Source organism: Lemur catta, chromosome 26 (assembly GCF_020740605.2).
Source record: "Lemur catta isolate mLemCat1 chromosome 26, mLemCat1.pri, whole genome shotgun sequence".
In the NCBI taxonomy this organism is placed as follows: domain Eukaryota; kingdom Metazoa; phylum Chordata; class Mammalia; order Primates; family Lemuridae; genus Lemur; species Lemur catta.
This window is the reverse complement of record NC_059153.1, coordinates 5,319,856-5,608,213: the sequence shown is the minus strand read 5'-3', so window position 1 is coordinate 5,608,213 and position 288,358 is coordinate 5,319,856. Positions and strand designations below refer to the sequence as shown.

General features: G+C 36.9%; 1 protein-coding gene across 2 annotated transcripts; it reads left to right on the top strand.

The window, feature by feature from the left end:
• Window positions 1-48,502: 48,502 nt before the first annotated feature.
• Window positions 48,503-215,244, top strand: NDST4 (N-deacetylase and N-sulfotransferase 4). 2 transcript variants are annotated; one of them, XM_045537367.1, is made up of 14 exons: window positions 48,503-48,930; window positions 77,429-78,653; window positions 116,405-116,492; window positions 123,059-123,213; window positions 146,313-146,498; window positions 148,322-148,450; window positions 188,547-188,729; window positions 199,535-199,631; window positions 201,347-201,470; window positions 203,367-203,541; window positions 207,811-207,981; window positions 209,374-209,483; window positions 212,877-212,979; window positions 215,078-215,244. In XM_045537367.1, the coding sequence occupies exons 2-14, from the start codon at window positions 77,676-77,678 to the stop codon at window positions 215,195-215,197; spliced, it is 2,619 nt and encodes an 872-aa protein (XP_045393323.1). In that variant the 5' UTR covers window positions 48,503-48,930; window positions 77,429-77,675; the 3' UTR covers window positions 215,198-215,244. The 2 variants fall into 2 exon arrangements, with proteins under 2 accessions (XP_045393323.1, XP_045393325.1); XM_045537369.1 differs by lacking the exons at window positions 48,503-48,930; window positions 207,811-207,981 and having other exon boundaries at window positions 77,676-78,653.
• Window positions 215,245-288,358: the final 73,114 nt, after the last annotated feature.

Here is a 288,358-nt window from a genome sequence, read left to right as displayed (position 1 = left end):
TGGGAGAAAAAACATTGTAAGGAAATTAATGCTTCCAATGTAATATTAAAATAAAATCAATAAATCATAAAGAACTGAACTAATACTGCAGAAATATAATAAGAAAACTTAAGGAAAACATTGAACCACACATAGAATGTGGTGGATAGAAACAAGGACATAAAAATTATAGGTGAGAGGAAGCTAGAAATCTGGAAATGGTGACCCAACTTTTAGAGATAACCAGAACTACAGGTGCAGAAGCAACAATCAAACTAGAACAGAATAAAAAAACAGTGATCTTAAAAAGTGCTAAAACTTATAAATGCCAGCAACTCACTGAGATTTCTCAAAATAGATAAAAGTAAATCAACCCCTTTAAAATTGTTCAACAAGTTTGCTTTTCTTGTTTTCAAAAATAAAATAATCTAGAACCATCCAGACAGAAAAAACAGCCATTTAAAAATAAACAAGAAAATGTTACTTATGAGTACACAAAAATCATGTCAGTCAAAGTTTTCTCAACAATGAAATTCAATAACAAAAGACGAATCTAGTTCTTGAACATTAAAAAATTTTTCTAGGCCCTTGAGGAAATAAGTTCAAGACTCAAAAATTTGAAAAGGTGACATAGTGGCACTAATATAACAATATATAAAATACACTTCTCATTTCATTTCACCAGTGATTGAGCAAAAAAAAAAAAAAAACTAGAAGACATCACATGCGCACCTAATTATGTGTTGTCTAAATAATCGTTATATATAATTTTATAAAACTTAACAAAGATTAAATCTGAGAAATGAATTCTGAAAGATGAGATAAAAAGCAAACTACAGAATTAATTTAAAAAAAAAAAAGCAAACTACAAATTTTCCTATAAAAACCAATCTAACAAACTAGGGAATAAAAATCAATTTAGGAAGAGGAAGAGAGTGGGTGACCAGAAAAAAAATGCTCATCTTACACAAGGTAATGGCAACAACTCCCTACTTCCAGATGAAGGGTTGTTTCTGTAAAATCTTTGAAGGACTCCTGCCTACCTTGACCACAGCTTTCTCATGACAAGAGCTTAAGCCAACATCTTAAGACCGTTAGGGTAAGGCCAAGATGATACTGGGGACATCAGCCCTTTCTACGTAACTAGTGCCAGCTGTGGACTATTTCCAGTTTTGTTCTTTTTTAATAAAAATAAGCTATTTCCATAAGTAATTGTAATTAGATTTTCAATAGTAAAATGCAATCTCAACTCTCCAAGGCATCATTAGATCCTTACTAATAAAGATATTTAATTAGCAGATAGAATTTAGCAACTAACACAGTCATAAAATGACTACTAAAAAAGTTTAAAATTTTATGTACACTTCCTTTTTCTAGAAATTTAAAAACTAATGTAAATAAAACATAGTCCATAAAATAAAATACTGAAAGCACTGAGAATAGAAATCATAAGACAAAATAATGAAACAAAATGATAAAGTTATAAAAAATAAAAGCATTAAAACCTTTCAAAAAAAATGAAACTTTGTTGGAGTTCAATATCAATATATCCATTTTTTAGAAAAGGTAAAACATTCATCGTTAGGAACAACTATGACAGGGAATAAAACCACAAATAAAACTTCCACATAGTATATTATTCGCTTACCAAAATCTCCTGAAAAGAAAATAAGATTCAACAAATTAATATTCATAGGGAGACTCAAACAGTGAAATCATGAACTTTTTAAAATTCTGAACACAGGTAGTTTTACAGCAGGTATTTTAGGCTTTTGTGGTCATTCCAATGCTGGGAAAAATCTTCCAGAATATAGGAAATGTTTTGTTAATTTTTGGAAACACTTAAAAATTGTGATATTCAATCTGAAAAATTTAAAAATAAAATTTTAATCTTATTTTACTAATGCATACAGAGGTAAGAGTCTAATAAACAAGTAAAATACTAGAAAATCTGATCTTTGTCATTCAGATGTTCAGGGATTACTGTAAGTACCATTACTATCAGTTAAATTTTGATGTGCATTGAAAAATGTTCCGTGCCAGTTCTCCTAACACAAAAAATGACTGGATTAAACCAAAACTCTGTCTTTCTTCTATGTGCCTCGTGTGTTCTGCTTGTGCAAGATGCATTCTCTCACCTGAGGTCAGGAGGGAAAAGGTTACCAACTTCACTGTCCAACTCATTAATTAAATGTTTTGGGGCTTTTTTTTTGTTTTAATTATTTTTTATTTTTTTATTTCAGCATATTACAGGGGTACAGATGTTTAGCTTACATATATTGCCTTTGCCCCACCCGAGTCAGTTTCAAGTAATTAAATGTTTTTATGTTATCCAAGCCCTCCTTTTTCTTTGATGCTTCTTTGAGCAGAGCAACTTATTTAGTCTTGTTTTGTTTCAGCTTTATCTTCTACTTTGTCCATGGCTTCCTTTTCTGTTTCTCACTTTCTGTTCACTCTGGTCATTCTGTTTTCACAGTGGTGGCTTTCCTCAAAAGTCTGGTAAGCTCTGACTGTCCCTTTACATTTAAAAGTGAGACACTTGAAGTTGATTGGAAGCTTTCTGCAAAGAATTTGTTGATCGAAGGTCTTTACTGCAAGATGAGCTGCAATGACTCTTTCTTAGTGGTATCCTTTAATTTCCTGTTGTGTGGCTAAAAACACCAGATTGTCGCATTTTTCACAGCCCCATCCTCTTCTGTGCTTCTAGTTCAAGTCCTGACGTCTTCTAGGAAATGAAACTTCAGTGTCAGAGGATGTATCAGGTTTAAGATAGCGACGTGGCTGTGAGAAGTCCAAATACAGACTCTTCCACAATCTCCCGTTTTCTGCTCCGCATTTTACTTGTTCCTTCTTCAATCGGTAATTTAGGTCCTCAGGAACAACTCTTTTCTGTGTCAGCCACGCCCCTGCGGGTACTTTGCCATCCATCAGCTAAGTGACAATCCATTCCTCTCGGCGCTGTTCCCTCTCTTGTTGTCTTTGACCTTATGGGCTTTTATGTATTTTGAATTCCTATTTCAGTGAGTTTTCATAAGGAGAGGAGATAAATGTTAGTGATCAATCAACGGTCCATGTCTAACCAGAAGCTTCCGAGTCCAATTAGTGAATCGGGATGATGTAACCCTTAAGAAAAGTATTGACTGTGCAATTTTTTAATACACATGACAAATACAATTGTCATAAATAAAATTTTTTTATGATTTTATGTAATATAATCACAAATTTATCTAGTGTGTATTTATCAATAAACCTGTGAAGGCCAAACACACTTTGTCTTGTGTGGGGCTCTAGAATTTAATCCATCGTATATGAAAATACAGCAGCAAAATTTGGGAAAGAATTATGTTGTGAGGTTTAAGATGACATATTTTAAAATGACTTTTTTTCTTTTTATCGTGTTGTTATTATGAGTTATTTGTTTTCTTATTATTTAATGCTTCGTCCAATAAGTGAAAACAAGAAAAAAATTGCAACTGATTAAACGCTCAACTTAACTCTATTCCATTTCATTGAAAACTTATACATTATAACATACAATTTAGTTTTCAGATACATTTAAGCTCAATATTCATGGCAGGAAAATATAAGTACACGCATTAAAAATTACTATAGTCTTAAAATATTTTTTTCTTAGTCATAGAAACCATATTTTTGCTGAGAGCAAACAGGCTTAGACCTCAGAGGATTTACTTCAGAAGGTAAAAGGCCCACTTAGGAAGCAAAAAGCCACAGTGCTCTAATGGAATTTAAACATAGCAAACCTTTTCTCTCCACACTATCATTAACTGGTCTGAGGCTTTTTTGATGAAGTTTAAAAGGCTTCCTCAGTAAATTCCCACAAGCAAGCCAAAGTAAGGACAATGCGGTATCCTGAATTTTAGAGCTTTGTTTTCTTGTTTGATTTTATACAATAGTGCTGTATTACTTTTAGCCAGTTTATTGTTTTCTGTAACCTGATCCTTGGAATAAAAACAGTATTGCAGTATCTCTTCATACTAAAAGTCAATAAGCAGTGATACAGCAAAGGCAATGTAGCAGACTTTTTAAAAGAAATGCCTGGAATTCACTGACAAATATCTTTTCTCATATTATGTATATAAGAGTGCATAGAAGCCTTACGTATTAGAAGCTCATCACTGGAAACAGCCCAAATGACCACTGACAGCAAAATGGATGAATAAATAGTGCTGTATTTGTAAAAGTAAGAAACATGTAGCAAAGGCAGTCCACAAATTGCTGTTGTATAGAAGACCAAGGCTCAATATCAAATTTATAATATTGAGTGAAAGAACCAAGACAAAAAAGGAAATTTACTATATGATCCAAGTTATATATAGTTTAAAAGTATAAGTAGAAGTAATATATAGAAGTCAGTGTAGTGATTATTTGTAAGGTAATAATTTAGAGAGAGTATAAAGGGGGCTTTTGAGATGCTAGTAATATTCTATTTCTCACTCTTTTTTGGAAGGTCAGGATTATGAGTCACAACTGTTAAGCAAAACAAAAAAATAAATGGCAGATAAAGAGGTTATAGTGGTATAAGCCACACTTCATGATAAACTTTTTTTTTTAATTTCAGGATATTATGGGGGTACAAACATTTTGGTTACAAGTAATGACTTTGCCTCGCCCAAGCCAGGGCATAATAAACTTAATTAGAGATTGTGAGCTGGAACAAATATTGGCTGAGAGTGTAGAACAGAATCCAAATAAAATTACGTATTGTACTCTGATAATTGTCTTGTTTTAGCATATGTGAAATCACAGGACACATTTCAGAAATAAATAGCACTATAACAAACCAGCAGGTGGTACAGATGACACGCCTGTGTACAATACATGGCATATCCATCAATAGATGCTCAAGAAATTGCTGAATATTATTTCATTTTTCTTTAGTTAGAATCAAATGCTTTGTCAGTTTCTCCTAGTAGCATTTAAGTGTTCTTCTGTCATAGTACTGGCACTCTGAATTCAGGAGTCACAGGTGGCTTGTTCTGTGTCCAGAGTGTTGTTCAGTGACCAGCACAGTCCATATGTTTTTTTAAATATTTATGGAATAAATGCAGTAGCATACAACACTAAATTAGGAATCCTCAGGCCTAGAAAAGGGCTTGATGGTAATAGATGTTCAGCTAATATTTGTTGAATTCATTATTTCAAGTAACAACCATCTACTGAGTATTTATTGTCTGTTACAAACTATTCTGGGCTGAATAAGAACTAATATGAGTAAATTAAAAGTGTGTCCCCTAGTAGCATCCCATTCTCCTATTCTCTTCCTTCTTTATCTCATCATTTAACATTTTTCATCGAAAAATAATTATTAAGGATGGAAGTTTTAGAAAACTATAAGATAGCACAAATGTCTTTTGAAAACATCTATGTTTAAAGCTTTTATTCATCTCTAATGCTAGGCAGAATCCTCAACTTTTTCAGGCTTATCTCCCAGTAAAAAAGACAAATTCTGAGGACATAAGTTTTTACAGAATGACTGGGGAAAGATTGAGTGGTCAAGATCCAAATTTGCATTATACAGGTTTTTTTTTTTTTTTTTTCCCCTCGGGAATTCCTCCTAGATAGAAACAGTGTCAATCTCTGCTTGAGAGAAGACATTTTTCGGCAATTTGGGGACGCGTATTTGACTAGGATCTTATATGGGAATTATTGGAAGAAGTAAGAAATTAGGAAAGTAATTATACTAAAAGAGAGGAATGAAAATGATATTTAAAATTCAAATAAGATCTTAGATAATGCAAAAATTTAAATGCAATCATGTCCTAAAGTTTGAAGTTAAAGCTCTCAGCTCTTATTCTCTCACTCAACATTCTTTCTTACATTCATTGAATAAATGTTTGTTGAAGACTTATTAAATAGTCAATATTGCACAAAAGGTTGTGAATAAAACAAGGAATAAAATACAACTCATGGAAGATATAGTCTATGAAAGCTCATAATTCCTCAAGGATCCAAGAAAACTAAAAACCAACTTGCGTATAATTGATACCTGTTACATATATTCAGGTTGTTTTAATACTTTACCCAGGAAAGAGCAATTCACTCTCCTGGTGAAGTTAGGGACACCTTCACACATAGAAAATTTGAAGAGTCCTAAAGACCAAGTAAGAATTCGTAAATCAGACGAGAAAGGGAAGAAAATTTCAGGCAGAAGGAACAATATGTACAAAAGGTCAAAATTCCTGGAAGTGCACAAACTTCTCTGGGAAAAACATCTCATGTGGCTAGAGCAGACTGTAGGCTGGGGAAGGGATAATGAGAATTTGCAGCATATGGAGCTGACAAAGTAGGCTGGGGAAGATTCCAGAGAGTCTTATATGCTGTATGCTTGGCTTAAAAATGGTGTCATGTCTTGAATTGAGCTTGAGAGTGGGCTTCCATTATCAAAAATACTACATGTTCATTGCCTAGAGGTAAACAGTGAATATGTTGAAGTACTTTCTTTAAGCCTATATTCCCAGAACCTGTAAAATGTATTGTTTTTATTTAAAATAAAACACTGGATGATCACGTAGTTTCTCTTTAGTTACATACCTTTTGTTTTATATATTATATTCATGTCAAAACATATGCTTTCATCACATGTTTAAATATCAAAATATGATCCTCTTGTGCTGATAGTCAAGGGTTTTCCTTCAAGCAGGAAAGTGTTATGAATTGGTCTACCTTAGAAAATAGCTCTGGGAGAGATGTGGATGAGTAGAAAGTAGGAACCAGAAATGGAGAAGGAATAAGTATCTCACAAGCAACTCGGACAAAATCATGAAGAGACTAGATGCTGGGGATGAGAGAGAGCAAGGAGTAAGTGGTGAGCAAAGTTTTAACAACGTGGGGACAAACAGAGAACAGGCGTGAGTCCAGATGGAAGAGGCAGCACAGATGGGGACAGGCCAGACAGCACCATCTCTCCCTCCAACCATCACAGAGTTAAATGCACGGCTGAAAAAATACCCCAAAATGCCAAAAAATGAACAAAAATACACTTTTGTGATTATATATCAAAATAAGCCTCTCTATTGTTCTTTTATTGATTTTGAAAATGGCAATAAGATCAACAATATTGTACAATGTCATGAATTAATTTATACTTATTGAATTTCTATTCTTCTGTTGATCCCAGTGCCACTCTGCTTAGAACAAGCACAGGCAACAGGACAGGGGGACTCGGAGGCCCCTTTCTTCATGGGCGTGAGGAGTCCCTTGTTTTGTCAAATGCAACAAACCTCCCATGCTCCTTGACATGTGCAATTAATTGCCGGGAGACATTGTCGTCTTCACCTACTCTCAGCTGCCATAATGCATCTCCCAGAAGACCTGAAATATGCCTTTATATTTAAATTTAGTCCTTGTGATCAGGCTCAACCTGTCACACGCCTGCCATCCTCACCTAATAACAGGCGAGCGTGAGTGAGGACTGAGACTCGTAGTGTATATTCAATACTCGATCCGTTGTGTGAAAATACTGACGTGCCTCCCAGAGCCTGTATCCATGCATACATTTATTTTATCTTATGCCCACTCTCCTTGCCATCTGATGGTTTTCATCACACCCATTGTTTGCTTATTGTCTGCTGTGCTTTAACTCATGCATTGACTTCAAACAGAAAATGATATTATAAAATTTAAAAAGAGACTCCAGCGTTTGATATTCTTTTACCTAAAAATTACAGAAGCCAAAAAAAATTGTCAGGTAGACAGTAGACAGCTAGTCCAGGTGAAATCAATAGTTCCTAACTTGAAAATGCTTACTGGATTTGGAAGAACAAATCATTTAAAATTAGTCAACCTGCCTTAAGACAATTTCCAGAAGCTCAGAAAATGGAGTGTTAGGAGGGTATAATCAGCGTTTGTAAAAATATTCCTGTTAATGACAGATTAAATAAACACTAGTATAACACTGTATGCTTTGTGTTTGACACAGACACTCTGATTTAATTCAAAAATATTCCCATTTTCCAAAACGCCCATTAAATTTCCATGTTGGAAAGTCGTGTTCCTCTGTTTTTCCACCTGGAGATTACATTTGTCTAATGATTTCACTTGTTTATTAATACTGAGTTCAAGAGAAGGGCTAAAGGTGGAAGAGGCGCCTCTTAGCTTTCATGTTTTCCATTTATTTCCTTAAATACTCCGAATAGATTCAAATGTAATGTTCATGAATCTATTTGAATTTAGCTTTTTTCATCTGTATTGCTTTCGTCAGCTCAGATCACAGAAAGCACACGTCACGTTATTTTTTTACTTTAATAAGAATAAAGTAGCTACCACCAAGCAAGTTTATTCAGGTGTTTGTCTCAAATTTCATGTACATTTTCTTTCATTTATTCAATCAACAATGATTTCTTTCTCCTCAAGCATTGATTTGTAAGTGATAATACAAAAATAAAATAGTCAATTGTGGGGATCAGTAGACATTGACACAAAAACCAATTACTGATAATTCCATTTACATCGCAATCATCTCAATTTTATAGCTTGTTGACATTTCAATTAATTGTGAATATTCCTAAAATCTTTCCTGGGAAGTAGCCTCAACTTAAGCAAATTTGATTCTGTAAAATCACAATTTTTTTCCTAAAAAATATTTAATAAGTTTCATGTTAGATGCTTGACCGTTTAGATTTTCCATTCCAATAACAATACGAAGATATGTTTGTTAAGGCTTTATAATTTAAAAATTATTTATTTATTGAACAAGTGGGTTTCCTAGGACACAATGGGAATCCCAGGATACAACAGGAAAACAAATGTATTTCCTTCCTTCTCCTACTCATCTTAACTACTCTCTGAAAATGGAAATTTCCTGCTGCAGAAGCAATTTTGACAGGTTCTTCTACTCTTTTGTTTGCTCTCCGTTTTTGTTCAATGAGAAGGTTCTCATTCCAGAACTCATTAAAGGGTAAATCATGTCTCTTCCAACAGAACAAGCCCTCCAGAGAGGAAGCTTGCAGCAGGAAATGGCTAAATGCATGATTTCTTTCCAATTTCCTGCCTGGATGTGTATTCTTTCCCATTCCTCACTAGGCTGACTTAGGTTGCTCAAGGGTTAAAGGAAGTAGGGAGGGGACATTAATGAGAAAAGAGGTAAAGGGCAGGAATTTTGTTTCTTGGCAGTTATTGGTATTATTTGGTGTTGAATTTCTCTGTACTTTGCAGGTCTTTAAAGCTACCTCTTTCCTGAGCATGTTCTGAGATATTTCTCGTGACCCAAGGGTTGCATTTTCACCTGGCTGGCCATTTATGATTCTCCCATCAGCCTCTGGTTTTGTGATGCTCGATGTACTCAGCCTTTCTCCATTAGAATTCCCTCCTTAACCTTCCTCCTGTCCTTTTTAGGCAAAAATCCCTTGAAACCAGGTCACATGACTCTCATCTCTTGAGAGAACATCCTTTGTTCAGATAAGCTCTGAAATTCAGATTAGTTCTTTTAATTTTGTCATTAGAACAGCTAAACAGCCACACTCTTTCTCTACCTGGAACTGATTTCTATACCCCGTTCCTCTAGGGAACTGCAAGTCAACGTCTTCTTAAACCTCCTTGTTCTTATGTTACAATGAGAAGAAAAGTCCCACTCCAGTCTCCAACATATTTCTTAATGGTCCCAACTTACTTTGTAAGCTAGAGGTTCTGCCACCTCCTTTGTAAGTCCTACTTGGTGTTCCACTGCCTCATTTTGGAATATGGTGTCCATTGGCACTTACTGGGGGGGGCGGGGCGGAAAGGGACAGGTTCTCACCTGAGTTTGAAATAGAGTCTGGTTTCAATAGCTCTGTTGCCTTTACAACACTCCCTTCATAGTGGCCCACCAGAGAGCATTCAGAATGATATTGTTAAAAATACCAGCATATCATTAAAAAAATCATTTTAGTGTTCTCTCCAGTGCAATTTCTGAAAAGGAAAGTTCTTACAAATAGTGTCTCTACACTGATTGGTCTCTAACAGAGTTCCACATGATGATTTAAGTCATCTTCTATAGTTTCATGCTACCAATGACAAAATCCTTACAACCAGGAATGTCTTCACAAATATCTATTCAATAAGGCAGAAATAGGCTTATATTATGTAAATAAAACCTAAGTTACTCACTAACATTAAAGGAAAAAAGTTTTGCATTGTCTATGTTTGGCTCAGCAGGGTCCTGGGAGCTTGCTGCCCCTTGCTGAACTGATGGAAAAGCTAAACAAGTAGCAAATGCAAACAATGGAAGTCAAGGAATCTCATAAATTATGGTAATCTATACAGTAATATACTAAAATATATAAATCACAAAATCACAGAGGCATAAGGAATTTGTAAATTTTCATAAATAAATATTTTATTCACCCAGTTGCTGTCTTAATTCCTCTTTCTGGGCTGCTCTGCTATAACCAAAACACATAGCTCTATAGTTTGACCATCCTATCTGAATGGAATTTCAAGAATTCAAATAAAACAATGGGATTGGAACTGTGTAGCAAGTATTTTTCATAACTTAAGTACACTCAGTTAACTTTCTGGCCACCTTCATTCACTGCTTCATTTTATTTGATATTTTTTTCAGAGCAGGATTGTGGGTCCCAGTGATACAGCCTTATCCAGCTTCATTTCTCCCAGTTCAGTATTTAACTCCATTCTTCCCTTGCCGTCATTTAATAAACTCTTGTTTTTGTTCGCTATTTTTTAATCAAAATGAGGAAGATAAAAAATCCTTGATGATTTTGAGATTAAATGTGAAATTTGGAAATGGCAGGAAATAAAAGGCTCAAAATGGCAATAGAATGCTTTATTTTAGTCTTTGTAGGTGATGTATTTAGGAGATGTTACTGTCAAGCTCAAGGTTCTTTTTTTTTTTTTTTTTTGAGACAGAGTGTCACTTTGTTGCCCTGGCTAGAGTGAGTGCCGTGGCATCAGCCTAGCTCACAGCAACCTCAGACTCCTGGGCTTAAGCGATCCTACTGCCTCAGCCTCCCGAGTAGCTGGGACTACAGGCATGAGCCACCATGCCCGGCTAATTTTTTTGTATATATATTTTTAGTTGGCCAGACAATTTCTTTCTATTTTTGGTAGAGACGGGGTCTCACTCTTGCTCAGGCTGGTCTCGAACTCCTGACCTCGAGCGATCCACCCGCCTCGGCCTCCCAGAGCTAGGATTACAGGCATGAGCCACCACGCCCGGCCCAAGCTCAAGGTTCTTTATCAAATTGTACTTAATACTATATGGCCACATTCATTAAACAATTACCAACTCTTTAATCTGTGTGTGTGTGTGTGTGTGTGTGTGTGTGTTGGCAAACAGAAGTTAGAGAGGAATGAGGAAAGGATGAAGGAAGGGATGGAAAAAATTCTTAAGGGAAACGGAGTCAAAACAAGAAGATGACACATATATAATTAAAATAAAATATGAAAAGTAATGAAGCAGAAATAAATAACATGTGCTTTGGAAGCCAAATGGAAAATCAAATCAACAAAATCATCATGGCCCCTGGGGAAGGTGTCACCATCCATTGACTATATTGCAGGAACTTAAGGATGACATTGAGTAAATGTTGGTGACAGCTGATGTAGCAGGTCTGAAAGATCACAGCTATGATCTGATCCCATATATACGAGAAAGAATCTATATGAAATCAAGAAAATTATAGAGTACTGAGGATGAATTCAGTTTGGAGTTCAAAGCCTATAATAAAGTCCTGTTGGACAAACCAACCTGTTGTAGAAAAACCTACATTTTTTTAATGTCAAAAAATGTGGGTCATTTCAGAAGAAAAATAAAAGGGAAATATTTATCACTATCTATTCAACCGTTCAAAAATTTTGCCATGGATGTTCATGAGTTAACCGAATAATAATTCAGTTGGTTGTGGATTTCATATAAGAAATAACTAAAAACTAGTACTATTAAGTATGTACTATGTGCTGTACATTACATGACTCACTCTTGACAATCTATGAAGAATGTAAATTAACATCATTCTGATATTGTAAGGCAGCTAAAGTGTATAAAAACGTTTATATTTTCTGCATTCTGTAGGAATGGCGGTCAGCCGGCAGATTTATTAAAAGTAATTTCTTAGTGAAATTACTTTGTGCTTATAACCTGATGATTTTTAAATGTGACATCTCAGAGATTAGCCATCAAGTCTGTCTAAATACATCTAGATTAAGGCTAGGTATCTATCTATCCATCTTTAGAGAGAGAGAGAGGCTGTTTTGGTATATACCAAAACAATTTACACGGGAACAATTCTAACAAAAAGTATTTGTAAAATGAACACTTGCAAAATGAACTTAGTGCTGATCTCTAGGTAATAATATAAGAAAAACTCTGAAGAATATTTTAGATCAAACTCGAAGATAGTGATGTTAAAATTCAGCGCCAGCACTAACAGTCAATGGGATGGTGGTTTCTCAGAAAGGTATTAGAAATTCATCAGAAAATTCGCCTCCAGTTGTATATGGCTATGTGGTTATGCTCACTCTGCATAAAAAAAAACACGACGGAGCCACAAATGGGCAATGAAATAGAACCAATCCATAAGGGAAGGAAGATGGTGTCAGGAAATCGTAAAATCAGGAACTACTTTAAAATGAAGAATTAAAATGAGAAGGATGAAGAACAGAATTTCAAAAGGAAGGTTGTGAGGCCATGAGTTAGGCAACCTCAGAAGTCTTCACCAATTCCCCAAAGGCAGGAAGATGAGATCCTGTAATGAAGGACTATTGTTCTACTTGCCAGACACCATCCATGCTGCTTCTAGTGACAAAGGACATTTTTTTAGAGCAATTTCCAGGTACAGTGCTTGGTTGGAAACATGGAATCATCTGTGCAGAGAAATTTTCTGCTTCCATAAAGCATATTCTCTGGATGAAGAATATGCAGATATTTAAGTATAAAATAATAATGTGTATTTTTGTGAGGATAAATAAACGAGATGACGGGACTGTGTTGCCCTGGGAGGGAGAAGCAGTAGACACAGTGAATGATCAAAGCGTTCATTTACAGGAGGTGATGTTTGAGCTGAGACCTGAATGATTACAAAGGACCATTTTCCTCAGAGAAGATCTGAGGACAAATCATTCCAGGCAAAGTTTCTCCAGACAGATCAGCACTAGCAGAAAACTGTTTTGCTTATTATATGATTTCAAATCCTCTCTTTTCTAATACAGTCTAGCATTGTTTTTTTATTTTCACCTGAAGTATAAATCCTACAGCCACATATATTTTAAACCAATTTTTAATAAACCTGAGTACATTCAAACTATTATTTCCTGTGATTGGATGCTCTGGTTCAATTAATGAAGGCTGAGATTGCATTAGCCTTTTCAGTAATCATATTGCATTATTGATCCATATTAATGAAGCACTATTTTCAGTATGATTTTTAAAAATAATTTTTACCAGGTAATTAGTTTCATCAACATAGCTTCTTTTCCTGGCACTCTTGGGACTATCTAAAATGAGGAATAGAGCCTTTTGCAATAGAGGTATATTAATAGTTATAATTAACAGCAAGAAACGAATTCAATTGTGGTTATACGAAACTGGCAAAAGTTTTAATTTTCACTCTGCAACTGAATTCTTGATTTTTGTGTCTGCCGGTGGACTTACAATAGCTGGAGGTCGTGAAGAGTCTTTCCGTTTAGAATTCTCTGCCCTCGTGCCGTTCTGACGCGACACTTGCTGCTGTCCCCACGGTTGTCTTCCTTTCAACACTGAGAACGTTCGAGAAGCCGCCTCCCTTAGCAGTAAGCATGTCTGCATGGCTAGAATAGGCCATCCAGCTCTTGCAAAACTCTCACAGATTTTATGAAAACGAAAAGAAACTCTTCTCTTTTTAAAAATTTGATAGTTGTCATCATTTTATCTCTTTCCAACCCCTATCAGACGTGTCCAGCTTCATCATTTTACCATCTCAGAGAGGTTTGTTTCTAATTTTCAATGGTCAGATTTCCTCTCTAACCGATGCACAAACTTCTTTGCTTTGTCCCTTCCCAGGCCTCTGTGTTTTTCTGAGAATAATTTCCCATGAATAAGCTACAGTGGAATTAGACATTAAGAGTGACACTAATATTTATCTTGAGATCAGTAGAATGTGATCTATCCTCCAATATCTTCATCCTCATTGCTTTTCCAGGCTCAGTGGTAGCCCTCAGACCCTTTCATTGTACTTTCCCCTTTTATGTTTGCACATTTACCTTGGTGCGTGCCGATGATTGCAAGTGGAGGATTCCGGTTCTGCACCATAGTGTATTCGTTCAATAGTAAAATCCTATATCCACATTTCATAGGGTAGAAAGTGGATATGATAAAAGTATGTTGGGTGACCAGTGCTTTGAAGATAAAAATTTACGTCTGGTTCTCTACTATGGTCTGTGTGCCCATTTTTATGCCAGTACCATGCTGTTTAGGTTGCTATAGCTTTGTAGTATAATTTGATGTCAGGTCATGTAATTCCTCCAGGTTTGTTCTTTTTGCTCAGGATGGTGTTGGCTATTCTGAGCCTTTTGTGGTTCCACATAATCATTTCAATTGATGCCAAAAAAAATCCATAAAATTCAATGTTCCTTCATGATAAAAACTCTCAAAAAACTGGGTATAGAAAGAACTTACCTCAAAATGATAAAAACTATGTACAGCAGTCTTGCAGCTAGTATGATGCTGAACAAAGAGTAACTGAAAGCCTTTCCTCTAACATCTCTAACACGAAAATGATGCACACTTTCAACCCTTTTATTCAGCACAGTACTGGAAGTCCTAACCAGGGCACTTAGACAAGTTAAAGACATAAAGAGCATCCAAATCAGAAAGGAAAAGGTCGAATTATTCTCGTTGCAGGTGATATGAACTATTAGAACTGATAAACAAATTCAATAAAGCTGCAGGATGTAAAATCAATGTAACATTTCTTTATAACGACAGAAATAATCTAAAAAGAAAAACAAGAAAGTAATCCCATTTACAATAGTCATATATAAAATAAATTACCTAAGAATAAATTTAATGGAAGCAGTGAAAGATCTCTACAGTGAAAACTATAAATCATTGATGAAAGAAATTGAAAAGGACACAAAAAATGGAAAGATATTCCAAGTTCGTGGATAGGATGAATCAATATTGTTAAAATGTCTATACTTCCCAAAGCAATCTACAGATCCAATGCATTCCCTTTCAGAATACCAACAACATTCTCCATAGAAAAGAATTTTAATGGAAAAATTATAATTGTATATATTTATAGGGTGTGTGTGTGTGTATATATATATATATATACGTGAGATATGGTGTTTTGATATATTTTATGGATTGTGGAATGATTATATCAAGTAAATTAACATTCAGCACCTCACCTACTTATCTTTTTGTGCTAGGAATATTAAAAATCATTTGTAAGCAATTTTGATACATACCATACATTATTATTAACCATAGTCACCATGCAGTTCAATAGGTCACTAAAACTTATTCTTCCTGTCAATCTGTCATTTTTATACTCCACAAATTATACCTTTTTAGTAGATTTTCCAGTCATTTATTCCTACCAGCCTGTGCTATTATTGTAGCCCCATATTTCACACAATTAAAACATGTACCAGTGAAATGAGTGATTTATTTTCAAAAGTCTGGGCTGCATTTTGAAAGGGTTCATATGAACTAGAAGAATATACTCAAATCTGAATGTAAGAAGCGAGTGCATTTCTAGTCCGTCATTGAACTGGCTAAAAAATTGTGAGTTGTTTTCTATACTATGACATTATAAAGAAAATTTTCTTTTCTTCTACTTCTGTTTTATTCCCAGAAAGTTTATTACTAAAGAAAAGAGGAACACGCAATAATTAAAGAAATAATATGCCCCTTAATTTTGATACAGAAAAGCAATTTTGATCAATCATTTTAATGCATGATGTAGACATTTCCTCGATTTAAATAAATGGCTCATATTCACTGGACTTTAAATACAAAAGATATACTGAATTTGAATAAGAACTGGCAGAGGGAAAAGTACATTTTAATATCAAGTTGACAAGTGGAACTTTCTAAATCTTTTGTCTAAGGGAGCTCCAGTTAGAACTCTGGGTTCTGAAGCTAGACTGGGTTCAAATCCGACACCATCCTGTGCCGGGGTGTGACCAGGGAAGCTCACTTAGCTTCTCTGCATGTTTCTTTCTCTGTAACTATTGTGTTAACAATTAAAGTGGTTCATAAATGAAGTGTGTCAGGCGCATAGTGTACACTCGATGAGTGTTTATTGCGAGGGAAGACAGAAGTGTGTGTGCGTGTGCATGTGCGTGTGTGTGTTTCCAACTGTGTGTCTCTGTGTCTGTCTAGTAAGAATAGGGCAGGCGAAATAATAAGTATCCAGAATCCCTTTCGCATCTTCCAGTGCATGAACAAATATTACTTAACTCATCATGTATATTTAGAGGAAGGATGGTTCTTTCTGGGCATATAAGCCCAGGAGCGGTGACAATCTTGACGCACTAAGATAAATACCCATTACATATGTATAAGTGCCCTGCATTTTTTTTCCAGAAGAGTGCTATTTCAAATGATTAAAACGTGTTTCAGGAACTTTGAGGTCCAATAATAAGAGAGATTGTGTATAGTTTTAAATAGTATTAAACAAAAGAAACCAAATTTTGCGAAGCATTTTGCTTTTGTTGTCAAGAATAAAGGCAAAGAAAAATTTTTGTTTGCTTTAGCAATGCCAATTTTTGGTTTATATGATGTGGAGAATATCATTAAAGGTTCAAAGTTGGAGTAATTTTGTACATTATGAAAAGTGTCTTTCATATTACAATGTAAAAATATTAAAGTGATATCAAGCAAGTATTTCTCTTTGTTCAAAATTCACTATCTAAATATTACCTTCTGAACTGTCTGTTGGAAGCTATTAAGATTTCAATGTTAAGTTCAAATAGTAAGTTTGATTTTCTCTAAATATGTTTAGGTAACAAAACAATGTGTTATATAATGATTTTTTAAGTTAAGAATGAATATTTCTTTAAAAATAACTTTTATTATGAAACTTATTTACCCTCTAACATTGAGGATTGGTTCTTTTTTAAAAAGCTTCAATTCTTTGGGAGGAAAGTCATTGCAATACATCACACATAGTAATTTAAACTGCAGTAAATATTTGTACATTTTATGGAATCTTCTTATGAAGATATTTAAACTCAATAGTGAATATATTATGGAATATATGGATACTCATTGTCTTATTTTACAATTGCATGTGTCTCCAGAAATCCCTCTGCTGATTAAATTTATAAAGCAACAGCTCAGTAGTTTAAATGTAGCAAGTTATTTATATTCCAAAAAGCCAAACGACAGTGGCAGCAACCACATAATTGATGAGTTAAATGAGTTTTATGTCCACAAAACAATTTTAAAGCTGAGTAACCCAAATTTATTAGCCATATCCAGATGGATTATAAAGTCAATATAGTGCTGTTTATGTATCAAGTCAGAGAAAATTATTAAGGATGATTTCAGCCATGGAGGGCTAGGGTGGGGGACCTTTGTTAAATTTTGAGGCTATAATTCAAGGAAATTTTCGTAGCTACTAAGCTAGTGTAACAAATAAGATAACTGTGCTATAATAGACTTTAGCTGAATTATTTTCTTGATGTAAAAAATGTACAACTGGAGTTTAAGTAGCAGCTCCATAAAATATTTCAAAATATACTGCTGGAAAGAAGTATTTTACTCAGACTTATTAGCAAATAAGGCTTCATAGTCATGGAACGTGTAAAAAACACATCTCAATCGATATTTTGATACAACTAAAATAGAAATGAGCTACTGGCAAGTCGCTTAAAAAGCTATTCTGTTTTAGCACCATTTTATCATAGGAAATTGGAAAGATATTTTTTTTCTGTATGAGAAAACATTGAATGGCTTCAGACGAAGATAATAAGATGCCTCTTGGTCATTAACAATTATCATATAAGTGTGAATATAATTGGAGAACTTTAGAATATATTAAAGACATATAAAGGGAATATTAACAATACGTCTGTTCACAGGCACTGAGGTATTTTACTCTAGCATTAAATTATGTTAGATAGAATACAGTGGTCCCAGCCCCCAAACCTTAAATTATTTACAGTGTAATTTTGGACAAGATCCATAAGTCTTCGAGACTAAGTATATTCAAGCATCCTTTACCTCATACACACCTGCATTTCCAACTAGTATATAATTGTCAAGAAATCAGCATATTTGTGCCAATTTCCTTTACCCCTAAATCCCACAAGGACAAGGCATATGGGCCCAGATGGATCTCTGCACCTACCGTGAGTTGTGTTTCAGGAAAGGAACCCCAAGCATATGGAAAGCAAATATTGTATAATGGGTCATATACATGCCTTGCTTATACTCTGGGGAGAGGAATTATCTTTATTACACCAGACAGTATAGATTTGTCCCCCTTCGCTCTAGAAAGAAATACATCTGTCTTCAAAGGCGTGTCATTATACAAACAGCCTTAAAAAGATACCCAGAATAAAATGTCCCCCAATGCCTCACTGCACAATATGCAGAAATGTGAGAGAACTATAGAAAATTGTCTCCTAACAGTAAGAAGCACCATTCGTTTATTCAGAAAGATTTTGGAGTAATACACACTAGAATCCTAGGAATTGAGAATATCGTGATGAATAAGATAGGCTAGGTCCCTGCTCTCAGGGAGCTAAAATCCTAATAAAAAAGTAAACAACTGAGAAAATTTCAAGAAGTGATCAGATTAAAGATACAGAAAGAAACTGGGTCTCTGTGAGACAGTAATATATGACAGATAACATGATCAGGGGAGACATCTTTAAGATTACATTTGAGTCATGGCCTAAATTATAAGATCTAGGGAAAGAGAATTCACTGTAGATAGAAAAGTGAGTAGAACGACTCTGAAATTTGAATAAAACAAAGATGAATTGCAATAAATTTGAATATTTCAAAAATTTGACTTTATGGACAAATTCCTATAAAACTATCTTACCTCTTACACAAAAAAATATATAGCTCTAGCTTTCAAAGAGATGGATTTATTTTTATAAATGCTTTTCCACAGATGAAATATGTTTGACAGGCAACTTATATCTATAATCAACAAATACATCTGAGAATTCTAGTATTATATGAAGCTCTAAAACTAAAAAGGAATGAAACATAAGGTAGACGTCATTAAAATTAAAAACGTCTGCTCTACAAAAGGTAAGGGTCAAAAAATGGGAAGACAAGGTACAGACTGAAAAAAACATTTGCAAAAGACCCATCTGATAGCAGACTGTTATCCAAAATCCACATGAAGCTGTGTGCTCCTGCCCCTAAGACCTTCCAGTGGGACAAGATGTGGAGGTGCAAGACAGTGATACTGACCTGACCCTGTTTAGGCCTAAGCTAATGTGTATCGTTGTGTCTTTGTTTTCAACAAAAAAGTTTAAAAAGTAAAATGAAAATAAAAATTTTTAAAACTTTAAAAAAGTTGATAGAAGAAGGATACAAAGAAAAAATATTTTTGTACAGTTTTGCGGTGTGTGTGTTTGAAGCTAAGTGTTACCACAAAGGAGTAAAGAAGTTAAAAAAATTAAAAACTTTATAAAGTAAAAAAGTTACAGTCAGCGAAGGTTAATTGATTCCTTGAGAAAGAAAAGTATTGTTATTATAAATTCAGTGTAGCCTAAGTGTAATGTTTAAAAGTCCTCATGTTCACTCACCACTCACCCACCCAAAGCAACTTCCAGTCCTGCTACTGCTAACTCCATGCATGGTGAGTGCCCTGGACAGGTGTACCATTTTTTATCTTTTATGCCATATTTTAACTGTATGTTTTCTAGGTTTAAATATGTTTAGATACACAAATACTCCCCATTGTGTTACAATTGCCTACCGAATCCAATGCGGTAACATGCTATGCAGGTTTGTAGCCTAGGAGCCATGGGCCGTATCACATAGCCTAGGTGTGTAGAAAGCTAGACTTGTATAAATACAATTTATGATGGTCACATGAGGAAATCATCTAACGACACGTTTCTCAGAACATATCCCCGTTAAGTGATACATACCTGCACGTAAATATTAAAAGAACTAAAATATTAGTGAAAAAAGACTTTCAAGAAGGAAGAGGTAGTCACTTTGTTTTGCATACTATTGACAGCTCATAAGTCGTAATTAAAATAATCAGCAATTCCTCCCTGTGTCTGTAATCAAAAACGCCTTCCACAGAAAGGCTGAGAAGGTTCTACTAGTGTGCATTGGGCAAGGAACGGGGATGTCCAGTGAGGTCATGAATATGCAATCAGTTCTTTTATTTTAAACTGTTATGATGCAGCTCAAATGTCATCCTCTTTCTGAAGCCTTAGCTCTTCAGACTGAGAAATACATTCAGACTTTTATTTTAGCGCAGACCCTATTTGGCGTTCATAAGGGATCACTTGCAGATGTTGAGCAGAATCTTTGCTAAGTCGAATTGAATTGAAAGGCAACAGTCAATTGTATTGAATTTATTAGTTAGCCATATCATAAATAAGGGAGTCAGCCTATTCTTAGGAAGACTAGATTCATTGATAACTCATAATACTCTAACGCTATGTCAACTGCTCCACGTATTTTGTGAAAAACATAGCACCACGTGTAGACACGCATTCAAATGCAAGGGTATTAGTTAAATCCATAATGATAAGGTTTTCTAAAGATCATGTATTATTTGGAAGCTATTTATGCTGTCAAAGCAAAGCTGCAGGAAACTGTTTTCACACTGCTTAGCAATGTTAAAAATATAGTACGTGTGGGGGTGAGTGTGTAAAAACCTTTAAATAATAACATTTTACCTAAACTTTATTCTAGCTAGTATTAAAACTTAAAGTAAAATTCAATACAGCACTGCAAGCAACTTTCCCTGCCATGAAGGCTTCTCAAAAAATGCAAAAAGAGTGGATGTTACTGTTCTCACCACAAAAATGATAACTATATGAAGAATGCATTTGTTAATTAACCAAATGTAATCATTCCACAATCCACATATATGTCCTTCAGGATATCACATTGTATGCAATAAATACAATTTTATCTGTCAATTTAAAAGGACGTACTTGCTCTAAAACCTTTCTTTTTTTTAATTTGGTTCTCTAGAATAATCTTTGATGGGGGTGCATGTTCTCACCTCTTTTGGATGATAAAATATAAACCTATGAAGATACATGGTTTTGTTCATGTTCTATTTTGATTTGCAATAATACTTTTATGGCAAAACCAAGGGATGCATACAAAGTGAAAATAAATACAGTTTTCATTTGCTTACCATGTTTTCTGTACGTGTCTCAACAAAGCTCTGTGAAAGTGTAACACTTGATGCATACGAATCTCAAGTAACCAAAACCATCCCTTTGATTTAAAGAAACTCATCTCCCTATTTCTACTCTTTATATCATTTTTAGCTTACTATATTTTTATATCTTGCGTAAAACTTTAAGAATGGCTTGCTTGTAAAGGAGATTTAAAATGACTGCAAAACATGTCTTTAGACAATCCAGGGAAATATTGTGATGGATGTGTGTACATCTTGATACAGTTTCTTCTGCAAAATACCTGTGCTCTGTGCTTTCATTTACTAGCTAATTATATCTGAGTTATGATCTAGTTTGAAAAATATCAAAAATAATATGTACTTAAAAATACCTGTTATTAAAAGTTGAGGACCTTGTCAATCAAAAAAAATACAAATGAATCAAATAATGGTTTACAGATCCTAATTCAATTCTGAAACACGGCACTCTGATCGAGGTTTGAGGACCCTGATTTACTAGAAAGAAATGCTGGGATGCACAATAATTTGAGTCATTTTTAGTTCGATTCCACTCTCCCCTCTGTCCCCTGTGACATAACACTCCTCTCTGTAGCCAAAGTCCTCCACCTTCTCAGTCCTCTCTTTCCAGTATGTCTTCTTGGACCCATTCAGTGTGACTTTTGTCCCCACACTCCCTGAAAAGGTAACTAACTGTTTCCACTCTGCCAAGTCCAGATGCCATTTTTTGTGTCTCCTCCTCTGATGCATCAGCAGTTCTGAAGCCTTGTCTGCTTGGATTCCAAACCCACATTGCTCTGCTCTTCTTCCCTTACCCACCTACCTGCCCCTTTTCATTCTCTTTCATTGGTCCCCCTCATCTCCAACGTTGGAATGCCCCAGCAATTAGTCTTTAGCTTCTTGTCTTTTCTGTCTTTCTTCAATCCCTTGGTGATATTCATCTAGTCTTATCGTTTTAAATAGCACTTTATCCTAATGCCTTCTGTGTTTATGCCCCCGCTCCAGAATTCTCTCCTGAACTCTAGATTCATGTTCAACTGCCTAATTGGTGTTTCTGCTTTATTCTCTTACAAACATTTTAAACTTAAACTTATTTTATTTTATTTTATTTTTTTTTTTTGAGACAGAGTCTTACTCTGTTGCCTGGGCTAGAGTGCCGTGGCGTCAGCCTAGACAGCAACCTCAGACTCCTGGGCTTCAGCGATCCTACTGCCTCGGCCTCCCCAGTAGCTGGGACTACAGGCATGTGCCACTAAACTTCACCTTCTTAAAACTGGATTTTCAATCACTAAATCCTTGCCCCTCCCCGCACACACCCCGAAACCAAAACTGTTTCTTCCCATAATCTCGCCATTTCATTCACAGCAATCACATCCTCTCACTTGCTCAAACTAAGAGGTTGGGTGGCTCTTACTGTCTCTTTTTCTTTCCACCTCATTTTCAATTTCCAGCAAACCTGTTCGTGTGTTCTTCAAAATATAGTCCAAATTCTACCAGTATTTACCACCTCCACTGTTACTTCTCGGGCCCAAACCACCAGTATCTCTTCTATAGATTATTGTAAATGTTTTGTAACTAGTCTCTCTGTCTCTGCCCTGGCCACACTTTAATCTGCTCTCCCACACAGGAGTAAGATAATCCTGTTTAAATTTAAGTTACAAAACGTAAAGCCCTTTAGAGGGTCTCTATTTCACTCAGAATAAATTTCAAAGACTTTGGAGTAGTTTATAAGAGAATACAAGATGACCACTCTACCCACCACCATCAATCAACACCTATCTGACTTAATCACCTCTTAAAAGGCATTTGGACAAACTCATCTCCCTGTTTTTTTCAGGTCACACCAGGTATGCTTCTGACTCATTCTTCCTCCTTCTGGAATTCTCCTGCCCTGGGTGCTATATGGCTTGACACTCACCTTCTCCAGATCTTTACTCAAATGACATTTGAGTTCGCGAATCCTTTCTTTGCCACCCTCTTTAAAACAGCACTTTGCTCTTTCCCTTGTTTTATTTTTTCTTCATAGCACCATACCATCTGACACTTGATTTATTTTATTTAAATATTTTGTTATTCTCCGTATCACTCTACCAAACTTTAAGCCCACAAAAAGACATCTATGTCTGCAAAATTGTGATTTTTTTAAACATTTCAAGCGCATCATTTTTTTTGGTTGTTATTACTACATTATTTGATTTCAGTAATTAGAAAAGCAGACTTTTTCACCTCGTTACTGGACCACTATTAATTTTTTTCTTTTATACTTTTATACTTCTTAAAATTAAGAAAAATTAAAGTTTTAATATGGAAATGGAATATATTATTTTATAAATTTGAAACTAATAGGTTTCGTAATGTCTTAAAATACATAGAAAAGATATATTGGAAATGAAAATTACTTTGTCTGTGAAATGCTTTGTTTATATAGTTGACAGTTTTCATAAAATCATAGAATCGTCCTTGCTCCTTGAGAACCTGTATATACTATATCTTCTGCCACATACTGTTGACACAGTGTAAGTGAAAGAGAATAACTTCTAAGTTTGCCTGGATACATTTTAAAAGAAGGCTTTTCCAGATTCAAATTACTTATTCTAAATAAGCCCATTCCCTGCTCTTATAAACAATCTCAATTAATGATTTGAAAGTACAATTATGACACAGTAGAAGCGAAAATCACCTAACAGCATAATTATTTGTAAAAGGCACTGTGAGGATAACGTAGGTTAAATAGCTGGCTGGTCTCCCTGTTCCTCCTGTCCAGCGTGTCACCAGCATGTCACATTTCTCCTCGTTTGTGAAAGGTGAGACAGTTGGACTTTCCATTGTATGGAACAGACTCTGATGTTGGAAGTTGCATCCACTTTTGCACAGATGATGTGTTTAATGGTGCACAACATGAGACAGTTGCTTGGAATCAGCATGGATAACAAAGAAAATCATAACAAAAAAGCAATCGGAAACAAAGATTGAAGCACTATAAATTTTAGTGCCTCAGTTATTGACAAAGAACTGAAAGTATTATTGCCAGAATAATATGTTATTCAGGTGACATGCAAAAGCAGAGAAAGAATAATATCAAGATATGAATGAAAGCTGCCCAGTATAAATGTAGAAGATATTTGAGTGAAAATCCCAAACATTTAAGCAAATGTGATATAGGTGAAGAGGGAATAAGACCTGAGACCTATCCGTTGTTACATTCTTTTACTCACTTGCATGCTTCCACAGGGATAGAATACAACATTTTTAAATATTATAAGAATAAAATCAATTATAGAGAAAAAGTATTGTTTAGGAACATAAATAATGAATGTTGCTTTGGGGACATTTTTGTCTCCCTATAGGAAGTTAGAGGGTGACATTAATATTTATTTTTATATTAACATTTATTATATTAATATTCATTTCTCTCCATTCTTGTGTCTAATTAGATCTGATCAACTGTGCATGATTGATTGTCTTTGATTAACAATGTCTCAGTTTCCTTAACTATAAATACTTATAATAACCTTCTGCTATAAAGGAATATTTTACTACTGACTAACAGCCAAAAAATATCCCAAGAAAATTGCTCTACCAAAGTAGAAGTCAAAATGCTAGGTTAAAATATGTATTGAATAATTCTGTATGAGTATTGCTGATATTTCTCTGCAGTCAGTATGATTTAATTTTATTCTATACTAAGGAGACTTCTCAGAATACTATTAAAACTTCTAGTATTTTCTGGAATTTTTATTCTCTCTTATAGTTAGGCTACAATTTTATTTAATGTATAGTAAAGGCTGAGTTGTTTCCAAAATCAGAAATTGGAGCAAAACATACATTTAATGTCTAATACAACCCATTAGTAAAGAAAAAATTATAGACACAAAACTATAACAATTTCCCTGTACACTAATTGCAATTCTGCTCACCTATCCCTGCTACGATTATACCACAATCCAGGAGAGAAAATCACAACTGGAATGAGAAAAGAGAATTAATTTCAACACTGAGATGAATCAGATGTTACAGTTATTTGACATTTTAATAAAAATACCTCAACAAGTAATTACAAATTCTCTTGAAATGAATTCAAGAAATGTGAAATTTCAACAATGAAATGGAAATTACTGACAGAAAAACAAATAGAAATTAAAGAATTGCTGCAATACAATATGATATCATACAATACAATAAATAAAAAACTTCCCTTGATGGGTTCAATAAGAGAGTTTAGGTGACTGAGAATACAATCACTGAACTCGTAGGACAGATGAATAGAATTTAGCCAATCCAAATGGATAAAAAACAGGTTAAGGAAATAAATCAATAGATCTTCAGAAACCTGTGGGATAACAGTAAAAGATCCGACTTTCCTATAATTAGAGTCCAAAAATGTATGGAGAAGAAGAATGGGTCTAAAAGAGAGTTTAAAGAAATAATGGCTGAAAACTTCCCAAATTTGGCTAAAAAGAAATAAACTTCTAGTCTTAAGAAGATGAGCAAACTCCAAATAGGAAACACTCAAAGAAATCCAGGAAAGGACATAGTATAATGAAACTTTTAAAAGCGTAAAGAAAAAGAAAAAAAATCTTGAAAGCGCCCAGTGAGAATGTCACATTGCTATAGGAGAAAACAATTAAAATGACAGTAGATTTCTCAAATGAAAACATGAGGGCCAGAAAGAATTGGTCCAACATTTTTCAAATATTGAATTTAAAATACTATCAACTGGAAATTCTATATTCAATGACACTTTCCTTCAGGAGAAAAGAAGAAATAAAGTTCAGTTGCAAGAGTGATTTTAAAATTCTTTGCATTTTTATAATAGAAAAATTAAACTCTCTCCTTGTTTCTCTTCCAGATTCCGGACTATGACAAGGAAACTTTGTCTTTTACATAATGATCAAAAAAGATGTGTGAAGTTCTTTTCCTAAACAAAAGTTTTATTGATACATGAAATTATTCATGCCTCATCCGTGCAATGAGTTTTTGCATAATTTTGCTGCTATTTGTGGTAACAGGCAACTCAGAATCTCGGTGGCTTAGAACAATAGCCACTTACGTCCCATTCGCGATAGATATTCATGGTTGTGGAGAGACGCCGCCATTGCTGAAAGGAATTCTCATTCCAGAATCCAGGCAGAGGGGCAGTAACTGTCTAGGACATGTTGTTCTTATGACAGATGATGGCAGAACCATGCTGTAATTCTTAAAGATTTTCTTCAGAAAATGCTATGACACGTGTGTTCATATTCCATTGGTTGAAATAGAACACGTGACCAAGCTCCATGTCCATGGGACAAGGTAATGTGCTTCTCCCATGAGAGGCACTGAAAGTCTGATCAGTGGGTAGGAATATGAAATTTTTATATTAGAAGGGGAAATGAGTGTTGGAACAATAATAAATTTACCATACTGTAGTAAAAATTTTGCAGAATTCCTTCTTCCCCAGTGATTATTAATTATTTTATATAACTGACATTCTTTGGACTCAATATGTAGTCACAGAGCTCCAAAGAGCAATCTTTCTGGCATTTATCAGAGGGAATTCAATTGAACAGTGATCACATATATTCTTCAGAGAAAATTAACAGAATCGAATAAATCTGAGAGCTACCAGTCAAAAAATATTTGTTGTTACATTGGAAAATCTTTGCTGTATATGTTTTGGAAGTGATATCTCGAATATCCTACTTTCATTTCTACATTGACCACTTAAAATCTCTGAGCATCTTAGTCATGAAGCCTCTGTCATGTATACCACAAAGGTATACACACACATACACACACACACACACATACACACACAAACACATTTAGCATTTTACAGAGTATTGGTATGAGTTCTATCAACCATTAAGTCAAACAAACTTTATGGCAATCATATGATGTAAATCAATTAATCTAGAAAGAAATAAAAATGTAAGAGGTTAAAAAAAAGATTAGAAATCATTCTGCAGTTACAGTCTATTAAAAATTGTGATGAGTCCGTGTGTCGCCAGTGGGTAATACGTCTGAAATCAACCAGCCTTGTTGACCATCACCAGGAATTCCCTTTGGATCAATGGGAATTCTATTCAGTCGTTGCTGAGCCAGTGTGACGTGAGCTCCTATCATTGGAATGCTCTGTAAAGAGGAAAAAACACAAGAAATGACCCCAGTGAAGTTAAATGACTTCCTAAGTCACCAAACACAAGCAAGGTGGAGAACTGAAAATAGATTCCAGGTAGCCATGGCCATAACTGCACCACTAAACCACACACTGCTTTTGACAAAAGCCTTAGAACGATTAATAAGCTTATGGGTTTAAGTGTACAAGAGAAACTTCCTCTATAGACCAATGATAATAGGTGGATTCTCATTTTATCTTAACATCTGAGCAAACCACAGATAAATATATTAAAATCACATTATCCCAGATGAGAAAAAGCTTTCAAAAATAAAAGATTTGTTTCTGACTTTTCCTTCAACAGGTTGCAACAGAACAAACTTCTAGAGTTCTTAGCTTCCATACTGATATTCCTGATAGCATTTGATTTGGCATGTAGACAAATAGATCTCTCTGCTCAGGCGCTTTAATGTAACACACCTGGGATGTTATTTGGCACTTACTGGTGTTCAATTCATGCTTCGTCATGCCACAACAAACATACTAAACTATCACTGATCTATGAAACTTTTTAGAAAATATATCGCACTGCAAATATTAGGACACTCCTCACATGTGGAAAATAAAACACATGTGGCTTGTTTGTTTAGTCTTATTCACTCTAACTTTTCTCATGTGCTGTGTCTGCTCTTATCTTGCAGTCGACCAGCAACTTCGAACACTGAACTGACATCAACTAAGGGCTAAACATCACCCCTGAAATACAAATGCTCACTTATAATTTTCAGCAGGATAGTTGATAATAGTGAATTTTATGAATTTCCTTTCAAGGTTTTTTTTTTAATATGCCACTATAATAATTTTGCTTTTAACTCCTCTTTGAGTAATTATTCCATTCCTCACTAACTGACTCATTAAAAATGCTTAAATAAATATGTAACCCGAATTTTCTATTTTGAAATGTCAAAGTCTTTTTCCACTTACTGACTTAAATATTTTTTTTAATGATGGCTACTTCTGGGTAGATCTTAACGCATTTTTTAAGTGCATTATCTCCTGTTTGTGGCTACATGCCCTTGTATTTTAATATTTCATTTCCTTAGGAAATATGCTTTGCTCGTGACCTTTGTATTATAAGATTCTGAAAGCCCAAAAATATTTTTAGCTCTCTTTTAAAACTGATATCTATTTTTGTTTATTACTCATTTTTTTTTTTAGTAAGAACAAAGCAGGAAAAAAAAAAAAAACATGCTTCCCCAGCTGATTATAATTAAAGTGAGAAAAATGAGATTTGGTTCAGATGTTTGTATCGGGACACTGGATTTTATTTTGAGGGGCTTTTGCCTGTCGAGTCTGCTGGCCATGCTGGCCCTGTGGAAGGGAGATGGTGGAGACTCTCATATTTGGATTCCATTAGTGTTCAAATTGTAAAACTAGCACCCCCCCATGCTGATTTGAAGTTTGCTGAGCAGAATTTCAATGATAAACTGGCTTCCCACACTGAGTATTTGTGAATTCATAAAACGACGCATCATTTCTTGTGAGCTCAACAATCTGTGACCACCTTGAAAGAGGAATTCTTTCTCAGGGTGATTATCAAACCAGAATTTTGTGTCTCTCAGACAAAATTATACTTCAAGGCAAATGCTACCATGTGCAAATATTCCGTATATTATCTGTGATGGCATGTTCTTCATTTAAAGCATCTATCGATGAAATTACTACCATGGCCAGTCTAGTGAAAAGAGCTGAATGACCACCTCTATATTACTGTTCTGCACTACGTAGAATATTCTTTAAAATAAGAATATTTTGTTTTGCAGCACCAAAATCTTCCTATGTACCTGCGATTTCTCATAATTTATCTGACTTAATTATTATGAAAATACTTCAAAGTCTGTATAAATAAAGAAACTGGAGCTCAGAAAGGTTGAATACTATGTCAACATCACGCCCTGAGGGTCAGAAGTCGCCGTGAGTCCAAGTACCAAACCAAATCCAAAATGGCTGGCAAATGTTTTGAGTAAAGGAGGCACTGGGGTGAAAGTTCACAAGCTCCCAAGAAAACAACTGTGGGGTACAACAATGAGGAACACGTAAGAGTATTCGAGAACATCCTATTCTAGTTCTTGCTTCTGACCCCTACATACGAACGTATGAACAAAGTGAGAATCATATGTGCAGGTTTTTCAGTTCTTCTTGTCACCATATCCAATTGTAATAAAAATTTTATTGTCATTCTCTGCTGTTTATTTTACTGGAATATTGTTTTGGTCAACATATTCTGAAGCAATTTTATTCAAACTAGAATTGTTGAACAAATTTAACACACCACATCCATCTCACCATAGAAATTACCTAGTTATGCTGAGGGTCCAGGTGAAAAGTGGACCAAGTGTTCAAGTATCTCCCGTGATCGAGCTTTGATTGCAAGTTCCAGCGAGAAGAGCAGAGGTGACATATGTAAATTAGTAAGTGTGTGTGTACACGTGTGTGTACATAGGTGTGACTCTAGGGCAGTGATGAATGGCTTGCTTTGACCTGGTGGTATCGGATAAAAGGCAACAGGTGGGATTAGAGAATCTTACATCAAAAGTCAAATGACATGTTTAAATCCATGTTCTGAAACTATTTGGCTTAAAAACATATCATTTCGTCTTTGATCCTCACTTTTCTCTTATGATGTAAAATGCAAATATTGAAATAATTCTATAGGCTCAAATATTTGCAATAAATACAAATTAGAAATTATTTTTAAATGAAGGATTCCTAATGCCTATTTCAGTCATTTTGATCACATTATTACTTAACAACATTGTTCAGTGATGTTAACAAAACAATGTATTAAATGCCAGGGAAATAATAGATAATGATTTATCATCTTTTAAATATAAATTCCCCAAAAGAAAATATGGGAAAGGGGAAGAAACATAAAATTGGAAAGCAACTGTTAATTATGCGTTGACAATAAATAACTAAAGCTTTCCAATAAATAATGAGGAAGCATGTGGAAGAAAACTCCCCAAGAGAAAAGCAAAGATAAGCCATTCCTTGTAGCAAAGGTAAAAAGAGAATATTTCAAAACTAAAACTACTGGATGAAATTCCTGTTACGGTAATTGTATCAGGATAAAGTGGAGGGGTGTGTGTGTGTATGTATTTTTTTAATTGTGGTGATAACAAAGGACTGAATTTCTGCTCTTTGGGATTAACTAGTTACATTTAATCTTATTAAAAGTTAACCAGACCACTCATCTGTATACAGCAGCTGTGGGCTTAATATTCTTCTGGGCTTCATTAAGACATGAGCTGATTTTTGTAAAGAGAATTGAAATAGAACTGCTCTCCAGAAAAAAAAAAAAAAAAAAAAAAAACTCAAGAGTGCTAAAAATGGAGACCAGTGTATTATATATTAAAGAGAAGCAATAACAAGAAAGCCAGTGAGCTTCAGAGGCAAAGGATGTTTTCTACTGCAGGAGTTAAGCTGCATGACTAAAACCCACTGTATCCTTGCTTGCAAAACCAATATAATTTAAGATAAAATAATGATTTTTTTTTCTGAAATATATGTCATCTTTATTTTTTTTTTGCTAAACTAAAGGTAAATTTTGTTTTAGTGTTGAATGTTACAGTTTTTTGTAAGCAGCCGATTATGAGGCATCATGATCTTCCACTACACTAGTTAAAAAACATCTATTGAGTTAGTATCGAATACAGTACTGAGATCCAAATTGCCTGTCCAACACATACAGCTCGGAAACCTTACTTTTCTGGGCTTGTCTCCTGCTGCATACTGCTGGCTAGAACTCGGGTTTCCCTCTCGGACCTCCCTTATTCCTAAGTAACCATCCTCAGAGTACCACCAAAGGCATGGCCCCCCAACCACTCACCTCCATAGAACAATGACTCTCCTCTGTGATTCTGTTAATCACGGCCAGTACTAAAATTCACAATTTGATATTCTGATTCTTCCAGTATTTTCTCCTTGAATGTTATTGCATTTTCTCTCCTTTTCTTTTGCTGAAGCTTCCAAATGCTTGGAGTCTGTTGTTTTTGTAGTCTGTGTTTGGATATATTTAGTGGTTTTTGGTATCATTATTTTTCTCCTTGCTATTCCGTTTTAGGTTTACTTGATATGGTTAAAGATTGTGGTCTTTGTGACTGTAATATACACATATGTGTGTGAGTAAAAGCATATATTTATTGCAGATTTCTTTGTTCTCTGATTTTTAAGTAAAATTTTTCCTACATGCTATTTGCAGTGCTGTGAAAAGTCTTGTAATCCCTATTTGTCAAAAAATGTTTTAAAAATCAGTTTAACTTTCATTGTTGTTCTACAGTTTCTAGCATCAAGTTGTAATATTTCTGTACCACATATAGAATGCCATGTGTTAAATTCCCATTTTTCATCCGTATTTGTCAATGTCTTCTAGTATTTAAAGATGTTTTGGTTTTAAGCCATATTCCTTCTTGTACCAGGATTTGTTGATTTAACTTTTTCAATATAAAATTAGCCTACTCATCCCACCAACTAGTATTTCCTCAAATTAATTTTTTCTGGTATTAATTTTATAATAATAGGTACAATTACTTTCTTGGTGTCATCTTTCTCCCTTAAAGGTAAAATTTATAGTTAGCTTTATCTTGAATAGAAAAATTTAAAACTGCAATACTTACTAAAATTTCAGACATGTATTTCTATCCCCATGTTTTCTTCCTTTTTCGTACTCCCTCAATTTTTACTTTGCTTGTTTGTGCTTGTTATAAGGAATCTGCTTGCTTTTATATTTGTGGGTCAAGATTTCTCAGCCAGGGCTGATATTTCTTCCCCAGGGGATATTTGGCAGGGCCTGAAGACACTACTGGTTACACAACTTGTGTGTGTGTGTTTGGGGACGGTCGCTACTGGTGTCCAGTGGGTACAGACTACAGATGCCATCAAGCGTCCTGTAATTGCACAGGAAGTCCTCTTACCACAAAGAACTCTCCAGCCCAAATGTCAGGGGTGTTAACATTGGAAAGCGGTTGAAAATTCTTACCCTTAGTTTTATGGGTTGTTGCAAATCTTTGTCTTTTAATATTCTGTGCTTATTTTAGTAGGTGTCTGGGAGAGGTTGTATGCAAACTCGATACTATCTCTTTCTCAACATCTATCACCATTGTTGTTTCCAAATTGGTCTTTTATGAGAAGGCCTTCAGGGTCGTCTCTGTATATAGACAGGCCCTGGTTGTGAGCTCTTCTGACTTGTCCATTCCTTACTCTTTTTATGCTGCCAAGATGAAATGAATTTCATTTATGTCCCTGGAAGGAAGGAAGAAGTCAGTAAGAGTTATTCCTATGTGCATATGTCCTTGATATCATGGATAGCCTTTGTGTTGCTGGTTTAGCAATATACTCTGCAAAAGTAATTTAAGCTCAAGTTGTCATTCTGGCTAATCTTCAAGCCACGACAGCCTGTGGGGTAGATCCACTGAGTTTGCACAATTCCAGACATATCATTCATGTTATATTCTGTGTTGTACAAGTGTATAATGTGTTAGGAGGGGGAGGATAGGAGCGGATGCAAGTAGGAGCTGAATTATCACCAGAATGCCCAGGGAAGTTCTAACGGAGAAGCTCACACAGAAAAATTGGGAGGATACTGAGGAATGGGAGCTTTCATGGAAATATAACACAAATCTAAACTCACACCGTACAAGCAGCTTATAATCTTAACAGACTCAAAAGTCCCATTATTCATTCTCAGGTGTTAAGTTACCGCTAAATGTTTTACCCAATTTCACCAAAGGGCAAATTTAGGCTCCGGGAATGAGGGCATCTTGGCTAAGCTCTCAGATGATTGATTTGGATGCTGGGACTGAATCTAGGGCTCTTGCTGTCTTGTAATCCACACATTTTCCACTCTGCACAGACACTTTATTTTCAATTGTCAGTAGAAAACAAGCTAAACACTTAAAATGAAGCAGTGAATCAGTAACAAAATGTATGTTTAAGAAATACACAAAATAAGTACTTTGAAACATTGGTGAATACAAACTTATCATTTGTATCTACAAAACAGCTATTCCCTTAATACTATTAATAGCTACATTAACATGAGGCTCACTTTCACATTCTCACTGTCTAAGCTTACAAATTTACTTTTTTTTTCTCTAAAATCAACAACCTCAAATTCTTTACCAAATGTTGCCTGATTCTGCCCCTTAAATGAGTCCTGTCTGCCTCTGTGGTCATTCCCAATAATTTCCTAAAGATTCCATCTATAGTCCATGAAACAACCAACAGTGGGAGGGTTGATTGGATGAACTGTCTCTAGAAGAAATTGCAAACTAATTGTTATTTAGAGGTATTTGGCTCTCGTGACATTTTTAAAATTTTCAACTCTATTAACTACTTATTCTCCCAGATATTTTATTGAAAAGGTGAACTGTAGGCTTCCCCCAAGCTATCTGAAAGATTGGCCAGCTCTGGTTTAATCCAACTTCGGCTCAGGTAGTAGAACAATCTTCATTTAATGGTATTTTATCAAGCCAATCTCTCCAAAGCACATATCATAACTTCATGTTTAGCATATCATAGAACAATAATTTGGGCTCCAAATTTTTTAGTCACCTTCCTCCCCTCCCAGCTTCACTTCACAACATTTATTTCACTATTTCTTCACCTGTACAATACACACTTAACCAGGTTGTTCATTGTGTCCCAGAGTGGGACACAGTGATGTTCACTGTTGATAAAATGAGGATTCCTCATCTTTATAAATTATGTTTGCAGATGAGGCCTTTTCTCGTCCCTCTGCCTCACCATGGTCGTGTTGTCTTGATTCATGTTCTTTATGACGTCTTCCATGTGGCCATGATGCTTGAGTGTCCTCTACACAATTTCGTTTCACATACCTGTTGTTTTCTGCCTGCGGACATCCTTCCTATGACTAAATATCTCTCACCAGGAAGAGCGACCCTAAATTTGGGGATATAATAAAGTCCAGTCTACTATACATTTATGGATAATATGTAACGCTAATGACTTGAGTGGCGAATTGTATAATACTCAAAAGAGTAATTTTGTAAAACATACTTCGCTGATAAAGATGTTTTGGGATTCATTGTTTTTTCTCCAGGCCCTACTGGGAAGGGGGCATTTTCAGAGCAGTGCAGCACGGGGTGGGTGGTCAGCTTACAATGCAATATTCCAGAAGTTCAAATGTCTTCTAGGAAGAAATAAATACACTTATGAAAATAACTCTAACAGCTATAGGAACAGAGTGTCTACGTACCCTTCAAAATAAACTCCAATGGATAGCAGCCCACTGAAATACTTATTAAATAAAAGCAGAGGCATCCAAAGTTTTGACCTTTTAAATCTAATAGGTTTTGCCAGGGAAGTAACTAGATTAGATAATAGAAACGATTCTTTGGCAGGAAATTGATATCTGATTGAAATTCAAGTTATCGCACTTATTCAACAAAGATCTAGTATTTCCCCAAGGACTACTCTCACACAGTTTGTGAAACTGTGAAAATAGCTTCTTCAGATTTGTTGTCAGTTCCTTCTTGTGAGGTAGTGTTTGCAGAACTTCACACATAGATCTTTTTAGTGTACCACAGTTTCTGAAAAATCATACTAAACTTAGAAATTTAGTATTTCTTTTAAAAACTAGCAAGCCTTGGCTCTTAGAAAACCCTGTGTAGTTTATATTTGAATATATAAATGAGCAGAAAACTCTATGTCCATATAAATATACAAGTTTTTATCTTACGATTTTTTTATTTTTTTAAAGTTTTATATATATATATGTCACTAAAATTTGAATTTCTAAGAAAATACTATTGATAGTCCCATTTTTAAAGTTATTCAATGCCTATGGCTTAAGAGTTTGTTTCTCAATGGGCATTTGTCATTGTTTTCTCTGTCTTACATCTAATCTCCCTTGTATATTTGCTAGATAACCAAAAATAATAACTAAATGATAAACAAAAAATTAAATTGAATAAATAATATAAGCCCATCCCACACATACTTGCTAAACTGCAAACCCTACATTAGAGGCAATTTCTGTGACTTATGACCAAGAGCTTCGGCTGCTGTACCATCTGCTCAATTCCAAGCCATCCTTGGAGACCTGTACTTACCTGTGAGATGCTTCATTCATTGTTCCAAACAGTATTCATAGATTTCATCTGAATGATCTTAAGCAATTATATTTAATAACTCCGCTATAGTACTTGCAATAGTATAACAGGTATATGGTCTCCGTTATACTTGTTTGTTTCTACCAGTGAATTTTGGACTACTTGGGCAGCCTTCATCTTTGTGTCCTTTGGTAGCACGAGACCCAGTCCCTAATGTAGGTTTTATTAAGTGAACTCAAATAGTAGATTTGATTGTAGTTCATAGAGTTTTGAGCAGTGGTTCTGTTAATTTATGCATATCTGGTCATATTTTTGCCAGAGTCCTTTTTAATACATGGACATACACTAACAATCAGAAAGCTTGTGTGATACAATGAGGAGGGAAAGGAAGGAAAAAGGCAAGGACAAAAGAGATAGAAATCATTTTCGTAGTGAGATTGAACACACGAAGTTAATTACGTTAACATCAGAATGTACCCTCCTAAGCTACTAATCCATGGAAAATTGCAGAAGTTTAAAAGCCAATAATGAAATAAAGTCCAAGCTATTGGTCTGTACACATAGGTGTGCCGACATATAGGCCGTTAAAACTGTGCCTCTGAGTAAAAGGCAAAGACGATTTAATAAAGATTTAAAGTCCTGTCTGCATAGCTTTAGCGGCCGGTATGTAAGAAACTAAAATAAACAAGGCACATATTTCAAATGCCTGTGTGTACTTCAGGCATTTTGCAAAGTGTTCAACATAGAAACAGCTTGAGACACCTGCGTACACATGGTTTGGCACTTCAAACATCAAATTGCACACAACAAACATGATTTGGGACTCCAGTGTGTATGACCTGTATAGATCCTGCTGCCAGAATTCATAAAATATTCACAGGTCACATTTGCTTGCATCCAGAATATATACCAGAGCTTCCCATACTTGGATAATCCAAACCAAAAGCTTTTGACTTGAAGAAATTGAGGTCAGAAGAGATTTCATAAATAGTATGCATATAGTGTGCATTAGTTTGAGTTGTTTAGAAAAACAGAACCGATAGGATACATAGAGAGATTTATTATGAGGAATTTGCTTATGTCGTTATAGAGGCTCACAGGCCCATGATCTGTGGGGGACCCAGGAAAGCCAATGGGGTAGTTTCAGTGTGAGTCCAAAGGCCTGAGACTCAGGAGATCTGGTGCTGAAAGTTCCGGTCTGAGTCTGAGCCCAGAGGCAGGAGAAGGCCATCACGTATTTCCATCATCAGCCCTCTTTAAACGATTTTAATACTGCCCATTTAAAATAAGTTATGCTATATGCAAATTAAATGGATAATGCATTTTAAGCTGGATTTGATATAGCTTAGAATGTTCATCCATAATTCATGAACTTCCCAAAACTAAAAAAACAAAACAATGACAATCTAGTAGGGCCATGAGAACATTGAGCACTGTGATATTTCAATTGACCCCACTAACTTAAAGTTTTAAGATTGCTTTTTCATTGATAGCTTCTGGCCCATTGATAAAGAAAATTCTGCGAATACTGAAGAAAGCTAAGTGTCTTTTACATATGGCAAGAGAGAAATGGGTCTAGAGCCATGGAGAAATAGACACCATTGTTGTCATGCTGTGAATATTATGGGATATGGATAGACCACATGGATCAGTGGATCAGAAAGAGAATAGGTAGGAACAGAAGTCCATGCAACTTTTACTTGAGAGAACACTAGTGATCTTATATGTTGAACTGTTATACAGATTTATAAAAAGATACATATATATATAAATATATTGCACAAGTAAGTATATATAAATATAGTATAGTATGGTATATATTTATATACATTGTGTGTGTATGTGTGTATGTTCAGTACTAAAGACCATACAGAGATAAACAAAATCTTTTAACATTTAGCTGGTATTTATTACACAGTAAGCTTCAAATAATACGCTATTTTACAGATAATAAAGAAGCTCTAAGTCAAAGACGTTTAATGAATTTCCAACTAGTAATTGCAGGAATTGACATTTGAACCTCATTTTTCTAATCACAATGCCACTGAGGAAATTCTCATGAAAAACAGTGAACTAAACCGCAAGACACAGTTAAATCAGTGTCGCCAAAGACAGTGGCAGCAAAGGGGGTAATTAATTACTTCTGACTGGAGAGATCATGAAAGGCTTAATATAAGTTATTACAGTTGAGTTTAATCTTAGGGGGTGGGTTGGAATTTATTAGGGAAAGGAGAAATGGGTAAAGGTTGGAAGAGCTTTGAAAAAAGTATGAACAGATCACAGTATCTAAACCAATTGTCTATTCTACTTAAGTAACAAGTTTCTGAAAACCTCACTCAATCTCACTTAGACAAAAAGGAAATTTATTGGTTCAAGAAATTAAAAGTCCAGAAATAGAGCAGGATTCACAGTTAGTTTAATTCAGTGGCTCCAAGTCATGGATTCACTGGAATTTTCCTTGGCTGTGTCTGCTTCATGCAGGCTTTAGTCTTAGGCTGCTTCTCTTACAGCATCAAAATAGGTGCCCCCATTTCTCTGTACACCAAGATTGGCCAAGAAAGACAAAATATTCTCTCTTCTTGTTGTATAAAAGAGTCCTGAGGTTCTCATTTATTGCACCCATATCTACGTATCTACACTTGACCCAATGACTGTCTGCTATAAATGAGAGTATAGATGTAAAGAATTTAGAACACTGCATGGGACACATTTAATGTTATGTGGATACTAGGGATTATTACTAGGTGCCCATTTTTGGTGACCCAGAGAACATTATGTCACCTCTATTATTACATCCAATATATTATATAGAGATTTTGTTATTTCAGTGAGTATTTCCCTTACAATTCTGAATTTCTTAATAGTGGGCTATCGTATCTTACTCATATCGTACCCGCAGTGACTCTCGTGTTGTTTAGCATGTGCTCAACTGTTCGTTAAATGAAAAAATGCTAAGTGAATGTAAAAACTTATTGGAAGAAAATGTACACTACAACTAGGACATTTGCATAAGTATTGAGAATTAAAATAAATTCACTCTTTAATCACCTTTTTAATTGCATAAATGTTATTTGTTGCTATTAAATTGAAATAGTGAGAAAATTGATACAGGTAGATTGTTTTCAATAACTCATCAACTCCATGGAACTCCAGGAACTCTTGGTAGTGGGGTGAAATTGAATTTCTCTCTTCTCAGAGCTTCAAAAGATTAATTTGAAGGTACCAGAGATTTTCAATTCAATTAGACAAATGTTTATTAATCATCAATTTTATAAGGTATCAATTATACTACATGACATAGGGGGAAAAAAATTGAATAAGTCATGGTCCTAAAGATATATATTGGTAAGAAGTACCATAATTAAATAAACACACTCTTCCCACAATTTCAAAAATTTCATTTCTGTCTGGACAGAAATTCTGTCTGGCTATTTGGGGTGCTTTTTTGGTTCCATATGAATTTTAGGATTCTTTCCTTCCAGCCTTACAGGGTGGCTGTGAGATAGCACTAAGGTAGCAGTAAAATTACTATAACATTTTTTTCACAAATAATCATGGGAAAGTACAGATTTCTGCCTTCTACGGTTTAATGACAACTCATTTCTACTGTTTAATTGGAAGTTTTGGATTTCCAAGTGTTTGTTTTAAATTTATAATTGCAAATAATTGAAGTACTAAAAGAAATTAATGTATTTTTTTCTTGTGCTATCCACATGAAGAGTCCAGTGTTATTATTTTATAACCTAAAGCTCCATTTATTTCTATGTTTGTAGGGTAGTCTGTTCTGTCTCTTTGACTCTATGTTCTCCAACAAATAGCACTGTCAGTGGTTACTTTGTAAAATAATAATAACATTCTGTTGAGATTATAAAATAGCTAACTGGAAAAATTAGGGAAAAGTTATAATTATTATACAATGGAAATGATCTTTTTTGTATTCAGTACTGTATGGTTACCTAATGAATCTAGATTTGTATTTTTCAAAATGGAGTTCATGGCTCATTAATGTGCATTTTATATTAATAGATTTAGGTTATCATTTCAAAATGTGTATAAAATGAAATGGAATGGAATGGCATGGAACAAAATAGAAAACCAAATGCACTGAACATAGTTATAGTAAGAATTTTTGTATGAGACTCTCTTTTTAGGTGTGTGTATGTGTGTTGTGGGTCACAAAAACCAGTGATCCAGATTGTGATATCGTAGAATGAGTCTGAGAAGTTCTCTGGTCCCCCTTTCTTTTAGAAACCAGAAAAAAATGCATAATTTAAGTAAAGTAAATAGAAAATAAAATATCACATTTTCTTCATTCTATTTTCCTTATTAGTATATTTCAATGACTATCGTTCCCTCTGCTGCCTGGTATTTCTAAAGACTAATTTAAATCCTTCCTGTTATATTGGCCTGTAGAGCACATCTTGGTATAAATAAGCTTTTGTGTAGAACATATTTGTGGAGCATATATCAAGGTTTAGATGCTGCCCAATGATTAACCTGCCACATAGAAAGGTGGAAAACATGAGTCCTTTTCATCTCTATTTTACCAAGTGCTTTATAAAACACAGGGTGTTAGATGACCACTTGAAAGCTTACAGAGTAGTAAGCAAGAGTGTTCTCTAGAGAGATTCATGCAGAGCAACTCTTTGGTATGGTGGAAAGACCACAGGGCTGGGGCCAGTGAGCCCCGGGGGCTGACCCCAGATTCACTCCTTGTGTCTCCCTGTTCTAACATGTGCGGTGTATATGATGCTACACTAAGTAATGACAGGATCTTTGTGAGACTCAAAACAATCTATGAGAATGTTCCAATAAGACGATCTATGAAAACATCTTCTGTAAACTCTGAAGTTTTTTAAAAAATGATTTGGAGATAATGTAATTGTAGTAATGAATGTGTTGTGAAAGTGGGCATATTGAAACGCACTTCTGCTGAGAATTATGACAGATTATCACATTCAACAAAAAGCCTTTTTCCCCTTACATCACTCTAACAATAGACAAAGAAGGAACAGGGAAAATAGTGGTTTATGCTGGAAGAATAACTCCGTCCAGGCTAATCTGGAAATCGGAGACAGGGATTTCAGTCAACCAGACTGTTTCAAGTGTACCTCTGTTTAATTGTGAACACACAAGAATTGTTTAAATACCATAGTTACTTTGGCAGATTGGGGAATATTAATTATTTACATTTGAGAAGTTGTACTTGATAAGTGATGACTATTATTTTAAAGATTACCATTCGTTAATCTGAGCTAAACAATCTACTATACTTTGATCTAACCTTCATGCACAAATCAATATCCTAAATAAAAGGTCTAATTTTCTATTCCTTGTAACTAAAAGACATAAAATATGACTTATAACTGTATTCATTTTTATTAATGTACATTAGTTTTAAAATACTTTTGATAGGATATAATCATAATAATCTTGGAAGGGAAACCTCATGGCAATGGAAACTAAGGAAACTCATCTCTCTGAAGGTCGAACTGCAGCTGAAGCAGAGCAGATAGATCATTCTAGTGTGCCTTGTAATTCCATGTATTCCATATTACCATGAGTATTGAAATCTGTAGATAATTGGATATTTAAAATAATATGATGATTTAATTATATTACACAAGGCACAATGACCCGCCTATACCTTCAGTATACATTAATACAAATTAGCAGTTATTACAAAGCTCATCTGAGAGCAAATGCTTCTAGTTGTAATATACTTAGCATCTATGAGAAGAAGGGGCTTACAATAAAACAATAATATTTCAAGTTATAAGAGAGGAAGGTAAAATAAATCCATTAACTAAGGAAGGCAAATGAGTGAATTATGATTTAGTGATAAAAATAACTTTGATGTCTCTAGCTAAGTACATTTTCTATGGTCCACCCTGTATTATGGTTATATCCCTAGAGTGGGAATTGAATTACAGACAAGGCTCCCATTTCAACTGTAATTTACCTGATTTTATCTGTTATCTGTAGTTCACCTTTCTTTTCCCAGGCATTGAAGAAGACACTGCTTTATTAATATTCCCACTAGATTACTGGCTGCGAATGTGTGTGTATGTGTATGTATATATAGGTGTGTGTATATTAGTTTATGACAGAAGGCAATCTATTTGAGATTCAACAATTAAATCTAACAACAGGTGAAATTGGAGGCCATTCACACAAGAAATTTACCAGTGAGTGGCATACCAAATTAATTTTCCTTGCCTTGGATGAGACTGCACTCTGTTTTTGTGTGCATCGTTTTATATATTTGTCAGAGTTTGAGGGGGAGGGCAGCACCAAATTTATGGTAACAGCAGTTTTCTTCAAAGCATATCAACAGAGATGAATTGGCAGATTCCTGGTTCATCATCTTTTATACAATATTGCCCTCTATGGGAGCCTAAAATGTTGAAGATTTTAGCAGGGCGACAAGTAGATTCTTTGACATACTTCTCTGATCACCACGTGCTTTTTCTTTTTTCTAATTTAAGTACTTTCCTCTTCCCCACCCTCCAACAGGTATAAAGAGCTGAACTGGCAAACAAATTTATCGTTTTTTATTATTTAGCATGTTTCCAGTATCAGAATTCGTTTTCCTTCATTATTTATTTATTTATTTTATGTTATATTCAATTACGTATTGGTTTTGTCTTCTTTGGGTAAAACATCTCTGTCTTCAGAGTACTGCATTTATTTTCATTTATTTTATAATCATTTTATTTGTGATAATTCCTATACAGAAAATGGGAAAAAAATAAAGTCCTAAAATAAAATGATACTTATTAAAATATAGAAGACCAAAAAATCATTTTATATAAAGGAGTATTTATACATTACAATGTTATTCTTCTGATTCTGTAAATACAAACCAAAGTTATGTATAAAATATTTAAATTATTTAAATAAGAAAAGCAGACTTCTTACTAAAATCTTTTCATTCACGAATATTAAGGAGATTTGAATGGCATGGGTTCTATAAAGGAAAACGAATCTGGGTTTTCTTGTCCATGGGGAAAATTACCTTATCATGCATCTTTGTATCCTCTCTTTGGTGTGGATACAGAACTGCAGGAGTTGTGTTGAAAATATATTTGTATATGAACGTACTCCTCTCCCCACTTTCTGGCTATGAGCCTTATTCTATGCCATGGCTGTGCTCCAAGAGTTGAGGATATAACTCTAAAAAAATGATACAATCTCTGCCCTCAAAGAGTAAAGACTTCATTGCTGGGGCTACGTGTGTGTCTATAAACCAGGCAATGGTAGCACTATAGTGTTGTATGCTCAACTGCTGTCTGGCTACAGAAGGCCGCCCTGGGCTTAGGGGTCTTGGAGCACAGCCTGAGTCCAGCCATTAGAACCCACACGCTTACCTGTATTGCTCTCAAGCATAAGGAGACCTTCAGCCCCTCAGACAGCTTTAAAACATCCCATGTTCTGATACTGCTGCTCACAGCTCACCAGTTCAACATGCCCCCCCTCAACACAAATACGCACACAGACCCCACGGTGCTGAAACCAAATAGGAGAAGAGTGAGAGCATCCAGTGCATTACCCGGAGTGTGATCATTTACAGGGAGGCATTCGAGCTAACAGGACAGAAGCCGATTTACTAAGGCTTGGTGAAAAATTAAGATTTCCCATGCTGATCAGAGCATTAGCTGGAGTAGCTCACAAATGAGATGCCTTTCCCTGAAGGACTGGAGCAGACAGAAAACAAATGATAATGGGATACCTAGGATAAAAAGAATTTGCTAACAGATGAAACAAAATACCCTATACCGCAGAAAGGGTTTTATCAAATTTATCACTGTGTTGCTAGGATTCTGGTCTGCAAGTAGGTTTCTCACTTTGAGCATTTAGGACTTTATAAATTAGAGAATATAAAAAGGACTTGACTTTTAAGCACTAATCCAAAAGAAAATTGCCATTAAACTATAATAAAAGTTTGGCGAATGCAAATTATAAAGAAAAGAATGAGAAACAAAGAAAGAAGCAAAGGGAAATTGCCTATGGTAGATACATCATATGAGCGCTTTGCAATAAGGATTCTCCTTGGGTAAGAAATTTCCCGCTGGAGTTGGGGCCTAATTAATGTACCTTATGAACTCCCATCACCTTTGTATAGTCTCAAAAGGGAAAGTCACCAAAAATCCTCATAGCAAAGATCAGACCATGGAATAATCATACATTTAATTTCTAACTGGCCTCTGTAACCTCACCCTAGGTCTAACTTTTGTGCTGTCCTTCCAGCACATAACAAAATTTTTTTGTGATCCAGTGGTACTTTGGCCAACTGCTGCTATTTATTAAAAATCGTATTTCTTTAGGCAGTTGTCAGCCAGACTGGAATTGGACTCTTTGGTCTGTTTGTTCCCTCACTTGGCCTTTCAAACTTTGCATCTTCGAAGGATTTATCTGAGGCATTAACATGCTGATTTCTCTCTTGCTAAAACAGTGCACTCGGGTGATGCTGGCAAGAAGATTCTTTCTTCCAGCCTGTTCTTGCCATCTTTCCCCTCCCTCAGCAGCTTGCAAACAACACATCCAGGTGTGGAATGAGATAAAATTTAAGTCCGTGACTGGGATGCTTTTTACGCAAGTAATGCTATTTCACACTAATTTTCTTACCATATATTTATGACTCCAATGGGGTAAAACTGAGTTTATGTTCCTCCTTTCTCACATGAGTTCTTATCTGAGTAACTACTAGCAGAGGTCTTTTTTCCTTTTTTTTAAAAAAAGATTTTGTATTAGTTACTCACCAATTAGAGGTTTACCCCTCTCCCCAAAGGCATAAACTGAACATAGTAGTTTCTTTTATTCATGCTTTTTCTTTTATAAAAGAGGTAGTAAGAGCATTTTGTGATAGTTGAGAAAATGGGAAAGTTGCTCACATTAAAAAAATCATTGCAAATAAAGGGGACAGAGAAAAAGTACGATGGAGCTGCTAGAATCCTGTAAACTTTAGTACTTTAAACTATGAATTAAATTAGTTGCATTCATTCAAATTTATGAGAACTATAAATTTAATTACTTGTAGTCATTCAAAAGTGTTATTTGTGCAGTAGAATTAAAGAAGGGAGATTAAATTTGAAAAGAATAAAAGTGTGTATTTAAAGATGTAAATATCGTCTACTTATAATCTGGACATGCCTGTAAAGAGTTTTTTAAAAATAGAAATTATGAGGTACTTGGAAATATTTTTTGGCATTTTCTATGCAAATTTCTATTTATTTTAGGTGCAAGCATTTAAAACTTATTATTAGTAGCAATTAGCAAAAACTAAGGTTAATGAGAAACATAATCATGACTAGAAATTTTGAAATTGTTAAATTTACTGAATTTTTTTCTGAACTCTTCTAATATTTCTATTAGTAGCTATAACCACACTCTCATTTTCACTATAAAAAAGAACTGACATTTAAAAAAATATATGAGCTTCCTTTTTCAATACACGTGTTTAGTTTTGTTTTCTGTTTCTTCTATTGAATATACATATAAGGAGATGTATGTCTTATAAAGTATAAATAGTTAAGTATAAAATATGTAATGTTTTAATACTTTTTATAGATTGTAAGTGTGTAATATAAAATATTTTCAACATTTTTCACTTTTGCAAATTTAAAACAATACATATTACACATACACATTTTTGGAACTTCAAAGGAAACTCCTCCTCCACTGAAAGTTTAAAAGGTAATTTTTAAGATAAATGTAGTTAAAAAAAAATTGCCCATTGTAATGGGCAAATGCTAATTTAACATCTGCTGAAGCAACAGAACAGTTGAATGAAAATATGTGGAGCTCCAAAAGTTTACTAGTTCAACAAGTTCAACTCAGTTTTATAAAAATCCATTGTGGTCTTAGTATAAGTCTGAACTATGTCTTAATAGATAAAGGAAAAATTATACTACACTTTATGAGGTATCAAAATAAAAATAAGAGCATTCACCTTCCTGTCTATAGAATTCAAATACAAGTGGCTGGACAAATGCTTTGCATAATATATGTTACTAAAAACTAACTGGATAGATGCTACATTTGACGTAAGTGCAAAGTCTATAAATGTGGAACAAAGGTTTAGTGATTTAAAAAAAAAAAAACAAAACACTTTGATCAAATAATTCTTCCCTGTCTTCTCTCTTACATATCACATTCCCTCCCGGAAATGTCTGAGGTCATTTACTTCATTTCCCCAACATGACAAGTTAGAAAATGATAAAAGATCTTAATTTCACAGATAAGTTTTTTTAGTCATTGGAGACTACAATACACAAAGGAAATTATAAGAAAAATGTTCAAAATACTTTTGAAGTTTTTTTTGTTTTTATTGTTTTAGTTTAGATGTTGTGAATTTCTCCAGCTTTCCCTAGGAATGGAAAAGAAAGAGCTTTTTGCTTAGTTTCCATTCATTTATACCTATTCACATGATGGGACTGTCTGTCCTCAATATTTAATTTATTTCTGAATGAATAATGAGAAAAAAAGAGTAAAGTGTGCTTTTTTTTTCCTTACAATGAATTTTAATTCCTTATCTCTGGATTTTCTTTTCTAAAAGTTTAGGTTTAACAAATATTTAAAAATATTTTAGGTTTAGTAAGAATATCTTCCATTAATATTGTATGTAACACTTTTACATTGTTAAAGTAGTTTCACTTTATTATTCATTTCACTCCAGAGAATAAAACTATGTCTCTTCAACTAAAAACATTGTTTACAGACTAGTGCTAGAGACAAAATTGATCAACTTTCACTTGTAATCAATTAACATCAACTATAGTTATCACTGGTGCTGAGAATGTTAATTTTGCTCTATGATCTTATCACTGTGTTGTAATTTAGTTCCGGTAACTAAAATCATTCTGACAAAGTGTCATTCTTTATGGAGATGTGAAATGGAATGACATCAATAGGATAAAGATCTTGAGTATTTTATAACAATGTTTCTTTTCATTAAATCATTTTTGTAAAGGTAAGACTTAAGAATAATCACTAAACTTGAATAAAGAAGAAGTCATTATTAGTGAGCCCAACTATATACAGTGAAAAATCTTCAATTAGCTTTTCAAGTGTATCCTATTTCATTTTATTTATCAGCAGTTAGTGTTTGGCATGATCCTATTCCACTAATAATTATTATATTACAACATTGTTGAAATGTTTAACTGTAACTTATTTATCCATTTTGAATTTGGATGTATATCACTAAGAAAATTCTGACTTCATCATCAAATGCATTTTTGCATTCCAAATGTACCTAAAAGGTAGTAAGAAGTACCTGCACTCTTTTTTGATGAATTGTAAAATATAATTTTTTCCTTTAATAAATGTTTAGCCTGTGAACCTGAAAAAATAACTGTCCCATGATCTATTATATACTAGATTGTATTTGTTATTTATGAATAACTGGCAAATATTCTTTCTAATTCACTAGATGTTTTTTCCTATCCTCTATCTAGCATGAGTCTACAGCTTGATGACCCTCAAAACCTGTGCAGTATAATAACAATAGTAATATTGTCGGCTGGACGGAGTGGCTCACGCCTGTAATCCTGGGAGGCCGAGGCGGGTGGATCGCTCGAGGTCAGGAGTTTGAGACCAGCCTGAGCAAGAGCGAGACCCCGTCTCTACTAAAAATAGAAAGAAATTATCTAGACAGCTAAAAATATATATAGAAAAAATCAGCCAGGCATGGTGGCACATGCCTGTAGTCCCAGCTACTTGGGAGGCTGAGGCAGGAGGATCGCTTGAGCCCAGGAGTTGGAGGTTGCTGTGAGCGAGGCTGACGCCACAGCACTCACTCTAGCCTGGGCAACAGAGTGAGACTGTGTCTCAAAAAAAAAAAAAAAATATTGTGTGCATTAAAATTATCATATAAAAGACCATATCATCAGTAACTGCTGAATTTTGAGGGACTCCCTCCCACCCCCACCTGGCAGTCAGACACAGGGTTTCCTAGAAACTATCCCAGTATTTCAAGCAGAACTATTTGTAACCAAAGATATCCATATACCAGAGGAGTGCTTGGAGGTGAGAAAAGTTTGTAGCTCTGTTCTCTAGCCTGTTACGGGTCTTGGACCAAATTCTCATTAGCACATCTTTGTTCCACTAAATTAAATGGCAGAGATTATGTAATAAAGCACGAAAAGCCCCCTGTAATCATATAGTCTGGAGTGAAGAAATGCAGTTGAAAGTGCTTTACTTTTATTTTGTATGTATTCTAACGCAGAAGTGTAAAGAACTTTACATAAAGTATATCAAAGTACTTTTTAGTGTCTTTATGAGTTTACGTGAGTTAGTAGAGAACAGAAAGCAGGTAATCATCCTATGTTCCCAATTAAAAAAGAACCAAAACATGAAGACAATTTTTGTCAGAGCTGGGAATAGAAGAGAACTTTTCCATTATAATCCAGTAATTTATCTCAATTAATAAAACAATGCATAAAATAAACACGGATACACACATATTCTTTCTTTGCTTATGATATTTATTCTGATCTAAAATATTATTATTAATTTCAGGAGTACGCAGTTCACTAACACTTGTCCAGGTTTCCTGTTCCTCATTGTTGGCTTTCTTTGAGTTTGTAAATTGTGTGTTTGACCAGCAGATATTCACAGCAGAAAACCCTGCCTTGAATTTTTCTTATTGTACCCAACAGAATCCTGTGGTACGGTGTTAGAGCTGCACAGTGGGATTTCATTCTCAAATTTCATAGGAAATAGTCCAACTGTACAATGAAAGATTATGCAAATCCCCGAGGAGCATCTAATCAATCACCGTGGTGTGAGAGGGAGGCAGTGGGTCGCAGAACTGGCTTCTGTTGGAATGTGTTCATGTGTGACACCCCCCTGGCTGGATGACATCACAACAGCTTCAGGTCCTTGAGAGTCTTGAGGGTGATTAGCTGAAAGAATTGGCTGCTTCTGCCAATCATAACCCAGCAAAGCTGCCTTTCTAGTTCTGGAGACACGAGAGAGAGGAAGGAGGGAAGACCGAGCACAGCCACACCGGCGAAGCAGCAGCAGCAGCAGGAGCAGCTGGGATTCCGGTGATTAAATAGTTCTCATTGCCTTTTTGCTGCGCTCGCTCTGCTCCCTGGTGTCATTCTCGTGTCCAGGAAGGATGCTGCATTTTACCGGTGTGCTGAACAGAGGTTTGAATCATCCCAGCTGGCTGCCTGTTTTGCAAAGGACAATGGGTGTATAAATAAAAAGACTGTGCTGGAAGAGTTCAGATGCTAGGACTGGAGCTAGAGAGTGCTCTTGGAATACTGTCCAGGCAGACTGCAGGCACTGACAGCTCCTTCTAATTAACCTGGAGCCAAGTGAACCTGAATACCGGATATATCTCATTTTCTAACTCGGGATACATTCAAGTTAGGAAAAGAAAAAAAAAAAAATTGAAATGCTTCTCTAGGTAAGTTGCTGCTTAATTTGCTGAAGCCGAGGCTTGTGCAATAAATGGATTTGTGTTGCTTAGCTATGTAAACAAGTTGAACACCATAAAGTTTTATTTGTGAAAGATTTATGTAGAAGCAGATGATATTTTAAAACCAGATGCAGTCTCCCTTTTCAGCATGTTTGCTTAACTATCATTATGCTTTGTAGAAGTTACATTTGCAGGATAAATGGGAAATAGAGTCCTGCCTAAAAAAGAGATGCAACTTGATATATTTTAAACAGTTGCCAGAACATTTGCATAGAAAGCATCTTATTTGATGACAATTTTAGTCTTTCCAGAATCACCGGTGTTACAAATTCAATATCCAGAACCAACTGTAGGGTTATAAATATTTCCCCAAAAAGTGCTACTGAAAACATGGCATTCAAATTACCGAAGATGGGCACTCCTCTCCTTGGGACCTGAGATTTATAGGCATGCTCTCTTCTAATGGTCTGCTTTAGAGAAACAGCTGTCACAGACGTTGGAAATTGTATGATACAGTCATAAATTGCTTGTAAAGAAATGGATGTTCTCTTCCTAGCTCCTATTAGGAAAGAAAAATAAATTCTTAGAACAATATATGTCATATTCCATATATATATCTATATTCCCAGGAAGACTGAAACAGCTTTATGTTATACCTATAAATACTTCCAAATTCCTCGTGCAAAGAATAAGTTGGAATGCAAGAAATGGTATTTAAATATGGTCTTACTCATTCTTTTCAGTATCTCTGTTAGAGGAAGCTAAATATAAAGGAAACAAACTTTATTTTCCTCGTACTTCGTTCTGACAAAATACTATATTTCTCAGAGTTATTATCTGAGCATTTTCAAGTGCTGAGATGTTTTGTTTATTATGGTGGGTGATCCTGTGAGTTCTCATACAGCTCTGGAAAAGTTTCGACAGTTTATCATTTCTCTTTTAAACACACCATTGCTTGCATGCACAATGTCTTTTACCAGAATATTTTTCATTAACTCAAGATCACAAATGTTTTAAATAAATCACATACCAAGATATGGGTGTGCTTCTGTAACTCTTAAAATGATGTTAGGTATCCACTCTCACCAAGTTCATGATTAAAATCCTATGAGTTTCTTGCCACAAAAGGAAATTGATTAAGATAAAAGTTACTGTAATTGGTTGAATTTCCCAAAAACTAGGAGACAATAAATTTTCTCCACAAAGACTTAGAAGTTTTTTTAATAGCAAAAAATAATTTTAATATCTTCTATTAAAAGTATGCCAGTTAGCTATATCCAGATGCCAACTAGTTGCTATGTCATTTTTTTAAGAAGCAAGTATGCCTGGACAGTATAAATCCACTGGCTAGAACAGCCTAAGTCTTCAACTGGAATTCATAAAAAATAAGTGATTAATAAGCAAAATATACTTTCCATTTACACTTATCTCAATATATAAATGTGAATTTATGCTTGCTATGGTTGTTGACATTTTTCAAAAGCAATTTTATGCATGTATACCTTATGATCAATATTACACAAAATTTACATTGATAGACATAGTAAGATAATTGGGAAAATTTTTGGAAATTGAACACTAAGCAGAATTGTCCTTTTTAATTCTATCTGAATGGCAATTGGTTGCCACAAAGACTGATGCATCAAAAACCTTTTGAAAAATTTATAATGTGTATGACTTATTAACATGAATATCAACCTTAAAGGGAGAACATAGATGCAATTCAGAAACTCAGGCATTATTCTTAAATAAAAGTAACATCTCGTGAGAATTTTAATATTCTTTTCTTTTTAATAAATAATTACAAAGTGTACATAAATTGCATTTTGTTTTCTGTAAGATGGAGTTACTATCTAAGACATGTTCCCTTTTAAACATTTTACCCCTAAATACTAAAAAGATGTCAATGGGGACTATTTGATATATGACTATATATAAAAATCGTAATTTGACATTTCTATATTTGATAGTCAAAGTACAAATGCATGTTTATGTATATGTTCACCTCAGGAAAAGAACAATCTTGCATATTTTATTAGAGTATTAAACCTGTCATACCTATTCTTCCTTCTCTCAAAAAAACATTCTGGGATTGGATTTAAAATCAATTTAGTTTCTTAATTCCATCTCTATACTAACATTAGTTCTTAAAAATGCTAAATAGTTGTCCTCAATAGGTCTAATGTTTACACGGTCCCTGGCACTTTCTGTTTGAGTAGAAAAGGGGCCTTTGAAAATAAAATGCAAAAATCAAACTTTCTGTGCATCATTTAGTAGCAACTACTAAGGGAGAACAGAAGCATTTAGCATACTGTGTTCAAACTAGAAAATTCTGGCTGGTGCTGCCTCCCCAGATTTAGAAAGCAGCTGGGGAAACATAAAATAAAACTAGAATATCAGCCCTGGCTGGAAGCCAAGGCTGTGATGCTCTGCACCCAGAAGGCTAATTCTTTCTGGGCTGAAATTCATTGATAATGCATTATGTTTAAAGTCTAACCTGAACTGTTACTCTTTCTCCAGTAAAAACTGTGGGATATTTAAAGACAAATATATTTTCTAAGTGGAGCAAAATGTTAAAGTAACAAAGGTTTTTTTTTTCTTTATTAAATGTTGCATTAATGAAAAAATGGAAATAAGCCTAGCAGAAACTACTGTAACATCCATTATATACTCAGGAGAAGAAAAAGAAATATAGATGATATGTACCCTCTAACCATCATCTTGGTAGGGGCAGAAAGGTAAGAAATGCCACACCTAGATACATGCCCAAAACATAGACATGTGCAGGTTTCATTAAAGTCACTGGCCTAGTGAAATTTGCAGTAAAAGTACACATTCTAAATACCGTGGTAGCATATATTTTGTAAAGCTAGACAACAAAAGAGAAGGTAAACTCCCATTTATTATGGAGTCCAAATAACTAGGAAAAAGAGAAACTTGTTGTCTGTTGATTTATTTTAAGTTTCTGAAGTGAGAAAAATGAGTCAGTTGTCAGACACAATGCTATCACCTTCAGCCATCAGGATAAAACATTTAGCCAACCTTTTCTTTAGCACTTCAGGAAACTTTCAGCTATGTTACTATACAGAGTGTTAAAATTCACTCTTTTTAAAGTCATTTTCAGCAAACTTAAGAAGTTAGAGGTGTCATTTGCGATATACAACTAGTATACATACATAAAGTCAATTCTAATAGAGACAGCCCTAGCCCCAAGCTGTCTTTATCTCAGTTTTCTAAGGAATGCTATATCACATTCTAGAATTGAGAGATCTAAAATTTCTTTTAGAAATAATACTGAATTGAGAACAGATTTACTCAAATCTCAAAATAGTCTGGAAATAAATTCCAAACTCATTAATGGCTTTTGACATTTCAAGACAAAGAGAATTTTGAAATGTTAAGGTAACTTAGTCTTCATTCCTACAGGTAAACAGTTGGCCCATATAATGTAACATGTTTATTTCCTTTGCCTTGTTATTATTTGTTTTATATTCATGACTATTCAGATAATTCAGACCATGAAATATGTTATAATGAAGTAACCTACATATGACAAACTAAATAATGGCTTTCAAGTGACTCTTTGAGTTAATTTACATGTATAGATTAGCTTAGATATCTCTTTTTAGGATAAATACTTATGACACTTCATTAATAATATGACACTAAATGAATAATCATGATTAATTAGTTGAAATTTAGGAAAGTTCTGAGGAAAAGAAGAGTTGAAGCCGTGTTTGGATGCTCAAAAATATGATTTGGCATTGGCCTTAGGGTATTTGAGAAGACAAAAGTGATAACTCTATTAAGTTGTAGAATTGGGATTTCTCTACTAAGCTGAATTTTGGCTCCTTTTAGAAATTATTATTTTACATATTTGAAGAGTTCAAAGAAGCTTTTTAGCAAACTAAAAATCACGTGCATGCCCTACTCATGCACACACTTCTTCATTTGCTCCCAATTGAGAACAATTTCGCTATTTTGGACATCCCACAATAAATTGAACTTATGTTGAGATTTATTTAAAATATTTAGCCTCCTCATTAAAAGTCTTTAAGGGAATGCACCTTCAACCATAACCACATGGAAGTTGAAAGTCAGCTGAGCCCAGTTCTGTATGTTCAAGCAAAAAAGTAAATGTAGAAATGCTTTCTTAATCTCTCTTCATTGGCTCCTTTCTTTCTTTTTTCTTTCACTCGTTTTCCTTCTTTTCCTTCCCTTTCTATTTCTTCCCTTTCCTATGCCCCTTTTCTCCATTCTTTTCTCTCTCCCTCACTTCCTCTTTTCTCTCTTTTTTCCTTCCTTCCTTTCTTCCTCCCTCCCTCCCTTCCTCCCTCCCTCCATCCCTCTCTTCCTTCTTTCCTCCTTTCCTCCCTTCGCTTCCTCTATTTCTTTTTGCTACTTCAGCCTAAACGCCCTCCTGCGTAGCTGGAGAGCAAATCTCTCATGTTTAGCATGGCAGCAATTATGACTCTAATGGCCAGGTTTGAACACAGAGTAAATAGGAAAAATACCAAGAAAAAGTGGGTTAAAGTGGGTTGAACAATATTAAGCAGTAAAAGAAAAGTAAGACAGGGTGGGAAATTTATGTCAGAGAAGTAGTGACGTCAACCTTAAAATATGGGCTGTTCTCTCACCTATGAATTCCCATTTAATTTACTAATTTCTTTGAGTAGCATCCTTCGCTCCCTTTCCATATACGCCCCGTTCATTGCCGGTAGGGTCTTTTCCATTTAGCAAATGCAGCTTAGTGGTAAGAATAAAAAATAAATAAATGTAAACAATCCTTTTATTAGTATTTTAAACCACCATGAATTACTTTCATATTTAGTAGTTTAAACATGGTAGCATTCATATTCATCCCAAAGGCTGACTGCCATGTTAGTGGGGGAAAAAAAAAAACAGAAGGAAAAGCTCTTTTGCCCATGTAGATACTTTGGCTTGATTCCATTCCTGGATTAGAAATTCAATTGTAGCCTGCTGACCCAGAGAATTTGTCATATTTCATCAGATATCTGAAAAGAGTTCTTCTTCTTCTTGATGTACTGAGTAGTCTTTCAAGCCTACGTAAAAATCATTTAAACCTCAGAAATAAATATAGCATCACTAAAGATTAATACCAGGAAAGGAAACAGATGCAGAGATGCATATGCTTCTGTGAATGCAATAAAAGTCCTAATTCCAGTCATTACTCTAAAATGCAAGTTAATGATTAGAATCAGAATTTAAATTTTGTTGGTTTCTCAACCAATCTTTCACTAATAGTGATGTCAACCCAATTAAGATTTCCCATATTGCAATAAGTAAAATAAAACACAGGCATTTGTTTATAAATTATACTTATTAATTCATTTGAAGTATTATGGTTTCTGATATCTCAGTTTGTGAAGCCACTTTGGAATAGTTCATTTTCTTAATAACCGCAGAAATAATGTTAAAATTGATCAATTGAGGTTGACCTCAGTTTAGTACTTAAATTATTTGCCTATTCATCTGTCTGGACATATTTTTCACTTTCAATAGAGAAATAACATTTTAAAAGTTTTGCTCAATACTGTTCATAATGCTAATGATAATAAATATTATTTTCCATTATTTTTAATACATGCCAGATACCACTCAAGGTACCAGGGTGAACAAAATAGCTCTCAGGAGGCTTCTGGTGGGAGAAAACAGACAGTAAACAAACAAAGACCCAATGATAGTGTCTGTGAGTGCTCTGAAGATGTAAGTCCAGGTGATTGGTTAAAGGGTGTAACTGAGAGGTATAGGGCTGGTCAGGAAATGCCTTCCTAATAAATTGTCATTCAGAAAATCTATTTAAAAGTCACATGTCAATTGGAGCAGCCTTATTATTTTACCTTATAGAAAAATATGACAAAGAGTAGCGATTTCATGTAATATGCATCTGACAAGCAGAATTTTGACCTGCCTGTTGATCATTGTCCTCAGTTCTGTGACGTTGTTTGGGAGAGTTTAGGGTATGGCACGGTGGCACTCTGTGTAGTGTGACTTCTTCTGGAAAGTAAAAAAGCTAATCAGTTTTAGAAAATGTAATTCACTTCACTTCTATTCATTGCAGTTCTTCTAAGTATTTAAAAAGTATTATGTCTGTAAATTATCTCAAATTATTGTGTTTTATGGGAATTTTTGCTTGTTTGTTTCATTTTGGAATATCACGGGGATACAAATGTTTTGGTTACAGAGATTGCTTTTGTACCTCTTGAGACAAACTTAAGTGTGTCCGTCTCCCAGATGCTGTACATTGTACCATTCGGTACGATTTCACCCGTCCCCTCCTCAGCCCCTCCCACCTGTTTGATTTTGTTGAGTTTTACTTCCCATTGTGCACAAGTGCTGTTCAGTTAGTTCCAATGTAATAGTGAGTGCAATGTGGTCTTTGTTTTTCCATTAGGAGAATGGTCTCCACTTTCAGCCAGATTGTTACAAAAGGTATTAATTCATTTTTTAAAGGCTGAGTAGTACTCCATAGTATACATACACCACATTTTATTAATCTACTCAAGAATTCATGGGCACTTGTGTTGATTCCACATCTTTGTGATTGTGAATTATGCCGCAATAATACTCTAGTGCAAGTGTCTTTTTGATAAAATTTTTTCTTTCCTTTCGGTAAACACTCAGTAGTGGGATTGCTGGATCTAATGGTAGGTCTACTTTTAGTTCTTTGAGGAGTCTCCATACTATTTCCCATAGAGGTTGCATGAGTTTGCAGTCCCAACAGTGTACGAATGTTCCTATCTCTCCACATCCACACCAGCATCTATTGTTTGGGGACTTTTTGATAAAAGCCATTCTCACTGGGGTTAGGTGATATCTCATTGTGGTCTTGATTTGCATTTCCCTGATGATTAGTGATGTTGAGCATTTTTTTTCATATGTTTTTTGACCACTTGGCTATCTTGTTTTGAAAAGTTTCTCTTCATCTCTTTTGCTCACTTTTTGATGCTGTTGTTTGATTTTTTTTCTTCCTGATTTGCTTGAGTTCCTTGTAGATTCTGGCTGTTTACCCTTTATCAGATGAATAACATGTAAATATTTTCTCCCATTCAGTAGGTTGCCAATTCACTCTGTTGATTGTTTCCTTGGCTGTGCAGAGTTTTTGATTTAATAAATTGCCACTTATTTATTCTCCTTGTTGTGAGTGCCATTGGGGTCTTCTTCATGAATTCTTTGCCTAGGCTGATACCTAGAAAAGTTTTTCCAGCATTTTCTTCTAGAATTCTTATGATTTCATGTCTTAGGTTTAAGTCTGTTATCCATCTCTAATTAATTTTAGCGAGCAGTGAGAGATATGGATCCTGTTTCAGTCTTCTGCGTGTGGCTATCCAATGTTCCCAACACCGTTTATTGAATAGGGATTCTTTCCCCCAGGGTGTGGTGGTGTTTGATTTGTCAAAGATGAGAGATACGTTCTTCCTACAGCATGAAATTCAATGCTAATAGTGAAACTTAAGCCCCAGAGGAGCTGGTTCCCCATCTCATGGGCACACATGGGTGGGGTAAGAACCAATATTCCAAGAGATGACTGCGTTTGCTGGAGGAATGGACCTAGCATAATGAAATTCAGAGGGATCAATGTAATTCTCAGTATCCATGAGTTCTACTCATCGATTCAACCAACTGCACATGGAAAATAATTTTTAAAAAAATAGTGTTTGTGTCTGTACTAAACATGCACGTTTTTTCTTGTCATTATTGCCTAAAGATTACAACATAACAACTATTTACATGGTGTTTACATTGTATTAGCTATAAGGAATCTAGAGATGATTTAAAGTATACAGGAGGATGTGAGCAGGTTATATATAAATGCTGAGCCTTTTCATGTAAGGGTCTTGAGTATCTGTGGGTTTGGGTATATCCATGGGGGCCCTGGAACCAGTGCTTCCTGTATAACAAGAAATGACTGTATATATAATTTCATCAGTTACAAAAGTACTTCAAATTCAACAAGAAACAAAAGTCTGGCAAGGCGAATACAGTGGTAACACAAACTTGGAGTGCATTAATAGAATCGTAGTGTCAATTTCAGGGGGATAACTAGTTCCCTGTGACCCCATGTAGCACAGGTCTGCCATGATGTGGCCTGATCATCAGTCTCAGGTTCCTGGTGCCTCACATGAAGGAACAGTCTTTTCTGACCTTCTTCTGCCCCCAGGGCGGGCCAGGTGTCGCTGCTCTACCTGCACCCAGCTCTGTCGTGGTACTCACTGTCTCATAATGAAATTGCTGTATGTGTGTCTGTGCTCCTCATTTAACCAAAACCTTTTGATGGCAGAAATGCTTAGAGAGTGCTTAACCAATAATCAGCAGACAGCCAGGGTTTGATTAACATAAAATGTAAGGAGACATCTGGGAACCATACCATATGAGTAACAGTTGAAAAAAAAAACAGTGATATTTAAAGGAAAAAGACTACAGGGAAGCAATATAGTTATCTTTATATATTGAAGAGATTTTTTTTTTTTTTTTACTTTAAAAAGGAAAAGGAATTTGTTTTATGTTATGTGGCACCAACAGACTAAAATACGAAAGATCCTGGGAGGTTGTTTCTATGCCAAGTCAGAGAAAAAAAAATACTTTCTAAAAATCAGTAAGTTTCCACTCAATTAAAGCAACCAACACAGGGCGGACTGTTACCTGTCCAGAAGACTTCTGTGGAAGGATTTTCTGCCATGAGTAAGAGACAAATGGTGGCTACCAAGGTTTCCTGATGGTTTTCATTGTGTCACTATAAGAGCTATGGATAAAGGCTTTAGTGTAAATACTCTGCCCACCTGAAACCCAGCTTTAGCAGTTGGTTAGAAGACTGATCAACGTAATTCATGTAAATAACAACAGGGTAAAATTACACAGTGTGACTGTATTACTCAGGATGTACCTTAGAGTCAAAGAGCCAATTTTCATAAAAAGATTTACAAGGTGCACAATCTCTTAAGGAAAAAACGCAATGATAAATTTCTTGAGTAAGTGAAAGTCTATCTTTTTCATTTAAACATATTGTTTCATTTATCTTTTGAGCCAGTCCAAGAAAGAAAATACGTAAAGATTTGAGGCAGGAATAATAAAAATATTTCTGGCTTCCATGAACTTGTAAATGGTAAGGAACGTAGAGATTGATTAGCTTAACTGTCAAGCATAAGCCCTGTGAGAGAAGAATTGATGAATTACAGTCGTGTAAACAAACGCGAATTGGTTTAACGACGACATGGTATCGTGACATAGTAGAGGCAGATGGTAATGTTGGATTCTACTAAATCTAGATTCTGAATCTATTTTAGCCCTTATTCGTGATAAAACGGTAAAGCTAACCAACCCTTCTCTGCCTCAGATTCATGATCTGTGAATGAGGTAATGACGATCCACAGAACTGCTGAGAAAGCTGTGACAATAAATACAGAATTTCCAGTGCAAAGTTGAAAACTTGAGAGATTTTAAATTCATGGAATTAAGTTTTAATTACATATATTGGTACTCTGACTTTGGCCTGCAATGTAACATTTTGTGCTGATTTAAAGTAACCCCCGAATGATCCTAATCCTCATTTGGAAATAATCATCAAACCACCTTTTTGCACAATTTCTACTATATTTTGATTATACATTTGAAGATTAATAACATTAGATCTAACATAAAGGATCACATATCGATCAACATTTTAATCTAACTCATCATGGTCATCAAAATTAACTAACATTCAAACGGCTTGAGGAAAACAGACCATAGGCCAGAGGAAAAAAAACTGTTAGAAAAAGGTGCCAAATAGTTGATCTTGATTTTCTGGCATGCTGGAGTAAAGAGAAACATAGAGTTAGAAGACAAGAAGGCAAAGGTCCAGAAACTGAAACCAGATAGAACAAAAACAAATACAAATGTTTCCTAGTTGGTTATCTAACCAGCTGGTAGAGCAGGAAGTTGGTGATCAAAGTCTTCATTCCAAAGTCTTTATCCACATCCCTTGTAGGGTCACAACGAAAACACAAGAAACCTTCTAGCCACCATCTGTCTCATACTTAGTCAAGGCAGTAATTTTTTTTTTTCCACAGACGCCTTTTGGACAATACAATGAACTTTTTAAAATTACTAATTACTAATGTTGACCTAGACTGAGAATAAAAAGATACCAATTGTATTCTATGTTTTGCCACAAAAGTATTGGTATATTTTAAATTGATCTCATGGTTTCCATATAAAAAAACAAGACCACTTTGACTGCTCCTTTTCTTTTTTCCCAAATATATTTTGAAACTCAACACAATATTTTACATTTCATAATCTCCCAGTATTTTCTACCAAATAGGATTGCTAAGTGAATTATTTTGGTACAGGGCCTGGTATCCTTTTAAAACATTCATAAGTAACTTTTGTAATAATTCTAGATTCCAGTCATCAAGTATTAAAATAGGAACATCTCAAGAAATGTTGCCTCTGACAAGTAGCAGAATGCTTGAAATCACTCTAAATCTCTTCTCATGAGTTTTGGTCATACGTTTCCAAACTTTGACAATTGTGTAACCTGGTTTAGTTTTGTACGGGATAGTAAAATTTTATGTAGACTATATTTACATGTTACCATCCATGTTCTTTCTGGTTGATGGCCAAGCTGGTGTTTATTTGGTAGTATCTAAAAGCTAAAATAACGTAAAATATGAGGTAATCAGATTAAAAATAGCAGGCAAACCAAATGAAATTGAATGGGGCATGTCTCTTATTGATGAAAAGTAACTATTTTGTATGTTGTATAAAATTTAGAATACTCTGAAGCAAAAGAAATAAGTAAAAGGTGGAAATAGGAACTATAAGATATATATAATTTATAGCTAGAAAAGAAACAATCAAAAGAAAATTTCAGTATTTTCTATTTCATAAAGTTCTTTATTAGTCTTGCACATGGCAATGAACATTCTATTTGTACACAGGGTAAAAAGTGTCCATTTGGAAAGAGTTCAGTTTTCATTATCAGCAGATCAAAGTCAGTAGTATAGAATGTTCCACAGATAATTTCCTAATAGTGAGATAATGTAATGAAAAAAAAAAATCTTGCTAAAACTTTCTATAAAGTAAATAGACTCCAATTACACTGCCCCCAAACAGTATTTTATTTACATATTTACTTTAAATGTCTCTAGGTAAGAAAGTCAGTGATAGAGAAGTGATTGTCGAAATTAATTGAAGAGATAGTAATCTTTTGTTACTTCTGATGCAAATTCCATTTATATTGATAAAGTGAAAGCTTACCTAAATTCAGAAAAAAAATGATTAAAATATTAAAAATATAGCTTCTGAGAGATTCCATATATTAATGTAACGTGAATATAATTATAATACTATTAGTAACATACTAAATTCACATAACAAAAAGCCAATTAATATAAATTTTCATTAATATTACAATTGATATTTTAACAAATTCCTTAATAATTTCTTGAAATTAAACTTCAATGTTAAATATTAGGCACATTTTTTCCCTCCCTCTTTTATTCATTCATAAGGCTAGAAGTGAATTTCTACATTCTGGCTTCATTGATTCATCTCTACATCTTATAGTTTTCTTGCCTATAGGAACACCAGGGCCAAGAGAGCAGTTTGTTTCATGGATAACTGCTTCCATGATTGTCTACTGAGCCAATTAACAAGGATGAAAATCAATACTAAATATAATAATGGTTTTAAAGAATGATTATTGAGCTAAAGCAAAGCAATTATCAGTTGATGGCAATCATTTTATTGCTGTTGGCTATACATTGATTTAACTTAAGTGTATAGAGAAAAGCACAGAAAATGAATACTCCATTGTAATTCTGAGGACAAAATTGGCCATGTCATTCCCCTGCCTGGTCCTGGATCCTGCTTCTCTATTCTGTTTCAAATCTGTCTTTCCTCTTTCTTCTTCAAAATCCAAATCCTCTCATTCTTCAATGATTAAAACAATCTACATCCCTAAATCATCTCCTGATGACCAGTCCATGGGAATCTTTCTGAAATTTCATAGCACTGATCCTTAGAGTTCTCAAGTGCCCAATAGGCATATATTCCTCATGACACCAAGTGTTAGTGTTGTATTGCTATTAATTCTTTCAGTTCCTATAGAATGGGTGAAGATATTTGCATGCTTTACATCCAATAAAAGGCTAATAACTAGATTCTACAAAGAACTTAAACAAATCAGCAAGAAAAAAAAGAACAATACCATTAAAAAGTGGGCAAAAGACATGAACAGAAACCTTTCAAAAGAAAATAGACTAATGGCCAACAAAGACATGAAAAAATGATCAACATCTCTAATCATCAGGGAAATGCAAATCAAAACCACAATAAGATATCACTTAACTCCAGTGAGAATGGTTTTTCTCAAAAACTTCCTTTTTCTTTTTGTTTGCAACTATTCTCAGTTTGTTCACCACCACTTCCTTCTCAATTCACTTTAATCTTTTACTTGACTTAGCTAAACCACTGGACTGATTTTTGCCAAGGCTACCAGTAGTCTCATGATTGATAAATTCAAGGTCAGTTTTCAATTGTGTTTCTTGACTCACAAATGGCATTCAGTACTTGATCAGAAATGTCGGTATTCCTCACTTGCAGCTTTTATGGCTTTCTTCCACGAGCCACAGTTTACGCTGTGTTGTTTTCTAAATTTTTAATGGTATACCTCTATCATCTTACTATGTACACTGTTTCTTAGCGCTTTCACTCAATATCATGGCTCCTTTTACCTTTTAACTTAATGCCAGCACAGGCTACTTAATTCCATTCCTATATATTCAACATCCTCTTGGACATTTCCTTTTGAATATCTCACGAACTTTTCAAAAATAATATATTACAGTCTACTCATTTTCTCTTCCCTCATCTTCTCTGCTTCTGTGTAACTTTGTGTCTTCCATATTATTAAACTTATCATGCCTCACTGTAATTGCCTTTTCATTTGAATGTGTTACAGAATAGACTTTCATTGGTTTCAAAGAGTAGAGATGGTGTTTGTCAGGTGGATCGTGCATCTGGCACTTAGTAAGCATTCAATCAATACTGAACGAATGACTGTGAAAGCCTGAAGTCTTTGGATGATTCATGTTTTTTCCTCTCGACATCCAATCAATCACCAAGTCATGACACTTCTATTTCTTTTGTGACAGGACAAAAATAATTCATATGAGAGTGTTCACAGCCTTGTCTCTCCAAGAAACAGTTTAAAGCATTTACCCTTTCCGCTTACCCCTAAAAAGAAGGGGTAATCTTGGATTCTGAATATGAGGTTAATTGGTCAATACCATAGGGTCTTGTAGAAAGGAAGTGAGAGGAGAGGGAGGGAGGGAAAAAACAGTGCAACGTTTGGCAGAAAGGAAGTATTATAAGGGGAAGATTTCCAGAGTAGCTTTGGTGTGCAGGGGAATTGAAGAGTAGAGAAAAGGACATTTCAGAAGTGTCATTTTGTTTTATGAATTGGAACTATTTAATGTTGTTTAGGAGATATTAGTGAAGAACACAATTCATTTTAAATAAATTATTGTGGGTCTTAAACAGGGCTTCTTAAGTGTGTTACCTGTACAGGGCTCCAGATTTATAAGAGCTAGAAAGTTATACGAAAATATCCTGAAACAGCTTGCTCTGTTTTTAATAGTTTTTAGAGTGGTTCTAGGTTCCTAGCAAAATTGAGCGGAACGTACAAAGAATTCCCATAAATCCCTTCCCACTCATGCACAACCTACCCCACCACCAACATCCCTTACAATCAATGAACCAACATTGACACATCATTATCATCCAAACTCCATAGTTTATGTTAGGGTTCACCCTTAGTGTTGTATATTCTATGGGTTTTGCCAAATGGTGACCTGTAACCGTCGTCATAGTATCATATACAATTGTCTCACTGCCCTAAAAACCCCCTTTACTCCACCTATTCATCCCTCCCTTCCTCCCCAAAAACCCCTGATGACCACTGATTTTTTTCACTATCTCAATAATTTTACTTTTTTCATGATTTCATATAATTAGAATCATATAGTACATAACCCTTTCTGTTTAGCTTCTTTCACTTAGTAATATGCATTTTGTGTTCCTCCACACATTTTTATGGCTTGATAGATCATTTCTTTTTAGTACTGAATAATATTTCATTGTACAGATGCACCAAAGTTTATCCATTCATCTACTGAAGGACATTTTGGCAGCTTCCAAGCTTTGGCAACCATGAATAAGGCTGATATAAAACATCTATGTATAAGTTTTTGTGTGGATGTAAGTTTTTAACTCACTGGGTAAATAACAAGGATCATTGCTGGATAATACAACAAGACTATGTTGAGCTTTGTAAGAAACTGTCATACTGTCTTCCAAAGTAGCTGAATTATTTTACTTTCCCACCAGCAATGAATAAGACTTTCTGTTGCTCTGTGTCCTCTTCAACATTTGGTGTTGTCAGTGTTTAGGATTTTTGTCCTTCTAATACGTGTGCCATGGTATCCCATTGCTATTTTAATTTGTAATTCCTCATAGTGACATACAAAATGAAGCATCTTCCATATGCTTATTAGACATCTGTGTTCTCTGTTCCGTTCCATTGGTCTATGTGTCTATTTTTGTGCCCATACCATGCTGTTTTGGTGACTATAGCCTTGTGGTATACTTTGAAGTCTGGTAATGTGATGCTTCCAGATTTATTCCTTTTGCTGAAGATTGTTTTATCTATTCAGGCTCTTTCTGATTCCAAATGAAGTGTAGAATTATGGATCTAGAAAAATAATTCAGTGCTTCATGCAAGCTCATTTTTGAACTCACTATTCTGTTCTGTTGATCCTGTTGTCTGTTCTTTCACCAGTACCACAAGGTCTTGATGACTATAGCTTTGTGAGTCTTGGAGTTTGTTAGTCTCAGTCCCCCAACTTTGTTCTCCTTCAATATTAAATAGGCTATCGTGGGTCTTTTGGTCTCCATATAAATTTTGCTTGCTCTTTTTAATCCTTATTTCTATTTTCTTAAGTCTTCCTCTGGACCATTGTAACTAGTTCTTAACTGATTTATCTCATGGCTCCAATCCATCCTCTCAGCCCCTCAGAAAATAACTTTCTAATGACAACATTTACCATGTCAGTCTTCAGTTAAACTATTTCAATAGCCATCCAATTTTTAAGGCAATTTAAACTCCCTGGAATTTTGAATCAGACCTTTTTATCTTCTAGTACCTACCCACCTTTTGAATTCAATTTCCTACTACTCCTTTATATAAATAAATGAAAAAACAAGAAGGAAGTAGGAAGTGTTGGGAGAGAAATTGTAACGTTTCCCTGGGAGGCTAGAAGTAGCTGTATTGAGGATATTACATTCATGTAAAGGACCAAAAGAAATGAAGATTATGCCATGTTTATACCTGGGGGCAATTAATCTAGGCAGAAGCAACAGCAAGTGTGGAAGCCCGGAAGTATGTGTGTAAAGAACACAGCGTGTTCAGAGACTATCTAGAGGTCCTGTCAGGGGTTGTGGAGAATTCAGTGAAAGAGAAGTGTTGGATATTAGGTAGATCTGTGTAGACCACTCTATGATTTTGGCTGTTACTCTGAGTAAAATGTGGGGGGTGAGGGGGGGGAAGCGGTCATTATTATTTATTTATTTATTTTCGGGTGAGGAGTTGATCAGAGGAGAGACATAACATGATATATATTGTAAAATGATACCTTTGGCAATATATTGAAAAACAGCTCATGTGGAGCAATGGCTGAAGCAGAGATCCAGTGGGAAGATATTTTAATAATTCAGTGGAGAAATGATTCTAATTGGGACTAGGTTGATAGCCCTGAGGGTGTTAATATAGGTTCAGATTCTAGATATATTCTACAGGTAGAGCCAATGGCTTAGATGTCTAGTGGGTCGGGTGGGAAAAAAAAAGAGAGGTGACAATAACCAGCCACAATGGGTGAGTAGGGGTGTGTGTGTGTGTGTTTCTAATAATGTAGCACCCTTTACTTACATAAGGAGACAGTGAGGGGAATCAGTTTAGTGTTAAAGAAAATATCAGGCAATCAGATTTGATCTCGTTTACATTTAAAACACCCATTAGATTTCCAAAGTGGTTGAATATACAAATAGAAGCTGGTAAAAGATTTAGCTGGGGATGTGAACTTTGGAGTCATCTTATCCATCGCATTGAACACTAAGCTTATCGATAGTGCTTAAAACCATGACACTGTATGAGATCCCCAAAGAAGGGAAGGTAGAGTAGAGGTCAGAAAATGTGACTAGAAAGTCACAAAAAAACATAAATGTGTGATTTCCTGGAAGCTGAGGAAAGATAGTTTTTGTGCAGATGAAAGGATGATCGGTGATATAAAATGCTGCTTATGGATAAAGTAAGATAAGGAGCGAGAATTGATAATTGGATTTTACACCATGAAGGTCATTGGTGACATTTGTAAGAAAAATGAAGTGGTGAGGGTGAGCCTGATTAGAGCAGACTCCAGAGAAAATTAGACACAGCATTACAAACAGTTTTGCTGTAAAGGGGAAAGAAGTAGAATGACAGATTATAGGGTAAGTGAATTATGAGAGAAATAATAGAATGTTTGCATGCTGGTATAAATATTTTGGTAGAAAATGAAAACTTTATGGCTACATGGGACAGAGAAAAGTATTATTGAAGCAATATCTTCAGTGACTAGGTGATAATGCATTAGAAATTAGTGCACAAGTAGAGGGTTGTCCTTAGCTAGAGGAGATAACTTACCCAAAAGCAAACATACATGCATATAAGCGAGTAAGTATGGTAGTGGGTGCTTACGGAAATTCTTTTCTGCTTGCTACCATGTTCAACTGTGAAATAGGAAACAAGATCATCAGACGAGAAGAATGAAAAGGAAGTTAAAAGTTCAAAGATGGAAAGATACGAAACATTCATCTAGAAGAAGATAATGTCAATGGATTAAAAAACATAAAAAGATTACCAGCAAGAATTAAGGGCCCGTGTGAGGCTATTGATCAAGAATTTAAGTGAGATTGTTGATGCTTCCTCTATCCTCAGAGCTGCAAGCACAGATCTGGTGGAATGTGGGATTTATTCAGTGTGGTTGTTTAGACAACTGCACAGCATGAAATAAAAGAGAGTAAAAGGATTTGAGAGTATATTATATATAATGACTATAATGATTGATTACGTAATTTATGCTGAGTAAGGAGTGTTTTGACACCGTGAGAGAGAGAGACTGCAAAGCGAAAAGACGAACGGTTTAAAGATTCTAGGAGCGTGAAATATTGTTGAACTTGGGGTAAGAGGTAGAGTGAGCTAAAGAGATAGGAGATTGTGTTTGGATAGCAAAATGTAAGAAATCAATATTACCAATCACTTAGAGTTACATAGTTATTAGTTATAATGGAAAGACCTAGCATGTGACCATGGGACCTGGTGGCAGTGATAAGAAGAAACACAGGAGCACTAAAGAGAGAACCGAGAATCTTGAGGTATAGTATGAGAAGGATCATCTATATGGTTATTTTTACGATCAGCAATTATTACATGAGGAGTCTGTTAAAACATTGAAAGGTTTCCGAAAGATAAGATTTTTAGAACTGAAGGGCTTTTACCAGACATGAGCTGATGACTGCTGTAAGGAGAACAGGTGGGTGGTATGGTCTGATAGGATGAAACGTTATAGGATTTTAGGGAGTGGGAAAGAAGGATAGTCTAGAAGTGACAGTAAGACATAAGAAGGACATCTCACCAACCTCCTGACCCAGTGGTGGAGAACTAGGAGAGAAAATATAGCAGCAGAGAGCTCTGAGGTCCGAAGGCGAGAGCAAGGTCTTAGTTAGGGCCAGGATGATGCAGAAAACTTTTAGAGACATTTCGCTGTATATGGAAAGAATTGTTCTAATGACTGACCATGTGTTCTGGTGAGCGCAGTGAAATGTTTCAAGAAATGGAGAGAGTAGGAAATGGGGTCACAAACCCATTATGTAGGGGGGTAAGGAAAGTCCATAGGGTCCCGACTGTCTTTTGATGACTCACATGGCTGGGGACAAAGGGCATGATGAGAGAAGTTGTGGGGGTCCCTGTGTGAGGACCTGGGTTCCGAGGGGCCCAAAGCCTATAGCAAGGGTCATGTCCTAGGAGTTGGAAGAGCTGGGGGGTTGCAAGGGAGGCAGGAATTCTAGGTAGACAGTTGTCTCCGCCATAATGTTGGGAACGTTGGTTCATTGTCTGAAATTCAACTCATCTGGCAATCCACAGCTTCTGTATCAGTTTCCTAGGGCTACCATAACACAGCACCAAAATCGGAGTGGCTTAAACAATAGACATTTATTGTCTCATAGTTCTGGAGGCTAAAGGTCCAAGATCAAAGTGCCAGTGGGCACCAGGGAAGGATCTGGTCTCCTGCCTTCTCTTATTGGTTTCTCTAGAAATCCCACTGTGCACACTTAACGTCCCAATACCTGCAGTCTGTTAATATCATGACCTTCGTCCCAGAAAACAGGGTTTTTAGGACACTTATTGCCATTTACTCCCTTATTTACTTTTATGCTACTGTTCTTATTTATTACAATTAGATTTTGGTTTATTTTCAGTGTCTCAGAGCTTTACTATTACCATTTTCTGTACTCAAGTTCACGTACATTAACTCACGTTTTGCCAGTTTATTCTATCTACACTTCTATCCAGAAACTTGAACACTCTTCCTCTGTTTGAGGAATTCATGATCTTATGAATTTCCACCTCAGTACAGAGGTAAAGTCATTCTTTCCTCAGCCACGTCCCGGACATGCCGACTGAGGGTGTCTAATCCCATGTGCTCTTATCAGACTTTGAATCAGAAGCTAAAGTGAAGAATGGGTCCAAAGAAAGTTCCATGTAGGTTGGGGTGTCTTCATCCAGGTCCGGATTCCAGGGGCATCGGTAGCAGCGTCCCTTGAAGTACAGCCAGGTCTCAGTATCAGCAGTGACAGCTGTATCATATCTGGCCTGTGGCCAATTTTCAAAATGGACTTTCTGATATCTGCGCGTTTGTGGGTGTGGCCGTAACCATAACGGGAGTAGAACGATGAGACTAAATCTAATTAAGAACAATTTTTTTGAATTGCATGTTTTAATCACCTTGATGTTTGCATTCCAATTATAGTTTGCATCTTTATCAGGGTGTTATTCAGTCCTCCTTTATGACAAATTCTGTGATAGTTATTGAAAAAGATTTCTTAGTCTCTAAAAATACTTTTCTTTAAACAAATTTTTAATGACTAATTTAGGGAAAGCAACTTCGGAGAAGAACTCAAAGGATGAATAGAGATAAAGTCTATTGGTATATTTGTACATTTTACTCAGAATGATTAATTTGAGTATTTCATTGTAAGCACAACCTCCTAATTATCCATTATCCTTCAAATTATCTGCAAAACAGCTGCACATGAGCAGGTATTTTTACAGATTCTCAGGTAAATGATAAATTATAATGGATGCATATAATGTTATAATGGTAAGATATAACTCTGAGCAGTAGAAAGTGGTATCAAGAAAGCCTCTTTTGCAAATAAATCATAATGCCATTCTAAATGGAAATTGTAAGCACAATTTTAAATTATTTCAGATATAATTCTTAGGTTTTATATTTCATCCTCATAACCAAGAAACACAGTAAATTGAGACAACGTAAATAATGTACATATTTCTCTTTTGTATATAAGCTGTTATTAATTGCATGTTAATTCTCTACTCTTAAGATATTTTAAAAGGTTACTTATTTAAGCAGATTCAAATTTTTAGAATCGTGCCATTTTTGTAAATGAAATCATTGCACAGATGTTTCTCCACAATAGAGAAATGTGAAGCTGAAAGGTAAATCTCTTTTGCAAAAACCAATGCATGATATTATATTTAGTTAAGAAATAAATCTATCCTAAATCAATGGTCATTTGGAAGCAAGATGTGGCAAAACTGTTTTTTTTACATATTTGAATTATAGGTGTTTTACCTCTTTTTGCTTCAGAAAAAAAAATGTAGTTCTTAAAATTCACAAACATTAGCAAGATATTAAAAAGATCTGTTGTTTGATTTATCTGTCTCTTGTGCATAATGGGAACAAAAATATGAATATGTATATTTAAAAAGCAGAAATAGAGAAGCAGGGAACCATACAAACAATATAAATTGGCTATTCATTACAAATATGGGGAAGAAAATTGATTAAAACGTATTTGGTGTGAAACTGTTGCAAAATTGGGATTTTAACATTAAGAGTCACTGATCTTTCCCTGGTATCAACAGCATGATGTTCACTCCACGAGTCGTGTCACCTTCACTCTCAGGACTCATCTAGTTAGCACTTTTTTTGGTAATCTGTCAGCGGTTAACAGGTGCTGTTGGTCTACTTTTGCAACAAAAGCTAGAACATATCGCCCTCTAGTGTTAAAAACGAGACTCAGAGAACATTTAGAAATAAAGAAATACGCATTCTGAAAAGCAAACGACTTATGTTTTCCTGTCAAATCAGTGTGCTATATCAAGAGACAGGCTATTAATTTCTCATCCTAGAAAAACAAAGGGCAAATATGACTGAGAAACCTGTTTTTTATAGCCTGTGTGATAAAAAATGTTTGCTGGATGGAGGATAAGTTGTTTTACTATTTTACCTTTTTATATAATTCTAGTCACATCATTTTTTCATTACAGTTTTGGGTATTTTACAACTTTAGAAGAGATAACTTACTTATGCCACATTATCTCCTATCATTACTTTGGCTTTTTAAAACCAAATAGCTGTAAATATAATTTTTTTGAATTGTTAAAAAGAACATCACTGTAGAATAGGTCACTCAGCAGGCAGAGATAACTTTATGCAGCCAGGTTCTGCACCTAGTGAAAAACATTCCTTTCTCTAAAACACAAGATAAAACATTGAGGGAAAACTTCATTAGACAACATGTTCTAGAAAGTGACGTAAGTAGAAAATTAATGATCGAGGTAGAAAGAACACTATATTTGTCACTTTATGTATCAAATGATGAGCAGAGGCTTATCAAATAAACTCTGGAATAATCATATTATATTGTACACTTCAAATCACTTAGGAGGGTAGATCTTATTTTGTTTGCTTACCAAAACAAAAAATGAAATAAAAATAAATAAATTCTGGGGCGAAATATGCTGATATTAACATAATCCAAATTTCTGCAGACCTCCACGTCCTGTGGGGACAAATGGGGTCTGGTTCATAATTACAGCCCACATAGTCTTGGCTCTTCCCTTCTCTCTTACTCAGTTGTTTTAGTGCCCTTCAAGGTCTCACCTTGGATTGCCCATTGGGAGGTCCTGGCTCTCCTGCCCACCGCTAATCTCAGTGCCCAGAAGTCACTGACTGTGTCTCAGCAAGGCCACTGCTGCCCGTATCCACCATGGAAACAGTAGTATATACACAGATCTGCAGTTTCCTGTCTCCCCAATGCTCTGTGTGCACAAGGGTCATGAGCACGTGTTGCAAATCAACTCAGGCAAATGGATGGACGCCTGTTTGCCAGTCCCTGGGGTCAAGTTGATCAGAGACGCCAGCCCCAGGTGGATAAACTAAGATCAGTGAGGGGAGAGTGGTGCAGACTAAAGCCATGAAGATATAAAAACACTGTAATTACCAAAAAAATATGAATATGTAGATACTGTTTATGGTCAATTACTACGAGAGCATTATACCCAGTTTTGAACAAAGTCCCCAGAAGGGAGAGGTTGAAGTTCTGGAAAATATGCGAAGGCAAAAGGAAAAGGTTGACTTCAGAAGCATACGCATTTTCCATGGCATCGGGACGCAAGGGAGAATTCCTTAGATTTGGGGCACGTTAGTGAGAGGTGAGAGAGGTCCCTGGATAATTTTGAGCCAGTTCAACCTTCCCTTCCTTTTCTCATTGTGAAGTGTTAGGTTGGGGTGTTAGGTAGTGGGGCCTCTTGACTTGGAAATGTATTGAAATCATCAAAATGTAACAAATTGGAGGACAGAGAAGAAACAACAGTGATGGCTAAAGGACTTCTTAATCGTCCTTCCCTTTTGTTATAACTAGACAATGTCATAATTTTAAATGAAAAGATAAGATCAAAGTTACATGTTTAAGCTACAGAAAAAATTACATACAGAGAAAGAACTAGACAGAGGGTTTTGTTAAGCAATGTTGATTTGATTTGATTTTTCTGAGTTTTCAAATATTTTATAATACTTCCCACTATAAAATACAGGTAAATTTTGTTTAAAAAGGTAGAAGTATGAGTTTTTATAAACATTTTTTTCAAATCACCTTTGTAGATAAGACAATTTACAGAAAAAGAGCTTGCTTTTGAGAGAAAATTGTTCATATGATTTTTATCTGAACAGGGAAGAACACCATAATATTATATTTCCTCCTCAGTCACCTTTTGTAGCTTCTATATAAATTGTTTATATAGAAAGAAAAGAAAATAGAGATAGAAAATGGAAACATTGTTACATAGATTGGCCAGTTACTGCCCACACTCCTCCCATTAAATCCATTGGCACAAGCTTTACATCAGTGACTTTAAAACCACCCACCGTCAAGGAAAAAAAGGAAATTTTTCAGAGATGAAAGGGAAGTAGTAAATAAAGAGAAGAAATGAAGAGCAGATTAAAACAGAGGAACTGAGATGTTTTTCGATGATAACAGGAGAAACAGGTGAATTGCCCTTTGCTTCTTACATAGAGGAGTAAATAGGAGCTAATCTAAGACTGAACTAAGTTTTATTTCATTTTTTTTATTTCAGAATATTACAGGGGTATAGAAGTTTTAGCTACATGAATTGCTTTTGTATAGCTTGAGTCAAAGTTATATGTGCGTCCATCCCCCAGATAGTGTGCACTGTACCCATCCGGTGTGAATTGACCCATCACCTCCTCCTCTGCTGTCTGTCCCTGTGTCCACCCCCAAACTGCAGCTGCTCTTTGTTCTCCTCAGTCCAATATTACACCTTCCAGCCAGGACGGCCTGACAGGAGATGAGCCTTCTTGGCTCATCCTGAGCTGCATTTTAGATAGCCTGTCTGGTTCAAGTTCAACTTTGAATGTCCCATTGTATATACTGCCCCAGAATTTCTAGAAAATGAGACAGATTCATGGATTTATCCCATGGATTTATCCCCAATGTCATCCCAAGTTCCTAAAGGAATTGTCTGGAGTTCAGGAACCCATAGAACTGATATGGTTATTCCAACATTGTTTAATTCTATTTCATTCTGGCCAATACATTCTAAAGATACGATTATTATTTTAGGAGTATTAAGGATAAAATTCAATGATGAAATCTTAGTTGTAAAAATAAATACAGAGTTCCAAGCAATGATTACTAGACTTGTCAACTTGGACACAGGTCACATTTCTGTTACTGTATCTAAACCTTATATAGCAAAGCAGAACAAATGTCCGTATGGTATTGCCTACTCTGGAAGACCTCATGTTTTTTCTAATAAATGAGATGGATACATAGATATTTACAGTTTGATTTTAATAAAAAATGGGCTCTTTGCTTTAAAAAATCATGTTATTTCTCTGCTTTAGCAAGCAAAACACAAGAAAATGGTAAATAGGCACTATATATATCTGCAGGAAATGGTGATAAAAGAAATCGCCTGACATTTACTCTTCTATTTACTGAGTTGCCTTCAGAATCTTTTGAAGTATGAAGATAGCTGATAGCTCAAAGCTATGTACCTAGTATAATATTATGTTACAATATAATATCATGGTAGTAATGTTATCATTATGTTTGAAATGACACTTTTAGGAGTTTGCAGTGGTAAAAATGCATACTTTGGAGACTAAAATAAATTTATACTGTCAAAGAAATCAAGAAAATATGAAGTATATAAAAGGTAGGTCATAATCAAATGGTTATTTACAGGGGAAGAAAGGATCATTTTTGCAGAAACTCATAAAATAAGAATACTACTTCGATTTTGATTAAATATAACAATTACTCATTACTTAGCACCTTCATTTGGGGGGAAAAAGAGTTATTTATGTAGGTTTGGTTGCTGCTGAAAATAATATCACCATATTTTGTGGCTGAAGCTGAAAGGAACTCCAAGGGACCAAACCATGTGGTATCAATCCATTCCTAGTCTCAGCCTCATTGAATCAATATTGGATATTTTCAGAAACCACTCGGAATCATAAGAGACTGAATTGATCTTTAGCTAAAACCTCTGTGATATTTATCATTCTCTTAGAACCAGATAAAATAATTTGAATTAGCTGTGCCTTCTCGAGTAGTGTTTCAACTCAAACACTTTTGACCATGTCCTGGAATAAGAAACACTGTTACAGTGGGAACCAAACACGCACACACACGTGTTCTTGTTCATTTATGTGGTGGTGACTTTAATTTGAAAAATACTGCAACTTTCTGAAAAGGTAGTTGTAAATTTTGGAATTCACCCCAAGGGTGTGCTGGTGCAGCTTATGTATATAGAAAATGGTTACATTTGGTTGTTTTAACCATTTTAATTTTTAATTAAAGATATTAATACTGCTACATTAATATGAAATATGAGCTAATTCTTTTTAAGTTTCTTAAAAGAAAACAAGAAACTCATGAAACATGTAGAAATAAGGTACTTAAAATGTATTCTCCCAGGTATCATGAAAAACCAAAGCTGATTAAATTATTGTAAATTCTTAAGTCCTCCCAACTTAACATACCATCTTTCAGTTGATTGGATTCACCTCTGCAATTTTCTCCGTATTTGGTAGATATTTCTGGTTTTGAGTATCCAAACTTTTAAAATTGAAGTTAAGTTTGCTAATGTGGGGTTAAATGATGTAATTATGCTTCCTGCTAAGTGTTTGGCTTCACTCAGACTAATCTTTGGCTTTTCTCAACAATGCAGTTGGTGGAACATAAAACCCTAGCATTATAAATTATTGATAATGTGAACTTACTTCCTTTCTTAAACCCCCTAAATCGCCATTTCCCGATTTTAAAAATAGTCTAAGAATGAGTAAACAGGACGATGAATGCAAAGAATGTAGCATAATTACTAGCAAGTAGTAGCCACTCATTAAATGCTTGGAAATATTGTTATTTTTAAATTTCAGCTGAACTTTAATGAGCCTGTATACCTTATTAGACAGTATTCAACAAAGAAAGAATCACACATTCAATGTAATTTCATTTCTAGCTTTCTTCTGAATTTCTGTCTTTCCAAAAAGTAACAATAACTATAATAGGACCTCTAATTGCTCTGTTTACTAACTTCTCTGCTGCTAAAAAATTACAATAATTTAGAACATGGGGAAAATACACTTTACAAACTGTAGTTTAGAGCATCTCTAAATACATTTTGAAAATAAATCAACGAATGATTTGAAAACAGATATACAAAACAAATAATGTCTTCATGTAATCTAATCTTAAAAGAGAGTAATAGATTCTGGGAGATATTTATTCCGCTACTACTGAGGTGATGACCCACATTTGAAAGCATTGAAGGAAAAGATAAGAAAAGGAGTGAGAACAAGGAAGTTAGCATCTACAAAGGTGTCTCTTTTTTTCTTCCTAAAGTCTGTGCAGAGGTCATGCGGCCCACATTTTGAGACAGATTGTCGTGAAAAATAATGAGTTGATCTCCCTTCCCAAATTTTTAACAGTGGCTTTATTAGGACATGTAAAAGTCAGATTTAGAAGCATTGGGACTAACACTTATTTAATTTTCTTTGTCTGGTGGTGAAGGAAATATTAATTTTTCACAGATGCGATGTACTCAGAAATCCATTTATTTGCTCATCGTATAATGAAAGGCTAACATTACCAAGTAAGGGGGAAAGGGAGGAAAAGAAAACTCCTGTATGTTTCTGTTGCTGACTGGTCTCAAATTCATTCTGCAGAGGATGTGAGATTCAGGTAAAATAAAAATGTTAGAGTGTTGCCTTAGAGTCCTTAAGAACACGTGTACATGTTATTATATACTTTGGGCACATTTTAATGTCTTCGCCATTATCCTGAGATGAATCTCTTTAATTTTATGTGAGTTATTTACCATATGCTTCTTTTGAAAAATTAATCTTAATCGTTTTATTTTTACTTATGTTGATAACATAAGATTGTCACATTGATTGGTCTCCCTACTCCCATCCCCTGCCTTGCCTTTTTTTTACCCCCTTTTAAGGGACACAACGCTAGGTAAACAATTCAAACAAATCATGTACCACGTCTCTTTGACATTCCAAACAATAGCCTCATAGCAATTCCTCTTAGGTGTAGAACAGAAGTAAACATTGACAGTTCATCATCTTTTATGGTCCAGGCTTCCTCATCTCCACTGGCCGATTTTTGTAGGGGAAGAAGAAATGTGAGGATTGAATGAGAAGGATAACTTCTCTAGTTAAAACAACACATTGAAACACACATATCTACCATGTGGTAATATGTACCTATCATTCTTCCAACTCTGAACATATTAATGTTAAATAAATGTCACATTTCAATTTCATTTATTCTTTGGGTTGGCAGATCCTAGTCCCATATGCTTTTTAATTTCTTTTTTATTATTGCATATTAGGATGAACTATTCTAATATGCAAAATTGACATCTCATCCTTTGTGCATTCAGAAATAAAAATCACATTTCTTATGTCAGAAGAGATAAAGATTTGACAAAATATTAACTTGTCATACGTTCAGTTTCTATTCAAATATCCTGATTAAATTTAAATTTAATTTTACTATTAAAACACTAAACAATGCCTCCCAAGTATGTGGATTAAATAGATTTTGGCTCTTGTTGGGCCATTTCAGGTCGGGATAGGGGTGGGATGTGGCTGATTCTATGGTTGCTTAAATTAATTTATAAATCAATTACATGAGCTTGGAGAAGTCTAGGAATGAATATAATATAAAACTGGATAAGATCCTTTGAGAAATTCCAAATCTCTTTCAATTACAATAGTTTGTACATATATATACATATACGAAATATACATTTTTAAAATTTTTTAAATTTGCTTTTTATTTAGGTAAAATATACATATATAATTTGTGATCTTTACCATTTTTAAGTGTATATTTCAGAGGTAATAAATACATTTATATTCTTTTTTTCCCTTCGTCCCCTTCACATTTCTTTTAATTTGATTTTTATTTTAAAAATTGATTCATGAACATTTTCAAACATACACAAAACTAGAAGGGATAGCATAATTGGTTTATATATTTTATACCAAACCAATGCATTTTTATTGCTGTATTTCATTTCTTTTTAGTAAAATGCAATTCAATTTGTTTAAAGGGAACTGACTTCTGAAACACTTGAAAGGCTTTTGGAGAACAAATAGTTATTTTAAACGATTTTATTTGAAAACAGAGTATCAGCAAGTCTCTAATGTGAAATTATTTTCCTTTTTAAATGAATGTGAAATCACAGGGGAGATTTTTCAAATTGGTACCATGTGTTTCATGGAGGAAAATTCAAGTCCATTGATGTATTTGAAACTGAAGAATTAAAACATTTACAATATTTGGTAGAAATTTCAAAATTTCAGATTTTAAACTTTTGAGAATGTTTTTAAAATATTTGTTCAAAATCTAAGACAAAAACAAGTATTATTTCAATGTAGCATAGATGATTTCATTTAAATTAGTGAGAAAAACTTTATTTTAAAACAGAAATACAAAATGAAAGCAGTGACATAATATTGTAATGTTCAATCATTTAATCTAATAATTTTGTTATCAATAACCGTTAATCATTCAGATCTTCAAATTGAAAATATTAAATACAGAAACTCATAAAATGTCTACAGAATGATAGCATATCCCTCATTTTGTATTACTCATTACAAAACATGCTAATTTAATTCTCCATGATATAACGTGTCAACAATACACATCTTAAGCATACATATCACAAATTGCAAGCAGGAACTATTTTGGCTGTTTTCCTACAGACACTAGTTTGGAAAACTGGGAAATGGAAATTTTTTTAAGTATTCTAACCCAGTTTTGAGGGGAATGAAAAAAAAATTGTACAGAAAGTAATTCACTAAAAATTAGAAACATCCCTACAAAGAGAAACCACCTAAGAATAATGAAAAATGATGTCTAATTGTGATGAAGCAGTTTGTCGAATTCGATGTATACATACGGTTTGCCAGTTCTGTCAAAGTTATTTTATGGTAATTAACGTTCTATACTAAAGCATACTTTTATATGACTTTTTTTTCCCCTAGATGACTAGTTGAGAAATGATCTCAATACGTGTTTCTGTATATATGGATGTTTGGGTAAAATCAAATAGGATTCTGTATTCTGGAGGTCCTCAAAAAGTCTACCATACTCTAGATTGTCAACACCAGGCTACTAACATTTTTGCATATTAGCACAATAAAATTATCTTTCATATCTTTGATTTTTAGATAGCAGCGTATATATATATATAAATACACATAAATATTTCTATTTTTGTCTTGGTTATTGGATTTCTCCTCTTTTTCAGATTATGCTTAGAGGATTCTGCAGCAATTCTTGGTCTCGGACATACTCAAAATCTCTTCCACTTATGCCCTCCTGGTCCGTTGCCTTCCAGCTTTAATTTATTTGTGATCCCTTCAAACATTTTACATGATTTGCAATGGTTACATGAACGTTTGGGAAGTTATGTTTACATCCTCTCATACTGTATTCACTATGGCACTTTAGAAAAAGAAATTGGAAAAAAAACTTCCAAAGCATTATTTTAAAAAATGAATCTTATTGTGAAGCTTCGGAGAAGTTTTCGAACACTGATCGTCCTCTTGGTTACCTTTTGCTTGGTGAGCATGGTTATTTCTGCCTATTTTCTCTATTCTGGCTACAAACAGGAAATGACCCTCATTGAAACCACTGCGGAAGCAGAGTGTGCTGACGTCAAAATTCTCCCCTATAGGTCAATGGAGCTGAAAACAGTCAAACCTATTGATACATCCAAAACTGATCCTACTGTCCTACTCTTTGTGGAGAGCCAATACTCTCAGCTTGGTCAAGACATCGTTGCTATTTTGGAGTCCAGCCGATTTCGGTATAACATGGTCATCGCCCCTGGCAAGGGAGACATACCACCTCTTACAGATAATGGCAAAGGGAAGTACACTTTAGTTATTTATGAAAATATTCTGAAGTACGTCAGCATGGACTCATGGAATCGAGAGCTTTTAGAAAAATACTGTGTGGAATACAGTGTTAGTATCATCGGTTTTCATAAAGCCAATGAGAACAGCTTACCAAGTACACAATTAAAAGGATTTCCATTACACCTTTTCAATAATCTAGCTCTAAAGGACTGTTTGGTCAACCCTCAGTCGCGTTTGCTGCATATCACCAAAGCCCCCAAGGTTGAGAAAGGCCCTCTTCCTGGGGAAGACTGGACTATTTTCCAATATAATCATTCAACCTACCAGCCTGTACTTTTAACTGAATTACAGACAGAAAAATCCCTTTCGTCTTTGTCTAGCAAAACTCTTTTGGCAACGGTGATTCAGGATCTGGGGCTCCATGATGGAATTCAGCGAGTTCTTTTTGGGAACAACTTGAACTTTTGGTTGCACAAACTCATCTTCATAGATGCCATCTCCTTCTTGTCAGGGAAGAGGCTGACATTGTCCTTGGACAGGTACATCCTTGTGGACATCGATGACATATTTGTGGGAAAGGAAGGAACAAGGATGAATGTCAAAGACGTGAAGGTAAGAACACTTACAAATAACATCACAATTTGTGTTTCTTTATGTGGTATTGATAAAATATAATTTTGAATATTTTAGATTCCTAATCACTAAAATTTTAAGGTGCAGTAGGTTTGAAATCAAATAGTCATTGGAAAAAACAAAATCTTGAAGTAAACCTTAATCATTCCATGCACATACACTCACCGCCACCCCACCCACCCCCGCAAAAGCTTCAGAATGGGATACAGCCAAAATATCCCAACAAGTAATTGAACTTAATCTTTTTGCCTCTATTTAAGCTTGGCCCACCCCAGCTAGAGCTCCTGAGAACAGCCTCCCTTGTTCTAACATATGCTGTAGTTTGTAGCAGTGAGACTTATGTAACACAAACTCTATTTCTGGACTGATCACCCTGCCAAACTTGGGTTTGAAAATTGTGTTTCAAATACAGTTAAAACACAATTGTGGTTAAAATACAAGACGGACAAGCAGCCCAAGACCTTTCTATAACCTCAAACAAGCATAGTATTTACTTATATGAAATGTTCATACACTTGTAAATATAGGTGTTAGCAAAAAATAGTTTTATAGGGAATGTACAAGGTATTGGACTTGGCTTCAGGAGGATTGAATTGTTTATCTCTATTATTTTTGCACATTATTTTGGGTAACACGGCAGTGTTACTGGTAGCACTTCTAGGTTATGACCAATTGACTGTATAACTGTTTCATAATGCAATGGCTATTAAATAAAGACAAAACCAAATATGTTACACTAGATTAGGTAGGTAATTCCCAGCATAATTCTTTTTTAAGTCTCCATTCAGCATTCTCACATAATGTTTCACTTGTGCCTCTCTCCTCCTATATAGCACTAAATTCATTTTGTGCGTAAATAAGTTTAGCAAACAGATGTACAGAAATAATAGGAGACAACTTAGAGTTACAAAGGAACCGAAGATTGTTAAGACCTTGTCATCATTTTCGATCTTCTGTTATTAAGCTGTTTACCCTGCAAAGGTGAAACTTGGATACGACTTCAAAATCAAAGCTTTTTCCCCCCATCCTAAGACCTTATGACCGCTGTAATACATGATTGAAACCAGTAAAATAAATTCACTTTTTAAAAATCTTCAGAGTACACGTGGGCCAGTGAACTCTGTTTTTAATAAGCTACTGAGTGAAGCACCCCTTGACTGTGACCCAGATACTTCATCTGGAGACTGTCACAAAGAAATTAAGTGACCACAGTTGTGTGCTATCTAATCTTTTCTTATTTTCTCCCTTATTTTTTAGTATTTACCATTCCTTTTAATTAATATAAATAGTAGTGTTATTTAAATTTTAAAACTACAAACTTAAGAGGCCACGTGCTTCAAATGGTTCTCTGAGAGGTTAGTTCTTCTCCTGAAACCCCAAAAGGACAGTGTGTTCCTAATTTCAGGCTAAAGAATGATATGAATTTAAAACTTCCTCATAACGCTAAATGCAATTGGCCAGCTCAAACCCAGGGATTTCACTTATTCTCAGTAGAAAAACAAACTGCTACCCCCCACTGCTCGTACAACATTCAGAGGTCACTGATGGCTCCTAGGTGGCATAACCACACACAGAATAACATAATATTGAAATCTAACCAAGGCTTCAGTGACGTCACACGTGAAGAGAGAACCACGAAGGCTGTGGGTGTCTAGGTACATATTAGTGTGTGCATACATATGTGTGCACGTATAGAATTGTATAATGTTCATTAAGCAAGACATACTATTTATTAATATATGCACATGTTAATTTAACTGTAATTTTGAAGAAAATACTCTTTTAATTTTTTTTATTGCAAAAAATATAGGGGGTGCAAGTGTTTTTCGTTACATGGATAAATTGCAGCATGCTGAACTCAGGGTTTTCAGTGTACCTGTCACCAGAATAGTTGTCATTGTCCTCAGTTGGTAGATTTTCATCCCTCGTCCCTTCCCCCCCCCTTCTTAGTTTCCGATATCCATCACTGTTCTTTCTGACCATGTGTATCTTGCATTTAGCTCCCGTTCAGCTCCCATAAGAGAAAAGATGTGGTGTTTGTTTTTCCATTCTGAGATGCCTTACTTAGGATAATGGTCTCCAGTTCCGTCCAAAGTGCCGCAAAAGACATTATTTCATTCCTTTGTATGTCTGAGTAGTACTCCATGGTGTGTGTGTGTGTGTGTGTGTGTGTGTGTGTGTACATATATACATACACCCCACATTTGCTGGATTTCTTGGCAGAAATCCGACAGGCCAGGACAGAGGGGGGATGATACATTCAAAGTGCCAAAGAGTGGGGGGCGGGGGGGGGGTGTCAACCAAGAATACCTTAACCAGCAAACATGTCCTTCATAAATGGAGAGACGAAATCTTTTCCAGACAAACAAAAGCTGAAAGGAATCCACTACTAGCCTTATTAAAATTCTCTTACACATAGTATGCTTCTTTTCTCTTGCTTTTTTCAGGATCTTTTTTCTGTCTTTGGTTTTTTGAATGTTGATTTTATATAATAGGTCTTGGTGTAGTCTTGTTTGGATTGAATTTCACTGGAGACTCTTAGCCTTCATCTACCTGGATACTTGTATATTTCTTTAGATTTGAAAAGTTTACTGCTATTATTTCTTTAAATAAGCTCTTTGTTTCTCTTTTTTCTTAAACTCCTGTAATTTGAGTATTTCCCTTAGAACAATTAATCAAAGCATATGAGAAACTTGATTAGAACTGAGGGCTATTTACCTCTTGGGTGACTTATATGTCCATAAAAAACATTGTTTTTTAAAGTTAAATATGCAATTCACAGTTTGGGCATCTGATTTTTGTTTTGACTTTATTTTTGAATAAATCTGATTTTCTGGGAAAGAATTTTCAATTATGTTCAGAAAAGTTCTGATAGTTTCATGTTCTTCATCCTCGTGTTACTCTTCTGGTGGTATAACCTTTAGTAACACACTAGTAGGCAAGGAGAAATCCTTCCTCCCTCCCTCAAGCTCTACCCCAGTTTTCTAGAGCAACAGTGTTGCATAGGTACTGACATTTTTCTATATTATTCTGAAATAGAGGTATTCTGTCCTTCAATAGAACAAATTGCACAGAGGAAAAGGTGCTAGACAGATAAGGAGCTTGATTTAAGGTCTTATGATATTAATGGTTTAAGTTCTAATGATTTAACATGGAACAGCAATAGTTAGGCTTTTGAAAAATTAAATATAACTCTGGCCCAGGCAACAGAGTGAAAATCCGTCTCAAAAAAAAAAAAAATTAAATCTAGATTTTTCTGGTGCTCTTGGGTTGACAGTGTAGACTTTAGAAATCATCAAGCTTAATACTTGCAGTCTTAGTGCAAATCACTAAAAAGAAATGAATCAAAGAAGAAAAACAGATTTAATAAAGCATTTGAAGTGTCCTGTAACAAAACCATGACAAGTTAGTTTCATATAGAGGAAAACTGTTTCAGGCACCAAGATAATAGCCATCCTAACAACCACTGGTATGCCTCGCACTGGTTAAAGGAAGAAAACATAAAAGCCTAGTAAGTCCTGGTCATCCTCAAAGAGAGAAGATTAAAGACTGACTGAAAACAACACAGTGTTTCAGAAACAGAGAAGGCGCAACATTCATCTGGAATTTGGCATTTTGAACTCATGTTTTCCTCCCTATTATTGCCCCGTGATGAACAAAAATTCCACCATGACTGCCTCCTAACAGCACTGTGGAATGCACCAACTGACCCTATGTCAGAAACATGTCTGAAATTTGGAGTGTTGTATAGGGGTTAAGGGTCAAGAGAACAAGAAAGTTAAATCCTTGCTTTTATTTTGCCCCAAAATTTTGGTCTACTGAAAGAATTTCATTTAGTTTTTATGTATGTATTTTCTTAATGAGTGTGTTCATTGTGAACGAGTCCATTTTTTTGTTAGAAACAAGTGTTTTATAGGCATGCTTTTTTTTATGTAAGTCCATTTCCTGGGTCTCAACCAATTATTATCACTTTTTTAAAAAGTATATGTTAAAATGAGGCCTGTGACCAAGTGGGGGTTTTTTGTTCGACTATTTTAATGTCTTTTATATACAAATTAGATTTTAATTTAAAGATCAGACATTCCTTGAATTCATTTGCACTCAAGACAGGCTAGAATAGAAATGGATCTAACACTAACTTAAGTGCTTACTTTGGTTAGTTTACAGTATTAGGTAATTACTGAACAGAGTAACTGAAACACCAGGGAAAGAATACAGTTAAAGTCCATGAACTTCATTTTGCTACTCAAGCTATAGCAGTTGTCTCCGTGAGAAAGAGAAAGTATTAGAAAGTATTTTAGTAAAAGCAACCAAGCTGACAAAGTCTCAGCAAAGTGGAAAAACCACCGCTTATTAGAGACTTTAAATCTCACGGTTAATAACTTAAAAGCCCTACTGGAATCTGTGGCGATATTTTCAGATTGGTTTTCTCCAGTTTGTCATTGTCTATGAAGACATAAATAGTGATTATTAGCTGGCCGTTTAATTGGCCTGAACTATAATGGGCTTTCTCAACTAACTCCGCTGTCTTTCTCTTACGATATTCATCAAACTAGGAAATGTCCTACTACATTTCTGTTCAGTGCTTTGTGTAATGGGAGGAATATGGTTCTTGGCCTCAATAAGTCTAATTTTGAGATTTCGTGTGTGTGTGTGTGTGTGCAGTTTTCAGAACTCTCTCCACAGTCTCAGCTATTCATCTGTTCTGACTCTATAAAACCATTTAATGTTTTAAATAAAAAAGCACAATTAATTTTGACTACCTGCTAGGGTTAGATAATTTAATTCTGAGCCTTTCTTACTGCTCTACTTTAAAAAAATAATAAAAGTTTGGAGCTCCTGTGGAGTACAATTTCACTTTTGTACCATTAATACTGAAAGGAAAGGAAATTGAAAAAGACCTTGAAATTGAAACGCGTTCTGAAAATGTTGTATTCAAATGTCGTTGCCTTTATCTCAAAGCAGGAGAAATCAGTTCAAAGCATTGTGTTCTCCTACAGAAAAGTACGTCTTGATTTCAAATGTCTTAAAATGAGAAAGAAAGAAAAAGAAAGAGAGAGGGGGAGGGAGGAAGGAAGGAAAGAGAGAGAGGGAAAAGAGAGAGAGAAAGAAAGAGAAAGAGTGGAGGGGGGAAACTTAAACCATGTTTTAACAACTAAGTACAAAGTAAAGAAATATAACAGGAAGCAAAAAGAATTTTTTCTTATATTGGAAAGCAGTACATAGAAGACAAAATATCTTACTGGGATATTTAACTCACCCAGACTGAAAAGACAGTCATATAATGATTAGCTTGAAAGCCCTTGTTGCAACAATAAACTCATCATAAAAATTGTCAAATACACCGTACTTCCATTGGCAATGGTATTATTGAAGTTGCTTTGCCACCCAAATCCAAATAAAAGAATAAATACTGAGAGTAAGAAGATGATTGAGTATGATTAACATTATTCAGGCAGGTAAGAAAAGTCACATTCATCCCTGACAGTAATGGCTCAGGTGGGTGGATGTGACTATGAAAAGATAAAAGTATCATTTTCCTGTGCTTAGAAAGGAGACACGTGGCCTTTGTGAGCTCTACGTTTGTTTCACTTAGAAGCATCATCATAAATACTCTCTGGATTTGCATATGTTAGCAACTGTGCAGTAATAGAACATGAAATAGATTCAGGGCCATTTTGCATTTTCTATGTTGACTTCCTGGTGGTCTTTCATGATTTTAAAACTTAGACATACATGTTTTTATATATATACAAATAAACATATACATTTGCCCGCTAGTTTCATTAGCCATTAATATTCCGCTTCCTTTTTATGAGCCTTGTAACAGTGGTGTAATCATCTCACCTAGGTACATGTAAAAGACATCACGCAGGTAGATAAATAGGACTCTCATTTTTTTTTTTTTTTTTTTGAGACAGAGTCTCACTGTGTTGCCCAGGCTAGAGTGAGTGCCGTGGCGTCAGCCTAGCTCACAGCAACCTCAAACTCCTGGGCTCAAGTGATCCTCCTGCCTCAGCCTCCCGAGTAGCTGGGACTACAGGCATGCGCCACCATGCCCGGCTCATTTTTTCTATATATATTTTAGTTGGCCAGATAATTTCTTTCTATTTTTAGTAGAGACAGGGTCTCGCTCTTGTTCAGGCTGGTCTCGAACTCCTGACCTCAAGCGATCCACCCGCCTCGGCCTCCCAGAGTGCTAGGATTACAGGCGTGAGCCACTGCGCCCGGCCAGATAAATAGGACTCTCATATATGAACATCGCCCTTTCTGATGTGTGTATATGTGAACATAGCTATGTGGAAAATTTCTCTCCACAAATAACCAAGCCATATCTGTGTATAAAATCACTCATTCCAGTAGAATGGTTGAACTGATGTATTTATTCTTGTAGGACTCAGTGGAAATATTTAACGTTTGTGTTAAATATAAACTGGAAACCTGCATTGAACTGTTTTTGGGAAACCAAAATAAGCAAGTTTTAAATTTTAGAATTTTTGTCAGACATTTTTACGCTTTAACCCTGGCTTTAGTGTACTCACTGTGCTGAATTAATTTACCAGAAAGAGAAATGAAATGACAGGAGGTTATACTGATGATTGGAAATAACTACTAAAATGAAAATTTTAACGACAAAGCAATAGGTAAAAAGGCAAGAATATTAAGAACTTCTTTAGTACCTACTCTGTGCAAAGCATTATTCTTAGTGTTCTATAAATTTTAACTCATTCAATTCTCTAAACAATCTAAGTAGTAGCTTCTAATACCTTAATTTTGCAGAAGAGAAACGCAGATGTGATGAGGTTGAATAACTTGTCCAAGATCATATGACCAAAAAGAAGCAAAGTTATTATTTGAATTCTGGCTCCAGAGCCTTAATTCCTACTAAATATTCCATAGAGCCTCTCAGTATTGACTTTCGAATTTGAATTTTTCCACTGATCGTTATGTTTGCAGATTGTTTTTTCTCTGTGCATGCTTTTACTCAAACACATATTTTGTAATTCACTGTCCTAATTAGCAAATGTGACCCTAGTCAATGGAAACTTAAGATAGAAATAATAACTCATAGTTTCTTTGCCGAATTCATCTAACACATTATTTTTATTTTTTAATTATTTTTTTATTTCAGCATATTACAGAGGTAGAAATGTTTAGGTTACACATGTTGCCTTTGCCCCACCCGAGTCAGAGCTTCAAGCATGTCCATCCCCCCAATGGTGCACACAACACCCATTAGGTGTGAATATACCATCCCGATCCTCCCCCCAAAAATCACAAATTCTCAATAGAAACTGAGGCATATTTTTTAGCCTATCAACAAAAAATTTTCATCTAGAAATTGGAATATTCCTTAGAAAAGAAATGTAAAACTATTTTAGCTAATAAAGAATGTGTAAGAGATGTTTGTGTGTGCCTGTAGCCTTTCAGTTGGATAGCAGCTGGAAACTGCCTCACTTCTTTTAGAATATAGACAAGACATACTAGTAAAATGTAGCTCTAAAAGGTACCTTTCTGAATGTCTTTTAAAAAGATATTAGTAACTCATATCTCTGTATGATTACTTTTAAATTTTGATCCAATTCCAAAAATATCAAAATGCAAAGTACTATAAACTAAGGTTCAGTTTTACATATTAGGAACGCTACAGAAACATACTAAAATATTCTGATGTCTGCCAATAATGACTTTCTGGCTGTCATTTCCTGCTGGTCCCTCGTGGATTGCTACCTTGCAGGGACTGTTCCTTGTTTCTCTCCTCCTTCCCTCTCCTCTCTCTCCTTCCCTCTCCTTCCCGTCTGCCTTCTCATCTCTCTCTTCCTCCCCTCTTTTTCTCCCCCTCCTCTCTTTCCAATTCTGTTCCTCCTTCCTCCTTTCAGTTGCTTAGTGTTCATCCCAAAATGTAAGTTTGATGTAATCTGTTATCTAGAAAAATCTAAACAACTCTTTGTTTAGCTGCCTCCTCTTTCCTTCCAATCTATGTCCTGAGATTGTTTGACCATTGTACCTCCATTAATATATTTGCTAACCAAGGACCATTTACTCCAGAGAAAAACAATCTTTCTTACAAGCAGCATCAGCATCAGCCTCTGGGATTACTACTGCAAAATTACTTACTTATATTAGTCACCTTGTTGCAAGTAACTACAATGCAATATTCTAATACTCTTTCCATTTGGGAATATATTAGCACAAAATATGAACGGATACATTGACAACTTCCTCATTTGCCAATATATATTAATCTACACTGAATATTCTGATGCTTTTCCTAGTAGGCAGAATATCATTTCCCATAAGGGAGTGTTTGTTGATTTGTCTCAATGCTTCTGACTTCTCATTTTTCTTGAGCTTAGATGACCAGCATGCGATGGTACACTGTTCACCACACCATTGACATGGTAATGTTATTTGTCCTGATCCTTATTAATAACAGCAACTTTAAGAATGACAGCCTGCCATGTCTGAGTCTAGACATTAAGCCTAAACTTGCTGTGGTCATTTTTATGATATATTCCATTCCTAATTATTTTTAATAAACATGCTTTAGAAGCAAGTGTGTGTTTTAGGGGAGAGACCAAATACAGATAGTAAACCAGGAGAATTAAGTTAAAACTATTTAAACTAGTTGTAAGTACACATATACTTTAATAGTAATATGGAAATTTAAGACAAGTTTGTTTTTTTTTATGTTAAAAAACCTTAGGGATATAAATACTGCCTGATCTATAAGAAGCCTGAATTCTAGTTAAATTGAAATATTAATTTCTAAAGATAATTTTACCATAAAAGTGTTTGTGTGTGTGAGTGCCTGTATATATAAGAAAATATGTGAGAGTAATAGAGACAGAAAAAACACAAAAAATTAGAAAAATCATCCAAAATGATGCTGCTTTTTCTCACTGGATTTTGTTATTGCTACTGTCATTACTAGGACTTACCACTGCGTAGCTTTCTAAATCAAAACGTTTCACCATAACCATTCAGTTATCTCCTATTTATAGAAAAAGGATTTCTTTTTCTATAATTTCAATTTCTTAAAAGAAGATCAATTTGTCTTCGGAAAGAAGGAAACTGTATTCACGTAAGGAGTCATGGTCTTGAAATGCCACGAACTATGCTTAAATCGTAGTCTAAAGTAAATTTTTTTTTTTTCTCACCATGACCAGAATATAGCGAAGAGTTTGGTTTTACGGTGATCCAATAATTTCTAATAAAATTTAGATAGCCTATTGTGAAAGTGTCTCTCTGTAACACACTGGGGTGAGGGAATCTGATTCCGAGTTTATTTGCTATGGACAACGAAATGGCCTTTCAGAATGCTTTATGAAACCACAAATCATTTGAGCTGCTCCCTGGTTGAGAAACTTAAATTAAATTGGAAAAATCCTCCAAGGCAAATCAACAGTCTTTTGAAACTAAGTTAGCTCTATCAGCATGACCATCACTCTTACGTGATTACAACTAATTTTAAAACCTAGAAGGGTTGCTCTCCTCTTTTAAAAAGCGTAAGCTAATCCTATTATTTTAATGCAATTTAATTGCATTACTAGTCATACCCTCATCAGTGTTTTGAAGCTTTGAATATTTTATAGCTCCCTTTTAAAGAAAAAGATATTATGAACCACAGTGATAATTTAAATCATTTAAAAATATTACAAAAATATGTTTAAGTATAAAACCATACATAAACTCATGTGTAATTTTTATTCAAACAATCCATAATTTAGATAGAAACAAAGTTACCTAATGGTCAGTACCAAAATTAACAGCATTAATGTAATGTGATGAATGATGTTGCTTAAATTAAATGTTGTCCTCAATGTAACATGAGCAATGAATATGGTACCCTCTGCTTGCAGAGATTCACTGAAGTTCATCTTGCTTATACTTCCTCTTTCTCTCTCACTTGTACATACATCCTTTTGGCCTTTAGGTGCCATCCTACCAGTTATTTATTATCCCTCTGTTGTTTCTCATTGTGAATTCCCAAAAGTACCACCAGATCTTTTAAATATTTGGAAAGAACACAGAGACACAAGTCAGACACTAGTATGCTGTTATTTTGAAGTTTAAGGAATTAAATACACAATAATGAAACTCTAGGATATTTCTTTTGCTATACCATGAAATACATCAGTAAGACACTACAATGCAATGAAAAAGTTTGGGAACTTCTGATGTAAAACCTGGAGCCAGGTTCTCGGAGTTCAAATAGCAGATCTCCCAGCTCTAAAGAGGCTCAGCATATTATGGATACGATAGTCCCTCCGGATCCAGTGGAAGCCCGAAACCTCAGAGAGTATGAAACCCTGTATATACTGTTTTTCCTATACATACATACTTATGATAAAGTTTAAATTATAAATCAGGCACAGTAAGGGATTAAACAACAATCACTAAGAATATAATAGAACAGTTAAAACAATATAATAAAAGTTATGTGAATGTGGTCTCTCTCTCTCTCTAAATGTCTTTTGTTGTACTGTACCCACCCTTCTTGTGATGATACGAGATGACACAATGCCCACGTGATCAGATGAAGTGAGTGGGTGACAGGCTTTGTGACCTGGCATTAGGCTACAATCTGACCTTCTGACGAAAAGGAGCATCATTTGCTTTGGGTTATCTGGATCACGGAGCCATGACACTGTTGATGGCAACACTTGGACGTCAGAGGCAGACGATGTTGATGACGGATGGGTGGGTCGCCTACACGGAGTGGAAATGTTGAACAAAGGGGTGATTCACATCCGGGGCAAGGCAGAGGAGGATGGCTCAAGATTTCATCATGCTGCTCAGAGCAGCCTGCAATTTAAAACTTAGGAATCGTTTATTTCTAAAATTTTTCCTTTAATATTTTCAGACAGCATTGAAAGGTAGCTTAAACTCTGCAAAGTGAAACCTCAGATAAGGGAGGGAACTGCTATACTATAAAATTATTTGTTAAATAAATTTCATAAGTAAATCATTACATCTGCAGCATTTACCTTAAAAGTTGACGTATAATGAACATTTGACAAATGTTTGATGATTGAATCAATGACTGAAGAAGCCCTTTCATAAGAAGAAATTTCTTCCTAAGGAATAAAAGTACCAGTTGTTTTTTTTTTTTTATTTTTCGGGTGACCTTCACAAATATTGGAGGGATATAGTCTTTCCTGAGTGCATATTGAGAAAATCCAAACCTATACATAGGCGCTCAGACACCTGCAAGTACACAGTGTGACATGTCAGGAAGAAATAAGTGGAACACGCCAAATTCTGTTTATAATGATCAGTAACATTCTGGGAATGAAAAAAAGAAGGATATCAAAGCTCTGTGATTAAATTAACTGCAAAACAAGACATTTAATCTTTCCTTCTTTCCATTCGTATCTCAGCAATACACTTTCATTCAGAGATAATCCTTCTCGTAGAATCTCATTAGCCAGCCTGTCAGCACACAGCTCACCAGACATCACCTGGCACTGATTTGCATCCTACCCATGTTTAATGTGGAAAATATGTTTAAACCTAGTGGAGTCTTCCATCAATGGCTGAGGCACTTAATAGATAATTATCTCTTGTAAAAGATTTAGGTTTAGTTAACGATAATAAAAGAGAAAAAAATATTTTGTTAAATACATTATCTAATAATCTGTCCTTTGGCGTGCTCTGTATTTTCTGTAAGTTGAGAGTTGGATGTAGAGATTAGATCAGATCCAGGTTCAATATTTAAGCAAGGCTGCTTCGTGGAGGGAGTTGTCTTCTTCCACAAGGAGACGTACAGTGCGTGGCTGCCTCATTTTGTGTGATTTTAGCAGCGGTTAATGACCAACGCCTAGATCTAGTCATTCATTCGGGGCTGTGAAATGGTGATATTGTAATTCCTTCTTCATTCATTAGCTAGAATATGCTATAAAGAGAAACTTCACTATTTTATAACCCAGTGGCAGTGTTCATAAAGAAAAGGTGAATAAATGCTTAGTCCTCTTTACTAGTTTTCAAAACCGAGTGTTGGATGAGTGTTATTCTCCAACCATGGACAATTATTTGCTTTTTTCTTTGTTATCCTTATGAACTAATAGATTTAAATATATACAAATATGTAATGGATGGTGATGGCTACCTAAGGCTCTCATTCTCTCTGCTTTGTCAAATTCTAACAGCATCCTAACTATTTTACCTGATTCTACTTTGCTTCTTTCTAAGTTCATCTTCCGTAAAACTACCAGAAGAATCTCTTACAAAACAAATCAATCACATCCTACGTAAAGACCTACTTAAAACCCTTCAGCAGCTGGGTTTTCCGTAAGTTCCTGTGTACACCGCACCCTCCACTGTGCACATACAGAAGATATTTAGGTATTTGGGGTAAAAATTTGAGTCAAGGAGAAAGGAATACATGGAAAACGGTGAGCAAAAAACAAAAAATCTCTCGTATCTAGAATTTAATGTGGCTGGCATAAAGGAACAGGAGAGTGACCAGAGAGATGGTGAGAGTCAGTATTACAACTTCCTTCCTTAAATTGTGATTTGTGTAAAAACCAAATTTTACACACACACACACCCCAAAACCCACACACAGGCGTTCTGGTGAACAAACATGCAGAAACTATGATTCAATATATGGTACCGCAAAATGAACTCTCTCCATCATATTCTTTTATAGAGACAATTATTCCTTTTTATAACACTTTTTTCTTTGAGAGCCCTTTATTGACCCAGATAAATTTGTTTCAATAAAGCCAAAGAGACAAGGTGTTCGTTATACTATAGAAAATTAACTTAAGTTTAACCTAGCTGCATTCAAACGGAAAATTGGCAGCCCAAAGAATTGAAAGGAAGTACAGTTTTATTATTCCAGAGCTAGACTGAAGAATATTTGAAGGAAAGCACTCTAAATAACATGAATGGAAAATCATAAATATTAATTTTTAAAACTATAATACCAGTCCAATGGCAATATAAGTATTAGTTTACTAACCTAAATGACAACATAATAGAAAGGAATAAGCCCCACAGATATTATTTAAGAAAATAGTTCAGTCTACAGAGATTTTTATAGAATTTACACAATTATTATCAGTAAAGTCACATTGTGAAAATATATACCTTGGAGAAACATGTATTTGTATTTCTATCCAGGACTTATAATTTTGAAAGTAAATAAACTTAAATTCAGGCATCACTTTAAGTTATGTCTTTGTATACTAAACTCGATTCATTTAAGCCTAAATATATACATACCACAGGGCCTGTGAATTCTAGAAGTATAGTGCGTGCTGTTCACTTGGTAGCAAGCTAACAAAATTTTCATGAAATAAGTTTTCTTTGATGATAGCAATTACGAAAAACAAATGACAGAGATGGAAATGTACTAATAGGCTTAAATTCCTTCAATTCTGTCAGGAACTCTAATAATATTCCTCAGTCTGAAGTTTGTATTGGAGTAGACATCCTGTTTCCTCATGTTCACAAGGATGTATTATCCGGTAATAATATATCCTTGTCTCATCTAAGTCAGACATCCCCCGGGTTAGGACCAGACCTAACAAACAGGATCAAATTGTCAAATCAGACGACACGAATCTCACTCACTGAGAATCTACCCAGTATCACACTTTACTAAATAATTTTAAGGCTGCAGGCAATCAGGAGCCTCAGAGGAAGCAGAGAATGTTCTAGACTATCAAGGGTATTGCCCGTGTTGAACTTATTTATTACTCTGGTCCAATAGAGTGAGGTCCAGAAGGCAGACTTGTGGGTCCCCCAGCTGTCTGAGTTTGTTTTACGTTGCTATAACACAACATCACAGACCAGGGAATTTATAATGAACAGAAGTGTATTTGGGTCCTGGGAGGGAAAAGTCCAGGGACACAAAGGCGTAAGGTGTCTGGTGAGGGCGTTCGTGCTGTGTCACCCCAGGGCAGAGGGCAGAAAGGCAACGAGTGCCGGAGACGGAGGAAATAGGGCCAAACCTCATCTTCTTACCAGGAATCCCCTGGGGACTTCAGTGATCTCAGTCCTGCAGCTGCATGAGATAAGGGTGTCCCTGGGAGCACGGAAGCTTTCAGGCCATCAGTGCGGTGCTTGACATGAGAACACAAACCCTTTAGCTCATGCTTTTTTTTCCTTACTAATTGCCCAGGTACGTTGGGAGCAACCCACCAATCTCATTGCCTTTGTTAGTTGGTCAGAAATGTTCAAAAGTGTCACATACACAGTCACCTGGCTCTTTGCTTCATATAAATGGTTGATTAGCAGTTTCCAGTGGTGATATTTTATGTATCTCCATGACTAGATCACACCATGGCCTATCAATGCGCTCTTTACTACTGGAAAGAGTAATTATTATTATTTTTTTTTTTTTTTTGAGACAGAGTCTCACTGTGTTGCCCAGGCTAGAGTGAGTGCTGTGGCATCAGCCTCACTCACAGCAACCTCAAACTCCTGGGCTCAAGCGATCCTCCTGCCTCAGCCTCCCGAGTAGCTGGGACTACAAGCATGCGCCACCACGCCTGGCTAATTTTTCTATATATATTTTTAGCTGTCCATATAATTTCTTTCTATGTTTAGTAGAGACAGGGTCTCACTCTTGCTCAGGCTGGTCTCGAACTCCTGACCTCGAGCGATCCTCCTGCCTCGGCCTCCCAGAGTGCTAGGATTACAGGCGTGAGCCACCGTGCCCAGCCTGGACAGAGTAATTAGCATCTTCAAATCTAATCAGATTAGAGAGCCAATACCAGGAACCCCGATTCACAAAACTCATCCTTGAAATTCTCTTCCTCTAGGGCCACTTTCAGTACCAAAATCTATACTGTCAGGTCCGGAGCAGAGAGAAAGACACACGAAGGCTTGTGTGTAGCAAAATGCTGTTTATTTGAGCATCTGGGTGCAGATGGGTGGAGGCCAAAAAAGGCATCCACGCCAAGGGCGGGGAGAGCCTTGACTTTTATAGAGGGCTTTTCCAGGGGGGAGTGAGCAACTGGGCCAGAACAGCCGCTTTAATAAATTCTTTTCAAACAACCAGGAGGGATGAGAAAAGTAAGTTCCCTTCTTGCATTCCATTCCTTTATCTCCCTAGGGTCTGGCAAAGGCTACGTGCCTAATACACCGCTAGGAAGGGGAGAGAGGTGGGTTTCATAGGAGGTTTGGATGGAAGTTTGGGGAGGGTGAATTCTTCAAGCCTAACATATATGAGTCAGGGTTCTCCAGAAAAATAGACCAGCACACTCTCTCTCTCGTGGGGGCTGGCAGGGGAGACAGAGAGAAAGAGAGAGACAAGGAGAAAGAGGCAGAGAGGAGAGAGATCTATTATAAAGCATTGGCTCATGTGATCATGGAGGCAGAGAAGTTTCCAGATTGCAGTTGGCAAACTGGAGACCCAGGAGATCTAATGGTATAAGCTCCAATGTGAAAGCTGGCAAGCTCAAAACCGAGACGGGTTGATTTTTTTCAGTGTGAGTCCAAAACCAGGAAATGCCCTATGTCCCGGCTCCAGCCTCAGGCAGGAGGAGTTCCCTGTCACTCAGCCTTTGCTCTATTCGGGTCTCCAGTTGGTCGGATGAGGCCCACCCACCTTGGCAAGGGCGATCTGCTTTCCTAAGTCAACTGATTCCAATGGTGATCGTATCCATTTGATGCATTTGATACAAATTGAAACACCCTCCCAGAATGACATTTGATCAAATGTCTGGGAACCCTGCAGTGGCCTAGACAAGTGGACACAAAAAATTAACCATCATGATGAGTTTCAGTTAATTGAGTCATTCATTCAATGAACATTTAAAGCCTTACCCTAAGCGTGGTAGGTTGGTGGCAGATACAAATACTATGAGCTATGCTTAAGTCCAGCTGGAAATATGACACATCGATAATATACCAGGGGCAGAACGTATTTAAGTGCTGTTAATAATATGCTCAAGGCAGGCTGCTTCTAAGTGCAGTCCAAGTAAGTAAACTATTAGTTTAAACTCATGGGTCAGCAAGCTAGGAGTGGTATCACTCAGGCTTACAGGAGAAAACAATATCTGCTCTAAGTCTTGAATTTTAAGTTCAACTTTAACATGTAGATGTGAAGGACAGGCAGAGTATCATTCTCCGTGGAGAAGGCCACAAAAGGATGTAGGTAGAAAAATTTATTCATGGAAACTTCATTTACTATGATCTGGACCTGAGATGAATCAAAGGAAACTCTGGAAGGCAGGTTTGGAAAATAACCTAGGAGGCAGATTATAAAGGATTTTACATGTCAGGTAATTAATAGTATTTGTACAATGTCTGGTAGATAATGCAGAGCCATTAAAGAGTTTTGAGTTTTCGTTGACAACGAACGACCTAGGATTGTGTCGCTACAAATCTGAAGGAGTCAAAGGCAGTGAAACCGTCTAGAAGTGGATCATGGGAAGGAAACTGGAAGAAAGAGGCCACCAAGGAGATGTTGGGGGAGTTGAGGACAGCCTTGACTTGGGAAGCCTCGAGTAAACCATGACAAATCATTGTAGCACTAGAAGAAACCAGAAAACTGGGAGGGGGGCCGATTTAGACATGGAAATAAATTAAAGCTTAAAAATATTAAACTTGAGGTTGTAGAAGATGTTTGATTTTAGAGAGTTATTAAGCAATATCAAGTGTGAACAGTGACTCAGGAAAGAGGTCCAGACCAGATGTGCACTTAATGCTCATACATGATATAGTGATAGTTAAAATAAAACTCTTAACAAGGTAGGCAAAATTTATAGGCGGGAAACAAACGAGTAGGAGGCTTGGGAAATAGTCTACATTGAAAAATAAGGAAAGCCGCAGCAATGGAAATCATAGGAGTAATTGAAGGAATCAAAATCATACAAAGATGGAGACAGAATTTTTAAAATGTGAAGACACAAAATGAGGAATGATAAAAAAATATTCTGTGATTAATTTTTACTAATAACAATTGTGTTGAAGTTCTGTGAGTGCTAATACTAGCTAGATTGTTGGAGGGAAAAGAGTCAATGCAGACTATTTTTAAAAGAAGTCTGCCAGTGAAAGAAAAATGGAAAAACACTTGGAGGGAGTAGCTAAGTTTTATTGTCATTTTTTTTTTTAGGGGAAAAAAGTTTTTTGTGCATTTAAATATCAACAAAAAAAGACAAAAAGCAAAAATAATGTAGAGTAGGAAATGCAGTTACTTGATAAACATACAGTAATATAATGAAGTGCTCAATAATTTAGCAAAGCAAATTTAGTTAGCGAAATTCATTGTGAAATTGAAATGATATTTGAATCAAATCTTTGTATGAAAATTCAACAAATACTCCAGTATTAACAGTTTATTTTACTTCATTTGGGTGAAGAAATTCCAGTAAGAAGAGAGCAAGTGAGGTCACCCAAGCTGTGGTGTTGCGATGATAGTTTTACTTTGTAACCATCAAGTAGTAAAACAGCTGATTTAGAGTGACATTGAGCCATAACATCAGGTAGTGAAAATTTAAGATCCTGGTTCAATTTCCCATCTGATAACCTAGCCATTTATAAGTGAAAGCTCCCATATATCGGTGATAAATGTGAAAACAAGAAGTTTTGCTGGTTGTAAAACATGGTCTCAAGAAATACCTAGCTTTAATAGGCATAATGTCTAGGTTGTAAAATTGACAAATTATCATTTGTTTTAGGATGATATCATTGATTCTTGGAATCAATTGTTGCTTGTTTATTGGTTTGTATTTTTTTTATTGTTGTTTTATTTTGTTTTCTGAAATTATGGATCAGCTCTAAGACTCTAGTACCCATTCTAGGTGGTCACTGAACCCTCTCTCACTTTGTCAATTTCTCTACACACACACTTTTTCTCTCTTTTATTCTGCCATTCATGTGTCTTGTTTGTATAATTCTTTTATAAATTATTACAATTTTTCTGTTAAATTAACCAAGTATTTTTTTCAATTACAGACATAAAAAATTAACACTGCTTCATGAATCTACATTATTTATATAGGACAGTATAACTAGTATACATTAAAATACGTTCTTGTTTCTGTTCTTAATGGTTGGGTTTCATGTGAAATTGAGTTATTTTGTCTTAGGAAGATGTATTGGAATATAAAATAAAGTAAATTCTATAATTCTTCAAGGAGATAAAATAATTTTAGTGTTTTAAGTAAACGGTATATTATTTATTCTGAGATGAGCGGACCTTAAAAATAGAGTTTTATTGTTTATTCCTACCTGGAACTGCTATTTCCCTAACAAATTGAATTCTTCACTTAAAAACAAGGGTGTGTAAGTCGAAGGCAGTGGGGCTTACGAGAAATGTCAGTTCATAAAGCTATCAATCATTTCAGAGCAGTGAGTATTGCAGCTGGCAGCAAAAGTAAAGTGATGCTATAATGTTAATCTGAATCTCTGTTGTAAAAGTAGAAAGTTTGATGATGCATGAAGTATAATGAAAGGTTAAGAAATAGAATTCAACGGAGTATCTGAAAAGGTAAGTGATAAGACCTTTCTCAGACTATAGAAATGTAGACAAGTACCAGGAGGGCCTGACAGCGATGAAGTGTGGTTAAGGTGATTGTTTAGCATATCAGTAGACACGTGGCACGGAGCTGAATAGAAACCATTCATGAGACAAGTCATACAGCAGGATGAGATTATGCCTGGGTTCTCAACTTCAGAAGATGGACTGAATATAAATAGTATGGATGTTTCTATCATTTTCTTCTTCTTTTCCATGTATCGATTGTTCAGTATCGTAGGGATTGTGGGAAAATAAAGGCATGCCAATTCCAACTGTAATTGCATAAGAAAATGAACTCATCATCAATGTCAAAAAATCTAGAACAGGCTTTTATTGACTATCATTTCGTGCCATGTTTAATTTTGAATTAGTATTAAACTTCATATTTAATCAAATGATCGTAGGATAGTTGAGAATTTTCCTGAGCAAATGATTTATTTTTTTGTTGGTAAGTGATCAAAATGCCTTTCAGCTTCACTTTTTGAGAAGTAATTTGGGAAAAATTGGATTGTATTTGAAAGAAGGGAGAGTGTATATGGTGATCATATTTCACATTGTCTGTGATTGCAGGTCTATATTAAGTCAACCGTTTAAGATACACAGGTGACAGGGAGCCATCTGACAAAAGCAATATGTGTGTATTCTTAACATATTTATTGCTTAATATGTATGTGCTGGTACTAGGCACCCAGGACTTCATATATTACATTCATTTCAAAAGTGAAAAACTCTTTTTACCCTCAAGAAGATAATTTGTAAAATAAAAAAATAACCAAATTATATTACTTTAGGTAAGGAAAAAAAAAATACAATGTGTCCTAGTATAGTGTGTCCCGAAAGAGTGAGTTGTCACCTTGCAGGGTGAAAGGAAGAAGATAGAAAAGAGATACAATAGCACTATATCTTAAAAAGTTAATACTAGTTTAATATCAATGCAAGCACTTTAATAAATCATTTTGGAGATAACAGTACTGCTGCCAGTCTTCCCCTCGTTGAAATTTCTCTCTTGCTTAATTATTCTCAATGAGATAATTCCTAAAATTTTAGAGTACAGCATGTTAAAAACACTGTCCTATAGATCAATGACTCATTTATCCAGAACAAGTGTTTTTAGTGGCAAGTAAGTGCTTAATTCAGTGAGTTTTATGAGGAGTTTTTCCCCCTAGGACTCCTTCCTGCAAGGTTACTCTAGTAAATTATTTAGTAAAGCCCGGAAAGATCAAGGAAATTACTGTGACCTCATCTCAAAATGTCTGAAGCTCTAAAGTCGCTACAAGAGCTAATAGGCGAATTCTATCAGCCTCAGAAAACACAGTATATCATCTGACAGCCATATGTGTGAACAGCAGTGTGTGTGATTGCTTGAGGCATGATTAATGGAAATCTACTGTGTTAATGTATGTGTGGGAGATTTGTATTGGTCCAGTATTATAATGTAAGCTATCTGTTAACCCTACAAAGCTGTGCCCCTTGTCTTTAAAAGACAATTATAATGTAACTGTCACTTACCATTCCTAAATAAATAGAGAAAGGCAAATTCCATAGAGGCAAATGCAACAATGTTTAGCCAAGATTACCACTTAAAATTGTAGTTGAAATCTAGATGAATTCTTGAATAAATTATGATCTACATAATTTAGACTTGATCTATGATCTACATAATTAAGACTCTACATAAAAGAAGAGTCTTCTAAGATATTCAATTGTGGATCTAGACTGAGACAGTCAATGAATTGACTCATCAAACGACCACAAAAGCATCTCATCATAAAGCACTTTGAAAGAAGTTATTGGTAACTGGATGGAAATACTGGAAAGATGAATGGTATATTCATGATAGAATAGTTGCTGTTATTCCTCTTTAACTTTATCACATTTGATATGGGTGTGATAGAAATGCTACATTTAGGAAAATTCCTTAAAAGGGCAGGGTTTTGATTGGTCCCATCTTGTCCATCCAGAAAGATCTACCAAAGCTTATCGTATCTCTGAGGCTAGTCTTGTGGTCTGCTCCTCTGGGTTGCTCTGGAAATTCTCTTCTGGGTCAGAAACCTCAGAGAGACCCACTGAATTCTACGTCATTCCACAGGTCTTTGATGTAGTTGAGAAGATAATAAAGAAATGTAGTGCTCATTCTGCGGCGAGTTTAAAGGTGAATTTGATTCCAGCATTCCCTGAACTGCTCCAATTCCAATGTCAGCTCAGGACAGAGCCAGCTCAGATCATTACCGGTGCAGAACAACCCAGACAGGAGCCGTGCCAGATGGCCTTTGCCATGATCACATTCGTCCCCAGAGACACAAGAGGAAATTCTTGGATCCCCTGAACATACCCAGAGAGTCTTCCTGCGGTCTCTACCGTCTGAGCAGAAGTAAGTCAAGGAGGTCTATTGTTTTGTTTGTGTGATTTTGTGCAGCAAATTAGTACCTGTTCTTTATATACCATTTCTGTAGACCTCCTCCGAGACCTTCTTATTCTGTCAATCCTTCTCTTTCTCATATCGTCATTTTCTCTTTCTGTTGGAATTTTCCACTTACCTTGCCTTCCTTTTGAACAAAAAAAAAAAACAAACAAAAACCAACCATACAAAGCAAGGTCAGCATGAAGCATTGCCCGACAGCCTGCACGTTTACCCGTTCTGTAACCTGTGCCTTAATTTACCGTGTAAGTAAAATGGGCTGATAATAACAGTTTCCTTAGTGGGGTAGTGACAACTGAACTGAGTCCACGTGTAGTGCTGACAGTGTGTCTGGCTCAACAAGTTTAAGTTCACCGTCAGTTCTTCCATTTCCTGAGATATAAAATGAAAGATTGTAATCCCTCATCCCACAGGAATTAAGCTGTGAGGCTAAATGCCTTCACCAATGTAAATTATAGATAGCAAATATTCAGTCAAACCCGGCTATTTTCAAACTCTCACCAGAGTAAGTCTTGATCATACTCAGTATTGTTGAAATTACTATTGTTCTCACCTCTTATTTTTTCTGGCTGTTTCTTGGCAATTGCCTCGCTGCCTCTTTCCTTCATTCCTGCCATAGCTGTGTGTCCCCAGGGTGCTGTCATTGTCCCTTTACTCTACTAATTCTACACATTCTCTCCGTACACCTAATCCAAATCCATGATTTCAACTTCGCCAGACATATGGCAACTCCAGAATTCTCTACTTAGGCACCATTTGTATGTGTAGACTTCGGGGCATCTCAGCTTGAATGTCCCTTAAGTCCTTCAGATTCAGCGTGTCTCAAAATAATACCATCGTCTTTCACTACAAGCTTATTTTCCTCTGCCTGTGAGTGTCATTCCTCTGCCTCCACATGTGCAAAAGAAAAACTTGGGGGTTCAAATTACAACCTCTTTCTGACTTCCTCGTACATCCAATCTCTATCCAATACCTGTGTACTACACTATGTGGATAGCCCCTGGATTTATTCTCACTCTTTCTTTCCCAGTTCTTGATCTCCTGGGGTTACAGCTGTGGGATTCAAACGCCTGCAGGCTGGTGTAGCTTCAATCCATCTGCACCAAATGCTGTCTGAATGCTCTTCTCATTCCCCTGATGAAAGACACTCAATGACACTCTAGTACTTTGAGGGTGAAATTTAAAACTTTTAGTTTATTACATAAAAGCCATCATCATTTCTGTCTCCTTTTCTAATTATCTTGTCCTCGGTCGTGTAGGACTTTCTTGCTATTTTCTGAATATGTCTTGAGCTATGTCGCCGGGTCTTCCCTATGCTAATTTTCACCTCCTTCCTGGACTTCCCCACACTCTCATCTACCTAAACTGTACTTGACCTTCAGGTCTCACTCCGCTCCTCGTCCCTCTGGGACATCCCAGTCTTATTCAGAAGTCCCATTCACACCTAAGATTACTTGGAATACAGCAAATCCTGTACTGTAATTTAAATATCAGTATTATCTTTACCCACTGGACTATGAACAAAGGAAGGACAAAGACCACCTACCTCCTGCTCTCTTTACCTGCCTACCCCAGCCATACGGGCCTCCTCACTGCTGTTTCTTAATCACCTCAGATATGCTCTTCCCCTGGGGTATTGCACTCAACCAATATTTAGTAAACAATGAGTAGAAGGAGTGATGAGTTATTCTTTGCAGGCAACATAGTGGTAAACACATAACAGGTAACCAATAAATGTTGTGTGTAGAGTTAATGATAAATTAAAAATTTTAAGCAATTCAATTTTAACAATTAACTTCAGTGTAATCAATTTAAAGTGAAAGAATTGAGTCCTTGTTAAAATTGGAGGGAAAATTCCCCCATTATGGCAAAGCTGAAAAATAGGCAACGTTGTGAATTCAACCATGTTCTAGTCTGATCACCTGAAAATTAAGCTGTAACCAACTTAATTTCATGATGACAAAGGCTAAGCTATTTTCCACTTTTCCTGCTATCAAAAATTTAAGGGCAACCCTAGGGACATTTTTGCTCAATTAGCCCTAAAAAAGGATGAAATATTAAGTACTGAGAAACACCATACATATCTCGTACAACTCGCTGAACTAATACATCTGTTATAGTAGAATAACTTTCTATTATATGTTCAAATCACACTGTGATTTGGGGTTGATTGAGAAGGGTGGTTAGCGGGACGAGCAGGAAGATGAAGATCTATTTATACCGACCCATGCTCAGGGCCAGCTTTACGCGCAGAATGACAAATAGACGCGCTTTGTATCAGCTGCAGCTCAGGAATCCTGCTATTGCAACATTGTACACGGCGCACCCAAAGCTTAGCAGTTGGGGAATAGAATGTAAAGCAGTCTGCAAAACCCCTCCACCTCTCCCCAGGATGGAAACCGGATTATGCTGTTTGGCACACTGTACTTTTCCGAAATCTCCACCTTGCATATCTATTGCACCTGCTTTGAGAAAGGGCACGCAGTGGATACAAAAGCAAATTAAGTTCATGTTATGGAGTGAGTTGAAAGCTGAAAGTCGTCATTGAAAACCAGGCAGGCACTATTTTAACAGTTATTTGTTAAGCAACTAATACATGCCAGTGCTATTGTTACCAAACCCACAGGGGGGTTCTGGCCTAAGTCCGACCATTTCCCAGAAAGCGAATTACTGAGACAATGAGGATTGTTAAGGAAGAAAGGGAATTTATTATAGATGACATCGCCTGGGAGAAACTGAGGGTTTTAATAAGCGGTTCAGGAAGGTGGCTGCAGGTATCGGGGCAGGTTGTGTTGAAAGCAACATGTGCGGGAGATTTTACTGAGAACTCAGAGGTTACTGACAGAGAGTGAGTCTTGGCATTGTTATCCTAGGAAGAATCCACCATTTCTGGGTGACAACTCAAAAGGCAAAAAGGTTGGTTAAACAGGAAGATGATCATGTTCTGGCCGTTGAGTCCTACTGGCCTGGGAACCCAAAGCCTAAGAAAGACAGAGGGAAATCATACATGGGGGGTGTCATCTTGTGTTTGTTCATAGAGCTGGTTATACTCGGTTGAGAGATGGTGTAATTATAAATAAAGTACACTACTTGGCCCAGCCCTGAAGGAGTTCAGAATATTATTACAGACACAGTATGTAATAATTACCCCGGAGCGTATAATCGTTACACAGTAAAAATGACCTAATGGAGGGAGTCACTGTTCTTTGGCAGTCACACAGGGTCGGGCTGTGGTTATCGGAAGCTAAATCAATTTGTTGGAAGGCATTTGACAGCTTACTTATCGGTAGAATAACAGATGGCAGAGCAAGGAGCCGGCAAGCGCTGGCCGTGCAGCTGGGGGTGACCAATGGCTCTGTCCTCTAGAGCATCACACTTGGGGCCATCAGCTCTAAACATTCCACCTCTGGGTCACTCCACGGAATAATTAAATTCCGGGAAGAGAGTCTGGTCAGCCTAGTGTGAGGGCATGCTGCCCCGTGGGCTGAGGCAGGGCAGGCCATAAAAGTCCCCCTAAGACCTCATGCAATGAAGGAAAATCAAGGTGCTGTTCCCATCAAAAGGGAAATTAATGATTGGCCAGAAAAAATAAAAATGATCACTCTAAGAGCAAAATCAATGCTATGATCTAAACTGTTTGTGTCTCGCCAAAATTCCTATGTTAAAATCCTAAACCCCAAGGTGATGATACTAGGAAATGAAGTCTTGGGACAGATGATTAGGTCATGAGGGTGGAGCCCTCAAGAGCGAGATAAATATCCTTATATAATTTTATAGGCACATTTACAAAAATCAGCAGGTGATTAAACATCTTGATGAAGCAAAAAATAAAAAAGAGACACATTAATCTACCCATTCGTTAACATATAGGCGTAAAGTATACTACTTAGTACAGACCAAAAACTGTGCTCAGCATGGGTGATAGAACAGTAAACAAAACAAACATTGAGCCTGCCTTCATGAAACTTACTTCCTCAATCTTTCCTGATTATGATAGGAGATAAACAAGGTATATTCTCAGCTTGACCCAAGGCTTAGGCGGCACAATGGAGGGTTTAGCAAATTATGTCTGATATGAAGCTTGGTGGATGAAGTGACTTCTCTGAGAAGGGCAAGCGGAAGTTAAATCCGAGGCCTAAAAGAGATTTCTTTTCCAGTAAGAGTCCCCCAACCAAAGCACAGCACAAAATATGCCATGAGGCAATTTCCTAGGTAAATAGAGGCAAGAACACAAAATGATCGATTGATGAAGTTTGGGGTTAAGTTAAAAAAGAAAGCTCCCTGAATGCAAAACTGTAGTCAGACCACGCAAGTCCGCCTATCAGCAATGTCACTTTGATGATGTATCTGAGAGCAATGAGGCTTAAAAGCTTGAATTCTAGCACTTACGGGATGACACTGCTTTTAATTCTCGCCCAGGGTCCACTTGCTTTTAGAAACGATGTTTCCCTAAGGCTTCCATCAAGGAGGTGAGATGTGTGCTACTCCAGAGCATGCGCAGCCCAGGGAATAGGTAATGGGGTTGCACAGAACGCGCCGTGACCTCCCCATGTCTGCACTTTGGGGAATCCATTCTCAACTCGGATTCTAAGCTGCCGTTATTCTTGCCATTAAAACAGATTTTTAAAAGCCTCTATCGTCCGCACAGCATGCAAGAAACAGCTGGTCTCCAGAAGAGGCTGTTCACTTTGGGGATAGACAAAGAGAAAGTTACAACATGAAGCATCCGTTCTTGCATTTAGCAAAGCAAACACTGAGTTTGTGGACAGTTGCAAGAATTCTGAGACTAGAGACCTGAGAGGAAAGCAAGCAAGGGATAAAAGCCGCTGGAGGAAATGATTAATCCACAGGTCCTCTAGGTGCAGACAGCCAGTCCAAGGCAGCACGATTGCATTAGCCACACCGCTTAAAAGTTGTCACCAGTGGAGGAAAACCAGAGATGACGACTGCAACGTATCATATATGCCTATGTGTCATGGACTACATACAATTTCCAATATGGTGTGTCACTTCCAACAAATCCTTTAATCCTCTTCAAAAAGATGCAAGTTTAAAACCCCTAGAACCGGGAGGAATTATTTGTCTATTAGTACGAGGATTTTGATGGTTGGAGTGAGTGGAAAAGAAACATCAGTTACATAACTCTTTTGCAGAGAGTCCTATTTCTCTCTGCGTGTGTTAAGGAAGCTAATGGAGTGTTCAATGCATTATCCTCCAGGTCTCTCCTGTAGAGAGGGCATCGGGCACGTTTACGTAAGAAATACGAAGATACGTAAAACTCAGTTCCTTCTCTTCATGGCATTGCTAGCTTGTAGGAAGTTGGGAAAAGTTTCACAAAAACCACTATACAAGACTGAATTCCTTGGCATAGCTTTACTTGGATGTAATATTTGTGCTTACACATTCAGATTACTTAGACATCAACATGGTAGGTTGCTTTCTACTGTACTGCAAAAACCTGTCACAGAACAATTAAAACAGTGACATGTTTCACACTCTGCAGAGCTGGCTTTATGCATTTTTGACAATATTACCACCTATTTGACAGATATATTTTTCCTTTAGGAACTTGGGGAGTATATCTGCATTTTTTTTCCTTGTTCTACCTCCTTGATCTCTACTGATGACTAAATATAGTAGAAGTGGAAGAAAGAAAATAAGATAAAGAAAATAAATTCTTTTCCAGTGAAGAATCAGGAAAAGCATCATGGAAGATTTGAGTTTGTAAGTGGATTAGGAGGAAGAATAGTGTTTTGGAACAGACAGAGCCGTGGTGGAAGTGGAGATTACCCCAGAGAAGCAAAAGTTCAGAAGTTGGAAAATGAATCGTATTTGCAAAACAACTCGCAACATCAGCCTGGCTAAGGGAGGAATGGGGGGAAGTGAAAAAGGTATTCATGACTCCATCCACGGGAGAAACATTTAACCAGCTAAATACAGCATGGCCAGCTCAGGTAGCTGCATCGTGTTTGCATGAAGTGCCCGTTCAATAGAACACCCTGCGGCATCATCGATTTTTAAGTATGCATCGGAGTAAAAGCAAGTAGTCATTTCTTCCAAACAGGACTATTACTTATTTTTCATTCTGGCCGGTGAGGCCACCTCTGAACACATGAAAAAGGAACCCTCCAGAGTCGTTTTCTAATTTAGCCTGAATGAAGAGAAGCACACAGGCAAGTAATTTGAGTTCTCGATTTAAACAAGAGGAGGGATGCATGCAGAATAAGAATTGCATTTTTGATATTGGTCTTGTTTCAATAACCTAAGGAGGATGTCGTATTAAAGAGGTGGTGTTTATCTGAGTCTAGGCTGATCACCCTTCTGACAGGTACAGGGAGGGGGCTGGGCTTGATACGGAAAGCAGGAACCTCCAGGGCTGAGCTAGAACAAGGGGAGCAAAGAGCGGAGAGAACCTTCTCGCCCTTAAAATGCCTCTTGCCCATTTCTATTATTTAACTATGTCCTGATCGTGAAAAGTTATCCTCAGACCCAAACATTTGGAATTAGACATGAATAATAACAGTATAACATAATAGCAATATGGGGAATCAGGAAACCTGGGTCCCGATCTCTGAGATGAGCTTCCCATGGGAGTTGAGTAATCTTATGATCATTCTAGCTTTCTGTTTCTTTATAAGTAAAAGATATGCACAAGGCGGATGATTTTCATGAGCCATTTCATTGATATCTCACATTCATTCTTCAAAGGTGGCCTTGTTATCCCCATTCTAAGGATAGGGACACCACGTTTCAGAAAACTCATTCTGCCAGTCAGTGAACAATACAAGTTTCTACTTTAAATCCTTAGTTATAATTTTAGTACATCCAAAAACCAAAAATCCAATGAAACTATTTTGCACAGTAAAAAGTTATGGAGAGATTTTAAAAGACATTTGTAAAAATCAAATGCACAATATTGGAAATAAATAAAAATAAAGGCATTCCAATTAAAATGAATAATTGGCAAGATCACGTTGGAGAGTTCAAATAAAATTCACACAGAAATATCAGGACTGTGTAACACAATTCAGTCTCTGACTGCATTTGGTGGTCTGGATGGAGTGCATTGGGTGACACAAAATGACTCCATGTGTGTCTAACTTAGAAGCTTATTCAAATTAACCTTGTACTTCAACGCCAGAATGTCAGCATTTAAAGATAATAGCTAGTTTATATAAAAGAGATATCAAAATACTTTCACCTTTTGTTTCTTCTGAGTGAAAATAGGAGAGGTAGCAGTTCATTGAAAATGAATCAGTAGGGTAGATTACTAAGAATTGAATCTCTTAATTCAAATTAAAATATGTATCAACATATCATTGTGAATATTTCACTTAACTAATTCCACATTCACAATTCCCATGACAATGATAAGATAGTTCTGGCTTCGTCTCATTATGTCATTAAAGGGACAAGTAATAACTGCATAACTTCCTGCCCAGTATAGGTGAAATTAGTAAAAATGAGCAACAATAACTTAAATGCTTCTTGCAGATTTTAGGGGAAGAGCTGTGTGAATTCGAGCAGCCAGTTTGACCCACATTTCAGTCTCTATATTTATTCTTCTGGTCCCACTTCAATGATCTGTAATAGTTACAAATCAGACAAAATTTCAGAGACTTCTGGAAGTGACCTATTCCAAGAAAAGCAGATAATATATTCAGGGATTTTTTTTCTTCTGCTGCTTTAGAAATCTGTGGAGATTTTTATGGTTTTCTCCATGCAGTCTGTCATTTTCTGGTTAGTTAATCACGAACACCTAGTTAGTTCTGGCTTGTTGATTAATTAACAGGAAAAATGAAAGCCATTAACTTTTTTTTAAATCCCTAAGGATGAATTTTTCACAAGCTCAAAGTGTTCTTCAAATTGCAGTCTTATTCTTGTTGTATCCTATGATCATCTAACACCGAAGGTTTAAATGCCCAGCTGTATACAATGGCTCAGTAACTAGGGAATGGTCTATGTGATATGGTATATATGACATGGTATATATCTGAGCATGGTTGCCTGTTCATCTCAGTAAACTGACAGTAATGACAGCTGCATTGGAAATGTCTTCCCCCCTGGGGACGTGAACTTGAGCACCTAGCTCCTAGTAGTTGATTTCTGTCAGTTCCACACACTGCGGCCATCATTCCTTACGTACTTATCGAGCACTCTGGGTTCCAGGTAGTGTTTTAGCCTCATGGATCCATCAGGGCACAGAGAAGGAAGGATTCCCTACCTTTATTAAAGTGGCTGAGAAAAAGACCTTTAGCGTATATGATAGCTAAGTAAATTGTATGGTGCATCAGAAGGTGTTAAGTCCAGTGGAAAATGAAGAAAATGTGGAGCCAGGGTAAGCAGTGCTGAGTGGGATTGGAGGAGGCTGCAATGGACAGTGTTCTTAGAAAAGAAGATCTGGAATGTATCTGACCACTTATGAATTATAAATAGAAACAGAATCACCAATCTTCTTTTGCATCCTGAGTTGAAATGGCCCAACCAAAGTTAGAAAAGCAATGTCTTTAAGGAGTTGATCCTTCAAGGACTAGGATGCAACTTTAAGTAATTAGAGATCTGCTTAGCAAAAGATAGATGTTATGAATGCACAGATTTCCAGAATTCATACAATGCCTATATGGACAGATGCCTTCATCACTTGGTTTTTAAAACCGAAGCTAAAATATAATTTTAAAAAATATTTTAAATTTATTTCTCTGTCAAAAGCAGAATTTAAAGAACACATAAATTCTCCAACAAAAATAGATATAAAGGCAACAGAATCTATGTCCATTGGAAGGCATCGTACCAAACCGCAGCTGGAGACAGTTACTTTCTAGGTCTTGGTCCTCGACTTACCCACCACCACCTCTAGAACTCATCTGATTTAAAACATAAACAATAATTTTAAGACTAGAGGGTGACGAAACACCCAGGTAACTTTGGTGTCTACCTTATTTCTCACAAATAAAGATCATGAAGAAATGTGCTATTAATTCAGCTTATTGTCCAAACAAAGGAATCCAAAACTGTTCCAACTGGGTCCAATTTAGTAGTTAACACTCACCCAGATGTAATTCTTATATTCAATAGGCCTCTAGAATCCTAGCTCATAAATAAGAATAATGAGCAAAAACATATTTTAACACCTCAGCTAAAATTGCTAATAAAATATGGCTCCTTTGCAATATGAATGTCATCTCTTTATTTGAAATTCCAAGCACATACTATCTATAGCGTAGCCTGAAACTATTATTATAAATAAATACATATATATAATTATTTAAATACTACTTAATTTTATGAGTTTTCATTCCTTCTTTTGGAATATTGAATTCTGGAACTGAAATGGCTATTTTCTTTAAGTAAAATATACAGATCTCAGATAAAATATTCACAGTTCAGCTAACCATCAGTGAGTAGATGATGCCACCTATACGTAAGATGTAGAGTTCCCGTAGGAACTCTGAGGAACAACAGATTTGGGAGTCATTTATACAATCCAGCAATGACACTCCTTGCTATTTACCCAAATGAGTTGAGAATTTATGTCCTCACAAAAACCCGCACGTGAATGTTTATGGCAGCTTTATTTATAATTGCCAAAACTTGGAAGTAACCAAGGTGTCCTTCAGTAGGTCAATGGATACAAAACAAACCATGGTACATCCATACAATGGAATATTATCCAGCAATAAAAAGAAATAAGCCTCCAAGCCACAAAAAGACACAGAGGAATCGTAAATGAATATTGCTAAGTGAGAGAAGATTGTCAAAGGCTACATATTGTATCATGTACCATTCCAACTAAATGATATCCTGGAAAGGGCAAAACTGTGGAGACAGTGAAAAGATCAGCGAGCAGCAGCTGTTGGAGAAAGGATGATTAAGGAGCACAGGAGATTTTCGGGGCGTGAGACTATTCTACACTTTACGGTCTAGATACATTCTAGTCTACACTCTAGTGTCTGCATTCTGCACGATGCAACAACAACAGATACATGACATCCTACATTTGTCCAGATTCATGGAATGCACAATCATTCCTTGGTGTCTGCAGGGAATTGCTTCCAGAATCCTCACGGATTCCAAAATTTGCGCATGGTCAAGTTCCATAGTCAGCCCTGCAAAACAGGGAATACAAAAAGTCTGGCCTCCTCATCCAATGTGAATACTGTATTTTCGATCCACGTTTGGTTGCAGATATGGAACTCCCAGACACAGAGGGCTGAGTGTATTTGTTGGAAAAAAATCCTCCTCTAAGCTGGACCTGCACAGTTCAAACCTGTGTTCATGGGTCAACTGCACCACACAGAGCGAACCCTAGTGTAAACTGTGGACTGTAGTTAATATAATGTGTCAATAGTCATTCATCAACTGTACACATGTACCATAATAATGGAAAATAGTAACAGGAGGAGAACGGGAGTACATGGAACTCTGTACTCTCTGGGTAATTTTTCCATAAACCTAAAACTGCTCTAAACAAAATTAAAAACACCTGTTAATCTCATAACCAAGAGTGGCCTAAAATGATAAAACAACTAAATGTAACATGCTATTCTGATAGGATCCTGGAATAGAAAAAGGACATTAGGGAAAAACAGGAAAAAATGAATAAAATATGGACTTTACTTAATAATAATATACCAATATTGGTTCATTAATTGTAACATTTACAACACTAAATGTAAGATGCAATGGATATTGGGATATAGAAACTTTCTGTACTATCTTTACAATTTTTCTGTAAGTAAACAATTTATTGATGAAAAATTGATTTATTGATCACAAACTTTAAGCCAAGAACAATGCTAGTGACATAAAAAAGCACGTACTAGATTTCACATATTAATATGAAGTTATTGAAGGCATATATTTCAATGAAAATATAGTATTAAAAAGTTTACTCTTAATTAGAAAGCAATGTCGGATACGATTCAAATAATCTACATGTAGAATGTGTATGTCATCAGGGCAAAATGAAAATGTTTTGATTTTCAATCTAACTATATTATTTGGTAAGTATAACACACCATTTAATTATTATGCACAAATCTCTTGATTTCATTTGTATTGAAATTTACGTAAGTAGCTAGTTGTTCATATTATCTGTTTCAATAGCATCATATATTATTGACATTTCACCTCTCTCCTGCAGTTAGATGCATGCATTGCCTGCAAGTAACAACTGATACTCCCGGAAATGTCACAGTTTAGCAACCAGTTTCATCTGAATATACAGTACATATTCCTATAACTCACGCTGGGTCCCCTATCCTTTAAATTGTTAAAAGCAGTTCCCCCAAAATATCGATTTGCCTCTGTTTTGCCTTCCGTGATAAAATATTTGAGAATGGTTTTACTTGGCTCAATTAATACGGCATCTGTTCTCTCCACCCCATAACCCATTCGTCATGCAAAATAGAAATCTTGCTCCTGCAGTGGTATTGATCCACATGGCCCTTTTGGTTAGAAGCAAAGCCTCTTTAATTGCTTTGGCTGACTTTCATCTTTTACAAAGTCTTAGGCACGTTAGCTATCACGCGGTAGTGTTCTCATTTGTCTTAAATTCAGATGCACCTTGGTCGCTCGAGATTGATTGACTGTCTGTATTCTTGAGAAACCAGGGCCTACCCCAGTCCACGCTAACTCTGCTTAGCTTCGAAATCTGCAAGAGCTATCTCTCAACTCCTTCTAGGGCTGGATAACCTCTTCTCTTTCCTTCGCCAGAGGTGTTTTGACCTTTAATTAAAAGGAAAATTTGTTGTCTTCCTTTCAGAAGACAGCAAATAATGAACTCATTAAAATGAGGTTAGTGTTCAGGCCTTAGAGCAATAAGAGTTGAAGTCTCATTAGCAGCTAACAATGCAGAACACAGCACATAAATAAACCTAATATGGCAGAGCAAAACGCCCGGTGCATTCAATTTGAGCAGAATCAAATGTTTACCGTCCATGATGTCTGGGGCATGAAGTTTTAATGCTCTTAATAAAGAAAAGCAAATTGCTTCCTATTAGCCATGAAATGTTACCACAAAAATTGCCCCAAAAAGTGTATTATGTAAATGTGAGATATGTTAGTAATTAACAAGGATATTGTAGTAAAAAATATGTCTTGCTTGATATATGCAGCAATTAGGAAGAATAAAGACAACTCAAATTTCTAATGGTAATTCTAGATATTAATGTAAAATAATGTGGAATGTAAGATTTTTTTAAGAGACTTTGTATTCATTGTCCATGGCCCAAGGGGATAGATATTTGCAATATCAAACAAACTAAATAATCGGTTAATGAAATATCCTTGTAGTTGATGAAATGTTTCTTAGGAAATAGATTCCTTAAGAACTTATTTAACACAGCTACTAGACTTCATTTATCCAAGTACACAGAATTTTGTTGTCACAAATTTTAATACTTTGTAAATTTTTTATCATACTAGAGGAGCTATAGTTAATAAAGTAATAATTAGGAATTTTATTTCAACAGTTCAGTGAATGGAATAAAAGTATACATTTAAAAATGGCTAATATCTAATACTAATTTTAATATAAATATCACAACATTTATGTTAAAAGATCAGTAATAATATGCATATCATTCTCCATTGTTTTAGGTTCCTTAAATAAGGTTAGATGTTTGTGTCAATATGATATTTGCTGCACAATTAACTTGTATCTAATACATTTCTTAAATAAAAAATCATTAAGGCAGTATTTTTACTTGATTACTCACTCATTCCATCATCTTTTCTCCAAAATATGAATATTTGAACAAGGCTGCTTTTATTCCATCCTACTTGAGCTCTCATGAAAACATAAAATATTTTTTGGGACAAAAAATGTAATAGATCAGGAACACCCACTTTATGTAGATGAAGTCAACTCACTAAATGGCACATTGGAGATTTTGAAGAGCTACTTGAGTTATATAGGAGCAAAGTTGGACTTGCTTTCTTAAATACTGAGCAGTGAATTATGAGAACAATGAATTAATTCAATTAATGCTTATTAAAATAACAAATCATTGCCTTTAAAAAATAAGTTATATATTTATTCCCTGTAATATCCAGTCAAGTTACTTAGTGTATAAATAGTGCAAGGAAAAATTCAAAGCCATTTAAATTGTTTTTTATGACTTGCATGTCATTAAAGACAGTAAATGATGTTTATTGTCCAAAGTCTAAGTATATTTTATTTTACATATGTTTTTAAAAGTTAGAGTTTCCTCACAATATATTCAGTACAAAAAAGTGTATTTACACCTACGTGCTTTTTTTAAGCTTTAATATTGGATTTTTAACTCAAAGTGAGACATTTTATTTCTAGCTCATTAACAAGTCTTTCCAAAATAAGAGAGTTTTTTTGAGTTTCATTATGCTTAATTGATTCTTAACTTTATATTCATTTATTCATATTATTCTTTTCCTAATATTTTTCTGGTATTTTAGATTCTTGCTGTATTTCAATTCTTTAGGTTTTCTACTTTTTTTTCTTGATTTTTATGGTTTATCACTTTTCTATTTTAAACTTATTTCCAATTTTTACTTTTAAAAATTGAGTTGATTTTGTATATATGCATTATTATTTGCATCTCTCTTCTTTCATTATTGAAAGGTATGAAAACTCCCTTTCTCTGAATTTTGAAAACCAAAGACCATTGACTTACACTGAAGTAGGGAGACTTGAAACCTCTTAAGATTTGCTTTTTGTAGATCGATTTGTTTTGTTTTTAGTTATAGAATTTGTCATTCTTACTCCCACATTAGTCAAAATTACATGGGAGGCCTTGACTAGACAACTCTATTTCTTTCAATAATAGAAAGGTCTGTCGAATTCTTCATACAGGTAATTAGCTCCAGGGAAGAAAATCCATTTGCCTTGTCTCTGTGAGCTTGTCTTAGCAGGACATCTATAATACAACTTTATAAGACATCTGTGTTATAAAATGTGTGGTGAAATGCAAGCTCCTATCTATGTTGCTCTTCTATTATTTTGTGGTATGGCCCACGAACCACTTTTGTCATTTTACCATTGCAAAAATATTACTAATAAGAATAAGTTAAACTGATCCAATTTATTGCTCTGCATTAATATGTACTTTTATCATACTTTTAATACTAGAATACGTACATGAAGACACATTTAGCACCGGGAGATACATAAAAATGAGTAAGGTTTGATGGGCCTGTAGATGCTTATAGACCACAGAGAGAAATAAGAGTTGATGCAATATTAACTGGAAAGTGATGCAAGTCTTAAAATAATTTAGAAACCTACTTTGAGAGATAAGAAAAGAAAAAGCTCTTGAGATATCAGAGAAGGCTTTATACCAAAACACGGCATCTGGGCAGAGATTTAAAGAATGGGTGAGGTTTGAGAAATGGGATTTGGAGCTGGGGAGGTTTTCTAGGCAAAGGGAGGCCAAAGAAAAGTCATGCAGAAAGGTAGGAAGGGGGAGATAGTTCGATTTAACTGGAGAACGTGGTGATTTGGGGAAAATAGTGATGCACGTGGAGGCATCAAGGATACCTCACTGACAGGGAGAGAATGATGCTTTCAGGGTTCAGTGACAGACGGTATTTATTCAGCTCTTACTCTGCATCAGAACCTCAGCTCTGCACTTTGCATACCTTATCCAGTGTAATTCTCACAATTATGCAATGCAATAAGTACTCACCATTGTCTTATTTCACACATAAAAGAAGAGATTAGATATATGAAAAGACTGACAAAATTGAGTCGTGCACTGAAGAGCCTCCTGGACCCCAGAGTGCCCTGCATTTACCACCTTTGGGCTGTTTGCAAGACTGCAGAGTGTCAGACCTGCAATTATAGGGACAGATAAAAATGGAAGCTGGGAACACTCTTGGAGGCCATGGCATTTTAAGAGCCCAAAGAAAAGATAATGAGGGACTGCCCAAGGTGGTGTCAAGTGGATTGGGGAAAAATGGATTATTCGATCTTTATTAGTTTGTCCCTAAAAAAGCACCAAATGGGTGGCCCCACTTCCCCAGTCTAAAGTCCCTGCTCATGTCAATCACAGCATGATCTAGATTTCTTCTGCAGCACTTATCAAGAACTATGATTACATATTTGTGTGACTGTGTATTGAACATCTCTCTCCCTCTCTAGGCTGTAAGGTCCAAGTTTACAAGGGCCATGCTTGTAAATTCAACACTGTATTCATCTACACCAAATTTTTTTTAAATTTAAGAATAGATGATGGATAAATAAATGCTGAATAAAGAATGACTTCGATAACTCAGAGGAAGAACACTGAGTGGATGGAATTGGAGTGGTGAAGACAACAGGGGAAGGGAGAAATCAAAATATATATACATGTTTCAAAATAAGGAGGCTCAGAAATTATGCATCGAGTAAAGCAAAAGAGCCAGAAAAAGGAATTCACAAAGAGAAATATGCTTCATATTCTTATTTTAAGGCTATGTTACACAGCATTTACCAATAAGCTCACTAGTTCAATAGATATTTTAACCCTACCCTCTTTTTAGTATTTGATCTTTCTAAAAATTGATTTTAGTATTTTATTGAACTAAGTTAAGCTAATGAGTCTATTCTTTCTTTGTCTGTTTAATTGATAATATTTAAATAAGATTGACCATGATCACACCAGCATAATTGTGATCTTGGATAACCACTGACTACATAGTTTATCAACATTTTAGTTATTCAGTCATTTCTTTCTTATTTTTTTGTAAATTAAACTAATTTGCAGGAGACCCCCTTAATTCTAAAAGAATAAATAGGTTCACAAGTCTTTGAAGCAAATGCTTAGCCACCATGACTAATGCAAAAAAATTGTGTAAATGTCTGGCCCTTTATTCACCTTAACAAATGGACAAGAGTAACCCAAACTCATTCTTATCAATATCCTAGTTTGAAATGACTTTCTCATTTTTGTCAGAACAAAGTAAGTCCTTTTAAGAAAAAATCCACTGGAAAACATAGAAAAACATTCTGAATCAATAAGCAGACCAATAAGCAAACTAAAAAGTCCAAGGACATAAGAGTTCTGAATTATGATATTAATACATATGTTGACATAGGAATATAACCATAGAAGGATTGGCAGGAAATTTACATGACTAATTCTAACACATTATTATCAATGTGTTCTTATCCTGTCTACAAATGAGAAATTAACATAGTATAGTTCCAAATCTAGAAATTAGGGAAATGTTTGTCAAATTTAGAGGATTTTTTAATAGAATTATTAATAGTGATATAAAGGGTATCTATTCCTATGTGTTATTTCCTTCCTCATATCTCTAGATTTGCAAGCAATACCCTATAAAATATACATTGCTCTTTAGCTTGTGAAATAAAAACGCAAGCTTTTGACTTAATAATTATGCCTTTAAAAATGATGGGAAGGTAGCACAGTTAAATAAAATACTAAATTGCAGTTCAGATGAAAGTTCTCCTGCTATTCCTTACCAAGAAATACAAGACTTGTCTATATCCAACAATTCTGAAAAATTTTCCCCAAGGAAAGGAAGTACAATAATCTGAAATTCAAGAAATGCCTCACGCAGAAATGAAAAATGATGTCAGTGTTGTGCAAGTTATAGAATTGCCACTCAACAGCCCATGATGTGCTTGGACTTCCCTGGTTCATAATTGGTATCCTTCAATAAAAATAATAATAGCAGTAATTATAATACTTGAAATATGAAGACTACATAACAATACCCATCAGAAACCTCCCAAAACAAGAAAGCTCATAGTATTTTGTTTCACTCACGACACACATTTGCAAAAGAGGCATCCCCAAACTTCATATTTACTTTTCTAAAATCATGTTAATTTCTTATTTATTTCAGGCATTACTAGAGACCCAAAATTTACTGCGCACTCAGGTTGCAAATTTTACCTTCAACCTTGGATTTTCAGGGAAGTTTTACCACACAGGTAAGAAGGAGCTTTGTGTTCTCAGGCAGCTACATATAAATAGGAGACAGGACTTTCAATGTTCCATAAGTAGGAGAAAATTGATTATGGGAAAAACTCGGGTGCATTATATGAGTAGCCAGATCCAAAATCGATGAGCTTGTTTACTTTGGCAAATACTATTAAAATCAAGGGCAAAAGAGAAAGAAAATTGACTTTCTCTACTCGATAAAAGAAACCATAACCGTTGTTCTGCGTATGATTTTGCCTCTTGTTTTTCAGCACAGTGTAGATAAAAAGCATAGTGACGATGATGATGATGATGATGATGATGATGATACCACTACTGGTAATAATTGACAGTATTTTAAAATTATTGAATAGTTGAGGTATTGGATGCTTTTGTACATATTATTTATTTTTGGAAATCATCTGGCAATGGGAGAGAGATGTTATAGCCTGAAAGAAATTTAATAGACCCTAAGGGTCACCTTGTTACTTTGCCTTTCCTTGCAGGATTGTTCCTTAAAAATATTATTGCTAATTTGGCCCCATTTATATTCAAAGCAGCAAAATCAAGTTTGTATTTCTGTCCATCTCTATCCAGCCTCAGTTGCACTTCTGGTCAGTTTCAGCCTCCCAGCAAATTCTCAAAATGTGATTGGTGTGCATGCTTGACTCTGTTCTGACATTTCTTTCTCACCTCTTTATCCAACCTCCCCTCCAGATTTTGACTTTCATTTCCCGAATACTAGCGTTCTAATGTCTGGCACTACGCATGAACTATGTTCATAAAATCGATTGTCTTACAATGATGACAAAAATAGTACAAAGCTGTGCGTTGGGTCCTGTATTAGAGGAATAGCTACAGTCCTCCTGTTTGTGTGTTCAAGCTCTGAGCTAAATGCTTTGTTTAGAACTTCGCACTGTAGTTTCTTCGCAGCATCTTAGTGGCAACATTTCACAGTAGTCTCTATGCACGTATGCAATTTCCCGACTCATTAAAAATAGCCTATGCAAAGGTAGTCTTTAATTATCATAAATGCAGCTTGTTTACTCAAAGAGGCTTTTTAAGGTAAAAGCTCAGCATGGTTTATGAGAATATTGAAGTAGCAATGTCATATTGGCTTTTCCCTGATGCTTGCTTTCTCCTACACTGAAACATGTAAATCTGCTTAAAGTAATAGAAGGAAAATTAGTATTTAGACAACGTGACAAATCAAATGATTGCATATTTTAAAAGGACATTTTGCAGAAAGAGATTTGGGTCATCGTATCCCCACAGGGAAAGCAATTCCAGCTTGCAATTTGAAAATCTTCTTCAAAAGTCGCCTCAAGAAATGAGTTCAGGCCTAAGATGCTCTGACTATGAAGTTATAAAGCAGAAAACTATAAAGGCGTATCTACTCATGCAGGGGGGAAAATTATGGGATTATTTGAAGTTCACACACAGATAATATAATTTTGTCTTAAATAGCTATATAGTAAAGTAAAGCCATTCTTTTGGCTGAAATATATCTGGATAACTGCCTTCGTTTTTATTTACTTTTCATACTCAGACCTATTAAACCCGCCAGACATTTGCAAAGTTAATGCTGGTAGAGCTTATAACGCTTCCTATTTCTTCTTTAAAATTTTGAACATGTGCACGGTACACATCCAGTAGGAAATGAGCAGCACACGAATCAATATCACAAGAGGAGTTATTGAAGGAAGATACAGAAAATAAAAGAGATACATTTTGAACTGTATCTCTTACACAGACCTTATTGACTCTCTATGTTGAAACTAACCTAACACGATAATGGCAGAAGAATTATGCTATTATGCTGTGGGGATACTGCATGTTAGAAAATGAGCAAAATATGTATATCTGTAAATTCTGGAAGTTTAGTGTCCTTCACATACATCTGTAACTTTTATTTGATTGGTACACTTACTTTACGTGTAGGATCATTGAAGTGCATCTATAACGTATTTCAAGGGTGTGACCATGTTATGTTGAGTACGTGTTAATGCACTCGGGGCTGTCCAGGTTTCTTGCAGAGCTGAGTTACACATTAGTGACACTCACTATCAGAAAGACACGCCTCACCCCTATTCAGTCACATTTCTATACGGAGATTTTACATTATAGAAAAAAAAAAAGATTGCAAATCAAGGAAGTGACTTTGGTGCTAGTTCACTTGCTGTGACGTGCAACCGAGAGGAGGTGGCCTTGTCGCGGTGGCTGTCTCAGCTCCCCCAGCACGATCTGATTTTCCAGTGCACGAGGATGCTGATTGATGAGACTCATTGTTTTGAAGACATTTAATCACATATGCCCAGTGTAATAATGATTGATTCTGCATTTCTTAGACTAGCTTCACTTATTTATATGTTTCATGTATTCTTTCCTGTTCAGCTTCTCTGCCCTTCACGTGCTAAAAACAATCTCACCCCAGAAGGGCGTATCTCTAAGCCGTCCCTAAAAGTCATTCACCCAATTGAAAGGGGAAGGACGCAGTGCTGATTAAAAAGCAAAAAATAAATGCATGCAGTTTAGAGTGAAATATTTTAGTCTGGAAATACTTACAGCTTGATTGGAATTGCACAATGAAAGCTCAATTGAAAAATGGAGACAAGTGTAGTATTAAGATGCTTTCTAAGGAAGGGGAGCTACACATTTTATTTTTCACGGGACATGATTTCTGGTGACAATCATTGCCGTTCTTTGTAAGTGAATATGACCCAATCAATAATTAATTCATGAATAATGTTTGCAAATTGAATTAACATTGGTCTTTTCCGTGAGAGTTTGTTTTTACCAAAAATAGCATTTTCTATAGAGTCATTTACTTTCAAACACGACGTTAAGAAAAGTGTTACATTCTTCCTTCTTTGGTTACTTTTTATTTATTTTGCTTTTCGTACAAAGTATTAATTAAAGACTAGAAACTAGAAACAAACTGCTTGTGTTCAATTGCAGACTAACATTTTACTAGCCCTGGGAACACAGACAGATTACTTAAACTTTTTGTGCCTCAGTTTTTCCATCTACAAAATGGGAGTAACAATAAGAATCGCTCTCATCTGGAGCAATGCCTAGCATGTTATCAGTGCTATGTGCTTATTATTAATTTTAATTTTAAAAGTGTTTTTGTATAACAATCAAATGTTATCAAAAAAGTAAACAGTAGACAATTCACATGGCTGTATTTTCTAATTTATCATTGCACAGTTCTTTTTATTTCATATAATATTTAAAATTAGTTTATTCTATACCCACCCCTATGGAACAATGCCAGGTTCAGCGTACAAACAAAATTAGGTAATATCTTCTTACTATTTAGGAAGTTCAATATTTCACACATTTGAGCAAATACGAGGCAGAAATTTATACAAAACAGATAATGCAGACACTGAAATTTTATGTACATTATTTTAATGTTATAACTATATCTTTAAGGAAATTAACCCATAGTCCCGATTTTGCTAAAATTATTCTTATTCTCGTAGACTTACAGAACTTTTAGAAGCACTTTTAGATGCTATTATCTCAAAAGACAGACCTCCAAAAGTTATACCAAAAGAATGTACTCTTCATATATTTTACTTCTGAATTAAAATGCTTTTTATTCACTGGAAATCAGAAAAAGTAAAAGAACATCATTTGTCAATAAGCACAAAATGTACTTGTTTTTCGTTCATGATTCTCTAGAGTCTAGATCAGGTTAGACGGGAGAGGATCAATTTGAACACAGATATTTTAATGGTCTAAAACTTGTGTTAACATGGTGACTTATGAAGTGCAAATTTTATTTCCACACATAATTTAAGCGTATATTAGGTACAGAAAAATATATGCAGTATATTTTGTTCTATTAGAGTGCCAAAAATTTAATATTTTCATTTAGTTGGATTTAGAAACATTTGTAATTCTGCTGTTGTCCCCTCAGCATGACTCAGTATCATATTTTTTATTAAGCCATTGCCAGTGTCGAGGGGCTGGCTATGGCTTTGAATTATATGACCAGCATAAAATAAGTGAAAGGCTGACAGAAATTAATCCATGATGTTAAAAAAAAAGAGAGAGAGAGGTTTTTAAATGTCACTCTCAACCTCATAGAGAGTGTTTATAAATTAACATAATCTCTGGCATAAAAATTACTGAAATTTTATGATCAGTCATGCATCTGTTTATATCAATAGTCTGCAAATTTTTCTTTAAATTGAGTCATTGACCTCCTTCCTGGTCAAGTATGTGTTATGTGTTCCCTGCCACTTGCAATTATGATCTGCAGAGTTTAAAGTGAGTGGAGGCATTTCTAGAACATTCCGTATTCAAAGCACAACAGAATAATTCCGGGGGAGCGGGAGAACTATCAGTTCGTCCATCATCTGTGACATATAGTAACTCTTTCCAATCTCTGTCTCCATTTGCTAAATTAGGGCCCTCAGAAACTTCTGCAGCATAAACACTTCATTTCAGAAAGTGATTAACTCTTCTTCATCTGGATTTCAATATTTGGTATTCTTAATATATTAACAAAAGTCAATGAGCGATGAGTCTGTAATACTAACAATCTGAGCTAACCTCAGCAAAAATTAAGAATTCTGTCTACTCATTTTATTCATAGAACTTTAGCACTTTCAAAACTTCTATTTCTTTGCTCCGTGTAGTGGCATTCACGGTGCCCAAACCCTAATTAAACTTGGTGGTCCTTATACCTTTCGAGGACTATGGTGATGGACTGTATCCCAGCAACAAAAAATGTACATAAAAAGAAACGCAAGTTGGCATGCACTTCAGTTACCATGTGAAGCTGCTGAAGTTCACTGACTTCATTAATAAAGATGGCATTAAATTATTCATCTATTCACTACTCTGGGAAAACGGCATGTTACAGCACAAGGTAAAGGGATTCGGTCCCTGACTTTAAGAAATTTATAATCTAGGCAAGCAAAGTTACTAAGAATGTGTGAAAACATATAACTCCAAATGCAGCAAGTATAAACCAGTAGATATTATTTTTAAGAAGAAAGAGAGCCTAAATAGTCATAAAGTACTTACTATTTACAAGTGACAATATCAAGTGCTCTAATAAATTAATCTCATTGCATCTTCACTAAGACCTTATAAGTATTTATATTCCCATTTTAAACCATAAAACTGATACTCAAAAGAAGTTAACTAGTCTAAGATCACATAGTTAATTGTAAGTGGCAAAACTCAGGCTGTGCTCAAGATATTGGGTAACATCCAATATATTCTTTGATCATTTCATGGCACTACCTTCATGACCAAGGAAATCTTTAGTATAGGACACATAACTGGAACATTCTGAGAAAACCCTTAAAAAGATCTTTAATATTTATTCCCTTAATTTCAGGAAAAAATATAAAATCAAGCACTACTTTTAAAACATGCTCCATTATGAAAAAATAAACCAAATAAATATACCCCACACTATAATCTAGGGCTTTTTATTTTATTCTACTTATATAGTTAAATATTTAGAGACCAGATAGGAGTTAATTCTTATATTATTGATTCAGAATATTTTTTAATTGAACTGAATATTGTAAATTGCTATAAAAACTGTATGATTTCATACAGGGAAAATATTCTTGGATAAGTGCAACATAATGAATTCCCTTAGAAATAAGTTATTGGTTTTTTTCTTTTCTTTTCTTTTTTTTTTTTTTTTTTTTTTTTTTCCTTACTTGTGGCATAATGGTTTTTCCTATGCATTGGGCACTGTTAAAAATTTTTTCCCAATAGAGGAGGAGAAAGGAATATTAGTTTCAAACTCTCAAGTCAGGTTTATATTATAAACAGTTACATGATTCATTGTTTAACTGTTATGAAATATTTGTATTAAAATGGGAAATGTTTAGGTATACAATGTTAAGTTAAAACATAAGGATGCAAAAGTATTTACACAACAAGCTCAACTTTTTTAAAAAATAAGTAGAAAAAGGTTTTAAAGAAAGAGACAAACATGTTGCTACTGTTTACCTCTGGAAGATGGCCTTGCAGGTTGTTTTTGCTTTTGTTTTAGTTTTTTTGGCTTTCTATGTTACATGGCTGTGATTTCTATGTTTCTTTAAAAACCATGTGTTATTTCGGTAATTAGAAAAAAATTAACAAATTGTATCAGTAAGTTTTAAGCTCAATTTTAGATTTCTATAAAGCAAAACTTTTAAGAGTAAAAAGATATATGCTCTCTGATCAGGTTTCCCCTGTGTGCAGTAAAGAAAATAATTTGATAATTTGTCTGTTGATGATTTTAAAACCACAAATAAATCATCTAAAAGGAGTTCTGCCTTTTATTAGCACCACGTGTTAACAATTCTAAACCATACCCCTAAGTTCTAAATGATACAGTTGTCTGACCTGGGGCCAAGCCTGTCTGGCCCACCCCATCCCAGGCCCCAGCCCCTCACCTCTGCTGTAATTTGTGGTCTTTTATTTCTGATTAAGAAAACACAGAATTGGACCTATGTGTCAGGAACATGAAGAATAAAATAAACCTGACAAAAAATCACCTTTAGCCTACTACAAAAATCTTCACCAACGCCATTTTTGACTTTATTCCTTACAGGGACTGAAGAGGAAGATGAGGGAGATGACCTTTTGCTCCGGTCCGTGGAGGAGTTCTGGTGGTTTCCACACATGTGGAGCCACATGCAGCCCCACCTCTTCCACAACGAGTCGTCTCTGGTGGAGCAGATGATTCTCAACAAGGAATTTGCACTGGTGAGCATATTTCATAGTGGTATTTTTCCAACTGTGCGTTGTGATCTAATAGTGGATTATAAAATTAATTTATTGGGTTGGCTCCAATAGAAAGAGAACAGAACAGGCCGGGCGTGGTGGCTCACGCCTGTAATCCTAGCAGTCTGGGAGGCCCAGGCAGGAGGATCGCTTGAGGTCAGGAGTTCAAGACCAGCCTGAGCAAGAGTGAGACCCTGTCCCTACTAAAAATAGAAAAATGATCCAGGCGTGGTGGCATGCGCCTGTAGTCCCAGCTACTCGGGAGGCTGAGGCAGGAGGATCACTTGAGCCCAGGAGTTGGAGGTTGCTGTGAGCTATGATGACGCCACTGCACTCTACCCAGGGCAAGAGAGCCAGACTCTGTCTCAAAAAAAAAAAAAGAAAGAAAGAAAAAAGAAACAGAATAGAACAGAATATCAGGATACATCATATGTATTAAGGGTACATATTGCTCTGTGATATTTTGTTTCAGAAATGTGTATATATAGATGAGGTCATGATGTGAGATTGTGTGTATACATGTAATATATAAAATATATTTCAAAAAGTAAGTCATTTTCAGAAAGTTGCCATCTCCTATTTAAAAAGAAAGATTATTCTTATATTTATAAAGATAAAAAATAGTACTTTGTTCATTGTATTCCTGGTGCAATATAATTAAACTCTCAAAAATTATTTGTTGCAAGCATGAAGGAATGGATGGATGAATTGACTGTTTAGAACAATGGCTCTGGACCAGGGGCTCTCAGACTTCAGTGTGTACCCATTTCACCCAGAAGACTGTCACCCCCTCCCAGAGTGTCCCACTCAGTGGATCTGCAGAGAGGCCTGAGAATCAGCATTTTCAAATCGTTCCCAGATGACGCCCGTGGTGCTGGGTGATAATTGTTTGCTCTAAATGAGGGGTTCTCTTCCTAGGACCTCTGGACCAAATCTGGGCTGCTGATTGTTGTTTTACGATCCCTGAGCTAAGAGCATTTGTTTAAACATTTTTTTGTAATAATTGAAAAGCAAAGGAACAATAGTATTTTGTGACACATAAAAATCCTACACAGTTCAAATTGCAAAGTCCATCAATAAAGTTTTATCGGAACACGGCCACACGCACCCCTTCTTCACGCATCGTCTGCCCCTGCTGTCACACGGCAGCAGCTGAGCTGAGCAGCTGCAGAACAGACCAGATGGCCCGAAAAACCCAGAATATTTCTATCTGGACCTTTGCTGAAAAAGTTTGCCCATCCCTGCTGCGGACAGTAGTTTAAGCCTCCTATTCCTTAAAGAATCTAACAAAGGACAGAAAACTTTCCCCCAGAGAAATGGTCAGGTGTACATTGTCACATCATCACTCAGTGGGGTGTATAATCACAAAGGGTTTATGACTCCCCCAAAGACCCTGTGCCCCAGGTAGGAACCCCCGTCTTAAACTAAACAGTTATGATTCGTTAATACCATGTGATTGCTGATTGCTTCATTTTTGCAAAGTTACCTTTTGAACCAGAGCCTCAGGGCCAAATGAATCCTGGGCTATTTTATAAAGCCATGCCCAGTCATGATGCCAATGGTCGCCCTTTCCTTCTCTAACTCCCCCCCCCCGACCCGTGTCAGACCTGCACACAGGACTCTTAGCAGCCAGTGTAGACAGCAGAAAGGGTAGTTAGATCCTAGACTCAGGCACTGGAATATCTGTGTTCGAATCCTCACCTTCCATCTGTGGCTTGATCTTAAACAAATCACTTAGATTCTCTGTCTCAGTTTCCCCATCTGGAAAAAGGCAGATAATAGTTAACGACTGCCTCGTAGGATTGCCGTGAGGCTACATTTAATGCGCTTAGAGCCATGGCTGGCACCCAGGAAGCATTGATCAGGTGTGAATTCATCGATTATGGCCTTTCTAAATACAAACAAATATACAGTTGCATCTTGCTTTTAATAAGTCAATTTTTTCAAAAATATGAATTTACAAGAGGTTGTTTTTACTTAAACGTTAGGGAATATCTAATCAATGTTGTACTGCTTCACAGCATCACAAAATTAAATAAATATTTCCCTTTTCAAAGGTAAACTTACCTTGAGTAAGCATGCTAAATTCTTTCAGCGCAGTTAACTAGAAAATAAAACGCGCTGATCACCTGGCTTAAACCTCCTCCTCCACTTCACTTCCACTATGAAGCCTTGCCTTTTAGGCACATAGGTTATATTTCATAATGGCTGATTTCACCTGTTTGTATAATTTCTCTTTTTAAAGCCATGCTGAGAGCTCTGGGAAAGATCCAGATGTAATTGCTTTGTAACGAAATGTTGAAAGCTATTTAGGGTCCATTCAGAGCAATTACATTTGTTTAGTCATTGTGGCTAGAAGCTAGACTTATGCTTATAAATATATTTTGTAAAGAAAAAAAAAGGCCTTACTGTCTTTTGCATGGTCAAAATATCACAACTCAAATGAATTCCGTTAAGCACACATGCAGAAATGGCACTGTCCTTTTCCTTCTGGGAGTTCAGCTCAATAAAACTCAAGACTCCTCCAGCAGTGACATTCAGAGCAGCACCTTTCCTGTCAACATGACATGCCAATATGTGTGCTGTCCAGAGAGCCAGGAAATATGTCTCTTTCTTATTAAATTATTATCTTTTCACATCCAGGTGACACTTTGAGACCATCAACAGTATCAAGATAGGAGAGGATGGTGCAAGGCACTGACTGAAACATTGGCAGGCTAAATCCTAGTCCTAACTGCTAGTAACAAGTTCTGATAAATTTGGCAACTTTATTTAATGTCTTTAAGCCTTGCTTTTCTCCCTCAAAATGGTAATGACTCCCTTTTCCATTTACCGAACTGCAAGCTTTTCAGATAATTAATTTACATCAACTCATCTGCCAGGCAAAAAGCGCTGGACCAGATAATGCCACTGATCAATTCCAGCTTTGACATTCTCTGGTCAGTGGTGGACAACATCAGCCCACAGATTTGGAAGGAACATTTTGAAATACTCATCTAGCTGCAATTGAAGCAATTATGGAGAGAAATTTTCAAACTGAATGAGCAATTTATACAGATAAAAATCAAGTGTTTAAACCTTTCTTAAAATTCTATACCGACATTCCTCATTATTCCTTGGTATGACCCTGGCTGGTAGAGGGCTTGTCGGTCTCAAAACCACAGTTCTCATAGCATTTCCAAAAAATGATTCAAACACATTCAGATGTATAAATACCTTGTTATTGATTATTTCAAAAATAGGTCACGAAAACGCCAGTCAATCAGAATGGTTTCATTTGTGGAATGTCTCTGAATTCCATCTAGGTATAGTTCATTTTCTTCTACAATTGGTTTAAAAATCATGCAAGAAACATATTGCAAAACTGATTCTTTACCCTTTCATCATGTTAGAAGAGGCTTTTAAAATCTAAAACACTGTTATCACTTAATCCATGCTCACACATATATGTCGTGTGAAAAAAATATATATATATGGAGGTTATGTGTACATATATGTTAATCCATGAGCACAAATGTAAGCAGTGTGTGTGGGTACGGGTGTATGCATGCTTAATACATGAATGTACATGTTGTGTGTGTACTGCGAGAGTGCTAGTCTAATAATAAACACAGTCAACCAAGATACTGTAGTTAGTATGGGACCAATCTGGAGAAAAATATTTATTTTTTGGCTCTTTTTCCTTTAGTAAACCATAGATCTTTGCTGCCATTCAGTTGCTTGAACTTGTCAATAAATAGAAGCATTCAAATTAAACCCCACTGTGGTTTTGGAAATAATTTGTTTATTGAATCTTGTTATATCTGTTTTTTTTTTTCTATCAGTATTTTAAAATCCTAAAGCAGGGTAGGCATGAAGGTATTTTTAAGTCTGAAAATAGATTAAATAGGGAGATAAAATGTTAATGGAATTTTCCTGGAAGACAGGGCAGTGAAAATTTGCTAAATGTTAAGAAAATGGAATATATGCATGATCTTGAATATAGTTGATTCAATTTATTGGAAACCTATGATGAGTAAAATGGTCTCAGGAAGGAATAAAATAATAAAATCACAGTGGAAGATTATAAAACACCAGCCAGTAAATTTGAAGCTCATTTCTATGAACACTTAAATGGTTTTGTTACTGCATATAGAACACTTATTTACAGATGGTATTCTATTACAGTTTAAAAGTATTCTTATATATCCATGTAGTCAGTAGAAATATCTCTTCATTGTATCATGTTAGTTTTGCTTTTATGTTAAATATGCACACATTTCTCATATATTGTCTAAAAGTGTTGTTCACAGATACAATCCATCCATAATTATATTTCATATTTAAGACAATATTGTCAATGTACTTTGCACTTTCATGTCAGTACTTTGTGTTTTAAAGATAGCCAAGATTAAATACCTACAGATTCAACCCTTATTCATACTAAATCAATGTGGAATATTGTATTACAGTGAATAAGCTACGTATTTGCCACTGAAGAGCTTCAGCATTTGAGTGATTTATTGCTTTATCCATTTCCGTGAACAACTTCCTAAAATATATAATTTATTGCTTTTAAATTAATAAATGTGTGCTGAGTATCACATCACATTTTCAAAAAGACTAAAGGTTTTTGTTGTTAATATGAATAATTTTAGTCCACAGGGTTCTGGCTGTGGCCTCAGAGTCTGCTGAGATGCTCTTAAACCATGTTCCTAAAATTTCTGAATTCCTGTGCCTACTTTTCCTAGTTTCCCAGTCTCCTATTTCCAGTTTGTACGATTTTGACAGCTTTCTCTTCTAGCCATCGTCATGTTATCTGGGTCTGGTAGCCAGATTCCCACTTCAGGGAAATGAAATGAGCAAACTAGACCATCAAGGTCCCAGATATCTCTAAAATTACAGAAGTCTAAGTTGCTCTGAATTTGGAAGTCAGATGGATCAAGCATATAAATGACCTCAGCAAAAATGAATAATTGTTGAGGAACTTACAGATCTTTCTGTATTGAGAGAAGGAGATGCTATTGTATAAAACTGAGAAGATTAGTAGGGAAAATTAAGGGGTATAAATGGCATAATGATTGGTATATTGAATAGCAGGGAAAATATTTTTATTTCTCTCCTTTCATCTACTCATTGACATTAGATAAGATTTTTACTCATTTTACAAGTGGGATAATATTGTTTAATAAAGTTCTAAGCTGGCATATTCAAGCAGTCTCTAAGGGTTCTCATCAATTCCTATTTTCACCAAACTTACAACATGAAGGATAGCATGAATTTTTGCCTGCAAATTAGAATTGGTATTTCATTAGCTATTAATATTCATACTGCTTAGTAATGGATTTAGAGAAAAATGGCTTTTCTTGTCATGTGTTTTATCATGGTAAGCCCTTGACTTACTGGTCTGGTATTGGCAGGTACGTGAAAGAATTTTCCTTAGACAGACAATCTCTGCAATACATATTTATCTATCTGATCTTCCTAGCAGAGGGCAGTAGCAGAGCCCCCATTCTCCAAATTCCTGTTTTAACTACAGCATCTTTCTGCTTGTCAAGCAGCTATTTTATTTCCGAACATGTTTAAAATCAAAGGAATACATTCCACCAACAAAATGCACTTTAAATTGGGCAGCAATAATTGAAGGAAATGAACTATTTATATCACCCAAAATGCATTAATATAAGTCTATTAAGGTTTGCATCTGTCTGTTCTGGATACCCTGTTGTTATTATTCTGGGGAAGTATAAAGAACTGGATGTCATTCTTTCTGCTTTCTTTGATCTCTCCATGGTGTTATGCTTTTAAATAATCTTTTAAGATTAACTAGAGGCACTCTATTTTTTTTTCAAGTGCTCATACATGAAAATTGCACCAGAGGTTTTTTCCCCCAGGAGATAAGCTAATAACTGGTTAATGTAGGTGATATTTACTGTACTTGCTTTTAAGCAAATTAATATTTTATCTATTAAGTTTTATTTGTATTATGCAAAACAATAGACTGTGTACAAATTACAAAAGAAAAAATTCATGTTCTTTGGAAGACAACAAAATCTTGGCTATTTTTATACATAAGAATCCTTCGTGTGACAGTTTATAATGTGTGACAGTTTACAATGTGTGACAGTTCACAATGCCCCTGTCATTACCTAATTGCTCAGTGTGCATGTCGAGCCCCTGTGCTTGGCTTCAGATTCATCCTGGTTCAAATTCCATCTTTTGCCAATTACTAGGTGGGTAACCTTGGCAAATTAAAATTCCTGTGCTTTAATTTTCAATTATGTAGAAGAAAGATGACAGTGTTTCCTGCCTCATAAGTTTTTATGAGGATTAGATGCTGTGTGCATAGGTTTATATGTGTGTGCTGCTTAACAGAGTAACTGAGAACTCAGCATTTCGGCAAATAATTGTCATCACCATCATTCTCACCATGGCCATCATTATTTTCAGCATATTTCCTTAAGAAGCATATATCATTCCTTTTGAAATAAGAGGTGGATGATGCCGAAAGTGACTTTTTCAAGGTGACGTAATAGCCAAGTTGGAATGAGAAACAAGACATTCCAGTTGGCTTTGCAGTCCTGTGTACCCGTAATTCCATACGAGTACACAAAGGGCATCACAAATACTTAGTAATTAAAAGAATCTAATATCTTACCAAATATTGCAAGAGAAAAAAGCATGGATGACAAAAGTTATATTTTTAAATACATAAGTGAAAAAATTAGAAAGAGTTAGATCCACATGCATGGGAACACTTGAACCTTTGAAATTGTTTTTCAATCGTGTCCAAAAATTCACACTTCCAGTGTGAAAACCAACTCCCTCCTTTCCTGTGTCAGTCCTTCGTTTGCTCATTCCCTTCCTCCCTCCTTCTCTCCCTTTCTTCCTTCTGTTCTTCCTTTCCTGGACAATCAGTGAGCGTGCATTATTGCTAAGCACTTTACCTGACACCAGGGATGCAAAACTGAATCGGACCGACTCACAGAGCAGGGTAGGGAGGGGGGCGTTGGAGGGGGCGCACGGGAAATGTAACAAAGGGGCGTTTTAGGTTTTTGAGAGAAACGTGCAGAACACAGTCCAGCCACAAAGAGACGCTCATTATGCTTGTTAGTTACAAGGGGAAGAAAAAATGAAAAGCAGGACAGACAATCGAGGCGGACAGCACTTGTGAAACATGGGGGGGCGGGGGGCATGAGGCGGAGGGCAGGAAGAGAGCTCCCCGAAAGAGAGACAGCGTGAGGAAGAGCACCGACTATGCCTCCAGTAACATTCTCTTCCGATAAAATATGCATCAGTTCTGCAACGACCTACAGCCCGCGGGAGTTGGCCTGCAGTCTGTGTTTGCATGGCTGGTGTGCTAAGCATGGGTTTCACATTTGTTAAAGCGTTGTAAAAATCAAAGAAAGAAAGAAAATGTGGAGCAGAGGCAGTTCATTGCTGTCAAAGGTTTACCAGATCTTAACTCACATGATCCAGAAGAAGGTATATGAAAATGGAATCACCATAAACAGTGTTTCACGAATCCCTAATTAATGCACATCTATTCATCAGTGATCATTAGTGACCAACTATGGCCTTAGAAATGTAATATTTCTGGGGCATAAAATACCATTTATAATAATTCTTGCCTTAACAAATCTCCAAAAGGAGCATAAAATGTTGGGGAAATGAAAAAGAAATTGATTTGGTTTCAGAGGAGGCTTTCAGTTGGGAATGAGAAGCTGACGAGATCAAGTAGCTCATGTGGGCCAGAATATGGAGAAACTCTTTATCCCACGTGTTAGAAACTCAGGTACCCTAAACCCAACTTTGTCGCTCACCTTTGCTTAGAGATCCATCATTTGAAATACCAATTCCCCAAGTTCTCATATCACCTCCCCACATTCCTAATTAATGTATTATGATTTGTTGTTCTCCTATAATCTCCTAGATCAGTATTCTTACGGGTCATTCGTAGATAAGATTAGGAAGTGGACGCTTAGCAATAGGACGTAAGAGTCCTTATTTCAATATTCTCCTTTCAGGGCACAGATGTCTTCAGTCCTTGGTAATCACTTCTAAATGCATCCTCAGTGCCCATGTTTACATTCTTCCTTACCAAATAAAGCCAGATTTGCTTGTGGAGCCAAAGTATCTAGCTCAAGGACTGAATTTCTGAACTTCTTCTATTTCAGGTAGTGGGCATTTAACATAGTTCTAGCCAATCAGATGTAAGCCAAACATCATGGGATGGGGCCCCCAGGAAAGATGCATGAGGGAGGCAGATGTTGCCCTTCAGCCCTTTGCTTTTGTTCCTTTTTCTTACCTACTATGTGGTCCAAGTGGCTGGAGCTAAGGTATCCATCCAGCTATGATGGAAATGCCAAGAGAATCAGAGACCGCACTTTTGGCAATCTTGAACTGATGAACCAACACTGGCAATCATTTATCTACAGATTTCCCATTACTCAAGAAAAAAAGACTCCTCTATTTTTGAATCCAATTTTTTTTTGTTTTGTTTTGTTTTTATTTTTTGGTATAGAGGTTGAACTCACTCCCTATTCAATAGCATGCTTGAATGCTTTACCATTGTATTTTTTTTCTCTTAAATTGTTTTGAGATTTGTGTAAATTCAAGTTGCCCCATTATTTAGAATTTTTAAGCACTCTAAAAGTATTTATATAGAAAAATACCCTAAAACATAATGGCCTAACACTTTCAAGAGAGTATTGATAGAGAGATTTTGTGCCTATTTGTCAATTAATTATTAGATAACAATTTTGTGAGTAGATCCTTGAAATGGTCAATAATAGCATAATTAGTTTTCACTGACAAATTTTAATTTCATTGTGTCAATGATCATACTCTATTAAATGACTGTGAAACATTCAAGAGCCAAAGTTTTTAATTTTTAGCATTACTGTTTAACTCTAATTTTATATCACTATTATATAACTGTTTTACTGACTATAGCCCATTCAAATTGAATAATCCCTCAAAACCAGTAGTTAGAACATCTTTTTCTTTCTCTTTTTTTTTTTTTCTCTCTTTTGCTTTTTTGAGTTTGAAAAATTCTCTCAGCTTGATAGTGTCCTTTATGCTTTATCTATAGTGGCTGAACATTTTCATCATTTCATGATTTTTTTATAGTTGACACTTTAGTTCCCTGCAGTCATTTTTGCAGTAACTTGAGCAATATGCGAATATGAGAAATTGTTTTCAAACCTGTTCACAGTGGAGAGAGTTAAAGCTGGTCAGTTATATAGGAGAATTGGGGTGCTTGAGGTAAACTTTTTTTAGGGTGACAACTGTATTGATGCTTTATATTTCCAAGTATGATACCAATGCAACATGATAATGGAAATGGAAATAATATAATGGAAATGTAATAATTCAGCATAATTTTAGTTTGAAACATGTGAACATGTCTACAGAAAAGTATAATTATTTAATAGTCTCTATAGCCAGTAGCTCGAGTAAACATATTTACTTAATTCTTTTGAATATTTTGGTACCATTTATTAACATAAGCTTAGTTTTTTTGTCTGATAACATTTAACCTGCTTCACCTAATAGTAAAAGTTTCACAAAATTGCAAATAATCACACATAGGAATTACTTTAAGAGAAGGCAGAGGATGTCATAGAAGGACAAAATGTAATAACACCTTGTATTTGGGGGACAGGGGAGGGAAGTGACAATCAGGATGGCTCATGCATATACCAAATGTTTAAAACATTTTTTCATAAATGTGTTAAGCTGACATTAAGGGAGGAAAAATGCCTCCTAAGGGAAATCTCAGCTTGACTCAAAAATAATATTAGAAAAATATTCCATTGCTAAGAGAAAGTAATAGTTTCTATAAATCTCCTATTTCTTGCAAAGTGATGCTTTGCATTAATGATCTCAACCCATCAGCTCCTGTATATAATTGTGGAAGGATCCACAAAGTTTGGAAATGTGTTCAAAATCAGAAAATAAAGCACATTGTATCCAGCTTCCAAAAGGGCAGTTACCTGTCTTCAACTCGTCCATTTCACACAAACCCATCCCTAGCTAGTCCGTCTTAGCCAGCGAGTGCTTTACTCCCTGAACATAGGCAATGAGCTGGAAGATTTAAAAAAAAAAAGAAAAGAATATGTGCTGTATATAAATACCTGAGGTACTATCATGAATAAAGAGAAGATATATCAAGATATTGATGTATATTAGTGACTTAAGGCAAAATTACAAATGAATATATTATGAAAATAGTGTGATTTGTATTAAGTAAAATTACTTTGAATACCTTCTCTCTGCATATTTCTGCTTCCAGTCCTATAGAAATGAAGTGATCATGTGGTGGATGATACCATTCTTGTTTCCATCTGCCCAGACGTTGCATTACAAGTCTTTATTGTATTCATAATCCCACTGTTCTGGACCACTGTTTGGTTACCAAACCCAAAAGGAGTCTGGCCGAGGTTTGGTTGCTCACTGCACAGAAAGCCAATTACTGAGACCATGAGTGTTGCCAGGGACGAAAGGGCACTTTTGGGATTGGGGCGAGGTCTTCCATGGCGGGCTGTGGAAGACAGGCCAGGCTGCGTGGGGTTTGCGGTCATGGGCTCTGCCTGTGTTCTGGTCAAGAATCAGCTGTTGGGGGTGGCTGGTGCGCCATCAGGAGTCCTGGGGGACAGTTAGTTAGGCAATTGCAATGTTCTTCTCACTGGGTTTGACAGGTCTGAAAACCTGAGGTGCTGGGGAGAGAACAAGAGTAATTTAGGGAAGAGGTCATTTTGCAAGGCCAATGGCAATGCCCCCAACTGCTTACAGGTGGTGGGACTGATACTCAGTTTATGGCCTCTCCCTGGTCTGGGGGGAGGTTCTGTGTTTCCTGAGACCATTCAAACCCCAAGTATTTGACAGTGGGAAGTGAGATCTGAGCTTTTCTCTGAGACACTTTATTGACATGATCTTCGCCAGCCTGGAAATCCAATACGGTTACGCATGCTGCCTTGATCGAGCTTCAGTCTCACTGGCTACCAGGATACCATCTACATACTGTAAAATCATTCCCTTGTCCAAAACTATTTCCATCAAATCTCTGGCCAGGATATCTCCAAAGACTCCCAGGGAGTTTTTAAACCCCCGAGGAAGGGTAGTCCCACGATACTGGCATTTGGCTTTAGATTTTAACTCTTCCCACTCAACAGCAAATAGTTCTTGAGATTCAGGGGCAAGGGGAATGTAAAAGAAAACATCTTTTAAGTGTATCACTGAAAACCAGGCAAAATTTCCACGTAAAGTGATGAGGAGGGGGTAATGATTAGGTACCACAGGATGAATATCCTCTGCTGTTTGGTTCATTGACCTGAGATCTTGAACACACCGGTATTCCTGGGTTCCAGGTCTTTGAACTGGCAGAATGAGGGTGTTGTAAGGAGAACAACAAGGTTGAAGAAGTTCATACTCCAGAAAGGCTGAAACGAGGGGCTGAAGACCCTCCTTAGTGTGAAGTTTTAACAGGTACCACCTGAGTCAGCAGGGAGACACTCCCAGGTCTGCCATGATACGAGTGGGGTCCACATGCGCCCTTCCGGGTCGTCCCGTAGCCCGGAGCTCAGGGCTGACTTGATCCAGAATCAGGGAGCAGAGCTTGAGAAATGGCCAAAGGAGCGAGCAGAGCCACTTGCAAAGCTTGGGAATGTTCTGGAGGAACTTCAATACGTCCTTGCTTGCTCTGAAAGGTCACTGAGCCTGCAACTTAGAAGGTCTCAACCCAGCAGTAGGAGAGGGAACTCTGGCATGGAAAGGAAGCTGTGTGTGAGGACAGAATTTCTGATAGTGCAACCTAACGGCTGGAGAAAATATTTGAGAGGGTTCTCCGGACACCCTCATCAACAGTGAGTCTCTCTGAGACTGCCTAACCTGAGCGTTAGAGCTGAGTATGTTGCACCAATGTCAAGCAAAAAATGCAACCAGTCTGTCACCTACCTTAATTGTTACCTTAGGCTTCTGGTGGGAGATGTTAATTATGGGCTGTAATCTCCTTAGGCTTTGGGGAACCCTGGGGCCCCATCAGTCTTTATCTTCCCCAGCTAGCCCAGCCAGGGGCAGGGCGGGCTCCAGACCACCCTCCCGCTTCAGCTTGGGGCAGTCCTGGCAATGACCTTCCCCTTTACAGTAAGCATATTGATTTTTCCCTAGGGAGTGGAGGGTCGGCCAGTTCTTTTCCCCTCTCTTTGGGGATGAAAACCTCTTTTGCTGGAACACTTGAAGATTCTCATGAGGGCCGCTGCCAAAAATTTAATCTGCTGCTTTATTTCATGCATTGTTTTTGTCATTATTGTTCTTTAGTCTGTTCTTGATTTATAAAAGCCTCATCAACCACTTCAGCCAGGTTAAGGTACCTTCCAATTTTTGTAACTTTTGCTGAATATCAGGCATGCTTTGCCCAATAAAGGTCATGTGGATCAGGCTCAAGTTTTCAGTGTTCTCCAGATCTGCGTCTGCATACTGTCTGTATGCTTCTACAATTCTGGAAAGGCTGATGGATTCTCATCTGCCTCCTGTCTTATTTCCTGAACTTTTGATCTTAGGGACTCCTTTTCTGAGCCCATCTGAAACCCAGCCCTAAAAGTGTTGAACCTCACCTTCACCTCTGTCACTGGGATTCCAGTTGGGGCCACGAAGAGGGACTGCCACGCTAGGTCCCGTCCTCACTTGGTCACTTGGGTCTTTGCATGTGGCTGAGCACCCTCCTCGCAGGCTTTTTGTAAGACAATGCAGCATTCAGAGGGCAACAAAACGTTGAGCAGGCTTTGTACACGCGCCCAGGTGGGATGATGGCTGGTAAAAATAGACTCAAAGAGATCAGTTCTCTGCTGTGGGTTGTCCCTGCATGCAGGGTTACATAAATCAAAAGTGGAGAATGGGCTATAAACCCCCATTAGTCTGGCGGGCTGTCTATTTCCATTGAAGCCCCCTACGGGGACCTGCCTCAAAGGAAATTGCCCTGCTGGGCATGAAGGAGGACCTTGGCCTAATTGGGTACCCAGGCAGGTAGAGGAGGGAGAGACCACACACCCAGGCTTTTCAGGACTGCCCTTCAAGAAAGAGGAGCTAAGAAGGGCCAAAGGGAGTGAGGTAGGGGCCCCAGATTCACAGGGGGAGCCGGGGAACTAAGAAGGGAATTTCAAGAAGGCCAGGGGGGAGGGTGGACGGCCCAGTGCAGCCTCACCTGGAGTTGGAGCCTGGGTCGTAGGTAAGATCATGGCAGAGCTGCAGCGGGGACTGAAGCTGGGGCCAAAGCCACCCGAAGTTATTCCAGGAAAGAATTTCCTTCCGACTGCAGGATGGGGTTTTCAGGGTTAGATTCTCTTTCCGCAGCCTTCTTAGAGGCCTCTGTCCGTTGTACTAAAATTCTACATTTAATCTGATTTGGCTTGTTTTGATAAAGGAACATAAAAGATAGGGGATTTTATCCCATTTTCTGGTACCATGACAAACAAATCTAATTGAAAGATGTATTATAATTTAATGACCCAGTGATGGGCCAAGTTTCTCCATACCCAAGAGAGTATTGAGGTCAAACAGTATTACAAAAAAATATCATTTTCGTTTTCTTCATAGGTTCATAGCTCTACTCAGACTGGTTTTGGAGAATGCATCCCAAAACCCTGCATTCTGGGATCGAATTCTGGTTTCCCATGGCCACACACAAACATAAGCAAAAAATTCAAAAGATTGCAAATGAACAAACTGCAGTTTCAACAAATAAGCCTGAGGATGGCAAATCAAAACGATTAGGAAAGTTCCCACGCTCACATGGGGCTTCTCCAACCAAAAACAAATGGAATTTGTTGGAATTTGTTTGGAATTCCCCAAACTGAGAGGCATGTTCCCCACTGTATGGTACCTTTAAATGGCATTCACCTGTCCGGAGGCAAAGCCAAAATCCAGAGATCTGTTCTTTCATGGCAATCAGGGATGCGTCTGTGGCCAGTGAGCCCCCAGCCAGCAGGGGTTCCAAACCAACGTAGCCCAAAATATAGCTGGGTGGCTGCCGGGGAGGCATTCAGTCTCCCCCCACTCTGCGACCACCAAGCCACGAGCAACACAATCTGAGTCTCAGCCCCAAATTCTCTTACTGAACCCAAAGGGGTCCGGCCCAGGTTGAGTTGCTCCCCACAGAAAGCCAATGACTGAGCTGAGTTTTCCCAGAGAAGAGAGGGTTGTCTTGCTATTCATTCGCCGGGCAATGAAACACGTTTCTCAAATTCATCTCCCAGACCAGCTAAGGGCGAGGGCTTTCATGGTGGGTTCTGGAAGGCAGGTGGGGCTGTGTGGGTCTGAGGTTGTGGGGTCTGTGCATGTTCTCACTGGAGAGTGGGCTGTCGGTGATCAATGCTGAGTCCTCAGGAAGTTCCTGCGGAGACGTGGGCTAAGAGAGACGATTACAGTGTTGCGCTCGTTAGGTTGGACTGGTCTGAAAGTCTGCGGTGTTGGGGAAAGAATAAGCAGTAACTCAGGGAGGGTATCCTGTTCAAGGCTGATGACAATTGCGTGCCTCTTCCTCTGTCCTCGTGCCAAGTGCCCCAGCCACGCTCTCGGCTGATGGTCTTGCTTCTCACCTCGCTGGAAAAAATATCAGGCAGAAGAGAACTCCCACTTGCTCCTGTTACAACTGCTGCGTCCACATGATAATAGCAAAATAAAAATGAAACAGTAGGCATGCTTTGAATTTGAAACGTGAACGTATGTATAGAAAACATATGATAATTATAATAATCTTTATGCATAAGCAGCTAAAGGATCTGTCCCCATCCCTGCTCTTCCCGGCTGACTTGTGCAGCCCCTGGGATGAGACAGCGAGGTCAATGCCAACAGTGCCCATAGACTTGCACATTAGAAAACTTAAAACTCTGTTTGTAGAAAACTCTGTTTGTAGCAACCCCGTCCCTGGACGTCATCTCTTGCTAACTCTGCTCCAGAAGCAATGGAACCCTCGCTCTTCCTCAGCAATGCCCGGGCTGCACATGTGCCTGAAATAATCATTCTTAAATTATCTGGATGGCCCATTCCTTCACAACTTTAGACTTTAAATCGAGATATTATCTTCCAGAGAAAGTAGGTGAGACCCTTGCTGAATAATCCATTTAATATTGCAACCCATGCCCCTTCATTTCTGTCTCTGCCTGTGCTTTATTTTTCTCCATAGTTCTTATCACCTTCTAATACACTTTTCGATTTACTGACTTGTTTTGTGTAAATCTCGGTTGCACCTCGCTACAATGTAAGTTTCCCCGATCGCAGGGATTATTTTTGTTTTCTTCACTACTATATCCTCAGCACCTGGAATGATTCCTGGTAAAGCATAGGTGCATAATAAATATGTGTTGAGTAAAGGGAATTAATAAGCCAAAATGTGTTGAACATTTTGATTGCCAATAAAGTAAGACTTCTGAACACAAAAAGTTAGCAGTGCAGTTGCCAACTCAGCTGAAACGGCACATTTTATACAACGCGGGTGAAGGCTTTGCTTAGTTCTGTTAGTTCCCTTTAAGTGGCAAAGCAGACCTTCAGCAGGGTCAAGAATATTAAAGGACTGTGTCTCAGTGGCCCGGAATAGCTCTGCTTAGGCTTGGAAAGTTCAACTCTGTGCAAGCAATGCCATTGCTGTGCTAGTTCTTTTTCAAAAGAAAGAAATCCATTTGTAACACAGAGCCCTCCAGAGATTTGTCACCATTTACTAAGCTTCAGTCCAAAAAGTGGCAAGACTGACCCAGCCAATTTCCAGGGTCACATAGTCATTGCTTTTATCACTTATGAAAACAGAAGACAATTTCGGTCCCCACAACACAGTGGAAAAATCAATGATTCTAGCACCATTTTCAAAGTTGACAGTATGGTCCCAAATCCTTATTGAAAGGAAAAACAGATAATGAGCTCTATTCTCTTTGGCATCAGTGTCACTCCCTAGAAGTTGTGCATTGAGGGGGACAAATCAACACTTCAAGTTCAACAGGGCACTGTTTCATGCATTCCCTCTTTGCTCTAAGCGCATTCATTTCCGCAGTCATTATTCATGTGTTTTTCCATTTACATAAATTTATTAAACACCTATGATATATCTATTTAATAGAATTTTTATTTATTATCTCCTTTAAAATATTTATTAAATACCAAAAATATGCTAGACCTTCTGCTAAGCCCTGGGGACATAAAAACATCCCAAGCATAGCATGGTTTCGTAAGCCCCATCTCCTGAAGTACAAATGCAAGTTCACAGCAGCAGAGAAAATGGGATCTGTCTGGCTCTTGTGTTGACACCTCCAGCCATTCTTCAAGTTTCTGCCCAGCCATTGGCGTGAGGTCCAGGAATGAGTCCTGTGTCCGTGAGCCAGCCCTCTGCACCCGCCTAGCTCTTCTCTAAGTCTCTGGCTCTCCGTGGTATGGCAGGTCTTCTGAAAAGTATCTGCCAGTGACTGTCCAAAAAATGCAGCACCAGGGTGCCGCTTTTGCTCACCTGTGGTTCTTTCCGCCTCTCCGTGTGACGCCTACAGATCCCTCTGCTCAATGTTAGGACGTGGTTATCTTCACATGCAAAGGAGAGCTGAATGCATGCTGGCTCCAAGGTGTGGTCACCAGAATCAACCAATGGAGCTCTGTTCTGTCAAGGGCATCTGCTCCCCTTCCTTACCTTACCTACGTTGCACCTTCCTTGCCTTACCTACGCTGCACCTTCCTCCCCTTACCTACATTGCACCTTCCTCCCCTTACCTACGTTGCACCTTCTTTGCCTTACCTACGCTGCACCTTCCTCCCCTTACCTACATTGCACCTTCCTCCCCTTACCTACGTTGCCCCTTCCTTGCCTTACCTACATTGCCGAGTTTCACCATAGAGTGAATCTGTGTCCCCAGGATCTAAGAGAGATTTTGTGATGACTATTTGGAGCATCTCAGGTGCCAGAAGATGAGAGATGATGATGGTATTTGCAGAGGATTTAATAAAAACACTATTTACAAAGGAATAGACAGGGTATAGAGAAATACCTAAGTAATACCTAGCCGCAGTGCAGGGAAGGGAGTTACAAAATCCCAAGCTTGAAGGGGCAATGGACAAAAGAGGTCACCAGTAACGAGACGGAGAGAATTGCATATTTTGTGGGTGTTGGGGGACAGTTTGACCGTTGCTTTAAGCTTTGGTTAAAGGGGTCTGACAGCACAAGAAGACTTTGCATAGAGGGAGCTAAGAGAATAAATATCCCACTTACTGTGTCTGCCTTCTTGTCTCCTACCTGGAGTCTCCATTTGTCAAATTCAACAGAAAGCAAGAAAGCGAGGGAACCCATTGCAATAGTCCCTACTGTAGTATATCCTAGAGTCCCTCCTGGCCTCTGGGTATAGAGCAGGCTGGGAAGAGGAGATAGCTGTGCTGGACAGGCCACCATTATTTCTGATTTTACCCCTCTGCTCCGTCTCTATGGAACTTAGGAATTGGCATGTATTTTGCTGTGGTTCTAAATCTCTCCTCTGCTTCAATCTTTAGTCATTGTCCTTGGCTACAGCTTGCAGTCCTTGTGTTTGCATTTTCCAAAGTTGATAGAACTTTATCCAGAATGATCTATGTATCTTTTCTGAACACTTAAATAGAGCTCATGACTTCATAGGCACTATTTTAAGCCTAGTAAATATCAACGCATTTATTCTTTTCATTATTGAATCCCCTAATATTATTAACCCCATTTTATAGATGAGAAATTGGAGGCACAGAAAAGGGAATCTCTCAAGGTTATATAATTAATAAGTGACAAATCCACACCGTCTGTCCCCAGAGTCCAGGTTGTAGGATACTGTTTGGAATGATACATATTTTGTTGTGGACTCGCTCTAGTCCATGTAGTGTGATAGATTCCAGTGACAGTTATGTGAAAAAGAAAGAATCTGTGTACACAAAGGGGTCAGGCTCTGTTGGCAGGGACGTTCAAATGCAGGAGAGAAAGTGTTAATATAGAGAGATTCATGGAAGACTGTGAGGACCCAAACTTAGCTGAACAAACTCGGTCTAGGACGGGAGAGCATCCCCGGAGGAAATTACTACTGATATTTGGAGAGTGAAGTTAAGTAGTTTGGACTTTAACCTGAACGCAACAAGGAACCATTGGATGAGTTCATCCTGGTGAATTATAGATGAATTATTTTTGAAAGAAGACTGATGGTAAAAATGCAAACAGAGATTGGAGTGGAAATATACCATTTAAAATTCTTTGTATATGTCGATATATATTTAGATATATGAATATATACTCATTTGTCCTATTTTTAAAACTTTCAGTTACTATTAAATATCCAATTTTATTTTTAATGTGAATTCCATGGGAAATACCTAGGATCTAATAATGCTATCTTTTTCTAGCTTATCCTTAACAGAGTCGTATATATATAAATTCTGCTCATTAAAACTAAAAGAAATTGATTCAAGATATTCATTTTTTTTTTTACAACAGCCATTGATCTGGAGTAGTTTATTCCTTTCAGTATTTTATGAGATTATTATCCTTTTAATTCTAAAGTTCATATTTATTATCTGTTATCTAAAAACCATAAAGAAATCATTCTTAGAAAAGTACTTTACCTCTGAATCTAAGTTCCATTTGATTATTTTTGGGTGTAGAAAAAATTCAACAACAAAGCCTCATTGTTCATTCAACTACATCACTAGAGTTATCACCGCAACACTAGTAATTATCCATACTCTACTCTTATCAAATGCTTCTTAGTCATGATTTGTTATATTGAATTGAATTTACCCAATTACTAATTAAATCCTAAGGAAAATTAAAACTGCAGGCCTCTATATCATAATTTTTTATTTTAACTTAAATATCTGTTAAGACAATGTTAAAGGATGATTTGCACGGATGTGCATGTCAGAGACGTCATTTTTTTTCCCACTAGAAAAATGTCTAGATGTTAAAAATTATAATTTTTTTTCAAAATTAAACACTCTTAGGTCAAAACTCAATAAGAATTAAGATGACTCTATCTGAATGATTTCCACAGTTGTCTCCAGATTTCAAACTTAATGGAGGCAGAGGTCATGTCTTATACGCAGTCTACCCCAGTACTTGGCAAAGTGCTTGATATATAAGTCATGAACTCAATTCTTTGGAGCAGCATGCTGTGTTCATGCAGGGACTCCCAGGGCCATACTGAACTGGTTCCCCGGGGAGCTACCATTTCTGAGGCCGCCACGAAGCTCTGATCGAAACAATAAACTTCTGCCGCTGCCTTGCACATGGGCACCAAATACCGCTGTGGAAGAGCCTCTTGTTTTCTTTCAAGTTCTTACAAGCCAACAACAGGAGCTAGGAGCTGCCAGAATTTAGCCTCTGCCTCCCTAGCACCCTCTGAAATTTGTCTTGAGTAATTCTAATTGGCTGAACCTCATTTGCATTAACAATGATAGCCGCACACCCTGAGCAAGAGCAAGACCCCATCTCTACAAAAAAAATATAAAAATTAGCCAGGTGTGGTGGTGCATGCCTGTAGTCCCAGCTACTGAGGAGGCTGAGGCAGGAGGATCGCTTGAGCCTCGGAGTTTGAGGTTGCTGTGAGCTATGACGAGGCCATGGCACTCTAGCTCTGGTGACAGTGACCCTATGTCAGGGAAAAAAAAAAAAAAGGTTAGCTGCAGAGGATTTTGAGAAATGTAGATTTTTGCTTTATAACCTCTCCAAATTAAAAAAAATAAAATAAAAAAGAGAGAGTGGATAGGAATTCCAGTTCAGAAATATATATATAAATTCCCATTTTTTAAGTAAAGTACTTTCAGCTATTAACTGTGGGGAGGGGAGGGATCACAGTGGAATTGACTTAGTGGAAAAGGAAAAGCAAAGACTATGAATGTAGAGGCCCTGGGTACAAGTCTAGCTCTGGCACTTGTGAACAGGAACAAGTCATATGCTTTTTCTGAGCCTCTGTTTCCATACTTTATGAACAACATCCAGTCCTCACAGGACTCTCATGAGGATCACATTAGACATGAATGTAAAAACACTTCATAAATATCAGGTACTAAGAAATTGTAAGGAGATATATGATCAGTAGGAATGATCAAATAAAAATTAAATGACATTCAGTTGCTGTTAGAGCTTTAGTGCTAAACGCATTTTATTTTATTCTAATTTTTGAAAAATATTGACCCTTTTTTAATATAGTTTATAAATTACCACAATGTCTCATTTCCCAACCAGCTGGGATTTAATGTAACTAGAGATATTAGATCCAGTCAAACTGCCCTGTAAATATTTGTGGTGGCATATCATATTATAATAGTGTAGAATTCCTAGATCCTCTAAGAGAAATGGTTCTCAAAATAATAAAAGCCATGTTTGAATTTATTTGTTCTCGGTCATTTATGTGGATTTTTTATAGAATGTCAAGTGCTTCTTATACTTACATCGGAAAGCCTTGCAAATTTTGTAATTTTTGTGATCTTGTGTAAATACGATGTTTAGTTCGTGTTTTAGTTGACCAAGTCTCTGTGAAGTGAGTTTTAAACCCTGGATGGTAAAGAATGGAGGTTTCTAGTTCAGTAAGCCCCTTGATACCAGGAAAAGAGTTACTAGGGAATTACTTTTCACTTTGTGTTATCATTTAGGTTGAAAAAGCATAAACTCATAATTACCTAGTGTGATTTACTATTTTGATTGAGCTCCAGTTGCCAGTGTGATATGACGACCTTATAAAACAGTGTAACATCAAGCCCCCAGAAATCAATAAATATAATAAAATCTTTTTACTGCCCCTTCCTTCCTACTCACCAAATCAATTGCTTTTTACCTTCTGGTTTTTTATGAAAGTTCTACAATTCATTTTACTATCTGTCAAAAGTGAACTTTTTTTTTTTTTTTCCTGGCGAGATATAGTTGTTTGATTTCTCAATTTTTTTTTCATTGATTTTATTTTTCATCTCTTTGTGTCTAGGAAACTTACTTATCTAGCATTTTAGGCCCCAAATTTGGAATAAAATATTCTACAATGATTGGAAATAAGGACTAACACGGTGATGAGTAAAGATGATTCACATTTGTATGCTGTTGATTTTGTTATTTTCAAATTATGGAACAAGGCTTATAAACCTCAGTATGAATCACTTGAGAGAGAAAACTGAGGATAACAGATTTTTTTTTCCTGTTCCTGTGAAACCTCTCTAGGCAACAGTCAGACAGATTCTGTTTTCCAGACAGAGGAGTTCGAGCATCCTTGACCCCAGATTTGTGTCAAGAGGAAGTCCACCTGTACCTCACACCCAGAGCACCCACATACTGGCAATGTCTTGGCTGCTGGGTGACTGTTCATCCTCAGAGAACTTCCAGACCATTCCTTAGGCAGCATGGAACAAACCAGAGAGAAGTTAGGGTCTGTCCCAGCAGACGTACCCTCGTGATGTGTCATGGTTAACAGCTGTTGCCTGCCCCTTCTCTGGTATTTTCCAAGTACTTTTATGACTGGAATTTTCCAGCACTGCCTTGTATTGAAAATATAAGCTTTTGGGAAAAGTATTTTTCTCCCACACACACCGAGAATGGAGCTCTCCCTGGTGCCTAGCAAAAGACTCCAGCTCATTTTGCAGCATTGATTTCATAATTCAGGCTTTCTACAGAGTCATTTATTGTAATAGATGTTAGAGAACGCGAGGAGTCTTGGTGAGAGGGAGGTGAATTTGGCTACACAATGAGGGTCATTACATAAAAGGAAAAATGATGGAGGCTTGTGAAATATTTAGGGTCCGTCTTTTGAGCTGAGTGTGGGGTATGACTTAGAAATTGTAGAAATGTGATCCATTTACTGCCTGCTTATTATACCAGACTGAATTCTTTTTTCTACGCTGCATACCATGTAATAGAAAATACAAATGGCAATTGTCAAGTCAACACTTTTGTGTTCTGTTTATTGATTCCATCAGCTCCATATATGACTGTGCATTGTCATTTATAACCTCAATTGATGAGATTCAATCCTGCAAGGAGTCTTTATAAAGCAGATAAGCATTTAAAGAGAGAGATATAAAGAAGCAGAAATTAGAACACTGCCGATCTATTTCATGTACCTAGCAGCGTAATACCATTCTTTGACAACCTTTTTACATTCCTGTTTTAAATTTATACCTGTTTTCCTCTTTAGAGTTGACGGTTTACCCAAGGTAAGCATCTCATAGGAAAGCGTAGGTTTTATAAAAACAAATTGAGTTGCTAAGGTTCAAAACCAAGGGGGGAATCTTAACCTTTGTCTTTCCTCCACTCTCCGTATCCCAAACCTCCCTGGATCTTGTATGGCATTAATCTTTTAACTTGGCTACCAATAATCTGATTTATTTGCCCATCTCTACCTAATCTGTACTAGATAAATAGTTTTCTAATGCACAGGCTTGATTAGTTTTCTCCCCACTTATAGTTAGTTCATCTTGACATGTTGTCACTAGGTCCTTCCTAAAATCTGGAGAGATCTTGGTGCCCTGTGCTGAGAGCCTCCTTATCTAAAGTGTTCAAATAGAATTAATTCTGCATCCTTCAGTTTAACTGTAAAAGCTCGTCACTTCATGCTTCATACTTACCTTCCTGGTTTTCTTCAACACCACACACACACACATGCACACACACATACATACATGCACCCACCCTCACCCACCCCCCCCACACACATGCACCCACCCTCACCCACATACATGCACCCACCCACACACACACACACACACACACACACACACAATGCTCTTTCATCTTCTGTCTTTTGGGCACTTGCTGAAATGACACCTTTTTAATTTCCCCTATTTCTATCTGATGAAAGGCCAAGTTCACTTTCTATCTTCTCCCAAAACTTTCTGTATGCAAAATTCAGAATTAATCTCTCCCACACACCACATGCTCCAAGTAATTACTATATCGATTATACCATCAGAGCCCTATAAGATTATGAGCTGCTGAAAGATAAAAACTCCACTTGCTAGTGTTTTTTTTTCCCCCCCTCCTACTTAGCATAGAATTCAATGTATTCTAAACAGGTGTTTGTGGAAACAATTTGAATTAATTGGCCACACGCCATCATGGTGTTGCTCTTGCTTTCTTTCAGGAACACGGAATCCCTATCAACATGGGCTATGCTGTGGCCCCACACCACTCAGGGGTCTACCCGGTTCATATCCAGCTGTACGCAGCCTGGAAGAAGGTCTGGGGTATCCAGGTCACCAGCACCGAAGAGTATCCACATTTGAAACCTGCACGGTACAGAAAGGGCTTCATTCACAATGGCATCATGGTGAGCGCATATGGCTGTTTGGGATATTTGAAGACAGAGTGCCATTACCTCCAAGGGTGTATCAGATCCTTGTTTTACATGACTATTAGAAATTCCCAACGTACCATGGTGGTGCCTGGCCACACCCAACACATAGTCTGGCTTCTTTCCTAAGCTGTGGGGTGGCTTTGGCAAGTCCAAGACGAGCTGGAACTAATGGGAATGAGCTTTGTGTAGATTATCCATTGCAGTTTCAGAATTGAAATTTTACCTGGGGATTCTGTAATTCTCCTGGGGAATTTCTCAGTATTTATTTGCTTGGGTGGTGTTACTGAGAGTGTTACAGGCAGAGTAAGGTTGCATGGATCAAGGAAACATCTCTTCGATTGTGTATACTATCAACAAACAGAATGAAATAAATAGCATCCAACAGTTAAATTTATCCATTCAGTTTCTTTTGGCTTTCAGATATTCGAGTATCTAAGGATACTGTTCTTTTTATCTTTTCCTTACCTACCCCAAAAAGGGAGTTCTATTTTTCTATTTTTTCTTTTCAGATATATTAATTGAAAAAATAATTACTCGATATAAGAATGTCATATTATTTCCTATAAGCGAGGATAAACCCAAGTGGATTTTAGATAGGAATTTATCATCATTCACTGAAATAAAAAATTATACACTCTGAGATACAATAAGTTTATTTTTAAATGTCCAACTCTACTTCCAGTGACTTAAATCATGATGAGAGCAATAGTTTACAAACTGGTTTCTCTCCTTTAAATATTTATACCTTACCAATCCATTATTCCTATTCCTGTTAGAATTGTCTCCCTATTTGTCTAATCACTATTTCAAACGAAAATGCATGCATGCCTAACCAGAACTGGTACTCAATGTTCATTAATCATAAAACTTTATTTTACTGTAAATTGGTACCAGAAAACATAAAGAAGCCTCAGATTTCAATGAAGCCATTGACAATGCAAATAGTGGTATTGCTGTCCATAGAAATCTAGGTGGTATAAACACTATTACTCATGTAATTTCAAATCAGAATGAAAAGACCAAAATTTCTATTTAATAAGTTACATGACCATTTGACATATTAGGAAATAACAATATTATATGTATTCATTTACCTCAAATTTAATATAAACTATAATTATAATTAGGCAAAGAATTTTAAAAATTATACTCTGGGCAATTAGATGCATTTTTCCATTAGGTTATAAGTAGCTTATTATTCAAAATAAGGTTCTGGAAGAAAATTACTAAATTGCTTTCTCTGTTAAACATTCAGATTTACAAAAGAAATAACCACAAAATATACCAGAATCAGTCATTAGATAATTTGCTACTACTGTGATAAAATTTAAATTCAGAGTGTAGTAAAAACAAAATTAGTGATGACAACTGATGGTGTTGAATCCCAAAAGCTCTGCACAACACAAGATGGGATTGCAGAAGGCTGGAGAGAAATGCCCTAATAGCATGGAAAAATAACCTTGAGGAATCTCCTTTCTTGAATGAAATTAATCCTAAGAAGGCTTTCTTTATTTATTCATTTTTGCTAATCCTTTAACATAACTCAGGTGTTGGGTTAGATTTATAGAACTCAGTGAAAATTCTTTAACCTGTATGTCCTATAGCTTTGATTTGGCAACTTCCTTTATATTTATATAATTACACCAACATCAGCTCTTGATTTCAGTAAGATTTTAACGCTAACAACCAAGGAACTCCAATAGGAAATGAGCATTTGCAGACTCTGAAGTCATGAGACGGTGGTGAAGTTATTAATGAAATCGTGTCAACGTGCTGTTTTTCCCCCTTTTCTTCAGGTCCTCCCGCGACAAACCTGTGGGCTATTCACACACACTATTTTCTACAAAGAGTATCCTGGCGGACCCCAAGAATTGGATAAAAGTATCAGAGGAGGTGAACTTTTCCTCACAATCCTTCTAAACCCAGTATGTATTCTATTTCTGCATCCAAGAACATCAGTTTTTTTTCAAATGTGTTTCTTTAAAAAAACTAAATCATCTTTATTTTCTTTATTAATAGCACATCTTTACTGCAGGTATATTTAAATCTACATTTCAAATCTTTTCCTTGATAAAATTTGATTTTGGGGGAGCTGATTTTTTGGTAGATCTGTTTAGAAAGTTGTGGTTTTGACTTTGCAGTGAGGCTGACGAAAGTTCATTTCTAGCAGCAAAAGAGATGTTACGTCTTCCATTGCTATTTCCTTCAAGTTAGTTCTTTTCTTTCCCTCAGCTTTATTAAGGTATAATTGACAAAAATTGCATATATTTATGGTATAAACTTGATGTTTTGCTATATGTATACATTGTGAAATAATTAAGTTAATTAACATATTTATCACCTCACATCCTTATCATTTTTTGTGGTAAGAATATTTAAGATCTGCTCTCTTAGCAATTTTGAAATACACAACACTGTATTATTAACTGTAGTTACCATGTTATGCAATACACCTCCAAGCATAGTTACACATCCCCCTGAAACTTTGTGCCCTGTGCCCAATTTGTCCCCCAGCCCCTGGTAACTACCACTCCACTCCCTGCTCTATGAGTTCAGCCTCTTTAGATTCCATATATAGGTAAGGTCATGAAGCATTTGTCTATTTGTGCCTGGCTTGTTTCACTTGGCATACTGTTCTCCAGGTTCATCCATGTTGTCACAGATGAAAAAATTTCCTTCTGTTTAAAGGCTGAGTAGTATTCCACTGAGTGGATATACCACATTTTATCGACCCATTCATTTGGCAGTGAGCGCTTAGGCTACGCATCTTGGCTGTTTTGAAAATGCTGCAATGAGCACGGGAGTGCAAATAAATATCTCTTGGACTCCTTTAGTTATATACCCAGTAGAGGGATTGGTGGGTCACATGGTAGTTCTATTTTTAATTTTTTGAGAAACCTCCAGTGTTTTCCATAATGACTACAGTAATCTACATTCCCACCCACACCTGTTATCTTTTGTCGTTTTGATAATGGCCATTTAAACAGCTGTGAGGTAATATCTCATTGTGATTTTAATTTTGCATTTTCCTGATGATTAGTGATGTTAGTATTTTTTCATATACTGTTGCTCACTTGTATGTCTTGCTTTGAAAAATGTCTTTTCAGGTCCTCTGCCCATTTTTTAATTGGGTAATTTGTTTTATTACTATTGAGTTACTTGAATCCCTTATATATTTTGGATATTAAGCCCTTTGCAAAAATATGGTTTGCAGATATTTTCTCCGATACCATAGGTTGTCTCCTCACTCTATTGATTGTCTTCTTTTCTATGCAGAAGCTTTTTAGCTGGATGAAATCCCATTTGTCTAATTTTTGCTTTTGTTGCCTGTGTTTTTAGGTTTATATACAAAAAACTCAATGCCCAAACCAATATCAAAAAGTTTTTCACCTATGTTTCCTCCTAGTAGTTTTATGGTTTCAGGTCTTACATTTAGGCCTTTAATTCATTCTGATTTGATTTTTTTTATATGATTTGAAGTAAAGGTCCAATTTTGTTCTTCTGAAGCAGGTATATCTAGTTTTCCCAGTACATGTTTATTGAAAAGGCTGTCCTTTCCTCATTTTGTATCCTTGCAACCTTTGTCAAAGATGAATTGACTGAAAATGTACAGATTTATTTCTGGGACATCTATTCTGTTTCACCGGTCTATATGACATTTTTTATACCAGTACCAAGCTATTTTGATTAGTATAACTATGTAGTATAGTTTGATATCAGGTAGTATGATGCCTCCGGCTTCGGTTTTGTTGCCCAAGATTCCTTGGACTATTGTGGGTCTTTTGTGGTGCCATACAGATTTTAAGATTGGTTTTTATATTTCTATGAAAAATTTCATTGAAATTTTGATAGAGATTGTATTGAATTTGTAGATCACTTTGGGTAATATGGATATTTTAACAATATTAATTATTCCAATCCACAAACACAGAATATCTTTTCATTTATTCGTATCTTCTTCAAGTTCGCACATCAATGTTTTATACTTTTCAGTGTACAGATCTTTTAACTCCTAGGTATTTTTTATGCCATTGTAAATGGGATTGTTTTCTTGATTTCTGTTTCAGATAGATTGTTGTTAGTATAGAGAAACACTACTGATTTTTGTATATTGATTTTGGATCCTGCAACTTTGCTGTATTTGTTTATTAGCTCTATCAATTTTTTCATGAAATCATTAGAGTTGTCTATAGAAAAGATCATGCCATCTGCAAACAAGGACAATGAACTTATTCCCTTCTAAATTTGGATGCCTTTTATTTCTTTCTCTTGCCTAACTGCTCTGGCTAGAACTTTTAGTATTATATTGAATAGAAGTGGTGAGGGTGGGCATCATTGTTTTGCTCCTGATCTTAGAGGAAAAGATTTCAGCTTTATATCACTGAGTATGATGTTAGCTGTGGGGTTGTCATATATGGACTTTGTTGTGTTGAGGTACGTTCCTATTATACCTAATTTGTTGAGTTTTTGCCATAAAAAGATGTTGAATTTTGTGAAATGCTATTTTTGCATCTAATGAGATGAGCATATTATCATTTATTCATTCTGTTAGTACAGCGTGTCTCATTTATTGATTTGCATATGTTGAACCATTCTTGCATCCCAGGGATAAATCCCACTTAATAATGGTATATGATCCTTTTCCTTTGCTGTTGAATTCAGTTTGCTAGTATTTTTTGTTGAAGATTTTGCATGTTCCTAAGAGATATTGTCCTGTAATTTTTTTTTATACAGCCTTTATCTAGCTTTGGTATCAGGGTAATGCTACATAAAATGAGCTTGGAAGTTCTCCCACCTGTTCAATTTTTTGGAAGAGTTTGAGGAGAATTAGCGTTAATTCTTCATTAACTGTTTGCTAAAATACACCTGTGAAGCTTTTCTTTGTTGCAAGACATTTTCCTACTGATTCAATCTCCTTACTCATTATTGGTCTGTTCAGATTTTCTGTTTCTTCATGGTTCAGTCTTAGTAGGGTGTCTGTTTCTAGGAATTTTTCCATTTTTTCTAGGTTAACCAATTTGTTGGTGTATAATTGTTAGTCTCTGATGATCCTTTGTACTTTTGTGGTATCAATTGTAATGTTTCCTCATTCATTTCTTACTTTGCCTTCTTGGTCTAGCTATAGGCTTGTTAATTTTCTTTATCTTTTCATAAGCCAACTTAGTTTAATTAATCTTTTCAATTATTTTTCTAATCTCTATTTCATTTATTTCTGCTATACTCTTTTTTTCCTTTCTTCTGCAGACTTTAGGTTTGATTAGTTCTTCTTTTTCTATTTCCTTGAGTTGTAAAGTTAGGTTGTTTATTTGAGATCTTTCTTTTTTCTTAATGTAGGCATTTAGTGCTATAAACTGTCCTCTTAGAACTGCTTCACAACCCCTTCACAAGATTAGTTGGCAAATTCTGTCCCCACCAGAGAGAAATTAGACTATATCTCCAAATTATTCACTTCCCTTATGAGAATAAGTCAAGAAAAACAGATTTGTTAAGAAGTATGTGTTGAATATAACAATTAAATGTAATATAACATTTCAATGTTGGTTTCCATTCTTGAATTGTAGTAAAGACATAATAATATGTGGTCCTCCAGCCAAAAGTTAAAATTCTTAATTTAATCAGCAGTGCATATTTTGACCATACACTGAGTTTGCTTCTGGCTTAATATATCAGTAGGCACACCTACTTCAGTCTTTAAAAATGATCAAAATGTAAAGCTGCACTGAAAATATGTAGCTGTGTATTATCTTTGTACACTTGGGTGATCTGAGGCCTATTTTTGAAATCTTCACTAATTTTATTTGGAATCAAAGATAGAGAATTTGGCCCTTTTAAAAATTGTGTCTTTTCATCTTTCAAAGTTTGTAATTTTAGTTCCTGTTATAAATGTATGCATAAAGGTTATAACAGTATGGGAATACATTGTCATTAGATAATGTCGGGATTATTTCAGTTTTCTGATTTTTCTCCCATAATGATTCCATTTCTGCAGTCTTAGGGAAGCATATCTTTATTTATGTTCCAGTGCACACAGAAAATATGAAATAGTGGGTCTATTTTATGTCAACCTTGACTAATGTAAGGAATTTTCATACTTTAGAAAAGAGATGTATGTTTTAAATAAAACTATAGTTAAATTGTCTGCAGTGAAGTTCCAGGTATGTTTAAAATGAATTATGTTAGATAACTTATATGTACTACTTTAAATTCCTGAAGAAATTAAGTAAAACCTACATTATATGAAAATGAAAACCTGTAAATTGGATTAGAAAGCAGGGAAGTGAAGGCAAAATGTGCTTTATCAGAGTATGAGTAATTTAAAAATCTTCCCCTTAAACCGCATGGTTATTAAAAATCGAAAAGAACCAACAAGATCTGTTGGGCACTAACTTGGCACTAACCTCGGAAATAGGAGCTTAGACGCTCTAGGATCTTTAGCAAGAAATTTCATTCTTCAGAGATGTTTGGGCTGTGTCATGATATATTAAGTTCCTTGTCGTTGAAGCTGTCCAAAAACAAATTTTGTAGGAATGTACCTTCTATGATCTCCCCTGGCACTAAGAATCTGTGATTTTTATGTTCTCATGCAATTAGACATTGGAAACATCTCTCTCGTTGTCAAACATAAAAAATATAAAGCAAGTTAAATTTTAAACATTACCAACCAGCATTATAAATTCGCGTCTACTCTATAATTGTAAGATCAGAAGAAAAGAGGAAATGATAACTTGTCATCAACATATAAAAGAATAAAAGGGTGAGATGAAATGGAAAGCTTTCCAGTGGTAGATACATGGAGGGAAGCAGAAGAGACATAACCTTCCCATCGCTGGTAGACTGAAATATTACTTCCAGGTTTAGCGGAACAATTTTGAATTTTGATTGGTAGTTTCTGAGTTCATTTGTATATAAGCATCCTATGGGGCTAATAAAGGCTGGAAAAAGTATATGAAGGTATGTCCTGGAATGTCCCCCTCTAGAGTACTTTAAAATAGAATCAACAACTGTATAGATCTTTCTTACCGCCTTGGGAATGCATCTGCCTAAAAGACGGGGACTGGATTAAATAACCTTGAAAAGTTCCACATTTTTTTTTCTCGTTTATAATTTCTACAGCTTGTGCTCTGCAGTCTCAAAGACATATGCCAACCTGAGACCCAGGCTCTCTCCTTGTCCACCTTTCCATTTAAGGATTCACATTATTTGGGGTTGTCCCTCCCCAAAGTAGACCTGTATCTTTTCTGTGCCTCCAGTCTCTAATTATTTTAGTGCATTTTCAACAGTTTTTAAAATTTTAATTTTTACTCTAGCTGGCATTCAGAGATGTATCCTGTTTTTGTATTTTTTCCCATTTCAAAATATGTCATTATTTTCTAATCTACCATGAAACAGAAAATGCAAATTGGAATGTATTTTTACATCTTGACTCACATATGAACTCCTGTTACTATTGTGTATTAGATCTGTCTAATTCAGCAAATGTCAAGAAATAGGATTTCTTGATTTCCTTGGATACCAACTTGCTTTGCCCAATGAGTCTAACAATCGAAAATTAAGTGATATGAGGGCTATGTGAATGGCATTTCAAAAGCATATCTAGGCATTTGTCCATTTAACATGCAGATAACTCCCTCTTATTTTTTTGTAGATTCTTATCGTGACTTCATCGCATTTTGATGTTTTCCTGTGCTGTTCCTCACTTGTCAAACGCTAACATGTATTTCCCTGGTGCCGAATCCTTCCTGTATTTTCAATATAATCTTTGTTCAGACAGGAAGAAATATAATTTAATCATGTATGTGAAACAGCTGACACCAGGTAGCCTACCATCATTCAAGTTGAGACAACACCCAATAAAATATGCAGCAACTGACAATGGTAAAAAAAAAAAAAGTCTGGAGTCTTATCAAATGGTGTTACCAGTAAGTACAAAAGCTTGAAATGAATATGTCCTACTGAATTTAATTTTTTTCCTAACTCATTTTAATTTGGTGCTACCCAAAGAGCGGTATGAATAGAGAATTTTCTACATTTTCTTAATGTTTAAAGAGACTCAAACTCTAGAATGTTCTAAATTGGCAGTACTGGAGCCAGAAAATCTCCTATGGGTTCCAAAGTTCAGAGCAGTGCCTAGACTCACTAACGCTGGCATGTTGTATTGGCCTCTTGCAAATTCAAGTGAACAAAAAATATGGCCCTGAAAGAGTGTTGTACTTGAAATTGACAGTAGAGTATAATGGAGCTTCAGTGATAAACTTCTGCGTGTGCTGGGCGCTGAACTTTCATATACCAAGGCTGGTTAATGAGCTTTCCTTCCTCGTGTATATAAATCTCTGAGCTCATGGAATCTAATAGCAGGTGCACTGCATTATGGATTATTGCTGGCTCTTCAGACAGATTAGAGAAAAGGCAGCTGTAAGGCCTAGGAAAACATCAACACAAAATAACCTGAACCAAACTTTGAGCTCTTCTTAATGCTGAAATAATACAGAACCAGATATATAAGGTAAATCCCAGAAATCTATTTTATACCCAGTGCAACAAAATAAAATGCAAGCAATATCCCAAGGTGGTAGTAGATGATAAAGAATTAGTGGTGACGATTGATATCAAGGTAGTCAAGTATTCTTGAGTTTGATTTCCTGTAAACACTGTGCTTTTAAGAAAATTATAGCAATTAGCTAATATTTCATGTAGACCAAAGCAATTATATATTCCATTAAAATATACTTCTTTAAAAATAATATTTTAATATTTCTAACTCAGACTCACAGGAGATTTTCAGGAGTCATTTTTTCTTTCCTTTTTTTATTGATACATAATAGGTGTTCATATTCCAGTGTTCATATGCTGATTTATTACATTCCTATAATTTGTAAAGATCAAATCAGTGCAATTGGAATATCCATCACCTTAAGTATTTGTCTTTTCTTTATGCTAGAAACATTTGAATTATTCTCTTCTAGCTATTTTAAAATATACAATAGACTATTGTAAGCTATAGTCACCCTACGGATCTATCAAACACTAGGTCTTATTTCTCCTATCAAATTGTATATTTATACCCATTAATCAACCTCTCTTCACCTGCCTCTCCCCCCCCCCACCCTTCCAGGCTTCAGAAGTATTTATTTGTATAGAAATTAACTTCTAACTTTTCTACTATAGTGAAATCTCCTTCGTCTCTAGATAGGGACTTTGCAGCAATTAGTGTTATTGGGAGCTCCGGGGCTCAGAGCCTGGGAGAAGAGATACCAACTGTGAGCGGAATGGACCCCTGTAGAGTATATAGATGGTGGAAAATTCTATTTCCACTCAGTGAAAGACCTACGGTCACCTCTTTTATTCCTTTATCTACTTTTTTTTCTTTCCTTAAAGATTTGCAGGTCTAACCTTTACAAAAGGACATGAATCACCACTTCTGCAGTGATTCACACTCACAGCAGGGATTTTGTAAAACCTGGAGTCAGCTAAGATGCATGGCCTCACGATGTAGGATATTATTCTTTCTGTTCACACTGAAAATCAGGATCAGAGTTAGTAGAAGGCTGTAGAGAATGTGGGGAAATTGTTTTTCCTAGTTTTTTAGTAGTGCATGTTTTGTTCAGTTTCCACGATAAGGTTTACTTAAAACTTAGTAGTTCAGAATACAAAGTGTGCCATAGCAAAAATACAGAATATTTTTGCCTCCTAAACCTGAACTCTGTCTTCTCATGAAATAGAGAAGAGATTGCTATTATTGTGTAGACATACATCTTTCTAATGCAATAGTTGCTACAGGTCCTGATGGAATACAATTTGCATTTCTATATATTTCCAGACCATGAACAAATCCATAAGATTACATTGTTGGGTTGTTTTTTTTGTTTGTTTGTTTTTTTCCAATTTTGTTTCCATAGAAAAATAAATGAAAGCAGCAATATTTTATTGGGAAGTCTTTTTCATCTAGTGTAACTGGATAATTTAGTTTTCCCAAAGCATGGAATGAAAGGTAGTAGAATAGCTCTTTAGCATAAATAAATTTTCAACAGCAAAAAACACCACCTCCTGTTTATGTGGATGTTAGTCAATAGATAAAACCTTTTTCTTCCTCTCTATTTCGGGGCCTGTAATATATAAACATTAAGTGGATAATACTCTTGACATTTAGGGATAGTTTACAAGCATAATCAGTGAATTCATGATAATAAGAAAAAAACGCAAGGAAAACCTTTGTATATCATTGCTTATATGACCAATGGTTTGGTAGGTAGTAGGATGGATGGGTTAGTCCACAAAATTAAATTTGGAAATGTGTGCTTTGTTTGTTTATGAGTTTTCACTGTACTATAGAATTCAAAATTCTTGACTTTATTATCTCTTCTGCAAATCTTTTAACACCTAAATATTTCAGTGTGTCTTGTTTCTATTTTTTTATTGAATATGTCTTATTTCTTTTCTTCAATATTTATTTAAAATTTATTTAAATTGCCATAAATGAGAAAGACTATTTTGGATCAATTTCTCTTATTTCACTTTGTTTATTCCTACTTCATTTTCCTCTAGTTAGTCCTCGGAGTCAAAGATAGTGAAAATAAAAATAAGAAGTCTTTTCTAAAACATGTTGCTATTTTCATACTTGGGGAAGCCAAATACTTCTGTTTTAGTTTTTCCATTAACGGCTCATATGCAGATATGATATGGAATGTTTGTGTGCATACCCAATGTTGATAATTGTTATCCAGAGTACAGAGGCCGTCCTAGGGAGAGCTGCTTGTGCAGACAGTACTTTTCTCTCACCTTAACCTCACTGTCTGTCCATGATATTTCCCCTCTGCTTTCTCTTTCTTGCCCCCCCGGCCTGGTCACAGGCTTGAGTCGGATGTCACGGCTACATGCACACATGGGACCACCGTGCATGACGTGGCTCACAGTGCGATGTGCATGTTTAGTGCGTTTCTGCCTCGCTCACACTCTGTGTGTCCCGGGCAAACAGCGTGGGCTCCCCGGGGGGACTAGTGACGCCATCGCCACCGAATGTGTCTACTGCAGGCTCTTTCCTGCGCGTTGTCAAAGGAAAAGGAAACGAAAGAAAAGGAGAAAACAGAAAGGAGAGGGGAAAGGACAAGGGGAGAGGAGGAGAGATAAGGAAGGAAGGCAAAGGAGGAGGGGTGCAAGTGGAGGCAGGGACAGGGAAGGGAAGGAAGGTGGAAAAAAGGAAACGGAAGTGGGAAAAAAGGAAGCGGAAGTAGAAAAAAACGGAAGTAGAAAAAAGAAAACCGGAAGTTATTCTTTCCTCTTCCATTACATCCGACAGACAGTAGGAATGTTGTGGCATCATTTAATAACCCAAGCTCAGAAAATCTTGGTTTATTTTGTTTTTCTTAGTTTACTTAATACAGAAAAATAAGACGTATCATTTCCATACGCTTCAGAATTTCTCTGTAAAATAGGGGAAAGAATGTTGGTTCTCCTGCTGTTTTACACAGACAGTCTAAGGTGTGGTAAAAAGCAAGTGTTTTGAGGTGTGTGAGAAGCCCACGAGCTCGGGGTTTATTTACAGTTTGGATGTTGCCTGGTCGTGTCTCCCTGCCCAAACACATAAATCGTGATAAAGACATCCTCTGTTACGAAGGTTTTTAGCTCATTATACGCTTTGCTTCTGAAAATGTTCTTGGCAGTGTCAGGGTATTGTGCTTTCTGAGCTATTTTTAAGTAATAAAATTTCTGTCATTATTTTCTGTTCCAGTGAAACAAATTGAGTCATCAGATGCAATGGCTGCTTGCCTGGTCATGACTATGTTTTTCCTTTGATTTTTTTCATCTACCAAAGTACCTCGGCTGTTTTTGGCAAACGTTTCTGTCTGGGTTGTTAGTGTTGCTGGTTTTAAGGTCTTTTAATTTTTGTATTAATAGGGAAGTTTTTGGTAAACACTAAATCTGTCTTTGTTTATAGTCAACACTGATTGTTGTGGGAGCTTTGCTCCAATGAAGAATAAATAGAAGTATAGCAAACTCCATGTTTGGTACATACGAATTAACGATATGAAAAATGAAGGCCTTACCGGTTACAATATATTTACAGATAATTTAAATGACTGAGTTGGATTTAATAGAAATAAACAAACTCAACCACACAAACCAAATAGAAAGCTCTAGGCTGGGATTCATCACCTGTTGTTAGGAGAAAGAATACTCCTCATGTCTGCAGTCATTGATCCTATAGACCTGTCTCCATTGAACTTCACACCTAACAGAACAGTCAGTGTTCAATTACCTCTCTGTGAGAACATTAACTCAAACCAGAGAAGCAGCTAAGAGATTTAGAAGTAAAGGAAAGGTCGTGTTCTTGTAAACGGAAAGTTCATGATGACAGCCAGCGTCTTCCAGCACTGTATGAAAATTGCTAGTTTAAACAAAGTAAAAGATAAGATTCTGAGCATGAAGTGTTTCCTTGATTTATGGCTGTCGCTTTTAACACAATTGAAGGTATTCAATAATACCGTTCAAAGTATAAAATGTAAGTAACGGAATCTTGCTCTTTTTTGAAGCTGTTATTATACCCACTTAAACTCTCTTTCACACACAGGTACACATTTAAATCAAATGTGAATAAAAGATGGGACTTGAAAATTGCTATCCTCGTGCAATTTCTTTTCGGAAGTCCATTCTGCAGTTCACTTAAACAACTTGCTCGAGCAATCAAATCTATAGAGACAGAGCTTTCGACATGGGTTGAGATGTTATGCTCATAAACACAAAGAATTTAAGAATTATGTGCTATTTAGAAAACTAAAGCAGGAACTTATACACATCATATTGTCCCAAATCTGAAGCAGCTTTTACCCTATCTTTTGCTGAATGCAATATATATATAAAATAGTTTATAATGACTTTTGCAGTTTTTAATTTTGAAAAGGAAGCCTATCTATAAGCAAGCACTGTGACAGTATCTTACAGTGTGATGAGTTATTGGCTCAATTATTATGGTTTTGGTAATAACTGTCTAGAAAGCAGGCAACCTCCCAGTAATATCAGGAGACATTCCTTTTCCAAGTTTGTGCCCATAGTAGGTCTGTTATATATCTGTTGACTGAATAAATCCATCAGTGAGTACGGTCACCTCTCCTTCCAAAACGTAGCCCAGTTAGTGCTTTTCTCTCCATCTGTGCAGTGACTCTCCCAGGCAATGCTTGTATTATATTTCCCCCAGAAAAATTCATTATCCCTAAAGCAGTCAAAGTAATATTGTTAAATGCAAGACAGAGCATGCCACAGCCATTCTTCAAGTCTTCCAGTGGCTTCTCATTTAATCTTAGAATTAAATTCAAACTCTGGACAGTGGCCTGGCCCTCTGCTGTCCTTTCTGCATTTATCAAGTTGCACCCTGACCTTCACTTACTGCACTCTACCCACATCATCCTTTTGTCCATAGGGTCCTTCAAACGTGCAGAGGTTGTTTGTTCCTTGGGGCTTTTGTATGGTGTCCCTTTGCTTGCAATGAGCTGCTTCCAGGCATTTGCAAGCCTGGTTTCTTTTGCTTTTCCTGTCTCAGGTTCTCAGGTCAAAAGTCATTTCCATAGAGCAGTGGCCTGACCTTTCTACAGTCACTGTCTATCATTTACCTGTCTTATTTTGCATAGCATTTACTATTCTCCAAAACTACTAACGTGTTCACATCTGTCTCCCTTCCCCAATTTCATTCCCCAACCTTGTATCACCAGTGCTCCACTCCACTGTAGCTCCATGAGCTTGGCAACATTTCTGTTGTGGTGAGGAGTTCAGCAAAGATACCAATGACGCAGAAATTGATCTGATTGTTGACTATGGTATATTGCTGGAGAACTATCTTTGTGAACACTGGAAGTGATCGTTAGCCAAGAATTTAAAATTTTAATGTGCAAATGAGATCAATTCTGTATTGATAATTGTACAAATTTGACTGAAATTAATATTTAATTTTACCTTTTCAAGTTGATTATATTCATGTCTGCCTAAAATTAGAAAAAGAGATACCTCACAATTATTTCCTAAGACACATATATCTAAATCTGGAATATGAGGGTAAAATCTGCAAAACTCCCATGGTAGCCAACCCATCTTTAATGCCCACTAAGTATTGAGACCCAGTATTTTTAATGCCATAAATGTCTCTTTGTTCTGAGTATTTATAAATAGTATTTATAGTTTACTATATTTAATCTTCCAAATGCTTGATATGGATTAACTCATTTGAGCCTCCAAACAACCGTATAAAGTTGATACTTCTCTTGTGAATGAGAAGACATGCCAGAGAAGTTAACTAATCAATCCAGTATTATGCAGCCAGAGAATAGCAGAGCTACAATTGGAACTCAAGAAGTCAACTTTCAAAGTCTCCTCTTTCATCAGTACCCGATACTGTCTGTCTAAGGCACACTGCTGTCAGAGTAGTAACATAACTTGGGGAAATCTTCCTTTTTGAGGGAGAGTGATTTTAGCAGCAGTAACTGGACTCTACCGACTTTCAAAGTTGAGCACATTGATGTCATTGCAGAAGTATACAGTTGGCCCTCTGCATTTGTGGGTGCCACATTCGTGCAGTCAACCAACCACAGGTCAAATACATTCAGGAAAAAGAGAACATCTGTACTAAATATACACAGACGTTTTTCCTTTGTTGTTATTCCATAAACAATAGAGTATAACTATTTATGGTGGATTAATATTAAATAAATTAATGCTCATAAATAACACATACTGTAATATTATCGAGAAAATTAGAATCAGTTGTCATGCTTTCTCAATAAAACATCAAAAATCTCTAAGTAAGGTGTGAATGTATTGCATCCATCCTTATTTTGGACCCTGATTCATAAAAATATATCACTTTTAAATGGGCTGGATATGATATATAACTATTTTCAGCCATATTTTCCATTTTGGCTATATAAAATAGCAATAAATACAAATTATTTTACAGGATAAAGAGTTATTTTATTGCTTTGATAACCATGACCTCAACAGTGAAGCAGACAGGTTAATGTTTGCCTCCTCCAGATTGGATTCAGAGACACTATTTTGTCTACGATTCAATGTGAGTGTAAAATATTAATGGTTTTATGAGAGAGTTAGTGACCACTTCTGAAGGAACATGCAACAGTCATCTTTGAGGTGAGGTGGCCTGGCAGGTATTCTTGCTAAACTTCTGAACTGGCATTTAAGGATTACTCCTACCGCTCCCCCTTTTATCCTTCATATCTGTTCAGGCACCTGAGTTTGGTTTATCTGCCAACATGAAAAAGGGGCACGGCAAGAACTTCAGAAAGCATCATTGCAGATTCATCCTGACCCGGTGTCTATCAAATATTTATACCAGGGTGAATGATCTGAAGGCTCTGGAGTCTGTCTGTGTCTCCACATGCTCTAACGCAGATAAGAAGAGAACTGTGCCCCCAGGTCAGCTTGTCCTCACTGCCACCCTGCCTGCGGTGCCTGTTTGTCACCTGGATTGTGTGTGTGTGTTGTCGTAGGCTTCATAAGACGTGGCTTTGTTGGTCACACCCCGTATCGTGTTGGTAGTACCATCTCTACATGGATCACAAGAGAAATACTAAAAAAAAAAAACTTAGTATCAGGAATAGTTACACTTCTGAGCAACTGGCCTCTTTTATTGTCACATGGGAATTTACACAACTAACTAATTCATTCCACTTTTTCATTTTGGCTGTTAGAAACTTTCCACTAAATTTACGTTCCACTGATAGAAGGTTATTAGTCCCAAAATATTTTATTAGGATACACCTCGCTACATCTAATGCCTGTGAATTTTTTTCCCCTTCTCTCCTCCTTAAAGTTTATATTGTATATTGTTCTAACCTCTCTTTATACCCTTTCTCAAACTAGGTAAATGATAGCACTAGACAGTTACAATCATGAGATAAAACAGGGAATGTAAAAATAATTTTTAATGCAACCTTTAAAATGCTGCCTATAATAAGTATTACTTATAATAAACTCGATCATAAAAATATGTCAGGAGACCATGGAAAGTTGGTGTAAAACTCTCATTTATTATCGTTTTAGGAGAGACCATTGTGAGGTTGCAAAGGAAAAAACATCCAATACTCACAATATTTTCTTGAATTTTCCTCTACTTTTCTATGCAAGAGCCACTAGTACTTAAGAAGTATTAAAAATTTGATCTTTCAGCTTTCTCTGCAATAGTCTTCAGTCATTCCATGCATTTTTGTCGGGTGCCTGTTGTCTTCCAAGTGGTATCCTAGGCCCTAGGTAGAGAGGAATGGGGAGGCAAAACCCAACATCCCAGCTTGTGTGAGATTATAGTATAGTGGAGGGAGAGAAAATATGCAAACACACAAAACACACATAAGAAAAATAAGGAAAGAGAGTGGCTTTGGGTGTCTGACTGGGTGTGTTTGGGTTGGTGAGGCTGGCGTCTGGGAGGAGGTGGTGTTTGGCAGACGGCTAAGTCAATGAGGCCATCATCAATGTGGCATCTGATGGAAGAGGGTTCCTGGCAGGGAGAGTGTCGATGGCTCTGGTTGGCTGAGTCACATTTAGCAAAAGAAGTGGCTTGGATGTAACATCAGCAAAGGATCAAGACGAAATCATACAATGCCTTGTAGGCCACAACTGTGAATTTTACTCTTTATATTTTTATGTGTATTTGTATAGAGCCTTTGTGTTTATATGTGTGATGTGGGCCGTTGTAAGGTTTGAATAAGGATCTGAAACAGTCATATTATGCTTTCAAATAATCCGGCTGCTGAAGGGAGCCGGATGATTAGTCTATAGTCAGCAAGTGTGAAACAAAGATACCAATTAGGAAGCTATTGCAAAGCAGAGATTAATGCTTGGAGTCCACGGCAATGGTAGAGATAATGAGGAATCGTTGACTATGGGATGCATTTGACTTACTGGTGGATTCGATGTGAAGTGAGGAAGAAAGAGGAGTCAGTGATGTCCCACATATTTTAGCCTGAAGAAGCAGATGAATGAAAGCGCGTTTACTAAGATACGTAATATTGCAAAAGCACCAGTCTGGGGAAGGAGCAATCAAGGGTACGTTTATTGACATGTTGATTTTGAAATAAATTTTATATAGCCAATACATTAGCTGTTTAGCTAGGTGAGTCTTCAGTTCGGGAGGTTTATAACAATGAGATGTATCGGCATCTAGACAGCATGAAAGTCACAGGGCTGAATGATCTATCTACAGGGTAAAGAACACATTTCAATAACATACATTTCTTTTGCATATTTAAGAATAGTAGTCAGGCATTGCTATTTCTTGTTAGTAATTTCAAGGAAATTTTTCTCATTTTCTGTGGGAAAATGAGAAGCCACTACACGCGCATGCATACACACACACACACACACACACACACACACACACACACAACTCACTCTCTTAAGTGACCACCATAATATTGAAATATGATGATGTTTTAGGACCTCTTTTTTATTCTAATAGAGACGTCCATTTCCGGAAGTGGTCACTCTGAGAAATTAGGGACATGAATGAATGAGATGAGCTTTTCATTTCTGGTCACATTCTATGGTTTATGACTCATTGGTTACCTTCAGTTTCCCTATTTCTCCATCAAGCTTTTGAGTGGATCTTACGAGAATGGGTTCTGACATATTTAAGACATCCTGAGACAGAATCTGCACCTGTGATTATGTCTCTTCAGTGCCCAAAAGATCTCACAGTATCTTTTTTCCAGCTCATCTTTCTTTCTCCCTTGCCATTTTGGACTATAAAGAACCAGCTCATAAATGTTTAACAGACAAGATAAGCTAATAAATACAGCTCTAAATATCATCCCCTCACAATAGCCAAAGAATGATCTGTTCTGGAATAATTCCTTATGCCAACCAAGAAGAGCTCTCTATAAGTCAAAATTAAAAGTAAAATCTACATTACAAATGAGAGATTAGCAACTCCTCTGGCATTTAAATGACATTTATATTGCTATTTATATCAATAAACTTTTAATTTCATACCAATCCATGACATTGTCTTTACTAATGAGTAGGGATTTGCCCAAGGAAATTGGTGATGTCCTCATCTATAAATTCTTGAGTGGTCATTGAATTAATTTAAATTAGTAATTTAGCTTTCTAATAAGTCTTAGTAGTTGCGATTTTTCTTTTTTTGGAGACAGAGTCTCGCTCTGTCACCCAGGCTAGAGTGCCGTGGCATCAGCCAAGCTCACAGCAACCTCAAACTCCTAGGCTCAAGCGATCCTCCTGCCTCAGCCTCCCGAGTAGCTGGGACTACAGGCATGCGCCACCATGCCCAGCTAATTTTTTTTTATGTATATTTTTAGTTGTCCATATAATTTCTTTCTATTTTTAGTAGAGACGGGGTCTCGCTCTTGCTCAGGCTGGTCTTGAACTCCTAACCTCGAGTGATCCTCCCACCTCGGTCTCCCAGAGTGCTAGGATTACAGGCGTGAGCCACCGCGCCCGGCCAGTAGTTGAGACTTTTTAAGCCTCTAAACCCTGGTATGAAGTCAGCAGAGATGAAATGAATCAACAAACAACTCCGCCATCCTCAGTATGATTTATTCATCATTATTACAGTGATTCAGAGGAAACACTAAATTTTTTATTTTCCTGGTCATTGTTTACATTTTATTGAAGGATATCTCTGAATATGAGGGAGTAATTTTTTGATAAATGAATTTTGAAAATAATACATATATAAATATTCTTCAGTTTATAGAGCTTGGGTCAAATCACCATCCTATGAATATTTTGATTAGGATGTGGGTGGAGAGCATGATACTGAGGTAATAGGAAAAGCATTGTTGTATTCCAAGTAATGTATTTTTTGTAAAAATTTCCTTTATCTTTATAATTAATATCACTATACATTTCTTGTTAGTTAATTAAACAACTTCTAAAAATATATTATTTCAATCTATGGTATATTTTCTTACTATAATTATGAAAATAGAAAATGTTAAACAAAAATTGTTTTAGAATATAAAAAGTATGGGCTTAATAAACCTTGATAAGCGTTAATTTATCATTGTAAGAAAAAAGTTTCGAACGTTTCCTGCTTTGTGTATGTGCGTATGTGAACAGGTTTCTTGATTTTGCTTTATTTTTTTGAGTCTACTTTCTGTGAGAGGGAGAAAAATCTAACCTGGGATAGCATAAAAATAATTGTCTGTAACCCAAATATAATTCAAACTGCACAAGTCTCCTGCAGCTGCTTTTCTAATAAAATGACTTTGCGTATCATATTGTACAAAATGGGAGGTCCAAGTGTTTTATATTTAACAAACTCTGCATAATTAAAAAGTAGGTCAGCACAGTTTTTACTGCCCCGGAAGGAAGAAAAGCTCACCAGAATCTATTCAACTACATGATTTTAAATGTTTAAATTTATATTTTGTTCTGGCTACCAAGGTAATAAATATGTACTCATTGAGGATCATGTGAAAATAAAGGAAAATAAAAAAGGAAATAATAAAATTAATCTGCCTTCTGCCACAAATAGCATTTCAAAGTACTAGAAAGTACTTTTTAAATATGGCTCACCATATAATTCATCATTCGTATCTTGGTTTTTTTAACTTAGTTTCATAGCATTAAGATTTTGTCTTGATACCAGAATTATTTAAATTACCCTCTAAATGATTATATTATAGAGTAGAATATGATTTTGGTATTATTCATTTGATTATTTTCTGTTGTTGAATATTTCTTGCCAGTACTACTCATATAAATTTAGCATCTACACTACCAGAGATATCTTTGGTTAAACACAAATCTTTTCAAGTTACTGCTTGCAAAATATTAAATGATTCCTCTGCAAGAGAAAGTCCAGACCTCTCAGTATTGTATGCAGGTGACTTCTCACTCTGACTCTGGTCATAGTTGGTTTCAGACAACCACAAGGTTACAGTTAACATCCAGTAATACTGATGTTGGCTTTTTCCTAAAAGAGCTATTTTTTCTCATGCTTTTAAGCTAGGACCTGTGCTCTTCCTTCTCTATCATTTACCGCCTTTGTGTTTTTCCTCTTGCACACTCACTTCAGGTACAACCTCCTCTTTGAAAACTTTTTGACCATCCCCAGCCCAGGTTGAGTTAGGTACCTCTCCCCTAAGCTTCCATGTTAGCTTGTATAAACCTCTGAGCCCCTATCATAAAATATCAAAAACACCTGTTAGCACATCTGTCTGCTGTTTAGATGGTAAGCATTCCAGGGGCTGAGTATGTACAGTAAATATGTATTGGCTTCACCACTGTGGCTGAGGGCTTATAAATGTATTTGTTAAATAAAGTTAAAAATCATAACATTTACTAAGAACTCTCCAATGTACCAGAAGTTGGCCTGAGTCGTTTGCATGTATTAACATAATTAAATCATCACAACAACCCTACGAGAGAAGTGCTATTATGGCCCATTTAAAAATTTTGTTATTGTTGTTGTTTTTATGTATTTTTTCTTAATATGTAGATGGAGAAACCGGGACATAGAGAGGTCAAGCACTGTTGGTGGTTAGACAGTTAGCAAAGGTCAGAGCCAGGTGGTGAAGACAGACCCCCCAGAACAGAAACCTGTGCTCTTACCCTGGGCCAGATGTTTTCTCTCCATTTGCAAAGAATCCTATGACAATCATGAGATATAAATTTAAAGCAAAACAATGAATGCAAACAGTAAGGATACGTACTCACTGCCTCTACTTTAGTTCCTCCTAGAGTTCCAAAAAACTTGAGAGGCAGAAGGGATAAATGATTTACCAGTGTTTTGCAGCTAGTTAGGGTTATATTAGAGGACAATTCATTCCGCTTTCCCTCATTCTAATACACTTTCCCACTAGATGAAGCTGATTTATGAATAGTACACCTTTTTTTGTTAAATTAAGACATAGATTCAAAGAAAATAGAATCGTAAATCACTAAAAGAATGTAAAGAGTTATTGCTCTTATTTATTAAAAGCCAAATTTTTATAAAATATGTAAAAGACTCCAGTCTTGACAAACAGGCTCAATTGTGAAAAATAAATGCACCGTGGTCCCTTCAGAAGAGCTGGCATCTTAGATCTCAAGTTCAAGTTGATTGGAAGCTTGTCTCTAGTCTATAAAAGGTCACAAACACACACACACACACACACACACACACACACACACTTCCTCTACACTTAAAACCAAAAGACCTAAAATAAGGGAGATAAAGAAAATGGTTGTACTATGCTTCAATAATGAATATAAAAAACTTAACAATGAAGTATATTTCACCTATCTTGTGTTGGTGTTATGCCTGTGAAATTAACTTACCCAGAAGGACAGAACGGGTTAACCACAAGAGTGTGTTTACAGTATGAAAGTTTGAAGATTACATTCTTAGTCAAAGGTATGCTACTAAAGAATGCTTGTCTGTAGAATAATCTCCCCCAAATATCTCCTTTCATAACTGGAAATGCTGCTGGAGATGATAACATGATAGAAAAATTACAGTGCAAACATAAAAGTCGCCGGGACTTTTATCATCCAACTCCAGATATATGATTAAATCTGCTTTGTCCTAACTCAAGCTTTTCTGCACAATTTTTCTTCCTAAATATGACTGTAAGTCTATCTTTCTTTTCAATCTTTCTTCCTTGTTTTCCTTCTTAATACAGAGTTCCTAAATGAAGCAAAATATCAGAGTCTACTGAGACTAATACTTCTCAGCTTCATATTTTATAGTTAATTATGTTATGACTCATAGAAAAATTGATCCCAGGGCTCATAATTTTTCTTTTTCTAATTTCTCCTGTTCCAAAGCTGCCTTTCCAACATTTCCTCATTAATGTAAACCAATAGTGGTCTTTGTTTGAAAGCACTTCATCAGAATTAGCCTCAAGTGAGTCAGCTGATGGAAGAAATAGTAATAAATGAACATGTGTCAAAGAGGGGGCCGTTGAGGACAAAAAATCAGTCACCTTCCAGCACAGGCTATGGGACAATTTATTAAAGTGTCAGAAGCATACCTTAAAGGTAAAAAACCAGCTGATACAAAATTCTCTGATTACCCAAAATGAATCTGTAATGGAAGTAAATGAAAAAGAACAGAACTGCCACTGTGCTGTTTGCCATTCAAAATTAATTGGGAAATGGTTGATTTGAAAATATAATCATCTCTGATCCACTGACTATATAGTGAATAAAATTAATTCCAAGGTTTGTTTACACATAGTAGGTCTCCAAAATGGATAATTATCGTTTGCGAGCACTTTAAGTCATGAGAATTATCATTTTTTAAAACCACATGAAATCAAAGGAAAACAAAGAGAAAGTCATGAAAAGAGATAACATCTTTTTCTATCTCAGTTTCACTAGTTTTTTGCAGGTTTTTATAACTTCAATTAAAATAAAACAGCATCCTTCATCTAAAGCAGCATCAAATAAAACCTTTATCTATACTTATAAGGACATTCTGATTAAAAAATAAGGTTAGGTCTTCTCTGTAAGTAGCTGATAAATTGATAGGAACTCTCTATTAACGTGTTACAGAGAGGTTCAATTTATGTGTGCTCCACAATGACTTTAAGAAGCTGAATATTATTTGTACAATTCTATCCAGGATGAATATGCCATTTAATAAGCTTTATTCACACCAATTAGCAATGAAGTGGTCCAGGGAATTCATAATGTAGGGATTTTATAGGGTAGTATATTAATTAGGTTGACATTATACATGTATCACAGACTGACTTGTTGGAGGAAGAAAGAAAAAAGAAAGAAAGAAATTTCATCTTGCAACTATGTTTTAGGCAGGGTAGATGAAGAAAGAAACCAAGTTCAAACAAACCATTACAAGTTGTTTTTTTTTGTTCATTTGTTTTCCTTTTCAGCCTTGTTTGATGCTATTGACGATGTAGATTTAAGAGTATTTAAAAAATTTTAACTCAACAATTTATTACCAAAGATGGAAAGTATTCCTTTTGGGGTCTGCTCCAGTCCATAATGAATTGTGAATTGTATGGACAGGCAGGAATAACAATGTCTCAGGATTGTTTGATAATCTGAAAAATTTCTATAGCACAAATGTGGCCTATAGCAATTAGTGAAGGGAATATAAACGTATCTATCAATCTACTTGGAATTGTGTATATTAAATCGTATTAGTATTCATATTTTAAATCTCTTGTTAAAAAAAAAACCTCTCTACAAATTACATAGCATTCTTTTTGTCAAATATCTCAGAAAGTACTGACAAAAATATTCATTTAACATTCAGCTACTTCTAGCATCTGTGTGACCAAGCAGATGGATAAATACTGTCAACAGTAAATTTCAGGTACACAAACACACATTTCTATTTTCTTCATGTTTGTATGGCCTTTCTACCACTTGATATCATGAGCACATAAAGTGAATATGTGTCAGTACTAAAATTATTGTGTTAGATTAGGTTGTTAATGAAAATAATAGCAATAAACGTTACTAATTGGTGTAGTTCTAGATATTCTGTGCAGTTTTCTGTTCTGATGCTTTGGTTATCATCCTGGTGTTTCAAATTCCTTCACATTTTTTATTATTATCGTGTTGATCATGAGAGGCCAAATGAATGAGAAATACGTGGTATGTGTTATAGTAAAAATTCATATTGCTTGAGTGGAAGTGACATAAAGATTCTGAACTGGTGAAATGTTGGAGGAGCCAGTGTGGAGAGAAAAGCAAGTGGAGAAGAAGGTGAAATGCTCTAAAGACATTTATGCAGGAAAGATCTACATTTCAGATTGCAAATATGGCACTAAAATTTTCAGCCTTGAAGGTAGTTGTGAGTCCTCTAATGTAAGACAATAGTAGAAGCCAAGACCTTTAATAATATGAGGAGAGGATGTTGCACAGAAAGAGAAAAGAAAACTGTTATGTGCAGAACTCAGAGATCTCTTCAAGTAAAGGGAAGAAGAACCAATAAAGGGGAAAAACACAGTGTGAAATGAGTTTATTATCACTGTGATGGATGAACACTTTGTCCTCTGCAAGGACAAGGCAAGAGTCAACATTGTCAAGTAGGGTTGAAGGTCAAGGAGGATGAAAGTCTCAAGATTTGGCAACTAGGAAGTCACTAGTGACTTTTAAAAGAGGAGTGAGTTTCAGAATAGAGGTCAAAACCAAGCCAAATACAAAGGGACTAATGAGTAGTCAGTGCCTGGGGAAAAAATGACGGAATTTGAAGAATTTGGTCAGGGGGCGGTAGGAGAATATTTGCATAACAGCTCCTGGGCATAGTGAATTTTCCCCTATTTCAGGATAAAGAGAGTAGGTGACTGTAGGCAAAGTGACAGTGAAGAGGAGGAAAATAAAATTGCAGGAGTAGGTGTCTTTAGGAGAGTGAAAGGAAGTGGGTAATTAATAGGAAAGTTTCCTAAGGACAAATGAGACTATCGCTAAGGACACAGAGGATTGACCTTGGGCAGACCAGCCTGGTCTACCCTACCCTGAAGAAGTAGGAGGAGAGAGAGAGGATAAAAGAGTTTGGAGAGTGTGGGAAAGAAGTTGCAGAAATCTCTAACCATCTCCTAGCACGAGATCAGAATAACAGCTGTTATTTCGGGGGGGGGGGGGGGCAGTTTCTGCGTTGTAGTCAACATCCGTATATTTAGTGAAAATGTTAGTGACGAAGACTCTTGAGGAGGCACGGCCGTCTCTCAGGTGAGGGTTAGGGTGGGGCAGGACCAAGATGGGGCCACCCTTGTCCTTCTTCCCAGGTGCGACAATCGCATGAAGGCAAGAGCACCCATGTTTGTCCCTGGGATACCCGGAATCCCTCACCATCCACCTAACAAAAAGACTCTGTAAAACAGAGCTTTCCATTAACTATTTAAAATGTGTACACATGCATTAAAATAACGAAAAGACCCTTCCATGAATAAAGTAGCAAACAATTTGGGGTCACGCAAGCATTGGGGCTTATAAAAGAGCTTAAGAAAGGCACCGGGATTTCTTTAGGCCCAACTCTGTTCCATCATAGGAATACATCTTATATTCGAAAGCACGGATTTCATACTCACTGTAAGCCCAGCACTTCCTTCTCCCAACAAGGCCTTGTGATGGTAGTATCCTCATCCCCAGTTGGAGTCATTGAGGCTTGGCCAACAGCTGGAAAATGATGAGGCCACAAGTTACACAACAGGTACATCTAATATTGAGTTCAGAGCTTCCCCCCCTCCAAGATTATCTTTCTAGAAGATACAGCTGTTGCATTTGGAGACAGTACATATCATTTTTGAAAGAAGCTTATGATTGATGTCTGCTTTGACATTTTCTAAAAGTCTTTGTAAACCTCTATGAGGATTATCAATTTTACTGTGCCTCTCTTAAGTTTTGTGCTTTGTTACAAGTATGGTTTAACTTCAGACACTTGACTACCTAATGTGAACACAAGTTTTATTATCTCTGCCAGAGTCTTCAAGTTGAGAATAGACTTTATGATCATGGGCTTCATATTACTTGACTTAATATATTCTTCAAGGTCAACTTCAGTCTACTCCTCATCTCTTTGACTTCTCCTTAATATTTGATAAGCAATAACCGGTTATGTAATTTGTATATTCATCACCTGTCTAGAGTAAATGGGACCAAAATACATTTAATGTAAGATGTACTAAAATGAGGAATTCAAAACTATTTTGGGAAGGAAGTCTGAAAGAATACTCCCGTTTTCCAAAGAAAGGATTATGAATTGAAGTATCCCATTTAGTGGCCAAGTGGGTAGCTTTTCTTTTGCTCAAGCACATGTGCTTTTTTAAGATATAAAAAAGTCGGTTTAGAGATGTAGATGTGCATGTTTTACACCATCAAAGGAATCCTTTAAGAAAGTGTGATAATATCCAATATGCCTAAATGTATAACAGGTATGAGGAACCAACAGCTAAGCAGAGATGTGTGGATGAGAACCTGGAGGTGGAAAAAACATTAACAACAACAAGAACAAAAACACTAAGGGAAAGTAAAGCTGAAGCAGGAATATGTTGGTGATTCGGATCCCCAAAGTATCAAAAATGTGGGATGAGAAAAAAAAAAAAGCAGACTGGGTAGAGGATGTAAGATTCAGTGGCTGTCAGAGACCCCCACCATCTCTGCAGAAGAAATACTGATATTGTATTTCTTAGGCCACGGTCAAGTGTACACATTGAGCTGATCAGAGAAACAATAACAAGACCAACAAAATTAAAGAAGTTAAAGGAGGAAATTTGGATTGAATGTAACAACTAATTTGTGGATTAACAAGGAGCAATTAAAAAATGATACCGTATACATAGTACTGTGTTTTTAAGAGCCTGGACTTTGGGATCACAAACTCTGGTGTGTTAAGCCCGAGACTGTGCTGTTGTGAGTGGCTGATGCAATCCCTCTGAGTTTTAGCTTCTTCATCAGTTTGTCACTTAAATGAACATTATAAGGCAGTTGCAAAGACTAGCATATAGGGGCTGCTTTGTGAGTGCTAGTGATTGGACATTTTTAATTTCAATTTTCCTCTTCATCAGTAACTAGGCAAATAAATACTTTTAAGCTTGAACCATACTGAATAAATAAGCAGGCTTATTCGGTTTAGTTTAGTCTAAACTCTTCATGTTTCTTAAGTATATTGGTTCTCCCTCCATTTCTATCACTTGCAGTAAAGTTTAGTTACATTCTAAGATAAGCACGAGAAGAAATGCACCAGGGAGAGGTATCGATATTTAAACCTCAAAATCGGAAGGCTTATTAGGACACCCAATTAGATGAGAAGAATCTACCTCCTTTTTGCCATCATTAAGTCATTAAAGAAAAACTTGACATCACCTGGTGACAGGAAAGTGGAAAATCCACCAGTAAAATGTCCTCTTCTCCGGCTCTCCAGTCGTCCAAAGGGTGAACAAGTTAAGTTGCCCGGGTAAGACAAACTCATTATTTTAATAAATAAATTGAACATGCTCCAGGCGAGCAGATGTATTAACATTGGAACGATTTTAAATGCCAAATTATTTTAAGCTAGATAGTTTGGGATTTCGTAGAATAATTAAGTGGATCCACGCATGGATGCCCGTTTGTTTTTGTGCCAACAGCAGACAGGCGGTGCTTATAAGTTTTAATCACATCGCCTCTTCTGCAGAGCCGCAGCTGAATGTTTATCCTCGCTAATCAAAAACTCAGCACTAAACCTTATGGCTGTAGGACCAAGCAGGTATCGTATCCTCTTAAACAGCTCTGACACTTAATCCCTGAACTCTTGTTCAGCAGGGAAATCTTCTCCTGCCTGATTCTTTTTTTTTTTTTCAGCTTATTATGGGGGTACAAAAGTTCAGGTTATATATATTGCCCATGCCCTCCATCCCCCCGAGTCTGAGCTTCAAGCGTGTCCATTCTTAATACGATCCAAGTTCAGTTGCTACAGGTTTTCTGATTTCTGTTTATCTGATTTCCTTCTGGACAATAAAAAACCATGTTCCATTTTTGAAGTATATTAATTTTTCAAATAAACAAACATACAAAAAAATATAGTTTGCTGCTGCTTTCCAATTTATCTCACTTTAGACCAGGTATTTTTAAACACCTTTCTTTATCAATCACCTGATTTCTCATATAAAACTTGATTTTGAATTCAGATTCTTTGAGACTGAAACTTGAGCTAATTTTGGAATACTGGGTTTTACATTGGCCTCTTTTGTTGTTGCGTTGTTGTTTTCACAATGTGAAAACCGAAGTGTAATGCACAATAGATTAGTTGCTATTATATATACACTCCTCAAAAGGAAGCAGTAAGCCTATCTAATAGATAATGCCATGGCATAACTATTTCTTATCTTCTCAGTTTTCTCAGTCAGTCCTCCTGTGAGTTCCTTTGTTTGCAAGTAATTCATAAAGCTAAGACCTTTGCACTCACACAAAAATACTCAACGATTCGGTTTGTTATTTGCCAACAGGCAGGATAGGAAGTAAGGAGACAGGAAAACTAGGATCATGTACCTGCTGAAATTGTTTCTCTCCCTCCCTCGTTTATTATGGCTTCCTTATTTTCCTATTGAATGAAGCAACATACGGTGTCTAAGAATAAGAGAAATGAATTTTCCTATCAGCAATCATTAGTTCTACCAAAAACTATATGGTAATGAGCAAAACCATAAACTGTGAACAGAAAAAAATTAAAGGTTTACAGGACTTCACAAATTAGACAATACTCCATGGTGGTCAGTGGTTTTTTTTTGTCATTTCAGGTTTACAACCTGATTGTTTGTGTCACAAATACTTATTTCTCTTCCCTATGACTTGGAAACTGACATCTCCACACGGTTGAACACCAAACAGCTGCCAGAAAGTGTTTTCTGCCTCCTCTAAAGAGTTCCTGGGTGAATCCAGGAATTGTCTCTATATGTGAAGTGTATTGTTCACCATTTTTAAAGACATCTAAACATATTAACAATATTTACTTGAAATCTTTTGAAAAATAGTAAGGTCGTCTATTAGAAACGCTCCCTACTTCAATACTGACGTCACCATTCTCTATTCTCTTAAACACGAATGTGATCTTTCTATTATTGTGTCCCTTGTTTTTTGTTTGTTTGTTTCCTCATTTACAAACGTCACCTGCTCATTTCTGTCGTGACTGCCGGCCCCTGTGTGCTAATGAGTTCGTAGTTCCTGCTCTGACTTGTGCCAGGAACCACGTAGAGTCCCAAACAAAGAAATGTATAAAATTTATCCCTGCTGCAGATATGCTCACAGTCTAGCAGAAGAAATAATTCATTTAAAAAGTACAATAAATAATAGCATAAAGCCATGTTCAAAGTGCTATGGGAATAAAGAAGAGAAAGCAAAAGCCCGTTCATGTGTTGCCTCTTCGACTTTTTATGGGAGAAATAGTACAAAGAAAACATTTAACTCTTTTGTCAGTCGTGCTGAAATAAAAACACAAGCTATCTATAAGGTTACCAAATTAAAGCACAGGAACAATTTTTGGGCACACAAATGACTTGTTTCTGGAGCAGAAGGGGCATGAATACGACAAGCATTGCATTCCGAGACAATTGGTCATTGTTAAAATTAGTGCTGTGTCAACACAAAACCTAGTTTCAGTAATCCTTTTGTGTTCCTGCTGCTGTTTGCTGAGTTACTAGGTCCCCATATTCTAAGAGCCCCAACAGCAGGGAATGGACTGTACTTTTTAATCTATAATACAGACCATAATCTGCAATGGTAGACGGTCAGGATGTGGTTCGTGTTAAACACTCCAACCTCAAGGAACTACTGGGGCAGACAGCCAAGGATGGAGCTATGTCAGTACTGGGAAATGGCCACTTGTCAGGGATGTTTTTGTTCACAAGGCTACTCGTGTATTTAAAAATACAGCCTGTTGGCATGTAGATCAGATTTTGACAGCTTGGAAATTAGAGATCATTTTGCTAGTATAATAAAAAGACTGAGGCTAGCAAAATCCATATGTATATCTGTCTACGGAGAGTAGAAACGAGGAAAAAGGAAGACAGAGGGGGAAAGGGAGAAATGCAGAGAGGAAAACAATTTTAGTTTCTTAGAGCTTCTTATGTATATGGTGCAAGACCCCTGTGAGATTACTCTCTCACGATGGGATCGGCCCCCAAATCTCCTGATTTTATTCACTTTAATCAAAATTTCAATACCTCTATTTTTAAATATCACGATATGGATTTCGATAGTGTCAATCGTATTTCATAAAAGGGTTTATTCTAACATGCTTCATCTAGCATCAGCTGGAGAACCCTCCAAACCCTTTGCACTGGCTTCTTTACTAGAAGGCAATAAAGGCAAAAAATCACAGAGACTTACAAATGAGGAACTAATACCTCTGAAAAGTAACTCAAGTCAGTATTAGAAGTAAATATTGATTTATTCTATGGTAAACAAGTTTTAACATACATATAAGTATTACTTCTGTTGAGGTGTTTAGACAAAATAGTTCTTGAAAGTGCTGTACCACTGTGGAAAGTCGGAGAACTTTTATGGGAAAGTATATGATTATATAATAAGTTTATTGAAGACTTTCACTGGTACTGTGTTGAACCCTGCTTCCCACAAGGTAAGGGAATTCCGTAAGAATATCTTAGCCAGAATTTACAACTCTCTGGCCACTTTCAGTTATAAGAACATTACAGATGTTTTAAGTTAAAAATTGTGATTTTAAATCCAAATAAAGGTTTTTTTCCTTCTCCTCCCAGTGCTGACTACATCTCCCTGTCTCCCCAGCAGCAGGGAGCTGGTGTGTGTACACACGTGTGTTGTGAAGAAGTGTGCGAGTGAGTGTAAGTTCACATGTGAGTGTATCTATGTATATGTGAATTTATGTGTAAGTGTGCAAAGTCTAGTGTCCGTTCTTGGCAACATAAGCACTCTGTATCCATAATAAACATTCTCATTCTGCAGTCTTGTTTTCTGAAATTAATATAGGTACTCTAGCATTCTTCTGATTAGTGTTAGCACAGTATGTAGCCTTCTCCATCCCTTTACTTTTAACACACGAGTCTTTCTTCTACAATGGGTGTCTTGCAGACCACGTACGTTAATAGTTGGGTCTTGGTTTGTTTTTGCAATGCACTCTGACAATCTGTCTTTTAATTGATATACTTAGATAATTTATAATTAATGCAATTATTGATACGATTGTATCGTAGCTACCATGTAATAACCGATTGCTGTTCGTTGCATTTGCTCCCCTCCCTGTTTTGTCATCTTTGGTTTTAATTGAGCATTTTATATGATTTGATTTTATCTTCTCTTTTAGCATACCAATTATTTACATTTTTATTTTTAGTGATTGCCCAAGAGTTTGCAATATACGTGTTTTGCTAACCTAAGGCTATTTTCAAATAACACTATATTGCTTAACATGTAGTGCAGATAACTTCTAAGACAGGATTCCCAATTCTTCCCTGCCACTTTTAACGGCATTCCTGTGATCCATTTCACTTATTCATAGGTACATATGTATATGTAGTCATTCAGTGCATTGTTACTATTAGTACTGTATGCAGTTATCTTTTAGATCAACTAAGAATAAGAAAAAAAAATGTTTCATGTTACCTTTATTTATTCCTTTAAACACTTTTCCTTTCCTTCTGTAGATCCAAGTTCCTGAACTCTATCATTTTTTCTTTGGCCTAAAGAACTTTTAACATTTTTTCAGGGCAGGTCTGTTGGCAAAAAATTTCCTCAGTTTTTGTTTTCCTGTGAGTCTTTATTTCTCCTTCACTTTTGAAGGGTAGTTTTGTTGGATATAGAATTTTAGATCTGTGGTTTTTAGCTTTTAGCAATTTAAATATTTATTCCACCTGCTCGTTTGCATTGTGTCTGCTGAACAATTCACCATAGTTCTTATCCTTGTGGGTCTACAGGGAGGTATTTTTTCTTCTGGTTTTCTAGGTGTGGTTGTTTGTTTGTTTGTTTGCATGTTTGTTTCATATTTATCCTGCTTGGTGTTCTCTGAGCTTTTTATATCTGTGATATGCTGTCTTTCGTTAATTTTATAAATTTCTCGGGTATTATTATTTTAGATTGTCTTCTGTTCCATTCTTCCTTTCTTCTTATTCTGGTATTATACATATGGGGCACTTTTTGATATGGTCCCACAGTTTTTGGATGTTTTGCTCTCGGGATTTTTTTGTGTTTTGTTTTTTGGGTTTTTTTTTTTAACTCTTTGAATTTCACTTTGGGAAGTTTCTCTTCTTTACCTCTCTTCAAGTTCATTTCTCTTTCCTTGGCCCTGTGGAGTCTCTGCATACATCCCTGGTTACTGGTTAACACGGACTCACTGAGGATGCTCCCGGTGTGGCAGGAATTCAAACGCTGCACTTCTCATATTGGCCTGTGTAAGGTTTTTATTTTTTGTTTTTAATTATTATGGGTACCTAATAGTTATATATCTTTACAGGGTACATGTGATGTTTTGATACAGGCATGTGATGTGTGAGTCCTTCAGGAGTAATGGCGGTGGTGTTTGCTGCCTGTATCTCAGAACATAACTATTCGCAACCTCTTTTCCCACCGTCCTCGGCCCCATAGGGGTCCACACGTCCTAAAGCCACTGGCTCTTCCGGAACCCTTGCTTTGGGGCTGTTCTCTTGTTTACAGTTATGTGCGAAATAACTGAAGCCAAGAGATTTTCCCAGGTGTCACCTTGTGGGGGAGAAAGGAAACTTCTCCTTCACCCCAGAAGATTCACTGAAAGATCGACTCACAATAAGGCAGATTAAGAAGAGAAAGAGATTATGAATTTATTTACCATGTGCACAGGGAGAATCCCAGAGTGATCACCCAATATCCCAGTGGGGGCCAGCAGTAGATATACCTTCATTTTAGAGGGGATGGGGGAGTGAGGAATGTGGGTAGTTCTGTTGAGGGGCGATAAATGGTCACGAGAGGATTAATAGCTACTTGGGAGAATGAATAGATGGAGGGAAAGAGATTGACTTGTAAATTATCCTCTTTGGAAATCAAATTAATCCGAGAGACAGGCATTATCCTTAAAATGGGTTTGGCCAACTCTGGTTGCGTCTTGATCTTTCCTGCTGTATTTTGAGATAACAGGGAGGGGAAGGAAAGATGATTGTTCTTAATGGGTCCGTCTGGTTTTCATGGAGACAGAGGCAAAGCCCCTTCCAACGCTGTTGAAGTCTAAGGCCCTTTAGTTCAAAATACTCTTTACACCAAGGAGTCATACTCTGGGGTGAAACTCCCTGAGCTCTTACAACCTTGATCCACAAGAAATTCATGTGTTCTACCACGAAAAGCTAAGCTTGATCCAGAGGAAAGCTAAAAAAATAAAATCCTTTTATATAATTTTAACTTGAATTCTATCCTAGGAACCCATTTTTTTTTTCCTTTCCCAGAGGTCTTGCTTACTTTTTCCACCATAATCTTTCAAAGTTAGGAGAGGGAAGAGAGAAGAGAGTTAGCAAAAGTATAAGAAAATTTTGATCTTTTTGCTCTTCTTTGAAAAGAACACACTGCATCCTCCCTTCATTGGTGTCACTTATCAAAATACCCCCGGACGTTTGAACAGGTAGAAGGTATGTGTGTTCCGTAGAGTTAAAAAATGCCCAAGCGATTGTAAATGCTCTTTGGTAGAAACATTAAAATGTGCAGTTTAATAAGTAAATGTATTTTTTTAATATAGTCAACCCATAGGCATAAAGTGAGTTATTTAAAGTATTAAGCAAATATATTTTAGAAGATTAAAAATGTTACTAATTTACAGAAGGCATATAGGGAGATCATTTTAATCGCAATCTTCCAATCCTTACTAAGATGTTCCTTATTACATTCATTTGGCAAATACCCAATTCCAGAAGAATTCAACTGTCTGCTCTTTCCAGACCTAAAGGTGGCTTATAGCCGATGTCATGCTAGAGAACCGCACAGATTGGAACCTGTGCCCATTTATATGGGCTTACCTGGGCCCCCAAAGCAGCCACAACCTGCTTCTTTTTAACTCTGTCTGGTTCTTTATAGCCACTCTTTTAAAGGTTTTTTTTGGTTGTTTCTTTCAGCCTTTTGTTCTATTCATCCTTCCACTGTTCCCTATTTAGTTGAAATTACTCTAGTATCCAGCCAGTTACCTAAGCCAGAAACCTGAGTTATCTTCTTTGATCCTTCTTTTTTTCACCCCTGACATCTAAGCAAACACAGATCACTAGAGATTCAGTACCTTCACATATTTTGAATCTGCATAATTTCTCTCCTTTCCCATTGCCACTGTTGGGTGATCATCACCTCTCGATCACGTGCCTATAACATCCTTCTAAATGCCTCCCAGCCTCAGCCTTCCCTTCCTTCAGAAAGCAGTCAGCATATATTTATCTGAGGATGTCCCCTCCCTGCTCAAAATCCTTAACCCCTTCCTCATTGCCCTTAAAACTGAATTCCAAACGAGCAGGAATTTTAAAAATGCGTATGAACTGTTCTCTTACTCTTCCTTGCACGGACCGCATTGTACCACTTGTGGTCTCTAGGAGGCGCTCTGGTAAAGGACTGCAGTTCTGTCTAACATACAACCTCAGCCCCACCCCGCTCTAACCCATGGTCTCACCTGGTGATCCTTCAGACCACGAAGGCTTCTGCAAATCTTAGATCCGTGCCCTGCCCCTGGCTCCTGTGTGTTGTCATACACCCACAGAATTTCCATTTCCCGTTGTATTACAATGTGCTCTTTCCTTTTCTATAGCCGCATGTGATCCTAAGCTCCTTTGGACAAAAAACCAAACATAATTTATTCACCATTACACCTCCAGTTCCTGATAGACTTCCAGGCACTTAGTAGCCATTTAATAAATATTTGTCATTTTTTTTGATTGTTGGAATAACTAAAGATGACAGTTTTTTTCACTGAAAGGAGTTGGGCTCTATCTGAGGCTGTTGGGGAAGCTCACACTGATTACTAATGGACCTGTTTTCTCCACCCAGTGGCTGAACTGCCCACGGTTATTCCCGGGGTTAGGAATTTGCACTTCGCTGACTTTTATGTGGCATCATTGCAACAGGGTTGGCAAGGAGATTTGAGCTCTTAAAAAGAGAGTCATGCTAAGTAGCTCAGAGGGAAAGCAGGTTTGATTGGCTCCCGTCCTGTAAAAATGGGAGATCTTTGTTGAAAAATCAGGATATTTGAAAAGGCAATTGCTGTGACATCTAAAATCCCAGTTCCGACTTGCCTACGAAAGGAAAACAAAACACAAATATATGCAATAACTGTACGGTTGTGAGCATGTATAGTCTTTTCATGACTTAAGCCTCTATTAATGCACAAGAAAAATGAGAGTGAAGCCTCCTGCCCGCTGAAATATAGCAGGAGCCTTCTGTCCCCGGCTAGAACAGCTGCCCCGTGTATTGCTGCCTTGACAAAGTCACGGCCCAACTTCCCTATTCAGGAGGATCAGTGTTTACCCTCTAGTTGGTCTTGAATCGAAACAGTGCTGATTTGTTAATAATGCACTAACCAAATATTATGCCTGAAAAACTGGGACACTGGTGAGCCATCAGAGGCAGAATGGAACTTTGGTTGCATTTAGTCTGATCATGGAAATGGAAAACACAAATAAAAAATGTCATTTAGCAGTTCATTGTGTCCTTTTAAATGCCAGCTGTTTTCTGGGTTGGAGCGTAGAGCGTTTTGTTTTTTCCCGTCACGTCTTCAGACTATGGGGGGAATAATTGGAAAGGAAATAAGTTACTCCCTATTTTCTACAGGCAAGAAAGTGTGTGTTTATCAAGGATTCGTTGGTTTATTCAACAAATATTTGTTGCACACGTATTATGAGCCAGACATTTTACTAAACACTGAGGATGTGACAGTGAACAATGGAAGCAGAGCCCTTGTATTCAACGAGCTTACAGTCTAACACGGGAGTGAGGAAATAGACAATAGATAGCAAAACAAACACATAACCTGCCAGGTAGGGAGTGCCCTGAATGGCCAGGGCATGGGGGAGAGTGCTGAGGGTGCTGTCTAATGTGGGGACATAGGGGTGAGGCACTACCCTTGCGTAGCGGTGTCTTGCTTTTAAAATCTACTCATTGCACTTTTTTAAATGAAACAAAGGATTCCATTTAACAGTCTCCTCCTGTATCGATTTTTAACTGCAGCCGTCAGAGGTGATTCTGATGGATAAAACTTGCATTTATTAGGATTAAGTTTTAGTGTTTCATTGCACAGCACAGTGACTATAGTTAATAATAATTTATTGTATATTTCAAAAATAGCTAAAATAGGATTGCCAATGTTCTCATTACAATGCAACTATAAATATTTGAGGTGATGGATATGCTAATTAAACTGATTTGATCATTCACAAGGTATGCATGTCGCAAAACGTTGCATTCTACCCCGTAAATATATGCAATTATTATTTGTCAATTCAGAATAAATTAAAGGTTAGGAAAAGAAATAACTTGAAGGCTGCAAAAGAACTTCATGTATTAGGAATCAAATGTCATCATTTTCAGTCTGGTGTACGTGTATCCAGCATTTTCTGGCTTAACTAGAAATGATATTGTCTTAAGCCGTGATATATACAGATGATTTCAGCAGAAGAAACACAGACTTTGCATACAAAAGGTATTATCTCTGAGATATACATCAAATCACTTAATTATATTTGATATGTTAATTATTCTAAATTCATTTTAGTTGAATATGCAGAATGATAACTTTCATACAATGATTTCATCTTACAAAATGTTTTGGCATTTCCCAACTCAGGTAAGCATCACAACCAATCTGTAAACTAAGTTATTGTTTTCACTGAATGGTAGAGAAGTCTGAGATTCAGAGAAGTGACTTGATAAAATAATGAAGAGCTAGTCCTCAAATCCAGGCATTCTGATTCCAAATTTCATGTATTGTCCCATTGCGTGTAAATCAAAACCATATGAATTATTACCCAAAGTTATTTTTCTATATTTTCAGACTTATGGGATAAAGATTCCTGGAATATTTTAATCACTATCTCTTGATTTTTTAACTCTTTCATTACCATTATTTTCTTCATTAAACCAGCTCCAAATTATAAACCAAAGGTTTAGTTTTTTTTTCACACACCCAAGGAAAAAAGCCTTCTTTTTAATAGTCAAGGATATGAGATATTCAAACATCAACTAGGAATAGTGATGAATTATAAATGCTTTTGGTGATACACATCTTCTACAAAACCACATTGAAAGTCACATAGAGCAAAAAAGTCCCTCTTCTCAGGGAAGTAGCCTGAGCAGAAAGATCAATAACTGGGGTTTATATTAAGTGCAGATTTAAAGGCACGAACTAGACCATTCTTAGCAGCTACATTTTTTTCAGAAAAAAAGAATCTGTAGGTTCTTCTAACCTACCAATGGTGAGACGTGTTTGAATCTGGAGTTTTCTTTGCTTCTCTTCCTTGCTTCCTTCCTTCCCTTCTCTCTTTCCTCCTTTTCTTTTTTTTTCTTTTTTCCTTCCTTTTCCTCTCCTCTTTCTCTTTCTCTTCTTTTCCTTCTCCTAAGAGTAGTTCTTAGAGGCATACGTCTTGAAAAGTCTGTGTAAATCAATGAAATGTGTTTCTTTGAGATTAGAAGACCATAGTTATTTTCTATTTCTGTGACACATTTCTTAGTAGAGCTTGTATTTCATGATGGAAAACTTTAGTGTCTGTTTTCAGTGCTGCAAGAGAAGTAAAATATTTCTGAATGAAACCATCATTTCTTTCGTTGGTATTATCTTGAAATGTCTAGAGCCACTAATCAGCTACAATGTATGTGTGCCTGTAAATATAGAAATTGAAACATCAACTTTTATTTTTCTTATTCCCCCTGCCAAATTAAAAACATATTACTGAAATTTTACATTGAATCAGTTCTAGGAAAAGTTTATAAAGACATGTTAGTTGCAATATAAAATCATTACAAATAAAATTTACCAGATAATTAAAATGATAGGAGAAGAAGCAGAAAGTAGAAGGAAGTTTGACAAATTTGTTTCTGAAGTTCTGCCAGAACCACAGTATACAAAAGAATGCTGATTCTGGATTCATGTGCCCGGTTTTTCTTTTTTTATGTTGTGGTAAGAGCACTTAACATAAGATCTACCATATTCAACAAATGTTTAAGTGTTGACTCAACACTAAACTTTGATTCAAAGTCGTTGACTTCTTGAAATGTCAGATTTGCTGGGATTCCTGGTCCAACTCGAGCCATGTCACTGGAACTTGTTGATCCCCATTTCCTTTTCTCTAAAACAGGGTAGTTTCTTTGTCCCTAATCAAGCAACACAACAAAAGTGAACAAAAAGCCACTTTCTGAAGTTAACATTATGATTCAGCAGCGTACTATGTCAAGATAAGATCAACCGTGAAGTAGCCATTCCAAAATACATTTTGCTACTGAAAAATAAAATGGTCTATAAATAGTGGATTCCAAAGTAATGCCAGTCTTTAGACTGAGTGAAATAATAACATAATTATGGTAGGTTTGGACAAATTTGTCTTACTTTTGATATCTAAGAACACAGAACACAGACATCAGTATTTACCAGGTTATTTGCTGCCTGGGACTAAAGAGTTGCCCAGGACAAGGTCACCTAAAATTATCACCAACATTTATGTCATGTGTGTTTAAATCAAGAAGTGCTATTTGCATTCAAATCTGTAATGTGAAGCGAAGCCTGACTCTTGGCATCTCTTGGGTGGTACCAGCCTGTATTGAGAATAAAATAAAGACACAAAATTACCTTTTATAAAGAAAATACGAGGACGATGCCAAAGGCCATCAGACAGGCCACCAGGGACGCCTTCCCCCACGGTCCATCTGTCTTCACGTTTTATGAGAGCTAAAAGCATAATCAATAATTTAACAAGCTAATGGACATATTTTTAAACACAATGGACTCTCCTGAAAAGGAGCAACCTGTCAGAGCCACAGAGGGCGAAAAATAGAAATTCACAGCCACTGTTCACGGTGAAAACTGCTGTCCTGGGCCAAGAGCACAGTACAAACTGCCTCCAAATGAGGAGCCTCTTTCCTTGCTCCGCAAAACCATTGTTTCTTTCTGCTTTTAGTATTGTAGCTTTTTCGCTATGAACTGTGTATCTGACGACTCTGGAAAGGATTTGATTTTTAAAGGCACCGTCAGGCACAGAACTAGTTATTCAGCTATTTAATGTGTATTTATTTTAACTAAAAATATGCTCTAAACCATTATTTTTAAATTCCAATTTAAGATATTGTATTGATATTAATGACCATACGATTTGCAATTAAATTGCATTTGTACAAGTAGGAAAAGCAAGGAAACTATTCTGGCCTTGGCAATGAAAATTAACCTAGAGAGTAGCGATGCTTCATTTTTAGGGATAAAATGAGTCTGTTAATTTTAATTTTGTTCTTGCCTTTTTTCTACTCTACTTCCTCTATTTTGCATACTAGTAGCTTCATAGGAAAGGCAAAAATAAAATGTTATAAAACATAAGTGATTGTATACCTTGTAGTTTTAAATATTTGGGGAACAGCCTCTTGCCTACATTTATTTATTGCCTTTTCATCTGTCACTGTGACAGTGATTCTTCACACAGTTAAGGGTTATCTATAAAATTCAAGTATATTTACACAATTACCTATTATGAAGATTTATACAGTACTATATTTAAAACCTCCTTTACCCTTGGACTATAGATGCATCACTAAATGGATTTATTCCATATGTAATACCTTCCCACGTTTTGTGTGCGCATATTGTGTTTAGCAATTGGGTTAATGCAAAACTTTCTATTTCTAATGAATAATCAGACTTTGAGAGTGCCTGTGAGCTTGCTTGTATATTTTTGCAACAGATAAAGAATTTAGACTGGTTTTATATTCGATGGTAACAGAGTTGAGAGTCTTGAGGGTTGAGGGAGGAACGTATGTAGACAAGATAAAGACAGCCAGGTACTAATGACAGATGCAAAGACACCCAGACCTTGGTGACCACTCGGGAAGGCCGGCTGCGGTTGGCCTGCTGATACTAGCACTTCCTGAATATCTTATTCGTCATCTGTTGAACAAGATCTCCTTGCCTGTCTTTGTCATATGAAAGATGAAGTTCAGCTTGTCTGAATCAACACGTATCTCTGAGCCACCATATTTCAGGGTCCAGAGAATCATATATACAAACAATTTCCACCCATGTAGCAATCATACTTTCCCCAGATGGTACATCGGGGACTAAAGTACTGAGCAAAACTGTTCTTAGCAGACAGCAAGAAAATAACAATCCAAGTAAATAAATAAAAAGACTGGGATAAACAGAGGAACGTATACTGGTGTGTAAGAAATAGTAGCAATATGTTGTAAGTACGAAAAATGACTTGCTCCTCTCCCCTACCACAAATTCTTTGAATCTCCTCATTTCTGCCTCAACCATGTCCATTCTTAATTTGCTTCTCCGAAAGAGGTTTGGTTTTGTTTTTTTTTTTAAATGAGCCACTTGTCCAGAAATACTAAAAATAGGCCGGGTGCGGTGGCTCACGCCTGTAATCCCAGCACTCTGGGAGGCCGAGGCGGGAGGATCGCTCAAGGTCAGGAGTTCGAGAGCAGCCTGAGCAAGAGCAAGACCCCGTCTCTACTAAAAATAGAAAGAAATGATTTGGACAGCTAAAAATATATATAGAAAAAAAAATTAGCCAGGCATGGTGGTGCATGCCTGTAGTCCCAGCTACTCGGGAGGCTGAGGCAGGAGGATCGCTTGAGCCCAGGAGTTGGAGGTTGCTGTGAGCTAGGCTGACGCCATGGCACTCTAGCCAGGGCAAAAAGAGTGAGACTCTGTCTCAAAAAATAAAAATAAAAAAAGAAATACTAAAAATAAAATTCTCTGTGTGCACAGTAGGTGCATTTAGCAAGCCAGATATCAGTGAAGCTGCGCTTGCGGAATTGTTTTGCTTAAAGTGCATTTGACCATACACCAGCACTAATCTGTTTCCAGCCACAAGCCATGTGCACGTCCTGCCCCTACAGCAGTGACTGCAGCCGCAGGGCCAGGGTGCGTGTGTTTTTCTCAGTCCAGGAAACTTGAAATGCAGCGACATGCCTGGCTTAGAACTGCACATCTCCACACTCCGCTTTCTTCCAGACACAGATTCTCATTTGTCCTGCGTTCAGCTTCATGCTTTTTTTTTTTTTTTCCCCCACAAAACAAGGCTTATCCTCCTAAGGAAATTCTGGAAAAATGATTTAAATCAAGTCAGCTGCAAAAAACTTTTAAAAGCATACGTTGTTAATACCTTAATAAAATGATACTAGGCATCTGCCCAGGATATAAAAATAATCTTTACCATGCTCTTAAGGAAATATTTTTTTTTTACTCATAATTTTGTCAGTCTTTTGAAACTCCCAGGTGTCTTAGAATTCCACCCTGAAATAACAGCACTAGAGGGCAGGTGGGAGATTTCTAGGACATTGTTATATTCTTCAGGTGCTCAGCCTACAGCCTGATTTTTCATAATCATTTCAGTCCTGGGAAACTATAATTACCCTGAAGCACAGTACTTACCACTGTCTTAGTTCTTAATTACAGTAGTAATGTGAGATAAATGTATACTTATTGGGATCAAAGGCATGTTATTTTGGGGTGATTATAAAGAAGTTCTCATGACAATTGCAATTATATGGTCATCGACTACTAGTACCATGTTATGTTCTAGAAACTCTGTAATTAAGTCCTGCCAAGAGGATACTTCCTATTTGAAATAAAGACCTTGAGTGAGAGATTGGCCACTGTAATATTTGGCCGGTCACATATACACCTGAATTTGTCCAAATGATTCCATATGTATCTCAGGTAAGACCATTATATCAACTAACATTTAGGGATTTAAATTTCTACCTGAACAAGCTATATAAAGAATATTTTTTTAAAAATAGCCTTTCTCTTTTTTGGCCTTTAGAATAAAAAGATTTGAATATACCCCAAGGTGAAAAAAAAGGATTAGAAATATGACAGGAATGATATGATCTTCCAAGATAAATTTGCATTCCATCATTAATATTTTTTCAAACACTATAATTCATTTTCTTAAAAGTTTTCATTTAAAATTACAAAAATATTTGGTCTTTTGCCATTCCAATTTAAAAGAAAAAAATAAAACTTTAAGTTGCCAAGATAATACTTAGTTTTTTCCACCATCTCCTATAGAAATATGCTCTTTGTCTTTTTCTATTTTAATGCAAAAGGAAAAAAAAATGATGGATGTCAAACTTGATAAAAATGTTTAGATGAAGGTTTCAGGTATATCGTGTGTTGGAAATGGGACTCTGACTGCCTAGGTTTGCATTACTGCCGTGTGACTAACTAGCTGTGGAACTTGGACAAGTTACTTAACTGCTCTGTTCCACAATTTTTCATCCATAAAACAAAAAAGACGTTATTTTGATACGGAAATCAAATGTTTGGCTTTCCACCTGAAAAGATAATTGTACTTCTCATGAAATTCCAAGGCTAGGTGAGGTGCTACCCAGAGCTGATACGGCTACTTTTGAGCTTAAGCACATGATATTTTTTGGTTATTTTTATTTATCTTTCAGATCAGCATTTTCATGACCCATTTATCAAACTATGGGAATGACCGGCTAGGGTTATATACCTTTGTGAACTTGGCCAACTTTGTGCAGAGCTGGACCAACCTGAAATTGCAAACTTTGCCTCCAGTGCAGCTGGCCCACAAGTACTTTGAGCTCTTCCCTGAGCAGAAAGACCCTCTCTGGCAGGTAACATTTAACATTCTTTCCTGGGTTGGAAGGGAAGAAACGAGCAATTTGTGAGTGTCTAATTTGTGTCAGGCACTTCGCTGGGAATATTCAAACTGGTATTTAACCCAAACTACTCTTTTACCCAATAGCTTCCTTCTTTTCCTCAACAATGCTTTTATTTGTTTTATAGATTGCTTGCATTTTTTGCTTGTTTTTCTGGGTTTTTGTTTGTGTGGTTGGTTTGGAAATTTTGCACTGAGGGTGTTGTTTTATTGTTGGTGTCTTCTCCAAGCTAGTCATTTTGACTTGCATGTAGTGTGAGCACTAACTAGCAGTAAAATGGTGAGACTTTGGATACGTAGAGAAAGAAAAAACAAGAGCCTCTGTAATCTAAGATGCTATAACTAGACCCTAATATGCACATGCACAACACGGTGTATACAAGAAAGGAGAAGCAATTTTTACCTTCTGCTCGTATAGATTTAATTTCTCTTAATATATCTTCACTTTCTTTAAATCTAATCTTTCACAAAGATGAGACCTGGATGTACTGATAAAAGAGAGAATCGTCAGTTTTAGAATTGCTTTTACTAATAATTCAGCTTCATGTGGGGCCACTTAGCCTGGATGGATCAAATGTCAACTATCTGCCTCTTAGCAGTTACCTAGGAAAATGCTGCCTCCCATTTCCTTGGTTCTTTATGCACCAGATGACATCGACCCGCACAATCAATAAGCTGGCTGCAGAGAGCAGATCAGATGGTCCCCCGCTGAGCAGTCGGTGGGGAAAGCAGCATCATCGTTAATGAGAAATCACCATGAAACAGACTTTTTACCCTCCTCCCTCCCTCTCCTCAAGACCATTTATTTCCCTTTATTCCCTAAATAATGTTACATCCCAGTCCGTGTCTATGCAGTCATAAATTCATCCAACACATGTTTATTGACCATCTGTTATGTGTAAAGTAAGGCAACTTGCTCTAGGGCATGCAAAAAAGAATGAAATACATTTTTTTTTCCTCAAAGCTAGTGGAGGATTCTTCCTTATTCTCGTTTATTATCACATGTCTCAAAATGTATTCTAAAACTGACTGCCACAGTAAGTCATACCATACCCTGATGATGTATTCAGTAGCCCTTCACCATTGGTGTTTACATCAAGCTACACATTCTACTTATTTACCCTTTCAATAAATTGCTCGACCATTTGCATATTTGGTATATAAGTTAGCTATCCAGATAAATAGATAGGAGCTTCATTATTATGAATGTTAGCGTCACGCCAAATAGATGTTGCATTTCATAAAGGCAAAGCATTGTGCCCCATAATGGTGGTTACTTGAAAGGGCTCACACACTTTCATAAAATGGACAAATCATTGATGGTAAATCAATTCTTTTCTCACACATGTGTGTATATGAGATATCTATAGTTTACAGTGCAGTAGCAGTAGAAAGTAGCCAAATTAACAAGGGTTTCAGAAGCTGACAGAGAAACAATCAGTCAACAGTCCCAAGTTCTACTCCTCTTTCTTTTCCTTTAGAGAAAAAAGGGTATTTTCTCAACGTTGAATTGTATTTCTTGACATTGTTTGAACGTTCTAAAATAAAGAATCATATTTATTGGTATTATTTGGATATCAGTGATGCTGTTTTCTTAAAGAGTAAATATAATCAGAGATACACTAGCTCTAGTATGATTTGGTAAACACGATGATTCTAAATATTGATTGACTATTCATTAAATATAAAATACTGGTCTGGTTAATTAGGGGTACAAGTGAAAATTAGAAATAAAAAATGAGATATTCTTTAGAGAATGATATACTGTTTGGAAGACATAAGAAATGTTAATATATACATATATAATCTGCAATTGCTGACATATTTTAATTTTGAATACTATCATAGTTATAAATGCCTAGGGAGTTCTTGATAAAAGAGAATAAATCGGAAAAAGTTTCATAGAGTTCATAAATTTTTGTTATCACTGTTGTTTACAACAATGATAGGTTTAGGACTTTTACGTATATTATCAAATACAGCTTTTTGTAAAAGTTTTTAAATGGCACTCAAGAGTAAATGTTTTTACTGAAAGATTCCCTTTGTCATCACATAACTTATGTTAATATATCTAAAAAGGAAAACAAGGAATAGAAACACAGAAGAATAATTAAGTTCAAGAGGGAATTATTCAGGTACATGAGATTTTGAGAACAGTTAACTTACTGCAGCAAATCTAGTGAACTTTGTTAATCGCAAATGATGTCTAAAAAACTACAAGTTGCAAAGCAATGATAAAGTGCATAATACTTTCTGAGTTCTCTTCCCTGGTGTTATCTGTTATTTTCATAACTATATCTATAGCAGCACCCAAAAAACTGTTAAGTGTTGTCATCATTTCTTTTATACAATATGAATTTAGTTGTATTAAAAAATAGGCAAAACCAGCATTAATTGGTAAACGTTTTGTAGCCCATTCATCACAATCCTAGAGAATTATATAGACAAATATGTTTCTCCGTCATTGTTACAAATTGTCAAAATGAAATGTTAACGCACCTTTTTGTATTTAGGAACATGACTTACTTAGTGTATTTCACATTTAAAAGTAAGTTAACTGTTATTTTACTTTAGATTTTCAATTCACACTTTTTCATTACCACAAATAGAAAGAAAAGTGCAAAATGGTAATCTTAGCATCCGTTTGATTTCCTTTGGTTCCTCGTGTAAATTTTCATTAGCGCCAACTACCATGTATGTGAAGCTGCTTTGTCACCTAATTAAAAAGGGCCATATGAATATCTGCCAGTGCGTAGCCTAATAAGTACAGCCCTAAATGCCTTTGTGCTCCTCTCTCATTGGAAGCTGATTCTTCCAAAGCTGATTAATACGATTACTATGGGAGTGTGTGCTGAGGATACACATGCAGTGTGATCTTTAGACGGTATCCTTGCCAGTTGAGTCCCTGGTGTGTAAGACTCTCAAAATTATACTCACGGGACCCTACTGGTTCATGTCCCTTATTGTTTTGGTAGAGTAATCACTAGCAAGTGTCAAATAATAGAGCTTCTTTCTTTTGTTTTGTAACTCTCACGATAGGAACCCAAAGCACAACATGGCGGCAGCTGGAAGGTCAAATTCTTGCACATTTACTAATCGATGCTTTTAAGCTCTCAAACTGCCAGGTTAGTTCAGTCTCAGTCTTCACTCAGTCACTGCAGATCACACTGTCTACAAACATGCCAAGCATGGTGTGGATTCCTGCTTGCCTGTGTGATCGGGAGAATGCTCAGAGAGCTTTAGTTTCTCTCTTTCTACACCGGGGATAAAGAAGTGGGAAAGTGGATCCCAGTGTGGTTAGCATGTTTGTGGATTCTAGCTGTCAAGGCATCCAGCCCCAGTTTAGAAAGGATGAGACTTGAATGTCTGTGACATAAATCGTAAGACCCAGTGGCGTGCACACTGGAGGTTCTATTGTGTGTCTGTTGCAGCGATGAAGGAATGCTGGCGCAGAGAATTATAGATTGTAAGAGCAGAATAAGAAGTTAGGGACATCTGGCCCAACCTATTCATTTTAGGGAGGAAATGGCTGACACCAGTGAAGTGAAATGCTTTGTTCTAAGTCACTTGGCTTATCAGAGACGAGTCAGGTCTAGTGCTTGGGTTTTCTTACTCCCTACTCCGGTGTAGTTTCATCCACAACATGATGGTGGTGGTTTTGCACTAAACCCAGTGGGCCCCAACCTTTTTGGCACCAGGGACTGATTTCATGGAAGACAATTTTTCCATGGACAGGGGTGGGAGGGAATTGGAGCTCAGGCAGCGATGTGAGCAATGGGGAGCGGCTGTAAATACAGATGAAGCTTCCCTCGCCCTCCCACCACTCACCTCCTGCTGTGTGGCCCATTCCTAACAGGCCACTGACAGGTTCCAGTCTGCAGCCCTGAGGGTTGGGGACCACAGACTGAATCAACCAAATCTACTTCTACCATCGACTGTATGTATAATGAAATTTCAGGGACAACTCCTTACTTCAGAAGACTCTGAGGGTACGGCCACGCCAATTTATTCAATCTACGTAATCAAAAGAAAGGTCTTCGCTCCCATGGAAATTACAAACCACTATAGCTCCTTATTATACGAACACAGTTGTTTTCCTTGTATGAGTTCTATGCAACTTTAAAAATAGTTCACGCAGCTCCCAAGGTAAAGAGACGCGTGAGATACATACGCTTCACGAGGCCCCAGGCTTAAAACTAGCGTGAGTTAAATACAACTCACACAGCAGTTGGTGTGTTAAAGATAGAGCTTGCAGAGTAAACATGCCTCCTCCTCCTGGGGTCAGTTTTACTATGAGACTACTTCATGGAAAATACCCATAGTCTTAGTTGATTTAAATAAATGGGTATAATAGAGTGAAGAATCTATGGATGTTTACAAAAAATTGGGGACGCTTTGTGCTTAAAGCATCACCCCAGACCCACTCGGGACCACGGCCCCCTTCCCACCCAGAGACTGGCATCTGTACTCGTCTGTAAGTCAGGGAACTTTGGTACCCTGAAAAACTGGGGGAGTAACCCCAGTATAAAGTGCTGCAAGCGTTCTGTGGAGACAGAGGGTTCGTTATGGATCAGAGCACTTAGATTTCCCGGGAAACTGAGGGACCGGCGGGGGTTAAATGGAGCACAAATAGTCAGAGTGTTGGTAAAGAAGGTGTCGCTTTGAGAGTCTTTCCCTAAGGATTTGCTGATGGAAGCACTGAGAATGCACATCCTGGCTTATTAAAATTCCTCATCAGTACACGTGAATCCTATGAGGCTTAAATGACATTGAAAGACAAAAAAAAATTGAAAGTCACCAGCCTGTACAATACAGAACTGGAAAGGATTTGCATAGACATGCATAAGGCAAAACTTAATGAGCAGAAGAAATTTTAAAACAACACATCCCGATAAGGAGGAAAAGAATTCTTTAAAAACGTCCTGCCTGGCATAGGTCACACAGCGGAAGGCGAGCAGAGGGGACACGAAAAGGAAACCAATGACCTCTGAAACATCTGCAATTTACAAAATACCCCTTCTACCATGAGCACTGGGCACTTTTAAAGTTTTAACTGTTAAAGTCTATGTGTGTCCTAGTTATCTGGAGCAGGCAGGTGGCGTGGATGGGAACAATCTCGAACTGATAACTTCTCGTTGTCCTTGTCAGGGAAGGGTGTGGGGGAACGATGAGCAAAGCAGTTTTTTTTAGTAGCAAAAGGACAATGTGGGCTTGGAATAACTAGACCTCATAAGGACAAAAGTAATTTTCACATATTCTATAAAAATATGGACTTCAAAATAAGGTAAGTGGTATGATTTTTTTTTTGTAGAATCCATTTTTTTTTTAGCTTGATTGCAAATTTACAATTTTTGCTTATTTGGAGGAGAAAAAAGAATCCCAGTGCTTCTACCTTTCTAAGTAGCATAATTTCATCAGAATTTACTGCCCTTTCCAAATCTTGCTCGTTGCTTCAGGAAACTCTCTGCCCGCCTCATTGGTGTATACTTAAGAGTCAATTGGTCTCATATATTCCTTGTACAAAAACCACCTGCATGTCCTGTAGCCGTATGAGAGCTCAGTCACACGCCTTTTCCCTAGGCTGGTGCTCTAATCATAAGCCACCCAAAGCAACGTTAACCGAATTCCTTGTTCAAAGTTTAAATGTGTCTATAGTGCTGGGTGCTTAACCCGGCACATTACTGTTTATTGCAGTCTCAGTTATGCAGGAAGCAATCGGATTCGAGAACGAAAAGGGATATCATTGCTTTGTAATCTTCTGACTTCTAAAATTAAAGCAAGAGCAATAGAACAAAGCATGAAAGTGCAATGAAATGCTCAGAGTTTCTTTGGAAGACCCGTTAAACTTCATAGTCATTGCCAAAAACTTCACACACACACACACACACACACACACACACACACACACACAATTTCACTGCAGGAACAATCTCGGAGTTGGATTCCAAATCTGAAATTAACTTGCCGTGTGACCTTCAGCAAGACCTAAATAAAACAACCTTGCATCTCAGCTTCCGCAGCTATAAAGGAGGGATAATAATATCTGTCTTACCAGGTTGCTTTGGGGATTAGAAGTAATCTGTGTCAAGCAAGTGCCTGGAATATATAAGGTGGCCAATAAAAGTTAGCTGTTATGTTCACCAGTATTCAAGTATTCAGACAATATAAGGAAAGTCAAGTAGGAAGAGTCGAAACAAACATTTCCAGAATATAAAACAGGAAAAGTCAACAGTCTGTTAATAAAGTTGTGATTAACAGACCAAGGGGAAGTAGGAAAAGAGGCAAAAGCAGAAATGGGCATTTGGAAAGCCCTAAAATAGCACAACATACAAGGAAAGCAGTTACGAAGAAGGACAATCTGCCCAGATTGGAGAATCCAAAATGCCACTGACTGTCAGAGACCTATGGGAAAAATTGAAGTGATGCAAGTTGAATTGTTGTTAGTAAAGACAATTGGAACATCGCGTACAGTAACATCTTAGCATACAGATTATTTTATTTGATAGTTTACTTCTGTCATTGTCATTTCCTGGGAAAATACAAGTGGATATGACTGGTGTCATCGTCTACCAAAAAAGGCAGGTTTATCCATGATCTGTGTGTTAGAGACTAAGCCAGCTCTGTTCAAGCCTTATGTGAAATCTTCCTATTTCTGTGAACATTTTATTCCACCCGTTTTGCAAACAGAAGTGGGAATGCAGAGAGGTGTGCACTCCAATAGAGAACACAAGTGGCCGAGTTGGACACACATTCTCATCTTTTAACAAGACTTTCTTGCCGAAGCAAGTGCTACTGCACTGACTCACATTCTGGCTCAAGCTCTTTGCCTTCTCGTAGGTCAGTATCAGAAACGATTGAGTTAGAGCACTGGGGACGTTGCTGTCACAAGGATGTTCAAAAGCGCATTGAGTAGATAAGATGGAAATGTCTTTGTCCATCGTGTCATGGTACAGAAATGGGCAGGAAGTCTCGGAGATACAGACAGCTCTGCTCCACAGGGTCGTCTAGAGCCTCAGGAAGGCAGGCTCTTCAAGATGTGGCTTTTGCCTCTGAGTCCAATACACACACTGTCATTGCAGAAGTTTTACAGCTAGAAGTAAGCTGGAAACAGGAAATCTAGGGAGGGTGGCTTAAGAGTACACTTCACATCATTTCAACTCACTCTCCACTGGACTGAAATTATTAATACGAAGAAAGCTGGATTCAAGAGAGACTGTAAAATGTGACTTCTACCTGAGAATCCGTATCCTAAGCAAAATAGAGGCTGTTCCGTTGCTAACTGGAAAAGAATAGAGAATAGATAGTTCAGCCTTCTGCACCACAGTGATAAATATGGTTAGAGAGTTAAGCTAAAACTAGGCTATGGAGGATTTGGGATTTAATAATAAAGAAAAAGATGGCAGAAAATAGAGACACCAGCTAAAATGAAATTTCAGTTATGCAAAATAGATCAGGAATATCGAGTTGACTGGCTTGTAGTTAACCCCGTTTTGTCACCTTTGCTGTAGATGAATTCATATAAAAATTCAAGATATATAACTTAATCTCTTTTCCCAGGCAAATTCCTGTATAACACAGTTGTCTTTATACAATGGTGGTCTTTTATATTGCACTTCACTCTTGTTCCAGTGGGACCTGGGATAGAAAAGGCATTTGAATCAAGGGCATCTTTTAATTTCATGGAGTATGGAATGATCACTGACATCGATTGTGTTTTCTAGAAACAGAGTCTGGGATAGGGATTCTGTCGCAAATGATTTACTGAAGAAATGTGTTCAGGAAAAACAGGTCACGGGAAACATGGGGCAGGGTGTGGTTTCTGGAAAAGTCTAGGCTTGATCTGACCGGCAGGGAGCGAGTTAGTGACAGGGACACATTGTTTCACCTTGAGGCAAGCAGGCAGGTGTTTTGCAGCCCTGCATCACCAGCCACTGGGGATGGGCCGCCCCTGAGAGAGAGGAGGGGATTTGGAAGTGTAACTTGCCGGTCAGGTGACTCCGACAGCCAAGGGCAATGCTCAGTGTCCCCAGCTGGGGACAACTGGCCGCTGGCACGGCTGGGGCTGGGTGAGGTACTGCACTAGCTTGGAAAGAGGATGTTTTCAGTGGAGAGAAGAGCTTCCACTGCAGTCCACTCTGTGTCTACTCAGCTTCACTTGTTTCTTGTGTTACGTTCATTCCATCTAGACACAGCTTTTCCAGGATTCTGTGAATATAATTCCTAGAGAAACTTACAGCAGGAGGGACACTGTGAGAAACTGTGACTCCATTGCTGTGTTTGGTCCTAAAGCTTAAACCGATGCTTAGTTTTCTCCCACCTTCTCTCCTATTCTGTTTTCCCCCACCTGTGGCCAGCACTTCTGCTCTGCAGGCCTGACCTGGTAGATCAGGTACAGTCTCAAGATCAAGTGTACTAGCAGCGGCTATAGTTTCCTCCTATATATTTCTCCAGGAATTATGGCAGAGAAAGGCTGTGCTTAAATAAGAAAAGTTACGAAGGTAATTTGTGAAGCAAAAAGAACACTGTGGTAGAATGTTCTGGCACCCCACCCAGCACTGACCAGGCAGTGGTTGCTGTCCTTTCCCATTTACAGTTAAAACTGGGTATAGAAGTACCAACAAGTAACTTAGTGGATTTTTTTTTGAATGCCAGAAGTATTTTTCCCTGTTGTCACTATGTAGTAGCCATTGTACTTCCTCATGATTAATGAAAAAAAAATAATTTTTTCACAAATATATTTAAAAATATGTTAAAATAATATTTTGAGAAAAGTATATTTAAATATTTTTCTCTTCTTTTAGTGTCTTTCACCCTCTTTTTCTTAAAAAAAATCCTCAAAGCAGTAACAGAAGAGACAAAACAAATTATATAATGAGAGTTCAAATGAAATAGAGGGTTTAATTTTGGCATTCTTTAATTGAATTTTGGGAGTTCAACTGTGGTAAGCATTTCTTGATGGATATCCTATTTTTTTAAATTGGATAAACATATTCTGTGTTAGGATGGAATGATATTAAGAAGTTTATGATTTTGCAGCACCTATATTTGGCAAATGGGTCAAAAGAATCATAATTAAAGACAACTCATTTGACAAGTGTTACCTTAAAATATTTGTCAAAGACAGATACTCTGAATGGAAAATAACTGTGAAAGTATTTAGTCTCTAATATTTAGACATTTCATATGGAAAAAAATTAGAATTGAAAATAAGCTTATCTCAACCCAGGAGAGAAAATATTTCCCCAGTTAAAAATATAATGGGTCGCCTGTAATCCTAGCTCTGGGAGGCCGAGGCGGGTGGATCGCTCGAGGTCAGGAGTTCGAGACCAGCCTGAGCAAGAGTGAAACCCCGTCTCTACTAAAAAATAGAAAGAAATTATCTGGCCAACTAAAAATATATATACAAAAAAAATTAGCCGGGCATGGTGGCTCATGCCTGTAGTCCCAGCTACTAGGGAGGCTGAGGCAGTAGGATCGCTTAAGCCCAGGAGTCTGAGGTTGCTGTGAGCTAGGCTGATGCCACGGCACTCACTCTAGCCCGGGCAACAAAGTGACACTCTGTCTCAAAAAAAAAAAAAAAAAAAAAAAAAATATAATGGCCTACGCAGAAGAGTTATTTGAAAATGCCAACATTTTCAAATTTATTAACCACAAAATGCAAGTTTGAGGATGATTGCAGACAATTTTATGGAAAAGTAAAACTTAATAAAGTCATATTGAAAACAATCATTCTTTAGAGGAACTTTGGTGACATTGTATTAGAGAACGATGTGTTTAAAGAACTAATAAAAGTACATAAATACGAACCATAAATGATTTTTCACCTTATTTTATTTTTAATATTTGAATAATAAATATAAAAATAGAATTGTTTTAATGCCCAGGTATATGTTTTTTCAAAAAGAATTTTATTTTTGAAAATCATTTTTGAATATAATTATTGCATAGCTCAGTAATATAAGAAAACCAATTTGGCAGTTAATAAATACTTTAAAAATTACCTCATTTTCATTTTAAAGGCCTTTTTAATTCTCAAAAGTGTCATGATAATAAATTTGAGTCTGTCAAATGGAATAAATGGAACAGAGAATGGAATAGGAGGTGAAGGTTAGATGGGATAAAACTGGATCAACGGATACATTGCGTACGTTGAGTTAGAAGTTTTCTCATCGCTATACAGAAATGACACATGCATAACATAGAATACAGGTCTAGAGCTTAGGTGGGAGGTAGAGGCTAGAAACATGGATGTCGATGTTATCAGCTTGCGGGATGTAGCAGAACTCTGGGAGTAACTGGATAAGGAGAGAACAGCACACAGAATAAAATGAAGAGGAAAAATGGGCAAAGTCTAAAGTTTAAGGATGTCATTTCAGCCTCTGAAGAAAAAAATAGGAACTATTAGAGGAGAGCACAGATATACAGGAAAGTATGGTCAAACCAGGTTAAATCAAGTTAAAGCTTCTGCTATGCAGACATAAAATATAAACGCACAAGTAGAGTGGTATCTCAGGGACGCTGCTCGGAGAACAGAGCCAAACATCAAACGATGGTGACAGCGGGATGACTTGCTGCTGAGCTCCAGCCATGTGGCGAGAAAGGTGCTAATCACTTAATAAGGGACTGATTCTGAAATCAGGAAACCAGAGCAAGGTCTAACTCCTAGCTCTAGGGATTTGATGCCATGTTTTTCAACAATTGTTAAGGAGCAGAGCCAGCCATTCACTACCCAGTAAGATTCCCTGTTCTTCCTTCTTGCAGAATCCATGTGATGACAAGCGACACAAAGACATCTGGTCCAGAGACAAAACTTGTGACCACTTACCAAAATTCCTGGTCATCGGGCCACAAAAAACAGGTAAGAATAGCCAATTGCGCTATTTAGATTCTTTGTAAAAATGATTTTATGAAATACATTGTTATGTGGCATTATCGGATTAGGTTTTGCTTTGTGAAATATTTAGATATTTAGTTCATACCTTGAACTACCATCCATCCCCATGGTCACCATGATGCCATGGACCCCAAGGGGACCCAACGGTGCCCATTAATTAGACTTAGGCACTAAATTCCTCAACTACAGATTTCAAAACTGTAGAACATACATGTCAGATTGTTGAAAACTTGGAATTTATGTGTCACAAAAAGCCACTTTTTGTGGCTTTACCTACTTAATTCTGAATTAAGTTACTAAAACAGGTTTTGTACTGATTCAAACACAAGACATCAGCCTGGAATTGATTTTTTTTTTCAGAGCCAATGCCATTATTCCTTTCAAATATTTTATATGTGTGGTTTGCTCTTTAAAATTAATCATTAGACATTAATATGATTGGAACTTACTTTCTGAATCACTTGAAGTTCATCGGGCATTTTTTTGCCTTGGTACTTTCCTGTGCACTGAAGGACAACTATATAAGAACGTGGGAAAACAGAGTGAAAGTATTTCACCAATGAGATGACACTTTCAATTAGAATATTTTATACTTTCTTCAGTAGGTGACAGTTTTATACACTTTGTGCATGTCCTGATTAATTAAAGTTTTTATTGAGTTGCTGTGTTTTGAATTCACTACTTTGAAAAGAAGCATTTTCATCAGTTGAGCGCGCGAACCATAACACAAAACAAACAGTCTCAATAAACAAGCCTGGCCCAGATGAAGATATTTGTAATACAAGCAAGTAGATCATTTTAAAGGTTGTGGGCAAGATTTCCAGACTATTAGATATTGGTTGTTTTAATCTTTTCTTCATCTAGGAATATAAATTGTATTGCAACAGTAAGTTAACACACGTGCAGGGAAGAGAAAAAAGCAGCACATACTTGTGGATATATCACTTTTGTTGCTGTTGTTTAAAATGTGCATTGATTTTCCACCAACTCCCTTGCAGCAGGGCTAACTCTGGAATGACTGCTAAAGAAATAAAACATCCCTGTGTTATAAAATTATGATAAAAATTTAATTTAAAGACATATCCTGTATCATTTGTCATTGAATAGTATTACTTTTTAGTTCTGCTAGAAAATTACAGGTTAGTAACTATAAATCTATTTTTTCTCCTTATTCGAATTTATAAAGACTATAAGTTAGACCTTTAGATTTTAATATTTGACCTGCCATTGTAGGAATGATAAAGCTTTTAGCGGTTTTGGCTTTCCCAAGACAAACAAACAAATAAGAAGTTAAAACAAAGGAAGTGGATGAGGATAATATTTTATAGGCTATGAAAACCTTATTCAAATGTGAAAATGGTTATAATAATGCTTAAAATCCAATTGTAGAAGTCTGAAGTCATATTTTGTTCTTTTTATTGCTTCATTGGCAAAACTCCCACCGCTGTCAGAGACTTAAACTCGCTGGGGCGGGGTCCCAGATAAATGCTAAAAATCTGCAGTTACATGACAAGTTGCTTTTCAACAACTTAAATGTGCCTAAGTGACTTTAAGGAAATCATTTTGACACTGGAAAGAGTGGGTTATTTGAATATTACTGTTGGAGTAAAGATTATGCTCAAATAATATTTTGCCTCTTCTTTTGTTGCCATATAACCTTTTGTCTTTTTTTGTGATAGGGACAACCGCACTTTATTTATTTCTTCTCATGCACCCTTCCATCATCAGCAATGTCCCCAGCCCAAAAACATTCGAAGAAGTTCAATTCTTTAATGGCAACAACTATCACAAGGGAATTGACTGGTAAGGAAAATAACAAAAAATAAATTCCATTATTAACACGTGCTCAATCACCGCAGAGCAATTATAGATGTATGCATGGCATCTGCATAATTACAGAATAAATTTGTTATGCTCAATTCTACCACAGTGAATTAGAAATTAATTTATAATGATGATATGTTTAATCAGTGTTGCCTATAATTTGATTTGGACAGTGCAATAATGATAATATTTTTCTGCTAAATTAATATGATTGAATAAAGAACCTTATGGGATATATTTCATCAGAATTATTCATAAGGATATTTAAAAGTCTTTGAAAGTATTATTTTACTGTGCCTACGTCTTTTTTTAACTGTACACATAATTTGTCTTCACAATGATGCTTGAGGAAACAAATAAATCAGCAGCTTGTTTCATTTTGTACTCCGTGACAAGTGTCTTCATTAACCACATAAACTATATATGTTGTAGGATGACACAGGCTGATATTTGTCATGCAGATAATAAGAGAGCATTTCCAATACCGCATCAATTCTAGTAACACACGTGCATAAAATAAATATTAATTAGCACTTGATAAATGATGGAAACAATTTAAATCACGATATTTTCCATAAACTAAAATAGAACAAACCTGACCCTGGAAATGATCTTCGATGCAGGTGATGTTTTTCTAGCTCTATCCTAATTTTCCAACAAAATACGGTTCTGAATTTAATTGTCAGTTCCTGGGTATGTAAAGCAAATCTCAGCCAAGGAAAATTCCCGTCAGTGCACACACCTGTAGCAGGTAACTTTGTGTGTCATCGTCACACAGGAACCTGTGCTCAGTGAGATTCTCTTTCGTTTTAGAAGCAGCGAGGATTACAGCTGAGCAGGGGCGACAGCAGTGAGCCAATCAGGCTTCTCATCATGAGTAGAGATGTGTCCACTGTGCATCTAGAATATTACTATCCAACCGCCCTTTAAAAAGGCTCCATACGATTTGGAATTGCATGCAAATTACTAAAAGCAGAACAGTCACTTTCTCGGATCCACGAGCTCAACGGGAACACAAATTGTTAAGCAAGAATATAGACGAGACTCTTCCCCACTCCACATTTGGGAAACATAATAACAAGTGTCAAAGGGGAAAATAAGAGTCTTATATGAATTCTTAATTGCTCTCATTATTTATTTCTAGAACATTTGAGGGTTAGAGGAGAGATGAGCTGTAAGGAGGGTTACACACATAATTAAAGCCTTGCACCGAATTAACCTCAGAACATATTGATTCCACAATCCGCACGCAGAGGAACGTCCCAGCAGCATATGGAGGAGTGAACCCACCGGGGCACTGCAGGAAATATCCGCTTAATTACTCGAGATAGACTATAATGTGTTCACACTGCTACACATTCCACACATTATGCAGAAGAAGGAGGAGAACAGCTATGCCCTGAAATGTCTGGTGTTTTGTCGCTATTCCGATTTACACAGCTTTCTGTCTTGTGAACTTTAATCTCACCTTAAAGAATTTCTTCTTTCAAATTTGTAAACATAAATTTACTATTTTAACATAGCTAAGAAAAATGGTGTAATTCGCTGTTGGCCAGGGGCAAACTTAGTATTTCTGGATTTGGCTTTTGATAGCACAGAACATCAGTCCGAATCGGCTGTATTTTCTTTTTGTTCCTTATCGATCTACCTATTTAATCTCACTTCCTCCCCTGTCCAAAACGGATCATTAGAAAAGTAATATTTGAGGTTGTTTTCATATTCAAAGTGTATAGAATATCCACTATTTACACTATTATAGCAGAATAACTGGAAATTGATATAAATGAATATAAAATTTTTCAACTTATTTCATGTTCAGAGTATGGCAAGAAAGAAAAAATCTCACATTAATGAATTCTCTTTCTCTGCCTTCAGGTACATGGACTTTTTCCCTACCCCATCGAACATTACAAGTGACTTCCTGTTTGAAAAGAGTGCTAATTACTTCCATTCGGAAGAAGCTCCCAAGAGAGCTGCATCTCTCGTTCCCAAAGCCAAGATCATCACCATCCTCATTGACCCCTCAGACAGGGCATACTCTTGGTACCAGGTATGAGCAGGAAAAGTACCGCTAAAAGCATTGGGTTGTAGCTTGAATGTAGGCAATGATGAACCATCAAACTAAAACATTGAAGAGTCAAATGTAAAATTATCTAACCCCCTACACCCAAAATTGTGAGAAATAAGAGCTGAATATTTAACTCATATCAAGTTGGGCAAGGACTTTCAAGCATAAAATAATAGAAAAAAAATCAAAGAAATAGATTGCCTACATCATATAAACATGTAAAATATTGGTCTATCAAAAATTAACGGAATTATAAGTCAGTATCTAGGGCATCTTTGACAAGTACATGATAAATGGCTTACTTAGTTCCCTTATTTTATAAAACGTTTCTCTGAATTGGTAATAAATAAATAGATAAACAGTTAAAGTATCATAGTAGAAAAATGAGCAAAAGGCACAGCTAAACAATCATACACACACACACACATAAAGTGCAATTGTTCAATAATTGATGTGAAAAATGATCAACCCATTTAAGGGTCAACAAAATACAAATTCAAGCAACACTCCTTTTTAATATCTTGACAAAGATTGCGATGTTTTTCTGTGCTGGCAAGCATTCCAATAGAAGGACACATCGGGGATATTTTCTGGAAGCTCGTTTGGCGATATCTACCAAGAGGTATGGAAAGATCCTTTGGTGCTGTGATTCCTCCTCTGGAATTGATCCTAAGGAAAACTTCCAAGAGATAGACATATATTTGAGAACATTGCGGCACTATCTATAAAAATCATAACAAAAAGAAAAACAAATGCCCAACAGTACAGATTTTTGTCACCCTGAAATGAAATATTCTGCAGCAACGTTAAACTATGGTTTTAATCAATAAAATGATCATTGAAACATTGTGTTTATTCTAATGTGTAGATAAATATATATGTATATATATATATATATATATATATATGTATATATATTTTTTTTTTTTTGAGACAGAGTCTCGCTCTATTGCCCGGGCTAGAGTGCCGTGGCATCAGCCTAGCTCACAGCAACCTCAAACCCCTGGGCTCAAGCAATTAATCAAATTATCATAAAGACATATAATTAGACATTGTGAATGTGCTGTGAGGAAGTATGTAAAGGTGCTCTGAAAGCATTCTCTAGGGAAATAAACTTTTAAAACTGAAGGCAGAGTAGATGTTAATTGAATGAGGGTAGAAGGAGAGTTGTGGAAAGGAGATAGCATATGTAAATTATATTAGGTATAAAGAACCATAGCACATTTTAAAAAGCCAAAAGGAATTCCATGTGGCTGTCTGGAAAACCCCAGGTGGAAACCTGCAGGAGATGAGGCTGAGAGAGAAATGGGGGTTGGAACCATGTGGTTGCCATTTTTGGAGCAAACTGAAAGCCTTCGAAAAATGGTAGCCAGTGTGTGACTACCAGATTTTCTACTGGAAAATATTATATTATCCTCAGTATGAAGAATGGATTGGGGCAAAGGCAATATATGTAACCCAAACATTTGTACCCCCGTAATATGCCAAAGTAAATAATAATAATAAATAAAATGGAATTTTTAAAGGATATAGTACGATAACAAGTAATTTTTATATTTTTCTTCCTTTTTTTCCTTGACTTTTCAAACTTTCTTCAATAAATATGTACTACTGAAAACAAATACTGGTGGGCAGAAAAATACAACTTTGCAAATTGGACTGCAGTTGGATTGCAAATTGGTCAGGGATCCAAATGGAATGTAGATTGGAAACAAGATCCATAAATTACCACCAGAATCCGTGAGTCAGTATTTCCCACCAGACACAAGAATGTATCGTTCTCACCTCACAAAACTCATGCTGTAAAGCAAAATAAAATTATTTTTTAAAACTGTGCCCAAAGCCTTAAGATGTTAAGCCTTAATTAAAAGTTTTGAATTCGAATACTTGGGGGAAATGCACATTTTTCTAGCAGAAAGCGTAGGCACTCCTTCGAGCGGATTTAAATGAATCATTTTCTTTCACATAGATTAAACCATTTAAATAAATGAGAATCTTTATGATGTGGGTGCTGCTGGTTTGTGCCTGCTTCCTCCAAGAAATTCATTGAACATACACAAGTTTGAAAGGGAATTATTTTTTCGGATAATACTTTTTACGGCTGCATTGCTGAGAGTAGGGCCCCAAACTGCTCCACATTTCAAAATAATGTAGCCTATTATTTAGCTAGTTCTGTCTGCTCCGTAAATACCATAAATCCAAAACTCAGCAGGTGTAATTCAGAAACTCCTGCCAATGTCACCTGCCACTGTAATTTCTACGCCACGTTTTTATAATGGACCTCACAGAGGAACTAGAGTGCTATTTTTTCCATAAAATATGTGCCTTTTTCACTTCCTGGTCATATTTTTATGCTAATCTATTTCGTTGCAGGAATATAAAGAAAAGTTGGTTCTCAACTGGCGTAACTCGGTATAGAACAGATGAAGTGAAATTTCATGTTATCACTGCTTAAAATAGAAATTTTAGCATGACTATATTAAGTATACAGATAGTATGTTTATCATTATTTATTCAAGTTTATCATTTCTACACATTTTGCTAATTAAGTGAATTATAGAACCTCTATCTACGAAGCATGATGCGTATATAAGGATGTCAATAAATATAGCATAATAAGAAGACTTCAAAAGTTTCTGCTGCTTACTAATTACTCTTTTAACCATTCACCACTTCCTAGTCATCTTTCCTTTTCTGGTTATTTTTATTTCTGACTCACACATAGTGCCTGCTTCTGTCCTCACCGTGTACTAGATTTTCTTCAAGTTCACGTTCAGATTTCTTGCAACACTTAACCTCACATACCTCATCCGCCTTAGTTTCCATATGCATTTGGTGTTGTTTTCCCCCAGTTATCAAAATCTTTCTTACTCCTACCTTTTGGCTTGAAAGCTTCAGCTATTAAAAAAGATCCTTCATCTTTAGACTCCAAATGAATCACTTATTGGTCTTGCTGTCACAGCAAGTCACCTCTAGGCAAATACACACCTTTATTACAATCTGTTAGTCCATTGTCTCCCACACTAGATTTGATTTCTTTGAAGGCTGATCCTGTCTTATGTCTTTTTATCACCAGAATCTATCGCAGTTCTTTGCTCTAGAGAGAGGCTTAGTGAATGCTTGTGAAATTGTATTGACTGTTAAATTCATTCCTCGCTGAGCTGGGCTCTGTCCTGCTTGACCCGTGATGGGTTGGTGGGAAGAACCCTGAGGATTGGGAACTGAAAAGTAGCAGAGAACCAGCGTTTGGGAATTGGCAGGTTTAGGCAGAACCCGTAAGAGAGTAAAAGGGAAGGACGTTGGGTCACATCAACGTGAATATGACACGTAAACAAGCATGAAGAATAGACATCTGCTTTCTCTGTGGCCAAGACATCTGCCACACCGGGTGTCGGGGAAATGTCAGAATCTGCAGGAGGGAGTATTTGGCAGCAAGGGGCCGAGTGCCACGGAACCCCACGCTTTCCCACTTAGATCTCTCTTCCTCAGGCTTGATTCGTCGGCTCCCTGACATCTTTTCCCTTCTAATCAGACCCACGAAGAAAATCCTTGCACTCTCTGCTTTGCACCTAAAAATTTTAGACATTTTATACATGAAGATAACCACATGCTTATCTGCGCACCACATGATATATACTGAAGGCTTGTCCTTTAAAATACTTTAAAATAGGCCAGGCGCGGTGGCTCACGCCTGTAATCCCAGCACTCTGGGAGGCCGAGGCGGGAGGATCGCTCGAGGTCAGGAGTTCGAGACCAGCCTGAGCAAGAGCAAGACCCCATCTCTACTAAAAATAGAAAGAAATTATCTGGCCATCTAAAAACTATATATAGAAAAAAAATTAGCCGGGCATGGTGGCATATGCCTGTAGTCCCAGCTACTTGGGAGACTGAGGCAGGAGGATCGCTTGAGCCCAGGAGTTTGAGGTTGCTGTGAGCTAGGCTGACGCCACGGCACTCACTCTAGGCCGGGCAACAGAGTGAGACTCTGTCTCAAAAAAAAAAAAAAAAAAAAAAATACTTTAAAATAAACAATGCACCAAATGCCTATTTCAATATACGCAGTTTTCACCCTATTTTTATTCTAAAAGCAAGTAATTAACTTTTCATATTTTGTGAAATGAAGTCACACACACCCATGTGTGCATACACATCAAACACACACATGCATACTGGCACACATACAAGCATGCCTACACAGGTATTAAAAAAAAAAGCAAAAACTAACTTTGCAATTGACTTTTCTTGTTAAAGCACCAACGATCACACGAAGATCCGGCTGCCCTGAGGTTTAATTTCTATGAAGTTATCACGACAGGACACTGGGCGCCATCTGACTTAAGAACCCTGCAGAGAAGATGCCTCGTACCCGGCTGGTACGCGGTCCACATAGAGAGATGGCTAACTCACTTCGCCACTTCTCAGGTAACGTCCTGAAATCAATTTTTTCTGTTGATTATATCATAATTATGTTGTGCTGACAAACCGAAAGTGCGAATTAACATTGCCACCAATGACAATTTATACTCAGAGACACTAAGTAATGAAGAAATGTGCATTCTTACAGTTTTAATTTCATTAATACTATGACAACTTTGTTAAAGGGCTCGGAAACACATTTTGGAGATCTCCTTAAGAACAGCAGCTGGTCTCGAAGTGATAAGTCCTCACCCAAGAGACATCGTGTGATTTATAGATGGCAACTGCCCACCACTAGCAGAGCAGCCAGTTATACGAGACCTTATGGGTCACCACGTGCAAACACCTGCCCTGTGTGACCCTTACAAGGAAGGAAGGAGGTCATGCACCAGAATGCCAAAATGGGAGGTGTTATAACACCCCCAAAACACAAGATAGAAATAAGAATTTGGAAAAAAGCATCCTTTTTTTTTTTTAGACAGAGTTTCTCTCTGTCACCCAGGCTAGAGTGCCATGGCGTCAGCCTAGCTCACAGCAACCTCAAACTCCTGGGCTCAAGCGATCCTCCTGCCTCAGCCTCCCGAGTAGCTGGGACTACAGGCATGTGCCACCATGCCCGGCTAATTTTTTCTATATATATTTTTAGTTGGCCAGATAATTTATTTCTATTTTTAATAGAGACAGGGTCTCGCTCTTGCTCAGGCTGGTCTTGAACTCCTGACCTCGAGCGATCCACCCGCCTCGGCCTCCCAGAGTGCTAGGATGACAGGCATGAGCCACCGCGCCCGGCTGAAAAAAACATCCTTTATAATAACCCTTATAGTCTGCATTCCAGCTCAGGGCAGAATTGAAGCACCAGCAGGCGGGCTTCAGCATGGACCTTTTTTTCAACATTCCTCAAACGATTCTGATATTCTGGGGCAGGGAACCAATAAACAGAAAGGCGGGAGCAAATATTTCCCCTCCCCAGGTCTGTGTTGGTAAGAATAGAGGGGTGATTTTTGGCTTCCCACCCGTTCTAAGGCCCTCGGTTGGCTCCACTGTTAGCTCATGGGAATTTGGTAGGTTGAGTAATCACCTGATTACACCACACATGGAAAATTGGGTTTCTACTGAAGTAATAAATCAAGAAGGTGTCTATGTTTATTTCTGATTTACAATAAAGTAAGTTAAGGGCTATAACTAAACAACTCATAAGAAATTATGCCTATGGCAAACTTTATGATGTATTTGGAAGGACATGAGAACAGCAAACATTTACATGTATTCTGAGCAGTGCGTATTTCCTTCCTATTCACACTGACCTAATTTATTAACGCCATACCAGGTCAAGGCAGGCAGCTCAGTCCCTTCAATTTTGTTTTCTTCTTCATAACGTGGCTGTTTTTGACTTTACAGTTGCTAATTATTGATGGACAGCAGCTGAGATCTGACCCGGCTACTGTGATGGATGAAGTCCAGAAGTTTCTGGGAGTTACACCTCATTATAATTACTCCGAAGCACTAACGTGAGTCTATTCTCATGCTCGAATTCACTCCCATTATTTACCGTCATAAATTATCACTGGTAGGTGTGTCTACAACATCATTAACACCCGCTATGAATTTATACATCATTTTATTACTCGAAGCAGTCAGATAAATATCCTCATTACTCATGCAGTGTCTCTCTTTTGAATACCAGGAATACTTTATCTTATAACGTGTATCTTATATTATGACACATTCTTCTTTTTGTGAGCTTTATCCAATATCATTTTGGTTAAGGGAACATTTTCCATGACTACTCTGTGCAGAAAATGTCCTAGAAATTTAGGTTGCAAGAGTGAAAAAGATATAGTCTCCTCCTCCAAGTAATTTACAGATTAGAAATGAAATGCTGATGGCCATCACGCCCTCAGTGAAAGTGAGCAATATTTAGAGCGGAGTTGGGGAAGGAGGACATTCATGTTTTGTTCTGTATTTATTAAATTATTTATAACCAAATATAATCGTGTATATTGTTCCGGTTGTCCACTGCTGCATGATAAGCCATCTCAAAACTTGCTGGCATATAATGACAGCTATTTGATTATGCTCATGGAATCTGTGGGCTGGGAATTAGAGAGCTGGGATGGCCTGTTTTTGCTCATGGTAACTGAGGCTACAGCTGGGAAGACTGGAATGCATGGGTAGGACTCAGATGACTGGGGACTGAAATCATCTGGAAGGTTCTTCACTCACATCTCTGGCTCTTGGGTGGAGATGGCTCAAAGGCAGAGATCAGTGGGTTGAAGACATTCCTTCCCGGGTGGCTTGGCTTTCTCACAGGGTAGTGGCTGTGTTCCAATTAGGGGTGATGAGTCCAGGGAGCTTGTGGTCCAAGAGACCCACAGCCTTCTCTGACCCAGACCTGCAAGGCACACAGCATTGCTATGCTACTTTCGATTGGTGACGATAGTCACAACAGCCTGTCCAAGTCCAAGGAGAGAGAAATAAGACTCCACCTCTTGATGGGGGATGGGGGGAAGTCAAGTCATTCAATAGAAGAGAATGTAGGATAGGAGGTACTGTTGCAGTCCTCTTGGGAAAGTAAAATCATATATTTGGGTAATTAAAAATGGAGGAAAAATGTAAAGAGACAAAATAACAAACAAAAACAAAACCTCCAAGCAGCCAAAACATACCCTAAAAGGGCATGCACCCTATTCACAAAAGACTCCCTCGCGAGGTCTGATATACACAGCCTGTTGAATTTTAGATAAAATTCTAAGAAGCCTGGTTATATAATTTCCCAGTTCATAGCAGATTACAATCAGCAATTAGACAATTAGTGAGTTAAACTGAGGGACAGGAAAAGCAGTAGCAAGATTGGGTTGTTCCTTACCCACTGAAACAACCCTCATGAAGTTTTTACCTACATGCAAATAACGATAAAGTAGACAAAGCTTCCTATAATATGTTTTTTATTAATAGTTATTGATATTGGCGTATCTTCCCCTGCCTCTCAGAAGTAGTTTAGGTAATGTTTCCATTCTGTTCACTAAAAATAATTGTTTATAGTTCCATAAACGTGTGAAATCATACTTTTGAAGGAGAGATTAGAGCCAAGTACAAAATATATGGTTTTTAATATGTCTCACACATCACAAAAATTAATAACTATAGTGATGTTCAGTAGAATAAAAAACTCGAGTGGCAATCAACTCATGTCCTAAAAGTTGTCTTACAGTTCTACTGAGAAAGACTTTGAATCTTAATATCACAATTTCGTGCATCCTGAAACAAAATCATAAAATAATAAAGCGATGTAACTTAGAGAGGATAAAGGCCCTTCGTGAGACTTAGGTATATAAAGTTGCCAATGCAATAAATGAAACTAGGACGGCAAAATAATGTGGATTCAAGGGTATGACGACCCTATCTTAAAAAAAAAAAAATGGCTTTTATTATTCTCGATGGCTCTCCTTTCTCTGTCTCACAACAGCTGCTGGAGAGCAAGGAGAGGCCACGGCCCGTCCTGAGACCTCTCCACTCCCTGAGAACAGGGGAGACGCTCAGAGTGTGTGTGTAAATATCTTGGCTTTGTCACCAGGGCTGAATTTTACCTTCATGCCGTTAAATATTCTCATCCCGGGGCAGAAAATGCTGTTTTGGGGCACCCTTATGTCAACTTCCTCCTCTCATTTTATGCAGCGTGCTGAATTGTTTGTCCTCTTGGGAAATTAATGGAAACTAGAGAAAGGACTGAGATAGGCCAGGAACAGATTAAAAAGTCCAGGCTGGAAAAGACTCTTGTCTTCCTTTTATCCATTTAACTACTGATGTATTTAATTTTAGTAGATAACATGGACAGGGCAACTTGGATTGCAGCAAGGATCGGGTCTCTAATAATAGGTTGGGCAGGGAACTGTGAAGAAAACCTCCCTCTCCCCCTAAACGAATTCACATAGGTGCAGAGGCGAATTGCAGGAGCTCTGGTACGATAGGAATGGGCCCAGGGCAACAAAATATTCTGCAGCTAATTAACTTTACATCCCAGTCAATTATGCTTCATCCTTCGAAAACATCTGCTGAGCGACAAAAATGCAAACCTTTTCGATGTTTTATGCATACAGCAAGCCCCATAGCAATAAATTGAAAATTTCCCTTCTTATTTGGATCATTCTTTCATTTTTTTTCCTATCTTGTTAGTCCTAAACAAAAATTCTTATATATTTGATTTTAAACAAAATAATTAGGACACACTTCCTTTCGTTTGTAATTCAGTGAAACCATGGGAACAAAACAACATTAGAATTTTCTTCAAGGGTATGGCAACCTGTTGGATTATCTGCCTTGAACAAAAGAAATAAGGAATTGTCTAATCTTCCACTTTATTTTTACATTATTCGTTTCCTTTTTGAAAAGTGTGAAACATTTTAACTACAAAAATACAGTGGTTTTCCAGATTGGAAGGTTCAATTCATGTTTATATTCAGAGAAGTATACCTATATTTCATTTCACCCCTTTAATATATACCATTGAATGATTTTGAAGAAATCTGTTAACATATTTTGCCTGGGAAATCCTGTTCATAAATAAATAAAAGATCCTAAAGGTCCTGTATGTATGAGCTGTAATTTTGATGATTGGTCCTTGATCTTTTATGGCTCCATAGATAAAATAATTTCAACATAAAATTGGACTAAAGCTCTCTATATATTTTTTCATTAGAGTAAAACTATTTAAAACATATCACATATTGTTTACTTCCTCTCAGTTAGCGTCTCTCAATCAGGTGAATAAATATCTGTAGAAATGAATTGAATGAAATCAAATCAATGGACATGCAAAAGCACATTTCCTTTGTCCAATTGGTGAGGCTCTCATTGAAAATTCCGCACACAATGCGTAATCGTTAAATGTTCATCTGTTGTAGGTTTGATCCCCAAAAGGGATTTTGGTGTCAACTGCTGGAAGGAGGAAAGACCAAATGCCTTGGAAAAAACAAAGGCCGAAAATACCCCCCCATGGATCCAGAGGTAATACTGTCTTATGCTTGAATTCTTTTGGCAAAAATCTGTGCATACAGCTGTTTCAGAACTACTCACAAGAAATTTGCTTCCTTTGTCTGCTCTTTCTTTGCAATTAATAGTTTATATATTTAGAAGATGGTAGAGATTGATAGATAAAGGATTTATATATATGTGTGTGTGTGTGTATATATATTCCCATATACTTGTTATTTGAATGCAATTCAGACATAAATACTTATTGAAAAGTTGCTCATTTCCAAATACTTAAAGCACTTAAATAAGTTTACTTTTTAATATTTCTTACATTTCTAGTCCAGCTGGAGAGATTGGCCCTTATTAGAGAAAGAGTTAAAAATTATAACATATACCCATGGTTTTAGTGTAATGTTTTATTTACACAGATTTTGGGCAAACAAAATTGATAAGTGGGCTTTCTCCCTGGATGTCACTTACCTCCTATTATAACCTAATTAGCGTAGTTTTGTCTCTTGGATAAAATCAAAGATGAACACTTTCCCTTGTTAGATAAATAAGTGAAACATATGTTTATTAAACAAGGGATTTTGGATAAAATATTAAAGTATGATTATCTTACGTTCCATCCCTGTGTCGAATGGCTAACCGTGCAGGCATGGAACTGAGCTGAGCCGTGGAGAGGCTGCATGAATAAAACACTTAGGAGCCCAGATTTCTTGCAGGATGGACAAATTAGTTATGGTCGCTGATTTATAACAGGATGTGTGAAACAGTGACCAACTGCACAAAGGCAGGACAGTCTCTCACTAGAAGCGAGGAAATGAGGAGCAATGCCTTCGGTGGCCGACTAAGCTGGGACACCAGCCAGCCACCTGCTCGAGCAGGTATCATAAGCATTTCTTTCACGGCAGGGTGGGCAGAGGGACGACGCAAGTGACTCATGTGTTACTATGGAAATAGAAGTGCCAGAAGGTCCTTAAACTACACCTTTGAACTCAGTGATTTCGAAAGGGTTTCGGAAATCACTTTAATCTGCCAAGAAATCAACATAATGTTCCCACCACTGCTATAAACATCTTATACCAAATCTGAAGTGTTTACGATCTGGTTTAAGGGGAAAAAAACATCATGAAATACCCGGTGAATGGTCTGCCATGAGAGGTCGTTGTCTTAACTCCATTTCCACGGTGTACACAAAAGTTGCTAAGGGAGTTTGATGAGGAAAGGGACCCGTCTGTGTTAAAATGCTGGGAGGGCTGAAGCGAGATGGGGACTCTGGCCAGATGGAAACAGCGTATGAGCCACTGCTGCCTGCGTGCACAAGGGGTGTTATCGGGGAGACACAGCTGTGCCCACTGGGGCATAATATGAGGTGAGCGACATCCAGAGAGAAAGCCCAATGGTAAATTTTCTGTTTTCCCAAAATCAGTGTAAGTAGAACATAAACATTACACTAAAACCGTCGATATACGTTATAATTTTTTAAGCACTTGTCTCCTAAGGGCCAATCTCTCCAGCTTGGCTAGAAGGATAAGAAGTATAAAAGAGATCAAGCTTCAGAGACCTCATGATATTTTGGAAGCAGAAAGCTCTTAATGATTTTTTTTTTAAATCTGTTTTGTCCTAAATAAATATAGAACATTTTTATGTCGTGTTGTAAGTTATTTTTTGCAATCATGAATTTCAGTTGTTAGGATTATTTACGTTTGTTTTTAATTTTTATCCTATAGGCCAATTTTAAAGGAAATGCATGTGTGCGTGTTTATCGAGCTCACTTCTATAAATCCGGTTCCCCGTGAGGTCCCTACCTTATCCTTCCTTGGTATTACACTCCTGCCATCGTTTTGTCTTTGTGTGTAGACTTCATAAACCCCACAGTAAATACGTGCTGGAATGGTAGGTAAGCCACATGGGATTTACCTGGACCTATTTTTCTTTTACAGTGACGCTTTTGACAAATCTCTTTAAAAGGTAAAAATAAGTGATACTTGAGGAAAAGTACAAAAAAAAATAAGTATTTCGTAGGTACCCATAGTGCAATGGAATTCCTTAAGGAATGTAGATTAGAGAATCGTGTTTGATGAACGAATGACTTCTTTCAAGTATTCTTTCTCTTTTTGCTTTCCAGTCTAGAACGTTCCTCTCTAATTACTACCGGGATCATAACGTGGAACTGTCCAAACTGCTGCACAGACTGGGGCAGCCCCTGCCGTCCTGGTTGAGGCAGGAGCTGCAGAAAGTGAGATAGCACCAGGAACAGGAACCATGGCTCTCAACAAACCTGCTTTTACTATTCAATAGAAAAAAAAAAAAAACCAAACCCCACGACTTTTATTCCTTTAATGCCCTTGTGATTGTCAGCAGACAACTGTCTGAATAAATTTCCTTCGATCTTTTTCATAAGATGAAAACTGTTATATATGCACGTATTGACAATGCGTAGCCTCAGTCCCTGTGTGAGCTTTTGGGGAATAATTGGGGTTTTGTGGCATTATCCAGTTTCCAGTGTGGAGGTGATAACACAGCCTAGCTCCTCCGTTAACCATAAGGTTTCGGAAAACTCTATGTATGACTGGTAACCCAGATTATATGCAAGTAACCAGTTAAAATTTTGAGTAAAATATGAGCACTGAGGAATCTGTGAACAAGGTTAGTAGTAATCCAATATCTGAATTAAGGGCTAACATTTTCCCCTTGCAAATTTAAAGACAATTTTGCTTTTATTGAACAATTCTTGTTCTTGTTCAATAATTGTTCTTTTGAACAATTATTCTTTATTATATTTAGCCCACATGCATTTTCTTCTATAGTTACTCCTCTTTATGAATTTCCTTAACTTGCTAAAGAAGTTGTAACATTTTAGTCTCCTCTGTTTTTTGTCTGTCTTTCTCTTATAAGAGGAGACTGTCTGAAAGTTTCCTTATTCACTGATATTGCCATTTTATCTGGCAGGGTAGGACATTCTCGCTGAATTTGCTGTTATGGTTCCAACAAAATCTATTTGAGTTTTGGGAAAAGGGAAGAAGAATGTGCATCTGCATAATGTCACTCTAGGTGTAAAGCCATTTTTAAGTGGGTCCAGAATCTTACCATCCTATTAATCTAGGTATTTCCACCTTGACAATAATGGAGCATTTATATATTTTTCACTGAGGTAGAAAAAAAGACTTTGTTGATAAAATACGGAATGAAAACACCCTGATGTGTTTGCAAATATAGGGAGGCTCTGTACCTTCTATGTAGTATATGCCGATCTTTTTATAGCATGGATTTTTCATATATGCCAATACATCTAGTATTGTAGAAGATTAGGGTTTTCATGCCTATGTAAAAAAAATAAATATAATCTAAAACTTACATCTTCAAACATCACTAAGTCTCTAACCTAAATCCAATCCCTCAACCATGCCACCCAATATTAATTTCTAGAGAAGTGATGTTCTTTCTGTTTTCTTTGGTGGTTAGTATCATGCTAGTTAGATTTTTATCTCATTTGTCAATGATGCTATCGTAAGACTTAGTTAAAACTTTTGAGTGACACATGAAGGTAAAATTTCAACAGAACTTTAAATCAAACTGACTTTGGTAACATCACCCATCAATCCATTCTTCCCCCAGAATAATTTTTTATAGGCTATAGATAATACTACTTTTTCCTGTAATTTGACAAATTATGCTTGCAATAATTCAATAGCAAACTGAAGATTTTTTCTTTTTCTTTTTTTTTTTTTTTTTGGTAGTGGTGGTTGTTTTAGCGAGCAAATCAAATTTGGGTATTCTAGAAGAGAATGAATATTTTCGCATATTTTATTTCAGAATACAACATTGCATTTATACTTCATTAAGATTTTGTTTGTTTTCATGTTGTTTTCTCAGTATACCAAAAGGCTCTTGATTCTTTTCAAAAGTGTAAGACTTTTCTTGGACATGAGTTAATGTAAATCACAATTACTCTTATTGTTTCTCTGTAAACTGTGAGACTCAAATTCTTCACCTTTCATGAAGCACACTCAACTCAAAGTAATTGTGTATTTAGAGCTCTAACATTTGATTGATTTGTTCACTAGTCTCTTTCAGTTTATATTCGAATTCTTTCTTTTTTTAAATATAGATTAATTTTTTTAATTGGGAAAAAAGTAATATTTATAAAATGAAGGGAAAATAGTTTTTATATCAAGTAAAATTTAAGTAACGCAAGGTTCTCCAACTAATCACCAGATATTTAAAACTATAACTCATTTTCTCCATTTTCCCAATTTTTTCTAAATAATGTATACAGTTATTTTCCCAAACTTGACTAGTCTTTTCTCTTTGGTTACTTCAATTGGTACATATATTTTTCTTATTAAATTTGATCATGAAGACAAAATAAATTTTAATTTTATAATTCATCTTTATGTTACAATACACTACTTAGAGGGACTCTCAGCTTCAAGAAGATTATAATGTGAGAAAAAAATTTAAATTCTAAGCATATGTTGCTTTTCCCAATTTTTGCCCAGTAAATACTTCAAAAATACTGACTCAAGATTTAGCATATGTAATTCTTTAAAATTTTAAAGAAATTATATCTCCTGGTCTTGAATGATACACTTTTTTATCAGTCATGAATTTTATTTAAACTACACATATATAAAAGTGATTACAATGCAGGTAGAGAAATGGAAAATTTTACTTCTTAAGCTAAATTTAGGCAGTTTTCTTAGAATTTAAAACATTTTTTTTTCCAATGAATCTGAGGCATCACAGTCTGTAGGTAAAGTAATTAAATAGAGTAGTAAATGAATCTCCCAAACAATATGGCAAACGAACTTTCATTGGTATCCATCCAATAGTCAGTATGAACAAGGGACAGTCTCCAGCCAAATGCCACAGTAAAAGCAGCCTGGTGGGTCATAAAGCAAAGAAAGTTTCTTAATAACCATTTCTGAAAAGAAAACCTCATTGTCATAAAATAACAACTACCTTAGAATCCTCTATGCCCACCTCGCCATCTTGAATGACACACACTTTTTACATTTTAAAGAACTTCCTAAAACCTTTAAGCAAGCTAACTTCTTCTCTTTTTTCCTCCTTTTCTTTATTCTAGTTGCCTAACTCAGAAATATAATTACTGATCACCACACACTGATAAAGGCAGAAACAATATTGGATCATAAATCTTTATCAGAATATATGTGTTTTTCCAAGGACAGTCTCTAAAAATTATTTTACAAAACTCATCCGAAACCAAATTTTGCTTGTATTTAACAATGGCCCAACGAGAATTAAATAAGCAACAAGGAAAAATGCCAGTGAGAAAAAATTATACCCTTTTTATTACTATTATCTAAAAAAATAGATTTTAGTCCAATAGGAGATTTCATTTTCTTCCATTTTAACAAAACCATCTGACATTTACCCTATGTAATCTTTTTTGTTCTTCTATGTCACTGTTTTAATATGGTATCATGTGACACCTTTATCATGAGGACTGATTTATTTTTAATCACAGACAGCACAAAGAATTTATAGTGGAATAGTATCTTAAAAGCTCTGTTTCTGGTGGCTAGAAAGCATATTAATTATTTATTTGCTGGAGGTACCTCGAAAATAATGCTGGCCAATGATTTCGGAAAGAAATCTAGTAGTCCTGCAAATAGAATTTTCTCTCCACTATAGGACACAGCTTAACCATGGATCTATATTATGTGTATATATACACACACACTCAATATATGTGTATAGATGCAAATGATATGCATTTATGTGGTATCTGAGAATCTTCAACTAGTTTTTGATCATACAAATTATATTTTCTGTGTCAGCCAGTAAGGTGGGTGGGAAACGCAGAGAGAGAGAACTCCATATTTACTGAAATTGTTAAAATAACATTGTAGCATATGTATAACATATCACTCATTGGTTCTCACTTCTTCAGAATAAATACTGCTGCTGGTATGGCCACTAGAGTCATGTTGTTTCTCCTCTAAAATCCAAAGTTTGAATCTACAGTTGATTCTTTTTCCTTTTCTTTATCTTTGTTCACTGTGTACTTATTCCCTGAATGCTAAACGTATCAGTATAACCATAAGGTTATGAGAACGGGCTTCAGATATTCAAGTTCTCTTCCTAGTTCTACCTCTCACTAGCTGTGTGACCTTAAACAATTTATGGAACCTCCTTGAACCACAGTTTCCTCTTCTGTACATTAGAGACAATAAAATAATTACTCATGGAGATTTTGTAGACATTAAGGGAGAATATATTTAAACAATTTAGCACAATGCCTGGTACAGTTGTGCTGGAATATGTTAATTACAGAAATACTGTATAACATTCAAACCACTCTCTTCATGTATCAAACAAGATTATGTTTTTTCTACTCCCTTCAATAATAAAACATATATATCTTAAACATATATTTGGTCAAAAGGGGAAACTATTTTCCTCACCACGACTCAAAAGTACATTTTGAACTGTTTTCTGATGTTATTCGGATACCAACACTCACAGCTAAGTAGTTCATCTCAGTTAATTCTGTTGAAGTCTGTCTCTCTCTTTTTCCTCTATCTTCCCCTTTTTCAGGTTATTCGGTAGAATATGTTTCTTATACCTTCTCTTTACATCTCTCTCTTAAATGTCTTTGCAACCCAATAGATATTATATCAATAATATCAAATCTAGAGCTACACCTTCCCCAAACCAAAGTCACAAACTTCATAGAGACATATATATCATAGGAAGTCGTATGGACAATAGAGGCATATATATTAATAATAAAGAATCAGTGCTATCAATCTCTAGGTGCTTGAAGATTATAAAAACATCTCTCTAAATTCTCCATGAGTCTTCTTCCCTGCAAGAATTCCAACTTCACCTCCCACTAGTAAGATCTTCTTTCCACAAATAAAAACACTTTACTTACTATATTTAAATATATTTTTATCCTCTTTATTCACATCAAACATTGTTGTTGTCTGCATTTTTAAAGTGCAGACACACAGTATTTCAGGCCTGAAATAAATTTATATAAGTCATTAAGTTCCATCCAAGAAAATTTACTGTTTCTCATATGTTTAAAGTCTCAGATGTCACCAAAGCCTGCCACATAGTAGATATTCAGTAGCATTTCATTGAAATGTACTGGAATCGTTTGCTTTATTTCAATATATAGCATCAACCTTCTCATTTTTCTCTAAGTTCTAGTTGTAGACATTTTTTTCCATAACTTTAGATGCCAGAACTAAATGTCTCCCAAATCTCTACCTTCATCCCCAAACTTGCTTGTGAATTCCAGACCTGTTACCCACCTCCCACTGCTCCTCATCCTCTCAACAGCTGCCTGATACCCCAAATGAGAACATCCAAAATTAAACTCTTCCTCTTTAGGTAAAGTTTCTGCTGCTCCTCAATCCTCTTTCCTTGTTCGTGACCACACCCAACCAGACCACTCTTTTTAGACCTAGGAATCTCCCTCTTCCACATGCCCAAGTTACAATGAACTTTTTCCTGACTGTCTTTTACTAAACCAGAACTTCCCGATGGAAGTCACAAATGGAAGCCACATATATAATTTCAAGTTTTCTAGTCACCACTTTCTAAGACTCTAAAAAGATAATATTAATTTTAATATTTTATTCAATAGATTATATCCAAAATATTATATCAGCATACAATCAATATAAAAATTATTGAGATATTTACATGCTTATGCCTATACTGAATCTTTAAAAAACAATTTGTATTTTACTCTTACAGCACAAAATTTTCTGTAATGGATCAACATCAAATTTTTAGTAGTATCATACAATACTCCCACATACTCCAAACAGTGGCCGGGAGAGGTGGAGGTGTTCTTTCCCACACAGAGAACCTGCCTTGTCGATGTCCCTAGATTGTCTCGTGTCAATGAGAACCATCAGGGCAGAGAGAGTGGAAGCTTCTGAGAGATTTTTGGAAGCCAACCTTTGAAGAGACGTTCATCACTTTGACCCATGTCCCGGTGGCCAGACACAGTCACCTGGCCACTCTTCACGACAACAGAGGCTGAAAACTTCAGTCAACACATCTGCAAGGAAGAATGAGATATGTTTGTGGTAACCCACTATCCAGCCCCTCCCACTCAGATTAGGGTTGAAAGGGGCACCAGGACTTAATTTAACGGTAAACTCAACATGAAAAATAGTAAACATCTACAAATGATGTGATATCAATGTCCACTAATAACAGGACATCTAGATCATGAGAATAATATCAGTAAATCTACATCATGAGAATAGATCACTTTCTTTTAATTTGTGCTGAGCGGATCACCGGCAGGACATAGAATTTCTCAGGTGAAGTTCATACTACGAGAGGATGATAAGTCAAGGGTTATAGCCCGATTCTAATACTTTCCTGATCTAAGAAAACTAGGCTACCCATTTTCAGGTTGGACAAGCGCATTTGTTCAGGCTAAAAACGTCAGAGTCATCTATGATTCCTTTCTTTCTTATCACAACCTCCATCTATCAACAAAGCCTATCAGCTTTATCCTCAAAACTACTCACACTCCAAGAACTTCCTGTCGTCTCCAACCCTGGCATTCTAATTCAAGCCCCCACCACCTCTTCAAAAGAAACTAATAAATAGCTTTTCCTGCTTCCAAACGTGAGCTGCTATAGACTAGTTTCTGTATCAGCCAGAGCAATTCTGTAACCGACTTCCCTATCAACTCACTGCCTTCAGTCCACACTGGCCTCCTTAGTTATATGTCTGTTCACATAACTGAGTTATATGTCTGTTCATTCCTCTGCATCTCCTAAATAGATTATAAGCTCTATCAGAGATGGGCTCTCTTTTATTCCCTGCAGTTTTTCCTGTGTCTGGAGCTCTCCGTGACATCGTATTAGTCTCTCAATAAATATTACTAAAAAGATAAATTTGAGAAAATAAACTGGGATGGTTAAGAAACATAGAACCAAGACACACGAAGAGCACATGGACAAACTGGGAATGTTTTTAACAGAAGCTTGGGTGTAGACAAGGTAAATGAAAACTGAGCAAGAGCAAGAATGAGTTTTGAGAACTTCTTGGTCTCAAGAACCTGTCACAAAAGAGAATAGAAGTTATAGAAAGGAAAATTTCCTTTTAATAGGAAAAAACATTTTCTTGTAAATAGGGTGATTGGAATGGGATGCTTGGAGAAAAAGTAACTTTCACGTGTTTCTAAGTGTACAAAATAGACTCAATTGGGATTTTCCAGAAATTTCATAAAGAAAACCTAAAATCCCAACTTTTTAGTCCTTGCCAATTCTGAACAATGTAATGTTTAACAGTAAAAGAAAAGACAAGAAAAACAGTAAAAAACAGTAAAAGTAAAAGAAAGAGAGAATCTAACACTCGCTGGGGAATGACAACTAACGTTTGGTTCATTTGTTGTTCATTTGTCTGCGTAGGGAATTTTCTATTTGTTCATTTATTTACTCATTCACTTGTCATTCAGATAGACTAGTTTTAATCTACAGGGTAAGGAAGAAGCATGAAAGCAGGAGATTTATATCCACCCCAAACTTTTATAAAAGAGGGAACAAGTTCCTCATTTCCAAATTATCTTCTGTATTTATTTGTCTCCTATAGGTATTAAATTGTGTATTAAATGTACATAATGTCTGTATGCATACATACAAAATGCATACACACAGTTAATGCATATCCACACATATATGCATGCCTGTGTATTTATGTGTGTGTGTGTGTGTGTGTGTGTGTTACAGTGGTACACATACTGTAATCATGTCCCCAGTACAGCAAGCATGCCACTTTGCCAAACCATTGTAAAGTTTGCAAAACAGAAATGTATCATCCCTGGGAATACAGTCTTACTGTCTTTTCCAAGCTGTTTCACTTCCCAAAGCAGTGAATAAATACTATTTTGTCTGTAGCATTTTATTCTTCACATTATGACACTTATACCACTTATCTCTAAATCCTTCCTTTCTGGTTGACTTTATGATTCCACTTCTGCAATAAAAGTTTTATGGCAGGAGTCTAATGAATTAGACCCTACAGAAAGGAGAGCAAATTGGCCCGTTTCAAAGCTTCCAAGCTATAGCAATAAGTTCTGCAGATTTACTGCAGACCTCTTCGCTGCTCCAACAAGGGTGCCGATTGCATTGTTTCCAATCTTCCTTTATGACATTTTTTTAAAGGCAGAAACTTCCAGAATCTATCCCACCAGAATAGCAGAAAGCCAAAGGTTCACAGGGAAACCAAACAAGCCAAGCTGTGCTGGATTCAATAACACGAACACCATGGGAAATCAGTGACCATGCCCGGCATGTTAAAACACTGCATTTAGGTGCTGGTTTTCGGAAGCCTGTGTCATGATTAAGCCAAGAAAAACACAAGAAAAGTCACAGAAATCAGCCTAATCTTTCGTAATAACAGTCAGATCGGGCTCTGGGACACGACCACCCAGGGCAGGCCGAGCTGGGCATCCTTAAGGCTCAGGAACCCTGGAGGTCAAGCAGCACCCAGGAAGATGGGATGCTCCTCACATCTCAAAGAGCCCAAGAAACAGAATAGGGTTATAAAATAAAATGCTTTTTTTTTCAGTTGTTAAATTCTGGAAGGAGGTTATTTTGTAGTTGTTCTTTTGATTTACCTTGTTAGGGGGAAACCAGAGAGGACTGGTTGGTGGCCCGGTACTCACTCTCAGTGACACTGATCATCATCAATTTCCCAAAGCCTAGAGAGTTCTACACGGTTCTGGATTTCAGAGTCAGATAAGGAAGAAACAAGAACCGAATCATTGAATTTAATGGTAAAACAAGTAAAAAAAAAAAAAAAAAAAAAGATAAAACTTTAAACATAGCATTTACGTAGCAAATGACATTTATTTTAGTATAGGTGATTTATTTCCCATACATGATTTATCAAGTAATAATTTAGCAACCAATAATTTAATTTAAAATAATTTTGAATATGAGCAAAACAAGTGAAAATCTGCCAAAAAAAATCTTTCTTCTTCATATCTTAAAATCATTTTTAAACAAATAAGTAAAGTTAGTTTGAGCAATTGGCATAGTATTTTTGATCACAATGATCGTTGGAGAGCTCCAGGAATGAATAAGAAATTTGGAGATAGCAAATGATAAGGGAACTTTAACACAGTATATTAGTAATATTATGCTAAGTATCACTTTTCCTAGCACCAAAGAAGCTAAAATATACAACAAAGAGGGTACAGCTGGCACGTTAATTAATCTGGTTTTATACAATTAAACTTGAGAAATTGGCTACTGCATGCATTCTTAGCTATGTAAGTGTCAAATGTTTTAGACTTTGAAACCGCAATGTTTAAAATTTTAAGCCATCAAACCTAACCAGATATAGCATGCATTTAGTGACATAATCGTACATACCAAGAGCCACATGGAAGTTAGCTACAAGAAGGACAATTTTGTGACTTGATATGTGTTTTTAAGAACTATCAAATTATTGGAATGGAAACTTCCCTCTAAGTTTTCTCAAAATGCACTTTTTATATGTAAAAATTCCTTTAATCAAAATTTTCAAGTCAGCTTATTTTTTGCTATCAGTATAGCAATCATGCTTTTAATTAAGTGAACCCCAAGTAAAGAACCCTAGGAATAAGGTGAAATTGCTATTTTAACTCATTATGGATATAAAAAACAGAGAAATCCAAGACTACTTACTGGCAGAATAGAAATGATGTGAGACCTTCAATGGGGTGTTTGCATGTTAATGTAATGTACTGTATCTGATGATTATTTGAAAAAAATTAATTTAAAAAAAAAAAGACCATAAGCAAATAAGTTACCTTGAAGAGACATTAAGAAACATGAGCACAATGTCATACACAGTATTTGGAAAAATGCCCTCTTTCATGGTCACCTATATCTTATTGAGTGTGGTTTTTCTCTAAGCTAAGGAACTTTTAAAATTTAGTTTTACAATTGATTTACATAAGTAACAGTAAGTGCATTTTAGATTGATGTATTTGTAATAAGTCTAAACAATAAAAATCTACTGCAGTTTTTACAAACTCAGTTGCCTTCCAGACGCTTATATGCTCAGGGATGATATTATATTTTTAAGACTTCTTTGTTGCCTCTAAAGACTAAAACACATATCCAAAGGGAAGATTAAAATGCGCTGGTATTTACTGAATTCCAGGTGCATAATTTAAAGGAATATACTAAAATGACTAAAACTTACGCCTCCAGATGAAAAATGCTAAAAAATAAAAGTTTATTACATATTGTAGAATATTCATAAACTAAGCATGCATCATTTTAAATGTTTCAATTACCATAAATATATTATAGGCACTTCTAAATTTATTGAGGATAATTCAATTACCGCGTCTAAACATTGAGTTGGGTAAATTAGTGGGAGCAATATGTTCCCTATTTAGCCGATCTGATGAAAAAGTAAAAGTATGGCTTAGAATACTAAACTCTGCATTTGAAAACTTAAAATGTTACGGAATGTTTGAAAAAATTTAAAACGCAAGTTAAAGTCTTTCTTTTGCAGTAAAAGACTAGATTTAAGTAAATATCACAAATGTCTATGATATTTGATAAGGGGTTAAGGATTTAAATGAACAACCCACTCTTACTACCAAAATTTACATACTTTTTATTATTTTGGCATACTTATTTGGAAGTAACTTACTAGAGAATTAGCAAATCTTAGTGTAGTGCATATACAAAGTAACAAATGTGTATGTATATTAGTTACTTTGTAGCTAATATCCTAACCATCTTAACATTAATGCTTTAGACCAAGGAAGCAAAATATATTCCTCCACATCAATATTCAAGCTGAGCAGAATAACAAAATGTAAACAGCAAGGACAACGAATGACAAATGTAATATTACTTTATAATGCCTCTTTGTTATAATAGTGTATCTAGCAAAGTCATTAAATTAAAACAAAGTGTATTTTGTAATTGTTTCCACTGAACAGACAATGGAAAACAGAATTGCATAACGAGATTCATGTTACGTTGCATTCATTTCCTAGTTTTAGGAAACTGACAAGACTCCAAAATTACTCAATACATTTCACACTCACTTATGGATGTATATACACACATAATGCTGTATCTAATGTAATAACATCGCATATAATTTCAGATGGTGTGTTTGGGCCTTTGTTAGAGTCAATTCTACTTCCAGGCTTTTTCTCTCCTTTTGGTTAGTAGCAGAAGTCTTGAAACCTATAATTCCTTCCTTTCTCTTTGATTAAAAATAATAATAACCAGCCTGAGCAAGAGCAAGACCCCGTCTGTACTAAAAATAGAAGGAAATTAGCTGGACAACTAAAAATATATAGAAAAAGTTAGCCGGGCATGGTGGTGCATGCCTGTAGTCCCAGCTACTTGGGAGGCTGAGGCAGGAGGATCGCTTGAGCCCAGGAGTTTGAGGTTGCTGTGAGCGAGGCTGACGCCATGGTACTCTAGCCTGGGCAACAGAGTGAGACTCTGTCTCAAAAAATAATAATAATAATAATAATAATAATTGCATATTCATATGTGTGTGTATATATCTACATATATGTGCATGTAGATAGATGATTAATACGTAGACAGATATAACAATATAACAGAGAGAGAGAGAGTCTCCTTGTCGTGAGAGGGGGAATCCAATGTCACCTACTGTTTCTGAGAAGGCCTTATGTGTTGTTAGAAGTGTCTACTTTCCAAAATTTAACAAAAGACAAAAACCTGAGGTGGGGAGGAAGTAGAGATTTTAAAGGGGTGAGGGATTGAAATGATCAAGGTCATTGTCACCATTCTCCTGAAGTCCGCCCAGCGCCAGTTGTTCTAGCCAGAATAATTCTAACTTTTCTGAAAATAGTCCATGGATTATTTAAGCCAGGGATTTCCCTGGTAAAAGGATGGAAGAGTGGAGGGTGAGGAGCTAATTACAGAGTGAGAAAGGTCTTCATAAATTTAAAATGAAGTTTTCCCAAAGATGGTTGGATGCTCACACTAAAGGAATAAATAAATATGCGGCTAATTCTGAGAAATATGGATGTAGCCTCAGGGACACACGGCTAGGAGCAATAATGTGCTCATTAAAGGATTTATATCTATGGTAAAGGATATAAACTATATTTCTCCTCCCTGGTCTAAAAACAGATATATTTAACATCTAGCTTGATTATTTTCCCTGTGACACATTTTTTTCAGATGACCCTCCAATCTTCCAAATCAGAAACACATAATTGCTTCCTGAAGTTAATGAACTTCGGGAAACATTGTAGTGCTGAGTCCTAGAGCTATCCGTGGGCTTACAATCCACCTGGGCTGGAAGAGGGTTAAGTGCTAGAGTTTGCTGGTTCCAGGAAAAATCACGCGTGTCCAAGGACTGGCTCAGGACAGCAGGCTGGGGCCAGGGAAGAACAGAGAATAGGCTGTAATACAGGGTGACTTAGTCATAGATGGGAAATAGCACCTTCTACCATTTTACACAGAGCTACCAGGGGATGGAGCTTAAGGCCAAAGGGAGGAGATAGAGCTTCAGGTTTCTCACTTATTTCTGCAATTTTTCAAGGTGTTTGTGTTGAGTCTTAAAGATTTTGGGAGGGTGTTGTCATGACTCAGGGGTAAGTGTTTAACAGAATGGCTGAAAAAGTTGACCCGAAAATCCATCACACCCTCTTCACCAAAGTTTTCTAGATGGGCTTCATCCAAGAATTCATTTGTTAAAAGATTTCTATGACACAGAAAAGAAGTGAATACAGATTTTTTTTAACTGAGTGAGAACGTATAAATAATATAAGTGAAAAATAAATAAAATGTGTTTTGGGGGCAATGCAAGATATGAAGGTAAAGCAGTTAAGGTATTTGTCCTGGTAGACTAACCGATGTTGTAAAGATTTCTACAATACAATGGAATAGGTTACTTTTTCTTTTGCTTTAAGTTTTCTGTCTTTGTAGGATTAAGATAATCAATTCCTTAATGCTTATAAGTAGGGGTTTTAAAGGAATGAAAGGAACAAAGCAGTTTTGTGTTGTACAGAATTTAAATGTCTTTGTACATTAATTCCCCATTGAAGAATCCATTAAGATAGAGGTCAATGCCTGCTTAGCAAGTAGCTAATAATAGGTCAATTGTTCCAAATAAGAAGCAAGAGAAAAGGGAGTACTCTGGTCTTCTCCATAGCTTTTGGTGACATCTTTCCAAAACGTAATGTTGTCATCCTTTCCCCTGACAGCCCAGATACCCCAGAAAGGCCTTGAAAAGATTTTCATGTGCTGGAACTTACTGAATCCTCTTACTAATTATAAATACATGCATAGGTATGTCATCTGTAACCCATTTCTTTAGCATCCCTGCTCACTTCCCTGGGATAAGACATGTGCAGTGTGGAATAAGAGAAATGAACTACAAGCACGACTTTTTCTTCCTCCTAACTCTCCCCTAACTGTATCTATAATCAATAAGCCTCTTTAGGATTGTGTTTCCTCACTTGTTAAAATGAGAAGGCTCATTCCATAGAATACTATTTTCTTCAGATGTTAATGGGCTTTAAGAAAAATGTTAAGCTACATAAAACACTGATGTTTACGGCGTGACTGCTCTGGATTTTTACTGTGCAAATATTCGCTGTAAATCTTCGGAATGGGGGCTTGAGATGCAACATTTCACAGCTTATATGGTCATGGAAATCCTGTGTTTTTAGAGAGGCTTATAGAAATAGCGTTAAATGTAGCAGATTTGGGGAACAAGGGTCTTGATATTGTACAGAGATTCTACCTTACATCTTACTGAATACCAGAGAGCGAAGATGTAAATGTCCTTCAATCACAAGGTCAGTGTTGATGAGATTTCTCAGGCATGCTTAATCAGAACATGCAGCATAAGAGGGCTGGGAATCTTAAGAGCATCATAGATGAAGGCGAAAGAACAAACCAGCAATCAAAGCTCCAGTGAGTGCTTGCGCTTAATGTGCAAGTAAATTCTCCTAAAGCCTAAAATACAGCAGGACTGTGAATCCAGAGGAATGTTCTAGTAATGGAACCAGCTTCTGCCAGGGAACCATTGCCCAAGTTTCAAGAAACTACAGAATCTAAAGATTTGAAATAAGCTAGAGGCAGACACAGGGTGATGCTGCTTCTGAGTAAGCATGAAAAAAATCTATCCAAAGAGGGAAAATTAATGAAATTTATGTTAACGGGTCAAAGGAAAGTAAACATATGATTATATGAATAGAGGCAGAACAAAGCACGTGATGAAAGTCAGCATCCATTGATGACAAAACTTCTTACACCAACCACAGAGTAATAAACACCCCAGATAAACACATATCTGAGTGACATAGACTCTTTTGAATGTATATTTGAAATAGTTCATGATGGAAATGTTTCATCGTTAGCATGATATGGGACTGTAATTCATAGTCCTATTTGCAATCATTGCTCTAATTGGCTCATTTTGGCAGGAGTAAATGTAAATTATTAAGCAAAAATCATCTAAAAATTACTTTTTGTATACATTTTAGGTTTTAAAAAATGGCCTGTATTAAAGCATAGGATTCCTCATATCAGTTCCAGCTAATCTTAGAGTGTTATAAAAGTGATTAATACAGATATAAGTTCTTATAGTTTTTATATGTTTTTCTGTTCTTTTTTTTTTAAGAACAGGTTTGTTGAGATTAGTCACATTCCATGAAGTTTTGCCTTTTTAAGGTGTAGAATTTGATGTCATTTAATATATTCATAGGGACATGTAACCATCTCCAGTCTAATTTTAGAGCATTTCCATCACCCCAGTAAGAAACTCTGCCCAATAGCATTCACCTCCCATTCCTCCCTCCCCCAGCCCCGGGCAACCACTGACCCACTTTCCATCTTTATGGATTTGCCTCTTCCAAACGTCTTATATAAAAGTCATCATTCAATATGTAACCTCTGTGTCTGGCTTCTTTCACTTAGCAAATGGTATCTTTAAGGATATTGTAGCAAGTATCAATACTTCATTCCTTTTTATGACTGAAAAGTATTCCATTATGTTACTACATCACATTTTTTCTATTCACCAGTTGATGAATATTTGGGTGGTTTCCACTTTTTGGCTATTGTAAGTAATATCTGTATAAACACTAGTGTACAAATGTGGATGGATGTTTTCAATTCTCTCGAGTATATGCCTAGGATTGGAATTACCCAGGCCTTATGGTTAAACTCTATGTTTAACATTTTGAGGACCTGCCAAAATGTTTTCCTAGGTGGCTCAGTTTACAATTCCACCAGCAGTGTATGGGGGTCCAATTTCTCCACATCCTCACCGACACCAGTTATTGTCTGTCTTTTATATTTTGATCATCTGTGAGTACGAGGGAATATCTCATTGTATACCTGCTTTTGATGTCCCTAATGAATCATGATATTGAACATGTTTTCATTTGCTTATGAACCATTGTATACATCCTCTGGGGAAATGTTGATTCAAATCCCTCATCTATTTTTAATTGGGAAATTTGCCTTTTCATTGTTGAATGATAAGGGTAATGAATATATTCTGGATACAAATCTCTTACATGTGACTTGCAAAGATTTCCTTCCATTATGTGGTTAAAATTGCTTAATTTTGATGAAGTCTGATTTATCTATTTTTTTTCTTTTGCCTCGTATGCTTTTGAAGTTACATCTAAGAAACTATTGACTGATCCAACGTCACTAAGATTTGCTCTTCTATGTTCGAAGAGTTTATAGCTTTAGCTCTTATACATAAGCCTCTGATCCATTTTGAGTTAATTCTGTACGTGGTGTAAGGTAAGGAGTCCAGCTTCATTTTTTCGTGTGGAGATCTTGTTGTCACAGTACCATTTGTTGAAGGCATCCTTAAGTTTTCATAAATTAGAGTGTGTGAGAGAACTCTAGCGCTCATCTCTTCCCACCATGAGGTAGAGTCTTGGTGGAAAACTGGGTCATTTTAGGTGTAAATCTCTCACAAAACTAATCAATTTTCCACTGGCCAGTAAACTTGTTAACATTTTCAGAATTTTAAGCATAGTAAACAGCCATATTTACCTCCCACCTTAGGAAACATTTACCCATTCAATCGCTACCCTGCAAGCCTGGTGACAAGTGACCCGAACAGCCAGATGCCCGAGATTCAGAAGGGAGTGTGGCAGGTGAAAGAGTAATGCAACAGTTTATAAAAACAAATAGTGTCCTGGTCTCAAGGGATTCGAATCCTAGTGATAAAAATCCATATTTATCCAATAAACTGAACAACGAACACTCAACTGCAACCGTGACGGAGGCTATAAAAGAGATTCACCATGTTCTGAAAGTCTACAATGGAGGGATGAATTTGACCTTGCTGAAAACAGGGAAGATATTCCTGACAAAATGCCACTGGCTCTGAGACCTGAGTGTTGATAGATATTAACCAACAGAAGAGGAATGAGATCAACTTTCCCAGACAAGAAAATCAAGTGTGCACCAAATCCCATGTAGAAGGAAGCTGGCAACTCTGAATGTGGGGAGGGATGAGGCCACGTTAAGGAATTGTGGTTTTATCCTTTCAAAAGTAGAATAATAGTCTATTCTACCCATGTAGAATAATAGTGAAGAAATTCAAAAGGCACTGAGGACAAGAGGAGACATTTTGCAGGTAACAAAGCATCATCTAGACATCAAGTGTATTTGCTTTCTTGCTTCTTCTAAGTCAGTGCAAGATTCTCCGGCCTGAATTTGGAGCATGATCCTCGAGTCTTTTGCTTTCCTCATCCCCTTCTCTGTCGGCTTCGATGCGCTTCTGGCCACTGGCTTCACCCGCACGACGCCATGTTTGTTCTTGAGCAACATGCCATTTGCAGCTGGTTTAACCACTAGACGGTAGCATGACGTTGCCACAGCCCTTCGCAACCCAGTCCAAGCCACACCCCTGCTTGTGATTTTCAAAGCCCTCAGAGGACTGTTCTGTGACAGTCACTGGCACGGAGCCAGGGATTCTGTCCTGTTGTCCCAACTCTGCCACAAACAAATCCTTGTACAAAGGTCTTTCCCTTACTTGGCCTTAGTTTTCTTATCAGATACCCTGTAATGCCCCTTCCAGCTACAGAATTAGAAGATTCTATTTCCAACAACTTTCTGCATTTCTTTTGCATTTCATCTGGCCACACTTCTTGCCGTTCCAAAGGTACTTCAGTTTAGCCTAAGTAAATCTTTTTTTAAAATAAAGTAGTTCATGCAAAGAAGATGCCATGGATTCCATGCATTGGAATATTGTGCTACCGTTGACAATGTGGTTCCAATCCGTCCCTTCCAGGAATTTATGAAATGCCAGCGAGAGTGGGCTACAGAAATCAGAAGTGAGGAATGCTCCAATGAATCAGGAGAGTTGACTCTCCTCACTCAGTGTACATTGTTATTCACCTCTTATGAGTGGGCAAATGACTATTTACAAAGCTATTACAGGTCTCATTAATTGTCATTATTATTCATGGATATCACCGCAATTACCAAAGTGCCTCTGTGCACTTTGCCTGGGAGTTCTTTTTTAATTAGTCCTATTGAGTGTTACTATCTGACCTCCTTGCATAATGGATAAGGCGAAGGAAGAACACTGCAAGGTGGTTAAAGACAGGAGCTTTGTTGCAAGGAGGGCAAAGGATCAGTGAGTGACACCTCATCGCCAAGTGCCAACTGCAGCTTTACCTGTACAGAAACCAAGAGAGATGACACTGCTACCCATGTAGAATAATGACATTTTGATGGACTTCCCCTCCTTCAGGGAAGGAGAGGAGAGACTCTGTCTTCCAGAGCCTGGAAAGCAGGAATTAAATTGCCAGCAGGGCTCTTATCAGCCTGTTATTTAAACGTTTAACCCAATGCCCTGGTGAGGCGTGATTAATAAGAAATCTGCTCACGGTATCAATTTATGCTGATGAGAGTCATTGTCGAGTGGCACAAGCACATTGCAGACTTCTAATTTATTATTTAGGCCGATTCAGCCTTGGGATTCACTTGAATAGAAGGATTAGGACATTTGTCTATATCTAGCAATTTCTGATCCATAATGTAATAATTTTGTTTGTTCTGAAAATATAATGCAATTTTTTTGCGTCAGCCCTTGTGCTAAAAATATCGGAATAGGAATACAGTATATGAAAAAAGAATTCATATTTGCTGTATTATACAATGCTTGCTATGAATACTTACATCAGTCAATCAAAACTATTGTTGAGCACTTAGCAAGGTGTGGTAGTTGCTAAGGTAAAAGGTAGAATAATCATATCAACAACAAAAGAGTAATTAGCTATTACAATGAGTATTGTAACAGGCTAGAAATAATAGTTTAAAGAAGGAAGAAATGTATGAGAGTAATGCTACAGGAGAATATTCATGGAGGGAATAAAGATTGAACCGGACATAATAATATATTTTGGCAGGTGTATATACAAGAGAATGGTAATCCAAAGGGAAAAACCAAATAAAAACATAAAGGGAGGAAGACCTTTATTATATTTTTGGGGTCAATGAGAATCTTCTCCTAAAGGGTTCATTCTGAGAAGCAGTGAAGAAATTGGAATAGAAAATATAGAAAAATTACATAGAGTTTTAAAAAGCAAGAGGAGGCATACAAACTTTAATCTTGTGCTGTCAAAAGGCATTGTGATGATGATAACTTATAAGTGCGGCTCTTGAAATTCTTTCAAGTTCAAATTCTCACAGCAATTATTTCCAGAGGGAAGGCCAAACACTGTCATGATCCCTGTTTAGCAAATTAAGAAACAGCCTTATTACAATATTACAACTAGGAAACCATTAAATGGTATTTATTTCTTACTAAGGTGGTCTGACTTCTGAGGCGAGTATATGACTACTTTGTAAGCCTCATAGAGCAGCAATAGAATAAATGTGTCAATCAAGGAAAATGAGTCTTACTGACAAATAGGATGGATCAGAGAGATAAGAATCAATAATCAAAGGCAGCCAGAACCATTCCTCATCTTCAATGTCCACCTGGACTCAGGTGATGGGACAGGTAGGAAATAATCTAAGGCAAAGCGTGGTGAGTCCAAGAAGACTAGTTCACAAGGAGGATAATAATGAAACTGACAAATCCTAGAACTTTGGTTAAGCAGATAGACGTTAGTGGGTATTGAGTTCATACCATCAGAATAAAGCATGGATAACTTAAGATTCTTTATAATTTACCTAGTGTCCAACTTCATTTCCAATTGTTTTCCATACTTCCTATATATTCTCATTGCTTCAGTCATACGATAACTAAGAATTTAAATAAATGAACATTTCAGTTTCTCAGGAAAAAAAGAACAAAAAGAACCAAAACCAAAAAGATACTTCATGCTCCTTTGTGCCTAGACTTGCTGATTTACTTGTATTTCTCCCTTCTACAAGGCTATAAAACCTGTGCATCTAGCATTTCCTTGCCACGTAACAACGAATCACTAAACGTTGTAAAAGAAGGGAAAGAAGTAAGGGTGATTGTAGATACAGGCAGTTTTTTCTTCTTCCCCCAAGTTAAGATTATTTGCCTATTAAGTCTTTGATTTTCTGTGATAGGAGGGAAGACAAGAGAGTTTTGAGAAAAAGTAGAGTATGTTTGACAAAGGGATCGTGAAAAACAGGAAGGAATCTGACCAGAGGAACGTGGCAGGTTTGATAGGTGGTGTCAAAGACTAATTGAAATTTCAAGTATAAATTTGGAGAGGTTAATAAGATCACTTAAGTTTTACTTATTGGAATACAGCTAAATACTGGATTAGAGCCATAAAAGTTCATTCCATATTTAAAAGAAGACGTGTTTAGAGAGGAAAACTGTATCTCAAGAAGATACTTACTTGTATGAAAATTTTTAAGCCTTTCAGAGCTATATAAGTTGACTTATAAACATATGCCTGAGGATAAATGGAAAGAGAAATGGATGTTATATTATCATGCAAATATCCTAGACGATCTCATCTACTCTTGGCACAAAAGTAAGAAACCATCGGCAACTTCCAAATATCTGGAAAATCCTAGGAGTTTATTTAGATAATAAAACATGGTCCCTAACAAATTTTTGATACGTCTTGCTGAAAAATTCATCTTGGAGAAAAAGAAAACCACAACTCCAGGCCAATAAGGATTCATTTGCACTGAAATGAAATTCACAAGAAGCAGGGAGAATGGAGCCACAGAGAATTTGAAAATAGAAAAACGATTTTATTTTTGAAGAGTTAAACTATCAACACATACATGCTTATAGCAAAGATAGGTAAATTTGCCTTAGGGAGTGTGGGACTGTAAAGAAGTATTTTTATGTTTCTGCACAGCTAGGGATTTCTGAGCAAATCCTACTGAACCTTGGGACTTGGATTCAAAACTAGCCTTTGCAGGTAATTTATGACTGATTGCCTCGTGAAAGAATTCCAGAGAGATTTAGCTTTTAACAGGGAAATAAATGGCTTATAAACAAGACTCTAACCTGATTCAATGACCTAAGATAGCTAATAAAAAATTCTAGTGTATATGGTTAGAAATGGAAGCATAGAATCAGGAGAATCATACTTTTAAATGTTAGGAGTGTCTTTGATATCATGCAGGGCCAAAGATCCTAATCAACCATAGCAGGGTTTCTCAAAATTGAGTAGGTTATGGAGCTTATTGTAATGGAAGAGACCCCTGAGAATTTTGTCTTCTAGTCTCCTCAGAGTTGGAGTCTATTTATATCAATTTAGAACATTGACTTCAGAATTAAAAATGCTTTGCAACTGTGATTGATCTCTTAAAATCCAATTTAGTCTTTATAGTTCCTTTTTTATCATTGATAAATGAAAACTCAGAAGTAAAGTATGATTATAGAACTAATAAATCCCTCAAACATATCCAAAGACTTTAGGGGCACCTAAATGCTAGCATGAAAAACACTCCATATTTAGATATTTCCATCTTGGTAAGGTTGAGGCATCGGGCTTTCAAGGAATGATGACCCTCATGATTAAAATCGCCCAACTTATTTTTATTTGCCTAATTTCATGATTTTTAGGTTGCCATGTGACTTTTTATGTACGTTTGTAGAAAAAGAATAAGCTCATCATTTAATGCAAGTATCTACATGTCCTAGGCAATATCCTACATTGACATAGGTCTATGAGTGTGAATTTAGAAATTGTCATTCTGGTTTTTACACTTTATTTTGCTATGCCCTTAGCTAGTTTTACAGCGAGGCTAGTGACTCTGCATACATTAACAATTATATTTCCAAGGCAGAAAATCCAAGAATAAAATCCTGAAATGTGATCATCAATCCCTTCCTTTGAAGGATGCCTGGCCTTTCTCCGGTAGCACTATTCTTTCTCTTTGCAAAAATGAAACAAGGAGAAAGAAACTATGTTATATTAGTCTATCATGACTGAGAAGATGAAGACGTGTATCCTTGAAGGCAGAAATCCAAAGATTTAGGAAAGAGATGGTATTGATTTCATGATAATGACATTCTGTCATAGATAGTGACGTGGGGATTCTCAGAAAGACAATTTTTATGTTTTCCATCATAAATGATCTTATCGAGAAAGTCAGAAGAAAATACCTAAGGAACGTCAGATAAAGTATATACAGTGTGCTTTGATGAGCTTACACTTTAAAATTCATATACAGATGGTGGGGAACATGCACTTAAAGATCAACAAGAAGGTGACACATGTCAATAAGACCAATGTCATTGCAGCTAAAGCCCCTAATGAGTTTAGGCTTTAAACAAATTTCTCTGAACAACAATGTCCACTCTTTTGGTTAAATTCAAATCAAGAACGATGATGAAATGCAAAGGCTGGTTTTCAGCAGCCTACGATACATTGTTGATGAACAATATGGGGAACATTTTCCCTGTCATCGTGTTTCTGTCTTCCCTGTCAAGGTAAATGATATTCAGCGTGCTAAGAAGGAAATAAAGCCTAATATGAAAGAAGAGATCGTAAGAGAATACCTGGGCTGCTGTAAATGAATTAAATTCTCATGGTGAGAGGATAATTATATCTCAGGATATATGAAAAACGTGTAAATGAGATCAGTGAACCACTGTTAGAAACCTTTGAAGAGTTGGAAGAATATGAATGATGCCAAAGGCCCATGGAGAAATAAATGCCACTGCTAATTTGAAAAGAGGAAAGAAATGGAATCCTTGATCTATTTATTACTTATACATTTATTTATTTTTGTTCTACTGATCTCATAGAGGCTTTGAGGGGATTTAGACAATAGCACTGTAGAAATAATAATAGGAATAATTGAAATATAACAGGCAAATTAAATTGGCTGGACAAGGGAGAGCTCTGAGTGGTGGCATTTGAAATACACCTAAGGAGATGTCCTATGTCTTCTCCAAGGTGGCCTCTTCCATGGACCACAGCTAACTAATGAATCCAAAGTCGGACAGCTGATCAACTATGGACCATTCAGATTTTTGTTTCTGGTAAACGGAAGATGACCATGAAGTACCGTGGAAGCTGGTATTTATGGGAGCTCAGTGACAGGTACGGCTCTAGGTACCAGGTCAGCCAACTGCTGCTGCTGGGAAGCTCACAGCAGGCTTGGATCCTTTTCTTCCTGAGATCTGACTATTGCACTCATTTTCTGGTACTTTCTTCTGTGTATTAGTGCAGATGAGCGAACCCTTAAAATAAGAATCCGCTGAATTTCAGTGGCTCACCACAGCACATATTTACATGCTGGTCACAAAACAGCCTGTTGTGGGTGGATGGCTCTCCTGGAAGCTGTTTTCCATGCAAAAATTTGCAGACTCAGCCTTCTTACATCTTATGACTCTCCTCTCCTCTAAGTTTCCAGAGTATTCTCGACAGAGTAAGTGAATCGGTAAAGAAAAGATTTTTATGTTAAGATTGGGAAGTGTCAGAAACACTGTGCTCACCATGCACTGGCAGGAACTCTGTCCTGTGGCCAGGCACAACTGCATGACATCTATCTGTGTGCCCCAGAGAGAAAGGAACAATTTGGTGACTAGCTGGCCAGTGCTTGCCATGGTCAACCCTTCTGGTCACCAGATGGCTCTTTTATTCTCAGTCTCATGCTCACCATTCGAAAATCCTGCAGATCACTGAATCCGGCTCACATTCCCAGAAAAGGCCAAAAGCTTGGTGCCAAGCTTCTATCACACCCGAAATCCTTTGTTTAAGCTCATAAGAATAGATTTGTGATCCTTGCAAGCAAAAATTTTACCTAATAAACAACTGAAAACAGACTTTTATGATGGTATTTCTTTTCATTTCTTTTAATACTGGCTGGATCTCAGAATTACTTAGAGAGGCGTGTGTGTGTGTGTGTGTGTGTGTGTGTGTGTATATACATATATATATATATATATATATATATATATATATATATATATATATATATATATATATGGGCTCTACCTTCAAAAATTCTTATTTAATTCATTGGGACTGGGGCCCTGACACTAATATTTTTAAAACACTCCACAGGTGAGTGTAATGTGCATTCAGGCGTGAGAACCCCCTCTCTAAGGTGAGAGGAGAGCGATAGCACGTACAAGCAACCACTCTTAGCAAGACAAACAACCCAGAGACTAAGAAGAAAATGGCCATATGGGAGCAATCTACTAATTATCCAACCCTGTTGATAATCAGTTGACTAAGGAGCTTTCTCTATATCCAATGTGCCAGGGTTCCATATCACAGTAAAGATTTTGAAAATGTTTTCTGGAATAACTTTATTCTCGCTTGAATTAAAGACATCACAGAGTCTGGAGACAACAAACAGCAGCTTGAGCTAGAAAGAAAAAGAAATCCAACTCAAAAATGCTGTTCAGTGTTTTTCTAAAGAATGACATCTGTGTCTTATAGGCTAGGTCACCTCCAGATGACATTGTGGTTTCCCCTTTTTAAAAAATTCTTCTTTTTGACTCCTTTGTTATGAACAGCTTTAGATGCAGGGAAATTTTAAATGAAAATTTGCCAAATAGGGTGTTGGGTATTTATATGACAATTCACCAAATAGGTTGTTGGATATTTACAGACATTGGCTTTCACGTCCCTTCCCCCGACGTGAGTCTTCATCTTGCTACACTGGTTCTCTCCTTTGCCCTCCCCACATCCAGTCGGGGGCAGGTGAAATTGAAATCCTACCTGCAGTGAAAGTGGGAGGGGCTTTTGGCAGCTTTCTGGGCTAGGGGTTCAACACTCTAAGTTAGGGAGCTCAGGCTAACGAGCCATCTCCCTTCAAGTTTAGTCCTAAACGTTATTATAGGATATAAATAGAATTGATAGGCAAAGCTTTTCAATCACCTTAGGATTCAAGCAGACTTTCACAGGTTGTTGAATCAAGACTGTCAAAAATGCAAATGATGGGAACAAACAAGCAGGAAAAACCCGTCCTCTTAAACGATGACTCCGACTTGGAAGAGTTTGACGAGGGTAAAATTTCACTGACGCCTGGAACTCAAAAAGGGTAAGTTTTATGAAATAAGACTAGAATAATTTTATTTAGAATGGACTTCCCAATTTATAATGTTGGGCATATAAGTGAACATAGGATAAATAAACACATAGAAATTCTATGTATAGATATGCAAAGGTATTGAATGCAACACAATAAAATATTTTATCAAAGCATTGGATTATGTGACAATGGTTAGTTTTATTACCACATCCAGGTGTGGGCGGTTTCAGTGATTTTGAAGACATGCTGTAAACGTACAGAAATTTATCAGATTCCCTATCTCTAGACAGAAAGGCATCAGTGTAACAAAGACACGTCTGTTATTGATCTGTCAACTCAGACTCGATCTATGGCTATTCTATATCCGTACATTTAGAGCCAAGCGTAACAGAAAAAGTAAAAAGCCATGTGGTTGTTCAATATTAGCTGTAAATAAGGTCATTTTGGAACGTTCGTCTCCAGGTGTTTTCTATTTATTTTTCTAAATCGCAAGCATATGGCTAGATTAAAATTGAACCACTTTTGATACATCTATAGATTTGACATTTCTAAGAAATGGATTTAGAGCTTGTTTCAGACTAATTGGCCAAATATGATAAGACAATTTTCAAACTACTTTGTGTATTTTCATTTTATAATAATTTTCGTCTTAATTTTCTGCCTGTCATTCTCTTTCAAACATCACGTAGTCTTGAAAAGCAAACTGATTGGGATCTTTTGGGGAAACAGCTCTAAGTGGCAAAAAAAAAAAATGAGAGACAGCTCCAGTCTTCAACTTGACTCCAAAAAGACCAATCCTACATAGGGAAATACATTTAGATTAAAAAATTGCAGACAATGAAAACGAGACACTGGCTAGTAGCATATGACACCTTCCTAAATTCTTTGTTTTGCTTTTATTAATTTTGTATAATGCAACTGCTTTGCGTGTGTGTGTTTATGGAAAATAGTTATATGTGCTTTTGGGAAATTGCCTTCCTCCACCATATGATGATGTTATTAACTTTCAATGTCTATATTATCTCCATTATCAACAGGGATTGGAGGTAAATACAATTCTAATCCTAAGAATTTCTCAAGATGTGCTTGGATAATTAATTCTGGATGAATACTGTTGATTAAAAAAACTATATTTTATTTGGAAATGATAAGATGTTTTATGTACCCCAAGTAAAGATTGGTTTTTAATGCAATTTCCAGTGCTTTGTTGTTATGACATAAAAACATTAAAACAACAGGAATGTTTAATGTTAGGACAGCCAGTGATTTATAAACGTGATAATTAATCTAGGTTGCAGATGGTGGAAAAAGATAACCTACATGATGTGAAAAGTTAATACAGGGTTTTTGTTCTTGTCCAAGGAAATATATGGAAAGGTTAAAAGGAGTACTTTCATGTTTTGTGTCCCAACCGAGGAAGTGTGTTTTTCACATGATATAAAGTGATACTTTCTTATAAAACAGATTAAAATTGAACCCACTAAATTCAATGTCTGTAACTCACACAGAACTCTACCAACTGAAAGTGTGATTTAATAATCCTTGTCCTGGTGACATACCCAAATCCCTTCCTACTGGGCACAGAAAATTGAGAAAGAATTTACAGGTGAAAGTTTTTTTTTAAAGATCTGTGAAGTGCTATGATGTATATTTATCTAATGATTACATTAAAGAGAAGAAAAATACAAAGAACAGAGAATAATTAATATATTCTATCTCCTGAAAAGCAATAGTCTCTTTTAAAAGTATAGAATTTTTTTTAAAAGGAATTGCTCATATTAGTGGCAATTTAAGCCCTTTTTGCTTAAAATTAATATATTCATTCCTTAAACAAACATGTTCACTGAAAACTGAATCAGGACAATAAGTCACTTATGTGAAAATAATGTAAATACATAGATTCTAAATTAAAAGTTTTGCTTCTACCAATAGACCAGTTCATTCAGCAGAGCTTGGTAATTTAGTACATATTACCAAAAACATAAAGAAAATCTGGGCTAGGGCTTTGTCTGGTTTTCTCCAGTTTCAGTTTATCTGGTTTTGTGGTTTGGTTTGGTTTGGTTTGGTCTGATACTGTTTCTGCTCATGCCTTGACTCTCTAAATGCCCTGTCGACTAGAAAAGTTGTTATTTGACACACTCAGAGTTAAATCTTCTCAGATTGCAGAATAGATAAGCACAAACTAGGTTCCTGTTGAACTTGAAAACCCCTTTTCTTCAGTGAGCTTTTTTCCTATTTCACCTTCACCCAAGGAAGACTGAAGATAATAATTCCCTCAACAGATGCAAATAAAATGCCCTCCAAGTGCTGAAAAAGGAAAAGGAAGAAAAAGAGAGGGGAACGGGGGAGAGAGAGACAGAGAGAGAACAGAAGGAGGGAGGAAGGGAAGGAGAAAGGCCGCCATGATCAATATTCCTCTTCAGACTGTCCCCCACCTTTCTATGCATTAGGATCAGAGATTTTTCCAAACATGGATTCTACATTTAGAAGCTATATTGAACGGAATTCAAGTAGGAAAGAGTTAGACTAAAATCTGTTTAGAAAATTCTACATTTTTCCTTTAATGTTGCATTTAGGTAAAGTTCACGTACAATGTTCCTAAAATCAACAGCCATCATTTATTGAGCACGATGTACAAAAAGGAGGCTTAGGAGGTGCTGTTCATTCTAAGTATTGAAATGAGGAAATTAACCTCCAGTCTTTCTGACTCTTCACTGTGTGAAGATATTGAAAACTTTGTACCTTTTACTGATCGCAATGGGGAGCTTATAACCTTAAGTGCTTATACTCATGTTGATAATGTCTAGGGCGGACATTCGACATTCGCTTGCCCTCCCAGTTGTGACCCCTCAGTAGGTCACTCTAACTGCCCTTCATTAGCTCTCCGAAAGCCTCCTTAATGGCGGTCATCATACTGGTATAGATTTGTTCGCTGCCCATGATCCACTCTGGAGTGTCAGCTGCCCAAGGTCCCTGTGCACTGTATTCACTGCTATAACCTCCGCAGACCACTATGGTGCCGGGCATTTAGTTGGATTTCTGTAACTTACCGCGATACCAATGTACTCAGGGAAATGACAAAATTGTGTGCAGATGGTAACCCTCCAACAGAAGTGGCTTAAAATGCACATACGGTGCCTCCTGGTTGGGTATTTGCCTCTCACGTTGGTGAATTCAACTTGGTGGCAATTTTGTGGTTATCTCATATGCAAATGCTTGACCCAAATTCCATTGCTAAGCAAGGCCCTTTCTAGCCACAGTCAGAAGGGGCAGGACTGGGTTTCCTCTCAACTTCTATGTAGATGAAAGCGTAACTTCTCCCGGAGAAATGGATTTCACTCAATTTCACTTGCAAGAATAAAACCGAACACATTATTTGAAATAGAAGGGGATGAAAAATGGTTCCTTTCATCTCTTCTGCCTGGTAGTATATAAAATTTATTTTCTCCAGGATGCAAAAAAAAAAAAAAAGACAATCATATCACTTATGTGTGCCAAATACACCCTCCATTCACATTCGTTATCTCCCTTGGCCAACTATTCCAGGTCATTTAATTATTCTGGCACAATAACCTGCCATCTGAGAAATAAAATCGTCACAGCAGAGCAAACTGTTGAATCTTACAGTGTGCTTGGTCAGAGCAAAAACACGGCAAGTTTATAATTAAAGCGAATTAAACAATTTTGCTAGAATGAATGAAGGCAAGTGATATCCACAGATATATATATTTAGACAAACACAAGAAGCAAATTGAGCATGTCATTATTTCAAATTGCAAATTAGAAAAATAATAGATTGCTCATAAAGCCATCCAGGAACACAGAAAAATTGGTCTCGCTAGAAATTTTAACCGTGAAAAGCGATGCCGTTAAACATAATTGGACGCTCACTCCGAACAGCAAGATGATATTCAGGATAGTCAAGAGTAGATTCAGCATCAGAAAGAAAAAAATGGAAGAAAGCATCATCAACCATCATATTTTTTAAAATGTGGTCAGGCAGTGCTCACTATGACTTTCAACCAAAATGACTTTAACAGTTTCATTTGGCCCATAAATGAAATCTTTTTGTTCCCCAAATCTCGGTGGTGCCTCAGGACTTCAGAAGTCACTGGTGCTCTTTAGAACAAAGGCTTTTAAACTCAGGCTTGAAAAACTCACAATAGTATATGGAAATACCTCCATTTTTCATTCATTCATCATCTCAACTCTGAGACATTCCTCCTATGAGCCACGATGAGCTATAGGGAATATACAAGTGTATGATCCTGGCCCAAGATACGATTGCTTGAAGTCACATGTTTTGAGAGGTTCACAGAGAGTGCAAGGTAACCTCAGAAAGAAAGCCACTAACTCCATGAAATTATTAGGGAACCTGGATTGACCCAACTCTTGTCAAATAGATAGAAATTTGCTATGTAGAAAAGGGGTAAAGGCAATTCATGTCGAAAGGATCAAGTGATGGGGGAAAAATAGTGGAAAAACTCTAACCTGTTTTTGTTAAATCATCCAACAAGGAATATTACACGGCATGAGTGCATATTTCAAGACAAATACTGCATATTTAAATGCAAACATGGCAGCTTTGTTGCTTTCAGATTATATGCTCTTAGCTAAAGGAGGGGAAATTCTCTCACGTTTTCCCTGAGAAACCCAAACTATACATACATTCTCTCTGTAACTATTAAAGAAGTTGTCACATGCTACCTAAATCCTCGACTGTCCACATGATGTGAAAAAAATTGAAGATAAAATAAATCCATTGTCTGAAATTTTTGCAAGAAGTTACATGCTGTTTTTCAAAGCCAACATAAACTCGGAGAGTCAAGTATATTTGCTAAGAACTAAGACTCTGGAGCCAGACTGCCCCGATTTGAATCCAGGCTCTGACATTTATGAGCTTTTGGGAAGTTGAGCAGATTTCTTTAATCCCCCGAGCCTCAGTGTACTCATCTGCAGGATGGGAATAATAATGCTGCCACGTTTAAAGGTTGCTCTGAAGAGTTAATGTGATGATGCTTATTAGTAATTGGCATAGTTCCTGGCATCGAGTAAGCATCTGGTGGTTTAGTTATAATTGCAATTTATGTAATTGAAGCATAATCAAGAGTCACACACATACACACATAGACACACACTCTCAGAAGAAGAGGAAAAAAAATCTTATTTGATCTTGAAAAAAATAACCAGAATTGGCTAAGATACAACGAGGTCTTAACCTTCTCAAACCAACCTTTTCCCTTCCTTAATATTATCAGATCTTATAAATTCTGATTGAAACTAACCAAAATGGCCTAGGATAGTGTGCGTCCCCAGTCTGGATACGGCAATGTCCCCAATCGTCACTGAGACTTAGTGCTCAGAGAATTAGTAAGGTGGACCCATACGGTGCAATAGACTGTCTCGGGGTCGTGTTTCTTCTTTTAATGTATTTTCTTCTTTTTCTTTCTCTCAAATCACAACTACTGCCACTCCTTTCTCTCTTTAATATTTGGCTTTCTTTTCTATTGTATTTATTCCTAGAATTTATTGCTCACGTGGGGACATCTGAATCCTTAGCTGCAGCTGTAGCTCTCAAACCCCATCAGCCACGTGACAAGGCTCTTTGATTCCTCCTTTTCAAAACTATCTCTTTCTTCCATTTCCTTGATTCCTCCTTTTCAAAACTATCTCTTTCTTCCATTTCCATTTATCCCACCGAACCCAACCCCCAGTCCCTCATGCATGGCCTGTTACAATAAAGCCTCCTGCATCCCAGCCTCTGATCCCACCAATCCACCGACCAGCTGACGGCCAGAATGCTCCCTTTTTCAATAACGTCTAATGATACCATTAGCTGTAGGATCCAGTTAAAATTGCTTAGTATAGCATTCATAATGGAAAATTCAATAAAGAAAAAAAAAATCCCACTAAGACGTTTTTCTAAATAGGCAATAGTGCAAAAATATAGGCAAGAAGGAAAGAAAGGAGGGAAGGATGGAGGAAGGGAGGAAGGGAGGGAGGGAGGAAAGCCTGGAACTCTTGGACTGCATAAATCACGGTCATGCTCAGAGCATCAGCCTTGAATTTCTGCTTCTGTGCAAGAGTAGTAAGGCTACATGTCATCGTTGACTTATGACCATTGCAAGATCTAATGTCAGACATGCTAACTTAATATACTGATTTCTCTTAAAAATTGTCATTATTTTCCAAATGTGTAAAAACAATATCATTACACTGTCTCATGTACATATTATTTCAAATCATAGCTCTATTTTAGATAAATCCAGTGTCTAAATCCAAGGTTGCAATTTTTTCTGTCGTATCTCAAATATTTTTTGTAGTTTCACTGATTGCTAAAGAAAAATAAAGCTCTCCTCTAAGAATATAATACACTTTATTTAAAACGACTTATTGTCTATATTTTGGCAAGAAATTTTTCTTACAAAGTACTAGAACTGGGAAGTTTTTATCCTGCGATCAACCCCAAAGGCTCTGTCATGCTGTCTTTGTGCTGCTGATAGTAATTTCCCAGATATTTTGAAGTTTCTCTGTCCCAGAAACTCACTGAGATTTGAACACGCTTAAACAAACAGGAGCTTCAGCAGAAATGACAGGTAAGCTAAGGACGAGTTTATTATATGTTTGTTTTTTTAATCACAATTTCAATTTTAAGCTAGCCAAGCCCTAGATAAAATCTAGGCTCCCAGATCTCAATTGATTCTGGTCATTTTTTAAAGGTTATACATAAGTTTTTCCAATTCTAGTTTCTTTTCTCCAAGAGGAAAACAAAATTTCTTCTCATGAGTTTCAACGGAGGCTCAGAAATCATAGCCACGCTTGTTCCCTCATTCAAATTCGATCTGAATCAATTTTATCCAAAATCTGTTGCAATCATATATGTATCGCATATGTAATATATAGCTTTTTTGAATGTATTCATGGCCATCCCCAAACATTCTGTAAATCATCAAAGCCATCCATTCCCAGAGACCAGGACAATGTATATAGATGCCTTTATTTTCTTTAAAATGGTACACATATTCTGGAAATAAAATAAAAACCGAAGCTTATCACCTGTATGTGAGTATTTTGGCAAAATTTCCTTAAGGATGAAAATATATTTTTCTTATCATAAACATTCCTCAGACCTGCATGCTTCATCCGCTGCAAATGAGTCCCACTTGCTTTCAATATTATTGAGATACATTTTTAGAAAAATTTCTTAAGATTTCTTAAAGCTGGGTTTGTGCTTTATTTTTTTTTTTTTTTTTTTTTTTTTTGAGACAGAGTCTCACTTTGTTGCCCAGGCTAGAGTGAGTGCCGTGGCATCAGCCTAGCTCACAGCAACCTCAGACTCCTGGGCTTAAGCGATCCTACTGCCTCAGCCTCCCGAGTAGCTGGGACTACAGGCATGAGCCACCATGCCCGGCTAATTTTTTTTTGTATATATATTTTTAGTTGGCCAGATAATTTCTTTCTATTTTTGGTAGAGACGGGGTCTCACTCTTGCTCAGGCTGGTCTCGAACTCCTGACCTCGAGCGATCCACCCGCCTCGGCCTCCCAGAGCTAGGATTACAGGCGTGAGCCACCGCGCCCGGCCTGGGTTTGTGCTTTAAAATGAAAATACTTAGTCACAAACTTGAGAGATTATTGTGACATCAAAAATAAGATAATAAATATACATATGATCAATTAGGAGAGACCTCTGCCATGTCAGTTTTAGACGACTTGGCAAAAGTGATAGCAGATTTGTCATTTGTTCATTGGTTAAAAAAAAAAAAAAAAAAAAAAAAAAGTTGTGATCAAACAAAACCCTAGCACGAAAGCCACTTTTTATTTACTCATATTTCTAATGTGATAATAAATATTTTTTAAAAAAAATTAAGCTTCAATAAGAAAGTTATATACTTTTTTAAAAAGGCTCAGAACAGAAAAAAATGGAGGTAAAAATGTATACTTATATAACAAGTAATCACGACTACAGAATTTTACCAAAGCATCAATTTTGTGATTTTTTCCCTCTTGGACTGAAATCGATTTCCATGTTGAAAATACAACGCTTGATAAGTTTAGAATCCAAAGAAACCAGAGCAGCTGGCTCTTAACTCGTCCCCTACGGTGATGACTAACTAGTCTCCCTGCCACCACCCTGAAGTCATGCCCTCCCTCACACCCAGGTGTCGTAAAACGTCCTTTGCTCAGAGTTCTTCAGGGGCCCCACCTGCCTTCTCAGTAAAAACTAAACTTCCTTGCAAAGCACAGTGTGATGTCACCCTGATGATGTCAATTTCTGCTTGTCATGGTTTGGAATGCCATTGGTTTGGAATGTCATGGTTTGGAATGCCATTGATTTGGAATGTCATGGTTTGGAATGTCATGGTTTGGAATGTCATGGTTTGGCCATTGGTTTGGAATGTCATGGTTTGGAATGCCATGGTTTGGAATGTCATGGTTTGGAATGTCATGGTTTGGAATGCCATTGGTTTGGAATGCCATTGGTTTGGAATGTCATGGTTTGGAATGCCATTGGTTTGGAATGCCATTGGTTTGGAATGCCATTGGTTTGGAATGTCATGGTTTGGAATGTCATGGTTTGGAATGCCATTGGTTTGGAATGCCATTGGTTTGGAATGTCATGGTTTGGAATGCCATTGGTTTGGAATGCCATGGTTTGGAATGCCATTGGTTTGGAATGCCATTGGTTTGGAATGCCATTGGTTTGGAATGTCATGGTTTGGAATGTCATGGTTTGGAATGCCATGGTTTGGAATGCCATTGGTTTGGAATGCCATTGGTTTGGAATGCCATTGGTTTGGAATGTCATGGTTTGGAATGTCATGGTTTGGAATGCCATTGGTTTGGAATGCCATTGGTTTGGAATGCCATTGGTTTGGAATGTCATGGTTTGGAATGTCATGGTTTGGAATGTCATGGTTTGGAATGCCATTGGTTTGGAATGTCATGGTTTGGAATGCCATTGGTTTGGAATGCCATTGGTTTGGAATGTCATGGTTTGGAATGCCATTGGTTTGGAATGCCATGGTTTGGAATGCCATTGGTTTGGAATGTCATGGTTTGGAATGTCATGGTTTGGAATGTCATGGTTTGGAATGCCATTGGTTTGGAATGTCATGGTTTGGAATCACCTGCACTGATGTCAATTTCTGCTTGTCATGGTTTGGAATGACCCCCGTACTAATAAAGCGAAAGCCCATTCAAAGGACCTGAGTTGTTTTAATAGATCACTTTTATGTCCAAAGCATCACAGTGGCCCTAATGAAGCTGTCAGAAACGACCGAAGCAGCTGGTGAGCCCTGATGACAGCCAGGTGTCACCTGAAATCCTTTACAAGGTTTCATCCTCGCGACTGTTCCTAATTTTTAAAATACTGCTATAACGTTACAGATGGAAGAACCCGAGGCTTTAGAGAGGTGAAAGGCCTTGCCCGAGGTCAAGCAGCTGATAAAGATTAAAAGGGTAGGATTTGAACCCGGAGAATCAGGATTCCTCGCTCTGCCGGAGCCTGTGTCCCAGCTCAGTCCCACGCCAGGGCTACCTGCACTGCCAGCACGTAGTGACAGCGACAACGGTGAGTGACCCGTCAACCTCTTTCACCTCCTTAACTCATGTAAGAAATAATGCTCAACAATATCACCTTTGGGGCTACAATGTAGCCTAGAGCTTGGGGGAAGGCAGGTAATTTGGAGGGCGTGTGAATTTGCAACAAATGTGCTTCCTTTCTGCTTTTGTGCACGTATATTTTGTTTTTCCTAATGTAAAAAAAAAAATAATTCCACATATGTATGAACCTCTTACAATCATTTTTCAAATTTTGCATGTTTTTCGAGTAAAATATTATCTCACACTGTAGCCTTTGTAAATTAGTCAGTGCTGAAGAAGAAACTGGTGGATCTTTTTGTTATTTAAACTGTTCTCTGTTGATATATGCTTTACCCACACTATACGAAATTTCATTTTCCAAAAGAACACACATTGCACTGTTTAAAATTTGTAATGAAGAGAAGCTTTTACAGGCCTTTAAAATTTATTTGAAAACAGTGTTTTTCCTCTCACTGCTAAAGACTTAAAATCCATTAACTGCAAAACACTACTATGCAAACAATATTTTGTTATTTGTTATTTGGGAAATTTGTTTGTTATTTGGGAAAGTTCGTGGGCACAGAGCACAAAGTAGGAAAAATAACTTCGCTTTGGATTTGAGCAAACTTGAGCCCTCAATTGCCATGTAACTTGGAGAAGTTACTGTCCTCCTTTGAAATTCATTATCCTCACGCCCTGCTAAAGAAATCAGTGCTAATACCTTCCTTGCAGGATAGCTAAAAAATTGCTAACTTTGGAACTGCTGAGATGCTGTTAAGAGTTCCGGGAAGAAGCACAATTTGCAGCAGGTATTTTGTTCAGCTGTCACCGGTTAGTCCCCCAGTTACACAGCCGTTTTCTTATAATGGGAGCTGTTATATAAAAAAAAAAAATGATTACATTGTGGAGCTGAAATACTGGCCAGTTGAAAGGCGAATAAGCAGCAGGGCTCTTTTTATGTATGTTTGGGAGTTTAATCGTGTGCTGCAGGGTGGATATTTGGCCAGGGAAGGTTGCACCGTGGGTCTCTTAAATGCCACCATGATGGGGCTCAGAGAGGAGAGAGCTGACAAGCCCATGAAGCTTCTAAGCTGGGGCAGAGTCATTTCAGCAAATCTCCATCCTGTGGGCCTCTTCGATCACGTGACTCCTTCCCCTTCCCTGTGTCTGCTAATTGAGAACAGGTAATACCACTTAGGAAAAACGGTTCCTTCAATCGCCCTCCTCCCCTGAGCGCAGCTGAAGGTAATGCTGTGACAAGCTCCTGGTTCCTCAAGGGACCTAAAATTCCAGCAGCCTTCTGGATCTCGCCTCCCCCCCAAAGCCTTTGATTATATAAATGTTGAAAACGAATAAAATTTCATTGTTCTCAACCGTCTTGAAACCATCTGTTTTTTTTCTCTCTGATTTTTGGGATTTGCCAAATATGCAACATCCGGAAAACTCTTTTGCTCTCCCAGTCCAGCACGTGGATGATGACACTTCGCCCTTTAAGACGTCCCCCAGGGGGATGTTGGTGACAGTGACATGATCCTGGTGCACCAGGGAAACACTAGACAATACCCTGGAAAAGCCAGCGTAGCCGAGATGGGCAAGCCTAGTGGTAAAGATCATTCTGAGATTTTTATCAGGTTCGTTTGTGGTCTGCCTGTGACTAGGCAGAAATTCAAGACGGTCCCTGAGAATAGTCAGCTTTGTGGCATTTGTCAGCAAAGCTGGGTAACTGTGTTGATCCAGATGGCTCTCTAGGTGAAAGAGAGACGCCTGTAAATCACAGAATGGATGTCGTTTAAGACATAGGGGAACAAAACTGGCCCTGAGCAGCAACGGGTACTGTGATTCTTTTTTGTCTTTTCAATTCCCCCAGATTATTTGTGTCACTTCCTTCACAGTTCTCCACTAGTAATTCTATCCTCTAGGAAAACATCTATATCACTGAGAAGGGCAAGGAAAATCACGTTTGGTAGCACCAGGGTTCCTCTGAAAAGGACAGTGATAGCACCAGGGTTCCACTGAGAAGGACAGTGGTAGCACCAGGGTTCCTCTGAGAAGGACAGTGATAATCATTGCAAATTTGACTCTCTGAGACCTCATACGACCTTTCAGTCCAATTTATAAAATTACCAGACCTTACTTAGTAATGAAGAAAATGCATTTACAATCAGAATTTTCATCTTAAAAAATGTAGGATGTTTTCTTTTTAATGAGAAAGAAATAGGTTCTATGACTAGGGCAGTTTCCAGCAGTCTTATTTTTCCCTTCTGTTGTCTACTGTTGACTTATTTTTTATTAACCTCATCGCTACCCTGGGAATCTCATCTACTGTTCTGCTCTTCCTGCGATCAAGAACTTAAGTTGACATCAACAAGCAACGTATGCTGAAAGGTACTGGCAGATTAGATTCAAACGTCAACCGTTGTGAATTTGAGCAAAATGTTACTAGTTGAGAATAAAGAGATACCTCTGGTTGGATATTGTTATATGATTATTTCTACCCTGCTTAATTTATTTGGAGATTAGACTTTGGCTTACAGATGTGCTTTTCTGCTTTTGTGCACATATATTTTGTTTTTCCTAATGTAAAAAAAAATCCAAATGTGTATGAACCTCTTATAATAATCTTTCAAATTTTGCATTTTTTTCAAGTAAAATATCTCACTGTAGCCTTTGTATATTAGAATAGTCAGTGCTGAAGAAGAAACTGGTGGATCTTTTTATTATATAACCTGTTCTCTGTTGATATATGCTTTACCCACACTATACGAAATTTCATTTTCCAAAAGAATACACATTGCACTGTTTAAAATTTATAATGAAAAGCTTTTACAGGCCTTTACAATTTATTTTCAAACAGCGTTTTTCTTCTCAGTGCTAAAGACTTAAAATCCATTCATTGTAAAACACTACTACATAAACAATATTTTTGTTATTTGGGAAAGTTCGTGGGCACAGGGCACAAAGTAGTAAAAATAACTTTGCTTTGGATTTGAGCAAACTTGAGCTCTTATTTGCCATGTAACTTAGAGAAGTTACTGTCCCTCTTTGAAATTCATTAACCTCATGTTCTGATAAAGAAATTAGTGCTAAGACCTTCCTTGCAGGACAGTTAAAAAATGCAAAATACTTATTGGAAAGTGCTTCTCCTATTGTACGGTCTAATAAACCCAAAGACAAAGCAGAGGTTACTATTTTTAACAATATTGAAATCACTAGTTACTTGTTTTTTTATTTCAACAAATCTTTTTACTTTCTCTCTGCTACTCAACTACTAGCATTTTCTTTTTGTTTTCCTCTTGGTCAGAGCATTAATAAATCTTCTAACAGTCCCCTCTTGAAGCTTTTATACACAACACCTTCCTGACCATCAGCACAGACTAACTGAGAGCTTTAGAAATACTAGTCTCTCAGTTTCCTTCTTCTCCCTCCAAATCTTACCATACTCTTTAGCGACTTCGATGTGCAAAATAAATTAACTCTTTGTGGCTTTCATTCTTCTTTAAATAAACATCTGTTATGCTACACACCATGCCAGGCAATCAAGATATTATGGTGAGAAAAACAAGACACTTTTTCTGTCTTCACAGAGCTCACATCCTAACGGTGGAAACAGCCATTAATCAAATCCTACTAATATACAAAAAGGATATTAATAATAAACTATAACTATAATAAATATATACAAAAGCAGCAGTGTGTTTTGCAACTATATGGAGGAAGCATTTGGTGCAATCCGAGGGTCGGAAAAGGCTTTCCTGAACAAAAATTAAAATTGACATGAGATTTGAAGGAAGAGTAGGACCCACCTGGGTAACAGCAGTTGTGGGGTAAGAACCAAAGTGAGCAAAGTGGAAGAAACTTCAGGAGCATAGGCCCTGCGGGGGGCGGAGCGAGGCTTGTTCAAGCATCTGAGAAGGTGGCAGCGGCCGCTGGCTGCTTCGCAGTGACAGGGACATAGGTGGGAAAGGGGACCAGGGAGGTTGGGAGGGGGGAGACTAGACTGAAATAATGATGTTCGTCTCCATCCCAAGAGCAACGGAAGCCAATGAAATATGTTTAAGAAAAGGATGGGCTGGGTGTGGTGGCTCACGCCTGTAATCCCAGCACTCTGGGAGGCCGAGGCGGGAGGATCGCTCGAGGTCAGGAGTTCGAGACCAGCCTGAGCAACAGCGAGACCCCGTCTCTACTAAAAATAGAAATTATCTGGCCAACTAAAAATACATATAGAAAAAATTAGCCAGGCATGGTGGCACATGCCTGTAGTCCCAGCTACTTGGGAAGCTGAGGCAGGAGGATCGCTTGAGCCCAGGAGTTGGAGGTTGCTGTGAGCTAGGCTGACGCCATGGCACTCTAGCCCGGGTGACAGAGTGAGACTCTGTCTCAAAAAAAAAAAAAAAAAAAAAACGGGTGCCATCATATTTGCATTTGGAAAGAAAGATCTCTCTGGATGCTCTTCAGAGCAGTGTTGTTCAAATTTGAAAGTGCTTCCAAACCCCCTGAGGATCTTGTTAAAATGAAGGTTCTGATCCAGTAAGTCTGGAGGTACGGCCTGAGAGTCTGCATTTCTAGCAAATTCCGGGGGTATGAGGCAACTGCAGGTTCACAGACCACGCTTTGAGTGCCAGGGTTTAGGGAAAGAAAACACGGATAGAGTAAGATGCGAGGCCAAGACGCCAGTTGGGAAGCCAATCTTGTACCCACTTGCTCACTGTGTATACACTGCTTACTAAGGGCCGGCCCTAGCCCCTCTTCCAGACAGACGGTGGGAATAAACTGGTTACCCACACAGTGTCTCAGTTTAGGATCAGTTTACATGCCAGTAGCTACTTCCTCATATGGGCAATAGATGACTGTAGCTTTGACTACACTGGTGTCAGTGGAGAGAGAGCACAATGAACACACTGCAGTGATATTTACATGGCGAAATAGACAAGACAGATACTGGCTTTTGGAGAATGAGAGAGAGATTTGACAAGGGAGAGTTCTAGAATTCAGGCTGTCTTTGAGATTCCACAGAATCTATGGGACTTAGACTCAAACTCAAATCTAATGATATCGAGCTAAAAATGGAAGTCAAAGCGGGTAGAATAGAAGGACAGGGATATCATGAGTCAGATTTCCTGTGAGTTGAGTACATTGAAGTGGTGTCAGGTGGCAACTCTGCTCCTTCAGCCACCTGCCCTGTTTCCCAGCCCTTGGGCTCCTACTTTTCTGAGAAAAAAATACACTTAGGGCTGTATAATGATATAGCTGGGGCTGTATAATGTTTCCTGTTCCCGCACCCACATTTAGCTGTGTCTGACCTCATCATCACTTCTTTCTTCCGGTCTCTCTCTTTTTAAAAACTAATCTCAGTCGCATTCTTTAAAATGATAATCCATGTTCTTTGTGTTTATTTCCTCAACTTGCATTCTCTCTCTGCTCACCGCCATGTTATTTCTACTCCTACAACTCATTCAAGCAATCCATCCAATCTACAATTTTTAAGTCCTCGACTTGTTTTGACTTTGCTACAACTGACTCTATCATATGCTCCGTTCTTCCAGAAACTCTTACTCGTTGGCTTGTTTCTGCTACACACGTCATGTACGTTTGCATTTGAACTCTCCAGCCATTCCTTCCAATCACCTTGCCTGGCTCTTTGTCTTCTGGGAACCTATTTAATGTTGATATAACCTAAAAGGTTAGACATTCCTTCTCTTCTTTACACATTAACAACTTCTCATTACGTGCCCAAACCATACCTTCCCAATGGTTCATCATCTACTTATATGCTTGAAATTTAAATCACAAATTCACTATTTTCTGAGCTCTAGACTTACATAGCCAACTGGCCACAGGACATTGTCACTTGGTAATCACAGACACTTTAAGCCAACATGCATAAAACTGAACTCATCTATCTTCATATGTTGAAATGACTCTTGTGTCCTGTATTTCCGTTCTTGATAAATGTTCTTGCAGGAACCTGAGATCTCGCCAAGATTCATCCTTCTTCCAATCCCCAAACCAGAAAAGGACCAAAATTTATTAATTCTATTTCCCCTCCACTATTACCTCCAGCACTGCTTTCCTTCAGGAATCTATCAGCTCGTACTGAGATCACTGATCCAGCCTCAAAAAAATTTCTACATGTCTTTGCTCTTTCCTTTTTCCAATTCATCTTCAAACTTTTTCCAGTGTGATTTTTCACTTTTTGGCTTAAAGTTTTTCACTGATTCCCTCCCTCCATAACAAAATGGCAGAAAATACTAATATCCTATTAAGGCTCTCCATGGTCTAGTACCTGTATATCTTTATAACTTCTATCTCTCATGGCAATCTCTCTTACAGTCCAACAGTACTGAATTTCTGGCACTTTGGATTTGTTGGACTATTTCATAATAATCCCTTTTTTACTGAACATTATGAGTTCCTCCTATCTGAAAGCCCCTTTTCTAATTAATTTGGAGAAAAAAATATATTCATCTTTGTAAACTCAATTCGAACATCTCCTTTTCTTGAAAATCTTTCCTGATTTTCCTCTCTTTTGTGCTTGAATGCAGGACATCTCTCTCTCTTTTTTTTTTAATGGCAGGGAAATTTATTTCTGCATTTGTTGACATATCTATATTTACTAAACTGTAAATTACTTGAGGATAAGATTTTATCTTTGCTCTTCTGAGTTTCCCAACCCAACTCACTGCATAATAATACAGAATCAACACACAACCTCCTATGTATGACAACAATTCAATTCTCACCTCACATTTGCATAGTATCCCATGCCATTCTGAAACCCGTTGTCATAGTTAGACCCTAATTTTTCATGGGTTTGTTTCTCCTCTATTTCTTTTCCCTTATTCATTTAGGCAGTATTCCAAAATAATCTCCCTTCTTAACAACCTACAGTGGGAAACTCACTCTTTCTGGCTTCCCCATAGCAAACTGGGATGCTTAAGTTTTTGCTTAGTTCATTCCTTATTCACCATAAACCATAGATTGCCATTCTTGGAGTCACAGTGCTGCCCCCTACACCCACATTCACTTTATAGACAGTAGTTGTACAGTTGAGCCACGTAGGACAATATTACTATTCCTATTCTTGGGGCAAGAACTATACTCATTATCTTGAATGGTTTCTTTTGGGTAGACCTTAGTTTATCAATTTTCATCTTAAACTGACTATAATTTTCCATGTGTGGTCTAGGCACTATGTTATTTAAAAAAAAAAGGACTTCTGTTTACAAAAACTGTCATGTATTGACATTTACTGAGCATTGACAAAGTTCCAGCCACTGTTCAAAATGTTTCTTATTAAATAAGGATGGACAGAATGCGACAGTATCAAATCAGATAAGTGAGGGGGGGATTCTTTCATATTTAACAAAACTAAATTTCTCTATGAGGTTCTAGTCCTGTTGGCAGTGACTGCCACATGCAGTCATAGTCATTTATGCATCAAAACATACTCACGTGTAAGTGACTATCTGATGCAATTAACGTATTAATTTTTCAGTCGGTGCTTACAACTTCCTCTCTGATCTTTCTCAAATTCTCAGGACTCTTTCCCTCTTACTCCGCCTGATCCCATTTTTGAATTTCCCGTGCTCAGGTAGGCCAGCAGCTGGGAGCAGCAAGGACAGAATGGAAGCATCGCTCATGGTTGGGTGCACCTCGGCATCCTAGTGGGTAGTGAGGCATTTCTTGACTCTCATCTGCTCCTCCAGCTGGTGCAGGTACCTTGCAGTCTCTCTTGGCATGGATGGCTTCTGAGGTTGGCTTCACTGTGTGGCCATGAGAATGACCTTCATGTGCCCATCTGGGTCATCTTGCAGCTTATGGGCTTGGATTATCCTCCAGAGGCGTGGCTAAGGCCTCCCTTTCCATCTCCCTTGGGTGACCCACTCCACTCCTTGAGCTGGTGCCGTCCTTGTGCGTGCTGGGTTGACGTAGCAGTTTATATTCCCATCCCAGCCTGCTGAGACACTTTCAAAGAAAGAATCTAAAAATAAATCTGTTATTCCTCACAGCTCCATGTGATGTACAAGTTTGATCAGCATGCTTTAATAATTGAAACAGTTATTAATTAAAAACATTGGGTATTACTATAAAGGGAATGGCGCTCTGAGACTTGAGATATGTTTTATGTTCACAACTCATTACATTTTTAACCTGCACATCCAATTAATCAACCGCTCACAATGTTGCCCAATTATATCACCATTCATCTCCCATTCTTCTGCCTCATCCACAGGAAGGTTATCAAAAGTTACTGTCAATGTCTTGCAGGGAAATTATTTTCTACATGTCTACAAAACTCTTTGGTAATCTTAATAAGGAAGGAAGAGAAAAAGAAGGGAAGAAGGTAAAAAAGAAAGAAACAAGGGAAGGAAGGAGGGAACAAGGGAAGGAAGGAGGGAACAAGGGAGAGAGGAGGGGAAGGTAGAAGAATAAAAAGATAAGAACCAAAAGCAAAAGGAAAGGAAAATCTCATTACCAGTCCTCCCTAGACTAACTGTGGACAATGGAGCTCACTGAAATCCTCTCCAGGTGTTTACAAACCAAGGGTTTAGTAATTCATTGTACTGCAAGGTTTTTTCCATGATTTTTAAAAAATTCATAGAACCCTTCTGCCTACCCATAATCCTACCTGAAAAAAGAAAAGGACTGATGTTTTGATTGGAATCCCCGTGCAGGGGGTCAGCCTCTCCCTGTACTCCTTCCTCCTCCCTCCCTCCTCTCCCTCTTGCTCTGCTGTCCTTATGATTTCTGCTGAGGACCCCAGGGCATCTAGGACCATAAGACATGCATGAGCAAAGACTGTCAAAATCCTCCATGTAGATCTTTTTTCTGGAATTAATTCAAGCTCACCAATATGTAGTACAGATAATCTATTCCGCCCTCTATTTGTTGGAAACCAGTATGTTACTTCCGACCCCCAATTTTCTAACCCTCCTTCCATTTCCCACACATCCTCAAAATGTGTTAGCAGCAGACATGCGGGCGTCTCTTTCCCAAGTTCCCTTAAGACCTATGATATATTTTGTCTGGATCACTGAGAGCAACAGGTACACTCTATAAATTATCTCACCTCAGCCAGGCATTGGTGGCTCATTCTTGGAATCCCAGCACTTTGGGAGGCCAAGAAGGGAGGATTGCTTGAGAGCAGAAGTTCGAGATCAGCCTGGGCAACATAGTGAGACTCTCATCTCTACCAAAAAAAAAAAAAAAAATAGCCCTGCATGGTGGTACATGCCTGTAGTCTCAGCTACCTGGGAGTCTCAGTTTGAGCTAGGAGGATCATTTGAGTCCAGGAGTTTGAGGTTGCTGTGAGCTATGTTCGTGCCACTGTACTCCATGCTGGGTGGCAGACCAAGACCCTGTCTCAAAAGAAAAAAAAAAAAGATTTTCTTGCCTCTCTTGAAGACCAATTGCCTCTATAATAAAGTAGATAAAATCCAATAGCAGTGAAGGAATTCTGATTTCTCCGTTATCTGCTAACATTATGCCGTCTGTCTCAAAGCAACAGGCTTATACATACTGTGTCTTCTTGCTCTTAACATTCCTGAAAAACCCTTTTGATACCTCTGACATTTTTCTGAAGCCACATTTTATTCAAAGTTATAGATGTTCTCACATATTTTATACAAGTTGATAGAACTTTTAATATCAGTTCTTGGTCATGTCATCTAACCTCCATGTTTTGTGCATGACAAATTTCACTCTGAAATCAACAAAACCTATATGTTAGTGGAAGCTCTATATTGTAAACTTGAGCTCTTCAGAATGCTCTTTTTTCTAGAAAGATCTATGTGACTGTATTTCTTCCCCTCCCCCATCTTCTACCCCACAATGTGGGGATCCTTCATGATTGGGAATTTTTTGTTTTTGAGCTATCAATCTCTGCCGAGCCATTGTTTCTCTTACAGCCCCAAGACATGAGACTCCATATATATCTTTACTCTTACCAATTACAATCTACCTTCCTGAACTTTCTACTACTCTTGTAGCATCGTGTGCCTGGCATTCGCTTCTTTAGTCATAACCACCTGCAGTCAATATCTCCATATGTTCAATCACCATTATTTGATGATCACAATCAAGTCTAGAGTAGTCGTCCCGATTACAACTTGTTTTGTCGTCTGAGAAATAAAAATCTTATTCGAAACCATTTTTATTGGTTAAATTATGTCCCAACAAAAATTCATGTGTTGAAGTCCTATCGTCTAGGACCTCAGATGTGACCTTAATTGGGAAATAGGGTCATTGTAGTGTAATTAATCAAAAGGAAGTCATGTAGAAATAGAGTGGGCCCCTTATCCGTTATGGTTAGTGTCCTTATAGAAAGAGGAAGTTTTTTACACAAACACAGGAGACTGTTGTGTGAAGACGAACGTAGAAATTTGGGCCACAAGCCAAGGAATGCCAAAGATTGCCAGCAAACCACCAGAAGTTAGGGGACAAAATGAAACAGATGTTCCCACGCACCCCTGGAAAGGAACCAACCATGCATGACAACACCTTGATCTTAGACTTCTGGCTTCCAGAACTGTGAGATAATAAATTTCTGCTATTTAAGCCAACCTATGTGGCTTTGTTATGGTCGCCCCAGCAAACAAACACAACTAGTTATAAGCAGTTCAAATAGTCGATGGCCATACCTCCCTGCACGTGCCCAGTCTTGTCTGGATCTCGGAAGCTAAGCAGGGTCAGGCCTGGTTAGAACTTGGATAGGAGATGTTCAAATAGTACACTTCCAGAATAATTCATCTTCTGCATGAATCCACAGAATTGGAAAGTTTCATCATCATAGGAACTTGTATTTTGGGGATCAGATATTTTTTCATTTTTTTTTCCCTAAAGCTCATCATCCATTTCCTCCCTCTGGCTGGAAAGTCTTACCTTTAAGCAAAATTCACCTTCATTTTATTTATTACATGACCACCTTTGGATGATAATTATGTCCCCTGACATAATTATCTGAATTTGCTGAAGAGATTTCTTAATTTCTTCAGACCCCAGTTTCCTCGTGTATTTGTAAAGACTTTACCTTTGATCTTGGCCAAAGGGCAGAGAAGCAATGTGTGAAGATTAAAAAAAAAAAAAAAACTATTCAATAAAAGTATAAAATATAAAAAAAAAACTATTCAATAAGTTAGTAAAGATGATTGCGCAATCTAATCCCTGAAAGAAGCTTAGAACAGTTATTGCATGTAGTAAGTACCAAAGAAAATTTATTTTTCATAACCTACGTACGCTGGCTTTTTATCTTTCATTGAATGAAAGAATTTCTCCCTCTCTCCTCTCCACTTTTCAGTTAAAATCCTACTGATCATGTTGGCAAATGTCTGAGTCACTGTTCTCCACCCTTTGCAAATAACTCAGTCCAAATCAAGGACACATTCTCAGTGGCTAAATTATGTCTAGGAAAATAAGCCCTGTCTTTCCACACACAAGCTGTTGGTTTACTCCCTGTTTTCTTTCTTTTGCAAAGTTGTAATCTTCTATTACAAGGGAGATAAAATGAGCAATATCTTTAAGCCTTTCAGTTTTCTACCTGTAGGTTCATAGTTCCTTTGAGATTGTTTGCTGGAGTATTCTAGCTGTGGAATTTGTCCCAATATAAACTGAAAGGGAGATGAAAACGTCAATAATTTCATCAGACCCTCTGCCACATAAGCAATAATTAATATGGGAAGACAACACCCTACTCGCCCCGCAAAAGCCTGTCCACAAAAAGCTTCGCTGAACGCTTCAGTTCCCCGGGCACACACTGCCTCAGTTTGCCTTCTTAGGAGCCAGCAGATTTCTACAACAAATCTACTAATGACTGAAAATCCCCTTTCCTGAGCAGAGACTGCATTTCCTCTGACATATCTCAGTTCCGTTCAAGTGCAAAGGAATTTATTGTTTGCAGTAAATTGTTTGAGGTTCAAACTTCTCTCCTTTTTCCCATCTCCACCAGCTCCTCCAGTCACCAGCCTGGTTTTACTGATATTGATCAGCCTTTACCTTCTTCACAATCACTTTTTCCTCTTGTGTTTTTTTTTTTCCCCCCAGTTTATTTCTCCTGTGCTATCTGGGAATGTCTCAACCCCCTATAAAAAAGTTTTCCTCAAATGCTCATATGTTCTTCCCATTTCTTTTGTTGTCTTTTTTTTTGCTTTCAAATACAAAATTTCACAATCATTTCCCCACTGACGAGCACGAGTCCTCTAACTACTTTTCAAATCACAAAATGCACACACAGATGCCATCAATCCTATTCCAGATAGCTCTGATGAAACGTTTTTGCATAAATGTTGTGTTTCCCAACCTTTTTCTTTTTATCTGCTTCTCTCCCTTCTTTGGCAGCCCTTTAACCATATTTAAAATTTTTTTGAATGAGTCAGGTAACAATGAACTAAATCGAGAAAAAACTTCACTAAATTTGTCATTCGTCATTGTCGATTGAGGACAGCCCTGACCTGAAACTCCCATCTGGCACTTTCCTTTGGGCAAAGACTGTCAAATGGCTGACGAGTTAATAACCTTGCTCCTGGCTGGGGAGTTGTACAAATGGACAGTTGGATGAGACCGGCACACTCATTCATTATTCAGTGACCTAAAAAGTGATCCTTTGAATTCTAGCAGAGAAAGGTTAATGGTAGAATTCCCTAGAATCCTTTGAATTTTAATTAAAATTACAAAAAAAAAAAGATTTTGAATTTACATAGGAACTGGTTCTTTCTAGATGGACTATCAGATACGTCATCAAAGCTAAATCTCCTCTGTGCAATAAATGAAGAACTCTGACAATACTCTTCATTTTTATTTATGAATTTTATTCTACAAACACTTCCGGCAATGCATTCCAAAGCATCTTCATACTTCTTTAACTGAACAGCGCCACTCGATATTTGCAAATGAACTATAATAATGCACCACATTCCAAAAGCCAAACTCTCTGCATGATTTTTTTTTTTTTTTTGAGACAGAGTCTCACTCTGTTGCCCTGGGTAGAGTGAGTGCCGTGGCGTCAGCCTCGCTCACAGCAACCTCAAACTCCTGGGCTCAAGCGATCCTCCTGCCTCAGCCTCCCGAGTAGCTGGGACTACGGGTGTGCGCCACCATGCCCGGCTAATTTTTTCTATACATATTTAGCTGTCCAGATAATTTCTTTCTATTTTTAGTAGAGACTGGGTCTCACTTTTGCTCAGGCAGGTCTCGAACTCCTGACCTCGAGCGATCCTCCCGCCTCGGCCTCCCAGAGTGCTAGGATTACAGGCGTGAGCCACCGCGTGCGGCCAATTTTTTTTAATTCAAACTTTTTTATTTTTTTTTCAAAATATTAAGGGGGCTATAAGTGTTTTTGTTGCATGGATGAATTACATAACACTGAAGTCGGGGCATTTAGTACGCCCATCACCAGAATAGCATGCATTGTACCAGATGGGTAAGTTTTTAATCCCTCACCCCCTTCCCACTGCCCTCCTTTTTAGTGTGCAATGTCCTTTACACCACTTATGAATGTGTGTGCACATCATTTAGCTCCCACTTATTAGTGAGAACATGAGGTGCTTGTTTTTCCATTTCTCAGATATTTCAGTTAGGATAATGTTCTTTAGTTTCAACCAAGTTGCTGTAAAGGATACGACTTCATTCCTTTTCATGGCTGAGTAGTACTCCACACTGCTACTGTGTGTGTCTGTGTGTGTACCTCACATATATGATACATACAATATGATATATCACGTATGTATCATATATCACATTTTCTTTATCCATTCATCAGTTGATGGGCACTTAATGTTGATGCCACATCTTTGCAATTGTGAATTGTGCTACAAAAAAGATTTGGGTGTAGGTGGGTTTTTTTTGATATAATGACTTTTTTCCCTTTGGGTAGCTATCAGTAGTGATATTTCTGGATTGAGTGATAGCTCTACTTTTAGTTCTTTGAGGAATCAACATACTGTTTTCCATAGAAGTTGCACTAATTTGGAGTCCCACCCACAAAGTATAAGCATTTAAGCATTTCTTTTTTTTTTTTTTTTTTTTTTTGGAGACAGAGTCTTGCTTTGTTGCCCAGGCTAGAGTGAGTGCTGTGGCATCAGCCTAGCTCACAGCAACCTCAAACTCCTGGGCTCAAGCGATCCTCCTGCCTCAGCCTCCTAAGTAGCTGGGACTACAGGCATGCGCCACCATGCCCGGCTAATTTTTTCTATATATATTTTAGTTGGCCAGATAATTTCTTTCTATTTTTAGTAGAGACAGGGTCTCGCTCTTGCGCGGGCTGGTCTCAAACTCCTGACCTTGAGTGATCCTCCCGCCTCGGCCTCCCAGAGTGCTAGGATTACAAGCATTTCTTTTTCATTACATCCACACCAACATCAATTGTTTTTTGATTTTTTAAATAATGGCCATTATGATAGGGATAAAGTGGTTACGGTTACATTGAATCTGTAAATCACTGTGGGCAGTGTTTTTCATTTGCATTTCCCTGATGGTTAGTGATGTTGAGCACGTTTTCATGTGTTTCTTGGCCATTTGTCTATGTTCTTTTGAAAAAACTTTGCTCATGTATTTTGCCCACTTTTTAATGGGGTTGTTTGTTTTCTTCTTACTTGTTTGAGTTCTTTGTAGATTCGGGATATTAGTCCTTTGGCAGATACAGAATTTGCAAATATTTTCTCCTATTCTGTAGATTGTCTATTTACTCTGCTGATTACTTCCCCTACTGTGCAGAAGCTTTTTAATTTACTTAAGTCCCATTTATTTATTTTTGTTGTTGCGAGTATTTGCCTTTAGGGTCATAGTCATAAATTCTCTGCCTAGACTGATGTCCAGAGGTGTTTTTTCTATGTTGTATTCTAGAATTTTTATGGTTTCAGGTCTTATATTTAAGTATTTAACCCAATTTTAGTTAATTTTGGTCTCTGATAATTTTGGTCTTGTTTCATTCTTCTGCATGTGGCTATCCATATTTTCCCAGCACCATTGATTGAGTAGGGTGTAATTCCCCAGTCTATGGTTTTGTCTACTTTGTCGAAAATCAGCCATATTGTTTTATTTCTGGGTTCTCTATTCTGTTCCATTGGTCTATGTCTCTACCTTTACACCAGTATCATGCTGTTTGGTTACTACAGCCTTGTAGTACAACCTGAAGTCAGGTAACGTGGTGCTTCTCTATGTGTTCTTTTTCTTAAGATTGCTCTGGCTATTCAGGTTCTTTTTTGGTTCCATATGAAGTTTAGAATTATTTTATCATCTGTGAAAAATGATATAGGTGTTTTGATGGGAACTGCATCGAGTCTATAAATCACTATGGGCAGTATGGACATTTAAATAATATTGATTCTTCCAATCCATGAGCATTGGGATGTTTTTCCTTTTGTTTGTGTCATCTACGATTTCTTTCATCAGTGTTTCGTAGTTCTTCTTGCAGAGATCTTTCACCTCCTTACCTCCTACTTAAGCATATTCTTAGGGTTTTTTTTTTTTCTTTGTTGCTATTGTAAATGGTGTTGAGTTTTTATTTAATTCTCCATGTGACTGTTACTTAGTATATAGAAACGCTACTGATTTGTGTACATTGATTTTTGTTAACCTGAGAGTTTACTGAATTTTTTTTTTTATCAATTCTGGGAGTCTTTTTGATGGAGTTTCTAGGGTTTTCTAGTTACAAGATCATATCTTCTGCAAACAGGGATAGTTCGACTTCCTCTTTCCCCATTTGAATCTCCTGTCTTTCTTTCTCTTACCTGATTGTTCTGGCTAGGACTTCCAGTACTATTTTGAATAAAAGTGGTGACAGTGGGCATGCTTGTCTTGTTCCCATTCTTAGGGGAAATGCTTTCAAGTTTGCCCTATTCAGTATGATGTTGGCTATGGGTTTGTCATCCATGGCTTTCATTATTTTGAACTATGTTCTTTCTATGCCTAGTTTGTTGACAGTTTTTGTCATGAATGGGTGCTGGATTCTATCAAATACTTTTCTGTGTCTATTGAGATGATGGTATATGGTATTGATTTTTACTTCTATTTATGCGGTAAATCATGTTTATTTAATGGTGTATATTGAACTATATTTGCATTCCTGGGATAAACCCACTTGGGTCATGGTGAATTATCTTTTTGATGGGCTGTTGGATTCAGTTTGCTAATATCTTGCTGAGAATTTTTGCATCTATGTTTATGAGGGATATTAGTCTATAGTTTTCTTGTTTTGTTCTATCCTTTACTGGCTTTGATATCAAGGTGATACTGGCTGGTAGAGTGAGTTAGGGAAGATTCCTTCTCCATGTTCTGGAAAAGTTTCAGTAGTAGAATGAGTGCCAGTTCTTATTTGTAGGTCTGGTAGAATTTGGATGTGAATCTGTGTAGCCTAGGAATTTTTTTTGGTGGGAGATATTACTATTTCAATCTCACTACTCATTATTCATCTGTTCAGGATTTCTATTTCTTCCTGATTCAGGCTTGGGATGTTGTGTGTTTTAAAAAATTTATCCATTTCCTTGAGGTTTTCATAGTAGTCATAAATATTTTGTATTTCTGTGGTATCAGTTGTAGTATCTCCTTTTCATTTCTGATTGAGCATATCTGAATCCTTTCTCTTCTATTTCTGATTAATCTAGCTAATGGTCTATCAATTTTATCTTTTCAAAGAACCAACTTTTTTGTTTCATTAATCCTTTGTATTGTTTTGTGTTTTTGTTGTTGTTGTTCCCATTTCTTTTGATCTGGGCTTTTTTATTTCTTCTGCTAGCTTTGGGTTTGGTTTGTTCTTCATTTTCTAGTAATAATTCCTTGAGGTGTGACATTAGGATGTTAATTTGTGTTCATTCAGTCTTTTTGATGCAGGCATTGAAGGATATAAATTTCTGCCTTAGCACTGCTTTTTCTGTATCCCATGGATTTTGGAAGCTTGTATGCTCTTTGTCATTCTGTTTGAAAAAATCTTTTGATCTCCATCTTAATTTCATCATTGACCCAAGGATTATTTATCAGATTGACTTCCATGACTTTTTGTACAGATTTGAGAGTTCCTCCCTCAAAATTGATTTCTAGTTTTATTCCACTGTGGTCTGAATAGATACATGGTATTGTTTCTATTTTTGAGTTTTCTGAGACTTGTTTTGTGGCCTAATATATGATCTGTCTTGGAAGGTGTCCCATGTGCTGATGAGAAGAATGTATATTCTGTAGTTTTGGGGTAGAATATTCTGTACATACCTATTAGGTCCATTCGTTCTAGAGTCTTGTTTAAGTCTTGTGTTTTTTTGTTGACTTTCTGCCTCAATGATCTCCAGTTCTGTCAGTGGGGTGTTAAAGTTTCCAGTTATTATGATGCTGCTGTTTATTTATTTCCTTAGATCTAGTAGAATCTGTATTATGAATCTGGGAGCTCATGTATTAGATGCATATAAATTTAGGATTGTTATATATTATTGCTAAATTGATCCCTTTATCATTTATAATGACTGTCTTTGTATGCTTTAACCATCGTTGATTTAAAGCCTATTTTATCTCATATGAGAATTAGCTACTCCTGCTTGCTTTTTGTTTACATATGTGTGGAGTATTTTGTTCCATCCCTTTACCTTGAGTCTGTGAGAGTCCTTGCTCATTAGAAGGGTCTTGTTCTTTTGTTTCTCCTGTGTGCCACTGTTTTATAAGAGCTACGAGCTTCAACTTTCAGGTTTTTTAACACTGGTGGGTATCGATTGTTCTATTCCATTTATACAGTACTTTTGAGCATTTTCTGTAGGGCAGGTCTAGTGGTGACAAACTCTTAATATTTACTTGTTTAGGAACAACTTTATTTCTCCTTCATTTATGAAACTTAGTTTTCCAGGATACAAAACTCTTGGATAGCAGTTATTCTGTTTAAAATACTAAAAATAAGATCCCAATCCTTTCTGGCTTCCTCTGCTGAGAATTCTGTTGTTTGTCTGATGGGTTTTCCTTTGTAAGTTGGTTGTTGCTTTCACCTTGCAGCTTGTAGGATTTTCTCCTTCACTTTGATGGGCCAGACTAATCACTATGTGTCTTGGTGATGTCTTCTTATTTTGCTATGTTATATGGAGTATCATTAGATACCATGCTCTGACGTTAAACATTGCAATTTTGTTCTCTTTCTATTATATATAAAAAAGCAAGGCAAAGGGAAGCAGAATTTTTGAAAAGCGGTTTATTGTGTGCTCAGGGACACAAGGAATACAGTAAAAGGAGTGGCCTAGAACACCTCGGAAGTCTCAATTGCTGAAAGGGTTATGTCTTCCAGCTCATGTATTATTGTTTATAGTCTCCAATATCCTACCTACCTGTGTCAGAACTAAATGCCATGTAAGATCCTTCTATGATTAAAGTTTTCAGATAAGCCAGTGTGTTATTGTCTGTCAGTGCATATTTACATTATGGATGTGTATAAACTCATCTTGATTCTTTTTTTCCTCAAAGATAGTAATATATTATGGTTCTTTTTACAACAATGTTCTTATAACCACCTTTGCTAGAAAACATTGATTCCATAGGTTTGCTTATATTCATAATTATAAACTCAAAATTCTCAGTATGATTTTTGCATGATCAAGCCTAATCACTCTGTTTATACTAATGATTTAACTTATTTTTATAAGCATGTTTTTAAAGCATTTACTCCTATACTGTAGCGAAGAAAATGCATCATGTTCCAAAAAATATTTCAAAAATGATTTTAGTGTCTATTTTTCTTTTAACAAAATCTTTGAACATTGCCAGTGAGCAGACGGATGTAGAAACAATTAACAGCAGAAAAGAACAGACGGGCTCTGAATTCAAAGACTTAAATCCGCAGGTAAGGACAGACTCACGATTTACCAAGCCTAGACCCATATTCTGGAACAGCAGGTAGAGAGATGACATGATTCAGAAAAAGAAGCAGAAGGGGACATTTTTATTTTAAATAAATGGTAACTTTACAAAGGTAGTATCTTTGAATTAGTGATGGACATGTACTAAATTAACTTATTTAAGAGAATTGGCTGGCATAGTTTTAGTCTCTATTTTGCTTCTATTTTCCTCCTTTTTAGAAGCATGAAAATCGAATTCTATTTTACCCTGCTGAGTTTTTGACATTTTCCATTTGGCAAAAAGGAATTTCTCTCCCTCTCTGGTGTTTCTAATGGACCTGAAACCCATGTGATTAACATGGCTTCCTTCCTCACGCTAGGCTTGGCATCAATATCACTTTCAGAATTAATGTGTACATCTCCGGAGAGCAAGTGCTAATTTCGGGGAGCTCCAGCTAAAAAGCTATTATAAATGGCTACCCTTACTGGGCATGAGAGCTAAGAGGAAAAGAAAATATTTTTGGTGCTTGGATTTTTGCCTTTAAATTATTCCAATTAAAATTATGTTATTGGAATATCAAGATCAAGTTATGAGCTTCTTCTTCTTTAGGGGGCACTACGTCCCCCAACTTAGCACAAATAGGCAACATTTCAAGCTTTCTAACCATACTGCATGTTAGAATCACCTGGGGAACTTTCCAACCAAAAAATACCAGTACCCAAACACCACCTTCAGAGAGTCTCATCAATAGTTTTGGAGTAATACCTGGCAGCTAGTTTTTCAAAAGTTTTCCAAAGTTAAGACTAATGTATGATACAACCGACCAGGATTTAAATCCTAGGCTTACTCTGTTTAACCTCATTTTAGTTTTAAAAACTAAAATGTTTCTAAAAATCATTGGAAAAATAAATTATTTGGGATGATTAAGCCATATAAAATATTTCCATTTCATTAAACATCCTTTGCCAAGCAAGGTGTAAGGCAGTTGTCCTAGTGCATTTTGTGCTGTTATAACAGAGAACCTGAGACTGGGAAATTTATAATGAACAGAAAAGTTTATTGGCTCCCAGATCTGGAAGCTGGGAAGTCCAAGACTGAGGGGCTGGCGTCTGGCTAGTGCCTTCTCGCTGCATCATCTCATGGTGGAAGGGCAAAGAGAAGGCAAGAGAGAGCAAGAGATTAAACTTGCAGCCTCAAGCCCTTTTATTAATCAGCCTTCATCTATTCATGACGGTGGAGCCCTGATGACCTAAACACCTTCCATTAGGCCCCACCTCCCAACGCTCTTGTCTTGTGGGATTAAGTTTCCAACTCATGCTTCTTAGATGACATATCCAAACCACGGCAGTGGGCATGCTGGTTTCCTGCTTACCAAAATTCAATGTAAACACAGAAGCTTAAAATCAGTTCTCTTAAAGTAATCTTTCTTGCTGTTAATTCTCAGAACCAATATATCAGTAAATTAAAATATGCTCGGACCCTGATCACTTCACAGCACATCCACTACAACTGCCATTGTTCAAGCCACCATGCTGTCTTGCCTTGGGAACTCCAAGTTGTCTCACTGGTCTCCTTTTTCCACTAGCACACTCCTCCGGAATGATTCTTTAAAAACATAGGTCAGCCCATGCCATCACTCTGTGCAAGACTTTCAGATGTCCCCCACCAAATGAAAGCCTAAGGTCTTGCTCATGGTCCTGATTCATCTCAAACATTTCAGACATGCTCCTGCCTTAAGATCCTTGCATTGTCTGTTCCCCCTGCCTGGAAAATGGTCTTCCCAGATATCTGCATGGCTGATCCTCTCACTGCCTGTTTCTTTTCTTGAATGTCACCTTCTCACTAAGGTCTACTTAAATTGTAACTCTCCCCGCACTGCTAATACTCATTAGTCCACTTTCCTTTTTCTTTTTCTGTAACACATATTGAATATTTTAATGTCTGTATAATTTTATTATTATTTTTATTGTATATTGTCTCCCCCTTTTAGAATATGAGTTCCGTAAGATCAGAGACCTTTGTTCATTGTGTTTATTGATCTCCTTCAAGGGACTGAATCAGTGTGTGGCATATGGTAGGTATCACAAAATAAGAATTATTGAATGAGTCAGTGGCTGAATAAACACAGGCGAAATCTGCAGGATCATGCTTTCTAATGGTAATTGATAATTTCTTTTAAAATATGGTAATATCTTTTTTATAGGACTATTGGTATGTTTTTAATTAGTTTTACATGCTAAATACACTGTTCTGGGTGGTTCAATACTCCTGGCATCCTCCTCAGGCTCCAAAAGTTTTCATACAGAGAAAGATATACAAAATAATCCATTTCAGTATGGAGAGGGCATTCCCATAAAACTGTCTCTTTATCTCTAAAATTATTGTCATTTCTTCCATGTAGACACAACTTTCCACTCCATCTTCATATTTACTTTATAAAAAAACTTATTCCACTATATATGAAACAATTTCCTTGTCTTCCCGTTATTCCTCATCAAGAAAGTGACAAATCAGTTTTTATCATGACTTTATCTAATTTCTAAATCTGTAATTTCACCAATTAGTCTGATAATGTATCTTAGTTAATCCAAAAGAATTTTAGAAAAGTTAACAACTTCCAATACAAATAAGTGCTACAGCCTTTCTCCTTCTGAATGATAAATGGTTTTTTGTTTTGAGTTAATTTTTTTTTAATTTCAGCTTATTATGGGGGTACAAAAGTTCAGGTTATATATATTGCCCATGTCCCGCCCATCCCCCCGAGACAGAGCTTCAAGTGTGTCCATTCCCCAGACAGTGAGCCTGGCACTCACCATGTAGTTATACCTCCATCCCATCCCCCCACCCCCACCTCCCCGAGTCAGCACCTCAAGCATGACCATTCCCCAGACGGTGCACAATGCACTCATCATGTAGGCAAACACCCATTTGTTGGCGTGGATGTGGAGAGACAGGAACACTCATACACTGCTGGTGGGACTGTAAACTAATGCAACCCCTGTGGAAAGCAATATGGAGATACCTTAAACAGATTCAAGTAGACCTACCATTCGATCCAGCAATCCCATTATTGGGCATTACCCAGAGGAACAAAAGTCATTCTATGACAAAGACACCTGCACCCGAATGTTTATAGCAGCATAATTCACAATTGCAAAGATGTGGAAACAACCCAAATGCCCATCAATTCACGAACGGATTAGTAAACTGTGGTATATGTATACCATGGAGTACTACTCAGCTATAAGAAATAACAGTGATACGACATCTCTTTGGTTCTCCTGGAGAGAGTTGGAACCCATTCTATTAAGTGAAGTATCCCAAGAATGGAAAAACAAGCACCACGTGTACTCACCAGAAAATTGGTTTCCCTGATCATCACCTAAATGCACATTGAGTTAATTTTTTTATTTGTCATTTAATTAATAATCTTTAGTGCTTCTAATTCAGTGACCAACTCAACCATTGTTTTCACCTAAGTACCCTGATTAGATGCATAATTAATAAGGGTGGAAGTAGACACATTTAAAAAAAATAGGAAGATGGAAATGGCAGCCCTCTGCTAATAGACACACTTGCTGTGACTAGTTCAATGCTACCATGCTGAGCTACAAAGCTTGTCAATGTTGGAAATACCAGACCTAGAAACACATCTCAGCTCTATCACATTCTATGTGTCTGATACTGGAAACATTAATTCTGTACCTATCATAGTCTCCTATATCTACAAAATGAGACTAATACTTCACAAATCATATTAAAATCCTGTAACGCACGTACCACTTCATTAGCCAATAGTGAGTGATTACCAAATCATAGTTATGAGTAAGTTCTGTATAGCAAAGGAAAGATAAAAGAGAACCCAATATTTTCTACCTGTAACATTGGTGAATTGAGAAAAAGTAATTCTTGATGATAAAGGTTCAGCAATAATACTTTACTAGTGAAGAAAGCAACCTATCTCTAATGTAGCTGGTCTCTTAATAAAGTTGAAATCATGTATTCTCTACTCCAGAGAGAATGTATGATCGAGTAAGATGAAGGTAAATTCCCTTGCTGTGTCCCCATATCACCTGGTCCTAGTCTTTCTTCTTCCCCACACTCGTCACACTCATAATTACATGATTCATACTTACCCCAGCTCACAATATAGAGCCTGGGACATGGTGAGAACCCATCAGATTTCTTTTTTTTTTTTTTTTTTTTTGAGACAGAGTCTCACTCTGTCGCCCGGGCTAGAGTGCTGTGGCATCAGCCTAGCTCACAGCAACCTCAAACTTCTGGGCTCAAGTGATCCTCCTGCCTCAGCCTCCCGAGTAGCTGGGACTACAGGCATGCGCCACCATGCCTGGCTAATTTTTTCTATATATATATTTTAGTTGGCCAGATAATTTCTTTCTATTTTTAGTAGAGACAGGGTCTCACTCTTGCTCAGGCTGGTCTGAAACTCCTGACCTCGAGTGATCCTCCCGCCTCGGCCTCCCAGAGTGCTAGGATTACAGGCGTGAGCCACCGCGCCCGGCCCAGATTTCTTCTTAATCACAATGCAATCAGTAAGAAATTTGCAATTTGTCACCACCTTTGTTAAATATATTCCTAAATATTTAATTTTCTTTGATGTTATTATGAAAGGTGTTGCGTCTTTGATTTGATTTTCAGCTTGACTGTTACTGGCGTATATGAATCCCACTGATTTGTGTGCATTGATTTTTGTATCCTGAAACTCTACAGAATTCATTTATTAATTCCAGGAGTCTCTTGGTTGAATCCTTGGGATTTTCTAGGTATCTTATTGTCAGGAGAGAGTGAGAGTTTGACCTCTTCTGCCCCCATTTGGACACCCTTAATTCCCCTCTCTTGTCTGATTGCTCTGGCAAGGACTTCCAGCACTGTGTTGAATGGAAGTGGAGAATAGTGGGCAACCTTGTCTGGTTCCAGTTCTAAGTGGGAATGCTTTCAATTTTTCCTCGTTCAATATGATATTGGCTGTGGGTTTATCACATATGGCTTTAATAATTTTAAGGTATGTCCCATCTATGCCTATTTTGCTAAGAGTTTTTATCATAAAAGTGTGCTGGATTTTGTCAAACACTTTTTCTGCGTCTACTGAGAGAATCTTATATTTAATGAAGGAAGTGAGAGACCTACATAGGGAAAACTATGAAACACCGAGAAAAGAAATTGTAGAAGATGTAAATAGATGGAAAACCCTACCATGCTCATGGATTGTTAGACTAAATATTGTTAAAATGTCCATACGACCTAAAGTGATCTACAGAATTAATGCAATGCCTATCAAAATACCATCATCATGCTTCACAGATCTAGAAAAAATAATTCTATGCTTTGTATGGAACCAGAAGAGACCTCATATAGCCAAAGCAATCTTCAGCTGGAAAAACAATTACCACACTCACTCACCGTCAAGTTGGTACTAACTGATCAACACTAAGGTGCCCACATGGTAGTAATGTTCAATGGGTGCTGGTCAGATGGGAGGGGGGGTGGTGGGGTGGGTAAACTCACAACCAATGGATGTGGAGTGCACTGTATGGGAGAAGGGCACGCTTGTAGCTCTGGCTAGTAGAGACAAAGGCATTACATTAACTGAAATGTTTGCACCCCCATAATATTCTGAAATAAAAAAAGGAATTTGTAATTTGACTTGGGAAGGTCTATATACATTTTATCACACAGCCTAAGGCATCTTTAATCTTCTACAGGAATTAAAAAAGAAGCTGAAAAGTACATTTAGGGAAGTTTATTCAGAAAAAAACATTTTGGTGCAAATTTCCTAGAAAACAAAGCAGACCATTTGTTACAGCTTTAAATTTTTCAGTAAATTTGTTATATCTCTTGGGATTTTTTAAAAAATTTAAATTTATTTGCTTTCATTTTGTTTCTCAGGAAATAGCCTCTATAGAAACTATTATTTCCAGAAATACTGAAGAAAATTATTCTTTTAATTAATTTAAATAAAATTCTTTTAATTAATTAAAAGAAAATTATTCTTTTAAAAATAATGTCACCATCATTTTTCAGAGTAACAGTTTCCATTTTCTTAAACTCTTTGGACTGTCCTATGGTTTCCTTAACCCTCAACATGAGGATTACTAACGCCTAACATATTGCTACAAGTAAACATTGAAAATGAGTTCTTTTTAGACATAGTGGCAAGGACAGTAAAGGCAAAGGATTCTCCAACTATGCTTTTGCTCAGCTCTGATATAGTACTGTTGACTTTAATCTTCCTTCCTCACATAACATTTTGTAAATCAGCTGAGTATATTCTAAAGGTGTGTGTGTGTGTGTGTGTGTGTGTGTGTGTGTGTGTGTATGTGTGTGTTTTCTAGAACAACCCAATGCTAACCTTGACTATCCTAATGCTCTTTCACTTGGGTGTACTTTCGATTAAAACCATTGCAAAGCACAAACATACGTTGCCAGCAAAGGTGACCTTTCTTTTATATTAGATTACAACCTCGTATCTATAAAAGTGAAAGTTGCCTTTGAGCATTACTGTCCTAAATCTACATTAAAAGAAACCAGATGCCTCTCCGCCATATTGCTTGTCAAGACTTAAGATTTAATTAGGCATTTACAGGGATGGATTCAAGGGTCTCTCTGTTGGTGCAAATTATCCTTATACTGCTACTTACTGGTTGCAGTTTCCATTGTTTAAAAAAAAAACAAAACCAAGATACCAACAAAATAACCAGTATTCATGGTGAAGAAGGTTGTTTGACATGGACATGAAATATTTTGTTTTGCCAGTGCATGTGGCCTGACTATTTTTAGAATCCGGTGGTATCAACCCTTGGTTTCTCAGGGAGCTCTAGGCAGGGTGGATGCCTGGCTGGGACGGCTGACAGCCAGTAGCTCCAGCCAGGTCACTGCGTCACAGTGTCCCCTGCCAGCTGCGTGGCCGTCTTCCTGCCAACCACACATTCACGGTGGCCGCCTCCTGGTGTTCCCAGCTGCCTCGAGACAGCCCCTGCCAGTCACGCCCTGGGGCCTCTGCCAGCCCCGCAGCAGTCCCTACCTGCCACCTGGCAGCCCCTGCACCCTGAGCCGAGGTTCGGCTGTCACATGCAGGAAGCTTATCCCGCAGGTCGCCTGAAATTAACTTTCCTGCAGAGTCTCTGTCCTTTGAGCTCAGGGTTTGCAAGAAGTGCGGTTTAATTTCCTTCTTTTAGACAGTTTGCATGTTTTATGTGAAAGGATTCTTTCACTGGTCGGCTGAAATGCTCTCACAATCACAGGTTTTCTTCTCACACTTGTGACCGCAATTCTCTGGAATTTAAGATCACTGAACCCAAACCAACTAAATCTGAAATTTGGAATCCAGGTTCGAACAAAGCATAGGAACTTTGAATAGTCCTCTCCCAAGGTATGTGAAAAGGCGTCAGTTAGCCTGAGAAACATCAGAATCATAACCTCCTCATTTTCAAATCACCAGAAGATATCAATTCAGGCAGGGTTCTCTAAATTTTCATCAACTGCTACAAAAAAATCAGAAAAAAAAAAAAAAAAACCCAAATTGTAATTAAATACCTATTATGCTATAAGGGATTAGTATATTGGAGAGAGAGATACAAAAATGCTTAAGACATGGTTCTTTCCATAAGTGGTTTGCAATTTAATTTGTGATTGAAGTGGACGCATTTGAGATAACATGTCCCAGGGTGTTGCGACGTGGAAAGACAAGCGCATGGCTCACTGTGTATTGTACACCACGGTGCACGTGCCTACACAACGCTAGGTGTTCCGTGGTGGGAAAGAATTGGTCGCTACACTGAGCTGTGGAGCCTTCTAGATGAACTGGATCTTAAACTGGGCTGACTTAACCAGATTAGGGAATTGGTGGTAGAAAAGGGCTGTGCCCAGTTTGGTGAAATCCCTTAAATGTCCAGGCAACTGGGTGCATCTAAGGATCATTTCTTAGCCACACGTGTTACCAGATCTCTGCGTAGCACTTTGACATGGATCATCTCTCCCTCTTGAAAAATGCTCTCCACTTTGTCTCCAGGATAGGACTTTCTTTTATATCTACGTCTGCTCCTTCACCAGCTCCTTCTTCTTGGTCTTACTCTCACTGCATCCTGTATTTTCAACCTCTAGATCTTAGAAAGCTCCTATGCTCAGCCCTTAAACTTCTCTCTCTTCACACACTTCAGAGTGATCTCGTCTATACCAAGGGATTTAAATACCATCCAGTTGCTGATGAGGATTCCCCACTTGATACTCTAGCACTAAACTCTCCTGTGCACTCTAAACCAACATTTCCAACCCACCTCTTGACTTGGCTGTCTAATTATAACTTCAAACACATCTGAAGCCAAGCTCATGATATCTCTTACTGATGCAAACACACACACACACACACACACACACCCCTCCAGGAGTATCCATCCTAATGAATGACAGCCTGATTTTATCAGTTATTAATATTTAACATCAACCTTAACCCTCACTCTTATTGCCCAAAGCTCATCTCTCTACCAATCTTGTCAGCACTACCTTTAAGAGATATGCAGAATTTAAATACTTCTTGCCATGTGTGTCATTTCTACGCAATACTAGCCCTGCCATCTCTCACATGATGTATTCAGGTAGCTCAAGACTAGTGTCCTGGTTGTCAACTTTGTCCTTCCTATGACTTATATTTCACACAACAGCTAGTATGATCTTCTAAGAAGGAATCAGACTGTGCCACTTTTCTGCTGTAAATGCTCAATGGCTTTGCATCTCACCCAATGAAGCACAAAAGCCTTAACATGGCCTAGAAGGCTGCCCACAGTCTGCTCCTGCCAACATCTCTGATTTCATTCCCAACACTCTCCTTATCATTCATGGAGCTCTAACCCCACTTACTATACTTTGAAAATACCAACCACACTCCTGCCTTGGGGCCTTTTGCCCATTGGTGTTTTCTTCACCTGGAATTTTCTTCCCTCACTTAGATTCAGCACCTTTATTTCCCCATGTCTCTGCACAAATAACACCTTACCACAGTGGTTTTTGTGTCTCTCTACAAAGCGTAGTACCCCCCAAGCATATTTTAGCCTCCTTATTCTGCCCCAGTTTTCTATAGAATACTTGCCGTTATTTGACATACTATATCATATATTCAGTACATTGTTCCTCACACATATTCTAGAATGCAAGCAGCATGTGAGAAGGAATTTTATATCCTCTTTTGATTGCTTTATCGCCAACATTTTCAATGATGCTGGGCACATTGTAGGCACTCAATAAGTATTTTAGAATGAATTTGTCATATTAATCTGAATTTCGTGGATATTTACAAATATATCCTACGGTTTATTTTTGTGCAATTCTATGTTTCTGAGATGTGGCATTTCTAGAAACGCTAGATCCCCACCTCAAGTGGATCGTGAAGTTGAAAATCCAGAGAGCATATGAGACATATCAAGACCAAAAACCTGTGTTTTTCAAACAATCTTCAGTTTATGTGGCAACTAGGGTAAAATCGGAATCTAGTTAAGTATGTCAGGGCAAAGTAATGTGATACAAAGGTACTGAATTGTAGTCTAGACACAGGATCCAGGGTTTAGGGCTTGGAAAACTGGAAAAAAAAATAAGAAAAAATAATACACATACAAAGACCAGGAGAATCTTTTAATGCTGGCAACATGGGCTGGGTTTTTCTTTCATGAAGCTGTTCTCCATGGCTGGACAGGTATAGTCATACTTCACTGCACCTGCAGTTACTGACCAGTACCTTCTGAGACAGAGCTCTGTGAACTTTTGTAATCTCTGTGCTTAGTATTCGATACCTAATGAGAATGCAATACAGCTGGTGATTATAAAGAAATACATCGGAAATGTACAACCTCAACTTATTAAAATACCTGTGAGATTCTCAGCAGGTGAACACTATAAGGAATGCGTCCCATTAGAGAAACTACTTTCTTTGCATTTTTTCCCCAGTTGAAGTGAAGAGTAGTGAATGACAGCTGAGCAAACAGGAGGAACAATCTTTGTGCCACCTTTCTTGGAAAAAATTGTGAAAGACGTTAGAAACTAGATGTCAAAGAGGAAAAAAAAGGATTTTTCTTTGAGTTCTCCCCAGAAGTGACAGCAATCTTAACGCTATGCTTATTTAGCATTTTCCTATTTATCATTTCATTTCTCTCAAAGAACACTCAATAACATCTTTACGTTGACATGTGTCTTCACACAAATATTCAAGATTATTCTGAAATTTCCCTATTGTCTCAGAAAGCCAAAGAACTTAGTGGCAGGTGGGTGTGTTGGAACTTAACATATGATCACGTCTTAAAAATTAGCCAAACTATTCTTCTACTTCATCATAATTAAATTTGCAATGAATAAATATTGGATAATTACAGTTTTAATGGTTTGTTGACATGTGCCATACAGATCATAAAATCTAGCAAAGGTAAATTTAGCCTATGTGAAGGACAGTGACTGAATTTGTTGTTTATTTTAGTACTAGGCCCTTCTATAGTTAATGTTTTGCAACCCAAGCCTTTGCATCTCACTCAAAATAAAATCCATTGAGCTGGCCAGGCACGGTGGCTCACACCTGTAATCCTAGCACTCTGGGAGGCCGAGGCGGGAGGATCATTCAAGATCAGGAGTTCAAGACCCCATCTCTACTAAAAATAGAAAGAAATTATCTGGACAACTAAAAATATATATAGAAAAAATTAGCCGGGCATGGTGGCGCACGCCTGTAGTCCCAGCTACTCGGGAGGCTGAGGCAGGAGGATCGCTTGAGCCCAGGAGTTTGAGGTTGCTGTGAGCGAGGCTGATGCCACCGCACTCTAGCCCGGGCAACAGAGTGAGACTCTGTCTTAAAAAAAATTAAAAAATTAAAAAAATATATATCCATTGAACTAACTTGGGGGGGACACTTTTCCAGGGACTGGCCTCATTTACTTCTATTGTCTCAGCTTAATTATTCTCTTTCATTCTGAGAAGCATTTGAGTAATTACTATTCATCCTAACCATTTGACTACATCAAAATGTTGCTGTTTCTCTAAGTACATTTTAACTCAACTGTCGAAATGGTTTTCAAAATTAATCATCCAACCTGGGATATTAGAATATTATTTTACAATCAAATCTCATCTTAGTTCAGAATAGTATTATAAATCTTGATCATCCATTTTAAAAAAATTCAACTAAATTTTCAATTGTATGTAATAATCAAGTATACTTCCAGGAAAACATCTGTCACTGAGATTTTCAAAAAATGCAGCAACTAAAGGCAAAAGAAACTACAGTAGTAGCAGAAGTAGTAGTAGCAGTGATCGGTCATTACAGCAGTGGAATAATAAGTACCATTTACTATCTTCTGGTCATCGTGTTAATCTCTTTGTAGATAAGGGTATATAATCTTCATACCAACCCCGAAAAGATTGATATTACCCTCATTTTATAGATGACAAACTGGGGCTTGGGGCTTAGTAGTTTGGGGTAACTTGGCTGGGTCTCCCTGCTAGCAAATTGCAAAGCAGAGATTCAAGGCCTGTTTCGATTCATTCCAAAACCCAGGGCCCTCAACCATGAGCTATGCTGCCTTCTCAGTGTCTCATTCCAGGGAGATGATCAAGTGTATGGGTAACCTTGGTAATTTCTGGAAATACTGGTGACCCAGTGTGGCCAGAATATAAGGTGATGGAAGGGGGTGGGTATCCTGTAGACTGAAGGTTGTATCTGCCCAGACTTCGTGGGTTAAAACCTGATCCCCAGTGTGATGGTATTTGGAGGTTCGGCCTTTGGAAGGAGATTGGGTCATGAGGATAGACAAGGTCATGAATGAGATTAATGCTCTTATAAAAGAGACCCCAGAGAACTCCCTTGTCCCTTCCCATCATGTGAGGTTAGAGTGATATTATCTTCTATAACAAGGAAGCAGACCCTCACCAGACACCGAATTATCCAGACCCTTAATCTTGGACTTCCCCATACCTAGAGCTGTAGGAAAGAAATTTCTGTTGTTTGTAAGCTACGGTGCGGTAATTTTATAGCAGCCCGAATGGACTAAGACAGGGAAGTGTAAGAAAGGTAATTTGGAGCTTTCTGACAAAGGATCTCATAAAGCAAGTTAAGAAATTTTTATACTACTCTGCATGTGATAAGGACCGAATGGAGTTTTCCAATCAGAATAGTGACAAGATCAAATTTGTTTCGGAAACACGAGTTTTGGGATGGGGAAAATGCAAAAGGAGAGAGAGAGACTAGACATAGCAAGCCCGGTGAGGAGGCTAGTTCTCAAAAAAAGATAACAAGGGCCGGGCGTGGTGGCTCACACCTGTAATCCTAGCCCTCTGGGAGGCCGAGGCAGGTGGATCGCTTGAGGTCAGGAGTTCGAGACCAGCCTGAGCAAGAGCGAGACCCCGTCTCTACTAAAAATAGAAAGAAATTATCTGGCCAACTAAAAATATATATAGAAAAAATTAGCTGGGCATGGTGGCACATGCCTGTAGTCCCAGCTACTTGGGAGGCTGAGGCAGGAGGATCGCTTGAGCCCAGGAGTTTGAGGTTGCTGTGAGCTAGGCTGATGCCACGGCACTCACTCTAGCCAGGGCAACAAAGTGACACTCTGTCTCAAAAAAAAAAAAAAAAAAAAAAGATAACAGGGCCCTGAATAAAATGATGGATAGTGAGAATGAGATGATGAGAACTTCTTGGAGAGAGATTTGGGAGATACATGAGGCTTTGGGATTGACTGGCTGAGGTAAAGGAAGATGAAGAAGGAGGAAGGATTGTTCAGGCGGGGCTTGGGTTCCTGAGCAAAAGGTGGTGTTATTGACCAGGAGAATGGGGATGAAATGGCAGCGGGTTATGAAGAGTTGAGTTTAATAATTGTTAGGTTTGTGGTTTCTAGTTTCCATATCATAATGACAAGGCAAGATTTAAGAAGGGAAAGCCTAGAACCGCTGTGACAGAAAAGATCAGGAGTCAAAATAGTTTGAAAACTTAAGCACAACCAGTAATTAAGGTATAAAAGAGAATATGAGAGGCTATGGAATTGAATACCAACCTTTCCCCATCTGGACTCCTACCTTGTGTTAGAGCCTTTATGACAATTCTTTGCTCTTCCTCTTAGAAGTAGAAAAATGATCTCTTTCCTATTTTACCTGGTATAAAGGATGTTACTCAAATCCAAGAGAGTTGGTGCATTGCCCCTGTGAGCCAGAAATAGTGTGCTTTATGCTGATACTAAGTATTACTGTGATTTCTGCCCTATCTGTTTTTAAAGCCACTTTAACGTTTCAAATAACAATAATAACCTCATGACTGTACCATTGCCATCTTTCTATACATTTGTGTGCGTGCTCGGGCACAGCTTGCCCAGAGCAGCAATATTTAGATAGCAACAAATACAGAACAACCTAGGTTGATTCGTTCTTTCCAATCGTTTACAATCTTTTAAAAAGAGGAGTGGGGGAACAAAGTAAAGACTTCCTATTTATTAGCATCGAATGGCTTTAATGCCAAGTGTTAGACTCTTTTGCACCCCAGCGCTGTTGAAATTCTCTGCATACTAAATTGCTGACAACAGGCCGTTGTATCCACCGGGTAACTGTAATTCTGAGCGTGTGTTTTATGGTCTTACTGAGGTGAGTGTGTGGCTTCGCTGAGCTAATCTCTCTGATTTGAGTTTATTTTTGCAGAAATGGTGGCATTTCAAAATACCGTGTAAAATTCAATAGTCACATCTTGTAAGAAGTGAATCATAGGTACCAAGGATAGAGGCAACCTGGTTGAAGTATTGTCAGATATTTAGTAGCTTTCTGACCTTCCCAAATATACATACAATTGAGAGCTGTCACTTAAAAGTAATCTAAAATACAGCACTTAATAAGAGCTCCATCCTATGTATTAAGAAAATATATAAGGCCGGGTGCGGTGGCTCACGCCTGTAATCCTAGCACTCTGGGAGGCTGAGGCAGGAGGATCGCTCGAGGTCAGGAGTTTGAGACCAGCCTGAGCAAGAGTGAGACTCCATCTTTACTAAAAAAATAGAAAGTAATTAGCTGGACAACTAAAAATATATACAGAAAAAATTAGCTGGGCATGGTGGTGCATGCCTGTAGTCCCAGCTACTTAGGAGGCTGAGGCAGGAGGATCGCTTGAGCCCAGCAGTTTGAGGTTGCTGTGAGCTAGGCTGACGCCACGACACTCTAGCCCAGGCAACAGAGCAAAACTCTGTCTCAAAAAAAAAAAAAGATATACAGGAAAAAATGAGAACAGTAACATACGAAGGCCCTAAGTGATAAACTCATGGTGTTGTAGCACAGCCTAGTAGCCTTTTGGTGCTCAACCCTGATCATATTATCCAGAAATAGATTCTGATGTACAAACAGAATTGGTCAGATGACAACATTTTCTTGAAGGCATTTTCAATCAAGAGAAAATGAACTATTTACTTTAAATCTCTGTCCCTGTCCCTACATCCACATACTATGTTATAATTAAAATAAAACTTCTTGAGAATTCAGTCACTACGAGGACATCTGATTCATATCATTGATGCTCAGTTTTGTTCACTAGTATGGTAGATTTTAAAACAGAAGTCTCTTAGAAATCACGTGAGCCATACATGAACGAACCCAGTGGAAATAGAGTTTGGTCTATAAGTTGTGTTCTTTTGTTGAAAATATAATTACCTTTTTCTAAAATGGCTTTGTCTTGCATTTGGATTTATTTGATAAAACAAAGATTTTTATTCGGTCATAAAAATCTTTGTTTTATCAAATAAATCCAAATGCGAGACAAAGCCATTGGAGAGAAACTTCTGGAAAAGATGAAATTGGCTGCATTTTAACAACCACCCCCAAGCAAGAGCCCGGGCAGCCCTGAAATCTGACTCTGATGGTGGGGATGGAGCACTCAGACCATCAGGCTTGTGAATAATTAATAGATTAGTGTAGGAATAATTAACATCCCTTCTTAACCCGAGGTGAGTGGGAAGAAAAATCTCCATTATCGCGTTCTTTATCCTTTTCCATCAGGGGTCGTGACATTATTAGAATTTCAATACCCTGAAATGGACACAGATGGGTCATTTGTTCTGTTGGTTCCAAAGCTGAATCTGTTTTAATGAGGTTTGCCTTTAGACAATATTTTTTTTGTTTGATATTTATTCAATATGTATTTGGTACTCATAAAACATTTCAGCAACTTCAATCAATGAGCATGTATTTCCATGCAAATGGTTTTGTGCATTTGGAAACCATATATTGTCTACTTTGTGTGCGGCATGGTAGAAATAGAGAAACATAAAATAAATTGCATGGTAGAAATAGACAAACCTAAAATAAACTCCTGCCCTCTATGAGTTAACTGTCAAGGAGGGAAAACTGATGCACCAATTAATCATTATAATTGGATAATATAAAGACAATAATATGAAATACATGAAATTCCCAGTTATCCTGGAGAAAAGAAAAAAAATAACTGCTAGGAATTAAGAAAAAGCTCAGAGAGTAGTTGACATTTGAGATGAATTTTAGAGGTTAAATAGGAGTTTTCAGGTAAGGAAGTCAGAAAAAGGATGTTCCAAACTGACTGAATAACATGGAGACAATAGAGATATAAAGGAATATGGCCCATTTATTATTTAGGGTAAATGCTAAGTGCTATTACAGAAAGACTTAGAAATGTATGTAAAAACATCCAAACATTTACCTCTTAATCAATGCAATGAATGTTCCTGCTTGAAAGGTGGCTTTTTTCCACGCGATGATTCAGAGACTTAGACTCCTTCCTGCGTGGGCTCTGCTGCCTCCTAGGGGGAGCTTGCTTTGCAAATCCACACAGCAGAAGGGGACAAGAGGTCTTGGAGGGTCAGATTTGCCAGCCTAGAATCAGCATTCCAGCCACAGTCACCTGCATGGAACTCAGTCATACCCCCCATCTGTGAAAAGGTTGCAAGGTGATGTCTAGCTGTTTGCCAGATAAAATGGATATTAGTGAACAGCTAGCCAGTCTTTGACACGCTTCCTTTTTTTTTTTTTTTTGAGACAGAGTCTGGCTCTGTTGCCCGGGCTAGAGTCCCATCGCGTCAGCCTAGCTCACAGCAACCTCAAACTCCTGGGCTCAAGCGATCCTCCTGCCTCAGCCTCCCAAGTAGCTGGGACTACAGGCATCCACCACCATGCCCGGCTAATTTTTTCTATATATATATTTTTTAGCTGTCCAAATCATTTCTTTCTATTTTTAGTAGAGATGGGGTCTCTCTCTTGCTCAGGCTGGTCTTGAACTCCTGACCTCGAGCGATCCATCCGCCTCGGCCTCCCAGAGTGCTAGGATTACAGGCGTGAGCCACCGCACCCAGCCGACACGCTTCTATTTTGAATAACCCTTTTATTCTCCACACACAGAATACCTTTGCCACTTCCCCAAAGGAGACAGCCAAAGTCCCATCCAGTCTCTGCTTCTGCCTCAAAGCTTGAATCTCCAGGCCATGTGCAGTCCTCGTGCACAAATGCTTCTCCTGGTAGAGTCATGTGATGGGAGAAGACAAGCTAATTTGGATGTCCCTTCTCCCCATCAGCAATATATCCACACTACGGAGCAGGAGTATATAAGAAATGTGCCCATTTGAAGCATGGAAGTAGCCACTTGGCTGTTCTGACTCTGACAGTCTTCTGAGCCACGTGGTGAATGGAGATGGTTTGCCTGGCACCTGGTAGAGCTTCCAAATTAGACCCTGATTCTGTTTCCTGGGAGGAAATTTTTATTTGCCATTATTCTCCCTGGAGGAGGATGCCACCCTTTGGGGGTGTCCAGCTTTCACAGCTCATCTCCTTCTGGAACAAGCGTGGTGGTCTTCAGCGTGTCTCCTAGCTTGGACGTTCAAAGGGCTCTTTTCCTCAGCATAGTTTCGTGGGCAATACAAGTAGGCTTCTGACCTTTCTGCTTCCAGTCACTGCCATATGCTTTCCTAGACCTAGTGCTATCTCTGGTTTCCCGTCCTCAAACCTCCTCCCCCAAGCTGTTGGGATGCCATGATGCCACCTGCAATGACAGGCCTTTGAGGGAAGGGTCCCTTTGATTTGATTTCTCTGTGCAGCGGAAGAACTCACTTCCACTGAAGGTCTCACTGAGTCTTCAGTGCTCAAAGCCCTTTTATAACTTCATCGTTTGTGTCTCTTACTCTTTGGAGTTCAGAATCAGCTGGCTTTCCTACCTTAGAAAGGACTCCAAATCTCTCTTGTTAATTTTTGCTAACAGATACACCAACTAGTCCCTGAGCTCTTGTCTTTCTTGCAATACCTTGCCCAACTCATCCGATACCAACCTATGCTTACGAATAATGTTCTGTTTTCCAACCTCTCTTCATAGTTGCAGTATTTGTGGTCTGCCTTTATAATTATCATATTTTTGTAGTTATTACATTTTTACCCACTATTTTGCCATAGTAAAGGAAAGATTTCAACCGTCAGCCTGTTACAACTGTTTCTTTGTATAATCGCTCACTGCTTAACCATGGAACCAATGACACAGTCTTTCTTTAGGTTTTGTTACATCAGCAACCCCTATCCCTTGATTTCTGTGTTAATCTGGTCAGGCTAGCAGTTATTAGAATCAATAATAAAATCTCAATGAATTATCACACAAAAAAATTTCTTATTTACGATATAGTTCCATGAAAGTTGGAGGGTGGGAGCACTCTTCATGCATGTAGTCATTTAGGGATTCGAACTCCTGTCATCTCACGGCTCCACCATCCCCTGGAGGCTCAGACTCCTTCATTGTATTGCCCACATCTGGCCTGCGAACAAGGAAAGAGAACGTGAGCACGGAGAAGTAAGTCAGACTTTGGGGCCAGGCATGGGATTGGCATATGTCCCTTGTTTGTATGTTCTGCTACCCAGCACTCGGAGCATGGCGCCATCTTGATGCAGAGGATTGGAACATACAGTCTAAATGGGTGTATGGAGAAAGACAACACAGATATTGCTTACAGCTGGTAAATTTCTACCATAACAAAAAGGAGAATGGATTTTTGGGAAGCGGCTGGTAAAGTAAGCCTTAGAGCCCGGTTTTAGGACGCTGCATGACTTAGAAATTGAACCTTTGTGAGTTTAGGCACCAGTGGACTTACTAGAACCCAGACCCATCAGCTATGCCCAAGTGTAGAAGGAGATAAGAAAGAAAAGAGCTAGATCATTGAAGGCCTTTTGTGCCATAGTAGAGAATTTGCTTTCTAGTCTACGGTCAGGGAGAACATATTTGAAATTTTTTTTTTCACAACAGAATAACACAATCAAATTTCCATTATATAATAGAAAGATTACTCTAGAAATACAAGAGGAAGAAGGAAACTCACAGTCATTGGGCATGATTTAATGCCGTAAATTACCTAAGTGCTATTTCATTTAACTCTATCAGCAACCTTATAAATTAGGTAATTACATTGTGTCCCATTTTGACAGGAGAGGAAAGTGTAAGTTCACAAAGCTTTAATTATCTTTTCTCTTGTCCTGCAGTAAGTCTGAGAGCCAATGTGCCAACTGAGAAATATCTAATTCCAGAATCCATGTTCTTTTCGCTACATAAACAGATTAATTGGAGGTAACACTAGAGACGTAAAAGCCTTTTGGAAAATTGTTTCAATATCTCTTGCAAGTAGGGAAGAGAGTATATACAAGGTCAGCAGTCGGAGGGATGGGTAAGTAGTAACCCGTTTGGGAAATACGTTGAAAGTATTAATAAACAAGACCTCGGCGTCCATTGCATGAAAGAGAGAAAGGAGAGGACAGAATGAAGGATGTGGCCAGGTGCCAGGGTGGCTCGTGCCTGTAATTCCAGCTACTCGGGAGGCTGAGGCAAGAGGAGCTCTTGAGCTAGGAGTTCAAGGCTGCAGTGAGCTTTGATCACCCCATTGCACTCCAGCCTGGGTGACGGAGCGAGTCCTCCTTGTCTCTAAAAAAAAAAAAAAAAAACATAAAAAAGAACGGAGGATGTCTCTAGTCTCTCACTTAGGAGAAATGAAAGCCTGAACTTGGCCGCCATCAACTGGTTTCTCATCCCAGTCAGTCAAAGTCAAAGTCAAAACAATGACGTCGAACTGCTTCCCAAAGCCAAAGTTAGCCCATTTGAGCCTCTGCAAAACATTGCAAACTTCCCTCTCCTCTGGTCAATACAGCCCCATAAAAGGGCACCTGGTACAATAAACTCTTTCCCATCTACTCAATTTATAATTGTGTCTCCTCCCTCCACTCCCACCTCACCAGAACTCCCTCTCTGCCTTCCTAACTTTATTTTCCTCCGTAGCATATTATATACATCACATGTTTATCTTGGTTATTTTTTTCCTCCTCTTCCCACTAGAATGCAACACCATGAGGACAGATATGTTTGTGTGTCTTGTTTGATACCGTATTCCAAGTACCTAAAATAAAATGCCGGACATATAGTAGGTGCTCAATTATATTTCTGGAATTAATTGAGTTCATTGTATTTCTTGAATAAGAAAACCTAACGTAGTTGGCACATAATGGGATAAGATCACTCAGAAGGAATGTTTAGACTATGAAACCATCTACCATTTGAGACAAGGAAGGACACTGAGAAAGAATATTTAAAATATGTGACTTGATTCTAGCTTCTCAGACTCAAACCGATTGCTTCTTGCGACAGCATAAATCGTGCCAATGATTCTTACCCCTTGTGTCATTTTCTAATAAAAGATCCAAAATTGAACTCCATCGACCTTACTAAAATTTTATTCTTTTGCATTCATGGATCTTCCAGGTGCTTAATTATTTAGTTTAATTGTCATGCAGTCCTTCCTAAGAAAATATTAGTAAACTAGTTTTTTTTTAAAGTAGCAACTTTGCTTTCTGTGCTTTGCTATTTTCTACCTCCTAGGAAGTATCCTGTCTACTTGAATGTGTTTACAAACTGAGTATGTCCACTTCATTGGAACTCCATGAAATGAAAGGCAAAACCAGCCTCGTGCATAATTGTATGCATAATTTATCAGACCAGATTCTTTCTAGGGAGATAATCATGCATTCTCTGTTCTATACTGCCAATTCCCAGGTTCGTGTTATTGTCCGTTGCTCTATGACTTGCTGAAACGAATTCTAAAAGCATGACTCCCAATCTTGTGACATTAGAGTCCAACTGCAAAAACGCCAGTTGCCATGAACAGTTCCAATGCGACAGCTTGGTCTAGCCAGGTCTTTCCCTTGCCCTTTCCATTTGTCCTGCTCTGCTAGCCAACTTGTCTAAAATTAATTGCTTAGAAATGGCTAAATAATGTTCAGATTATATAGAAAGCAACCCAGTAATTGTTTTCCCATTTAAAATGGTTTATTAGACAAACAGAAAAGACGTTTTGGAGATAATTGGCAAAATGTAGCCATGATGGAGGATGGGATGACGTTAAAGAATTATTATTTTCAGAGGTGATTATGTTATTTTAGATGTATGTGCTCTTATTTTTGTAAAGAGGCACATTGGAAGGATGTAGAGATGAAATGTAATGATGTATATAATTTATTCCACAATAGTTCAGCAAATAAAGACAGGAGTTATAAAGTGAAAAAGACGGCTACCGATTCCTAAAATGTAATTGAGGATTTT

What these genes read in the sequence shown, in the direction of transcription:
- NDST4 (XM_045537367.1), top strand. Translation starts at nt 77,676, where the DNA reads ATGAATCTTATTGTGAAGCTTCGGAGAAGTTTTCGAACACTGATCGTC. An exon ending in TCAACAAGGAATTTGCACTG is followed by an intron (nt 123,214 to 146,312) that starts GTGAGCATATTT and finishes GCTTTCTTTCAG; the next exon opens with GAACACGGAATCCCTATCAA. An exon ending in AATTACTCCGAAGCACTAAC is followed by an intron (nt 209,484 to 212,876) that starts GTGAGTCTATTC and finishes CATCTGTTGTAG; the next exon opens with GTTTGATCCCCAAAAGGGAT.